This window comes from Aythya marila (assembly GCF_965140915.1).
Source record: "Aythya marila genome assembly, chromosome: 22".
NCBI lineage: Eukaryota > Metazoa > Chordata > Aves > Anseriformes > Anatidae > Aythya > Aythya marila.
Window position 1 is genome coordinate 370001 of NC_139063.1, and position 238835 is coordinate 608835.

The 238835-nt window shown below is 48.8% G+C and overlaps 22 protein-coding genes across 40 annotated transcripts in view; 11 read left to right on the plus strand and 11 right to left on the minus strand.

The window, feature by feature from the left end:
• The window catches only part of SRRM1 (serine and arginine repetitive matrix 1), an 18709-nt gene extending 16688 nt beyond the window's left edge, over window positions 1–2021 (minus strand). For 4 of the 5 annotated variants that reach the window (XM_082777344.1, XM_082777342.1, XM_082777341.1 and 1 more), the window contains exon 1: window positions 1923–2021. In XM_082777344.1, coding sequence (XP_082633470.1) covers window positions 1923–1943 — 21 coding nt within the window. In that variant the 5' untranslated portion in view covers window positions 1944–2021. The remainder of the gene's footprint in view (window positions 1–1922) is intronic. The other variant, XM_082777343.1, reaches the window with a different exon arrangement.
• Window positions 2022–3326: 1305 nt separating this feature from the next.
• Window positions 3327–16054, minus strand: NCMAP (non-compact myelin associated protein). Of its 4 annotated transcripts, XM_082777473.1 has the most exons (6): window positions 15742–16054; window positions 14834–15019; window positions 11013–11082; window positions 6360–6454; window positions 5863–5947; window positions 3327–5363 (listed from the first exon to the last, which is right to left on the minus strand). In XM_082777473.1, the coding sequence occupies exons 3-6, from the start codon at window positions 11078–11080 to the stop codon at window positions 5216–5218; spliced, it is 396 nt and encodes a 131-aa protein (XP_082633599.1). In that variant the 5' UTR covers window positions 11081–11082; window positions 14834–15019; window positions 15742–16054; the 3' UTR covers window positions 3327–5215. The 4 variants fall into 4 exon arrangements, with proteins under 4 accessions (XP_082633599.1, XP_082633600.1, XP_082633601.1 ...); XM_082777474.1 differs by lacking the exon at window positions 14834–15019; XM_082777475.1 differs by lacking the exon at window positions 11013–11082.
• A 1759-nt stretch (window positions 16055–17813) lies between these two features.
• On the minus strand, window positions 17814–28814 carry RCAN3 (RCAN family member 3). Of its 4 annotated transcripts, none has more exons than XM_082777375.1 (5): window positions 28712–28814; window positions 24178–24420; window positions 21436–21609; window positions 21006–21177; window positions 17814–20289 (listed from the first exon to the last, which is right to left on the minus strand). In XM_082777375.1, the coding sequence occupies exons 2-5, from the start codon at window positions 24370–24372 to the stop codon at window positions 20081–20083; spliced, it is 750 nt and encodes a 249-aa protein (XP_082633501.1). In that variant the 5' UTR covers window positions 24373–24420; window positions 28712–28814; the 3' UTR covers window positions 17814–20080. The 4 variants fall into 4 exon arrangements, with proteins under 4 accessions (XP_082633501.1, XP_082633502.1, XP_082633504.1 ...); XM_082777376.1 differs by having other exon boundaries at window positions 28684–28796; XM_082777378.1 differs by lacking the exon at window positions 28712–28814 and adding an exon at window positions 28263–28345.
• A 4451-nt stretch (window positions 28815–33265) lies between these two features.
• NIPAL3 (NIPA like domain containing 3) lies at window positions 33266–42968 on the minus strand. 3 transcript variants are annotated; one of them, XM_082777763.1, is made up of 12 exons: window positions 42843–42968; window positions 41895–42301; window positions 39995–40063; window positions 39725–39896; window positions 39557–39616; window positions 38716–38837; window positions 37854–37950; window positions 37483–37618; window positions 36740–36828; window positions 35459–35522; window positions 34288–34382; window positions 33266–33626 (listed from the first exon to the last, which is right to left on the minus strand). In XM_082777763.1, exons 2-12 carry the CDS (start codon window positions 41991–41993, stop codon window positions 33427–33429), a joined length of 1203 nt encoding a protein of 400 aa, XP_082633889.1. In that variant the 5' UTR covers window positions 41994–42301; window positions 42843–42968; the 3' UTR covers window positions 33266–33426. The 3 variants fall into 3 exon arrangements, with proteins under 3 accessions (XP_082633889.1, XP_082633887.1, XP_082633888.1); XM_082777761.1 differs by having other exon boundaries at window positions 38716–38861; XM_082777762.1 differs by lacking the exon at window positions 42843–42968 and adding an exon at window positions 42419–42830 and having other exon boundaries at window positions 38716–38861.
• Window positions 42969–43201: 233 nt separating this feature from the next.
• STPG1 (sperm tail PG-rich repeat containing 1) lies at window positions 43202–55488 on the plus strand. Of its 2 annotated transcripts, XM_082777740.1 has the most exons (8): window positions 43202–43232; window positions 43750–43853; window positions 46034–46135; window positions 46903–47076; window positions 49772–49883; window positions 50581–50746; window positions 52196–52386; window positions 55223–55488. In XM_082777740.1, the coding sequence occupies exons 1-8, from the start codon at window positions 43205–43207 to the stop codon at window positions 55297–55299; spliced, it is 954 nt and encodes a 317-aa protein (XP_082633866.1). In that variant the 5' UTR covers window positions 43202–43204; the 3' UTR covers window positions 55300–55488. The 2 variants fall into 2 exon arrangements, with proteins under 2 accessions (XP_082633866.1, XP_082633867.1); XM_082777741.1 differs by lacking the exon at window positions 46903–47076.
• A 3016-nt stretch (window positions 55489–58504) lies between these two features.
• On the minus strand, window positions 58505–85997 carry GRHL3 (grainyhead like transcription factor 3). The gene is made up of 16 exons (XM_082777304.1): window positions 85899–85997; window positions 75650–75836; window positions 74884–74945; window positions 72979–73315; window positions 72604–72683; window positions 70611–70764; window positions 69522–69633; window positions 68727–68821; window positions 66811–66969; window positions 66095–66173; window positions 65545–65678; window positions 64647–64681; window positions 63825–63913; window positions 63595–63680; window positions 62493–62557; window positions 58505–58680 (listed from the first exon to the last, which is right to left on the minus strand). The coding sequence occupies exons 1-16, from the start codon at window positions 85913–85915 to the stop codon at window positions 58566–58568; spliced, it is 1806 nt and encodes a 601-aa protein (XP_082633430.1). The 5' UTR covers window positions 85916–85997; the 3' UTR covers window positions 58505–58565.
• Window positions 85998–116255: 30258 nt separating this feature from the next.
• IFNLR1 (interferon lambda receptor 1) lies at window positions 116256–120890 on the plus strand (the record flags this gene model as incomplete). The annotated part of the gene is made up of 7 exons (XM_082777279.1): window positions 116256–116378; window positions 117058–117181; window positions 117432–117613; window positions 118042–118184; window positions 118721–118877; window positions 119636–119763; window positions 119985–120890. Exons 1-7 carry the CDS (start codon window positions 116321–116323, stop codon window positions 120888–120890), a joined length of 1698 nt encoding a protein of 565 aa, XP_082633405.1. The 5' UTR covers window positions 116256–116320.
• A 2619-nt stretch (window positions 120891–123509) lies between these two features.
• Window positions 123510–131037, plus strand: IL22RA1 (interleukin 22 receptor subunit alpha 1). The gene is made up of 7 exons (XM_082777319.1): window positions 123510–123665; window positions 126164–126296; window positions 126987–127168; window positions 128378–128562; window positions 129031–129166; window positions 129401–129522; window positions 129905–131037. Exons 1-7 carry the CDS (start codon window positions 123623–123625, stop codon window positions 130913–130915), a joined length of 1812 nt encoding a protein of 603 aa, XP_082633445.1. The 5' UTR covers window positions 123510–123622; the 3' UTR covers window positions 130916–131037.
• Window positions 131038–138117: 7080 nt separating this feature from the next.
• MYOM3 (myomesin 3) lies at window positions 138118–161298 on the plus strand (the record flags this gene model as incomplete). Its single annotated transcript, XM_082777656.1, has 36 exons — window positions 138118–138224; window positions 138386–138460; window positions 139182–139341; window positions 139578–139735; window positions 140542–140637; window positions 141279–141367; window positions 142555–142599; window positions 142801–142941; window positions 143977–144138; window positions 144434–144575; window positions 144668–144867; window positions 145199–145252; window positions 145581–145708; window positions 146574–146757; window positions 147657–147831; window positions 148471–148592; window positions 149230–149417; window positions 149593–149719; window positions 150214–150392; window positions 150469–150583; window positions 150801–150957; window positions 151308–151417; window positions 151915–151959; window positions 152091–152227; window positions 153857–154001; window positions 155160–155219; window positions 155912–155979; window positions 156268–156378; window positions 156989–157076; window positions 157403–157441; window positions 157637–157742; window positions 158561–158724; window positions 159345–159381; window positions 159507–159529; window positions 159620–159675; window positions 160738–161298. The coding sequence occupies 36 exons, from the start codon at window positions 138118–138120 to the stop codon at window positions 161032–161034; spliced, it is 4290 nt and encodes a 1429-aa protein (XP_082633782.1). The 3' UTR covers window positions 161035–161298.
• Window positions 161299–163023: 1725 nt separating this feature from the next.
• Window positions 163024–165522, plus strand: LOC309886534 (fatty acid-binding protein, liver). Its single transcript, XM_082777499.1, has 4 exons — window positions 163024–163125; window positions 164113–164285; window positions 164577–164666; window positions 165412–165522. Exons 1-4 carry the CDS (start codon window positions 163059–163061, stop codon window positions 165460–165462), a joined length of 381 nt encoding a protein of 126 aa, XP_082633625.1. The 5' UTR covers window positions 163024–163058; the 3' UTR covers window positions 165463–165522.
• A 697-nt stretch (window positions 165523–166219) lies between these two features.
• Window positions 166220–175620, plus strand: SRSF10 (serine and arginine rich splicing factor 10). 2 transcript variants are annotated; one of them, XM_082777765.1, is made up of 6 exons: window positions 166220–166562; window positions 168192–168296; window positions 169982–170085; window positions 171734–171896; window positions 172208–172258; window positions 172430–175620. In XM_082777765.1, exons 1-6 carry the CDS (start codon window positions 166498–166500, stop codon window positions 172725–172727), a joined length of 786 nt encoding a protein of 261 aa, XP_082633891.1. In that variant the 5' UTR covers window positions 166220–166497; the 3' UTR covers window positions 172728–175620. The 2 variants fall into 2 exon arrangements, with proteins under 2 accessions (XP_082633891.1, XP_082633890.1); XM_082777764.1 differs by having other exon boundaries at window positions 166222–166562; window positions 172205–172258.
• A 1753-nt stretch (window positions 175621–177373) lies between these two features.
• PNRC2 (proline rich nuclear receptor coactivator 2) lies at window positions 177374–181338 on the minus strand. The gene is made up of 3 exons (XM_082777766.1): window positions 181227–181338; window positions 180281–180486; window positions 177374–179506 (listed from the first exon to the last, which is right to left on the minus strand). The coding sequence occupies exon 3, from the start codon at window positions 179486–179488 to the stop codon at window positions 179063–179065; it is 426 nt and encodes a 141-aa protein (XP_082633892.1). The 5' UTR covers window positions 179489–179506; window positions 180281–180486; window positions 181227–181338; the 3' UTR covers window positions 177374–179062.
• Window positions 181339–184120: 2782 nt separating this feature from the next.
• CNR2 (cannabinoid receptor 2) lies at window positions 184121–189078 on the plus strand. Of its 2 annotated transcripts, none has more exons than XM_082777744.1 (2): window positions 184121–184145; window positions 186902–189078. In XM_082777744.1, the coding sequence occupies exon 2, from the start codon at window positions 186966–186968 to the stop codon at window positions 188028–188030; it is 1065 nt and encodes a 354-aa protein (XP_082633870.1). In that variant the 5' UTR covers window positions 184121–184145; window positions 186902–186965; the 3' UTR covers window positions 188031–189078. The 2 variants fall into 2 exon arrangements, with proteins under 2 accessions (XP_082633870.1, XP_082633869.1); XM_082777743.1 differs by lacking the exon at window positions 184121–184145 and adding an exon at window positions 184168–184389.
• A 109-nt stretch (window positions 189079–189187) lies between these two features.
• On the plus strand, window positions 189188–194194 carry FUCA1 (alpha-L-fucosidase 1). The gene is made up of 8 exons (XM_082777755.1): window positions 189188–189593; window positions 189993–190127; window positions 190362–190499; window positions 191170–191275; window positions 191741–191941; window positions 192145–192332; window positions 193172–193271; window positions 193948–194194. Exons 1-8 carry the CDS (start codon window positions 189250–189252, stop codon window positions 194086–194088), a joined length of 1353 nt encoding a protein of 450 aa, XP_082633881.1. The 5' UTR covers window positions 189188–189249; the 3' UTR covers window positions 194089–194194.
• Window positions 194195–194521: 327 nt separating this feature from the next.
• HMGCL (3-hydroxy-3-methylglutaryl-CoA lyase) lies at window positions 194522–198207 on the plus strand. 2 transcript variants are annotated; one of them, XM_082777784.1, is made up of 9 exons: window positions 194522–194692; window positions 195085–195168; window positions 195251–195358; window positions 195751–195846; window positions 196240–196388; window positions 196521–196584; window positions 196912–197100; window positions 197238–197363; window positions 197655–198207. In XM_082777784.1, exons 1-9 carry the CDS (start codon window positions 194642–194644, stop codon window positions 197754–197756), a joined length of 969 nt encoding a protein of 322 aa, XP_082633910.1. In that variant the 5' UTR covers window positions 194522–194641; the 3' UTR covers window positions 197757–198207. The 2 variants fall into 2 exon arrangements, with proteins under 2 accessions (XP_082633910.1, XP_082633909.1); XM_082777783.1 differs by lacking the exon at window positions 194522–194692 and adding an exon at window positions 194780–194868.
• A 334-nt stretch (window positions 198208–198541) lies between these two features.
• On the plus strand, window positions 198542–201099 carry GALE (UDP-galactose-4-epimerase). Its single transcript, XM_082777513.1, has 9 exons — window positions 198542–198707; window positions 199187–199302; window positions 199542–199655; window positions 199733–199909; window positions 200023–200203; window positions 200294–200379; window positions 200502–200579; window positions 200697–200811; window positions 200903–201099. The coding sequence occupies exons 1-9, from the start codon at window positions 198587–198589 to the stop codon at window positions 200956–200958; spliced, it is 1044 nt and encodes a 347-aa protein (XP_082633639.1). The 5' UTR covers window positions 198542–198586; the 3' UTR covers window positions 200959–201099.
• Window positions 201100–201269: 170 nt separating this feature from the next.
• LYPLA2 (lysophospholipase 2) lies at window positions 201270–207103 on the minus strand. 2 transcript variants are annotated; one of them, XM_082777515.1, is made up of 11 exons: window positions 207088–207103; window positions 206635–206706; window positions 205836–205941; window positions 205412–205443; window positions 204791–204856; window positions 204573–204620; window positions 204328–204398; window positions 204161–204234; window positions 203970–204071; window positions 203661–203837; window positions 201270–203536 (listed from the first exon to the last, which is right to left on the minus strand). In XM_082777515.1, exons 3-11 carry the CDS (start codon window positions 205911–205913, stop codon window positions 203486–203488), a joined length of 699 nt encoding a protein of 232 aa, XP_082633641.1. In that variant the 5' UTR covers window positions 205914–205941; window positions 206635–206706; window positions 207088–207103; the 3' UTR covers window positions 201270–203485. The 2 variants fall into 2 exon arrangements, with proteins under 2 accessions (XP_082633641.1, XP_082633640.1); XM_082777514.1 differs by lacking the exons at window positions 206635–206706; window positions 207088–207103 and adding an exon at window positions 206278–206330.
• On the minus strand, window positions 206578–209269 carry PITHD1 (PITH domain containing 1; the record flags this gene model as incomplete). The annotated part of the gene is made up of 6 exons (XM_082777516.1): window positions 206578–206706; window positions 207088–207196; window positions 207707–207811; window positions 208752–208829; window positions 208922–208965; window positions 209078–209269. 6 exons carry the CDS (start codon window positions 209267–209269, stop codon window positions 206605–206607), a joined length of 630 nt encoding a protein of 209 aa, XP_082633642.1. The 3' UTR covers window positions 206578–206604.
• A 703-nt stretch (window positions 209270–209972) lies between these two features.
• Window positions 209973–219466, minus strand: ELOA (elongin A). Of its 2 annotated transcripts, none has more exons than XM_082777560.1 (11): window positions 219255–219466; window positions 217626–217682; window positions 216955–217073; window positions 214925–216140; window positions 213888–214002; window positions 213361–213513; window positions 213043–213140; window positions 212590–212770; window positions 212032–212143; window positions 211585–211736; window positions 209973–210988 (listed from the first exon to the last, which is right to left on the minus strand). In XM_082777560.1, the coding sequence occupies exons 1-11, from the start codon at window positions 219462–219464 to the stop codon at window positions 210927–210929; spliced, it is 2475 nt and encodes an 824-aa protein (XP_082633686.1). In that variant the 5' UTR covers window positions 219465–219466; the 3' UTR covers window positions 209973–210926. The 2 variants fall into 2 exon arrangements, with proteins under 2 accessions (XP_082633686.1, XP_082633685.1); XM_082777559.1 differs by having other exon boundaries at window positions 213361–213516.
• A 644-nt stretch (window positions 219467–220110) lies between these two features.
• On the minus strand, window positions 220111–223012 carry RPL11 (ribosomal protein L11). Its single transcript, XM_082777592.1, has 6 exons — window positions 222961–223012; window positions 222563–222713; window positions 222186–222292; window positions 221659–221790; window positions 220853–220963; window positions 220111–220186 (listed from the first exon to the last, which is right to left on the minus strand). Exons 1-6 carry the CDS (start codon window positions 222964–222966, stop codon window positions 220157–220159), a joined length of 537 nt encoding a protein of 178 aa, XP_082633718.1. The 5' UTR covers window positions 222967–223012; the 3' UTR covers window positions 220111–220156.
• Window positions 223013–223499: 487 nt separating this feature from the next.
• On the plus strand, window positions 223500–227561 carry PPT1 (palmitoyl-protein thioesterase 1). The gene is made up of 9 exons (XM_082777591.1): window positions 223500–223618; window positions 223702–223811; window positions 224560–224687; window positions 224954–225024; window positions 225826–225928; window positions 226004–226094; window positions 226563–226661; window positions 226839–226910; window positions 227338–227561. Exons 1-9 carry the CDS (start codon window positions 223519–223521, stop codon window positions 227458–227460), a joined length of 897 nt encoding a protein of 298 aa, XP_082633717.1. The 5' UTR covers window positions 223500–223518; the 3' UTR covers window positions 227461–227561.
• A 564-nt stretch (window positions 227562–228125) lies between these two features.
• CAP1 (cyclase associated actin cytoskeleton regulatory protein 1) lies at window positions 228126–238094 on the minus strand. The gene is made up of 13 exons (XM_082777590.1): window positions 237997–238094; window positions 235659–235770; window positions 235395–235495; window positions 234726–234803; window positions 233085–233228; window positions 232892–232977; window positions 232253–232358; window positions 231969–232146; window positions 231107–231294; window positions 230783–230906; window positions 230600–230682; window positions 229906–230049; window positions 228126–229538 (listed from the first exon to the last, which is right to left on the minus strand). The coding sequence occupies exons 2-13, from the start codon at window positions 235750–235752 to the stop codon at window positions 229455–229457; spliced, it is 1410 nt and encodes a 469-aa protein (XP_082633716.1). The 5' UTR covers window positions 235753–235770; window positions 237997–238094; the 3' UTR covers window positions 228126–229454.
• Window positions 238095–238835: the final 741 nt, after the last annotated feature.

Consider the following 238835-nt stretch of genomic DNA (forward strand, 5'->3'; position numbering starts at 1 on the left):
ATCTCCCCGGCACACTACTTGCAAATTTTAAAAGTACAGTAGTGCTGAACTGCAATGAGAAGGACCTATGCTGGAACTCACAAACTCCTCAGAAGGAGTAAGTTGTTCTTCCCCTTTCCAGTAACAAAAACATTATATTTGGCTACAGTGACATCTGTGAAGCCCCTGGGTAAATCTCTGAAGTGAATTAGCTAACACAGAGTCAGCAAGAGTACAAAGAATACTATTTTATTGATCATGCTCTGTTAAAGTTCACCAACTTGTTCCACTTTTGTGAACAGAAACTATGGATGAAATCATTTGGAACTGGAAGACTTGAAAGCCCGTGTCTGGAAAATTTACTTGCACAGAAGTAAACAACTGCACACGAACAGAAGTATGTGCAGAACTGCATCCAAATACTAATAACCCGTTAACAATTCAAAAGCCCAGAATTCACATGTGAAGTAAAGTTTATTCAGGAAATCAACGTGACTGATGAAGAACACAGGAAATTAATACATTCAATTTCCTGTGCACGGAAAGAATGCGTTGCATGCAAGTAATAATACAAGCTGTTAAGGAACCAAAGGATAAAAAAAAAAAAAAAAAAAAGCTCAAAATTCTAGGGTAACCACTTAATTTGATCAGAAAAACACCCTGAATTAGCAACATAATACACTCCAAATTTGTCAAGTACAGAATGGGAACTGAAAGCATTAACATTCCCATTTGCAACCTTGGGACACAGGAATTGTAAAGACTTGTGGCACAGACACCTGCCAGGATTAAGTATGTTTAAAACTGTTTATAGTATTTGCAGCATTGCAACCTACACCTTAGCAACAGATGCAATACTCACTAGATCATTCAAGAATGTCTTGGCTTTTAACTTTTCCAATTGTTTAAAATATTATTTACAGCCCTGTTTCACTACCATGTTTTGATTTTTATTTTTTGTTTAAAAAAATAAAAAAATTTGTTTAAAAAATTAGGCACCTTTCACAGCCCAGTCTAAAACAATACTCAACTTCTAGTTCAGTGTTTTCAGTCCCAGTCATTGCACTGTAAGTGACAATTATTCGGTCTGTAAACTTTTAAAGAATGGCACCAGATGGGACAAACATAGGTTTAACTTGTAATTATTTTTCTCTTCAACTCATCTCCTAGCATGCTTATGACATTTTTACCAGGCTAGCACATTAGCATAAAAGTGATTAAATGAAGGGAAACGTGTGCTCCCATGCTTTAAAAGCATCCCTGGTGCAGAAATACAAAATAATAGGGCTGAACGGGTCAGCGACTTTCCATCAGTTAGATTCCGTGTAAAATTAAGTACTGTCACAGCAGCCACGGAAGCTCTTTAAAAAATAAATCAATTTTAATTAGTGAAGAAAAGGTTAGAAGAAATACACCAGTTTATTTCTTAAAACACCGAATAATCTTCACAGCACGGAGCTTTAGGTCCCCACGCTTGAAAAAAGGGCTAAAAAAGGGCACTTTTGTTTATTTCCTCTGAACCAGCACGTCTCACTGCAACCCCCCCCAAATCCCCCCCGCGTTTCAAGGCCCCGGGGCTCAGCCTGTGAGGCGGCCGCAGGCCCCGCGGCGCCGGGACCCCCCCATCCCCGCCTCCTCCTCCGGGCCCCGCGCGGGGAGCGGCGGCGGCCTCGGGAGCCCTCGGGAGCCCTGGGCCCCCCCCCCCGGCCCCGGCCGCCCCGCGCCGCCTGGGTCCCGCCGCCATTTTCTGCGCGGCCGCCGCTCGCAGGAGCCTGCGCAGGGCGGGGGCGGGGGGCACGGCGGCGCTGCTCGGGGAGCGCCGCGCCAGCGCCTTCCTTCCCCGGCGGCGGCGAGGCCCGCGGAGGCCCGGCCCGGCCGCCCGCTGCCCTCCGGGCCGGCCCCGGCGCCCTCTCCGCCGCCGGCCGCCCGCCGCCGGCACTTACGCGGAAGAAGCCCGCGTCCATCTTGCCTCCTCCGCCTCCTCCTGGCCGCAGCGCGAGGCCGTCCCGGCGTGCACCGCGCGCCGCGAGCCCCTCGCACGCTGCTGGCGCTGAGGCGGGGGGGGGGGGGGAGGAGAGCGCGGGGCGCCTGCGCGCGGCACGAGCGGGAGGGGGCGAGGGGGCGGAGCCGCGCGCTCCGTGAAGGCTCTGCGACGCCCGCCGATTGGCGGATGCGGGCGGAGAGGGTAGGGGAGCGCGCCGGAATCGGCCAATCGGGAAGCGCGACGTTCCGGGGGCGGCTGTGCGCGGGGGGGGGCTGCGGGGCTGCGAACCCTCTTCTCGCGAGATGTTGGCGAGGGGCGGGGCGGGGGTGGCTCCCAGGGCCCGGCCCCGCCCCGAGGCAGCGACGGGGCCGGGAGGGGGCGCGCGAGGCCCGGAGCCCCCCGGAGCTCCCCAGCGCCCCCCAGCGGCGGGAGGCCTCGGGCGGGACAGGGCCGCGCCCCGGGCCCCTGGGGGCGTCGCGGCTGTGGCGGGGCGGCTGTGGCGGGGCTCCCAGCGCGTTGGGTGCTCGAAGCGGCACCCAAAGGAGCCGTTTAAAGACAGAGCCCCCCGGGGGGGCGGCTGCTCCGCCCGCAGCAGCGGCCACCCGCACAGAGCGGTGTACGGCAGCACTGCGCGTGCTGCCTCAGTGCAGCAGGGTGCAGCTCGCTGTTACGATTAATCAACTAATTAATTCTGTCAATGCAAAGGCAACAATCCGTTAGAAGCGGGTCTGCCCGATAACGTTAAACAGATGACTGCGAGATGAGGCTTATCTTTGCCCTGGTTTCAGTTAGGGCAGGGTTAATTTTCCTCCGAGTAGTTTGTATGGTGCTGTGTGTGGGATTTAGGATGAGAATAACGTTGATACCACATTGATGGTTTAGTTGTTGCAGAGCAGTGCTTACACCAAGCCAAGGACGTCTCAGCTTCTCGCTCCGTCCTGCCAGCGGGCAGGCTGGGGGTGCAGCAGGAGCTGGGAGGGGACAGGCCCAGGACAGCTGACCCCAACTGCCCGAAGGGGTATTCCAACCCATCTGGGGTCATGCTGAACAGCACACAGGGGGGCTGGCCCAGGTCGGGGGGCAGCTGCTCGAGGTTAAGCTGGGCATCGGCCAGCGGGTGGTGAGCAACTGCACTGTGCATCACTTGTTTGTACGCACTATTAGCAGTAGTACTACTATCATTGTTACTATCATTATGTGTTAATAAACTGTCTCTATTTCAACCCACAGGCTTCACGTTCCCGTTTCTCTCCCCCATCCCAGAGAGGGAGGGAGGAGGGCAAGCGAACGGCTGTGTGGTGTTTAGCTGCTGGCCGGGTTAAACCACAACAATCTTTTCTAAAGATCTGGATTTGGATACAGCAGAACATGCTCAAAAAACAGCTTTAAATGTTCAGAAATAGAAGCAGGAGGCCAGCTCCTCTACAAAAATTCAATTGGCTTCTGCAACCTCTTAGGAATTATTATATCAATTATTCCTGCCACCAGAGTAAGTTACAGAATTTGGGCAAGTAAAATATTTACAAGATTTAGAAACTTCACAAACAGCTGTCTTAGTATTTAGTTTGGAATTCAGACTGTGCTCGAGTTTCATTAAAGAAATTGCAGAGTAATTGAATTTAGTTTCTGCAGAAAACCACCAGTTGGTAAAAATAACCTGTTCCAGAGATGTTTGCATATCTTGGAGAAAAGTACATCGGTGTGTCACTCCTGTCCCTTATCACTTTGCTCTCAGAATGGTCAGCTTAGTTTTGGTGCTGCATGATTTAGGAACAGTAACTGTTCAAGGGAGTCATGACTTGCGACAGCACTGAGAAGAACAGCATGGGAACTGCTGCAAGACAAAAGCTGCGGTGGGCTGCAGGTTCTCTGTGACTCGATTTGATGAGTAACCTCCCTCTGCAGCTCCCAAAAAGGAGTTCAAATGCCCTACTAAGTTTTACTGTGGTCTGAAAGCAGGCTGGAGCCCTCTAATGGTCACAGTAGCTTAGAGCTAGCTTCTGGGATTGTCTAAACGTAAGAGAAACTTCATACGGTATATCCAGACCATTACTGCTGTATTTACTTCACACTATCTAGCCGTTTGAGTGAGTGGTTTCTTACAATTCAAGGTGTATCTGTCAAAGAGCGGAGCTGTTTCCCAATAAAATGGGGTTTCACACCTCTTCCTAATACTATCTGTCCTGTCAGCCAGTGCTTCAGGGATGCTTTGATATGCACACTATGAGACAATCAGCCACAGAACGCCTTGACAATGCCACTGTGTGATCAGACTCAGTGGGCTGTGAAATATCCTTGGGAATTTCTTTGGTGCATTACTGTACACCCACAGCCATCACACTTGCAGATCAACATCACTTTCAGATGCTTTCCACAAGAGCGGAAAAAATTAAAACTATTTCAAGCCTGGCCTGCATTAGGGGACAAACATTTCAGAATGTTTTCAAATTGTAGTAAAGTAGTTGCATAAACCCTCACTTGCTTTAAAGTGCCTTTCCCTGTTTACTTTTTTCAATTAAAGAACTTCTCAGGCTCTTAGACTAAATACTCGAATGCAACAGCAGTAATGAACGTAGAGCAGCAACCTTGGCATGAAATTGAAAACCTCTGGACCAGTTCATTTGGAAACAGACAAGGTACCAAGTTTATAGAAATGTTTCAAAAATACTTGAAAATAAAAATTAACTTTTCTGTCTAAAACCATACGTACCTGGTATTAGAAACACAAAAGACGACTAAAGATAAATACAATTTTGCTACTTACAGTTTGCTACTTCCCATACTATCCATCATGTATAAAATAGACTACAAATCTGTTTCACATAAATCTTAACAAAGCCAGGTTCAACCTGAGTTGCAGCTCGCATGTCCAAGTTTTTCTTCCATTTATCATCAGTCATTGCAGAATAGAAAAAGCTCAAATTCTGAGTAAGCAAGAGCTCCACAAAATACGAGTCTTCACCATTTCTTCCAACAAATGGGTTTGGCCCATTTTGTCCTTCTGTACCCAGAGCTCTGTAAGAAGGCTCATTGCATTTCCCATGGTCTGTATGCCTTCACCAGTTGATTTTCATCATACAGAAAGTGTTCAGATCATTTAGTTCTCCTCTCAAAGAGAGAAGGCAGGGCTAATTACAATCTGTAGACAAGATAACAGCTACTGCTGTTCCCAGTGCAGTGTTGCTTTGCTGTAAGTCCCAGGTCCGTGTGAATAAGAACTCCAGCTCTTTTCTCCCACAGGAGGACACATGTTCACAACTGTCTGCTCTGCATGTGGATGTCCACGGGTATGAAGGTCACCACAGGATGCTGAGTAACGCTGTCGCTGTTCTGCCCTAAAGCAGGTGGCATTGCTGTTTTGGTGCTCTTGGGTTCCAGCTCACGCTTCACTCGCATGCGCCTGGAAAGGAAGCAATGAAAGCATCAGCAGTGCTGGCACCTGTTGTGGTGTCTCCCATGATAAGTATTGGGAAGACTCCTGCAGAAGCAGGTTGAGCTGAATAGCTATTGGGAAGCTAATGGAAACTGGGATTTCATTCCAAAGATACTAAATGGCAAGTCACTGCTTTTAGAACACACACAAGCCTAACCCAATGCCTTGAAACTGAGAAACTGAGCTCTGCTCTGGCAGCTGTGATGCTCCCAGCAAACTTCTCCTATGTCAACAGAAGTCCCCTAAAAAGAATATCCATCGGGTGTCCTCTGTCAACAACCTGTTCTGCTTCCTAGCCTTTCAGTCACAGACGATTCACGTAGCATCAACCAAGCACATTAAGGTTTGTATTCTCCTTGAAATTTTCAGCAACACATTACAAAACGGTCTGTGAGATGGGAGCACACCTGACAGGTTTTGGTTCATCCTGCTTTGCCTTACTGAAGTATAGAACTCAACCACATACCTGTTATACGTTTTCAATATGAGCAGAACCACTGTAAATATAATAATTACTCCTACTACGATGGCAGCAACTATTGCTCCAGAACCTGGCAGGGAAGCAGAAAGGAAGAAGGTCTTATTTAAAAAGTTATCGCTGTACTGTTTGAAGTTTGCTAAGTTCAAAGGTCCATTTAAAAAACTACAGAGGAAAAAAAAAAAAAAAAAAAAAAGCATTTCTCTTTGTTACTTTTTATTCAGTGGAACAGTTTGGGATACAAGCATTTGGGAGGCAAGGAAGGAGGAGGAGTGTTTAGCTGAGAAACTGGAGCACCCAAGTATTGCATGAGAACTGGAGTATACAAATAATTGTTCTCTTTTTCTCATGTCTTTTCCTCATGTATACTTAACAAATACGAGAGAAAATGAAAACAAGTTTGGACGTCACTACTGATCTAATCAAGGTATGGTAATTACAGTACAAAAAAAAAAAAAAAGCCACCACCCCACTACTTTTCTTACTTTGATAAAGACTTTGTTCTTGAGATTTTGTGGTCACATTTAATGAGAACTGAGTATTATTGATCAGTGGTGCGGCTGTCGTCATCTTGCTTGGGCTACAGAAGAAAAAAGAAGAGTGATTTCATCAACTATTGTCACTGAATTGTGCTACCAATTCTTCATTAATTAGGCAACTGCCTATTAAAGATTCTGAGCTCTATTTACCTTCTACTAAGGGGTTCTTAATATTTTCTTAGTGGTGAAAATCTGGCCCTGTGGAAGTCAATGGAAGTTTTGCTACAATCTAGTCGTGAGCAATGTGCCTTATAACATACACTGTTCAGTGTTCATAGGATAAAACAAGATACCGACACAATGATGCATTGTTACCCACAGATTACTGATGTTACACATTTTTTGGACAAATTTATGTATCTTAAGTGCTTTAGGATTTTAGATTACACCAGGTTATGAGATTCAGGTCACTGGGAAAATAAGCAGGCAAAGCAGGGCTAAGAGGAGAAAGTACTCGACCTTCCTGCCCCACTCCTCATTGCCAAGTTGATTTATAGAGATGCTTATCTGTGAAGAGTCCTGTATCTGATAGTCAGCAATATAAAGGAAGGCAAAAAAACCCACAGGTTTTCTGTTACGTCATTGCTGCCAAGTGATGTAAGGATACTTATTGGTGGGAATCACAACAAAGTAAGAGATTTTCATACCAAGTATCAATACCTTAAAAAAAGCAGGAGGAGGGGAGAGAACAAAAACAGTTTAATTACCTAAATTGAAGATCCAAACTTATATGGCAAACAACTGCTATGCCACAACAACAAAAAAAAAAAAAAGAAAAAGAAAAGCAACACAAGTGCGACAGTTTGCTTTGAGTTTTGGGAAGTAACCTTACTCACACCAGCGTCATTGCAGGTCTCTTGCTGGAAGAGGACAAGCCTGCAAGCGGATAGCTGAACATACACCTGTTTCTATATTTCGGTAGGGTAAAATTGTAGATCTAGAAAGAACAGCCTGTATGTTTACTGATCTTATAAGCATTTCCCATGTTTTCTAAATGTGACTAGTAACCTTAGCTACCAAAAGAATCCTTCAGAATCCTTCATGGTGTGAATACCACTTCAAACAGACCTCTGAAACCATTTCAGCTCCTAGCTTCAGAGAGCTAATACCCTGAAACTATCAACCAAAAACTGATACTGCATTTGAGTTTCCTGCTTCAGGTGCTGCCCAGTATACACACAAGCAGGACTCTGCCCTACCCTCTGTTACACTCCAGTGGGATATTGTGGACCTGTGGCATGTCCTTAAGTAGCTTCAAGTTTTACAGAGCATGCAACATAGAATAGCCAGAAAATGAAGTGGATAGAAATTAGCAGTAAAAAGAACTGCAAATCAGCCTCCTGGGACACAGCCAGATAACTAGTTAACTACTAAAAATACCAATTCACAGCTAACGCGTCTACTCTGCCTTCTTCCTTTCCCCTTTATTAAGGCTTTCCTAAAGGTTACTTCAAAGTAACATCTATCAAATAAAATTAATTTAGTCGCAAAGTACAATTTTGAGAGGCAAAGAAGATATGACTGTGATTGCTCTTCACAGGCAGGGTTTTGTTTCGAGGCGGGGAGGAGACCAGTAGCTGTGTCAACACACCGTGCATACTTGGGAGGCTCCATTTAATATATGAGGAATGAGAGACCAGTAACCAGCAGGAAGGAAAAAGCTGATGTTTGCTTGGGTATGAAAGATTAGAACTGCAAGGTTGATTTGGTCAGATACTTCGATCTTCCTACGGTCAAAAGGGGTTTGAGTTTTTTTCTTTTAAATTAAAAAGCAAAAATAACTGTCTCGGAATCTGTAACTGGGTCATTCTCCTCTGACTGAATGATTCCTTTGTTTAGCCAGTGCCAAGTTAATACAGCAACACGATCATCTACTGTCGTCGCAGATCTTTCCATGCTAAAAGAAATATTTTGTGTTAAGAGTTTGCTCAGCCTTATTGGATAGCACAGTGAAATGATTTACACGTGCCTTGGTGGAACCTGTGAGAAGTCACCGAGTGCTGGTACCAGCGCTCTCCGCAGCTGTTCCCTGGCCGATCCATGTGAAATCGCACTGGTTGTACCAAGGTTGTACCGCACACAAGCACAGGTTGACAAGACTCACCGTTGCGTTGTAAGCTGGGGAAAACTAAGCAAATATTTTGGCTATGGGCACAGTACAGAAAAAGCCATGTCCAACTGCCACTTTGCTGCTCCTGACTAGGAGAACACAAGCTCCAGATTCAAAGCAGCATTTTTATCTTCTCTGACTACCAAAATAAAAATCACAAATAAAGGTGGCTGAACATTTAGGTACTAAGCCCTCCAGCAGTCACACTTCATAACTTCCATCTGGTTCAAGCCACCTTGGTAATGGTGAGCTATTTGTGTATGAGTCACCTACAGCCATAGAGTTATCGTTGTCAGTGAAACTGCCCGCGTACAAAAAGGAGGAATTTGTCTCACAGGTTGTAAGAGTCTTAAGATGCAAAATGAAAAATGCAAAAAATCTTTTTTTTTTTTTTTTCCCACATTGTGTATTCTATAGCAACTGGAAAGGTCTGAGGTCTGTGTCTCGGTCAGGATGGGAGGTGTCAGTCTTCAGTTCTGCTTTACCTCCAGCGCCATTCCTCACCCATTAATCAGCAGGACTATTTACGCCTGCCCAAGCCTGCCTTACAAGGGTCAAGGATCCAGCAAAGTCCAGCGAGATCCATGGGAAAATACCAGTTTCAGGGTATTACAGACCAAATCCTACTCTGTATAGAAAAACATTTGGAAAATGAAGAGTGCTTCATAGGAGCTAAACAACAGGGGAGAAGAAATGGACTTTGCTACGGCAATCGCAGGACATTCTTTCTTTATGACACAGTCTGTACTTCCCCTGTGCACACACACCTGCCCTAGTTTTGGAGAACCAGCAATTCACACACAGCTCTACAGGCGGGTGGGGGCACACACTGCTGGTTATTTTTGCATCCACGTATGAGGGAATTGGAAATATTTCCACAGAGTTAAGCTTTGGCATTTTTCCACTTAAAACACCTTTACAGATACAGCGTATAGGTTGTTTTGGCAAGTGGTAGCAATGCCCCCATTTATGAGGCCTTCCTGCCTCCCCCTGTCCCATTGAATTTCAGGCTCAATGGCCACGCTCATTCACAGCGAGGGCAGGATCAGAGCTCAGCTGCCGAGCGGTTCCTGCCACCTGGCAGTTAGAGGAGAGGGTGACAGGGAACAGAGGGGCTTGTTTGAATTTTTCCATAAGAACTGGACCTGAAGAGCTAACTTCCTGCCAGGGAAGGCAGGTGCTGGTTAGGAAGACACACAAATTCAGCACTTTGCCACTCAGAAAAAGGTGGTCTTTGCATCAGGTTGTGGCAGGCTTTAAATGAAATACAAAATCATCTATTATTTCTCCAGTAGTAGTTTTGAATCAAGATGTAGTTTCAGCCCAGGATCTTAATTACAGAAGTATTTTACCCTTTCACTGGCACTGCTGCCAAAGAGCAAATCACAGAACCATAATTGTACTTTATCCTGCAAAAGAAGCAGGTAAGGAGTCAGCTACCATCCACGTCCCCCATCCCACTGCTACAGAGCTTGGAGCTTTGTGCTAAGGCACATCTGTCTGAGGCTCAGCTCAGCTCATACTCCTTCCAAAGCCGTCAACCTAATATCTGTGGGAAGCAGTGAGCTCACTCTCATCCAAGAGAGAAGTTAATCCTTCTAATGAAGTTCAGAGTTTTCTGCTCTTCCTAAAAGTAACTAGGTTCAAGAGCAAGGACCTGGATTGTGAGCAGTTGCTGGTGGAAGTAGATGCTTTTTTCAGTTCTGCTCCTGCCTCTGCAGGCAGCCTGGCCTGGCAGCGTCGGTTCTTACAACAAGGTTTGCCTTGTTTAATCACGGTGAGCGCTTAGTGGCTGGAGCTGGAGCGTTTTATTGTCCCCAATTATGCTCTGACAGCGGGGCATGGGGATCAATTGAACATTCATGGCACAGCGCAGAAAGGAAATAGGCTTAAATATAAGAGCCACAAACTCAACTTCAGCTCCCCATAAGCTGACAAACCATCCATCTGCAATCCAAACAGATGTTACTGCCAGGTCAGTCATGTGCTACCAAGCTCATGTTACAGCAGCGTAGGCCATGAGAACTGGGAACATTGCCTGGGTTTTGAGGCAAACTGTAATTTCAAAAAGCAATAAAAACACAATGTGCTTCAGTGAGACCTGAATGTGCCTGAACTTACCTTGCAAGGCTCTGAGAGGGAGGAAAGGGGGAAAAAAAACAAGTTCAAGCTGGCTACCAGGAGCTGAGGCATAAACGTGGCCTCAGGCAAACAACGCGGCTCTGTACTGAGCATCTGTATCAGCACATGTCCCAATGTCAGACCCGCACCTTTATATAAGCATTTGTCTTGGGCTCTGGCATGAGCTCTCCAGATTTAGCTGTTAAAACATGTATTAAAAGCATTTAATTTCTTTGTCAAGACAAAGTTACTCAAACTACAGGCAAGTCTACTGTGCAGTAACAGCTCAAAGGGAAAAAAAAAAAAAAAAAAAAAAAAGTCTACTTGTGTGGCTTTGATCTCAAGAAGCACTAACAGCCTCAGCTCACCTGGCAGACAAGAAGTGAGGAGCTGAAGGCAGGTCCCCAGGAAGGAGCGCACTTGTTTTGAAAGGCATACCTGGAAATTTGAACCAAATAGACTTTGTCATTGACTTGTCCAGCAGCAGTACCTAAACCTGACTGCAAACTGCGTGTTTCCCAATTCTAATCTTCTGCCTTAAAATGCCGGGCCACACACACCTCTCCTTGCCATGTGTGTGAATGCAGGTGTTTCAGCAAGTGCAAAGCCTCACCGGAGCCCAAAGCACACCTGAGCTCCCCAAATGTAACAGCTCAGACCCTTTGCTGACAGTAACATGGCTCTACCCACTGCACACTGATAACATCCCACACACCGTGCATCGGCTGTGGAGTACAGGTTGGGGGGCAGGAAGAAAGGATATGTATTTATCAGTTAAATATTACCCTGAAAAACTGATACAGAAAGAAGAAAAATGCCTTCAGGCACCACTGTGAATACCAAGGTAGGAATGACTCATGGTAGAGGGTGAATGAGTCTCAAGGTGACAGAAATTTTAGAAACCATCAACATGTGCACTCAGATGGAAAGTAAGATTGGGTAAGAAGAAAATTAATCTGAGATGAACCCTCTGTTACCAGGCTGGCAGTCATCGACAGCAACACGTCACACATCCCTCAGATCACACTGCCCGGGAGCTTGTCTCTGCTGCTAGGACAGTGGTGTTCAAGGAAGCCCCAGCAAACTGCATGTTGGTGGGAAAGGTAATGGATCTGGACAAATAAACCACAGAAAAACATCTTGCGCTTCCTTGAGCACGGTCTGCCTCCAGTTTTGCAGCAGAAAGTCAACCCTGCTTTGTAAGTGTTGCTCTAGAAATGGCCCTGTTATTACTGGACTAATTTCAGCTCTTCAGCAATATCATTGGAAAACTCTCTTCAGAAATTCATAGTCCTGGAGACCAGAATTAAGCTGATTTTTGCATGCAACGATTGTGCAGTTCCAAATCCAGCTCCACGGCAAAGCTTCTCTGGCAAGGAACAGGGAGCCACGTTTCTCAAGAGCGTAACAGTGACATCCAGGTGAATCTTCTGACCCTGCTAATTGCAGTCAAATTACACAGAAGGAAAATGCCTGCTCCAACACAAAGCTCAAACTACCTGAGTTTCAGCTGCGGTCCAACAATGCATGTATAGAGCTGGGTTTCCACGCCAGAGTTCAAAAATACATTCCAGATACAGTAATGCTTTTGCAGCAATGATTAACAGGCTTTAGACCTTGCTGGATGTGCCATTTAATGAAAGGCTGGAGTAGTTCAGGAAATTACTCTGTTGTAGAAAGCCTTGCTCATTTTTTCTGTCCAGGCATCTGCCTTACTGCAGTAAAAAATTGCATAAATGCTCCAAAGCCCAACAGAGGAGATCAGGACTGATACTGTTAGCACGGGAATTGCAGCATTAACTCTTTCATTTAAGCATCAGAGACAGACACCTCTCTCAAAGTTCACATCGCTGTCTCTTGCCAGATTAAAGGAAATGTCCCACGTAGTTCCCAATTAGAAAGGAGAAAAACAGAACAGAACAAAGCAAACAAACAACACACACACAAAACGCCTAAGGGACTGTGGTATGATAAAGGAATCAAAGCACAGAAGAAATTGGTTTAATTTAGGGCCAAGGTTTTCACAGTTTTTGGTAAATGTAACTTTAAATGAAGTATGTGACTACAATCACTTAGTAAATGAAACATTTCCACCACTTCCAGTGATCAACCCTCCTGATTCCCACAATCTAACCTGCTTGACTGAATTGGTCTGAATCCTGTGCTTATGTCCTGCAGTGGGAGGTGCACTTTCTGCATGCTCCCTATACAGCTCCAGAGCTCCTCAGAAATGACAACACAAAAGATTGCTTGGGAAAGAAAAAGATGACAGCAACAGAAAAGAAAGGAGCATTTCCCTCCTACTTCTGAGCTGGATAAACCTCTGTCCTGTTGTGGTCCTGGGCCTTTGAAATGCCACAACTCCGCAAATAATTAATAGCAGTACAGACAGGCTTTTCATCAACATGCTGAAATACCTTCCTCTAACAGAGAGTTAAAGCACCACCATGAAATAAGCCTGGACAGAATGTGTTCACACACGTGGTCAGAGTGGCTTTGAAATATATAGCATATCCTCCACCTTCTTTCCCAACCAAACTGAACCATGGCTGGAGTTCAGTACCATTCCTGAATGATTTGCCCAATCCACGACCGGGTTCCCAGGCTAGAAAACCACTTCTCCCAATTCCGATACCACCGCACACCTCCCTGGCCAGTCCCTTCTGTTCTCCAAGTTCTTTGATGCCTGCAGGCAAGTCACTTACCCAATGGCATGTACACCAGGAACAATCCAAGAAGGAATGCAAACCCAGATGTGCTCCTCAGGCACTCTTCGCTATGTCCAACAGAATCAGAGACATGAACACAGCTACTGCTGGATCTACCTTACACTGAGATTCACATGGCACAGAGCAAACACCAGCTGCTCACGCAGTGATTGCAGAGCCGGCTGGATTAAGATTGCACCCTCAGCTGCCTTTCATGTCAGCCCTGCATTTATCAGCACAACCCGTAGCACATGAATCAACACAGCTCCTGTTTGCTGGCAGAAGGGTGTTCTTTTTTCTTTACTTTACAAATACATTTGCTAGGTCAAGAGTTTTGAGGCTTCCATTACAGACTAATATGCACGTAGGAAATTCTGTCTTTCCAAGTAATTATTTGGGTTTCTACTCTGCTCCAAGCAGAAGCACCAAGCAGCTGTGCAGCACACAAGGCCACGGCACTCTGGAGCAGCACAGCAGAGGATGGGCAGGACACATCCTCCCAGTGCTGCTGCAATGGTCTATGTGCTCATTTCACCCACCTCAGCCCGAGCACTGCAAAATCCCACCAAAAAATCAGTGTCTTTGCAAGCACACAGCTGGGTGGTTAAATGCTGGTGTTAGGTACGGCGATTAAGGTGTTTGGTCCAAGGGTCTCCATCTAGGAGGATGTGATAAAGGTGGAGCCCCCTTCCTCTGCCCACTCCCCCAGCCTGGCACGTGAAGCAGCTGCATTAACCCCAAAGCCTGGTAGGGGGATGCCTGACTCGTAGCTAGCCCTTCGCAGTTGACCATGAGGAAGCACTGTGACTGCAGGGGCCCTGGAATTACGTTATGCTATAAGTTTGTTGCTCCACGGAGGTGGTTGTGAAAACATTAAGTTATGTATGTCAGTGGGAAACTGGATGACTCAGACATCCCAGCAGCCTTTTTTTTTTTTTTCTTCCTGCTTTTCTCCTCTGTGATCTCCATTCATGCTTCACATCATCTCTCCCTGCAAGAGGTCTATAGATTTTGGTTGCATTTCCTGATTTCTGTGATTCTCAATAAAGGCAGCACAGTCATTGACACCACACTTTTTTCTTCTCTCCCATGCCTAATGATACACCAGCTCATGGTTAACTTGCCAGCCCCGACCAAGCCCCCTCCCAACCCAGCCGTGTGTCAGCACTTTTGATCCCAGCCTTGCACAAAGGCATGAGAACCCAGCACAGAGTTACCACCCCTGAGGAGCAAGAACTGTTTTGGGCAGGTGCCAGCACCCCGCAGGTTCAGTGTTTCTGGATTTACCCTGTGAGCACAGCAGGCATTGATTTGAGAATCGGTGGCTGTAGGCTCTCAGCATACCACTCACAGGCTTCCCAGCTCCTTTGTGCTATAAGCTTCCTGTTCCCAACTGATTCACTGTTTATTTTTCACTATTATTCACTTATTCACTATTGCCCTAAGTAAAAAGAATTTATTGCAACTAATAAATGTCTCACCTTCAGTCTCAGCAGGCAGATAGGAGCAAGGCTGGACAGGAAACCTTCATGACTTACTGCGAACAGGGGAGCCAAGTCTACTGCCACTTGTGGATTTGAGTTTTAGGACTGCTGCTCTCTGCCTGCAGCTAACGTATGCGGCTTCCCAGCTGCTGGGCTGTGTCTTCTGCAATTCAGACTGCTCATCTACCAAAAAATGCCAATCAATACTCTTGCAAGAACCTCTGCAAGTCTCACATCTTGAGTATTTTTCTATATTAAAATGCATTTAAGACTATTCGTAAACTGGGAAGTCTGTTCACTTTGCAGACAGCAGAATGAAAGTGGTCACAAGATTTCTTCAAGGACTGCATATGCAAGCTCGCTGAAGTGGTGATGCACATTCCCCTCTCCCCAGGGCACCGTGCAGATAAACCCGCAGCTAGTGCCGCACTCCACACCTACACCCTGTCCCGGAGCAGAAACTCCCAAAGCTCTGGGCAAGCACTCAGTGTCTCAGCCTGGCGCCCAGCGCTGTTACCTGTCCGCAGCAACCCTCAGCGAGCCGCCGAGTCGCTGACCTGATCTTCTGCTTTGTCACCACCAAACCAAATCCCTCAGCCCAAACACTCCACCAAGCGCAACTATCACGTTAGCTGGGTTTGCTTACAAAATACTGAGCTTCTTCAGCAAGGACTTCCTAGGGCATTACGTGCGTTAATTACCACGGAAACCCAGCGGTCGCGGTCCTCCCCTGCCAGCGCCTGCGGCGGCTCCCGCGGGACGGGAGCGCTGCGGGGCCGCTGGGGGCTGGGGGCGCTCCGCAGCCCCCCGGCTGCCCGCGTCAGGCCAGGTAGCAGCCTGCCAGCCCTTCCCAACGCGTGGCTCGGCAGATTTCGGAAAAGAAACAACAAAAACCCCAAACCCACCTCGCTGACGGCGCTGCAGGGGGCTGTCAGGGCAGGAGCTCGGGCATCTCGGAGCCGCCGCCGGTCACCGGCCCCCAGCGGCTTCTCGCGGCCGGGCCGGGCCGTGCTAAAGCCGAGCAGGTCGGCGGCGGCTGCGCTGCGTTTCCTTCTGCTTTAGCTCCCAGCCAAGCGCCTCGCCGCAGGGACGGCTGCTTCGCACGGAGCCGCCTCCCGGGGGGGCTCCGCCGGGACAGCGCCCGGCAGCGGGGCAGAGCCGCAGCCGCAGCGAGGCTACTCCCGGGGGCCGCGGCAGCCGCGGGGTCCTCCCGGGGCCATCCCCGCGGCCCGGCTCTCCCCTCCCTTCCCACCTCCCCTCCCTCGCCCACCGCCCGGGCTCAGCCCCCCGGAGGCGCTGCCCGGCTCCGAGCCGGGGTCGGGCGGTGCCGCCGCAGGTGGCTCCCCCGGCCGGGCCCGGCCCCCGGCGCCGCCTCCCCGCTTCCCTGGAAATGAATCCGTAAATTAATATTTTTTGGTGGTGATTTCGATCTGTGAAACGCCTCCACTCGAGCCGGGGTCTGCTTTGCCAACACAGTCCAGGCTGAGGGTCTGGGCTGGCTTCTTTGACCTGCACTTCTGGGTGGGCACGGAACTGATACGAGACAACCGGCACCGTTAGTACAGAGCCAAGTCCTACGATGTTCAGAGCTTCCCTTTGGGGACGGTTCAAGAGGTGGTGCTCCTGTCAAGATAAGTTTCAAATGCATGCTTTGTGCCTGCTAAGAGAAGTAAGGATTGCTGCAGACCCCCCTCCACACCTTGATGCAGGAGTCAGGCAAGGACTGGCAGCCCCCCGCTGAACCCGATGGGGAGCAGCACATTGCTCTCCCCAGCATTTCTCACCCTAGAAACCCATGTGTGTTTTGCTTCCTGCAGCCTGGAGGACAAAACTTGTGCAGACTGTGCACAAGTGTCTGCAGCCACAGAGCCCGGCTCTCACCCAAGCATGGGTACATTTCTAAGCATTTCACTGATAAGGCATTGCTAATGCAAACAAGCTCTTCAATGAATCACTGGCGAACAGAGGCAGGGCTAAGAGAGAGTACTGGCTTGTTACAGCTGGGTCTGCCAGAAGGAAGGAAGGATAAAACAACAAGGACCTAGGGGGCAAAAAGATCTAGTCTCACGCTTCTGTATTTTCACAGCCACAGAACATACTACTGACAGAAGCTGGCAAGTAGATGCCTTCCTTGTCCACTTCTAACACTTCAAAGGGAGGAGCAGAAGTTCTCCAGCTCAGCTTGGGTTAAATTCAGGTGCAACATAAGGGCTGTCCTTTGTAGATAGCTGGTAGAATCAGAATCATTTAGGTTGGAAGAGACCTCTAAAGATCTTCAAGTCTGTGCCTTGCATAGAGCCCACTGGGCAAGGTAAGATTCAGTGCAAACACTTTCTTGCCTATCTTTGCAACAAACCTTTCAAAGCATTTAGGAGCTTATACAAATACATAAGCATGGCACACCCTTACCTTGCTGCCAAGCCTTTAGAAGCTGGATTTACCCAGGAGAATGGGCTCTTACCTAATCCTGCTGCTCAGGAAGCTGTTGGCTGCCTCGATAAAGCTAAGATCCAGTTTGAGGTGAGTTTTGGAAAAGGACTGAACTTTTGAAGTTCACATGCTTTTTGCTCCTCTTGTCTCCCAAGTCAGAAAAGCAAATACCAACCACACCTGCAAGGGTTGGAGCTGAAATGCAGAGATGAAGTGACCTGCCCCAGCAGAAGGCCACATATAAACCTGGTTGTCCTCCCCAAACCCAGCTTGCTGTGCCATGTTATTTGAACAGGAACATGGCCATTGCCTACAGAATCAGAAAAGACTCAGAATTTGTTATTTTTCTATTTTAGGTAACACAGGAAAAACACAGATTCCCATTAGTATCTTCCCCACTACCTCACCCCAGTACTGCTGAGATCTGGGTTTCAACCAATATTGCAATGGGAATACGTTTGCTTCACCAAGGAAATCAAGCATTCCCTTCTACAAGGCTCAACTTGCCAAAGTATTAAAATGTGAGAGATTTTTGAAAATAATTATCTATCTTTATTACAACACAAACTTTATACGTCTTAATACTGCAACCCAGACCAGACATTCTCACCTACATCATACTTGCTGTTTAAGTATGTGTCAAACGCCCATTCAAACATAATGCCAGCTAAACATCCACATGGAACTCTGCTTCCACAGGCACCCAAAAACACCATAAAAAATCTGTGGAAGTCTCCCAACTTCCTCAGAAGTATTTTTGCTTAGTGATAGTTTCTGGGTTTTGTTTAGTAAGAAAAATTTTTTGACTGTTCATTCAGTGGCACAAGAGTACAATGCTGTTAGAAAACAAACTCGGATTGATATGGAATACAGTTAAAGAAAACCATACGAATGGCACTGCATTGTTTTTATTTTAAGCCTCTTTACACAATGAAAGATGTTGGAATGCAGGTTCTTACACATTTTACACAAGATACATTGACAACATCACTTACTTGATTTGCGTTATAAAACTGTTTCTGAAGGTTTTCCACTTATCCCTACTTACACAAACTTTTACAATGGGGTAGAAATTAAACAATTAACAAAATATAAACACCACAGAATCCAAAATGGACTTCTGGAAATTTTAAAATACACAGGCCTCATGGACAATACAAGATTTTTTTTTTTCTCCTTTTTTTTGTACTGTAGAACAGTGAGACAAAAGTCAGACTTTAAGTGATTTTAATACCTGAAGAGATACATAAATATCATGCCTTTGGAGGCAAGATGAACAAAAACATTTTCCTGCCAGTTTAATACATACTATTCCTACCTCTGGAACAAGGACCTGCCTGCAGGATCCCATTTTGCAACTCGAAGCTGGTGGCAGGAAGGGATCACAAGCTGGCACAATATGGGGTTGAAAACTACTGCGCCTATGCAAATTCGTGACCATTGCTTTTTCTCTCCACCGTCAATCAAGTGAAAATACTTTTGAAAGTTCAATAAACACTTCATATAGAATTAAAATACAATAAAATGAATTGAAAAAGGCCAATTTCTGAATGATTTTTTTATATATATATATATATATATGAATATAAGCAGCCTGGCTTGTTCAGAAAATTGTAATCTTTTTATAGAAAAAGAATCTGGGTAGACTAAAAAAGGTTGATTATAAAATAGCGTAAAAGCATAGGAGCATGTGTCATTACACTGAGGCATATTTTCCTCCTACTAAAACACTTAACATGAGTTTACAAAATTAAAGTTCTGTATTTTAAAAGATGCATCCTGGTCTCAAAATTAGTGGATGCTCTATCAGACATACAGGATGCTACACAGAAAAACTCCTAATGAAAAACAGCAAACAAGGGCTCAAACTGCATAAAAGCTGGCTAAGCCAGGCAACTGACTGTCTTCTTAAAAAAAAGTAACAAAAAGAAAGACTAGAGAAGTTTAGGACCACAGGTTAAAAGTTAACCCTAGGTGTTTTATCTCCTAACATCATTTAGTCATAACATAACAGTCATAGAATTTATTTATAAATGGAGGCCATCTCTAGAACTGGAGAGGAACAAACATTACCATACTTTTCGAGAGGATCAGAGACAACACATTCAATAGCTGAATCCCTATTTCACTCTGCATATTGTAATTCACTCTTAATTAGATGTCAGTGCAAACCATTGTACCATCAGATAGCAGCAGTAGTGTTGGGGACAGACTCCCAGTCTGTCTTTTAGTGGTCTGTGGTTCTTCCTCCTTCCTGTACTCTTCAAGTAGTTCTGCAAACTACACAGAACTTAGTTCCATACGTGTATTTGTGCCTCATGTCAAATTAAACATATCTGAGAAAAGTAAGCATTAACTTTCACACTTCAGAAGATTACTGGCTGGGAAGGAATTTTAGCATAAAGAGTATTCTTTGCTTCCATTTAACTTTTACATGAATTAGAAGTCGTTGTACTGGCACAAATCGGGTTTTAATTGCTATACAAAGAACTTTCTTGAATCCAATAGTGACAGTAAGATATTATTTCAGCACTTGGTACATCACACTTCACAGTATAAAGAGAAGGTAACATCTTAAAAAAAATCTAAACTTCCTATTTTTCACTATTGCAAGTCAGGTGGATTTGCTACACTTGGGGCACTAGTCCTTATAATTAAAGTGCTTTTTAGAGCATTGGCATCCAAAATCTTGAACATGAGAGACAACTACAAGTAAAATCCATTGCTGCTATATGTAATATATAGCAGCACTACAGACATCAACACATGTACTCAGTAAGTGTCTGATTTTGATACTATCCTGAGCATCACAGTTTAACAGTGCATAGTACCCCCTACCTCCAGTGTACAATCAAACGCTTTAGATTCATTCAGTATTGTTGCAGGTGGTTCTGGACGCCTTGTCTGCATTATCTTCTGTTTGGGATTTTTAATTTCATCTTCCTCTTCTGTCTCACTTTCACAGACGTGGACAACTACACTAGGAGTTGATTCTGTTCCTGCATGAAGTTCATACTTCTCCCCTGAAAAGCGGCAAACAAAGATCATACTAAGAACATCCCTAGCAATACTAAGCCACTTTATCTCAGAAAATCCTTAAGAGCTGCAGTATACAACCAAATATTAATTTACTCCCATCTCAACTTTAATTTGCTCAAATTTCATAATTCACCAGACCTGTTTCATGTTTTGAAAATAGCTCCTGTATCTGTTACACTATTCTCTGAAATACAGTCTTTTAATTGATCTTCAAAGGGAAGGAGGGAGATGTAAGAGGGCATTGTAAAAAATACTGGACCCAATTCAAGAGATTACACACCAAAGCACTTCTGATGTGAGAACGATAAACCTCCTTTTCAGGGAAAACAGTGTTTTTCTGAGTAAGACCCGTGAAAAAGTTTGACAATACAACAAAAAAGTGCATACTGCTTCATTAACAACTGCGGCTGTTTGTCTGCAAGACACTGAACTTTCCATTGCTCTCTTGTATGTTAGTTAATACTAAGGCTATAGCAAAATTCAGTAAATGGATGTCATGGAACCAGTGCCACACAGTCTAGTTCTGTGTTATACTTTCAATGAGTTAATGAATGAAGTAAATTGTGATGGATCATTTTATTCAAGTAATATCAAGTCAGACAGACTCAGTTTCTTCTCACAGAAAAGACAAGTACATAAATTCTCTGAGTAAGTATTTTTGAAGTTAAATAACACAGCAAAAGCAGGTAAGTATCCTTACCTGGTCCCAGCTTGGAGACAGCACAAAGCAGGTCGTAGTTTATCAGTGGAGTTGCATCTTCACTCTGTTTCCATCCAACTGGTGGAGATGCAGGTGGTGATATCAGAAACTGTTTAACAGGTTGTGGAGGAAGAAGGTAGGACTTGTCTCCTACTTCACTGGACACCTGCACCTGAAGACAAAGGCCAGGAGACACAGAATGAAATCACAAATATTAGTTCTTCTTATTTAGTCTATTAAGTTCAAGCTGAAAAGTAAAACCATCTCCTAAAGCATGAATTTCTCAATGAGTAGAAATAATACATGATAGTATAGAACAAGAGGTCAAAGGTAGCTTCAAAACTTCTCAGAAATGAAACTCAGGGGCAAATGTGACACAAGAAAGAAAGAAACAGGGACACATGCAGAACAAATTAGTGTTCCGTAATACCTGTGCAAAATATAGCTTCAGCTTTTTTCCATTGAAGTCAGTTTCATGAAGTTCTATCCGTGCTCTTGCTGCTGCCTCTGGATTGCTGAAGTTTATCCTTACTCTTCTAAAACTTTTAAACGACTGGAATGTGACTTGATTATCATAGACTGTGAAAAGAGCTTCAAATCTTTCCTAGAGATGAAGTACAAAGATTCTTTAAACATAAAATGAACATTTTCACTCAATGAAAACACATTTTCCTTTCATTTTTGTCTCTCAAATCCCATGCGTTTCCCTTAATCATCTCCTAAACCTGTGCATTGCATACTTTGCTCTTTGACTGCTTGATCTCACTGCTTAAAATCTGAATTCCAAAAGTACATTGATGTGAACGAGCCCATATAACTCAAAAGATGAACTGCCATCTAGTGACACTTTCCCAAAAGTGCAGTCAACAAAAGTAGCTGCACCTTGCACCCAAGCACCTCCAAAACTACTATGCAGGTCAGTTCATTTTTAAACTGAATAAGCTAAAGCAGAGAGTGCTTAAAAACTGTCAACATTCACAGGATGAATGAGTAAGACTACTTTTGAAGAGACAAAGATCTATTATTACTGAACACTTTTTTTGGAAAAAAAAAAAAAAAAAACACACCACAAACATGTTCCACTGAATACGGAATCTTATCTTCATTTTTTTCAATAATTAATAACTGCATTGTTACAAAACTGAATCAATTTTAATTCGATAGTTCTCTGTGAAAGATAATTTGCATATCTTTGCCCTAGTTTTAAATGCAGTTATTTTTAGTATTTGAGAAAGGGACAATATGTACTTTTACTCTTTTAATTCGTAACCTTTAGCTATTAGAAGTACACTTGAAAAGATGTTTTTAGATATGTAAAAGACAAAATTATTAGAAAATACAAGATAACTTAGACATCTTCCAGCTTTTCCTGTAAACTTACTGGGCATTTAACTTAAAACATTTAAGCAAAAGAGAACATTGAATTAAACATGCAGCTAATTCAGCAGTGAACTGTTTAAGTGTTGCTTTAATTAATCAACAGAATACAAAAAAAAACAACTCCAGAGGCTGAAAAATGTCAAAAAAGGGATGAAAGAATGAGAAATAGAACCTGAGCAAAATGCTTCATAAGAATTAAATATCCAGATTTCAAATTAATAGCATCTTTTTAACCATTTCTTCTAATCAGAACATTAATTGTTATTTGCTTATGCAAAAATTCACAAATAAAAATGCTAAGGACAAAATATTGGTGTCTACATACAGAACCAGGCAATCTATTCGTTACAATTGTGACTACTACAGAAATCAGGGAAGAGAAAAATTCATTTTGATGCAGTCTTCCTGCAAGTGCTGCTAGCTATGCTACTGTTACCAAACAAACTAGAAGAATGTTGACAGGAAAACCCTAAGTGCCACCAAAACAAACAAACAGAAACACAGAACAGAACAAAACCAAGGAACACCACAATTTTTCAAATAGCTTTCTGTATGTGTGCAGACAGCACAAATTGCATTTGATTCGGTAACTGCTGTGCATTCAGCCTTTAATAAAAACAGATGTAATGCAGAAGTACATCAAGCCATTGAAATGTGTGTCCAGGGGCTGACTAAGCACAATTTCATAACACAGATAAAAGCCATATTATATAGCAAAGCCCTTCTGTTCTTTTGAGCACTAGGCAGAAGCCTGCGTAGTAAGTTTCTCATTTATAGACGTAACGCACACAATTCTGACTTATCCTGAATCAACATCTTGGCTATGACAATAAATCACCTTAGATGAGCTTGCTGACAGTACAATCAGTACACTTCACAAACTCCATTTGATAAGAAAAATTTAACCAGAAGTGGTTAAATTCACAAGTAGTTCCATGTGACATCTAATTATCCTGGTATTGTTAGAGAAGAAGAGCTAGCACATCTGCCTAGACGCACCTCACGTGCCCTGCCATACATGTACTATGAGAAAACCTCCACAGAAAGAGCAGATGCGCATATGGAAATGACAGATCACTGGTAGACGTGTAAAATAATTTAGCCGGGCAACACTTCTATACCAGATGCACAACAAGTGATGGGACACCACTGTTGCACAAGTGTGAAACACTTCACAAGGATTTCTGTAAACTGCAAAAGCTGCAAACCAAAGATTTCATATTGGCCCCTCCGTTTTTTCCTCAACAGCTCACGTACTCTTGATAATTACTCCTGATGCTCTTGGAAGCAAAGGGCAAGTACAGATTTGACTGAACACAGATGTTAGCAGGCCCGAGATGATTTAGTTTGTTATAAGGTCTTAAGCCATTTCTAAGGTGTTTTTTAACTCAAATCAGACCATGCATCCTGAAAATGTGTAATGCTTTTTTTTTTTTTTAACAGCATCTTTGCCTTAAAATAATTAATAATTTAAGTTTACCTTCAAATTGTATTTAAATTCCTCCCTTAGACTTGGTACCACGGATACATAGAAAAAACAGAAGAGCTTGTTTTCTTGTGGAAGAAGCACATATCTATTAGCAACTTAGCTACCGTAAAACTACAGCGTTACCTGCTACTTGGCAACTGCTCTCATTCTGATCTGAGCTTACTGGTAAATAATTCGTGTGGTTTGTTCTTCCACCCCTCCCACATGATGTGCAACAATACACTGGAGATCCAGACAAAAGCATTCTCTAGCCGTAGCTATACTTACAGTACTGTACCCTAGATATGCCCCTCTCTACCTTACCTTTTCTTCCTGTACCTCAAACACCGCTTCGTGAACACTGCAAGCAAACAGGGAGGTAGGCAAGTCACTTAAATCCATCATTTCTTCCAAATCATCTTCATTTTCTCCAAAAATCATCTGTTCTTCCTCTTCTTGGTCACTGCTGTAGAGGTCTGACTGGCTGTCACTCCAAGACTTCATAGTATCTCTGAGCATCGTCCACCCAAGGCAACTCTTTTACGTTCCACAGTTTCCAGTAAGGGCCTGCCATGTAAACAAAACAAAAACAGCGTCAAGGTGCCACATCTTGCGTTGTCTGATCCCTAATGGAAATAATTTTACAGAAGAGAACAGAAATCAACGTGAAACTTGCTCTCTCATCCGCACAAGAGAAGACTGTATCCCCTTTCTGTAAACCCATGAAAAGGAGCATGAAGTCGCTCAGTCAAGTCATGACATTTCTCCTCCTTTTACTCTGACATAAAACAAGAACTGCTGTACTGTTCTACAAGCTTTTCTCTGTGACATTTTTCAGTCAATAGCAATTTCTTAAAGCTCTTTCCAAATAATCAGAGTAGTCTTCTGACACTTGAAGGAACATCAGTATTTCATCAGAGGGAACAGATGTACAGAAGAGCTGAATCATCTGTCCAAGCTTCTCTGTGCCAGCAGCAGACACAGGAACAAAGCCAGGCATCACCCAGTGTGAGGACGCTGCCTTGTCCCAAGCACTGGGAACACCTTCCCCACATGCAGGAGACTTACGGCTGTGAATACTGCATGTATGTCAGGGGAGAACAGAAAAAACAAGCAAGAGGCTAAACAAAAGATTTTAGGTTAAAAAAAATAAATAAAAAATAGTTTGTACTGTCACAAAACAAAAGCATGTAACACTTCAACAGCAAATACCTTGCCACCTCCCACTGCAAAAGTCACCGGGTTACTGCACTAGCAGATATTCCAGTGTAAATGACAGAGAACACACAAGTCTGTACTGCATTTAGGTTCGGTGGGAGGGGTGTTAGTTTGTGATACAGCCCTGAAACAAACGGTGAACAAACGTGTTATGTTTCACTGGCAACAACCTCATTCAAGTGTTTGCCTAACCAGTTTAATCCTTCGAAGCAGGACCATGACAAACACCATCAACTGAGACCAATATGCACAAAAAAACACCATAAACAATCCATGCTCACACAGGGGAAAAGGTTTAAGATCGGTATTTTAATTAGCAACAGCCAAACACTCTCAACACTCCGTATTTAAGGAAAAATAACACATGAAAATGGGGAAAAAAATGATTTGGTACCCGTTTCAGGTATTTACAAACTGCTTAGTCACAGCACCAGCAGGGTGCATGGCCAAATCTGTAAACACACAGACTCCCCAGGTGTGATGCTAACTTCATTTGGTCAAACCAACGTGACCTTGGGGACACCGAGCTGTCTGAGGCAGTGTGTGCACCTGGCAGCATGGTTCAGCATCTCGCCTCCGCCGAGCTGTGACCGGGGCACAGCAAGCTCCCGGGGCGCACCGCAGGCGCCCTGCAGCACCGCACAACGGATGCAAGTGCAAGGCAACACGGAGCTGCTGAAACACTCGGCTTTGTGCTTGCTGATTCATTCAAAAAGGAAAGAGAAAAGGGAAAGAAAACACGCCAGCCCGGTGAAAACAAGCCACCATCTGGCCTGGAGGCACAGGCCCGGCCCCGCGTGGCACCCAGCGCAGAGCAGGGAGCCTGGCAGCCAGGGAGAGGGAGAAGGGGCACCGGGAAGGGAGAGCTCAGTAACTCCCCATCGAAACTCAAAGACCCAAACTAACGATGGGTAAGACGGGAAATAAGGTAAAATAGGGACCAATGCAAAACACGGCCCAGTTGGCCACACTGAAGAGCTGTGAGCCTGAGCTGGGCCCCGCAGGCTGTGAGGTGACACCAACACAGCACGCGGAGCGAGGCGAAGGCACCACAGAAACAGGATTAACCGAGAGCCCTGCAGCGCTCCCCCCGCGCCCTGCTGACAGCGCTGGAGAGCCAGAAATCGCAGTTGAAATGAGCGAGAATTTAATCCACTGATTATCAGCTGAATCCACTGCCCTCCTCTGAAGTCATTACCAGCTTTCACATCCTTTAAGGAGCTTCCAGCTGCAGGTTGCCAGCACCAAACACAGCAGTCAGGGCCCACGGAGATGCTCCCTTGGTCAGCATGCAAGCACAAGAGAATGGCACCTCAGAAAAGAATGCGCAAAGAGATGGACAAAATGAAGGCAGAGCTGGGATTGTATTTATACACATAAACACCCGACTCTGTACAGAGTATCAGCTAGGAATGCAATGAGACTTTGTACAGACTCCTTGAATAGATGCAATCCTTTTCCCAGCAGCGAGGCAAGTGTGCAAATATCTACTTGAAAACAAAATAGGATGTATATTTTTAAGAAGAACAATATAAGGGACTAAAACACTAAGCTAAAGCCATAAGGAATGCATTGTGGGAAAAAATAATCCCAGAAGTTTTTACTTCTTTTACCAAATTTGGTTAAAATAACTCAGAGAATTCAGACTGAGTTCAAATCTCACGCATGAGGAGGGTCTAAAACTCTGAAAATTATTTGGTATTTTGAAAAAAAGACATCCATGTTTTTTCCATGTGTGCTTGGCATCACAGAATAAGACAATTTTGTAAATGAAACGGTGACAACACATCCGGTAAGGAGCAGTAAAAGGCAAGAATGAAAGCGATGTAAACAGTACACCTAAGGAAAAGTCTTTGCCAAATCAATTTGGAATTTGAGAAGGATCAATTACAAACTGAAATGCTTGCAAACAAATGCCAGGAGATCACAGAGCCACACAGACCATTAGAAAAGAAAGAAAAAAAATAAAGAAAAGCAACAAAAAAGCCCCAAGATCTAACTTCTTTCAGTTTTACATACCATTAAACAATTCAACTAGGTAATGAAGCAGACGGGAGATAAAGCGATGGCCACCAGATTTTTACCAGAGGTGAATCGGCCAGACTTGAGTAAAACAGCCCCGCTGGTGTGATGGAAGTTAACCTGCAGACCCGCAGACACCTTCAATGTTCTGTGTGCTGACACGTCTCACCCACAGCCCCGTTACACAGGCAATCAGCGCCTGCCGCTCCCCACCCGTGTGTTCCCACCTTCCGAACACGCAGATTACCACAAGTGACCGCGGCGTGGTTGCTCAGACACAGCGGAGCGATGGCCCTGCAGGCCTGCTGTCTGCTCAGCAGGGAAGATGACTCCAGCAAACCTTCCACAGCACAAATACCCTTGTAACGAGCAAAAGCAGTGCTTTCCTCACAAGCAATTTGTGGTATTATGACCCAAATACCACGCAGGCGTGCGTTGCAGTCCGTAAGAGGTGCTCTGCAGCTTTGCACAGAAGTTGCAGCCCCTCGAGACGACACACACCTGCTGGGCACGCTGCGTTCAGCTTTTACACACTGCCAACGTCCTCGCTGCCTTCAGGTTTCATCATGAATCAATTCGTCATGCTGCACCATTTAATTACAGCAACAAAACGCATTACTGCGAGATGTTTTCTGCTCTGTGAAATGACAGCAAGCCTCCAACACCAGTCAGCCTCCAATAACCTGCCTGAACAACACTGGGCAGCTGGGGCAGCTTAACCATCCCCACCACCGTGAAGCAGAGCGTTGCTTTTCTATAGCAAAAATCGAATTACCAGAGAAATCACCACGTTCCTTTAGAAAACCAGAGTAGAAACTCGCACACTGTTAAGCCATGAGAACGCAGTTATTCCCTTAACTCCTAGAAGCAGCCTGGAGGGAAAGGGATTCAACAGGAGGGATCTCCATCAAAGGTAACGAACCATTTCAGCAACAAGTTCGACAGTGCTGCTGGATGTACAGCACAGCACTTCTTGCAAGTATAAAAGCAAAACCTGGAAAGTTTCTAGAGACCACAGATCTATAAAAAGAGCTACTTCAATTATATATATATATATATATATATACATATAAATGAGAACACACCACAGCACTAACTGTTTTATCAGAATCCTACACGGCTAACGCTGTTTTTTCCTCAGATTACCGATTTTTCCTGACTTCACTCACATCAGCATCGAAGCACGGCGGTTACCGAGCACGGCAGGAACACCGAGCAGCTTCCCTGAGACAGGGACAGGGCTGGCTGACGGGCACTAAGGAAGCGCCATCGGAAACAGCAGCCCGAGAGGCCGTGCTCCGGCAGGCCGGGGGGAATCATCTCATTGACCACACGAGCGTGCCCGGCAGCCCGACAAACCTCTGCTGCGACCGACGAGCCCGAAGGGCGGCACAGCGAGACACCGGCACAGCGAGACACCGGCCCCCACCGGCCCCGTCCCAGCCCCGCACCGCGGCCCCGGAGCCCCCCGGGCTCTGACCCCGCCGTTGCTCCCCGCGGAGCAGCGCCTGGCTCCGGCCGCCCCGGACACCCCCGGAGGCAGCAGGCGCTGCCCGCTCACCGCCCCGGGCGGGGGCTCCCGACACTCACGGAGGGAAATTGGGGGCCCGCCGCTCACCGTCACGGATCCCCTCAGCGGCACCGGGGCAGGGCGGGGAGGGGCGGCACGGGGCGGAGAGGGGGGGGGCGCCGCGCGCGCTCCCCGGCGGCGCCGAGCGGAGCCTGCGGCCGCGGGAGGGCAGCGGCGCGGGGCGGGAGCGCGCAGGCGTGCGCATCCCCGCGGCTCCTCAGGGGAGCTGTGGGGGGGGGGCCGGTGACCCGGATGGGGGCGGCTCTGCGCATGCGGCAGGGGCCGGGGGGCAGCGGCCGCAGCCTCTGCGCGCTCCCGGGGTCGGGGGGGGCCGCGCTCGCACCCGGGTCCGATCCGGGGTGGCCGGGCGGGAGCGCGCATCGCCCTCAGAAAGCAGCAGAGCCGCCTCCACACACACACACAACCTGTTGAATTCCCCTGACACGCAGGGAGCAGCTCTGTCCGCCCCTGTGGAGCCAGCAGCCAGGCAGCATCCTGACACTGAAGCTGAAATTTCGGTGTTAAACGCTCACTCCTAGTCTTGATATAGAAAAAGGCAGCGAGTAATGCTCGTCGTGAGCCTGACGGATGGGCTGAGCGCCTCCTCTTTACACTGGCACTTCACAGGTGTCTCTTGTTATTACAGCCACTCTTAAAGGAGGCGTGTTAAACCCTGCCGTGTCTGTCAGGATCCCTCAGCTGCTGCTCCCAGCAGCGCCCAGGAGGCCGCAGGCAGCGTTACCCGGTGCCCAGGGAGCACAGTGTGGGGTGGCCGTAACGTGGCGGTGGATGAGGCACTGGTGTTACACCACACGCAGGGTTTGGGACCCCAGGAGATGCATCTAACGAGGAGCATCCTGAGGGTTATCTTCTGCATATCCCTCTGGACTAAAACCCAGATGGTGAGTGTTAATTAGGTTGGCAAGCATTCAATTAAGCTACAATGCCAGTATTCTAAATTTATGGCCGTCTATTTCACTTAAGGCTGTTTCCTAACAATGCCATTAAGCGTCTAGTACAACCACACCATATCCTGTACCGGAGGGAGGGCAGCTCCTGCAGCGTGGTGTTCCCAACTAGCAGCAGAGGCCTCTGCTGTCTCGGAGAAACACGCTCGTGTCTCAGTTTCAGCACAGAGGTGGCAGGCATGCAAAACACCTGAGTCAGGCCAATAACAACGATTTTGTTATTGTGATTTGTCTGGTCTCCTCAATCCCTCACTCCTTTATGTTATACTTAGGTCACATTTTCAAGCTCTTCTGTAAAATATAATGAACAGTAAGATTTCTTGAAAGCCCTCTAAAACCAGTATTTCTAAGTAAACACTTAGAGTCATGTAAATTTGCAAGCCTTAGTAGTGCTGCAGCCCCAAAGATCAGTTGTAGCAACCTGCTTTTTTTTTGTTTAAAAAAAAAAAAAAAAAAGATGGTACTTTGGATGAACATAGTACCTAGGGTTACAAGCTATTACTGTCTTAACTTTCCTTTACTTACACGCTCATGAAAGGTATAGCAAGAACACTTAGCAGGCCAGAATTCTATAGATTTCATCAAGTTCTTTTATTAATTTTTCATTTCCAAAGTTCTCACCAAAAAGACAAAATTAAATAGACATGCAACATTGCTTATGAAAAATTAAGCAGTCATCCTAGCTTTACAGTGTTGGACCATAAGATTTATATGTACTTTTTAATGTGAACAAGAGAACATCATAAGCAGATCATTTTGTACATTCAGCCAACATTGGAGTCGTAATCCACAGCATAAAGTTATATGCAAGATATGCAGTGAGAACAAAGTAAGTGCTCTGGTGCATTGAAAAGCCACACAGTGTAAAGGCAATAGATGTCAGTTCACATTTCATAAGGAAACTAGGAGAGAGAGCAAGGAGATATTCTCCCAGATTAGTAAAGGGGACAGTCAGCTGATTTCTGTGCTCACTTTTTCAGCTTTTGAGTTTTGAAAAAATGCTGCATATTTGGAAATCTAAGCACACTCCACTGTTTACAGTGCCCTGCCTCTCTCAGGATCAGTTCTTGATAAACTGAAGCTTTGACGTACACATGTTCAAGTGTGCTTTACACCAACTGATCACTTTTCATGCTGCAAGAATAATTAGCATGTGATATGGGCTCCTCTCCTTTAAATCTTCACATGTAGTTTAGCTGTGTTTGCTGCAATCCTGGGCATCATTGTCACCTCAACCCTACAAATACTCTGTTAGAAGTATAGAAAAAAAAATAAATCACTGAACTGGGCAGAGAAAGGCCCACACAGGAGAAGTACAAGTGGATGCTCAGCATCACTCAGAGTAACACTCTCTCCCTCCCCCAGCAAAGCACTGGGTCTGTCTCTCATGAAAAGACAACCCTACGATTAGGAGAAAACCCCAACCAGCTAACCAGAAAAGACAACTGGCCAAAGTCTGCGCATCAGTCAGCTGCGGTTTTTAACTACTTCTGAGAAACTAAGAACTGGGAAAGCTGTGTTCAGTTACACATGGAATCATCCTGTGGATAGGAGTCAACAGCAGGCCCTTCTGATCAACAGCTCTACAGTATAAACATTTTATACCTCCATAGTAATTAAACACAGAATATTACTATGCAAAATATAGAGTGCGTAGGTATGCATGATTTAGCACAGCTTGTTTTAAAACAGGATGTTTCTGCGCTTTCAGAATGATCAGGTCAATCAGCTTCTGCCTCTGACTGAAAGGCGAGAGAAAGGGAAAGCCTGTATACTTGTACCCTGCCCAGCCAGACTCCACTGTACTACTGTTTGTAATTAATGAACAGAAGCGGCACGTAAATTCACAAAATCGATTACTGGGGATATAGAGCCAAAAGGTAGAAAATCAGTGTCACTGCAACTTCAACGAGATTAATGTACTGGTAATATTAGCCCATTAACATTGTTATCTTACTTAAGCACACAAAGTATTGTGGGCAAAAGAAAAGCTGATCTTTCTTTAGTTTTCGTAAGCTGTGGTGTATGTGATGCCACTGATAAGATTTAAATTGTCAGATATACCAAGCTGGTGAAGAAACTTCACATACAGACACATGTATGGCCACTAAGCAACTGCTCTTCGCAGAGGAAGGTGGTGGTGTTTGTTTTTTTAAGCTGCACAAAAACACCAAAGCAGTCTCAAATTAAGTTGGTATTCATAGCTGGCAAGGCAAACATGCGAAAGAATAGTTCTGTTGTCATCTACAATAGCAGGAATTGGAAATAGCTATATACAAGTCAGTGGAGCTCTTGGGAATTTTTGGTAGTAGGAACAGAACCTGGCCATAAGTCAATTTAAAAAAAATAAAAGAAATGCAGAAAGCCACTGTTGCAAGCCCAACATCCTTCCAAGCCCTTTGGAACCAGAGAAAGCACTTAAAAATGCACAAAACACATTCACTATTCATTTCAAATTAAGCCTTCTAAGGTCATTTGGAGACGCTCTTATATGTGTACAGTCCAGGATACACCAAGCAGACTTAAAATTCTGTTTCCAAGTAAAACAACTGCTTTTAGAGAAATGAGGATATCAAAACATCAAAGTAACTTGCATATGCCAGTAAACCTATGTACTTTGTCCCCTTCATTTGATATGATTCTATAATTCTAAGTTTCCCCTCCTTGTGTCTATTCTCCCTTTGTATTAGTTTACAGCCTTCTCTTGGCAGCTGGAAAGATAAATATTGTGAGCACACAATGCTTCATTATTCTTTCAGTACTGAGTGCTGGACTCTGTATGCTTCTTTCTTCCTCCCAGGTCACTCACAGTATTAGGCCAGTACCTTTCTTATTTTTTTTAGAAAAAAAGGGACCCAAAAGGGCACCCCAACCTACAACACTTAAACTTAGCTTTTTAACACTGCCAAAGGAATGTTGCCTCTTTTAAGCATTTAAGATCACTAGACAAAATTGGAAATCCTGCCACAACCACAGAGAAAATAAAGAATTAGGACCTCTTCAAGAACTACAAAAATATACCCTTTAGTCAGGTTACTATTCTCATTTCCTCCTTCTTGTACTTCACAGTGTTCCTTCTGTACCATTTGATCCAACTTGAAGTTTTTGCTATGAAACCAGAAAACTGGCAAACAATCTTTGTTCTTAACTGCCATATAATCCAGTGGTGCTATAAAAATAATTCATGTGCTCAGTGCATATGTTCAATGGTAGCTTGAGAACAGTTATACCAGAAGTGCCCAAGAAGACAGTAAGTTCCACTATTCATGCTCGAAAGTGATTACATTTTATTGCCATGTTAAGGTAGTAGCTTGGTGGTTATGTTAGACACATGAGGATTTACAACTTCTAGAGAGAGACTGATGGTTTTCTGGAGAAGAGATTAAATCCTTCCCTCCTCTCACTGAGAGTAACTCCTGAAAATTTCTATTTGAAGATAAACTCTCTGCCAGCAGGGCTAAAAATTGCACGGTCACTCCTCTTCCCACAGCTCTGCATTTCTACAGCGTCTGTCATCCCATCGGTTTCATAAAGCCACGACACCACATTCTGCATTTCACACTCCCAGATAGCAGCCTTGAATGGAGAACTGGGATTTATTTCTTGCTAAGATGAACACTTTCAAATTCACAACTATAGAGAGCTGTTTATTTTAATAATCAGCCTTGAAAGTTAAGTTTGAGACAAGCTTTAAACTATACCAAGGTTGGTTTTACACTTGCTTATGTTTTAACAGGTAAATAAATAAAGGTCATACTTCTGATGATTCAAATCAGTTCCTTGAATATCAGTCACTCACTCCTTTTTGCTGTGCTCCAGCACCCGGTAGGGTGGAGCAGAAACTCCTCTGGAACCATGTTGCTCCTGCACTATTGGCAACGTAGCTGGAGTATAAATTTCCGGCATGTTGTCATTGTTCTCTAGGGCACCGTAGGAAAAGGAAGCTTTGAGGTCAGGCTGAACTGCAATCCCCTTATCATGCACGTTTTGCATGCCTGAAAAGTACAAAGACAGAATAAATGCTTAGGAACAGAAGTAGTGCATTCAATCTACACTCTATTAAATCTGCAAATTCTATGGTCTTGGAGTTAGCAATATATGTGGCTCATCAGCTCCCTGAGTGTTAAATGAGAGACAGTGTTCTTCTGCTTAGCTCTAAAACAATTAATGAAGAAATAATGCTCAAGTGAATGAGAGATGGCAGTCATTTATCAAATGCTGCATGTCTTTTACACAGATCACCAGAAAGACATTTAGCTGTTACTTCCTACAAATAAGTTTCTGATCTTTCTGTCCTCTACCTCTTGCCACGTACCTCAGTCATCCCCAGTAATCGGTTCCTCCTGCTTGATGAGAACCAATCCCAAGCAAATGCTCAAAATCAGTTATCTTCCCAGACAGCAGCCACCTAGACAACTGTTCTGACACTATCCCTGGTGTCAGAGGACCCAGAAAAAGAGTACTGAAGTGGAACATCATTTCTCCTCTGCTTCATGAGAAGCATGGATGTACCCCTCACATCGCACAATCGACCAAAGAGAATGAAAAAACATAAAACAAAACAGCTGCCTGATATATCGAGATGCTTGAGAAACTGAAGCTTGAATTTCCATTGTGAAGCCCAAGACCAAAGAGACAGCAATAAACCACTGTTACCTGGCATAGCATCCATTGATATGTAAGGTTCAAAGGGTACAGATTTCTTCCTATTTCTTGTGATCAGGAAGACACCTAGAAATGCTATGAGGCACCTGAGGAAAAAAAGACAAGTTCTAGTGAGACAACTGTGAAAAGGGAGAGGAGATAATGTTGCACGTTGATTTTTCTGAAGGCCTATCATATAGCACAGTAAAGAATTCAGAACTGGAAGAGAAAGGTCTATGAAGTCAGAATTACAGGGAACCCCCAGCAGAGTAACCTTCTTTGACAGTATTGAAATTCACCTAGCAATCACAGTTTCACTTCTATAAAAATGCTGAAAAAAGTTCATATTAATTAATTGATCTTAACTAAAAGTAGAAAGCAAGCATATCAAAATTTGATTTGCTTTCATGAAATTCCAGGATTTAACAGCCTGAACTTTCCAATATTTCCCAATTGGTAAATACACAAACAACTGCTGATTTATTTTTACAGTATGTTGACAGAGAATGGCACAGTTCATAATACTGAACTCCAAGATATTGTTTTTTTCCTGCACTAAACAGGAAGACATTTCAGACCATCCCCTGCTTATGGAAAGTTAATCACATCAAATGCTGTATCCTAGGACTAAATGCTGAGTTACATAGTGAGTTTTACTGATTATATCTGCATTGTGTGAATGGCCACACCCTAAGAAACAGGGCTCCTGAAGTCCCATAATTCAGTGAAGGCTCAGTGCAAAACCTGAAACAGATCCCTTACAGATGGCTGCTTCTAGTTATTTCACTGTTCTTTTAGATTCATAAGCTGCTTGACAGCATTCCAGCTCACCTTACATGGAATGGCTACATTTGGAGGAACAGCCCATATGCCTCAACATCCAGGCTGATCACCATTCAGTCAGTAAAAAGATTTAATATGGGGCACAAACCTTTTACAGTTATGCATAGCCTAGCATGACAAAATTCTTCTACAGCATGCACCATTACTCAGACAAGGCACTGACTCCATGGGCCACTGTCTGCTCTTACCAGAGAAAGTGTATTCAGTTCACCCTCCTCTCCAGCAGGCCATGCGTCTCATACACACGTACATAAACACATGTAACTTTACATATAGTTTTTAGATTTATACATCTGAAGAAATACTTCTCAGTTTTCCATCAAGGAACCTTAAGACTTACCCAAGTGCAAACATGCATATATGGAGAACATCTTCGCCAGTGAAGTCCAAGTAGAAAGTTGCTCCTTGAAAAAGAAATAATTGATGCTTTTCTTCCCAGCTAACACGAGCATTTAGTGCTGCATCACAAGCATTGGTCCCTCCAGAAATCAAGTCATTAAAGATTACTATTTATGTTGTCAGCACCTTATTTGTTTATAGTCTTAAAATAGATTAATATGCCCTATTAATATTTCCACTTTAACAGAAGCTGTGTATGTACAAATCTTCACACAGCAACTAGTACAAGTTTTTCGGTATGGGGGTAGGGTAGGAAATAGCACTGGAACTACTGCAGGTCACTATGCAAATCAGCCTGAGTTCTCACCATATAGCAGTGGTTACCATATAAACATATTTCTGACATCTGAGCAACAGACTGGATCTCTAACTCCAACAGGATCCCTTGGCCCCAGTCACGTATACACAACTTAAAATTTTAAGATGGCAAGCATCCTTGGCACCCTGGATGTCACGAGGACAAGCAGCCCAGTACACACGTTCTAGCTGTTACTCTTTACAATTCTAATTGATGTAAAGTAAATAAGTTGATGAATCTGAGAGCAGCATATGGCTTGGAACACCCCAGGAAATAAACACTAGCTGAAGAGCAGGCCACGGTCTCTCACGACATTGAAGAAGCGCATTAAAAAGCGATGTGTAACTTAAGGGGGGGAGCTATTGCCCCTATACCCCTAGAAGAGAATTACTAGTTTATGTGGATGGTTCATCTGCTTGACTGCAATGAATGATTTCTCCAGCGTTTTTTTTTTTTCCTTCTAGTTTTGCTCATACATCTAGCTACTGAGGACAAGATATTTAAAAGGATATCTTTAGGTTTGAGTCTAAGGGGGTTTAAAATGCTTATCTTTGTTCATATAGGTGAAATTTTTCCTGTGTGGGCAAGGGCTGAAATTGGAATAATCTGTACAGCAAGAAAAGTGCCTATACAACTGTGTATCCTAGATACAATACAAACAAGAAAAATCAGGAAGAGAACTGTAACACCTTTTTCCAGAGGAAACAAATACGTTTAACAAAAAGACAGAACTTAACACAGTCTAAATGGGTAATTCACATCTTGGGAGAGGAAAAAGAAATAAAGCCAGCTCCAGAAGAGAGATGACATGAAAATACAAGTCATCATCTTGTGAGTATTCACCTTCCCCAGCTGTGAGAATTATTTTCCAAAATCTCTTGCCCATCTTTTAGAAAGGACCAACACACTGTTTTGTGCAATTACCTGCTGTGATAGCTATTGTTGTGGACAGGATATAGCCGATGCTAGCAATCTGAGACGAGTCATACAGCTGTGAGGCTTGAGCTAAAAACCTGCAATACAATGACAGATGACAGGCTGACTTGGGACAGATACTCAAACTGTGTAGCAGTTACCACAGACTCATATAGTTCTCCTTTCTGGAAGCACCTTTTAAATCAACGGTGAGTAATTTTAAGAAACTGTATTCTCAATAAACCGGCATCAGCATGCTTTGGAATTAATACGAATGATTGAGGAATAAACCTTCTAGCCGTACTCACTAAAGGCAGTGAAATTACTGCCACTGACCTTGAGGCCAGAATGCCACCCACATTTTGAATAGCTCCTTATCCTTGTTCCTACTGCTCCTACTTTTTAATGTTATCACAAGAACAGAGGGGAAAAAAACAGAGCACTGATTTTGGCCTGTGCAAAGATACTCTATTTGATTTGCCACCATTTCAATCGTACCACTGTTTTGCAAATACTTTTCTGATGTATAAGTTTGGTATCAAAACTACTTGGCCATGTCACTACATGGAAAAGCAAAGAAAAATGCTATCCCAGGCTCCTGTGACATGGGTTTGAGTACAGGTCATAGAAGAGACCAGGAATTCTTCCCGCTAAAATGTGATCAGCATTCTTTAAATGGATAACAAACATCTCATTAATTACTGACCCACTAAATCCAGCAGTTATAGACAAAGAGAGGGTGAGCATCTTACGTTGCCTGAAAGACTGCTGTAGCAATCATGCACACCAGCATAATATAAAATATTGGGTAGTCAAGCTGGAGGTTTCCTTGTATTGAGACAACAATCATGCCTGCCACAGCTTTCACGGTCACAACAGTCATGGAACCTGTGGATGTTTACAAAAGACAAAGGTGACAATTCAACAATCATTTGCAAAGATCCTAAGCATCACTGTAAAATAGCTTTACTTAATTTGTAGCAAAGTTTCTGGAATAGAGTGATACATTTTATGACATTAATTAGGCCAATAAAATTCCCTACATGCTACAGATACATCACTTTACTGTAGATTAGTGTTTTAAGCCACAGTAGGAAGATATTTTAAGTCCATATCAACTTACCCAGCAAAGCCACAAGCAGGAGAATAACTACGATGTAGTTTGCATTTTTCTCCTTGTAAAAATACAGTAGCAGGCAGAATACGATGATCTCCAAAAGCTACAAAAAAAAACAAAAAAAAACACAGAAGAGAGAACATTAGATATTAAGTAAGTAGCATTGGCAGCAGATGGGATTCTGAGCCAGTCAAATATCAGAATCATACAACAGGACAACTCAAAGGAAAACGAGGATCTGACACAGTTCCATATCAAATTTAACATGATCATAGATTCTAACTAGACAAGACATTCAGTAGGTTTTTGCAGTACAGGAAACATGGGACATCTTTGACATTACATTCTAGGTAAAGAAGCAGATCAAATAATCCCGATTTAATATTCACATCACAGATCCCAGCCTACTTTTTATTTTCCTACTTTCTTTAAATGACCCCTACAGCACTCATTTTATTTAACGGCCAAACTTATCTTTATTAAGGAGCAACAGATTGCACAATATTATCAATGAGACAATGATGACTCCAGAGGAAGTCAGCCTAGGAAAAGAACAGATGCAAGCACAATGTTTGGGCACCTCTAAAAAACTGTTCTCAGCTGCCCCCAACACTGCTGTCACAGGCTGAGGCTGACAAATCAGGGAAAGAGCAGGCTATTTAAAAAATTTTAAGTTAAAGATATTTAAATTCTAAGTTGTGCATGCAGGTGTCCACATGCGCTGTGGAAGTGACACTAGCAAAAGCTGAAAACAGTCCATTAGCAAATAAGAAACATTGCTAGTCCCCATAAATAAAAACACTTGAAACAAAACTCCCAAATCAGGCAAACAGCAGAGAACTGTCCCACATGTTACGGGCCATCTTACCATATACAACAGAAATGGCCAGCTCACTAAATGCCTAGTGATATTTTCTCCCGTCATCTTCTCATGACTATTAGGTCCAAATGTTATCAGTAGATAAGTTCCAATAATTGCCAAACCACAGCCTACAAAGGATAAAACATAGCGCCCTTTGGCGACCAAAGGACAAAAAAAGGACAGTTAGAGGGTTAGTATGGATGCATGGAACTAATATCGCACATGCGCAGCGGCCATGACATCATGCATATTCCTCCAAATGACTCATTCCTCTGCCATTCATGCCCCACTTTCAAAACATTAGAAGTAAAAATAACCCTAAGCAATATGTGTGGTGTGAGTTGAGAAAAGAACTCACACCAGGACACCTGGTAGCATCTGTTAAACCAACAGAAGTTGTCAGATCTACATCTGGGGCTTGTCATGCCTGCCTACAGCCCATTTTTCAGGAAATAGCAGAACGAATGCCCCAGTTCTGCAAACAGCTGCACACATACAAAATTTATCTGATTCAGTTGTGTGTAAGCTATTACGGAGTCAAGGCCCCTGGCTCCGGCTTCAGCTCAGAGAACTGTGATTCTCAAATTTGCAAACAAACATGATTTCTATGTATTCTGAAAAAACTATGAAACAGCAAGATGAGGTTCTGAAAACCTGGCACCAGACATAAACAAAACAAAAAAAAATGAGTTTTTAACAAACAGTGGATGAGATGACATTTTTTTTTTGAAGAGGTACTATAGTTAATGCAGACTTTTCCATCTCTCTGTGACTCTTAGGAGGCCATGCTATGTGCATGATAGCTTGTAAACAGAAGGGAAAAATGAAAAGGAACTGTGGAACTTACTCAAGAAATCCTTGGGCTTCCATTTTTCTTTAATAAATATAATTCCTATGATCGCACTAGCTATAGGAAAAAAAAGAAAGAGAAACAGGATGATGTACATATTGACCCAGTCACCAGCAGTATCACAGTGCAACACACTCAGACATCAGTCATCTCCTTCTTCCTTACCTATAACAGACACTGCACTGAGAGGCACAATCAGTGAAAGAGGAGCAAAAGCGTAAGAGGAAAACACTCCCAGCTCTCCCAGCACCAGCAGAAACAGTCCACACCACCATGTCTTGGTTTTGAAGTAAGCTCGGGGGTCTTTGGAGCCTGCCAGCCGGATGTGGCTGTATTTCTAGAAAAGAGAATAAAGGTACAGAAGCTTCGGCGTGCTTGATGCTTTTTAATGCAGGATGCTTGAGGCAGGATCAATATTTGTTTCATGATACCCACCTGAAGGTTGAGTGCAATACTGATAACAAGATGCCCAAAAATAGCTAGTAATGCACCAATCAAGTTCTCCTGTAAAAAAGTAAATACAGAGATATTAAATTTACCCACTGGACCTTGAAGAGAGTTCAGGCTTTTTGCACAATCTGGAAGAGAGAACACTTTAAAATCTGTTCCTAGATCACCTGTCAATAAATCATTGTTTATCTTCTCTACACGACCTAAGATAATTCGAGTAACTTCCTTGTGGCTCCGTTCCAAATCTATGAAACTTAAGTGAAAGATAACCCTTCCTCAACTAACACTTTGTATGAGAGACAAATTAGCATGCATGTATTCACATTTTTGCGGTTTCTTAGAGGGAAAGGTCAAACTGCTAAACACAACAACCTGTTCACTCCTTCCTCCCTTCAAAAAATCCATTTTTTAATATCTTTAGCAACACTCTTATGAAATCTGTTTTCATAAGGTTGGCCTGGCATTCAGCAGCATATGGATCAGGAACCTCTGCATTCTGTGGGTCACCTTTCAGTAACTATTTTGCTCTTCTCAACCTATACCATCTGCTGGTTTGGTGAGCAGTTTGGCCCATTTAATGGAGCAGTCAATTATCACAGATTTTATGCTGCTTTTTACATGAACCAGACACTCCAAATTAAAAGGTAACTAGTAGCAACTCCTATTAAGTTCTTAGCACATTCCACATAAGCGTTACTAACTCAGCAGTAATTTTCATAGTCCAGAGACAGAGCTTGAAATAAAAAATGTAAAGCAAGCTGAGTCACAAAGGAAATATACATTAGGAGCAAACAGAAGAGCATGAACTCAAGACAGGCCATTTAGCACTTGTGCTCCTTCAACAACTGTCTAGATCTCATTAGATGTCACTAGCACTTTTCATCTCAGTGCAGGTCACCAAGACACAGTGGAGTACTACCTTTGATTGATTTGGGATAATTGAGCTCTCATTTGTATTCCTCCCTTAACTGTAAATTTACAGTTCTTGATTTTAACAATGACTTTAGAGTTTCAAGTTTGTATCAGTGGAACAAAAAGCTTTGTCAGGCTGTGAGAAAGTAAGATTCACCCAAGCAGTTTCATTCAAAAACACAAGATGCTTTCCCCACAAGACAGTAAAGTTGGCACAAAAACATCACTGTGTGATCACAGAGAAAGCCACAGAAAATTCAGCATGGTTTCCGGGTTCAGTCTGGAAGACCACGAGGAGGAAGCCCTTTCAGCTGAGGCACTGTAAGTAGAACAGTGTGACTGGCTTCTGGACCGAGAGCTTGCAAGCCTGCGAAAACCTCATGCCAGTCTAATTTTTACAATGCATCTTGGACTGTGTTCTCAAAGTACTTTTTATAATGGAAAGAAAAAAAAAGGGGGGGAAGGAGGAAAAGCCCTTCTTGAAGGGATTTTCCAAGCACCTTCAGAATGATGGATTTGTAGGAGAGTGATTTGGGAACAGTTCCATTTACAGTTGGAGAATAAGGAGGAATTATTGCAACAGGTCCTACCTTGGCTACAGGCTCTGAGAGATCATGGGCTGAAATGTAAGCACTCAGATACTGCAGATGAGAACATCTGGTCTCAATCACTGATGTACAGAATAGTTTGAAGAGTTACCTAGCAAAACTTATTGCTCCTAACCCATTTTAGACAGCTATGTGATCTTTTAACTGCCAATCATTCTTTCTTCACTTTGTCTAGCTCTTTGAGACGTAGAATTTCTTTCTCCCACTGCTTATATACACAGTATATAATACACTCAGGCCTGCAGGCATGGCTAAATACAAAGACAGTGCACTTTCTGCAAAAAAAAATAACCAAAATAAGTGGCATTATCAGCTTACTTGAATAGTTAAGGCCTTCTAGGGGTAGTCTGGGGTAGAAACCTGACCTTGTAAGAAAAGGAGTCTGTGTGTGGCTGCACAGAAACCGCTGCTGTGGCCAGTGGGAGCTGCTGAAGTTGCAGATTTGGACTGTTGCCTCCTTCCATTTTTATTTACTGAAGTGTTTGGTTTTCAGCCTCTGAGATGCCAGAACTTCTCTTTAAAGAGGAGACTTGGACTCTGCTAGAACCATGTTATCTGGAACTTAGTACCAGTCCTTCTCATCCGTCCTGTTTAGCATGGACAAACGATTACATCCGTGAAGCACAAACAAGCTCTCTGTAATCTATCTGTTGCTCTTCTTCCTCCACTGGGCTACGCTGAGATAGAATAGGCACTGCAGGCAGAGGTGGAGATGAACCAATATTTCCAGTGAGTTAGTGGGGCACTAACGTTATATTCCTCCAAGATGACACTGAATAAATAATAATAAAAAAAAAAAAAAAAAAAAAAAAAAAAGAAGAATCAGGTCAAATGAACTCAACTGTCCAAAAGCTGCAGTGAAATGATGCTGATTCCACAGAAAACTCACCGGAATCAAGCTAAGAGCTGCACATAGCAGCAGAGAAAGAGTTTAAATCCCTTCTCAGAAAGTCCCGTGCACAGGAGCTTGCAGAGGCGTTTGCCCACCGGAGCCCACACGCTGCCTCAGCCCCAGGGGCGCGGTACCCCGCCGGCATCTAAGCGAGCTCCTCTCAGGAAGCCCCGGCCGTGCTCCGAGCCCCGTTCCTGGTGTCCCTGCTCCCCGCAGCCTCCCGCTGCTCGCTCGGCGCCCCGCCAGCAGCGTGCCGGGGCTGGCAGCGGAGCCGGGCTCGGCCCGGGCGGCCGGACACCGGGCCCGAGGCAGGGCCGGCGGGGAGGAGGCCGCCCGGCGCCGGGGCAGGGCCGGGCCCTGCCGGGGAGGTGCCCGCGATCCGCGAAGCCCCGGGCCGGGCCGTGCCCGCCCGCGCACTCACCTGCTGCCTCCGCGGCCCCATGGCCCGGCCGCCTCGCCCCCACCTCCTGCCCGCGGCCGAGCGCGGCGCCCGCCCGCCCGGCCCCCCCCAGGCCCCGAGGCGGCGGCGGGGGCGCTCCCGGTCCCGGCCGCCAGCGCCACCTTAAGGCGCGTGCGCGAGGGGCCAGCCCCGAGCCACCTTAAGCAGCCGCGCGGAGGGCGGCTCTGAGAGCTCGCCTGCCATTGGGTGCCTGCCGGAGGGCTCGAAGGAACAGGCCCGCCGATTGGAGGAGAGCTGGGCGGGCCGTTATAACCGTGAGGGGGGGGGTGGGGGGGGCTTCCCCTGCGCGGTGCCGGTGGCCGCGGGGCGGGGCCGGGTGCGCCATGGGCGGCCGCACCGGCGGAGCTCGAGGTACGGTGAGGGGGGGCACGGGGCGCTCCCGAGGCCGACGCGAGGGGAGCGCCGGGAGCGCGGAGGGCCCGGCCGCCGGCAGGCCTCAGGGCGCCGCTTCCCTCCTGGGGACGCCCGGGCCGGCACCGCGCCCTGCGCCTGGCTCCCGGCACGGCAACCGGCACCAGGCCGCCACCCGCCCCCTGTCCCTCACCAACCGCCCCCTGTCCCCCCGCCACCCGCCTCCAAGCCCAGAGCTCGCCCCGTGGCTTCACCACCCTAAACAGCACTGAGTCACCCGTCAAGTCCGTTTATCAGCACTAGTGCTTCAAAGTGTGTGTTTTTTTTTTCTTTTTTCTTCACTTTGCTTTTTAAATAAATGCAGAAATGACAGCTGGTTTCTTGGCTTGTACGCACCGTTAATGTTAGATGTGCCCCTAAGTTCTACATCCTTTTTAAAAAGAAAACTGGTGTTGTAGTTACATTCTTCCTGTATCTTCATATTCAGAATTTTGTTACCATTGGCTGTTCCTTCTAGGTTTCCAGATTTCCTCCAGTCCTTATAAGCACCATGGTAAGGTAATCTCAAACTCAGAAAAAAAGGGATTTAATTCTCAATCAAAGCGATTTCAGTATAACCAGGTGAGTAACAAAAATGTTTGAAGTTCATGTCCTCATAATAAAAAACTAAAAACTAAACACTAAACTGCAACTAAAAATATGGCGAATAAGGAACTAAGTCTAGAATATGGTTGTTAAATTTGTTTTTTAATCACAACTTTTAACAGTATGAAGTAAATGGTAAAGCAGTGTTACTAATTTAAACCTTAAAATTACTGCACATACATCACCCTTGTCCTTACCATCTCCCTACATCTCTCCCACCCAGCTTTGTCCCTGGTCCCTTTTCCAGTCTTGAACCCTCATGGACACAAACATATATCTTGCATGTATTGTGAAATTCAGGAGCAAATTTAAAGAAATCAGTAGACTTAACACTTGTATAATGGTAGGAGAATATGACCCCTTCTCTCTTCGGACACTCCACCCTGACCCCTGATTTGTAGGAACTACATTGGTATATGTTATCTGGCCAGCAGAGGGAAGCAGAAAGATACGTTAAAACCATGCTGTTTTCCCAGCCTGCGCTGTGCAAGGTTTCTTTTCAAGTCTGGCCAACACTCAGAGGTGCCATGGGCCTCCTGGGCTTTCTGGATGCAGCTTTCAAGCTACATCCTCTGCTGGTGGAAAGAGGATGCCCATGGCCCCCGCTGACTGTTTCCTGTGGTCTGGTGACTATGTTGTAACACCAGAACTCTGAAAACTAAGTATATTCTGAATTTCTGAAGCTTTGGGTGCCAGGTATGTAAAGTAGGTAAATCTCGGAAGTATTTGTCTTCTTCCCTCTTTCTTCTTTTGCCTTTGGCATCTTCTCTTTCTTCTCCCTCCTTTGATCTCTTCCTCCTTGCTTGTCTCTCCCATCTCAGTGATATCAGGAACATATTATCTCGGGACTGAATAACAACAATCAAGGACGTAAAGGACAAAAGATGAGGGAAAATGATCAAGGTAGAGAAGTTGCTTAAATACCTTAAGTAGGCGCCATCAGTCTGTCTGGTCAGCTTCCAGGAGTTCCAGATGACCTGATGCTAAGTTCTGAGTAAAAGAGAAGAGGCAGAGTCTTAAGGTAGCTTCACAAAGCACTCCCTTCCCTTTGAGAATTTCCTGCTTGAAGGGCAGAGCAGGCAGGAAGCCAAACCACAAGCTATACAAGGGCTTGGCTGATTCTTTCTTAAGCTTTACCCTAGAGAAGAGTTACTGTGCTAGGTAGGGGAGGGGAAGCATTAGGTCGCTTAATGCTAGGCCTTTTTGCAGTTACTGACTTATTTTCCTCCACCAGTGCTTGATTGTGTTCTCTTCAGCACAAGCCATTTTGGAGCACATTCCTTTAGCAGGGTAGTCAGGGATAAATGAAGTTTAGCAGTACATGAAGTTTACCCACCTGTAATGTAGGCAATGTAGAGAGCTTATTTGCTTCTTAGTACCTGACCTGGAATAATTACCAAGTGAGTTGACCCACTTTTGTAACTGTGCCAGTTTACCACTGTATTCACACAGCCCCACAGGTGCCTGAACACTGGAGTTTGGAAGGCATTTCTGGTGGATTTACCACACAGCTAAATCCTCCCTTATATTTACCAGAATATAGTTCAAAGTATTCAAAGGACACAGAGGTGTGCAGTCACGGTAGCAGGAGGTAAATTTCCAAGGGTGTGTAGATGTCTAATCTCCAATTACTTTCAACAACACTGACGTGATGATGTGCATGCCAAACCAGAGCTAGATGCAGTGGATGGGAGAAGGGCTCTGTAGTTGGTTCCCTGACACGTGCTGTCCTGGAAGGTGCTAATCACGAACGTGCTGTCAGAGTAGTAACTCCCCTTTATGGGGCAGGGTTGAGCATGGGATTCCATCCAAGCCTCAGCAGGCTGGTCAGCAGGAGCAGCCAAGCCTGGGCAACACCAGGTAATTGAGCTTGCAGATGCAGTTTTTTTTTTTTTATCATCTGCTTTGGAAACCCGCTGCACATTTAATAGATGGTTCTAGCAAATTGAACCAAACTTGCTTCCCTCAGCACAACCATCTTCTCCATGGAGCACAATTTGGAGAGCCTCAAGTATGTGGCAGAAAGATGAGGTACTGGGGAAAGGAGCTGTCCCATTAGCATCAGTATGAGCCTATGCCTGTATTTCATTGCCTTTGCCCCAAGAGAGAGGTGATCAATACAGCTTGGTCAATGTGTGTGGTACTTCTCTTGCTAGAGTGAAAATCCAGGCCCAGGATTCTGTAATGTCACTCATCAGTCTCCAGAGATCAACAGCCCTTCGTTGTCAAAGAAAGGAACTGGATACTTTCCTTCACTGGTAAGAGGAAGCATTTTATTTCAGACTGATTTCCAAAGCTGCTAAAATCACATAGTCCCTTTGTAGTGACTTCAGTGGACTGTGGATCTGGTCTGTAAGCTACTTTGTTGCCTGTCTGCAGTGTCTATTTAGGGTTGTACTGGGGATGTTTCTAAAATCCAGCCAAGAAGGAAAATCATTTTTCACTGTCATCAGACAGAGTTATAATTAAAGTGGAAGTCCAACGGCTATTCTAAGCTGCTTTTTCATCTTTTGTTCTCTTTTAAATTCAGTTTCCAATGGGGCTGAATTTTTTTCTGCTCAGTCTCACCCAGAGGTGGTCCTTTTACACCTTTTCAAACCAAATTGGCAGAGCTGTTGTTAACTTACAAAAGTGTAAAGGAGGATACATACACACATGCTTTGTGGACTCATTGAGAGCGTTGTACTAGGCTACCTGAAATTCATAGTTAAAGTGAATAATTTCACGATCTGTTCTCTCTAACACAAGACTTAAAAAAAAAAGAAGTTTATTTTGCCAGCTGATGAGCATGTGCCCCCCAAAAGAAGAAATCAGCAACGCTTATTACTTGAAAAAGTCATTCTCATTCCCATTTAATCTCACAGAACTTGCAACTGTGAGTACTGTATACCAAAGTTTCTGCTATTTTAAAATGATAGAGGTGATTTGTCCTTAAAAATTACATTTGGTAAATCCAGGCCTCAGTCATTTCACAATTTCTTTTCAGCTCAGCTACTGACAATTTCCTTTCTCCCTCCCTTTCCAGGTTCCACGCACTGCACACAAGAAAATCTCCAGCTTTCCAGCTGCAAATGCCTATAACATCCTATCGTATTTTCAGTCCAGACGAGACTTTAGCATGGGAAACTCCAGCGTGTTTCAACAACCTATTTCTAGGAAGACTGAGAAAATCCCTACTCCAGCCCCCAATCAATACCATGTAAGGAGATTTGGAAGGGAAGACAAGGCAGGCAGCAAGGCACAACTAACTTAATGCTGGTGAAGTCAGTTTGATGTTCCAGGTGATGCTATGAAGTTCCATAAAACACAGCAACTAGCTGTAACTGAGCTAGTTTACGTACAGCTCTCAAGGTAGCTGTAACAGCCCAGAGCTTTGCATTAAATACCATTAAATACTTATCCTGTGCCTGATGGCTCTGAGGTCTGTTCCACTGCACTCAGTATTTAAACGAATGAGCATGAACCTAGCTCAGGTATCTCTGCACGATCTGCCATCTCACCTCTGACCATGCTGCAGGTGTACCCCAAGGTGTTGTGAAATGAGCACACGTCAGGCAGTAACTTTTCAATACCAAGGGAGGAAAAATACATCCCTGACCCTGGGATGGTGGCAGCCTCTGCCCTCCTTGCAACATTACTGGCTTTGATACTGGAAGACCCCACCACGTCCCGTGAGTTTTCATCCTAGAACTCCAGCCTCTGTTGGTTGGCTACAGGGAACTTCTGCCAAGAAGCTCAAGGCAGGTGAATTCTACATCTTTAACAGGTACTGGGTTTTGAGGTTCAACCTCAGAGCTGGGAATCAGGTTTGAGTATGTTGAACTAATGTAATTGGCTGTGCCCTTCCACTTGCTGTGGAGCTGTGCCAGTTTATATCAGCTGAGGACCTAGCCCTCAGGTTCAGTTCCTGAACCTCCTCCTGATTCACCCGTGTGTAAGTCACTTAACTGTTCCATGCCTGATGCTCCCCACCCATGCCACAGTGACCAGGCTTCACTGGCGTGTTGCAAGCCTTAGTCCACAGGAATTCAGAGTGTGTTTTGAGATATGGAAGATGATAACAAAACACAAAGTGTTATTAACAACTGTCAGATAGTTTATAATAATATGCACTCAGCTAATGGACTTTTTTGTCCTTTCAGTGTTGTCCTGCTTTAACCATATTTACTTTTCGATTTTGTTATTCTTTAGAGAGATTTTTTTTTCTGCACAGAATCTCTACATTGCAGCCATTTCCTACTGAACTTTTCCCTTTCAAATCATATTTTGATGCAGGATATATCCACTGTGATTGAGGCAGAACATGTTGACTCTCCATAACATTTGATGACATCGCATAGCTTTTTAAGGCAGAATGAACACGACACGATGTAATGAGCTTAATAAATTGCTACTCATCAGCTGGAGACATCTTAACTGGCTGCATGCATGTTCTTGAAGCAATTCATGCTTTTATAAAGTAATTTGATACAGTTTAAACATCAGCAAAGGTGTCTTAAACAAACATGTCTTGCCTCACAATTTGGGTGTGCAAAGAGCACACGTACAGAGTTACTGAGACTCAGCTGACATGGAGTAATCATGTTCGCTCGTACAACCTATACACTAAGACTGTGAACTTTCTTATGATGACTCACTTCAGCTGAGTATCTGCCCCGGCATGTTCTAGGTTGATTAAACTAGTTTGCAGGCCATAATTATTTTCTATATCATAGTATAATGGATTCACATCATATTATTTTTAACATTGTAAGAATTTGCTTCTGGGAACGGCCTTCTTGAATTAATCACTGACTCATGATTTACTGTAGGAGATACTATCTAACCTACAAGAAGCAGAACAGGAAACTATCTATTTAAAAGATGGCAGTGTCTGATAATTTATGACTATAGACAAAGAGACATCTGAGAAGAAAAAGAAGGCCAGATCCTGCTCTCTTTATGCGGCCACTGCTCTTAGGCAAAAAGGAACTTTTGTCTAGGAACTGGAGGATCCGTTCTTAAGGTGGTTACAGATGAAAATTGACAAATGTTCTGGGGAAAATGAGTGAGCAACAAGAAAACAGTATCCTAAGTTGTCCTCAAAGCTATCTTCAGCTCTGTGACCAATTCTGTCTTTGAGTGTGAGCTCCTTAGGAGCTGTGGATTAAATGTGTTCCTTTGTATATTCTGTACAAGAGCTGCTGTGTGTACCTGGGCAGCGAGTGTGGCAAATAGCTGAGTGCTCCACGAGAGCAGCATGACCTCCTCCCCCAGGGACTTTTGGCACCTCTGTCCAAGTTAATTAGCTTGGGGACTGCTAGCAGTAGAACTGCAGTGCTGCACACCAAGCTTGGTGCAAGCTGCTGGAAGGCACAACCACTCCAGCATTATCTGCAGGCTTGAATGAACTGAAGTGCAGATTCTTCAAGTCGTGCTTAGTTTAAGGCCACCAGCCCACACTGCAGTCCCAGCAGTGACAGCCACAGAGACAGCCCCTATTCACTGCAGCACTTTCCAGGGGCTGTCTTGCAGGTGGCTTTTGGTGTCTTGGCAGTGCCACCTCAAATTCTGGGCTGTCAGCAGCTTGATCCAAACAAGACACTTAAAGCTGACATTGGAGAAGTCTGGAGATAGCAATTAAAGCCAAAAGCCACATTTTCTGCACGAGTTTCATGTCCTCAGTGTGTGTGTGTAAATGCAAACCTTACATGCTGGACTGTCACAAAGAGACCTACCTACAATTGGTAAGCACTCTGATATTTTGGTCCTAATTCCGCCTACAGTTGCATCATTAGAATCATTCACGATGGAGACAACTGGATTTTAAATGTGGGTTTTCCTTCGTTGGTAATTACCCACATGTTAGGTCAATTAAAGACATTAACAAGCCCTTTTTCTTTTTTCTGAAACAGACATCTACAGATTTCTGCAAGCAAAGCAACAATGTTTCTGCCCATGCAGTGTTTGTGTCGCGAACCACAAGAGGATTAAATTTGGAAAAAATTGGAAAATGGCCTTCTCCATGTATGTGAGCCTTGAGCTGGAAGAAAGATGTTGCTGGTGATTTTGGTTCTGTTCCGTCAGTGTGCAGAGCACCACTGCACATCAATTCAGGTCACTCTGAGCTTTTCAAGGCATATGAGATTTGAGCAGGTGTCAGAACACCAGTGTTCCTCCCTTCCAAGTGCTATGGCTTGATCCCATTGAGTCTCTGCTGAGACAACATTCCAGAAACCATCCTGACAGTTTTGAGTAGCCTTAAGGAATCACTAAAAACCCTGCAACTCTTGTGTAGATGCCAGGGGTTCCTGGAGAAGCCACGTTAGCATATAATGTACCAAGCTCCATGGTACTCTAGCTGCAAAAGAAGCCTACTCCTGGCCCATAGCCTGTTGAGGTTTAAGACCCAGAACATGAGGGCACATATCATGCAGAGGTATATCACGTGCAAGTTCTCCTCCTGTTTGATTCTTTAAAATTGCTAATGTCTCCATTTGTGCCTATGCTCAAGACAAAGTTTGGTGTTGCCTTATCAGTGTCCCTCGAAATAAGCTCTGCCCAGGATAGCACTTCCCAAATCCAGAATTGATTTCCCCACACAGTCCTGTTATACCGGTTCTTTTTCCTTCTGTTACATTCACTGACTGTTGCACTCTCATTTCTCAGCACCAGTGTTGCAGCCATGTTTGGTGTTTACATTTCTTTCCTGTTTGTTTTGTAGGTCACTACAACATCAATGATTCCTTCACCAAGGTGTCACCCAAGGGTATAACATCTTCCTTCAAGTCAAAGACCTCCCGCCTGACAAGGACAGACAGAATTACTGCAGAGCCCACAATCTATCAGTCATATAAACCCACCAGGGAAGCAAAGAAAACTCCTTTCAAGTAAGTCCAGCTCTGGAAGACATGCTATTTCCATGCAACATCTGAAACAAGGTCAGACAGCAGAGTGATCCCACAGTATCCTACCATATCACCCGGTCCAATTTGGCCAGTTATTGCCACAGATTTACAGGAACTAGCTCAGAGATGGAAGTGTTACAGAGCATTGCCTTGAAGGGGAGTGTGGGCTGATAACATCCTGGAGCAGTGTACCAGAGGTACCTTTATCATATGATCTCTCAGACATTTACAAACAGTAATTAAATACTGCACCACCCTTATGATGTAGGGGTAATATCTTACCCCCATTTTACAGAGCAAGAAGCCAAAGCACACATGGCCTGGAAAAGGTTCCTTCAGCTCTTGTAGCCCAGACAGGGATTTTAAGCACGAGGCTTTGCTTCTTTTGCATTGCTAGTGCCTAAACTCACCCCCAGAGTAACATTAGGCATAAAGGGTCAAATCTAGGAACCACTGAGCAGGAACACTGAGGGTTGCTCACAGCAGCACAGCATCTCAGACAACCTACGGGGTAAATTGTGGGCATTTTGCTAGCCCCTGCTATGGTGGGAAGTAGAGCTGAAAGGAGGCTTAATAAAACTCTCAAGTACTTCCTTCAAGCCAGAACTGCCGTTCCCACCTATCCCATCCTACCACTTGTTTCAAAGGGATTAAAGGCATGAAAGGAAACTCCTTCCCCTTCATATCCTTATGAGAAGGCAAATAAATCTGCCTATCAGCAAATTGTTCAAGTAAATTTATTGTCACCATGCAGTGACTTTGCCTGGCCTAAGATTAAGATCAACAATAAATTCCTGACCATGGAAAAGAATGAGAACATGAGAAGGCGCACAGCCCTCCTTACTCAACAGGTGTATCTACTACATCTCTCAGCAGCTGTATCTTTTAGCAGGGGTTTTATATAAAGAGTGGGAAGCTGTAGGCTGAGAGGGAAGCAATGCCAAGTGGCATTTGATAAGGACAGAGGGCTAGAGGGAAGGGCAAATTAAATATGAGGAGAGAAGATTGCCAGTCTGTACCATCAGAAGACACAAAAACACTTCACACCCAGCTGCTGGGGTTACAGCCTGCGCCCTCTCCTGTTTCAATCAGTGGGAGAGAATGGGAGGAACTCCCAGTTGGAGTTATTTGGCATTGTTGCTTTGCCTTCAGTGCTGGCTTACTCTGGAGCAGCTAGGTCTCTGCAGAAGCTGGACCAGTGACAAGTCTTTGTATTTCACAGTAAATAAAGCAGGCTGACTATAGCATTGAAATTGGACCTTTTTTTTTTTTTTTTTTTTTTTCCTCCTAGATAATTTTCCCCAGAGGTTTTGGTTTAGGAGGATTAAGCACTGACCTCTCCTGGGCACCTGACAGAAACAACAGCTTTTATTTTGTGACAAAACTCCACCACTATGGGACGAGCTTCTTAAGCCTCTTCTCTCTTGACAGACAGAAATTCTGCTTGACACTCTGTGCTCCAGCAATCCCACCTTGTAAAGATCCACCTTTTCCTGGACCTGGGCAGTACAACCTCGTGGATTACAGAGGCTCTCTAAAGCAGAATTGCTCAAGTGCTGTGTTTGTCTCAAACACGGAGCGATGGATGGGGGGTGGATCACAGGAAGGGTTCCCCGGACCAGGTAAAAATAAGAATTATTCTGAAGTACTTCTCACTGCTAGAGATGTGAGGCCTACAGATGTGTCTAAACAGCACTATTGCCCATTCAACAGGAAGGAAACAAAGCACAGAAATTGGAGAGTCCACCTTCAAAGGCATGTAGACACACACCATTTCTGAAAGGCACCTTACTCAGTAGTACGTGTCACATAGGATCTTTTGGATATTGTGACCGTAGGTTTATGATGACCACCAAGCAGCTAAATCCTTTCTAGATCAGAGCATAGTGTCCCCTGCTACCTTTCACTTGTCTAGTATTGAAAATCTGGGCTAAATTGATCTCTATTGCACAACAGCAACATGGCCAAAGTAGGACTAGAGTCCTGACTACCAGCGCTATAACCAACTTGCTGTTCCATATTTTACAATATTATTTTTTAAAGGCAAGATAGAAAAATTCATGTTTTCAAAGTAAAGGCCATTAAAATATCACCAGCTGTCTGTCAGTGTATTTGACAAACAGGTTCTGTGACTTACAGTGCGTGTATAAAACTACCACATAATCTCATAATTCTGGCTGTTGGTGCAACACACATTTCACCTGCAACACTTTGCTGTTCAATTGGGAGAGAAGAGCACTTGGAACAGGAGAACAGGAAAGAAACAACATCCTCTTGAGAAAGCCTCCATGCCCCAGCTAGAGAGTAACGTTACGCAGCACCTCAGCACAGTGTCTTTAGTTTTATAACCCTCCGGCTGTTCTGTCCTCAGAAGGATTTGCCAGAATTTTCCTGATCTAAACTTGAGTAAAACAAGAAAAGAAACATGCCCAGTAGCTTGTAATCAGGAAACATATGGTGAAGGTGAAGGAGGGACACACCGCCATTGAGGAATGGGTTAAACACGCCAGGCTGACATCCAGCAACATGCATGGGCACAATTGCCACCAGTCTGTCCAGCCAGGACCGGCGGGCCCTGCCTCAACCCTGCCAGCAGTGCTTGCAGTGGGAGCTGTTCCTCAATGGCAAAGGGACAGCTTGCACCAGGAAGCATGCCCGAATTTTGACCCTCTGCCATTAGCGCTGATAAGGGAGGCAGATACAGGGACAAATCCTGCTGCAGTCTCCTTGTGCAGAGCAGTTCTTTCATATACAGGCAGGGAGCTAGTCATGGGGCGGAGGTGGAGCTCAGCTCGGCCCTGGTGGAACGTATCCCGTTGGCTGATTGTCTCTAGGCATGAATAACATTTTTTTTTTTCAGTTAAGACTCATACTTCTTGCCCTGTTTATTTCTTCTAAGATTCTGAAGTTCTTCTAGGTGGTTACCAAAGGACTGGAAAAGCAGTCAATAGTAATACTGCTGTTACTACTAACATATGAACGTTCCTAGATACAGAATTTGTACCATCCACGGAGAGCAAGAGAACATGCTGGTTGCATTAGTCTCTCCAGGGCTCTTGAGGCAGCACAAACTGGGGTAATGGGCTTTACTGGAGCTCCATCCAGATCATATCCCAGACTTGCAAGGTACTGTGTCAACATGCCAGCTCCCTGAGAGCTGTTCTGCTGACTAAGCTAGGACAAGATCCCCAGCCAGAGTAAATTAGTCTGTCTCAGTTAAAGGTACAGAGCTAGGCCAGTTTATTTATGCTGAAAATCTGGCCCAAAATTACTGAGGATGGTTACCAAGTTAATTAAAGAGGGAGGGAATGTACTACAAATACCTTCTGCAGATGGTGAAGAAATGCCATCTGTCATTTTCATCAGTCCTTCATGCCAAATTGATTAGAAACCTATGCAATACCATGTTAGTGCATGAAAAGGACAAGGATACACCAGCATCGCATAACCATGCATGCAGTCTTCTCTTTGTTGTTAGGAAAAAACAAACAAACACCACAAGAACAACAACAAAACACACACAGATCTCCTTTCTAGCCCAGTTTGAAAAGTGGGGAAGAAAATTCCACAGGATCAAAACTCCAAGTCACGAGATTAGAGGTGACTTAAGCCCTTGCCCACAGAAATACATGTACAGAAATATTCAGCACTAGACCACAAGGAATAGAACTAGAGGAAGGTGTAAAATACATCAGAACTAAATCAGCTGGTAGCTGATAAAAAGCAACAACTTTAATAAAGGCTGGTTATTCACTGGTTGTTGATGCCTGGGCTCCTTTGGAGCCAGTGGCTCAGTGTTTCAGGAAATCTGGGTAATCCCTTACATTGGAGTCACAGTTAAATTTACAGTCAAGACAACCTTCAACATACTAAAACTACCCCAAAGTACACCAAATGTTAGCACAAAATTCTATGGCCAGAGACACTTTACAGAAGATACCAGGTCATTCACACAGGCTGAGGATTTTAGTACCTTTCTCATAAATCAGAAATTTTATACAAATCCAAGGAATTTTTCAGGAAGAATGTGAAAAAGCAGAGTGGAGGGGACCCCTCAGTGACTTCATTAAAGCTTTCCACATTGTGAAACAGATGTGAAACAGTTTCAGTTTCCTGTGTCTTTGATCCTTTCCGATATCCAACACGGTGCCAGGGAATCTCCAAACGTGATGTGTGGGTGTTTTAACAAAACACAGGATGCTGTTTTGCCCTTCATAGCAATGAAGAATCACACCACACACCAAGATCCTCAGCTGCTTGGTTGATGATGCAAGGAATGAATAAGCATGAATAAAGACATAGAAACCGGGTGTTATTTGTACAGCTGAACAGCAGAGCCCTCCACCCAGCACTGTGGATACCAGAGCTCTTGCAAAATTCAGCTCACACACTGCTATGTTTCTCTCTCTCTCTCTTTTTTTTTTTTTTTTTTTCATTAATGCATATCTGTCTTTGCAGGTGCTTATTCACCCAGAGCACTTGGGAAGTATTCCTTCATCTACAACTATGATCAGAAGTGGGTCCCAGTGCTGTGAGCAGCGGAACCCAGACACCAGAGCAAAGCTCCTCGAACAGGACTTCTTTCAAACTCTGCAAAGTGCATGCTAACTCACAGTGCTGTCCTCAGCCTGCCGTGGTTGGCTGGCTGATAGTCCAGCAGCTAATTGGTGGTACTTGGTGCTGTATAATGGAAGATATTAGCTAAAGCTGACATAAAAGCTTCCAATTTTCTTTGTGTTGAATAATTACTACAATTATTGAGAGTTGCAGAAAAACTCCTCTTGGTGCTATCATCTGATAAACCAAAAAATAGGTGGTGGAAACTGACCATGCCCATAGGAGACATTGCCCTGGCTGGAGAGTCCTTTTTTATTAGGGTTGAAATATGTGAAAAGGGCAGTGTGGGCAAATCCTACACCTCTGCTGCGTGCTTGCTCAGGGGATGGACACTTGGGTTTGCCAGCACCAGGCCTTGGTGCAGCTGAAGCACACTGCCTGCACAGAACGCAGAGCCCAGCGTGGGTGTGCACGCACGTGTGCACAGACACTCTCTGCTGCACACCTGCCAGGTACATTTTACAAGCCAGTCAAGAGTCAGCACAAACCAGCTGCTGACTGTCCAGAGCAGATACTGCTCCAGAGGAAGCTTCTCTCATTTGTCAGTGTAAGGCCTTTGCAAAACACAAGTGGGTTCATACTTTCACACGACCTTTGCTCACTCAGAGGTGAATCGCCTTCATCACTCGTATCTTAATCTTCAAAAGGAACTGGTGGGCTCCGGGCAAAGAGTCAAGAATGCTTTCACATATTTGGGAGCTCTGCTTTACGCAACCTCTACAGCAACTCGCCTTTGCTGGAAGGGATGAACGATACTAAGCCAGTCAGCAAAACACCCACCCTCAGCAGTGGTGGCAGGGGGCGGTGACTGTACCTGCGCTGACGTTGGCATGAATCAACCAGCATTCCCCGCACACGGTGGAGTTACTGTGATTTAAAACCAAGCAAATTCAGGCTAACTCAGGACCTGCACAGGAAGAATTACCCAGTCCTTTGCCTCCTTCTCATGAGCAGAAAGGGAAGTAATTTGAATGGTGCAGACAAGCTTAGCACCAGCCAGGGCAGTTCTCACACTGCAGAACTTAGGAGAGATTTGTCTCTAGGGGTGCTGTATGCTCCCTCTCCCACAAGCAGCCGTAAACTTGTGTTCTTCCCTCAGCAGCCAGCACTTACCCATCGGTCAGGCAGTGCCCACCCGCCCTCCCCAGGACCAGCCCTGCACAGACAGCAGCGGCAGGGTGCCCAGCACCAGGAGTCCTGCTGCAGAGATCCCCCTGAGGACAGCAGAGCCGAGTCCCTGGGCCTGCCTGATGTGTCAGGATGATGAGAGCACCTGTCAGTTTCACAGCCATCTTTACTAAACACTGGGGAGCTCTTAGTGTGCCTGTTTTTAACTTGAGCTGAAATTCTGCTATAGTAAGACTGTAGGCCCAGACCTGAAGCACTAACACTGAATCAGAGAAATCCTGTTGAAGAAGGAGTTTATGATATGAAGATGAAGGAGTGTAGAGTGCCAGAAGAGATCGTCAAAGGTTGATAAGCCTTCAGACTTATCTGAGTCTCATCTAAGAGGCCCTCCTCATAATGATAACAACAATTAAGTAATCAAAAATTCACCATCCTGACATATTTCAACATTTCAAAATCCCCTTCACAGTGGGACTCTTGTCTGATTATAGGACTCACATTCATTTCACTTTGATATAGACAGGAAAAGCAGAGGATTGAAGCAGATAAAGAAAGAGGAAAGTCCACAGATCTCAACCATCAGAGGATTCATGGGAAAATGGAAGACTCCCCCTTGATATATATATATATAATTTATTTTTAAACCAAAAAGCAGTTGCAGACAATTTTTAGCACAGGAGACACTGTGGTGGAAGCTTGGTGTTTGAGAGGCAGCAGGTGAGAGGAGTTCGGGCAGCCAGTGCAGCACAGGTGGAGGAAGGTACTCAGCTGGCTACCTGGTAACACTGCCTTGCCCAACAGATGGAGGCTGCGCTGCTCCTCCTGTGAGCAGAATTAAAAGGGGCCTTTCTTTTTGACTTGCTTAAAATTTCAGCAGATCTGTGGCAGGTAACCCCTCTGAGCGTTTATCCCTCCATCAAAGGGATGTGCCCAGAACTGCTCAGTCACCTCCACCCACCCGCAGCACCGTGACGGCACGTCTGCAGCAACCAGCACAGACCTGGGAGGAAAGCCCAGCTGTGGGTCTGCGTGCCTGACGGGAGCTGTTGCTGCAGCTGTACACAGACAGGCAGCATTTGCTGCCTCGCACCCCTTTATGAAGGGGCAGTTTAGGCTGACAGTCTTCTTGAGCTGTTCAACAGCATGTGATGCACAACCAACATCAAGCCCTTTCTGTGCCTCCAAGGTCACCTCTCTGCCCTGGCTCCTACCCAGCCCTTCCTGAAGGCCTTCCCAACTCAGACCTCCAGAGCTGGGTGAAAACAGTTCACTTTCTGTCTTTGAACCTTTATTATTATGGAATATCCAAAACAACAAAACCAACAACACAGTTACAAAAGGAGTTCACGGAGAAATGTGAAGCAGCCTGTGTTTGAAATGCTCTGTGTCACTGTACTGAGTCAAATATAAAACAATGCATATTTATACATATATAAAATATAAAAGGAACAATACATCAGAAATGTATAAACAAGGGCTATGGAGGCCTTTGTGGTATTTACAATCAGAGACGCAGCAGGGTGGGGGGTGTGGGAGCAGGCAGTGTCCGTTCAACAGTGAGTTTTAAATGCATCTGTGAAAGTCTCTGTGGACAGAAAAGGTCAGAGCTGGTCTCAGCTCTGCTGGAAATGGTTTGAAGGTTCTGCATGACTGATGGTTTGGGAGAAAGCCAAAGCCTATGGCTGGATCAGTCATGGGCTAAGGCAAACAGTGAGCAGAGGCAGTCCCCTGCCGCTGCCTGGGTTCTGACAGCCATCTTAGTGTAGCTGCATGTTCCCAGCTGTAAAACAGAAGGTCAGGCCCATTGCCAGAAGAGAATAAAATAAAATAAAATATAAAATAATAATAATAATAATAAACTCAGTAGAGAGAAGTTCCACGTTCACATCAGTAACAGATCTTCCAAGCAGTCTCTGGCCAGGCACCGTGAGGCCGAGTCCCTCCCCAGAGGCAGTGTATTCAAGTAAAGGCAACAAATCGAGGCCCTAGGCTGAGCTCTGTTGGGTCAAACTTGCCGTCTTTGAGAGAAGTCCCAGTAAGTGCTGCCTGCGGCTCTTTATAGCTCCTTGAGGATGACCTGGATCTTGTCTTCTGCTTCCACCATGTCCAAGAGAAAAGCCATATGGTTGCTGTAGTGCTGGATGATGTTGTTGTCCATGTTCACCAGGATCCTACAGGACAGTGAGGATGTCTGGGTCAGACACAGCACGTTGAAAAGCCTTGTTGGAATTTGAGTACTGTGTGCTCAGGGTCCCCACAAAGCCTTGTGGCACGGGGTGACCCTCCCTGAAATTTCTCCACACGAAGTTTGTGTTAAAAAATCACCCACACCCCCCGTCACTGCTCCGTCAGCGCCGCGTTGCTGCAGGAGCTGGGCCGCTCCCGGCATCACGGCCCCACAGCATCTGCCTCTCCTGGTCTGGAAAGCTCAGGGCATTGAAGCTCCGAAACAACACAAAGAAACATCCTGCAGTGCTTTTTGCAATTCTACCCTCAACATGCCTAGGCCCAGTGTTTGCTACACAGGCAAATTAATCTGGATTACAGGAGGGCGTGAATTTGGAGCAGAACTGCTCACTCCTCACTTCTTGCCTGGGTGTTTTTAGGGGTGCATTATTCTGAACAAGCTGAGACTGCTTTGGAAGCAGATGTAAGTGGTTTGGAATAGGATGCCCTTCTGTTCCAGAACAACCTCCCATGCAGACATGCCCTCAGCATTGCCTGGGAGCCCTTTCCACGAGGAACACACGCAGAGAGCGTGTGGAGCCAGCTGGGCCAGCCGCTGGCAAGTTCCTCCCTGTGCTCTGGGGCACACCTCCAACCCTGCTGCAGATCGTGCAGCTTCTCCGACCTAGGCTCAATCACACGGAGAGATGGGGAGAAGGAAACATTTCAAGAGCTGACTTAAACCCGGGACTGCAGTTCTGTGCCAGGCAAGAGCCCTTCGTTATTGCAATGGAAGTAACGGGGCAGTTTTGCATCACCCCACTGTTTTCCCATAAATCAGATGTGAAATTTGTAATTGTTTGGAGGAAACAAAGAGAACAAATTATCTTTCTTTGCAGAAAGCAAATCCCCTCCAGGTTCCTGCTGGGGTCATTAATGGAGCAATAGCATTAATTGTGTAATGCTCCAGAAGCCAAGATTAAAAACAATAAAAACGAAAGATCGAGCATCTAACAGTTTAACCAGCTCAAACACGGGGCCCTGGTGACCCTCTGTGGGTCGCAGCAGCTGGCTGCTCCCCTTCCACCACCGCACGCAGGGGGAGGCTCAGAGCCCTGGCACAGCGCGCCTCACGTGTGCAGCAGTGCGGGTGGGAGCTCTGCCCTCACACCACATCCACCCGGGTGACATCTCTCACCCACGAAGGCAGCCAGCCGAGACGAAAGGAGGCAACTGCACGTTGCTGCCACTGTACCTGACACTGTACTGCCAAACCCCAAGCACACAATGTGCCAGTGATGGGGTCCTGCTCCTCCACCCCCACAGGATCCTCTCTTTTCCCCTGGGCCCCAGGAGTCTGGTCTCGGATGGGTGCCTGCAGAGAGGGACAGTGGATCCCCAAGGGCAGCTCATCACTAAACGGCTTGCAACAGAGCAGCTCCAGCCTTTCCTGGCTTAGCGCAGGAAGCCAGAGAAGTCACCTGTGCCTCTTGCTACTGTGCTTCCATCAGATTTCCAAACCACAGAAGATTCAGGGGAGTATTGATTACAAATCTGAGCCCTGTATTGTTTTTTCCAGTCCAGACCTCAACAAGATACTAAATCAGTCATTATTGCTCTTGAGTAACCCTGAGATTAAGTTCATCTGAATGAGGACATCACACTAAGAAAGCCCAGGCTGATAGTAGGTCCTCACCTACTATCAACCCAGGTTGTACCACTGAGATTCACTAATTTAAATCAGATGAAGATCTGTCCCTCAAGCTGTAATTACCAAGAGAAGACTGTTTAGGGTGGAGCAACAGGATAAAATCATTCAAGGGAAAATTTAATCTGGGGGAGCAGGAAGCAGTGTCTGACCCTGCCATCCAGCAGACTGGAGAAAAGTTTGTATTTCCCCCACACTTCAGCAATCCATGGCATCAGGTTGAGCTTTCATTAAACTGTCAAAATATGTTTTGGGTCTAATTCCCAGGTGTTGCCTTTTCTTTTCATGAGATACTTCTTTGCTTCTCCATTCTGTGGAAAAGATGGAAAAGACACCTGCCTGTTTTCCCTCCCAATCATTATTAAACCACATTCACTACTTATCAGATCAAATAATGACCAAAACCAAAGCAAAACAAAGTAAGGGTGGCCTCTCCCCTGAAGCAGTGCCATTTCCTGGTCCACCTGCAAACTCATCAGTGCTTGGATCTCTCTTGCAGTGCTGTGGCTCACAGTCAGCTGGTTCAGAAACCTGATGACAGTCTGATGACCTGTAATGGCCACATCACAAGCCACCACCACAGCTGACACACCTGAGCTTTGGCTCAGTCCTGAAGTTGGAGACTGCAATAACAAACTGACCACCTTGTCACTCGCAGTTGTTCATTGAAACCAGACTCGAGGCACAGTCTGTTGGGAGGTGTATGGGACAACCCCTCTCTTGGGGCTCTCAGTGCTGATCTTTGTCTTTTCCATTTCTAGGGATATCGGATGAGCAGCATCTGACAGTACAAAGGGACCTGAGTTCAGGAGCAGGTGCAAGAGGCTTAAAATTCAGACCACATTTAAGAACTCTCCTGAACTCAGAAAGGTTGCTTGATGGTGGATTTACGGGTGAGGGGACTGTACTGGTTTCCCACTTCAGTGACACCACATCACAGCATGGAGGAGAAACTCAGGGTGGCCATGCTAGTGAGAACATGGGACTGCACGATGCAGGACCTGTCATCAGCCTTGCTTTTCTGCTTGTCTCTCCCCATGCTCAGAATTTGGACCAAGGCCAGCAACAACAATGAGTTCATCTCCCAGGCTGTCAGTGGTGCTTGCAAAGCCTGATTGTATCACACTTGTTCTGCAAGAAGAACTCTGGATTTAGCTTTATGAAAATAAGCTTGGGAATTTATGAGTCTTTCCCTTTCCATCAGCTGAAGGGAGAATTTTCTGCCAGAGATAGGCATGACCCAGAAGGAATTCATCAGTCCAGAAAACATTTCTGAAAGTAGCACTTTGCTCCACAGCAAGACTGCTGCCCTCCACAGAAGACTCAACAACTGGTCCTCAGCTCATGCAAACCAGCACCGTTCCCTCTCAGCCATGGGGGAGATCCACATGGATCAGTCAATAATAAAGACCACATTGGAATCACTTGAGAAGCCATTCCACATTTACTGCAAACCTCATTTGCCCACTCCCTGCAGAGCTGCACCTGTCTCCTAGCAGCACGTGGCAGGTCTCTCAAGCAGGACCTGCATTTCTGTACTTGGCTGCGCAAGAGCCACCTGTGCCTAGGAGGGTCTGATCCACCTCCCAAAGTCAATGTCAAGTTTCCTACTGACCCCCCCGGTCTGGGGATGGGATGGCAAAGCTGGGAACAGACAATCCTTTCAGATTGCCCCTTGTCTCTACTGGGGCTGTCCACACTTTTATTTAGCTCTAAGATCTGTTTCTGAGCCAGGGACACTTAGCCATTTGGTTTGGAGAAGCAAAGATTTATACTTCTCTGATGGCAGTAAGATAAGTTCTCTAAAACCTCAGGCTTTCAGAATGAGACATAAGGGATCACCCATTAAACTACCCAAACAATTCCTCCTTCATCCAGCTTCCTTTCCTTGAGAGACTTTACACTCCACACATATATAATACAAACAAGCACTATCCCAAATCTTTAAAGCCCTGAAAGATCTGAGTTTTATATGCTCCAAATAGCACAGACCCCACATGGCTTGACTTTTTATTATCTTGTTAAAATGCTATTTCAGCCTATGGTAGGATTCCAAAGAGAATGGGGTTTTAGAGGCACAGCATAAAAGCAGATGAGAGATTAGCTTACCCTCTTTTGCATTTTTTGTAGACTTTATAAATGCTTTCTTCAGGCAGCCCATATTTTTCTGAAATCTGTGAGAGAAAACAGGGCAATTTTTTGTACTTGTAAACTGAAATTCCTATGATAAAAATCAAAGATAACACTGAGCTAGGGCTATTCAGCAGCAAAGGATTCCCCCTCAGTTTTACTCAAGAAAAAAGTCTGAAGCGATGATGTGAACATGACAATTTGAACATGTTCGTGTCTTGTAATGAGCAGATAGCAGGCTTTAGCTTGGTCTTGGTTCTCTTTCTGATGGCTACTGACAGGCCACGAACCTTGGGAAATAATCTTTGTTTTCGTTCTTTCATTCCCTGGCCTATTTGGGACTGCTGGGCATAGAGAACACAGCTTTTTGTTATATAATGCATCTGAAGGTGAAAGAAAATGCTACAGAAAGTGTTTGTGTCTGCTGTGGATGCATCTGACTGCAGCTACTGCTTAGGTTTTATCTGACCTGCGATGATTTCCTGCAGAGCTCTCCTAGGCAAGTACAGTTACAGTCTTAGGAAGCTTGGGTGGAAGGGGAGTTTTGTAGCCTTTGCACAAGCATTTTCTGTAGAGTTTTGTGACTCTCTGTGGTGAGGAATGGGGGAAGGAGAAGATGGCAAAGAATCCTCTGAATCTTCTGTGCTGACATTTTTCAAACTCTATTTTTAAAAGTTTGTAAAACCAACAGAGCCTAAAGTGCAGCCATAAAGCCATCCCAAATCTGGGAGATTTATTGTTTGTTTCCTTCCCAGTAATCCCCAAAGAGAGGTAGGTTATCAGGGACGCTGCTGATAATCATCACAGAAATATGCCTGTGTGCTCCTCAAACACAACACAGGGAATTCCAGCACAAAGCCAGAACTGGCTTCAGACAGTGTGTTTTTCCCCTCTGGAGCACTAACGACATGTAGCCCAAGCCAGGAGCTGTGTGTAGAATTCACCTGTACTCACAATTTCCATTTCCATTCTCAGAAGAAAGCAGGCATCAGATATAAGCAGTCTTATATCCAGTTTCTTATATGTCAAGTACCAGCACCCTACTATCTGCAGTGTGCCACGATTTTTAGAAAACACTTACAGCTGTTCTGAGGCCCTGGAGATCTGGTGTCTTCAACATAAGAGCATCAAACACTTCCTCTGACTCCCTCCGCACATACAACAACACTGAAACAGATAAAGCATAGCATCGAATCAGGGCTCTTTTCAGCATGTTTTCAGAGTTATGTGGCTTCATATAATTCAGGATCAAGAGTTACTTTAATCAAGTGACACACGGCATTCAAGAACAGTTCCCATCCCAAGGCTTACCTCTCTGAGGATCTTCTTCCTTGGTTTGCTTTGGAGGTATCGGGTCAAACTCATCTGTGAATGAGGTACCACTCCGTTTCAAGGGCAGCCTAAGCAAAAGGAACACAATACTCTCAGGAAAACAGAACAATAGTAGCAAACAAAACAATTCCAGCAATTCTACTTTTGATTGAACAACTGATTATTCCAACAAACATCCCACAATTAAATATTGGTTCTGTAATTATGGCAGCAGAGTATCTACCACAGCTGCAACTTCCTGTCTAATGCATAGAGGGAGGTCAGTGAATGTAGGCAGTGGTTTTGGTATCACATCATAAAAAAAAAAAATCCTTTTGCACCTTCATGTCCTTCATGTTCTTGTTCTCTATTGATATAATGACAGTGGATCAAGCCTACGGTAAATATCTGGTTCTCCCCACTCTAAACACATTGCAAGTGTGATTTCTACTTCATTCCAAATTCTTTTACAGCAGTAACTGCTTCTGGTTATGTGAACCCTTCAGTGATAGTTCTGTGATTTTTTTTTTTTTGTCTTTCAAACTTTGTCTCTATAAGAACAGCAGGAGAGTCAGAGACCAGACTCATGTTGGAGTGTGACACTGACAGGGGAAGAAGTGTATCTGTGTTTTTGCATCCCTTTAGTCCATTCTAAGCCAAGGTTTCACAAATATTTTGACATTCAAGGGCTTCAGGGAGACACTCTGCTCTGTTATTTTACACCTATAGATATTGTGCTGCCTATAGATATTAAACCACCATAATGTTCCCAAAGCAATAGAGTAGCAGATGGACAGGAAAGGCAAATTGCTGCAAAATTACCTGTTTGAAGAGTTGGGAACAGCAGGAGGGAGCACCTTGAAATGGAAAGGAAACATTGATCTTTTAGCATACACAGTACCACTGGTGAGGGACAACATGGTGACGTTTTAATGCGATTCCCTTCCTCCCAATCCATCCATTTTTCCTTGAGAAGGCAATTAAACATCTATATGTGTTTCTTAGACTAAATAAAAACTGATATAAAGCCCTATCTAGGTTCTCCTCCTCTGTCTAGGACACACTTAAAGATGTATCTAGCTACACCAAAAAGCAGATCAAATCTCATCATCTTCTTGGGATCAAGGACCAGCCATTTCTTGGTCAGTTCTTCTATTGCAAACCAAATTCTTCCAGTCCCTTTTTTTGATGTGATACATCAGTAGAGCAGACACTGCAGCGGGATGCTAAAGTATTGTCACAGATGGCTTTTCCCCCAGTTTTGACAAACTGAGACATTGTTTTCTGAGGAAATATTGATGAGCTCTGAAGAAGGCTGAGTCTAGGATTTCTCAGGCTCAAGGGCAGATAGATGGGCAGAGGAGAAGTGAGAGATGTCCCACACATGCAGGGACTGATATGGCTACATTTTCAATAGTTTATTCTCTGCCAATATTTTTCCCACTACTCCAGTCTTCGGTGGAAGTTCCAGATAATGTGTGTAAATCACAGGAATAAAATCTGGCTGGAAGGTACCTGGGAAGGTTGTCTTGCCTATCACTGTTGCATGACTATCCAGACCAAAGCTATGTCTTCAAGTTCACCAATCTCCAATGAAGAGCTGTGGTTTGATTTTCTCTTTTTTACATAACGCAAGTCATGTCTGGGGGACTGATCAGTTTGGAAATGATGGGGATGACTGGTTGATGAGGGCAACAAGTTGTTTTTTGAAGGGACTTACCGTGCCACACCTCTGCTGGTTTGAAAAATGGACATTGGGGATAAACAGGACTGGCTGGGTTTCGAGGTCAGTCTCTGGCCTCAGGAATGTGATTTCATTCCCTCTGAAGCCGGAGAGCAAACAGCCTTTCAGACCTACAAATGGAAAGTCCAGTTCATCTCTGTTCAGATGGCTATTTAAGAGGCAACTATATGCAGAGTGGGGAAAGTGCCCGCCCAAGGTCTCCCAGCAGAAATATTAGAAATATCTCCCATCTGTAGATGGGACCCAGCAGACCCAGGCCTTTAGGGTTAGCCCACTGCTGTCTCCCCTGGGAAGGCTCCCTGCCAAGACCCCAAGACAATTCAGAAATGTTGGTTAGTATTGATAAGAGGCTTTGAGACGCTTGGTAGGAGGAGACCAGGCGGGGACCTGGCTGACAAGTTGTTTCTGGATAGTGCTGATTTCGTCAGGCCTGGCAATACCCAGGGACAGATTTCATGGAAGTTAACGGACAGGCCTACGGGAATTTCAACATGCTTCAGATCAGGTAACAAACACCAGCACTGACCATTGTTATTGGAGTCCAGGCATTTTCCTTTCCTTCTGAACTGTTTCCGTTCATCATCCCGCATCTTTCTCTCTGCTCCCTGTGGGGAAGATGAGGCAAAAATTAGGGCATTGAAAAATTTTAACATAGCATTGGCAATAGAGGGTTTACTGGCCATCTCTGGGTGGCAAGCACATTGAAGTAAAGGCAGCCTTTATGAAAAATAATCATCTCAGAGACCTGCTACAGACCACCCAGAAAAAGGAGGTAAGTGTGCACTTTCTGATACTTATACATTAAAAAAATATGTAAAAATAAATAAATAAATAAATAAATAATAAAAAATAAATTTTATGAATGAAAACTGTGGACAAAAATAGCTGTGCAAAATGTTTCTGTTAGAAGATATCTGAGGCTGGGGAAGAACCTCTAAGGGAGATTCTAATCTTTTCTGCTTTTTAAGAACTTGTCAGAATTAGACATTAATTATGAGGCACAGTCCTATGTAGGTCTGATATGAAGAAAACTTTCTCAGGACCCTGTTCTGTAAAGGCCTCGGTAGTGCAGACACATCCCAGCTGTCCTGTCTCGCTCATCTGAGGGGGCCAAACAATCTTTGTTCTTCAGCTCTGTCTGCTATGCTGCTCTAACCTCCAACCACCTTTCTTTTTATTCTTGTGGAGTCACTGCAGCTTAAAATTCCTCTCAGACAACCTGGTGGAAAAGCAATGTTCTACCTTATCACAGAATATCTTAATCTGGCAGACAGCACGGTGCACCAGCTGGCTGGTTCCATTGCCATAGTCGTAGGTGTCTATCTGGAGGTTCAGTGGGACACCTTTCACTCCTTTCTGGGAGGAGAAGTCGGTGCTCAGGCAATTTACCCCAATAAATACCTGCAAATAGGAACAGATTTGATATAGCTTGTTGGTGCTTAAAACATTAGCCTCAAACAGAAATAAGAACAGGGGATAGGAACAAAAGCAGCTCCTGAGACATGCTTCCAACCCCCCCAGCCTTGGCCATGCACATGGGCTGCTGGTTTCCCACCTACAGGTCCTTTCTAGCTGCACTATCCCACATCATCTATGCCGGCTGTCCAGGAGAAAGAGCTTTGTTGCGTGGACAGCTCACCCTTTATCATACTGCACTCTGTTACATGCCTGATTGTCTCTATTAACACTTCAGCTATCCACTCCCATCAGTTCAGGGAAGCTTCAGATCAGATGCAAAGTCTGCCTGGGGATATTCTTGCTGATATTTCTGATCTTTTAGTTGAACAAGGGACCCTCAGACAGCAATGCCCTGGAGGAAGGGAGCAAGGCTAGGCTTCAACTCGAGGAATTACAAATCATTGCTGTTAGTTAAATAAATATTCATCCTACGCTGGTCTCCTTTCACTAGAATGGAGTTACCTCCAATGGGAACTTATGAAGAAAAGCTGAGCACAGACATAATTCACACTGTATCTCCACAACGCCAACTCATTTGTGTGACCCCGAAATTTCCCCTGGGCTCTCGGGACAGATCTGCAGCTGGTGAAGCCCACACAGCTCCTTCAGCAGGGCTTTGGCTGAAGATTACAGCCCTGAAACCTAGTGTCAGATCTAGTCAATACCTGCATATAGAAAAGAAACCACTTATCTGTGGTGTGAAGTTTAATTGCACAAAGAGAGGTAACAGGTGCCACAGACGACCCAAATACCTGATCCACCCCCCCAGCCCTTGCAGGTCTCTGAAGTCTCACCTTCACTAGCCCCAGGCCAGTGCATGTACAGAGTTTCTGCTAAGAGTTAAATCCAGTTTTACTGAGGTACCCCTGAGGGCTTGCCACATACCTGACATATTTCCATTTCTGACAACTTTGCCTTGAAGACATTTGTTAACCTCCTGGGTTGTAAAAGACCAAGGTCGCCTTTGGGCTAAAAGAATGACTTAATGAAATCCCAAAGCAAACCAGAGTTTTCCCAAGCTACCAGTTTCAGAGAGACAGGATTTATGCTTTTCTTTTTTTCTTAGTTCTTTCCTTTTTTTTTTTTTTTTTTTTTTAATATGCTCTTTTCAATTCACACTAAATAGCAAAGCGCTAACAAGAGACTCTGAAGAGATGCAGAAGAGAGCTCTTCTTTCACTACACAGGAAAGATGTCAATATAAGCCTTGCAGATTTTAAGGTCAAAAGGGATCTTGTGACCTGCCTGGCTCCCTTCCACATCACACAACTCACAAAAGGGTGGTCAGTCATTTATGCATCAAAATGCTGCCTTGAAAGGAGGGTCTTTGTTCCCTAAGCTGTGGTTTATTCAAATACATTTCACCCACATGTGAGTAGAGCCCTCATCTAGGCTATCTGCTGCAAAGAGTTTTCTTCAGTTATCCATCAGCACTAAAATAACATCTCTGAGTCAGTCTCAGGTGTAGCTAGAATGTTTATTAGCTAATGGCAATGCTTAAACACACACACAAGCACGGTGTCCTTCCCTGCTGTCCTGGCAGACAAACACTACCTGGGGCCAGTGGAATGGCATTGTTTGGATTTGAAACTCTGCCTTTCAGCTGAGAAGCAGGGGGAGCATGGCTGGGCTGGCAGAAAGCAGGCTACAGTTCTGCTGCAGACCACGGCTTCCCACTTCCCTTCCACGGGCAGGTTGTACCTTTGCTTCTTCATGGACGTTCCACACAAAGGAGAGCGCGTTGTAGGCTAACTCCTCAATGTTCTGAACCGTGTTGAAGTTTTCTTTGCAGTCAGCTGAAATGCAATGAAGAAGCAGCTTATACTCTGGCTACAAAACTGTTTGCATTCCCTAGGCTTTCCACTCCCCAAATGCCTGCCTCCCACTGACTGACCAATGGATAAATTTTAGTGTGCATAACTAAGGCCAGAAATGACTCGAAGGTCCTGGCTGTTGACTGCTATTTGAGTAGTGATTTTATGCAAAGTCAGCATACATTGGTTCTGAATTCAAACAAACATGTCTTGTTCCGAGCCACGAGGTGCTTGGCATGGTGCTCAGAAAGATGCTGTGCTGGACAGGCAAAACATCTCTCTGGCCCAGCAAAACTCACTGTAAACCCTGTATGCTGGCAGTGAAGGACAAGCAGTACCAAAGCCTTTTCTAGCTCAGATTTCTAGACTCCAAGAGGACATAGGTCACAACTGTAAGAGCCAAAATAATTTAGCAGCCTCTGTTCCTCTGACTGAGGCTCTTTTTGATGTATCTTGAGCTCCTCACTTATGTCCCTACACTTGGCAAACACCATCTTAAATCCCCAAAAGATCACCAGACAGAAAGGATCTGAAGCCAGCAGACCAGCCTGCTCCTCCCTGATTTCCCCCAGGCCAGATTTTTGAGCTGCAACCATGTTATTGTGTATTGGAAATTCAGTGAACTGCTGCTAGAAGTTATCAACCCCACCCAGCCATCACAGTCTGACAGCCATGCTCATACCAACGTCAATGACTCTCTGCTTGGCTGTGGGCTGGCGGGAGTGCCAGTGCTTCCAGAACTTGAGCTGCTCCGTCGGTATCTTTTCATTGTCAAAAACAATCATCACAACACTCTGAAACACAGTGAGGATATCCCATATCAGTACACACAGCAAGATAATGCTTCGTGCCCTCACTGCCCTCTCCATCCAGTGCATACATGCACTGGCCAAGGACAGCTTAGTGTCACTGCTAATGTTTTATTGCTGGGGGACCTAAGGCAGACAGAGGAAGGGACTTGACCATGATCATACAAACAGGCAGCCACAGAGCCAAGAGCAGAACCAAGGTGCCCTCTATGCCCCCTGCTTGCAGTGCCCGTGTGTTTCCACCAACTCCAAGGCATGCAAGCATCCTGCATTGGGAAATTGTTAGTAATGCTGCAGTATGTATTAAACTGAGACACTCTAGAAGATCTTTTCCTACACATTCTCAGTTTCAAAAATCCTGCAAGTCTTGCGATGTCCAAAGTCTAGCCCCTAGATACCTCTCAGGGTTGGAGGACCATATTTCTTTGGTGGGAGCTCAAGCTCAGCTTAGACTTGGGGGTGACTCTGAAGCCTTGACACACATCCCAGAATCAAGATAGGGCACTTGTTTCCAGTACTGAAGTCTTCATAAACCCTCAAATGGATTGGGTTGGAAAGAACCTTAAAGTTCATCTAGTTCCAATGCCTGTGCCATGGGTAGGGAACCTTCCACTAGATGAGGTTGTTCAAAGTCTCATTCAGCCTGGCCACTTTTAGGGATGGAGCATCCACAACTTCTCTGGGCAATCTTCCCACCAGAGCCCCCAGCCAACCATCAACTAGGGAGGCATGTTGTGCATCTCTGTCCTGACTGAAAGGTTTCAATTGACAGGTAACATGCAAGCTGTTGCTGTGGATCAGAGGATTAGTTTGCTATGAGTGAATCCGTCCCATTCATTACTTTAAGCCAACATGAGCCACAAAGCCATTACTCTTCATGTTCAGGTCTGTTCCCAGGCCAGCACAATTGCTGGATGTCTGATTATAGCATGTGTCAGCAAAATTGTCAGCTTGTCTCTTACCTTCACTTTATTTGAGGACAAGTGTAAACATTTGCTGTCTCCAGCTGTCCGCAGTGTGATGGGGTAGAACTGTCCTTTGTTGAGGTAGGCCATGGGAGAGTCCCCAGATTTTATGTGAATTGCTTTGGGCGACCCCAGAGTGTATTCAAAGTCACTTGTATGGAACAAAGAGAGAATGATGAGTATGATGAATAAGCACGGACTGCTGTTTCACTTCAAAAGCAAAACAAATGCAAGTCTCCATCTTTACAGGCAACAGACACCGCACACGTAGAAGTCTGCCCTACTCCCCATCTCACAGCTGTGGTCAAGCACCTTGCAGCTCAGCACATAGTGATCCTTCCAACACTCTGGGGAACAGCACTTATCCAATATCCTCATTTTACCTTTTGTTTTTGTTTCTGCTTAAAAAAAACACCAATATATTATTGTAACCAGTATACTTCTGTGGATGGCTACAGAACCACTGCACAGTCAAAAGCCTGGACCAAACCAAACCGAAATAGGTACTTGTGATGAGACTTTTAAAATGTCCTGAACTCAGATTACTGTCTCCAAATTCACACCCACAAGTGGCTGACCCAGGAGGACTGTGTCCTAATGGGTCCTATAGAAACAGGAGGACCTGCAGGTCACTGACATCTGCTTGTTTATCCAGGTGGTTAAAAATGATTTAGAAGCCCAGCTTGTAACTCTCAGTTTCATGGACAGTACCTTTAGTCTTTACAGAAAATATCAGTAGTGTTACACAGAGGAAGGCATAACTGTTGACAGGCAAATTTAAAAGAGGAGCCTGATTTTTCCAGAAGGCCCGCTCTTGGACATTCACCAGCACCTATGAGCATTCAAACCACGATGCTACAGCTCAAACGTTTCTTCTGTGGGGAACCTGTGCAAGCCATCACCTGTACACAAGCTTTCACACAGACCCTTGAGCTGCCTGGGAGTTGAAGATCATCATATTCCTGTTTAGTCACCAACTCTTTTTCCTGCTCCCACCTCCCCAGTGATGCCATCTCTGAAGACAGACTTGGCAACTCCTCTTATCTAGAGCCAGGAGAGCCAGAGAACTTCAGTACAGGAATAAACAGCAAACAGAAAGCCTCTCACTCATGAGCGTGAGCTGATGTCTGTGTGAAAATCCCCACGTCTGGCAGCTGAGTCACTGAGCCAGGTGATTCAGGAGGCAAATAAAAAGTGGGAGGTGGAATAATGCTACCTACTTGGAGATTTGAAATGATATCTAGAGCAGAAAAGCTCTGCCTGAGAGAGGGATGGAAGAGGATGGAATCTCTCTCATGTTTTAGGAATGAGATGCAGTGGCATGTAATAAATGTTCACTAACAGTGCTAAACCCTAAGTAAGAACCTATACTTTAGATTAGGAGGAGGCTGTTTTTCACCCTTATCAGCTGACATCCTCATTTTCTTTGTCATTTACCCCCATTCCAAGTAGTTTGTAGAAGGATGGTGCAGCCACCTGGATCTACACAGGAACCGTGCAGTGGTCCCAGAAAGGGGGTTGTAGCACCCAACAAACCCTCACATGGGAGACCTCAGTGCCACATCTTCACTTGGGCTAAGGTGCTAAGGAGATGTGACCACAGCAGTGAAAACAATTGGCACTGGATTTACACCAGGTTGGCCAACAGAGTACAATCTGAACCACACTAAAAGCATGAGCTGGCCCAAATCCATCTAGTAACTTGAATTTAAGACTGGGTTTGATCCCTTTTCAATGAAACATTTCAAATCCTTATCCCTGCTTCAAATTTCACACACTAAAATTCATAAACTTCTGTGTCTAAAATGTCATGGAAGAGCAACTTGCTTCTAAGACACCAGGGACAGGCATGAAAAACTGTGACATCTCTAAATTTGCTATGGTCCCTGCCAACACTGGTACTGGGGCAAGGAAAGGGCTGCGGTCTTTCCCCAGGAAACATACACAGCCAAGTGCCCTGGAAACCCAAAGGTCATGGACTGGCAGTTACCTCTTAACACTGTCCGTAGCGTAACTCTCAGGGCAAGGTGGCTCTGGCTGGGGTTTGAGGATATCACTGAAGAGAAGCGACTGTAGAAAAGTGGAAACAAAACAGTCAAAACTAGAAACTTATATTGCTTTGTTGATTCACCTTCTCCAGTCATTACAACAGAGGCCTCTGTTAAAACACGGAGCCTCATTTCAAAGTCTTATCTTACTTCTAAAATCAGTGTAAACCCCCCAGTAATTCAATGCAAATGGCATCAAGCTTGTAATGCAAAAGCAAAGCTCCCACTGACTCCAGCATGAGCAAACCCCAAATTAGAGACAGTGTCACGCAGTACCCCCTGGGCTGCACTGACAGCATGCAACCAACAGCTCTGACCTCCTGGGGATCCTCTTTGAAAGTGCTGTCTGGCTGCCACCTCTGCTGTGCTGGGGCCACAGGGATGGTCTCGAAGAGGGAGTTCAATGAGCTGTTGTCATATACATCCGCTGGAGGGACCATGTAGGTGTCCGGTGTGGCATCCAGCTTGCTAACACCTGGTGGAAGCATGGCTGGTTTGTGAGGAGTAGGGATGCCTTCAAGATTTAAGCCATTCTTCTTCTGCGGCTCACAATATTCTTGGGTCATGGAAGTGTTTTCAGACAAGAGCTTCATGAGATGGGCTGAGCCATCAAAGGATGCGATCTCTGGGTCGTATTCCATTCCATGGCAGTGCCTGGTGGAAAAAGGATCCCGTCTCAAACCAGGGAAGAGGGTGGACAACCCCAGCAAGATGCAAAAGCCTTAATGCACTGCTGGGAAGCAAACTGCACAGTCTAGCTGCCAGCTGACCTTGAGTCAGCAGCGTACATCTCCCGCTTGATACAGGAGATCTGACAGGCCCAAGAGTCTCCACTCACTCACACACCTCTCAGTGCAATCAGCAAGAGCCAGAGGTGCTCAGCAGATAAAGGATGATCACACAGAATCAGAAAATATGGTTTAGACGTTGTTAGGAGCTGCAGATCCAGGGCCTACATCCATCACTTCTTTATTTAGGCTATTAAACACTCAGAGCAGCAGGGAAGATACAGAATATAACTGCTAGGTGGTCTTTTCAGGGCTCATTGGCAATGAATTTATTTTATTTTTTAAGAAAGCTGACTTGCACTAGTTGACACAACTCCAGGAACTTAGGAGGCAAAACTCCCACAGATCATGAGATGAGTGAAAGGTTGCAATATTAGCAATGAGATGTATGGCTCAAGCTTCAAATCAGAAGAGACCAAGTATAGGAGCTATCAGGTGATAAAGACATGGACAAAATGCATTCCTGCCGCACACACAAACTATCCCTTGGTGCAGCATCCCAAGAACTGATCCCTTCTGCAGCAGTGACTGTGATCCTGCTGGCTCTGCAGCCCTTGCTCAGGTGGGAAGAGGTGGTTTATTGCCCCTGTTACCATGCTCAGAAAACAAACCAATCCCCACATTATCAACCCTCGCACCTCTTGGCAGCATGAGCTTTCCTAAAGGAAATAAAGCTGATTGCGTAGCTCCCACCCACTCTGCCTTGAGACCTTCACCTTCAGGTATATGGTGAAATCTATGTAGTTAATAAAAAAACATTCCACTGCTATAAATACTGTTCAGAATGCAGTGGCCTTTCAGAGAGGAGAAAACAGCTTAACTTGGCCTACTTATGTAGAAGAAATGAAGTATCATTTAAGAGGCTTATTCTGTCAGATAGTTAAAAACAGACAACCAGAAAAGGTTGCCAAAGTATACAGCATCCAGGAAGAGGAACTGAACTCATAGTGGCAAATGAGTTATTAATTTCATAGTTAATTATCTGAAAACCTCAAAGGACAAATGGGAGTCACTGGAAGAGAATCCTGGGAGACTAGAAGCAATTGGAACAGAAATCCCTATCAGCCCAGTGAACAGAAGAGAGCTTCGTCATTCCCTTCTCACTGCCAATGCTTATTCCCTTTTCCCTTTCCAACTGGAACAAAATAGGAAATAAATTCTTTAAATAAATTCTTTAGCTACTGCAAATCAGTGCAACTACTCTGAACACAGCTAGACAGATCCTCAGTTGTGTAAATGGGTGTAGCTCAATTTATACCTGCTTGGGATTTGGCCTAAAGAATTTTAATATATGTCTCAGGGTTAATAACCTCCACTGTTGTTGGTAATAACACCGTGCTTTGATGTTTATTTTATGCAAGCTAAAAGACCCATCATGCATGCAAGCAGCAGCAGGAGAATTAGACTGCTATAGAGAGCAAAAATGAAGCTAACCTCTTTCCTAGTTCATTGCGTCCCATCATACCAGACGGAAGAATCCTCTTCTCCTTTGGGACCTAGAACAAGGCAGAACAAAGAGTTTGTTTATTGTCAGATTTTATTCATGGAAAGCAGAAGCAAAATTAGCCTTGTCTGTGTGGCAAGTGAAGTCTCATAGATAAAACACTGCGTGAATAATAAACACTGGGCGAGGACACAGGAGACCTGGGCTCTCCTGCTGGTTCTACCACGGACTCCCAAGGTAACTTTAGGCAAGCCACACCATCTTGTCCTGGGAATGACTTTTGAAAACACCCAGCTGAATAGGAACATCAGTCTTATTGATTTCAATTAGGTGTAAATCCTGCCCACGTTTCACTAAGCCCCATCCTGCAGCAGCACTGGAAAAAATTAAGCTGCTAGGGTCTGCAAAGCACATTGTTGTTTTAACTTCATGTCTCTCAAAGCATACCTATTTCTTACAAGAAAGCTGTCATGTAAAAAGAACACCAGCCTGAGACTCAAGACACCCAGTTTCAGTCTTCCACCCTGTTCTGGTTTCGTTCTACAGTGTGAGGCTCTTTCATGCCTCAGTTTTCCATCTGTGCACTGGGGATAATAGTGGCACTCTATGCCTGTGGGCATTATACAGGGATCACTGTACGAACAACAAAGAGTTCAAGAGGTGGGTGCTCTCCTCAGGTGGCTCAGCGTGTTTTACCTTCACACTCTTCCTCTGGGACAGACTCCCCCAAGACACCCAGCCCCAATAGGAACATACCATGTAGTAGTCATAGAGGAGGCTCAGGGCAGCCACGCTGTCATCATCTCCATTCACCCTCATCATCGCCTTGGTGGCTGCAGTCAGGGGGTTCTCCAGGTAGGTTTTCCAGGCTTCATCTTCACTGGTGTAGGAGAACTTCTGGAAGTTCATGGTGTCATTCTTCATCAGGCGCACAGATCTAAAACTAAGCCAGACAGAGGAAGCAAGGGATGAAGAATACTAATTTTCCACAGAAATTTCCATGCCACCCAGCTGAACACACGAAGGGCTTCCCAAAGGCACTGTTGGAGTGGAGAAGGGCTGCTTTCCTGGTGCTTAACTCCCAGCCTCCTTGGGACTCCTAATCCTGCCTGTAGCTATTGTCAAAAATAGGCCAGAGTGTCTCTGGCGGGCTGCACAGAGGCAGATGTACTTCTGCATCCCTCCTCCTGCCCCAAGGATGCAAAAAAAAAACACCTCAACATCTGCGGCTGCTCCCCCCATACACACATGTACTGGCCAGCCAGAGCACGTGCTGTCAGGGTAGGATGTTGGTCAGTGACCCGGATGCAATATGATCAGGAAACTTTGTAAAATTGTTCTGTGAACTTTGAGGTAAAGGCCAGTGCAGACCACAAAATATCACCCAGCGTTCAGAGAACTTGACCTACCCAGAAGAAAACAAAACTCATTTTTCTTTGCTGTTTATGGATTTAAAATTTAGCTCCATTCTAAGTTGTTTTGTTGTTGTTGTTGTTGTTGTTTTGTTTTGTTTTTCAATCATTAGTAAATGATTTCACTTTGAGGGAAGTAGACAGGCAAATCACAACATCCTTCCACTAAAACTACATGACAGATGGATGGGACTACATGTGCTGAGAAACAACATACAAAAAAAACGTCCTGCCTCTTCTCTCTACTGGTACTTTCTCTGGGTCTCTCCATCTTATGTTAATAAACTGTCAGGTACATAATTACCCAAATATTGGTCATCTTTCCCTTTCCTCCAGCAAATCCTACTAGCAGGCAGCACAGAAGTGCTTCCACACATCCCCTGGGTGCTCCGTGCTGCAGGTTCACCCCACTCAGGAGAGGCTGAATCAGGGCTGTGCTCCTGTCACGTCCATCAGCCACGTGTACACGGTGTCACCACCACAGCTCATTGCACACACCATAAGAAAACAAACAAGCTTTGCAGTCAGAAATGACTTTTTCATCAAATGGAAACATTTTTTTTTTGTTAGTGGAAGAGGCTTAGAAAAATAAGAAGTAAAATGGCTTTAAATCTTCAAAGTTGCCAAGAGCAGAACATTTTCAATTGCTAAATTTTCTATGGGAAGGCAAAGAAAATGCACAGGAATTCAGGTAATGAGTATTGCACTTCAATGTCATTTTTATAAGGAATAATATGTTTCCATTACCTTACTCTCCATACGTTTGTAATGAGGCCTGGGCTTGAATTTTAAGTGAATCACTTGGAGAACAATAATTTATCTTGAAAGGAATTTGGCATCTCTGAAACTCCCAATTACTGCCAACCAGGATAGGCACTGCCAGCCCGTTTAGTGTGAGCCGACAGAGTGAAGAGCCAGGTGCTCGGCAGATGCTCATGGGCTGGAAACTGGAGGGGTGCAGACGTGACCCTGACGTTCTCCCTGAGAGCCCAGCTAAGGCAGCCTGGCTCCTGCACAGTAAGCCAGTAAGGGCACCCCATTCCCACTGGTTTCAATGCTCACTGGTGGCAGGGACCTGGGCTCAGGCTGGCAGAGAGAGCAGCAGCTTCCTGGTGGCAGGTCTGTCCTCTGCCAGCTCCCATCGCGCCCCGGAATAACGGCGATGCTGAGCTCGCTCCTCTTCTCCCTCGCACGCCGTGATGATGCGCTAGCACCGGTTTCACCTCATGCATGAAACTTCACCAGGTGTTTTGTGAGTTTCGTTGTCTTTAGCATTTCTCACGCAGCCCTCCCTCCCCTTCAGTGCCGCTGCTGTCTCCAAGGCGAGCAATCGGCATGACTCAGATTTCACTGCTGTCGACTTGGCGATGGGCTGTTCAGTCCTGTCTGGACAGGAATCCTCACCCATTCTCAATCCGATCTTCTCAAGGAAGAATAGGCAGCAACAGAGCTTGCTCTCAGGGTGAGACTCCACTCCTATCACTTGTAATCAACATAGATAAACACACCATGGTAGGATGTAGCAACAAAGCATTCAGGAGCTTAAAAAAGCACAGATATTACCAGGAAAAATGATTTGGAGCTTTCTTCTCCCTCACCCAAGCTCTCAACCAAGGCACTCCTTGTTCTGCGACTCCATTCTGCCTCCCCGCTTTGTCTGTCCGGCGTGGCACAACCACCATAAGCATGAGCTGCTGCTGCTTTAGGATTTTATCACCTTGTCTACACTTTGGAGGCAGAGGAACATGGGTGGGGGAGTTCGAGATCACAATCACTTGCAGCTGTGTCCAGCTTACAAAGAATACAAGCTTGAAAGGTCCCATAGGAACCTACATCTTATTTCCACATGTGATTTCTGGCTTTGCTGGGTAGCCCTGGCTATGATGCTTGTAGACATTGATACCTCATCCCTGCCCACCTCATGCCTTTTCTAGGAGAAACTGTCTCTGTAGCAGAGGTGGCACAACAGAAAACCCACCCTACCCAAAATCTGTTAAATTAAAGGTGCTTTCTTAAAGCCCCAATGCATGCACTAAACTGGAGGAGACCTAGAATGTGAGCACATGTTGCCTTATGTTACTCCCATTACAGAAGCAGCAAACTCCAGCAGAAAGAAGGGACTGGAAAAGGCCCTGGAAGCCAGGGGGCCAACAGCCCAGCCAACACAGTGGCTCCTGCCACGCTCTGGCAACTGCATTGGTCCCAGGGAGCTTGCACTGATTCACCCAGCTGGGGACCTGGACCAAGTTGACATTATGGGCATCCTCTTTATTCCACTTTGTTTCTTCCATATGGGTTCATATGATACCTAACAGTCACTGAAATTAATTTTTGTAGAGCCAACTATTGTCTCAGACAGAACCCTGCAGCTGGGGCAGTTCTGCAGATGAGACCCAACACAGACCCCATCCCACCTTACTTTTCCAGAGCAGACTGCTCTGACCTTATTCCAAAGAACCAACAGGGTTAGTGTGGTGGTTTTACCAATGCCTAAAGAAAGAGGGTGATGTGAGGAGATCAGCAGATATGATGACACGTTTAGAGGCACCTTTTTGACATCAGATGCACATCAGTTCATGCAGCCACAGCATGCCATCACGTTGGTTCGTTTCTACACCCTACCTCCAACTCAGCATTAGCAATCTATGCGAAGTAGAGACACAGGAAAGATCTGGATCCAAATCCAGATCCAAACACATGTGAACTTCACTTTCATCACTCCCTGTGATGCTTCTTCCATGCAGTTATACCATGTTTGTCCACTGCAAACTGTCTGCTCTGTTTGGCAAAACAAACGTTCCTTTGACAGGCAGTTGCCTTGGTGCAGCAGTGCAGACAAAGCGCGGATCGGCTGGTGAAACACAAACACATGGGCCCAGCGGCCTCCCTTCTTGTGTGCACAGACTCACCCCACTGGGGCCTCAGGGTCATGTGCAAAGCGGGGCATGATTTTAGGAAGGGAGCAGTCTATTTGTTTCCAAACAGTTTAGAATTTGCCATAAGGTGATACCAGCCTCCTTTCCATGCTCCATCCCACCCAATCCGTGTTTCCCCAATTTATCTGTCAAGTCTTCCATAACAGTGGCCTCCTGATTATGAATAAACACTCAAGGTTATGCTGAAACAGGAGAATATGCCCAAAGGGTCCAGGTGGGGAGATCAGCCAAGCAGGAAAGAAACACTTGTATTCCTTTTGCCTTTTATTGGGTTTCAGTGGGTGGTTTTGCTGGCCTTTAAGCTTTGTGTTGCTTGTCTTTGTTCTCTTCCCATAACTGATTAGGTTGCAACCTAAATATTGGCCATGTCAGATGCTGATGGCTACAGGGAAACATCAAGTTGTCAAAGGAATGGGGAACCCATGGCAACCAGCAGCAGGAATTCCAAGCCTCATAACAGAGACCCTAGCTCATAGGACTTCAGAGATATCCCAGGCCATGCACACGGGGGCGGCTATTATTAGCCCTGGTTTTGTGCATTGAACTCACCTCCCTAATGAGATAACCCTGATGCTTCCCAAGAGTCTCTCATCAGTAGATCCCTGCTACACCTGGGAGAGCAGGACAAAAGCAGCAGCATTTACTATGTCTGCTTTCTCAGGGTGGAGATGTTAGCCTGTAAATCAGGCCCCCTTGCAGAGGAAGAACAGCATCCCATAGAACAGCCTAGTTTATAAATCCAAACTTCTGAGCTATATTCTGATTTTTACTCTATCTTCACAAGTTTAATAAAAGCGTATCTAAAGACAATGCAGCCGTACAACTATCTGCATGTGTACTGTCACAGTCGGGCAAAAATCCAGAGAGAGACAGAGCCAGGAAAGAAAAACAAAGAAACACACAGACTAACGATGAGAAATGTCGCCTAGATGCCAAGTACAATACAGTGTTGATTCTCAGGTGTGAAAGACCTAAGAGACCTTGAATCTCAGGGCCCTGACCTCCCCTGCCTACAGGCCTGAAGTATTTTCACTGGCAACTGGGTGAAAACGCACCCTGGGCCACTGGATTTCTTCAGGGGCATTTCACTTGCATGATCAGCCTCTGGCAGTGCAGCACTGAGCCTGGCACCACAGCCAGATGTCTCCTAGCCATCCCTCAGCTCTGTTTCACTCACAGACAGTGGGACAGGGGGAAGGCGCCGTGCCTCGTGGGCAGACACTGGGGACCGAGAGCCCTGCCCGGCTCCAGGATGCAGCCCCCTCCCCAGCTCGCCCGTGGAGCTGAAGCCACTTGGAGCGGTTTGCAGCCTGAGCCCACAGACAAACCTTCCAGGAGACGGTATGCCCGAGTGACTTGCCAGGAACAAACCATAAACCCTAGATCCAAACTCAAAGTTCTTCCATTTTTCACCAGCCTAACTCCATGCTTTTGGAGCTATTTACTATCACAGGAGGAGAAACAGAGGAACGGGAACTGACATTACAACGACTTGTCCAAGGATGCTCAGTGAAGGTGAAGGAACAGAACTAGATCCGAATCTCTGCTATAAACCTCACAAGCACTGGACTGGTTCCTGCCTTGCTAGCCTGAAGGGTTCCACCGACAATTCGGTGTTGAATGATGCTGGGGGGACACCAGCTGGTATTGTTTTACCTGATAACATCATCCTTGAACTATCCACCCACACAATCATATTTCACAAATGATTCGTGTTTTAGTGCCTTTCCTGCCTAACATAACAAATTACAGCACAGAATCAGTTTGCAGTTCAGGAATTGCAACTACTTTTTTTTTCAGGAGCTGCTTTGTGATGTCTGATGCTTCAGTTTTGAGGCGCCCGAGTTTCAGGGCGATCTGCCTTCAAAGGGAGAACACAACAAACAGGCCCTGAACAAGGGCCTCTGAGTGAACGTCTGCTGTCACCTGGCATGTCTGAAACACTGCTCTAAACTTCTACTCTCTTATTTTCCCTGTAGACAGATAAGGAGACACCTTGTGTGTACATGTATTCATGAACACAAACCTTCCCCTCCACCAGCACCTAACACACACGCACGCACTGTATTGAAGCTCCCAGTCCTTCCAACACCGTGAGAAGGCTTACAAATGACAAGGAGGGCTTCATAACTTGGAGAATTGGGTGCTTCCAGTTACTGCTTTTGTTTTCAGTGCTTACAGATTTCCTTCCAGAGCTTCCACATCCAACAACCTAGCTACTGGCTATTTTACTTCTTAATTCTCATCTGTTCACCTCACTCCAAGAGATGTGACTTTTAAGAAATAATAAATAAATACAAATCACAGCTTTACAAGACTTGGATGAAAAAAAACAATGGTAGCAATAAAGTAATATGCAATCTTTTGAGACAAAGTTTGTTTGTTTTCTCCTGCTCTTCAGGTAATCAGGTTTTAATGTAGCAATTACATGTTGTTTGCACTGTAGCAGGGCCTAGGATCCCAGACAGAGAACAGAGCCCAGTTTTACTCAAGCTTCTGTACTTCCCTCGTCACATCCTGACAGAGGATCCTGCAGTTACACACTTAATAATGGGGCTGTCTCCTGGAGTTACATTTTCCTGTCTGATGCTCAGCACTCACTTCAGAATGCAGTAAGAGCAGAGACTAATATTAAGCTTACCAAAAATTTGCTTTTTCAGAGTTACATGTTGAGTCTCAGGCCTCCTTCATGTTCTGAGAGCCAACAGGACAGTTCAGTCCACCCATTTTAGTCTGGGCTGTGCTGGGCTCTTCCTGCTGACTGCAAACTCAGTCAGCTAACAAACTTGGCACCTGGACTGCAGCTGGCTGAAGGTGGGTGAGATGAGTTCTCCAGTGAGTTGCCCAAGAGGATACAGGAAGCGTGTGTCAGGGCAGGAGAGCTGCCACAAGCCTCACCTGATGCACCTCGCTCCCCTGCCCACCTCCTTGCCTGATGTCTGGCAGCAGACGAACCTTCTTCAGCTGCACTCTGATCTCTCTGCAAACCTGGGGAGAGGCAGCCCAGGTCGGCTCTCCCCATTTGCTTTTCCCTTTCTTCCTATCCTGGAGGGACTTTTCAGGCTGGCCAGTTCTCACTCAGCTGGCAAGATCTCCTGTAATGTGCTTGGCCGCAAGAGTACCCTCTGAACATATGTCCCCAAGGCCAGGCAAGCCTCTCACTTTGCTATTTAATCAAAAAAGTTCATGATGTGTTTTGAACAATGCTTTTGCCAAACAAGGATGATTCATTTCATTCTAGGTATAACCCCATTAAATAATGCATTTCTTGAGAGTAAGCATCACAGCTCGGATGCTTGGCAGAGACAGAATAAAGAGAAGAAACAAAAATTTAATACAGTAGGTGGCTGGCACCTGGGAGCCAAGTATCTTGGTAAATGACCCCTGCCCCTTTCCTCTGAATACTTCTGGTTATGAACAAGGACCACTTTGGATCATATGTTTCACAGTGTCTAACACCTTGCTACTCTCACCCATAACCACAGCCACCAGCCAGAAAAACGTAACACCTAGAGGAATAACAACAAACAAGCCATCACATTGTCTTATCTTCTGAGCCTTTGAAACTTGGGTATTAGCAACAGAGTTTCAGCCAGAACATAATCAGATGTTAACTCAGTTCCTGGTTAATGGACTTTTCGGCTGTTGCCTTCGCCTTCCTTGAACACACTACGGGAGGACCCGAGGCACAGATCGGGAGCGGTCTCTGCCAGTCAGCTGAAGCGAAGCGCTCGCAGGTGCAGGTCCGTGTAAGTGCATTTCCGGATAAACACTTTGTGCTGATCAACAGCTCGAACGGCAGACTGGACAAGTGGGAGCAGATCCCCATCACTGTAACTGTCTTTGTTCAACAAATTTCATTGGAAGTATGCTGGTGTACCAATCAATTGAAAATGTGACCCAAAGCATCAAAGCAGAGATACTATGTAAATGTTGATTTATCTCTGCTTTGAGTCTAGAGTTTATTCAGAGAGCTTTTACTTCTTTGTTTTGAATTGCATAGCAGCTATTTGGTTGTTGTTTCTTTAATTTACAAATCTCTCTTTCTCTTTATATAATTAAAAAATAAAGAAAGGAAAAAACACATCTCCCTTGAAAGTGTACATTGCTTCAGCACGGTTATCCCTTGTGTGCTTTACTGCCAGGATTTTATAAAAGGGCTTTAACTTTTCATTCACCAGGAGCATAACTCAAGTTTTAATAACACACCTTATGCATGACAAAAATTTGCTTCTGGCGATCATGGTTTCGACCACAAAACCACAACTGGGAGTAACTCCTGGTTAACTCCTTCAAGCCCACGCATTGCAGCATTAGACATAAGTTCAATATAGAAGACTATGGAAATTATCAGTTAGAATATTTTATAATAGGCAAAACATCTCATTCTCTCATGCCATGCTAGTCTCTTCCCAGTCCTTTCTGAGAAATTAAAGTTGCAAAGGGAAAGATGAGAGATGGTTCTCCCTGTCATTTTGGGTGACAGCACCAGTCCTCAGGGATACCACAGGTTCCTGACAGTCGGCTACATCTGGGCACATGCACAGCTCAGCTTGTTGTGGGGGCTGCGTAAAAGAGCCTCATCTCTGCCAGACGGACAGACAGGCACTGCTGCCCTTACCAGATCCTCTGAAACTGTCCCCAGAGCCAATCTCTTCCACTGGTGTCCACAAAGCTGCCCCTGTATGACTTTAGCCCAGTGTTGTCCAGAGGTGAACAACGACTGCGCCAGTCCCATGGCCCAGCAGCTCTTCACAGCGCTCGTCTTCCCCCCAGTGCTTCCTGCCCACCGAGGCACAGCACCCAAAACTGCCCAAACCTGGTGGCTGGGCCTTTGGCATCCTGCTCCCTGGTCAGCGGAGCTTTGCAGTGAGGCCCTTCAGGACCTTTGTGCTCACGATTTCTTTCTGGGAGAGCTCGCAGGTACCTGCCCCACAGTGCAGCACCAGCACACACTGCCTGCAGGGCCCACCTGTCTGCAAGGCCCACTTGTTTGCACTTCCCAGACAGATTTTCCCCAGCTGTGGACTAGTGAACTAAAGCGGGGTTTTCAGAGATCTGTGAATGTGTCTGCGGGCTCAATCTCGACTAACATTGCAGAGCCTTTTACCTACCGAGGTAACCAAAGCTCCATGCAGATCTGTGCTAAGGACTGCAAGCAGATAGCAACCTCTGCATCTTTATCAGTCTCTGGTGCTGAGATCTGAATCACAAAAGGGATGCTACTCCCATCAGTTCCCCCTTTCTCATGTGTAAGGCACAGGGGTTAACAGTCCGTTAGAAAGAGAAGAGTCAAGCAACCATGTAATTCATCAGGTAACATAATGCCCCAGTCCGTAATTAGTAATACATCAATCTAATTCTGCAATGCTCTGTGTACACACAGAAATGCTCTTTAGCATTTTGAGAGTAAACCACATGGCCTGACTCTAAGTTTAAAAAACACCAACTATAAATTACTCAAAGAGTTCAAAGGTGAAAATTTAAGTCACTGATTCTTAATCGATCCAAGCATACGGATCCCAGTATTTACATAAAATAATAATCAGTGCTGCACCTTTTCAGGGCTCTCAGTTATTAAGAGATTAGCTGTCACAATACCTCCGTCAGGCTTGTAAACATATACAGGTACGTGCTTTTTCTTTCAAAATAAACCTTCTGAAGCACTATATCTGTACCCAGATATACACATATCTGTGTGTATATTTTTAATAAATTTTATTATTAATACATTTCTTGATTTATTTCATATGGGGCTACATAACTAGATAGCTTTCTAAGACTAGATTGACAGCAGCATTCACTAATTTTCTATATCACAGTTCAATATACCACCAGCCTTTAGCACATCATGTCATGCTATTATGACATTCCTTTGCTCGTATTCCAGAGGTGCAAGGCATGCTAGGCAAATGCATAACCATCAGTATCCAAAGTCCAAAATATTTTGGATGTCCCAAGATAAGAGGGAAGAGTTATACAGAATCAGCAAAATGTTAAATGCTTTTCCTTGATTTCAAAAAATATATATATAAAAATAATAAAAAATCAAAATAAATGAATATGATCAGTTACAGTTTGTAACAATTCTATTACTTGATAGAATAATGTGAATCCATTCACTTTAATGTGCTCCCCTCTCTTATGCCCTTTCTTCCCCCCCCAAAAAAAAACAACAAAACAAAACAAAAAATGCTAGAAACTCATCCAAAACTAGTAAATACTTTGGAAGGTATTCTCTACAAAAAAAAAAACCAAAAAAAAAACACAACATAGGATCACTGTAGCATACGTTAGATTTTGTTGGGCTGAGGCAGAAGAGAGTTGCCTCTAGACAAAAACCTAAAGTGTTAAGTTTTAGTCTGGAGGAAAAAATAAATAAATAAATAAATAAATCATGATTTAAAAAATTCTCTTAAATAACAACAATTTCTCTTAAGAAATGAAGCAATTTCTCTTAAGAGCAGCAACAGGTTAGCGAGGGACAGAAAGCCTGAAAAAAGTTCCCGTCCATTTTTTCACTTCCATTTGCTAACAGCTGGACAGATTAACCCGAGGAGTCCAGTTCATTCAGACCTAAAGTCCTTAACCAAGCCTGAGAAAAAGCCCTCAGCCTACACACAGGGGGACCAGGTAAATAAAGCAACCTCTACTTACTCGAGTTCGTTAGACATATTTCCCCACGTTTCCAAATCTTTGCGGACGGTAAATTCTGACGACTTCTCCCTGCTAGTACCTGCTAAGCACAGACATTGCCTGCGAAGCGCAGTGTTTGATTTATGTCGAGGTTTCGCGTGCAGGTATTTTGCTGACAGGTAGGCTGGCGGCGCGGCGCGGATTGGCTGCGGGCACAGGTGCCGTGGGACAGGTACACCTAGACAGGTGCAGCCCGTAACCCTCTGCGTGCCGGCCTGCGAGGCTGGAGGAGGGCGGGGACGAGGGAGAAGCCCCCAGGGGAAAGAAGATGCGATAAAGAAAGGAGTGGATTCGGTTATTCATCTCTGTGATAATTAGTTTCAGTTTGGTGGACGTGTTCCATGTGCTGCAATGCCAAAGAGCTGTCATTTTTCGGAATCTGGGGGCTGATTTGTCCTTTGCTGTTTCTTTATATATAAATATACAGACAAAAATGCATACATATATATACAGGAATAAATTAAGGAAGAAGAAAAGCCTCTTTGTTTCCTCTCATTCCTAAATGGTAATTGTACCTACAGACTAAGCTTCTTTTTGCTTTTCTCACCTTCTCTTAGCAGCTCACTCCAGGAAGTTTGTGGAGGTTTGTGTTTTTTTTTTTCCTTAAAAATTAATTTTAAAAATACAGACTGTTAGATGCCAAGACATGCAGCGAAGCCACTGACTCAGGGGATCTTTTCCATTACAGTGGATACGTACAGAGCAGGTCTGTGGGAGAACCCTTTTCCGTACCACCCTCACACGCTGTCCTGCCTTCACAGCTCGGACGGTAATGTTGCAGCGAGGAGCCCGGACACACGCCATTTGGGAACTGTCTGCAGGAATACCACTCAGGCAATAACTCTGGAGCAACTCACCTGCAAGGGGTGAAAAGATTTATGCAATAGAACAAAACTCATCATGGATTCAAGCGCTCCTGTTGGACGGTTTCTGTCATCCGTGTTGCAATGAGGAGGCAAAGGATGGGCCCAGCGGGTGACTCACGTTGACTCGATTTGGAAGGCAGGAGAGGATTTAACGAGACAAGTTGATACAAGCCTTAAAACAAAAGGAAAAAGAAAGGCTTCCACCACTCATTCTCATCCCCCATCACTCTGTCTCACTGAATCTGTCCCACTTGGTGCCCAGCACCAGCAGATGAATACAGGAGAGGAGAACACTTGTAAGTCTTCAGCTCCCCCGGTTTGGTGGCAAATGGCCTTCCCAGCCCACTCAGGCAGGCGTAAGGCATGTCTGCACAGGCAGACATGGAGAGAGCATAATAATTTGGGTACAACACCCTTCGAGCACACCTATACGGCTCCTGGCCTTACACCAGCTCCAAGTGCAGCCAGACGGACCCTGGTGCTGCTGGGGTCGGCTGTGGGCCCCGGCCCCGCTGCGCCACCCGAGCAGCCAGGGCCCATGTTCAGGGAACAAAAGCCAAAGGTGTGGAGAGCACTGGTTGCCAAAGCCTTCAACAGGGGGTAGTGCAATACCCAAAGGCCAGGTGAATGAGGGCTGAATCAAAGCCAATCTAAGCCAGAATCAAAAACCTTGGCAAGTTCATGAAAATTGGGGCTGTAGACCTGGGTATTTGTCCTTTACTTGGATCTAGCCAGGGAGTATTCCACTGGCTCTGGGTAGTGCAAAGAGGTGCAACATCCCCTTAGGGGACCTCCAAGTTTCTTCAAGCCTTTTAGAGAGATTTACCAGATTCCAGCAACAAAAGTGAAGGAGGGGAAAACTGAGCTGAGCCAGACCAGGCAGGGGGATGGCAGGGCACGGGATTCTGACCTCCCTGAGAAAAAACCTGTGTCAAAGAAGAAAGGGAGAAATGTATCTGACAAAGCTGACACGCTTTGCCTTAGTGAAAGGTGCCCTGTGGGCCTCAGCACGACCATGACTAGGTCAAATCCATGTCCGGAAGGAAATGTTCAGGCGTTCAGACTCTGCTTTTTGCATAACAGCACAGATGATACTGTCTGCTGCTCTGCGACAGGGGACAGGAGGACAATGAAATCACCAGACGCCTGCAGGATCCCGAAGCTAAGCCCTGTAACCAGCTGATGAAAGAGCCAGGGAGCCCTGCTCCTGCCTCAGAGGCTGTAAGCCCACCCTGCTGCACTTGCAGCTCTCTTGCCATGGCTCAGATGGAAGCAGGGGCAAGCAGGAGCAGTCTGGGCTTAGTGGGCTCTGGGAACTGCCTGCCAGTCAGCAGTGAGGCTGTGTGCCCTGTCTGGCATCACTGTCGCTGGAGTCTGCTGGAGAAGCCACAGGGTTCCTTGGGAAGCTGGGATGGACTGGCAGAAGGGACAGAAGCACAGATTTTCCTTTGAAAAAATTCAGTGGGGCTCCAAAAGGGCAGCTGCAACTGTCTCTCTCAGTTTTCCTGCCTCTGTTTTTAAGCGTTAAGTTTCTCCTTTCCTTTGCTGCCACTGATCCAGAACGTCATCTTTTTCCTGCAACGAGCTTACTGCAATGGCAGACAGGGAAACTTTGCTAGCTAGGCACATGCGTGCTCATTCTCGCATGCAGTCTTATTTCTTATGCAATTAGCTATGCACCTACCCAAAGCACCAAGGCACTCTCCCAGCCTCCAGGAGTTACGGCACCTCGTTAAAATGTCTCACACCAAAAACGTCCCCTTTGTGTCAGCACCACACATCTATCTGTGCGGCAATGATGGCTGGGCTTTGCTCTCGGGTACTTTTCTGAGGCCAGGTGAAACGTTACCACCACCATTCCCACAGAGGGACCCCCCCAGCCACCCCCCAGCCAGGGTTACCCCACTGCCGGCTGTGGAGGACGGCACCGGGCAAGGGGTCAGTGCCCAGGGAGAGTTAGGGACAGGCGCCTGCCAGCTCCTGCCTGGCCCCTGCCATCCTCTTGGGCACCATGGTGTTCTTCTGATAATGTGTGCTTCATGGCACCTGACAGGCCTCCAGGCCTGGACGCCTAGACAATCCCTTTGACTATGATTTCAGTATTTTTAATTTTTTTTTTTTTTTTTTTTTTTTTTTTTTTTTTTTATACCCCACCCTCCAAGAGTATCTGGTGAGGGGGTGGGTTAGAAGAAGGAGACCAAGAGATACATTCTCTATGCACAAAACCCTCCCACTTCCCTTCCACTCCCCTGTTAAATATACCTTGGAACAAAAGCTCTTTATGATGCTCTAAAAATAAAGCATGAAGCAGTCAAGACAAACTGCAAAGTTTAAAAGAGAGGGCCAAATTCTGCTCACAGCTACACCCTCTCTAAGGCAACAGGGTTGCATTGTGTTTGGATTGTTAAATCCTCTTTAAACATCCATGGGCAAGCTGTGATTAGCTGCATTTCATCAGCAATAGATCAGCAGCTCGATGACCGAGGACAGCATCACTCACCAGGTCTCCAGTGCTTGCCCTCAGATGCCGCTGCTGCGCCAGGAGCCGGCTGGGTCTGCGTCTGCAGGAGCGGCTCGAGGCGTAGTGCAGCCCCGTGACATGCCACCCTGATGGTCCTATTCCACCCTCCGCCACCAATTTGCAGTGTGACCTTGGATAAGTCATTTCGCACTCCCTGTTCCCAGTCTGGCTTCTTTTCCACGTAACATGCATGTAACCTCAAAGCAAGGGCTCTTATTCCTTGGGATACATGGCTTTTCCCACCGACAGCTGTCAAATATCCTTCCCAGTTGTCCCGCAATGTGCCAGGAATTTCAGCTGTGCTTGACCAAGTGTTATTAAAATACTTCAACAATTAATATGCAGTAAGTGGAAGCAGCCTGAAGCAGGTTAAAGTGAGCCGTTCTCCAAAGGGAGATGTGGCTTCTTCAGGTGCTTTTCCAAGGAAAACATAGCTTGCGCCATAAATGTTTTTATAAACCTTTGATATCCAGACCAGACAGTGCTACCCAGTGAGGCTCCTGCCTCCTAGATCCTTTTTCTAAAGAAGCCAGAACAAAAAACTGAACCAGAACTTCCTTGGGCTGCAAGCCTGGGTCTGGCAGGACAGCCCTTTTGCTGTTTGTACAACACATAGCACAACAGTGGCCATGAAAAGGCACTTTGTAGTGCTATTGTCATAGCAATAATGAGGAAAAGTACAGAAAGAATTCAATTTTCTGAAGTGAGCAAGAGAGATGAACCCCTCGCTGACCCTTCCCAGCAGCTCTTTTCCAGTTAGGTGAACACCAGTATCTGCAGGGTGTCCGGGAAGCTGGCTGGCCCTGCTGGGTTCCCATACCACTGAACAATATGACCCAATGCTCACATGTCTTTAACAGAGCCAGGCCGGGTTGTTATTACCTGTTGTAGCCCACGGGGCTATAGGACAATTCCTGTTGCCTTTATCTAGTTCTACCAGTTTTTACGCAGTGACAAGTTTGGGTTGCAAACAACTGACCCAACAAAGAGTCTTCAGGGCAGCCACCTTCAGATTAAATAAACAAACATGACCCACAGCCTCAGCCAGCTTCTCTTAGCTTCACTTTTTCTCACTTACGGAAGGCTCTGAGTGCTTGGCAAATGCATTGCTGAGTGGCTGTGAGGGCAAAAGAGTCAGGATTTTAGTCCAGGCAGGACCACAGTTCATGACAGATTAGTGCTCAGGCTGGTCATATTAGAATCATCCAAGCACATTGCAAATTTTAATTGTTTTTCTCTTCTGTTCTGTACCCATCCTTACTCAACCAGTCATGGCACCCTGGTACAGGGGATGTTTAGGGATGGCCACAACTGGCACACAGCAGTGGTCATCCTGCCTTTCTCCATCTCAGCATTTTGGCAGGAGCTGACTTTCCCACAATACACTGAGAAAGCAGCTGTTGAACCTGATTATTTACAGAGAAAAGGAAGAAGAAGTTGGCTCTGCAATCTTGATTTGACTCTAAAATTGTCCCTGGAGTTGAGATTCCCGTGCTTAGATCCCAGGCCTGGTTCGGAGCCACCTTCCGCTCCCGAAGCATTCAAATAAAAAGGCAAACGTGGAGGGAGGGGAAAAGTAGTGAGGCTGGGCAGGGGCTTGGTACATCAACTGTGGGAACTGAATCTCATTTCCACTGAGAAAACTGGAAACCCCTGCCAAAGGGCCTGCGTGAGTCACTGAGCTATCGTCTCGCTGGCTGGTGCTGTGCACAGCACAGTTCTGAGCAGCTTCATGTGGGAGAAGCACCTGGTACCTGGAGCTCTGTTCTCAGATATTTACAGGCAGGGAGGGATTCCCCTTTGAAAATCTCTAGCAAACAAGCCCAGTGTTGGCCCTGCTCCCTCCCCAAGGGCTCCAGTTTTGTCATGCTAACACACTGCCATCAAAGGGAAAAGAGCCCCCCTTGCAAAACACCGGAGCCCACGACTGCCTGTCGGTGCTACAGCAAAGCCCAAGCAAAGCTGGTAGTGCTGAAGCCTCCCGTAAAAATTATAGTTCTGGGCTGGCAAAAGGAAAAATGTGAGTTTTCAGACTATCTTATAGTGCAAGCACAGTTCAGAGGAGCTGCTGCAGGATGCCATCTTCGTTTGACAGCACGAGTCAGTCAGGGGCTCTCTGGCTCCTCTTTGGTGCCGCACACCACTTTGGTACCCACAGAGAGAAACGCTGTGGGGAAAGCTTCATGAGGGCCCTCGGGCCCAGCCTCCTCAGTGCCCAGCCCCTCTCCATCCACACGGCAGCCGCATCCAGCTCTGGATGAATCTGTGACCTGGCAGGGACGAAGGGAATCCCAGCCAGGTGTCCTCACCTGCCAGCACCAATGTGCTGCAGTCCTTGTCCTGCTGACGTCTCTGTCAAAGGAGCAAAGGCTGCAGGGCTCCTGGGCTCCTTCTTGTCTTTCCCCATCGGAGCTACAGTATGTGAGAAGGCGCATGGCATCTTGGAGAAACCCTGAAACTCAGCCAGCATGGTGGAGATAGACTCCTTATGGCTCTGAAGACTAGGAGAGAGAAAAACAGACACCCACCTACTCCACCCTCTGGTACTGGGCAAGCTCTCTGCTTCTAGCTGGTACATGTCTATTATATTTGATATCAAGTAAAGGCCCACTTAATTCTGACATGCTGCACCTGCTCAAATTGTTCTTTTCCTGGCTAGGCCATAATCCAACATCTAAGGTGAAAAACCTTTCCATCTTAAATGAAACCTAAACTTATATCATACCAGTGCATCTCCCTCTCAGACAACAAATCTAACCAAACCTCATATGAATTTATTAGATCCTTTCTAAATTGTCCAGTATTTGGTAATCCACAAGCCTTCCTACACAGCAAACCCAGCAGATGAGTTTGCTTTCAGTCTGCCTCTGTAGGGGTGGGACTCCCTTCCCAGGGCAGGAGGCTGGGGGGGATTAACAGAAAGTTCATTGCAAGGTACCAGTTGTCCCATGGAGTGGAAAAATATCAGGTAGTTTTGCAACATTTAAAGAGATGCACCAAGATTATCTTGGGTGGCAGTTAGCACACAGGGGCTGCTGGCCCTCAGGGGCTTGGGGATTTTCCTTCCCCATAGAAGATGCCTGCTGCAAGAAGCACATACCTATTACAAAACAAACTGCTGCTTTAGCTTTTCTAAATCACTCAATCTTGTTTTACTTCAGGATCTGAGGATCAGCCTCTCTTCTAAGCTGATGCTGCCGTATTTTCCCATAAATACTACAGAGCACCCAGATACCAGGCACTGATGGCCAGGTAGGCTTCCTGGGAACGGCGAATACGATTTACCTGCAAACCTCTGATGCTGGTTTGAGCAGCATCAGCCCTCATCACTGATATTCAGGGAGGACCTGTTGCCATAGCTCATACCTGAGGCAGCTGCATAGAAGTGGAGACCAAAGCACTGCTGGCTGCACATCGGTGTGCCTGAGCTTTGCCTCGCACAACCTCTGTGCCTGTTCCAGCGGGAGGCCTGTCTGGGCAGTCCTGTGCTTGGACAGATGCCACCCTGGGCTCTCATGGGATTTGGAGCCATGACCGTACAGCAAGTAATTTGATGCAAGTCTTAGAAAAATTTGCCTACCCTGAGTGTCTAGTCACCCACGCAAACCACTAGTGGAGATGTGACTTATAGCAATGCATTTTTACCCCAGTTTGAAACAAGATCAAACAAACTACTGCGCCAGCATAAGCCATGTCTCTGCTGGAGCCGGAACTGGAACTTGTGGCCCAAACCCAAGCACAGCCGAGTCCTAGAAAGGCACAGAAAGGAAGTTACTATTTTATCTGGACCTGAAGGATTTATAGCATGACAGCAAGATGTTTCCCTGTGAGGTCCTACTGTAGCTTTAGGATTAATTGCCGCTGATGAGGTCAGCACTTGCCGCTCTGATTTTCAGCATAGAACAAAATCACTTTAGGACAAACTAGAAAGACTCAATGTGGGCCAGTCCTGGGAGAAGCCATATTCTGAGCTCAGTTGAGAGATAAAGCTGAAGGCTGGGTGCAGGTGAGGGCCAAACGGGGTAGCACAGGGCCGCCGTGAGCCTTCCCAAGGGAGGTTTTCTATGGCTTTGGACTCTGGATTGCTCTTTTCCTCCACACAAGGCAAATCTGCCCGTTGCAGAGCCTCGCAAGGGGGACTGGCATTGGGTGGCAGTGTGCAGGCAAGGGCCTCTGGAGACTGCTCCCCCTTGGCCCGAGCATGACATTTGGCTGATGTTGGTACAGAGCCCATCCCTGCAGCATCAGATCCTCTCTCCCTGTGAACTTCCGTGTCCTACAGACCCCGGGCAGCTCCCCTGGGTAGCATGAACCCAAATCAAATTCTGGCCATTTGCTGCCTGAGGTCAAGCCTTAAAACGAACAATCCAAAATTGCCCCGAAAGGCAGATGTACTAATTAGAGAAACCTTGGGTGGCAGTTCTGAGTACGATGCTTTTAATAACTGCAGGGATGTTGAGAAGCAAATAAATTATATGTTGAAAGTCTACCAGGCTGCAGAACCCAGATATGTAATAAGCAAGACTGGCACCAGGACCGAAATTTTGCCCCCTGGGCTTGGCATTTCGTCTGATTGCCTTTCCAGATGAGAAGGGATCTGGAGCTTCCGGTCCTGCCGACTCCTTGGCAAAAGGTGTTTCTCAACAAGCACCTGGGGAATCATCCTGGGGAGGCTGGGATTAGAGAGCCAGAACTCACTGGCATTCCGGGAAACACAGCCAGGTTTTCACCAGAAAAAGGTGATCGAGGTTTCTCTCATGAGTTTTGCACTTAAGGTGGGCATACGCCATATGGAAACTTCAGATGCGCTTAATACTGCCAAAATCGAGCTGGTTGGTTAAAACCTTCAGCTCTACTCATTGCCAACACACAGCTTCAGGGGTCTGGACTGCCCCCGGTCTGACTGCGGCCTCCGATCTCCCCGCACACACCGCAGCGCCAGCCTCACCCACCCAGTGCTATCGTGAATCTGGAGAAGTCTCCCACCGCTGTGCACTGACACGCCTTTCCCTCACAACATGGAACAGTGCAAAAGTCCCCGTGAAGGCAGAGACAGAGACTTTGCCTGAAAGCAAAGCAAAGTGCCCCCCACCTCTGGACTCCGCTTCACCAGCCGGGACCAGCGGCAAATACCGCTCCTGCTGACGGAGCGAGGCCGGCTGCAAGCGTTCACCCGGCCCTCGCCCAACGCTGCCCGAGAAAGGAGGACACCAGCACACCTCTAAGAGCTTCCATTCACTCGCAGGCTGCTACATGTCCCAGACAAGCCACACACAGTTATTTTCAGTGGCAATTAAAGGCTAGCTCTCATTTCAAGGGCTGGACAAAGAAATTGCAGGAAGAGCTGCCCTGACCCAGCAGCCATTATGTCAATGAATACGCTGGATTGAGAGGTGCTGACACTCACCCTGGCTCCAATTCACTTCTAATTCTCCTGGCTTGAAACCCTGCAGGAGTAACATGGGGAGCTTGTAGCCATTGCATGGGGATTTGGGAGCAGCACCTGTTCCAGAAATAATCATCCCAGCAGGAGGAAAGCTTCTCTCTGCTGGTCTCGGACTATTTACATTTTTGACCCTGTCTCAGCATAATAATAGTGCACTTTGTCAATCTTGCACAAAACCTCGCTGGGCTCTGTGGCTGGTTTGTCCTAACTCCTCCGTGGCTCTATTATGATTTTTCAAAGACCTCCCATAAGGGTTAAATGACCTTACATTAGTGCTAATTTGGGACTAAATTTCCTATTCAGCACATAACAAAGCGATTGTTGTTTACCCAAGCCCCATAAAGTGACAGGGACCACACACAACCTACCTGCCCCTGACAAAAGTCCACCTCGGCCCCTCTGCATGTTGCTGTCTCGCAGGAGGGCACACAGGAGGATGGAATGGGAGCAGCTGTTCGAAAATTGCCCCCCGGCCTGTGCCCAGAGCACAACAGGCAGAATTAAGCACCGACAGAGGAACCTGAAGCAGCTCAGCTGTCATCCCCAGCAAGACTGCAGTGGCAAGAGACAGCGGCCACCCCTCCCGCTCCCCTGCGTGGCCTAATTGCAACCCGCTGAGTCACAGAGCCATGGAACTTGGCTGCTTCATTCCTTGGCTGCTTTCCTTCTCCACAGGCTCCTTGTGAAGTGAAGTTAACTCATATTAATTTGATGCCAATAAGTGACCCTGCACAGCTAATAAATTAGATGTCTTGTTGACGCTGCTTCTGGGAAAGGAAAGGTTCAGTGGAATGAGAGCGGGGCGCGGGCTGGCTGCACGGCCCGTCGCCACAAAGGGCTCATCCCGTCCCATCACCTCTCCATAGTTAATGGCAGAGCAAAGTAGGGCAGGCTGAACATAAGCACAAACCATGACTGATGTTCTCAAGCACAGAGCTAGACAGCAAGTTGGTGTCATGAAGGGAGTGGGATGGCTGATTTTGCCCTGCTGTGGGGCAGTGAGACCAGACACCCTGCCAGGGCTCTCTCGGTGCATTGTCCCGCCTCAACAGCACAGGATGGCTGCTGTTTAGCCATATACTCACCCTCTTACCGTTGCAATTAAATAAGGTCAAAAAAAAAAAAAAAGAACACAAACATGTTATTGGCCGAGTGAGTAAACATTTCAGACTCTTTTGCAATCATTAATGATAGTACAAGGGGTGTGTGAACTTCCTGCACACTGTACTACAGTTCATTCTGAATTCACCGATGCAATTAGGGTGTCTTTTAAGCAAGAGCTGAAATTCGCCTAGATTGATTTAACGAGTATAATTTCCTCCTCGGAACTGCTGGAAATTAATCATCACTTCTCCAAGCTCCATCTGGAATTCACTCCGTCAGCATAACACACAGCTATAGTGGTGGCATCTAAAGCGAAACGCATGCTGACTACCTGCTTGTTGACTTTGCTCAAGTATTTCCTATACATAGAATGGGAAATATCTCAAACATGCAGCAAAGACAACTATCCCAGCATGGCGCATGCTGATTTTTTTCTCTAGTGAAAACCATCACATAGACAGCAAACCCAATTCTCTTCTTGCTCTTGCTAGTTTGTATTGAGGCAACTATTCCAACTTAATTGGATTGACTCTAATTTGCAGTAAGTGAAAGTGACAGAAGAAATTGATGGAATATTTTAAAAATAAATACCCTTAACCAGTTATATTTCTAAGAAGCTGCATTCACACCGAAAAATGTCCATTTGTGCATACAAATCAGGTAACTAGCCACCTGATTCCCCCTTTTCATGGTTACCTGCGCAATATGGGTGTCCAGGTGTAGGATTTGGGCAGCTCAGGGAGAAGTGAATGCTGCTGAGGATGCACAGGACAGAATTATCTGGACTCCTATAATTCTTTTCTTTCCTGCCCATCTCAAGCTCAATGAAAATCTACAGATGGAGTCAGACAGAGGAAAGCAAGGGATAGGGAATTTCACAGTATATAGAGACACCGCTTAAATGAGTAGCAGCTAAAAGATCAGAATGCTCTAGAAAGAAAACTGTTTTGTTTATTAAAACAATTAATGTAGCTTAAAAGGAAGAACAGTGAAGTAGGTGTGAATGAACTGCCCTTCTCAAAACTGAGGTGTGGCTGCTCCGGAGGTTTTCCCAGCATTTTGGTGTCTTTTGATGTAAACCACAGAAACTAAAGTATATGAATTAAAATCAGACCTCCTTAAAATTCACTAGTTCCAGGATTATTCTCGGGAGCTGACCCATCCCTAGACTACCCCACAGGTGTACAGTCACAAAGGAACTCACATGAAAGTTTGAACAAGTCTTTGTTGACTTCTTCTAGCCAGTGTTGACCTATTTCTAGCTATCAGAAGTTTCCAACATTTTTTGACAAGAATCTCTACAAATTTTCCATTATTCTGTATATTAAATACAGAGTTTAAACCAACCAACCACTTCCTTTTCTCAGTCACCATCTGCAGGCTCACCAGAAGTTATACAAGTCTCCTAGGAGTCTGTGGCTAAAACAAAATGATTCCTGTCCCTTTAATTGCTTCTCCAGCACATATCGTACCCTTCACTCAGCTTCTTAGGAAAAGCCAGGATTTACACCAACATGTTTTTGCTCCAGCAAGTTAGTTTTGCCATAGAAAGCTGCATATTGGAAGTACTCTACAGGGACCATCTAATTAAAGCTAACAGCATCCCTGGGAGATATATAAACCCAGATGATTATGTCTATCGATAGCTGGGGAAAATAGGATGAAAGGTGAAGCATCTTGCCCAAGAGTACAGCGTGAGAGTGCAGCAGAGCCAAGATAACAAGCACTATTGGTTCCTGCCACACTGTTTTCAGATTCTGGTTGGGACTAGGAAAAAAAAAGCTCCTAAAATCTTCCTCATGCTAAGTTTCTGCCTCTCTTTGGAGCGAGGGCGGATGGAAATTAAATGAAAATATCTGTTCTTAGAAGACCTCCATCCAGTTTTGCAAATAAACAGATGAGCAGCCACACAGTGAGGGAAAAAAGATAACTAGTTGGGCACTGGGATGCAGGAAGGTGTAAAAAAAAAAAAAAAAAAAAAAAAAAAAAAACAACACTTCAAGGATGGCAAAATGGATGTGTAGAGATGGAATTATGGACAATCCTAATAGGAGAAAGGAGGGTTTGAACTTCCTGTGAAAAAGAAAAACCACAAACAAGCCTGGGAGATTCTCAGAGCCATGGGGAAAGGAGAGGCGGGGTAAAACTGCACAAAGCAGGAAACTGCCACAGAAAACTTTGAGCTTTAAAAGTCTTCTCTTTTATCTAGAGAGCTTTGGGGTAAGAATGGAGCAAGAGGGAGTAATAAGCATAGGTGCTAATTGCACAGAGCATCTCCATGGAGCTTTAGATTAAAGACTCCAGCACCTCAGGGGGTAAAGGAATCTGTTGATCTTGGAGACAGTATGTGGGGCAGGCAGCTGCACCCTTTGTTACTAACCTGCCTCCCTTCCCCATCTGATCATGTAAATGCGAGCTACAAATGCTGGAGTTTACAGCATGCAACATCTGAGTTGGGATCTCTGAAGAGACAGGGATGGATTTATTTACATGTTCCGAGTTATCTCTGCAAACGATCTAACAGGGGCCCCTTCACATTTGTAGCATCCTGATGAAAGTAAAAACATTGTACCCAAGTACTTCTGTTTGTGCTTCTGGCACTAAAGACAGAAAGGACGGACTGTCTGCCTGCTTTACACCCCCTTAGCACTAGTATTCGTTATAGTCTGCTCCTATGAAGCCTGGTGGGTCTCTGGCAATGAATACGCGTGCTTTTCAGAGGAAAACCAGGCTCAGATTCACTCTGACTCGCCCGGTGTGTGTCAGTGCAGCCTCAGATCTTCCCCAGGTGCCAGCCCAGCACGGCTGCGACGTGGCCTCTGCAGCGAGGCCGCGCTGCACCAGGCAGGGGATGCGCGGCCCCGGCAGGAGGCTGGGTGCCAGGCGAGGGCTCCCCACGTCTCCGCCATTGGGGCCTCAGGGAGAAGGACTTCTTCCCCGGCCGTGTAGGTGGGAATGAAACTGGTACCTTGCAGCGAGGATCAGCACAGGCTGATCCCGTGATCCTTGCCAGAGCCCGGAGGAAAGCAGATGGAGGACAGCCACCCCTCTGCTCTCCTCTGCCAGCAGCAAAGAGGGAAACGACAAGAAACAAAGCCTCGTGTGCTGCAGGGGCAGAAGTGCTTCACCTTCACAAGATTGTCTTAAAGATTGTCAAAATTGTCACCTTCACAAGATTCATCTTCACATGATTGTCTTAATGTTTCATAGCTATTTGCTGTTTGCTTTCATATAGACCCATAGTCTGCAAACCTTTTATTTTGGAAAAATCCATTTCATCTGAAAAAAAAAAAAAAAAAATCATTCTTGCTAACTGAAAAAATAAAATCTGGAACCACAGAACAAATAAAACTAATTGAGCCCCAGCATTTCTGCAGTGTACTTCCTGACTTTTGAATGTGTAAGGCTCATTTAAAGACCAACAACAGGTGGACAAGACAGGTGGAGATACAGTCAAATTTCCTTGGCAAGTGCTGTGGAGAGATCGTTCAGGAAGCTCTCAGCAGGGCTGCATGGCTTGTGGCGGGCACTGCAAAAGCTGCACCCTTGTCCAGCAGAGCCATGGGGATGGGCAAAGCAAGCAGCTCCTGCACTGCCCCAAAGCCGTGACTCCTCCTGTTCCCGTGCGTCTCTTCTTGGACCTGGTAGTGCTAAGGCCAGCCCCAGGCAGCGAGCTCCATCCTGCGAGGCACTGAGCACCCTCAACCAGAGCCTGTGGGAAACAGCGGGCTCTGCGTAAAATTACAGGGCAGCACATGGCGGGCTCCTAAAGGAAATAGCTGCGTCCAGCGCATTGCAGAGCAGAGGAATTTGCAGCCGTAGGAAGACAACTGAGACAAACAACGCTGACTGGGTTTCATACTGGGGCTGGAAAATTTTATGACTGCAAATAACACTGGCAGTCATATAAGCCAAAAGAGAAAAAAAAAAAAAAAATAGTGGTAATGAAACCTCCTGCTTTAGGGCATGTGCTGGTGGCCTCTAGGGACAACAGAGGAATTTTTCTTCCCATGCACAGCATTGCTCAAGTAGCTGGGTGCATTCTGTAGGGGTTTCACCATCCGTGGAAATACCACGCATTGGCTGCTGATGGTAAAAAAAGATACTGCACTGGACAGGTCACTGGCTTGATTTGGTAAGGATACAGAACGCATAAGCAGGCAACAGCATTATAATGAAATAAAAAGGACATCGGAGGTGAGTCCAGCTCTGGGACCCTAAGGAATCAACAGAGATGCTTTCCAAGGACCGGAGAGAGACAGATCAGACATAGAAAAAAGAAAAGGGATATGCCAAACCACTGTTTTGGCTCTGAGCTGCAGCAGACTATCCAGTGCCATTATACAGGCAAGTGTAATAATACATCAGTGGAACTGATTTTAAAATTTCCACATTTGCTGGCTAAAGACTGGGGAGCAAAATCTGTGGTTCTTTCTGGGTTCCCCTTCCCCCTGAACACTGCCAATCTGTTCATGCAGAATGAAGTTTGCTGGGCATAAAGTTTGCTGGAATGTTCCAAAACGTAGTCATCTCTAGTGGGCAAAACTGTCTCCTAATTGTCAGTCTACTTTGACTCAGGGCCACTTTAAATTCACCGATTAAAATTTCAGTATTGTGCTCTCTCTGAAATAGTCCTCGTTGTCCTAGTGTTTGGACACGCAAGCACACACACAAGTGCACACATACACACACGTGCTTTCAGAGGATGCCTCCCATTTCACAGTGGGAGAATGATGGGCTGCACAGTCCTGAAGTGGTACAAAGCTGAGCTTCCCGGGAATCTTATTCCCAGACCTAAATTTGTTTGATGCCACTTTGCAATCTCACTCCCAGCACCCCCGTAACGAGTAGCCTGCAAACCCAGACTACAGGACCCCGGGTCTAGCAAATGGGCACAACAGCATCCCGTGCCCCGTAACACTGCCAGCAGCACTGAGGGCACTCAGATACAGAGGCATTAGGTGGTTTTATGGCCAAAGCCTGGCAGATTTCCCCCCGGGGCCCCCAGCTGTTTGCTCTGCTGGTCATCATTCCTGTCAGGCTAGTTCAGTGTCTATTCCTTTACTCTTAGTGGATTAAGGGGCGGTTGAGCAGTTATTTTCTCCTGCTTTGTTGCTTGGAGGTGGGCCTGCAGAGGGGAATGAGTTACCTCAGATAAATACATTAAAATGTCACTCTGGAAATTACCTGGAAACCCCAGTCTCTCCAGGAAAACAGTATGAATGGCAAAAGAAAGTGCCGCTGAAGGCATCTACCATCATTCATGTGTATAGATCAGCATGGATATTATTTTTCTTCCCAGTAATTAATTTCAGTGTATTATTAATGGTAATAACTAGCAATTTCTAATGAATACACTGGGCCTCATCGAAATCCGGGCACTTAGCTGTCACAATTAAAGTAACTGTAGTATTCCCTGATCAGCGGGCTCAAGCCTTGAGTAAATCTGCACCCAGAGCGTTTACAGCCCAGAGGGAGTAAGGCGCCTGCAGTGTTAACCCAGCACGTTAACAGGGGCTCTGCCGCAGTTTCCTACAGGATTTTGAGGAAAACTCCTTGCCTCCATCTCGTCCATGACACCAGTCCTGAACTGCAACAGTTTACTTGGAGGTTAGCCTGTTAAAAATACAGGGATGGTTCAGATATTTAGATAATTGGATCCACAACATGGTATCTGCTGAGAAAAAAAAAAAAAAAAAAAAAAAAAAAAAAAAAAGCCAACATCTTAGCATTGCTAAACATTGCTAAAATGTCTCCCAAAAAGACCCAAGTCAGCTTCTTCGTGAGTTAAAGTCAGCGCATGCCCTTGTCATATCGGGCAACAATTACACCAGCTGAGAGCTTAATCCAGACGCACACAGTGACAGCAACATGAATGTTTGTCATTTCCTCTGCACAACTACACCAATTAGAAACAAAGCACTGGATTGCTACATGTGCCATTAACCTTATACTTCTCACATTACAAGCACATTATAATCAAATATAAAAACACACGTATTGATTACAGCATGAATATCTTAGTCACTGTCCTGAATAAAATAAAATCTGAAAAAAAAATATAATCAAAGAAAAACGTTTTTCAAATGAGAAGCAAAAATCCCACACGGACATAATCATGACACATCCCGCTGCATCTGTACTCTCTTGGATGTGGACTGCCCTCTGTTCTCAGCTGGTCCAGCACTTAGCCCAGGAGGTCCTGGGATCACACACACTACTACAATAGCAATTAAGTTTCCCATTAAGATACACATACCTTATTATCAAGAGATAATAGTCACCATTACTAGCAAAACACTCAAGGGCAAGTCAGTAAATTATAAATTGTTTTCTTTGATTTTACCATTTCCTTAAAAGAACATATTTTGAGAAGGTTATCAAGGCTGTAAGAGCCAAAACAGTTAAAAAGATGAGTAATTTTCAAGTCAGAGTTCAGGACATGATGTGACACTGAAGTACCCTTCTCTACATAGCAGAAATCCTGACGTGAAGCAAAGAGCAGAACTGTCAATTTCAAGATTTCCCAGCATGTTTAACCAAGGCAGGATTTGCAGCAAGAGGCATTATTCAATACAGCTCCTGCTGAGGGCAGTGGAACCAGGATTTCACAGCGTGCTTAAGCAAGGCAAGATTTGTAGTGAAAGGTGTTATCTTTAGTAAACCAGCTGCTGCAGCTGAAAAAAACAAAGATGCTTTTGGGAGCAATATCCTCAAGCACACCTCTAGACGTGATTCAGAAACAACAAATTTCAAGCTACATCCTGGCCAAAAACTCTGTCTTTAAGTTTAATTAGATCATTCTCATCAATTAGAAAAACTGAGAGAAAAAAGCGGTTAATATTTGTAGCAAGTTTTTGCTTGTTAGCACAAGTTCCCATGATGCTAATAAGGCTGATGGACTTCCAGGCTCAAACGACTTCAGATTCGGTTGGCTCAGGGTATGGACAGAGGTTCAAGATGGCTCGCGCCCATCCCCATAAATACAGCCCAAGCCATGGGCACTTATTTACTTAGTCATTTCCTTGCTGTGACATGATCACAATTTACAAATCATGTAAGGAGGTGTAATGTTATCACTTAGCAATGTTTTTTCAATGAAAATTTTTGGTTCTGGACTATGACCCAACTAAATGGTTTAGAACAACAGGTGAATCTCAGGATCTTGCTGTCGTAACCTTCCTCCTCCCCACAGAGTCTCCTCCCCTTTGTTTACTGCAATTCCTTCTTGTAGTGGTTGCACTTGGGCTGAGAGATCCCGCGAGCCAGCCTTTGTTCAGACTGCGACGCACAAACAGCCATTTGCATGCAGTGGGAGCCTGGCCTGACCCAGGCCTCACTCAGAGCGGTGGGACCAAGACTACATACATTTACATACATGTAAATTTTGCCATTTGCTGTGCAAAAATATCCTGTCTCTGAGATACGGGAAAATATAGTTCTGACTCAGAACTGATGCTATCTTTCCAGTCAAGATTAGAGTCTAAATTGTGCAATCCAGTTTAGCTCACAGTATCAGTTGCTATGCAAAAGACGGTGTTTCATACAGAGGTGTGGTCTTCCAAGCATTGCAACAAATACAGACCGCAGCTGGCTTGCCATTTAGATCCAATACAGTTGGAAAGCACGGCCATTCAGGTCTGATCCTAAAAGACGCTGATTATTCCTCATAAATCATGGACTGACCTTATGTCATGGTGAAATTAGCGGGATTAAAAGGTTTTGAATGCCTGCGAAGAATCTAAAGAAAGGAGGTTAAAAAATTATATAAAGAAAAGGTGAAAGCGTGTTTAAAAAAAAAAAAAGAAAGAAAGAAAAAAAAGAAAAGAAAAGCCTTCTTTCCCACAGGAAACTTCCATCACTGCTGTATTTTCCCTAAGGACGTTTCTGTAGCTGTCACTAAAAATTACTGCTGTCAGCCGTAATGCATCAGCACAAACCGGAGGGCTGGGCTTTGGTGGTCTGAAAGGCTATGCACAGCGCAGTTGTTTTTAACCACCACCTCACCTTAGCTCCAGTGAACATATTTATTATGCAATAAATCCAATTTTGTCTGGAGCAAAAATGACGTCGGGCAGAAAAATTGTGTGTTGTTTTCACAAGTGCATGCCTGATGCCTAGTCAGGGCTGAGAGAGACATTTCACTCACGTAATGCAAGCAGCTGCTGAAGCAGAGGTAAGGGAACTGCATCAAAGGTGCATGATAGGGAAGCAAGTGTAGATGAATGCCAAAACCCTTTGAAGCCCTGAAATAGCAAAACTGTCTCCCATCAGAACCCCAAAACAAAGGCCTTACAATTTCAGTGGCAAAAGAAACAAGCCTAAAACAGATTCCCTCTATAGAATGAAATAACCCCCTAGAAAACTACACTACCAATAAAAAGCTATCAAAAATGTCTACTGGGAACAGTTTCTCCCTGCAGATAACTTGTCCCTCCTGCTCTTAATGAATTCACTGGCAATTTTGACATGCTTTTATTACAGTGGCACTCAACACCCTATAATCCCGGCATGCTAGGTGCTGTTCAGAGATGGTCTTTGTCCCAGGGAACATGACGTAGCTCTTAAAAAGGCTGTGATAGAGGCTGCTAATTATTCATTGTTTGCACAGGGAATAAAAAAGGTTTATATGGAACTAACGTATGGGTAAGTGTAAGTATCATTAGCTGTAATTATAGTAACTGCCTCTATGATCCTCCTCTGTTATATTTGAGGCAGACTTCATTTCATAACTACAGGTTTGTCTGCTAAAAATCCTCTTTCACAACAGGCAGCTCATTGCAAGCTGCTTTCGTGAATCCTGCTGCTCCGGTGGAGCTGTCATGCAGCACTGAGTGGTTGTCTTCAGGCAGAGACCAGAGGAAAGCCATAGCACAGCTGGGTGCTATGCTCCTTCCCAAAGGTGCCCACCAAGGTCTTTGCACAGAGAGGTTTGAGAGCAGAAACCTGTGGGTTGTCAAAGCATCGCAGGGACAGCACAGTGGAAGGCCCTGACTCCTACTTTTAATGCAGGCAAAATTCCGTCTCACTTCGAACTAGCATTCAGTGGGGGCCAGACGTGGGCAAAAGGTCTCCTGCCCCAGCGGTTCCTGGGGTAAGGGTGGAATTAAATGGGATGTAGAGGGCATGGGCTGCTGGCAGGCACTGGGCTCTCCTGCAGCTCAAGAAGCACTGGGCTCTCCTGCAGCTCAAGAAACACTGGGCTCTCCTGCAGCTCAAGAAGCACTTGCGCTCATGGGGAGCCTCACTACTACCCATGGTAGTGGTTTCCTCTCCGTGCCTAAAGAAAGCCAGGAGAACCACGGCTGAAGCAAATTTTGATCCCCATTGAGAAAACGCAGTGGTGAGAGCACTCTGCTCAGCTGCACTCGCTGCTGAACCCACGCAGCGCTCGGGGCGGGTCTGTTTGTTTGGGCCACAGGAACAGCAAACAGGAGAGGAGCGACCGCGGCCGCATCCTCATCACGCCCACGCGCCCATGAGTGGCCTTCTTTCTGGCTAATGAAGTGAGGATTAATTAGAGGAGGTAATGGGCTTCCACGGACAGCATTGTCAAGCACTGCTTACTGCTGTTTGTTGATGCAGGCAGGCATTTTGTAATCCCTCACATTGTTTAGCAGTGACTACAGGAAACAGGCAGGAAAGACACTTAGCTTTCCTGAGTTCAAGGCCCTTATACAGATCCTTTAGAAGTTACAGTTGATGCTGCATAGTACTGAGCAATACAAACATACCATTGGTCCTTGGATAATTTGACAATAACTTGACAAAAAACAAAGTTACTCTCCTGGAGCTGAAAAAACTCTTACCTCCCTGGCTAACCCACCTGGACTGAGCACGCACTCCCCAGTCTTGTAACTCAGTCTGGAGAGTATGAACAAACATGAGGAGGATTAAACTGCCCCACTTCTGTGTTTGGGCTAAGCAGAACTCAGGGCAGGGATCTAATGTTGTCTTTGTGTGTAGAAACACAACACAAAAATAACTGAAACACTGAGTCCTGTTTTTTCCCCTTAGGTCCTTTCAAGAAAGGTTAGCAATTCACCCACCTACTGCAGATGTGGGGCCCCTTTAAAAGCTCCCCCAGGACTGCATTTGCTGCCCAGCAGGAAAGATGACGCATTAGATTTCATTTCATTTTCCCAAGACGTGACATTTTTGTTGGCTCATGTAAGGGGAAAGTATCTCATGCCTTGCTAAAGATCTTCACATGCATGAGCACACCTCAGGGCAGACAAAGCCCGAGCCGTTCCCAACAGATGCTGTGAGAGGGTGGGAGACAAGGCAGACAAAGAGTCACTTCTCCCCGGTGTAAAGAACCTGCTTGGAGGAGGCGTGCTGGGAAGGAGGGTCTCTGTTCCGTGAGCCAGACCCGTGGTGGCTACTGGCAGCCAGGCAAGAGGCGTTTGGACCTCCTGGAGGAGGTGGGCACAGCGCAGCTCGGGCTCCCCAGGCTGCGGTGCTGCACCACAGGCCGGTTTCCACTATCACTTTCACTCCTTTATCAGCAATGTCAGCAGAGGCGAGAGCTCCACCCCACCTCTTCTGGTGCACATCCCACCCAAGCTGGCTGTAATTGTAGGAAACAAGAGGGAAGAGGGAAGGCAAACTGTGCTCAGGAAGGGACACCTCTTGCTCAGAGCCATGAGAGCTCCATGAGGAGAATGCAGCTCAGACAAACCTGAGGCTGATGCCTTTCCGCTAGACCGTGCTGCCTCCTGCTCAGTCATCAGGATTCACAGCATAAACAGCTTTGTTTCTTCTCTCTCAGCACACTTCCTTGGCTCTGTCACAACCATACTGAGACATCTGTGGACTGAAGTTAGTGCCTGTACAGGTTTCCCTCAAACCTGGTCATAAAGGTTACGTGTCACCACACCTGCCTCACCTGATAGTTGAACACTAGACACAGCCTGCACCATCCTGCAAAGAGAACTCTGTGTAAGAAACATATATTTTTAATGCAAACACATTCTTAGGGGCACAAAGACTCCTGGTGAAGACACTTCCTCATTGCTGGCTACACGCACCCAGCTGCCATTAGTACTGAAGAGAAATAGCAAGCCTGGGAAGAGCCATCCTCTAGGGTGGAGGCTCATCCTTGCAGCAGGCCACCAGAGGAGATTTTAGGCTAATTCTCAAGGATTAAGAGCTCCTGTTTCAAATCACTAGCACTGGATGTTTCCAGTTCAGCTGCAAACTCATAAAATCACTTCAGAAAGTGAAATCAGGGAACACGAGTACCACAAGAACCAGAAACACGTGCAAGTCCCACCTCAGCCTTGGCAATGCTGAGGCTCTCAGTTAACTGAACTCTTGAGCAATTTTTTTTTTTTTTTTTTTTTTTTTTTTTTTTTTGTCTCTGACCATTCTCAGATTGGTTTCTTACAACACAAAAGCCAACTGACTGACTTTCTTTCAACTTATCTGATAGAGTTAAAAGAAAACTCTCCGGTGATGCCACTGCATCACAAGACAGGCTTTGATCATCCGAAGCTGCCAACGCACCTCGAAGTGTGCTAAACATACGCGACTCGGCTGACTGCATCTGTCTGTTTCCATCAAGTGTAAATGCAAGCAAGCCACCTGCTTCTCAGGCCACTGCAAGGGAGAAATGGCCTGGGTTTGGGGTTCCTGGTTACTCCATGAGGTTTGTCACAGAGGAACGCAGGAGCACTTTGTGTTGAGCACATCACACAGCTGAGGTAAGCAAAGGCCAGGTGGAAGTGCATTTCTGAGCAAGTTTTCAGCAGGAACTGACCTTTCCAGTGTGGTTCTGAATGGAGAAACCTGCCAGCAACAAGAAAGAAAGAACCTTCAACAGCTCCATCAAGGTTTGGGTGCTTGTCTCTGCTCGGAGGAGGTTCAGCTCCTCAGACCACAGGTGCTACCAGTCCATGCTGGTGATCTGGAGTGCCACTTCTACACAAGTACTTGAGTACTTCTACGCAAGCTATGTGGAGAGATTACAGAAACTTACTTTTCAGTAAAAAAGTGACCCATTGCCATTAGTCTTTTGTTTCCTTCTGGTGGTTCAGGACTCTTCCCAGATCTTGTTTGGCGCACAAGACACCACAGCCACCTCATCCCCTGCCCGCTGGGCATGTGATTCTGGCTTTGTAGGTTATCTGGGGTGGGGTGGGGAGGAAGCAGGGGAAAGGAATGACGGGGCACAGCGCAGATGATTCTCATTAATTTTGGAAGGAGTTATAAAAAGTAAGCATTAAAGTGTATCCTAAATACAAGGATTCAGCTGATTGAGAACTCATCTGCTTCTATCTCTTGGGTAATCGTGAATGCACTTCTGCTTTGTCACTTCAAAGGCTCAGCACAGCTGGGAGGGTTTTCATCAAAGCTTCTGCATGTCTGGGGGAGGTTTTCCCCCCCATGAATATACATCACTGGAGGCTCATTTTCCCAGCTTTTCCCATGCCTCTCTCTGATTGATCCTCATTTCATTCAGATGAGCTCTTCCTCTCTGGATGGCTAAAGGGCAAGAGACAGCTCTCTCCAAAGCTTTCCCACTCGCCTGGATGCCTCTCCGAAGCTTTTCCTCCCATCAGAGTGGGGGAGGGAGGGAGCTGTTCAGACAAGAGATTGAGCCTTTAAATTAAATTCTTGTCATCTGAGGGCTGGGCCTGATAGCAGCGGGGGTGGGAAGCATATTCTCCCAGTATCGGGACTCTGGCCAGATCCTCATCTGGTGTAAATGTGTTCTGGGGGACTGATCTCAGCAGTCATGTCATCAGAACTACGAGTCTTAAAACACTCCCTGCTCCCTGCCCCTCTCTGCAAGGCAGCAGCTTGCTGGGTGAAACCAGCATCATCCTCTGTGAGCCCGCTCTGCAGAGTACGTGAGCTCCGCAGACAAGGAACGCTGGCTGAAATTGCTCAATTCCCCTCTTTTTCAGAGGGGAGGGAGGGCTGGGCAGCTTGGTGGAATTTCAAACACTCAGCCACCCTCAGCCAGGCTGGGATTTCACAAGAGCCCAGACCCTGTGTGCACCCAGCACGTGTGAAGCGCTGGTGGAAATGTGGGCCCCTGTCCGGATCTCAGACAGGAGCTCAGCCCTCCTGGAAATTCTGGGCCCAGTGCCACTGAGTTACAGCACGTCTCCTGGCTGGTGGCCAGTGCAGAGAGCCTGAACCTCACCGTGGGTCTTCCACCCTCCACCTGCTCGCTGTGTGTCCCCCTGGGCCAAAGTGACCCCAGGGACTGGCCGCGCAGGACACTGCTGGGCGATGGGAAGCACACCCTTACACCGCTGTAAAGCTGCCTGGTTTGATTGACGTCGTGTTGCTGTTGATGTTCGGTTTGGTTTAACAAAAAGATGTCACAAATCTCCTCTGCAGTGACCCGTGGAAAGGTGACAGGCCCAGACATTGCACACCTGCTGAGATCCTCGCCCGCTCCAGGGGCAGCCCTCGGCAGGCAGGTCCCTCTTGGACAGCAGTGCAGCCAGCACCAGAGCCTATCTCATGTCCTCACAGCCTCCCGCACACCCTCCCTCAGCTCACAGCCCTGCCAGCACACATCCCAGACCTTTGCTGTGGAGATCTGATTTGGTCCCTGAGGATGTCACCCTTCCAGGGACCCTTCCACCGCCACAGTGCCTGTTGGCACCTGGAAATCCTGTCCTGCACACAGTTGCAGCCTGTAAGCCTCCCTGCACAGCAGCAGCCTCCCCAGAGAGGTATTCAAAGCCAGGTCAGTTGTGCTGGCCCTGCATGTGACTGGGACACTTCTTCCCCCCAGACAGGGATGGGGTTTTCCCGCACCAGTCCCCCGAATGGTTAATTGGATCTTCAATGCTTTATCGCTTCTTTCACTGGGGTGTGTGGTTGCATCTACTTTGACACAAGCCCCTTTCTGAATTGCAAGTTGGCAACAATAAAAGGGAGAAGTCTTTAATTAGTTATCTGGCTAATTAACTTTTACGGCACTGTATAGCTTTGGCATCCAAATACTGCAATGCAAAACATTGCAAACATTCAAACAGCGGCTCCCTCCCCACCAGGAAGCGCAGCTGCTGCCACTCATGGCTGCAGGGGAGCATCTCGCAGAAGAGGGCACCTCTCACGGCACCGTGCTCCTCGGACTCCTGCACATCCCCTTCTGCCCCAGCTCACCTTCTGATGGTGTTCAAGTCAGAGACACAGAACATACACAACTTCCCCATGTCATATTCCCCCACCCAGCATGTGCACTCACTCTTCTCCTAGGTGAAATACACAAGACTTTTGTATTTCCTGCTTGAAAGGGCTACGTAGAGATAGATCCCTGCATCCCCCTGCCAGGCAGGGGAAGAGTTTCACAACCAGGGCCAATGTACTGGCATCCTGCCGTCCTGAGCCCACAGAGAAACCTCTCAAATTAGGCAGGGTGCCATCACGGCACACAGTAAGGAAATGCTCCCAAAGAGGGACAAGCTCTGAAGCCTGTGGGATGACCCCCAAGAGCACAGTTTGGCTCAGAGAGTACAACAGACAGGTTGCCAGAATTAAGTCTCTCTCTCTGTTGGAACATGCAGGGTCCCCACCACTTTTCCCACGCTGATCGGTGAGAGCTAGGGGTTTCGGGAGGCACGGTGCCCCCAGGAGGTTCCCGTGTTGTTATATCTGCACCTTGTGGGCTAGCACATGTTTTACTCTGTGTGCACTGGAGTTTCGCCGTTACTGCATGTCCAGGCAAGCTCCCTAACTGCTTTCAGCATGAATAAAAAGGCACTGTAAAGGGGAAAGGACAGGTTTCAAGAAACACAAGAGAAGAAGCATAAAAGTCTATTGACTCGAGTCCACTGGCTAACAGCATCATCCCACACCGCTGCCCCACTGCTCAGGGAGGCAGAAAGGATGGGAGAGGTCTGTCTGACTTCAGGCTGGGGCCCAAAATAAGTTTATTGTAGTTTGGACTTTAACTGAGATCCACGTAACTGCTCTGTTGAAGGCACCTGTGGCAGAAGAGTAGCACCAGGTCCAACCAAGGGGACAGGGATGAGCCGTTGCCCCTGCCAGTCGCTGCAGGACGTGGGCGATCAGCGGACTGGCACCTGACAGAACTGCTGCACTTGCTCAAGAGGCAAGTGGTTGCCTTTAATGTTACACAGCTGCCCAGGGAGGGTTGTGACAGGAGTGTTTCAGTAAAGCAGCACTGTGTTTGCACACCACAGGGCTGCAAACAAAAAGCAGGTCACAGGGAAGGTAACGACAAAGTCAGCTCAGAGCTGCAGCATGAGTAACCGCTGCTACAGGAGAGGGCAAACCCCTCTTGACATTCCTTAAACATGCACCCGAGACTCTTCTGCGTGTTCATTTGCTGTGAACAAACAAACAAACCTGTTGGAGAGAATGATTTCACTCCGTGAGCACAGGGGTTTTGCCTTACTCAGCAGAGGCTCCTCTTTGCTGAGGAAGAAAATAATCTCTGCAGATTTGCACCTGCTAGATGACAAAGCAGGTAGGATGGACAAGATCCCTGCTACAGGAAAAGAGATGAGGGGAAGGTTGTTCCCTCCGGGTACAGGCACACACCTTACCATCTCTCTCTGAAACAGGGGAAGACCCGTCTGAAACCAAGCATGGTTTGGGCAGCTTCCCTCCCAAGCGGTGCGGGTGAAGCCCCCACTTTCCCCCAGATCAGCACTGGCCCATCCAGCCTGAGCTCCTGCATTTTGCTGGGACCACTCTGAAGTTGTCTCCTCCCTCGGTGCCACCGCAGCATCCGTTCTGCCCGACTGCAGCGCTAACGGCATCGAGGCTTACACGGGAGGGCGGCCTGCTGGCCCAGCACTACTGCTGCCTCCGCAGGTCTGCGGCAGCGCTCTCCTTAGGCAGCTCCCGAGGCCTTGCCTGACCTCCCCTAGTACCCACTGCAGTACGGCAGTGTAATGGGCTGGGACACGAGTCCAGGATTTACACAAGGGTTGGCCTACAGGGTCCAGCTCATCACAGGATCACTGTACTCCCCTTACCCTGCAGGAACAGACTGTCAGGTGCTTGTAAGCCTTGTATCTGGAGCTCTGTCAGCTCTGGCTACTGTGTACAGGAAAGGCCCTTAGTTCCTTTAAAAACCCTGCCCTAGGAAAAAAAAAAATCATGAAATGATTCATAGCACTTGTATGGGGAACATTTTAAGGTTTTGTTTTTGCTTTTGCTTTTCAATCTAAGTCTTTTCAGACTTGGGTTAAAAAACAAATCAAGCCCATTCTCTTATTTTCTCCTGATGACAGGTTCCCCAGATGCCTGTCTGGGTCAGGGGGACACTGCTGCATTCTATTATTTGGCATTGCTCAGCCTTGTGGACTTTTTAACCTCTTAATTACCAATAGCAAATCGTTCTTTCTAAGCACAGAAAGGAAAACACTTCCTGAGCTGCAGAAGTTCAAGTATCCCCAGTTCCAGGTCAGAGCTGAGCATTCAACAAAAAGGTTTTCCAGGGATGAGCGAGAAGGTTCAAGTTCACCCAGCTAGCTCAATAAAGACAGGACCAGGCTTGCTGCTAGAGCTCCTTGCCATTGACAGTCTCTGGCTGCCACTTCACATCTCTCCTTCTCTCAGACTGTGCCGTGCACCCCACGCCAAAGCCACAGCTGCAGCCGCTCGGGGGGGGCTGGGGCTGTTCCCATGCCTCGTGCTCCTGATGCTTTGAACGCCTTTGCTGCAGAGCCTCCTGCAGAACTGCCAAAGAGCTGGATGCTGTCAGAGGGAGCGAGGTGCCAGCACCTCAGCTGCAAACGAAGAAATGCCATGTGGGGCAAGGGCTGCTCCATAAGCCACGAGCAGGGAGCTCAGCCGCAGGAGCAGCGCAGACAGGAGGCGCTGCCAGCAGTGTTTGCAGCATCACGCCCTGAGCGAAGCAGAGACGTTAATTAAACAGCAGGAAAGGAAAAGACCATTTAAAGAGCTTTGAGTCTGAATGACTAAAGGTCTTAGTCACCCATTTACCAGGTTCTCAGCCAAAATCTCCTTTTAAAATAATTTTTATCTGGATCATGTTCTCTTGAAAAATTTGTCAAATCACCCACCAAGAACTACAGGGAAATGTCACTCAGATTGCCTGAGATTTCCAGTGTCCAGCGTGTCTGTGACAACCGCACCTCCCTGCTGGCAACATTCTCCTAGCCTGAGTGCTCTCACCTAGCACAAGGCAATGACAGCTGGAAGAGAAGAATATTTCAGAAAGAAACAAAATCAACCGGAGAAGACACCATGCAGAAGCTGCTCAGAAGGTTGGTTCGTGTTTGAAGAAATACTGAAAACATTCCCCCAGTCCTTCAGCGTGGTGGTGCTGGAAATGTGCGAGCACCTCAGAAATGTCAGGTGTGCTGCGAGTGGTGGCAGGTCACCGTCTGCTCCCTCCTCTAAGCTGTGGTTGAGAAATGTTCGTTCATTTTCGCGTACGGATCAGCGGCTGGGGTTCCCGTGGTGCCACTGCGGCGCGGAGCTGAGAGGCAGCGACACCTCGCGGCACGGCCCCCCCGCGACACGAGACCTGTCGCGACAGACAGCCCCGGTCTCAGGGCAGGCACCCCCCGGAGCGGGGCCGGCCCCGGGTCGCCCCCCGTTTGTTCGGCTGCTGCAGGGAGCGGGGGGGGCGCGCTGGGTCGTGGTGCTGGAGGCGAGCAGAGCTTGGACCCTCCAGACACTTTGCCTTTGTTTTTCCTCCTAAACTAGCCAAGCCCTGTAGTAAACTGAGATGTAGGTAACCTCGTGCAATCTATTTCCCAGCCGGGTGTCTGTGATGGTAGGAAAAGCATCCCCTCCTTCTGAGGACTCCGGAGGGGCACAGACCCCCAGGTGCCACCCTGCGGGTCCTGCACACAGCACACGCTGCTGGACTGTGGGCCCTGCATGTGGCAAGGATCCCCGTGAGAGTCCTCAACAACCAGGGTCTGCTCCCCAGCTTCATTACCAAACTCGACCTGAATCACCATAAAAAACTGCCAGTGACAAGGACTCCACTACCTCTGTCCGAAATGTGGTGTGGATGGAGGTGGAGTGGCAAGGATAAGGCAAAAACTGCAAAGGCACTCCCACTGCAGCTCTCCTGCAATGAATGCGCAGGGGATCTGGCCTCAGAAATCAGGAGAGCAATGTTTCATCTGCACTATGCAGTATTTTGCTATCTTAAATTTGCATTCACTCCAGTTCAGAGCAAAACCCAAACATTTCAGAATTCCCCAGGAAAGGAAAAGGAGCCAGAACCCCCTTCTCTGGGCAGGAGATACTGAAAGCCGCAGAAGCCTGGATACCCACCTGCCAAAAATATAACCAGGCAAGTCGCCAGCAGGGGAAATCCTTCAGGGTGCCAGCAGAAGTCTGCCTTGATGAAACACATTTGCAAATCTTCCTCTCCTATTGATCAGCAAATTCCTATGCAAAATGTTTCACTGGAATTTGGGAACTACCATTCTTCCATAAAGGTAAGTGGGAAACGTTTCTTTATGGACTAGGTAGTTGAACAGCAAGAACACACCTCAAAATACAGGCCATAGGCAAAGACTAAATTAATGTATGCATCATGTGCACAAAACATCAACAGGTAGAAAAAGAAAAAGAAAAAGAAAAAGAAAAGAAAAGAAAAGAAAAGAAAAGAAAAGAGAAGAGAAGAGAAGAGAAGAGAAGAGAAGAGAAGAGAAGAGAAGAGAAGAGAAGAGAAGAGAAGAGAAGAGAAGAGAAGAGAAGAAAAGAAAAGAAAAGAAAAGAAAAGAAAAGAAAAGAAAAGAAAAGAAAAGAAAAGAAAAGAAAAGAAAAGAAAAGAAAAGAAAAGAAAAGAAAAGAAAAGAAAAGAAAAGAGAAAAGAGGGAGGCTGCCAGTGTTGTAGGGTTTTGTGTGTATGTGCGAGAAAGAGAAATTTCATATAAATTAAACAGAGGTAGCAAAAGAGCCAATGAACAAGAAAACTACAGTTGCAGAGGCCTGTGCTATGAAGAAACAGATTTTTGGAGAAAGTTGTGATCAAAGAAACTTGTAGCAGGGTCTCCTCCTATGGCTTGAATCATAGTGTGCTCGGGGAAATGAGGCATTTGATTCCTCCCTGGTAAATATACAAGCTTCCACCAGTACAAACCCCAGCTCCATCAGCCGCTCTCCCACATAGTACCCAGAACCAGACAGCCACAGGGGATGGCATGAGGCCACCTGCTGGGCTTGGTGAGCCTCCCATCTGGGGAAGACCCAGAAAAGCCCATCTTCTCTGTGCTGGTGTTATTTTCTGTGCAGTAATATCATTTTTCCTTTCCTTTCCCCACAGCACAGGCCTGGAGGTGGCTGTGATGCGAACAGCAGGGGAGCAGTCTGGCTAACCAAACAGCACACGTGGTCGGGCTGTTTCCCTGCTCTCACTGCTCACAGGATGCAGCAGCACAGCATGTCCAAGTACATGGCCCTGCACACACTGCACTCAGTGGCGTAGCTCACAGCTGTACCAGGACCTCTCCTGCTGTGTTTCTGACATGCACCGAACAAAACTGCTGTCTCCATGACTTTGCTAGGGGAAGATGTATGAGGCTGCACCGGCAGCAACTTAGGAACTCAGCTTTGCTCCAGGAGAGCTCTGGAGTTTAAAGGAGTTGTTGAAAATACAAATACCTCAAGAGTTTCATAGCTGCAAATGCCAAGGTCAGCAGCGGACAGGCTCATCGATTTGGAAGTGCAGGGGCCAAGAACCATCTGTGTGTTGGCACAGTCCTGACAACTGGTCCTGATCTTGACTGATAATTTGGGGGTGATGACAAATAATTGATAAGTGATAACTGAAGTAAAACGACAGCAGCACTGGCATCCAACAAAACACAGCCTTTATCAAAGGGATCCTCATCCTTTCGTTCCCCCATACTGTGTATGGGGCAGATCCCTGCCCCAGTTCTGCACTTTGCTTTCCCCACTGTAAAGCGGAGTAAATCTATAACTTGTAAAAAATAATCTTAAACTCATAACATAAATTGAGAGAAAATCCTTGGCTTCTTATAAACACAAGACTAACATAGTATCACACACTACTGCTTACTGTTTTTATTATTGCTAGGTTATTATCAGATATTTTGTGCAATAAAACCTTATTTGATTTCTATTAATATTTGATGGCCAAACAAGCAAATTCCAAAGGTCAATTTTCTTATGAAGTGCCTCACAAGAGAAGGCTAGCACCGTGTTCCTTTTGCACACAGCCTGTGACAAAGAGATCAGGTAAGTTACACGGGAGGGCGTTGTACCACAATCTTTACGACATTTTTGCTTTCATCAAAAGCAGCTTCACCCCTGCTCCCTTCTTGGCTCACTGTGCAGTCCTGTACGTGGGTTGTACCAGGAAGTAAGGCTGCGTGCTTCGGTGCAGTTAATTAACTACATGCTCTTCCACAAGTCATACAACTTAATACAGGAAAAAAGATGATGAAAAGGTAGCAAGAAAAGAAATATATTACAAGTGGAAAAGTTCTGCTTCAGCATGTCTGCTTGGAGGATCAGAGTCCTGGCAGCACTGTGCTTCCTGTGGCAGCCGAGAGGTACAGTACTGCTGGCTTTGTTACTTGCATTTCGCCATGCTATGGGGCTTTGCTTGTCAGAGGAAAGACATACACAGAGAAGTTTTAAGCAGTGAGAGTGGGAATGACCCACATCAAGTAAAATATTCTGCTGTAAAGAAATGGCGTTTCAAAATCTGTCTACAGAACACGTCTAGTTGAAGAGTAGCGATGTATTTACCTGCCGCAAACAATTAGTGCCAGAAAGCACACTGGCAAGCCTGCGTGCTGCATCTTGCTGTACTTGTGGTACAGTCTGCCTTGAGAGAACTGGGCCTGAGTGCTGTGACCCAGTTGTGTCTGCCTCGTCTAGGGGCTCGGAGGTGGGAGCACAAGGGAGTCAGGCTGGAACTTGTGGGGTTGTAAACTGGATCGCAGGGAGACCATGGTGAGACCATGGGAGAAGCTGCTAAAATTATAGAATTGGATGGGTTTCCCACACTTAGGTCCTAATTCTGAAAGCTGTTGCGATGAAGACATTTTATGAGAGATGAGGAAAACACAACTACGACACAGACATACCTGTTTCCAAAACCAGTTTACAGTTAAAAATTAATTGAGCTGCTTAGAACAATTTTGAAAGCACCTTGATCAAAAACAGGTGATATTTCCTATCCCCAGAGCCCTGCTTAATCATTACATAATTGTCCCTTTCAATTAGGTCATATTCAGCTTCCCCCTCCTCAGAATGTTACATTACTGTCAAAAGATTTTGACATGATTTTGACATGGACTCCAGGAGAAGGATCTCCACCAGATGTGGCATACACTGTGAGGTATGAAAGGTAAGTGCTTATCGAGGATGTCTCATCGAAAGTATGGCACGATGCAAACATCTGTGGATGTACGTTTAGCAATGGCATTACTATCAGTGATCTGACTGCATTCTTTCACCAAAACCAATCCTTATCTGTCTGGAAACTCTGAACTCTGAGCAAGATTTGGTGTCTTTCCTGCAAAACACTTCCTTCTCTTGCTCTATGAAGTACAACAAAACAGCATGCTTAATATTGTGATGTTTGTTTCTTCTTTTAGCCAGGAACGCATGGACAAATGGATAAAGGTTCGTCATTGTAAAAATATCCACAGTACCTCTTGCAACCTGACTTGTGTACTTCCAAACTTCTTCATTAAATTCCGGGCTCGAGTGAAAGCTATTTCTGGAAAACTCCAGTCGCCATGGGTAGAATCCCAATTCAAGGAATACTATTTGGATGGTGAGTGCCTGTTGGGTTACAGCCTGGCTGAAAGGACACCCCAACAACAGTGCTTGCTTGAGCAAATCAGTTAAACCACATACAGAAGAAAGACAAAGAGTAAGAGGCAGCTTTATGAATACCAGATTTGAGAGTGCACAAACAACAAGCCACAATGATTTGAAAATAGTTTGTAGCAGGTATCAGAATTTGTTTCATCAGTGCTGTAGGTAAACAAGCTGGTTTCAAGCTCTCCACAGTGGAAAGACAGCACCAGCAGGGGTATATTAAATCAATTTTTTTAAAAAAGGTATTCCTTTGCCTTCTTTCTTCCTTCATGTCCATCACAGGATATTAGCTAGAAGTTTAGATCAATCACATAAAATATTACTTCTGTGAAATTATGATGTAAGCAAGCACTATTCTTATGTCTGATTGATCATTTACAGTGGAACTGGCTCCCCCAGTGCTAAATGTGAACGTACAGGAGAATGTACTCCATGTGAATGCCACCTTCCCTTTGGCCACCTGTGTGGAGAGTTTCTCCTGGATGTATGACTTGAACCTTTGGGAAGCTGGATCTGAAGACAAGGTCAGTAGAAGTGGCATTTCTTAGATGAAGTGGAGGAATGATGCCCAGCTGAATTGAAATGGCTGCAAAATACTAGGCAGAGAGTGACTGGATCCAGGGCCTAGAGAAACTGAAATGGTCAAACCAGAGTCAAACTAAAGCCAGAGAAGAAATGAGTGCATTACAGTCGGCATCCTTATTTTATCAGTAACTCCCTCTCTTATTCTATTCCTATTTTTATCAGAGAAAATGTGATGGTGAGGCTACACCACAGTCAGCATAATAGAGAAATATCTGAGGTTTAAAACAGCTAGTTCAGGTACTGCTAACAGTGTAGCTGTGGCAGCAAAGAACATAACCCACCTGAAATCCCACCCAAGAAACCATAAGGCCTAGGAGAGATGCTTGCTTTTTGTAGCAAGTGCCACTCCACACACCTAACCACTGGAGCCATGCAGTATGATGAAGAGAATCATAGGCTCAAAAAGTAGAGAAGCAGCATCTGAATAATGAAAGAATCATCTTTCTAACCATCTGTTCTTTTTGTTTCTAAACAGAAGCAATACGAAAGTATCTTTAGGAAGAATACAGTGACTATCGACACCACTGCGCTTAGAGGCAACTACTGCTTGAGTGCCAGATCCTCCTTCCAAAGCATTGGCTTCAAGTACAGCAAATTCTCCCAACCAGTGTGCATGGTTTTAAACCGTAAAGGTATGTCCCAAGGAAGGATGTGTTAAGATGTCAAATGGGAGTAGGGCTAAGTCAAAGATTTCCATCAAATCTAGCTTTTCAACAACAACAACAAAGCCTTCCAGTTAAACAGATTGGTTGGATTTTCTGGTGAAAGGTGACTGCTTTCTATAGAAATGTTTTCATTAAAAAATTCCACCTTTAATGTATTTCCAGAAAATCTTGAAATATTATACTCGAGTTATGGTCACGCTGAAATTTTGGGAATTATCAAATTTCTCCTAAAAAAAAAAAAAAAAAAAGTTAATAAAGTCTCATTTTTGACCTGCTCTAAGTAAGGCACTGGCTGGTATCAACATTCATTTCTATCTGTGACTCTGGCTTAGAGGCTGGTCTTAGGCAAATCTGTTATCTTAATTTGTAAAATAAGGCTCTCAAGCCATAACATTTTCTGAGACTTCTAAAAGAAAAGCTAAGAATAAGAGCCCATTATTTAAATTTACCATCACTTTAATTTGCTTAAAATGTTATCAACTGAAAAAAAAACTTAGTAACATTGTTATGAAGATGATGCCAGAAGTGATCTACAGGGTCCAGCATCCAAAGCTCTGACCTTAGTGAAATAACCAGTTTCTCCTCAGAGATTATGGAGAAAATGAAGCTACTTTTGATAGCATGCTCTGGTAAAAAATTAGACTCAGCCTGTTTATGTTGAAAGAAAAAAAAAAAAAAAGAAAAAAATAACAAAGAATAAAGGAGATTATTTTGCTCTTTTTCAGCAGTGGAATGGAAGCTCCCATACTCTGCCATGATCCCCGTGTTTGTTTTCCCTGTCCTTCTGGCAAGTGTCTTCATCGCCTGGCTGCTGAAACAAGACGCTAAGCACAAGAAGCTGCCTCGTGCTTTGGTACGGCCCAGAGGCTGGGCTGCCGCCCGACTTGATGTCTGGCTGATTTTCGGAGGGTGGCTGGGGAGGAGTGGAGGAGCTGCATGTGTGCCACATTTCTCAGTTCTGCATTCAGAAATATCGTTATAAGGCAGCTTTGGTTCTGGCATATCCTATGTCCAAACTTCTCTTTTAAAAGCACCACCAACTCTCTGATCTGTCTTGTTTCTTTTCCCTGGTAGGATTTATCTAATTATAAAGTTGCTGGACCACCCTTTCACTGTGAGCTCCGTGAGCAGTTCCTCGTGGACTCTCTGACCTGCACAGAGCAGCCAGTGTCACAAGGGAAGAAAAACAGAACGTCACCAAGAAACAACCTACCATGTATGACTTCTTTCTTGTCGTCATCATCATCAGAAGAGGAGGAGGAAGATGAAGAAGACAGCAGGACTTTCATCCCATACACTGAAATGCGTCACTTTCCAAAGCGATGTCTGAAGTACCAGCCGTCCAGAACTGCTGGGCCAGAAACAGGCATGGACTCCACATCTGGCGGTCTCTCTGTGGACAGCGGATCTGTGCTGGACTTCACGGCCTCGGGTTTCTCTTTCTTTCCAGTGAGACAGAATGAAGTGGACACCTCAGGATCCCATGGAAGTGAAAAGGCACTTCCTCACAGCTCCTCTTTGGGAAGAATATCCCTCACTGACGTGAGATTCCCAGGTCCCGAGGAACACGGACAGCATGACACAGACCCGGAGGACTGCCTGGAAATGACCCCCCTCCAAACACCGCTGAACAGGATTTGTGCCAGCCTTCCTGCTGACGAGCAGTGCCTGCACAGGAAGCATCAGCACGTCACCATGTGTCACCAGAAACCGCTAGCTGATCTGCCCGTCCAGGTCAGGGAGAAGTCACAGCTCAGTGTGGATCCCAGCATGGAGCAACTCATCTGCTTTCAGACCTTACAGGTGGCAGAAGATGAAGGTATTGCAAGTGACTGTGACAGCGATCATTTTATAGAAGGGACACCTCCTGCATCCACAGTACTAAGTGATGCATTTGGAACTTCAAATATGGAGGGAAAATATAATCAAGAGTTTAAATTAAAAGGCTATCAGCACACACATTACATGGGAAGAAGCTAGAGTACCCCTGAAGTTCTGTGGTGTGCCTGGAAAGTGGTAGAGAACTCTAGATACCTGGGCAAGGGTACCTAGACAAGAGCAAGGACAAATAACTGTCAGTGCTGTGTTTATTTATTTATTTATTTGTCTACATGGAATTTTTTCTATTGATGTCTGGCCTATCAAGGATACGGCTTTAGGGACAGAGGAGGTGTATTTTTACTGCAACGTAACTAATGGACATTCCCCGTGCCTCTGTACAAGACAGATGTGAGACAGCATTGAAACCATGGCACAAGGCACGCTATCTGAACCCAGCCAGAGTGAGGCATGTGTGGTACCTCATGGAGCTATCACGCAGCTAACACACAGTGCCTTGTGCTCACTTGAGAGCAAGATAACTTTTACATGTGAGTTGTGAAAGGCAAAAATATTTCTGAGATGGCAAAAACATAACCCTGTGTGAAACCATCAGATGGGTTCTGAAAATGCAGCGTGTTGTGCCCGCATGTTGGTTTGAACCAGGATGAAAACACCGAACATCACATTTGCTTCTGTATAATGGCAAAACTGCACTCCTGCTTGGCTGGAAGCACCTTACAGAGACATTTAGCAACCTTTGCTTTTTATGGGATGAAAAGATCTCCCTCTCAATCTACAGAGATCACCTTCTATGTTTCAGTGGAGTGAACTGAAGTCAAAGTGAGAAATGTGCAGCATGTTTGTTTATTTATTTTGCTTTTTTATACAAATGTATATATACGTACTGATTGCCCCTGCTGTGCAGAATGAGAGCTGCTGCATGCAGAGGAAATAATATTTTCATAGATAACTGTGTGTATGTGTGTTTATGTTTCCCAGAACTGCAAAGGGTGACTGCAGCTCATCTTGAAAAGCATATTTGAAAGCAGGACCCCATCATGGGCATCCCATTTCTACTGCTTTTGTCCGAGTGAAGTTCTGTGAAACTTCTTGGCTAGGTCTCTATCTTGGTCACTGAACGACCAGGAGCGTGGCTGTCTCTGTAAGCAAAGAATCAAATAGGAAGTCCACCTACAAAAGTCACAGGAGGGACAGGACCACTCTTGACATTGATACTGACTTTTGCAGAGTATTTTTCATGTGCACCCTTCACATCCCACAGAAACATATTTTCCCATTTTTTTCCCCAGTAAAAGGAGGAAAACAAAGCATTTACAGAAAGAGGGAGTCACACAATAGCCATTCTCTGCATTCAGAGAGAGTTGTCTCAGATGAGGGAAAGGTGTTGATTGGGGCTATTAATATTGACATCTTGAGAGAATTGGGAGAACAACATCAGAAAGAGGTAGGGGGTTATATGAGGTGTTGGGTACTGCTTTGAAGAGGAAAGCAAGACACACTAAGATCCCAAATTAAAAAAAAAAATGGAGGTGGTAGAAAAGATTAATCAACTAGAATTCTACTTCTTTTTCTTACCCATTTCTCCCAGAGTATCCTTAGGTACATCCTGTACTGTAATGCCTCCTGTCAATTTAGAAAGAGATAGATCATCCAAATATAATTACCACCCATTTTCTTGTGCAATCAAGAAAACCCCCTAGGCTTTGGTTTCCAGGAAGCTCAGAAGTTGTGTAACCTCTACAAAATGATTTGGACATGTCACAGCTCTGCAAACAGGGCCCGTGACCAATTCTTGGTCTTGTCCAGGTCTTCTCAGGATGGAAGCTGGGGAGAAGGCTGCAGGCAGGAGAGCTGTACTGGTGGGGGCAGCATCCCACTCCTAGATCTTTTGCCAGGGCTTGAGACCTGCTTTCCACTGGAAAGGGACGAGGGGCAGCCAGAGCCACCTCTGCTCAAGCAGTCATTCTGTATCCTCCATCCTGCTTAGTGCCTGTAGCTGTGTGACAAGGAAAGCTCTCCATTCTCATCAAGAGATATGATCCAGTCCTCCAAAAATCTGACCATTGCTCATCTAAGCAGCCACTAAAATTAACTGTAGGTCTACAACTGCCTCTGAGAAAAGCTATGAAGCAACTGGGGTCAGATATGCTCCTGCTGCAGAAAGGTCACCTCCCCTTTCCTTCACCACGTGAAGAACCTCTGCAGCCACCTGGCAGTGCGCAGGCCCTGGCACACCTGAGGAGCCTGTGCTCTGCCCAGGGCTGAGCGTTAGTCAGTTGGCTCCCACCCATGCCCAGCACGAACAATAGAAGAGCTTAAAAACTAATGATCTGCCTGACTCTCATTTTAACAAAATACCCAAAGGTATTTCTTGAGGAAATAGGTGTGTTGTTTGCAGCAGTTATAAAATCAGCTATGAGCACGGCACTAAATATTAACTTCTAGAGTTCCAAACAGTCAAAGCTATCCAACCAGAAAAGCAAACCCCAAAACTGAGAAACCTCAGTGAGGGCTTTTAGGCAGGAAGCTCTTTATCAGGAAAATGGCATTTGGCTCTCTTTCAAGAAAAACCCGGGGATTTTCTAAGCCTCTGGCTCGTGCACCTTTGTACAGTTAGGTGTGTATACTCAGAGGGGGTGAGGTGTTCCTGTTGTCACTCTGCTGTTCTCTCTCCTGTGCTTACACATGCGCACAGGTCTTCAGCTGGTGATCTCAGATGAGAATGCAGGCGGGATAGCAGCTCCGCAGCCTGTTACTGGGCAACAAATCCAACTCAGCCTCACAAGCAAGAATTTAGCTGTTGTAAAAGGTGATTCATCTGCACACAGGATCCACTGCCTGTTCTCCCAGCCCGGCTTGCTTAGCTATTCATGAAGAAATTTCTGATCGTCTTGGCTGTGTGTTCAGTGGTCGGTAAGTTCTGACTTCTTTCCTATCACTGACCGCGGGTGTTTCAGTTTGGGCATGTAGTATGGGAAGCAGCTCAGTCATTTGCCCTGAAACAAGACCTAGAGAATGAGCTGTTGTTTGAGGTTGTTCAAAAGCTCTTTCCTTTTAATATTTTCAAAGTATTGTTGGTGTGCTCAGTGCTTTAAGGATTAGTAGGGAGAAGAAATGATTCCCTCAATCCAAAGTGTTTGCCACTGGCTTAATGCAACCCAAATCCTACAGAAGTAAAGGATATTCTCTGACTTCAGGGGATTTTGGATCACCCCCTGTGTCTTACACAGATACACACAATCAGCCCTAATTTTAAAAGGGGTACAAACAAATAATATATCCCTAAAAGCCATTCAATCCTAAACCAAATGTGGCAAACCCACTCCTGGGTGAATCAAGCATAAACTTGCTATGTTTTCGAATGACAGCTTCTCAGCAGGGAACCTTAGCATTCATCTGCTTCTGCTCTGCTTTTCTGAGTATGTGTCTATGACCTTACACAGTAGGGAAGGTGCCTACAGAAACTTCTGAAGCAGGGGGACTTTCACACCAAAATATCATGGTTCTTCCTGCCCATGCTGATTGTGCTTGTGTTACACTGGTTTGCATAACCATGTTTTAGTATGGATAAAGGTGGGAAGATGGAGATTTCCTACATCTGATACGATCGGGGTACTGGTGACTCGGTCTCAAGGTGACCAGACAGGGAAACCCACCCGCTTTGTGCCGCCAAAGGAGGAGGCTGTGCTCAGCTAGCATTTGGAGTAGACCTGAGCCTATTTCTGTGTTGCTTCCCTGCCAAAATGCCTTACCCAACAAGACTGATAACTGGATCTGTGTCTTTCTGACTAATTCTCCTCCTGTACAGCACAATAGGTCAAACTGCTGCCACACAGTTCTCCATTGAAGCAGCTGGAGGGAAAGCTTGGGGAAGATCCAGGGACTGGCATATTTTAGTCCCTGCTCTACCACAACTGTTCAGTGCAATCTTGTCCAAGTCCCCCCCAGTCTGGTCCTAAATTTTCCCATCTGTAAAATGCTGCTACTTCTACCTGTTTATCACAGTTTTTTTCAGTGGGGTTGCATTGATTGTGTGTGTCTGTTTACAAGAACAGTAACTGGACTGTTCATTTCCAACAAGAGCAGGCTGAAGCTCCATTAGTTCAAGGAGTTTATCAGTACTGCAAAGCAAGGGTTAAAAGTAATGTATAAACTGCATAACTTTGAGGACGTGTCTATAATTCAGATTTACAGAGCTCATAGATTCTGAAGGTTACTGCCCAAGGTCCTGTGAATCAGCCTTGAGGAAATGTGGCACCATGTGTTCTGGTTACAGGAGGGACCCCGAAATCTCCAGGACACTGCAGCAGCTGCTCATAGCCAGGTTGCTGCAGGTGGATCATGGTGGTGTTCTGCTCAAACATCCCCAAACAAGGGCATGTTTGCCAGGGCAAGGGACATTTCAGCTTCGTAAATCTAGAGCCCATCCTCCGTGGGAAGAGGCACGCAACTTGGTCTGCAGGGAGCCAGGAGCTGTTTGCCCTCACCCTGGCACACCCAGATCAGAGTCCAGGTCTCAGGTCTGTCGAGTGTCACTCTGCACAGGCAGTCTCCATCCCATAAAACATGGACCATGAGCGGCTAATGGCCATCACATCTGCAGTGATATGAGACTGATCTAAACACACTACTTCCCTGAGTCTGGGCAGAAGTGGTGGCATTCACAGATTTGAATCTAGCTTGGAAACAGGTTATTGTTCCTAGTTTTCTAGCCATTTAACTGCTTTAAAAGAAACCTGATAAGAAAATCCTGGATTCTCTTTCTGAGTCTTAGTTTTTGAGGCCCTTCTGTAAAAATTCCTGACATAGATTCCTTTGGGATGAGTCAACAATCTGCAAAGCCTACATGGTGATGTGTGCGTGATCTGAGTTCCTGTTCTGTTCAAGCTTCTGCTCTGCAGCCCCTCTCTAGCGACCTGGAAGTGGCATGCCTGCTGTTCAGCCTGCAGAAGGGAAGGCTCCAGGGTCCTCACTGCGACCTTTCAACACTTAAAGGGGCCTTATAAAAAAGATGGAGAGCGACTCTTTACTCAATCAGATAATGGCTGGACAAAGGAGAATGGTTTTAAACTAAAAGATGGGAGATTTAGACCAGAGATTAGGAGGAGATTCTTCACTCAGAGGGCAATGAGGCACTGGAACAGGTTTCCCAGAGAGGTTGTGGCTGCCCCATCCCTGGAGGCGTTCAAGACCAGGTTGGATGAGGCCCTGGGCAACCTGATCTAGTGGGTGGCATCCCTGCCCTATGGCAGGGGGTTTGGAACTGGATGACCTTTGAGGTCCCTTCCAACCCAAGCCATTCTGTGATATGATTCTGTTCACCAAATGGCTGAGCAGTGCTGGATCCATGCTCACCTGAGGGCTGAGATGCCAGAATATGCATTTTAATACCAGTTTCTTTGCTACCCTAGGCATTGCGACTACAGAGAGGTCATCATGTCTGAAACGTGCAGCATTTTCTTCTACAAACTTTGAGAACATCCTGACATGGGAAACTGAAGCAGACATTCCCCCTGGCACAGTATATGATGTCCAGTATAAGCAGTATGTGAAATTTGCTTCTTTTTGGAATTCTGTTGTTCTTGCAGCCACTGTTCTGAGTAGATTTTGCTGTTTCTGCTGCTTGTCTTGCTTTCGTGGAAATGGTTCTGCTTAGGCAAGAACTCAGTAAAGGACAGGATTATTTAAACTGGTGGATGATGCTTAGTTAAGCAAATACTTTTACACCATGGCTTGCCCGTTTTACTCCACTACAGAGCTTTGTCTCAGCAACTTCTCTCTATTCTGCAGTTTCCTCACCTGTAAATACAGGTAATAGCAATTGCCTTCCTCCGGGTCAGTCACTAGAGCTAAAAGAAATCAGACCAGTGCTACACAATAGCTTTGTTGCATTTGGGTAGTTTGCGAAGTCAGCAATGAATTTGCATGCAGTCATTCAGTGCCAGACCGAGCAAAAAACCCCGGAGTCACCGACTGAAGGACACTCTTGTGTGCGCCTTGAAAGGAGCTGCACTTCCTCAAAGCCTTATCCACACAGAAACACCAGTGGGAATGGATTAAGGGCTATAGGCCAGGGGAGGTTTCTCTGCCATTTCATTCCCAGCCACTTGTTAATCACAATAATTACTTTAAAATCTACTAGTAGTTGGCAAAGCAGCCTGTCTATATCATTCCAGAGGATTGTATTGCATCTGCTATACCAATCAGACTAAAAGCTATTTTGTCCTGTCTAAGGTATGGAGAGAAAGTCTGGCTTAACAAGCGTGAGTGCCAGAACATCACACAGCCTTTCTGCAATCTCACTCGTGAAACAGAAAACTTCACCGAGCACTACTACGCCAGGGTGAGGGCCGCTGGCCAGAACTACTGCTCCTCCAGCTGGGTGCGCTCAGAAAGATTTGAACCCAGAAAAGAGAGTATGTACCTCTGCTGAAATCTACTACATCCTGCTTGTTGGGGATTCATCTCTAGTCTCACTGATGTTTAGGACAGTGTTTCCTCTAATTTTAGTATTGCGAGACTCTGTGCTTGCTAGGATGGGAGTGAAAGCTTTCCAGTCCTGAAGAAGGCTTGCTGTTGGGCAAAGAGACAAGTGAGCAAATGGGCAGGGCCAGCCCTGAGGTCTGACGCAGAGTACAATTAGAGAAGGGGAAAAGCCAGATGTGCTAGAAGGAAGAACTGCTCTTAAGGTTGAAGACAGGCAGGAACTTAGTAAGAGACGTGATGGGCAACCTGAGGACAGCCAGTAATGCAGCCATAGGAGCTAGGAAATGTGAACTCCAGCACACCAGGATAAGCAGCCAGACCAACTGATGCTCGGTGCTCCCAGCCCCAAGTGAGCTGCACCACAAACACCACACCCTCTGGACGTCCGCTTGCTTGCTCTGTGTACTGAATACTTGTCAAGAATAATTCAGGGTGGCATTAGCAGTCAGTGGCTATGAAGAGCCTTCAGATCTTTGCATGAAATAAGCCATGAAAGAGCCACGTAGTTGCTTTGATCACAAAACATTCACTTCGCATTGCAGCATAAGCTTTAATGCTCCTCGTGAGGTGACCCTATTCCCCAAAGCCATTCTTTTGACTATTTTAAGCTACTTGAAGGAGTACTGAGTGCTGCTTTTAAATATGGATTGTGTTAAACCTCTGTGTTCTGCGTTGTGCATACCCTTCACTGAAGATAAGTTTCAACACCCAAGACCTGAACTGCTCTAAAGGCAAAATCTGAAGCAGGATGGGAATAGGAACGTAGGTAGCACTTAGCTGAGTGCCCTGTGGTGGGATCCCACACTCAGCTCAACACAAACACACGAGGGAGGATGCTTCTGTGCAGGAAAAGGAACCAACACAGAAACAGTGCGAGCAGGGTCCTAAGGAAAAGCCTGAGGAAGGAATTTCTAGAGACAAACACTGGCTAAACGGGGCAGAACCCTGAGGAAAGGCATTATCCCCCTTTTCCTGATTTTTCTGTGGTCAACAAAATGCAGCCCAAATACTTTTTTGATTATACACAGGCATAATCATTTACAGTCAGTCTGCTGTGTGCATAAGATGTGTATAAAACACTCTGATAACATATTAGCTTTAATCTTAACAATTGACACTTCCTGTTCTGTCTTTTCTAGCTGTTATTGGAGCACCAGAATTAGAGTATATTCCTTATGTACGGTCCATAAAGTTTCTTATACGGCCCCCCTATACTCCGCTGAGAGGTGAGGATGGCCACCAGCTAACCATAGAGGACATTTATAGCAAATCTGGTCCTGTTGATTATCACTTAACACTGTTCAACCAACGGACACACCAAAAGGTAAAGTACAACCTCAGGCCACTAGCCACTGACTTTTGTAAATCACATTTTGCATAACGTGGAGAAGGACATCAGAACTGGTACATGATAGAGGAGATTTCTGATGCACAAGGGAAAGAAACTGTGTCTTTGACTTTCAGCAGACAAGAGGAACTTTAAGCATTCCTCTAAAATTTTGGAAATGAAACTAAAGTCCACCACATTATAGTATCAGTAACAAAAAGTAAAGCTGACAGTGACGGAAAAATAAAGTGACATAGTTCAAGTATGAATGAAGTGAAATGCAAAAACTAAATGCAGTAATAGTAGAAAGGAAATTGTGTATTTAGAATTCCATATATACAGAATTATTACGGTCCTGTAGCACGCTATTAGTAACTTAAATATGCTGAATTCTGCAATCTGAGTTGAGGAAATTGTATGTATTTTATCTTTCTAAAATGTAGCATTTTCCTTTATTTTAAATAGTGGATAAAGAATGAGCACAACAAAGAATTTGAAGTTATCAACTTGGACCCAGACACGGAATATAATGGAACAGTGTACATATACCTCCGTGAGAGAAGCAGCAAATCCCAAGGATTTCGGGTGAAAACTCTACCAGGTGAGGCTGTTAACTCTGCTCAGCTAAAAGTCTACCTAGGCTACTGGGTGCACAAAAGAGGCCAGTTTTTAGCTGGTGCTAAATATCATGTCCTTACTAAACATTCTGAACCAATGCAAAGTTTCCTAATTTAAAAATCGAATCCTATGAGATCATTTAGATGATGCCATGCATTTTTTCCAACCCAATGCTCTGAAGCTACATTTTCACTTTGTTCTTTCCCTCACTAACCAGACACCACGTGGCTTCTCTACTGCTTTGTTGCACTCGGATTCTGTGCCGGGCTGGTGTTTGCTGCAATTAGCTACGTGATCTATAAATATGTCAAGCAGCACAGTGCACAGCCTATGTCTTTGGTAAGTGTTCTTAAACCATTGCAGCAGAACTTTAAACCACTCAGGACCATGCAAATGCACCTGAAAACAGCACTAACTGAGGAGGATGAATGTGCATGCAAGGGCATTGTCTGGGCATTCACTGCATTCACTGCAGACTGCTGGCAGTTTTAATTTGGTCATCCTTACACACATAGAGAAAATTTCTTGCAGGGAGTTGTAATGTAAGACGCCAAAGATGCCTGCAGATTTGAAGGATCTTTGTTATTCTAATAAATGAAATAAATTGTTTATATCGTTCCTAAAGGAGAGCAAGGCTTTTAATTTTTTAAGAATCTAAAGTAAACCTTCAAAGTCGCAGACTTCTTGTTAATAGCTCATGTTTGTCTGTCTATTTCAACAGGACTTCAGAGGGATTTCATCATTCCAGCCTCTCACACTGACGGTGGAGCATATCATAAAGCCCATCAATTTATCCAAACCTTCGCTTCTCATCCCTGAAGTGCAGTTAGCGCAGATCAGCCAGCATCTGGACAGAGCCCTGGAGCCACCACGACCCCTCTGCCCACCAGAAGCTACCTACCAGCACCAGGCTGACGTGCAGGCGTCCCAGCTGCCCGCTCAGCCACCCTGCCCGGCAAGCACAAGTCCTGCTTACGCTCCCCAGAGAGCCGAGCAAAGCGTCTCCAGCCTCCCCCTGACCTACGGGGTGTGTGTCGATGGCATGGACCATATTGACAAGAACAATTTGCACCCAAACCAAGTGCTAAAGGAAGTTTCTCCAGATAGCTTTGCTGCTGTGAAGCTTGTAAACCAGGTGCTGGGCAAAAGCTGCAGCCACTGGAGTTATAAAGAACAGAGGCCAAACGTGGCACTGTGGGGCAGCAGTGACGCGGGGGAGCCAGCTCTCGTGCAGCAGAGCCCTGGGCAAACGCAGCAGCTGCTGTTGCAGACTGACGGGACTGAAAATAAAGTGCACGTACCCCAGCTGGCGCTGTCTTTGGTGGGACAAGGAGGATGCTATAGACAGCAGACAGCAGCACTGCCGCTGTTGTTGTCTTCGGTTACGGTTGATGGGGACCAGGTTTCAGAGGACGAATCTCTGCCATCTCCATCAGCAGCTCTCCTCCTCTCGGTCAGTACTGGCAACAGTTTCCCTAGGGAGAGCAACACGGAGTGGTGGATGCCATCAGGTTCAGTGTCACATCCTGAAAATAAATTTTACTTCCAAGAAACTCAAGAAACACAGAAGTTTACAGCAGCAAAGGATCTTAGCTGCACTAAACTGGATAATGTTCTGTCCCAGGACACTATCTCAGACCGGGGTAATGGCTTTTCTCTCACTACACTGTTCAAAGACCTGAACCTGAAAGTACTGTGGGATCAAGAAGATGAAAACGCAGAATTTTATTAAGAAAAGATAATAATATCAAAATCCAGATTCTGTTTGCTTACATAACATAGTAACATATCCTGAAAACAGTACAAGGCAAATAAACATAGCTAATCTCGGATGTATTGTAACAGGGCACTGAGCTGTTCCCACTATTGTTCTCTCATGGGCTCTGGTACCTTACTAATATTATTACTCCCTGGTATGCTATGATACTGTATCTTAGCACTTAATTAGTACATCTTCACTCTGTGGATATTCTTCAGACTGGTTATGAATTGGACTACTTTCAAGCTGAGTTAGGATTCAAGTTCAAATTCCAGATTCAGTTTCCTGAAATCTTGGCTAAGTTCACAATAGAAACTGTATTTGTTCCTTACCAACACCAAACAGCCAGGTCCAAAATATACCCATGCTTCGAAGAAATTAAAGTGCAGGTGTATGCAAAGCTAAAAGAATTAAAACAATGTGGTACAGTAAAAAAATGAAATATATATTTGTGTTCTACCCTTGGATATACATGTATGATTCTTGCAAAGCTACTTCCATAGAATGGACTTTGCCTTTAAAGCAGTCATTGAAACTGTGGTAATAGCTCCTGATGCAGCAGTTCTGAGAAACTAAATGCCCTCTATTCTGCTGTGCTCTTTAATGATTGTAGAAAGATGAAAACTTTCGTCTGTACAGCAGAATGATGCACTCTTGGCCCAGCCCTGACGTATTTTTCAACTGCTGCTGCTTTCTTTCTCATGAAATAGTCCCCCATTCTCTTCTTCCTTAGAAATCCCCAGGGACAAAGCGGCGAGGCTCACACTCCACATAGGCAGGAACACAAGGATTTACACCAGTCTCAGTTCAGCCCCATGAACCCTGAATGAATACTGAGTGCATTACTCTCTGTAATCTACCACGGAGACCAGGGAGGTGTTGAGCTGCTTCCTCCCATCCTTCCCTGGCACTACCAGCGAGGAACATGCTCCATGTGAATGATGGAGAGGAATCTACAACTGCAGAGGTCTCCTCTACCTCTGTTACCAGCACAGCCCCCTCTAGGGCTGAAATGAAGCGAAACCAACATAAGCTGACAGCCAAATTCCTTTAGGGCTGCAGCTTTGCCAAAAGCAAGCTAAATGGTATTTACCTGGGGAACAGAGATGGCAATTGTTTTTCATTAAGAAGAGAGTGTAGTTCAGCCTGTCGATTTCCACTGGTGCGGTGAATAAGTGCACGTGTCTGATGACCTCAGGTTTTCAGAAGAACTGAAACCACATGTAAGAATAAGCCAGGTTTTGAATAGTATGGGGAAGTACTCACTGGAAGCACTCCCTGAGCACTGCACGGGGAAGGCTGACCAGAAGCAAAAACTCAGCTGTTCTCACCACGAGTGCACTTAGGTGTTTTCTCAGTCTGGAGAAGCTGAGGCCAAAGGTTAAATTCCACTTTCTTGGTATGATTTTGCTAATAAACTGTAGCTTTATGAAGTAAAGGGGTTTTGATGATTCAACCCAGGATTAAAGAACTAACCGTAAGAATGCCAAACTTCACAGGTAAAGATTCAGGCCCTAACTCCAGCATCAGTAACAAACAAAGCACTGTGGCCATGTCATATGAGGCCAAGAGATGAAATGAGGGATGTGGTAAGAGAAACGTAGCAGTTGCAGGAGTTGCAGCAGCCCAGCTCTGTGGCTTCCAGGCCATGTGAGGCCCCGGTACCGTCCTGCCCCGCTAACTGCCCCCTGGAGAGGCGGCATTTCAAGGCCGTGATGCCAGGGCCTTTATTCAGGGTTGCTGTAGGCCATGTATCCTGTGTCAACAACATTCCCAGTGATGCTACTCAGGGAATAACCAAATGCCACAACGCCAATATTTTGGCTCGTGTTGTGAAACCCAATCCTCGGTGCAGCGTCAGTATGGGCAGCACAGTGTGGAAACGAAGGGGGCCTTAGAGCATTTGAAGATACTGCTAAAAAATACAGTATTTGTTACTTAACAACCTTCTCCAATCTCTCTGCAGCCCCCACCACAGGGCCTGATCATGTCACAGCCCTTAACAAACGTGTCATTTTGGTGCCTCAAGAGGACACATGCAGCTAAGGCAGTGAAACCTAGGACTGGAGTTTTAGACTTAATGTAGGTGCCTAAATATGCAAAGTATGCCACATCAGGATGTCAGTCTCTTCTTCAGGCACTTAAATACCTTAAAAGCTCCATTGCCTTTGACTATACAAGTTGATAAAGGCTGTGTATGGCAGAATGGTCTAAAGCCTCACAGCCTAGCTCTCTCCTGTCCTCATCTGTTCTACCCCTACAGTATGAGCAAGGAATGTGGTCAAGAGAGGCACTCTCTGCACCATGTCGTAAGGAGGTGATCTCCTACAGCAATATTCTCAACTTCCTGCCATGACCATGGCTACGTCAATATTTATCTTTTAGGCCTTGCTGTACTAAGCAGGAGGAGATTGCTTCTTGTCTCATGAGTCACCTCTTGGATTTAAGAGGAAGATCATATTTTCTAAAACCATTTCTTTTTGGAAAAGCTTGGAAAAAGATGTTGATGCTATTTAGCTTTACTGCAGCTGCACAAGCAAAATGCTCATCCATCCCCCACCAACACATGCTGACCTTATTGCCTTCCACTTCACTGCTTTTCATAATCAAATTGATGGCCTTGTTTGTTTCAAAGTGCATCACAGCAAACACCTATAGCAGGATCTAATTATCTCCCTCTCGTTCGGTGTAAGAACATTTCCAGATAAGCAGCATGATTTCAACATTGTCTCAAAGGTCATCCCATGCAAGCCATCTGTACCAACCAAGAGACTGCTCCTCATTCATCTTGACGTTTCCAGACAGCGGTGCTGATAGCCCGAGATAACAAAACAGAGAACTGCCTTAGGACAAAGACCGTGCCTGCTCCTAGGCAGATGTCACGATGATGACAGGTGAGCGCTGCAGCTCCAGTTGTCACAAGGACATCAGCGCAGCAGGTGGCTGCTGTAACCCTAGAGCCTCGCGTTGCTCTTTGTCTTCTCAGCTAAATCTGGGAGCTGTCACTTTGCTGTTCCCCAAGCCCTGCTCGTAGCTCGCCGGGGAGCTTGCATGGGGGCAAACACGTCGCTGCGGGGTGAGGCTCGCTTTTTCCCCTGTTACCTGTTTTGCCTTTTGGAGCTGTACTGGTGGAAGACCATCTGAAATCATGGGTGATTTTTTAACATGTTCTTTGAGGAAAACCTTGCTGAAGGAACAAATAGGGAGCTCCAAATTCTGGAGACGGGATGAAGCAGAGTTGAGGGGCAGCTTTTAAAGCACCAGGACCCTGACTGAGCAGACCTTACAGCTTGTCTCCAGCATCACGGTGGCCAAGCAGTCCTGCTGCTGGAGATGGGAGGTACGGTGCAGCAGAACTGCGTGAAGGAGCCTGCACCACAGATGGATCTCGGTGCTAAGCAGTGGCCTTACACTTGCAGGTTCAGAGGATGAAAGACATCCATGCATGTCTTTTCAGACTGAGACAATGAGAGAAGTGAGACATGAAGACAAGAGATTTTTCTAAGAAAAAGGTAACAAAGCGGTCAAAGGTTTGAAACAGCTTCCATATGAGGAGAGCATGACTGGTCTTTTCTCCTTAAAACACATAACAGAGGGTTGATATGACAAGGATGAAAGAAATTATTAATGTTAAGCAGAACAGGCCATAATTACCCATTTCTTCTCATAATACCAAATTCAGGAAAGCACCCAAATGGTCGTGCAATGGTTAAAAACCAATGAGAAAAGTGTTCCTTCGTTTTGACAGCTTCGTTTATACCAAAATGTGCTCAGCTGTTCCTGCCCAGGAATATCTGTTTACTGCTTTATTTGGATGTCTGAGGCAGCCACCAAATAAACTTTTCCCACAGAAGCCCTTGTTCCAGTGCCAATCCTGCTGGAGTTCAGCTTTGCTTCCCTTGGATGGTGAAGCAAACACAGGTGGATCCTACTGATACAATCAGGGTGACTCAAAACCTTGCCAGATGTGATGTTGGGACTCGTTTCCACAAAGTCTTGTGAAGACCAGAATCATTACACTAATTAACAGGGATGGGTCTATTAGCAGCAATAAAGCATGGTGGGTGCTCAGCTCAGAAAAAGCTACAGGCCTCTGTCAAGAGACAGGGCATTGGGCTGAAAAGACCTGCAGCTACACCCTATACAGCAATGTTATTTTTTACAGATCCTCTTTACTGCCTTCTGGCCACTCGGCGAAGCCCACTGCTGGTGCACTGCCCTCTCATCTAATCAGATGCAGAATACCTGGCTAACAAACTGGCATTGCAGCTGCAGAGCTTTACTTGCAAGCCTTCCTTTCTCCTGATATCACAGAAAATACCACCCGCTGCTCACGTTGCTGAGAAGGGTTTATTCCAAATGCTGAAACTGCAAGCCGATCATAAACACATGGAAAAGCAGCAGTTTCTGTTCTTTTACCCTACTCCAGCCTCCCAGATACTGCCGTGGGCAGCTGGATGTGTAAGCTCACTGTTGTGGTAGCATTGAGCCCTCCTTTGCCTGTAAAAAGGAACATAAAATAATCACAGCCAACCTAAATACATGAACTGTTGTTAGCTCTGATCTAATTATACACTGACATAATTTGCCTGCGGTTGGCATTCACTAAAGTGATGTCAAAATAAACGATTTCAGTCCATTATGCAGCAATGGCAATGTTGACCCAAGGGAAAATCCTGGAGGAGGTTAAAACATTCATTATTCATTTTAGTTGCTTCGCGAACATCTATCCTAAGGAAGCAGAGGATAATACAATGCTCTGATGCCTGAATTTTGGAGGCACCTGTCTTTCCTTATATCATTTGGCAATGGCAATTATTTGACCAAACAAAAAAGAGTTTGTGATTAGTTGTCACTGCAGTGCACGGCTCAAGCAGTGTAACCCCCGCATGGGTCTCCCCATTGTCACTGCGATGGCATGGTAGGATGCTATATTTAAGGCTCGAGGATGGGCACTCAAACATGGGGAACATTCTTTTGGGGAGAGTCATTCTTAGTGTCGTCAACAGGGAAAAGGAAACGCTCCTTTGTCCTTTCTCTTGCATGAGGACAGGCACTCTCACTGTAGTCTTCACAGGGTGAGTTTGTTTATCTGTAAATAAGCTACTGTTTATAGCAAGATTTTAAAAGATCTTTATAGCAGCATCAGCTATTTTGTATGATCACTTTGTTTGTATTGCACCTCAGAGACAGACTGTGCTTTGTGATTGTATCTGCTTTAGAGTGTCTTTACTGTTTTTTCAGTGTTGTTCTTATGAAAATATTTTTTTTTTCTCACAAGTGTCTATTCTGTTTATTGATCTGTTCAGAAAAAAATGCATACATTTGGATTGAAAAGTGTAAGCTTTTGTAGATCAGAACTCTGTATCTTCGTAACAAACACCAGATTATAGAGCACTGAAAATTTTCCAGGGAATAATTGGATGTAGTATATATTAATCATGATTTTGGAACAGTAACTATTCATGAACGTAGAAACAGAGACCTGATGCACAGTAGTCATTGTACAGCTGCAATAGTCAGAAGAGAGTAGTATTCTAGGAAATTAAAAAGATATTTTTTCCACACAGATGTTTTATTTTCACTTTTTATATTTGCAAATGCTTCTTTGTTTCATCCAAAGTTAGCATCTACTGAGGAAATCTGTATTTTCATATGCATTTGGGAATATTTTGCATTTACCATAACTGTGCTTTTCCATACAACTCTGCTTTTCCATGGACAGTTTCTACGCGATTTGTTTACATTAACAGAAAATCATATTCCTGGAAAAAGTTGTCAGGGGTGTATTTTTAATTGTTTAAGGGTTAGAAAGCAATAAAACTTAAATATATTGAAAAATTTGTCAAGAGAAAATTTCAACAATAGAGCGTGAGCAAAGGAAAGATTTACAAGTATGTTTGAATGAATATTATTCAGCAATGATTACACTTCCAAAGAGCCAATGTGCTTTCATAAAGTAACATAAGCTCCTAGAGCTTGAAAATCTGTGCAGTTTACAGCATGTGCTGTCGGTCTCCGAACCTCTTGCAAGACATAAGGAGGTACGGGGGAATACCCTGTTAAAAATCACTTCTGATTAATGCCCACTCATTATCCAGTGCCTAAAAGCAGTACACTTTATTCCCAGAAGAGGGGCTGCAGCAACAGCACGGTCCTTTAGCAGCTAATGCTGGAGGTGGAAGGCAGCCAAGAGCTGCTGCTTGCTCCCCACATTTCACCTGCAAGAGGGGGATCTCTCTGGGCAGGCTTCTCCGCTCCCTCTGGGGAGGGTCCTGCTGTTTACTGAGCAACTCCATTACGGCTAGTGTTTGAAGGATGCTAGCTTTCTTCACAGTTTACCAACTTTTTACAAGACCTAAGAAGAAGCAGGAGGCACTCAGAGGATTGGATAAAGCATTATCCCATTGAAGTATTGACTGGAACTGCCAGCAGCTTAAGATACACAGATGGGATATTTGGAGTGAAGAATTGATCCGTGTCTGCAAAAGATCAGTTTCAGAAAACCCACTTGAATTTTCCAGTTGTCACAGACACCAAGCAATTCCCACACAGCAGCCTGTGATGCAGCAGTGCTGCCTTATCCAACGCCTGGCACATCCAGGCAAGGTCAGAACAAGGTGCAACTGCAATCTGGATGTCAGGTCACAGGCTATCTGGCATCAGATACCCCTGTAGTAGTTTCTAGACTGAAAATCTGCTTATTTTCTAAACTTTTCCTCTGTATCTCACTATCTAATGTCCCATATCTTATTTTATCCCTGATCTTCTATGTCCCTCTGATCTCCCTTCTCATGATGCTCCTCATTTGCCTGCATGCTATATTGGGGGTCTGATCTAATGGAACACCCTGGAAGATCCAGCAGCTTTAGAGCATCAGCCTTTGGAAAACAAATCTGCCCATAAAATGTTGCCTGCCTTCTGTTCTGTTACAACCTCAGCTGCCTATAAAGACTTATTAATTTGATCATCTGATTCCATTTTTCACTGAACCATCACAAAACAAACTTCTTTCATAGTTCAAATGCCAGAAGGTAGTATTACATGAACTTTCTTTCATGGTCCTTGAACATCAAAGCAAAGCAAGGATTTAACGGTAACTGAAAGCAATACTGTTAAGCTTTGAAAGCCACTTTCTGTTTTACTCTATTCCAGCAAGAAAGTTCATTTCCAGCATGGGAAGTCGAACCTTTTTCCACCACAGAGAGGAGGAGCAAAAGGAGGAAAGGAAACAGAGCTTGCAAATGACCTCCACAACTAGAAAGAAAAGGTTCAAAACCAGGTAAGCCACACAGACAGGGATAGTTTGAGCAAATCCTGTCCAGACAGGATTTTCTACAGCATTACACTCAGTACCAAACACTCACAGATTTGTTGAATTTTGAATTTATGAAATTATGGACATTTGTCTGGATTCTTTTTATGTGTGTCTGCCTCTGGAAGTGAGGAAGAAGAGACATTCAGCCTTTCAGAGTTATCCATAGCAGCTGCCCTTGCACTGACCTCTGAGATACCACAGTAAGTCAGAAATCATTATAACTCAAATACAAGCATTGTATCGCCTTTGTATAGGGGTCACAGGTTCCAGCTCATTTCATTGGAATCAAAAAGACCAGGTTCAATCAAGTGTTCTTCCTTTAATAATAATAATAATAATAATAATAAATAAATAAATAAATAAATAAATAAACAGACCTCTACAAAAATGCAGGAAACTAAATTACATTGCCTTGGTACCTGTGCTGATGAGCCCTCATAAGCCAGGGCTTAAGAGAAACTATATTTCATAGGAATAAATTGAAGATACAGAGTCAGATTAATATCTGTATCTGTATTAATATCTGTATATGTATTAATATTAATGGTAACAGAGGAACTCACCCCTCTTTCCAGAAAATCTTGGCAGCGATCCTGCTGTCCATCTTCTGTGAGGGCTGAACAACCTACGTAATGAGCACCCCTCTTCTCTTTAATCCTTCTGCCAATTACCCATATGGGATTAAAAGTGGTCAAATAGTGGATTCCCTTCTTGATTCATTATACTATTATATCTCGTGGTAGCATTGTTCGCTTTTATGACACACAATTGCCTGTCATCATACCCCATTGTAAATAAAAACCGATGTTTCTGTCCTTAATACTTGTTTAGATTTAAACAAAACTATGTACTATAAAACAATGCAAAAATAAATATAAAGCATTATCCTAAAATTTGTTGGCTTTTAATATACTCTTGCAGAGATCACAAGCTAAGAAGAGAAGCTGCCATCCTAGAGCTTGAGCAGAGGGGGCAAAAGAGGGTTCGGTTTGGAAATGAGATGGAAAAGCTGGAAAAGGAGGTTATTAGGAACTGCAGGCTGCTGCGTGTGAGAGCTGACCGGAAGGCCCTTCGGAGGAAGGTCAGAAAAGATGTCTCTATTGATAGCAGAAATGCCAACAGGGTTGTAATTGCCAACACAAAGTAGCATTCTGGAGAAGATCCTAAACAGGTGTTGGGACAACCTCTATACCATCAGCAATAAGGACAAGACTCCTGCCCCTGAAGCATTATTGTACATGTCCCTTGTGTAAAAGTGTTTGTGTAATTGGAAATAATCCCTTTCCATTGCCTTTATTTAGTCTATCTTTGTCACAGGCTGTAGAGAAGGCACAGATGGAGAAGGACTACATCGAGCTGCGTTCTGGGCGCCCTCCTATGTTCTGGATCCCCCTCCGGGTACACGCTGTGTGGGAGAGGATGGAAGTGACGCTGGCGTGCACAGTCCTGGCTTCGCCACCCCCACAGGTTACCTGGTATGTCCGCTGATACCAACAACTCATCCTGCCCGCGTGGTTGACGAAGTGTGTGCATTTCAGGGGCAACTGGAGGAGCAACATCTGGGTCCTCACAGAAAGGAGGAAGGGAGAGCTTAAGGATCACAGAAAATACTTTCAGTTTAGGTCCCTTCTTCAGTTTGACTGTTAGGACTGGTACAGACGTGAGGTATTTAGTGGGCCCTGAAGACAGTCAGCAGTCCTATGGGGCTCCTTTGGGATGGGACTGATGTCCACATTGATCTCCCTGCTTCCCTTGGTGCTCGGAAACCAGAATCTCCTGCCAGCACTAATTCACCCTGCATACGCACACCAGCAAGTCTTGGCTACCTTGGGTACCACACAAGTTCTGGCTTTGATGCCATCAGTCCTACAATTTGTGAAAACCGAACCAACTCTTTTACTTACTCAGCCCTGCTTATTTATCAGCATGCAGGAAAGGAAGAGTTATGTACCAGGCCTGACTGCAGTGTTAATAACCATTAATAACAGAAGGACAGAAATAAATGAAAGATTGCCTCAGAAAACAATTGGCAGAGTGTTCTTTGATCAGTTTGTTAAAGTGATTGACCATTCCTCCCATGGAAGCTTTGAAGCATGCAAACCTTTGGATTACTGCTGACTTCGCAGGCAGACAACTGCAAGAGGCTGCCTAAGCACTTGTCTACTCCTCTGTACCTCTGTCGTGTTTGACTGTCACTAATTTTAAAATAAGGTGTTAATTTTACCAGCCAGTCTCTTCATCCCTTCCTCAGCACCTTTGTGTCACCTTTGTGTTCAACTAGGTATAAAAACGGAGTCCCTATCGACCTTCGCCTAGCCCCAGCAGGAAAATACAAGATAAAAAACAAGTTTGGGATGTTGACCCTGCAGATCAGCAGGTAATGGATATACTCTTGTTTGTGAGGTGTTTTTTTCAGTTGAGTAAGACCTGTTCTCCTGAAACATCCAGTCTGTGTATGCTAAACAAAAAGGATAATTCTTCTGGCATCTGACCCTGCTTGACTTTAGTGTGTTGTATTTGAGCTAAGCCTTTGCTATCAGTGAGTGATATCAATGGTTCAGAAGGTTTAAATTTTTTTACAGAAATCTCACAGCCTTATTAATTTTTACTCCTTTTTTTTAGGCATGGCCAAAACATTGTCATTAAGGGTAGTGCCCTGCACATTAGGAGCACTTCACAAGCAAACATACCAATATGAATTGCTACATTGACCAATTACTTGATCAATGTAATCAAAATGACATCAGCTCAACAACCCTGTGACCTATATAGGTGATAAATATTCCTGCATATCTTCACTGGAGCTTAGCGTTCTACAGGTCTTTTGCTTGCTCATAACGTGAAATCTTCTGCTTGTGTGTATTAAAAAAAAAATAATATATATATATATATAAGTAATATCCACAGTCAAAAGGAAAGACACTTTCTTGATGAAAAGCAACCATCTGCTTCTAACTTTTGTCCTGTAAAGTATGAATAATGATTGAAACCTTAAATGAAGGGGAAATATTTTTTCAGATGCTCCATGGAAGATTCTGCTGAATATAGTGTTGAAATTAAGAATCAGTACGGCGAGGCTTATTCATTTGCTACAGTGCTCGTCAGGAGTAAGTAGAAAATGTTTTTTAGTTTTAAATTTTCAAATCCTTGAGATTCTTCAAAATAGTTTCAATTCTGTATGTTAAATCAATTTTAAAAAAAAAAGAAAAAGAGCACTCTGGAAAAACAGAGAAAGAAGTGAGAACTCTGTCAATAAGATAGGAAAATTCCTCTCATGTATTAGTGGGGGAAAAGCATAACTAAATAAACTAATTTTTAGCAACCACCAATCAATATGTAATGGCTCTTAAAACAACTTCCCTTTCTCCATCACTTTTGATCTCAGGCAAAATCTTTCAGATTCCATATGGACACAGCTGTCTTTCTACTGTGCTGAATTTGTACTAAATTTAGAAACTTGTTTTTTTTTTCTGGACTGATCTAAAACAGCCAAACATACTCAATGACTACAATACATAACAGGATTGGAAGGAGTGTCTTGCATTTCAAAAATTAAGAAAGAAATTGGTTAACACTTGCTGTGACTTTCATGTGGATCTCTTGGTGCAATACTACATGGAATACCGTACCCCTCTCTCAAATCAGTAACCACCAGGAGCAAATACAGTAACTGGCATAGACTGTCTGGAGACTGGCACAAGCCAAATTCAGATGTGGTGAAAAAAGTAAACCACCGCTACTTAAAAATTTAAATTATATAAAGCTTTAAGAAATATGCAATGAAGTCTCAAAGGATCATAGTTTAGCTGCTCATACTTCCTCTCTCTATATAACCACATATAGATAAAAATTTTGTCATTTAAAAAAAAAATAGACCTACAGAATTGCAGACAACTAAATGCCTCCAGTGGGACTGAGAGTCAAGGGAGCAATTTAAATGGTAACATGAATAGGAGGTGAAGAGGTTTGCTTTGGAGACCTCAAAGGTTGTGCCATGAGAGGTGTCTGGCTGAATGAACTGCAAACCCAGGGGTCTTTTTTGCTTTAGATAGTGTATTTGTTGGTGGTGCTGTAATATATTCTTGGCTCTGACATGGGTTATTTTATTATCATCTTTACTCTTTGCATGCTGTATTTTGATCACATCTGAATACCATTTGGAGATGCATATGCACACAGAAGAATGTGACTCAAGAATTTTATTTTAAAATGTGCTGATATCGTTGTACACATCTGAGGGGAAGATAAACACTGGCATGAAATTTCCTAAAGGTATTTCCTTCTTGTCTTATAGAATATTATGGTAAAGAGTCGGGATTTGATTCAGAAATATACAGAAGTAAGTAAATGGCTATTACTATTATTTCTTTGACTTATATCCTGAAGCAAGCTGGCTTTTCTGAGCTACAGTTTTTCCTATTAGCTTGATTGCAAATGAAAAGTGCAAGGCTCAGATACCACTCTTAATATAATAAAAAAACTACAAGAAAGAAGACTCTGTGAAGTCTTGCTCATGCTGAAATTTGTTTTAATTTCATAGGATCCCTTATCGCCAGAGAGGCAGATTTTGCCTTTTCAATGAAACCCTTATTTTCAAGAGAAAAGGAGCCATTCACCCTCTCCTGTTACTTCTCCTCTGATTTACTTGAACATCAGCGAGACATTGCCTGGTTCAGAGATGGTTTGTATTCAATAGCTAAGCTCATATAAGCTTGTATACATATACACATCTCAATATACCATTTAATTTCACAGCTGTGATCTAATGTTTACAGAAGAGAATTAGAATTCTGAATTCATGAGCTGCTCTCAGCTCTTCTCAAGCTATAGGTGCTATTATTTAATTGGCATGCTTTCCTCACTTGTAAAAGGATGACAGCACTACAATGGTTTGGAGGTAATGACTTATTTCTGCTTGTAAGAATAGTTTAAGAGCCCTAGTTCTATACAGTGGTAGCTCAAAGTGTTTGCTGTTAAGTCACTGAAAAGATGGAGAAAAAAAACACCTTCCGACTATCCTGTGTTGCTCTGCTGCCAGACAAGGACGTCTGTCTTAGCCAGACTGGTAATTCTTTGTGTTATTAAGTTTTGGAAAGCAGAGGCAGCAAATTAAGATGCCTCTTACCATGTCGGCACTTACACCATAATCAGCCACAAAAATAACAGGACCTATTGAGTTTTAGTGATCTGAGGAGAATTTGGCTATAGTTTGTATTTCTGAGCAATTCCGGATTTGATAAATATATGCAAAATGTATAGCATGTTCCATCCTGCTTTCTGGGGTTTGAGGGCTACTCAGGCAGAAGATCCTGCAGGCTACATGGCAATGTGTTCTCAGGCAGAGCTGGTAAAATATTTGGCAAACCTCAGAACATCCATTTACCTGGTGTGAAGAGCACCTTTTACTCAATTTGTTTAAAGCTGCATTTTATTTTCTCTTTATTGCTTTCATTACAAGCTCTTCAGGATAAGGTCCACTCTTTCTGCGCTGTGTTTTGTGTACAAAGAGAACACAGAGGGACAGCCACCAAGTAGGATCAGAGTCCAGGACTGTATCTCAGACACACAACAATCATAGCAGCAGAATTGTCTCGCAGACTCCTTTTCTTGCTCTGTTTTGTTGTTATTTTTGGTTTTGTTTTCACATTTGGAAATACAGTGATCCTGACTCCACCAGTTCAAGTGGAGATCCTTTACCTCTTTTCATGCTTCACAGGTGAGTTGCTGCAGAACTCAGAATGTCATAAATTAAAGTACCAAGACCGGGAAGCTTCTCTGACAGTGTCATGTGCTCACAAAGAAGACGAGGGATTTTACACTATCCGCGTCCCCTCACTGGATGGATATAAGGAGCAGACCACTTACGTGTTTGTTAGAGGTATTATCAGGATACTGTCCTACCTGGAACAAAAAGCTCCTTTCCTAATACCTTGGCATAAAGGATTTCACAGCCTCATTCTCAAGAAAACGTGTCCCAATTATGTGCATGGGTACAATTAATAGAATGTCCAAATCCTGTTTTGAGTTGTGATTAAGGTTCTAGAAAATATGACTTGCATTACTGAGATGTAGGCCCTTTCACTCAGTAAATCAAGTTAAAATCAAGTTACTGAGGTCAAGTTTTAGTACAGAGAAGAAAAAACCTTGACCAGCGTAACTTGCTGTTTCCACAGATGCCGCAGCAGAAACGCCTGGTGCACCCGGATCCCCGCTCAATGTGAAATGCCATGACGTAAATAAAGATTGCTTGATTCTTTCTTGGGTAGCACCCAGTGATAATGGAGGAAGCCCAATCCTCGGATATTTTATTGAAAGGTCTGTATGTTGGCCATCCCAGAGCAGGAAAGCTCATCGTTATGTTGTGGACAAAGACCCGCAGGAACTCCACAGGCTGTGTTCCTTTCCAGGTGTGTTGCCGGGTCAGAGGAGTGGGTCCCGTGCAATGACAGGCCTGTGAAAACCTGCAGATACCCGGTCCTGGGCCTCACTGAAGGACAAACATACCAGTTCCGAGTAAAGGCTGTCAATAAAGCCGGCATCAGTCATCCTTCAAAAACCAGCGCTCCAGTTACAACGTATGACCCCAGCAAGGACAAGAGAGTGACAGGTACGTTCTGAAACCAGGAACATGTGCTCTGCAGGTACAATGTGAGGCTGCAGGTATAAATGAATGCAGTTTGTCCAGATTCGCCTCATTCTCACAAACCTCATTGCAACATACTGCCGTGCTGTGCGTTTGCTAAACCCACCTCAGTACTATTCTGAAACAGAAAAGATCAACCACTCTTGGGACGTTTCATTAAATGTGTGATGAAATGTATACAACTATGCATATAATTAAATTACACGGTCTGATCTGTCTTTTCTGACAAGCTCCAAGCATTTTGACACAGTTCTGTATCTCTTACTGGATAACGCTGTCCTGTTTAACATTCCAGTTATTCCATATGACGAAGGCAGGAAGATAGAAATTTTCAAGGATGACCTGGAAGGTATGTTCACATTTATACTGAGCCATTGTCTCAGAGAGAAAAGATTGTTATAGAGCAACGAGATCAGTACTAACATGACTCAGGACATGGTAAAACATAACTGCAAGCCGCACAAGGAATGGAAAGCACCCTCTTTAACGTCTAATCTAAATCTCCTCTCTTTTAGTTTAAAACCATTCCCCCTCATCCAGTCATTATCTGACTGAGCAAAGTCTCTTCTTCTATACTAAAAAAATCTTACTTTAAAGTGGGAAAACATAATCTGTTTTAAAAGAACACTTTTCTGCTACATTATAACTAAAGCATATTCTATTCTGACTTCCCATAGGACACATTAAAGTTCCTTTGCCACCCACCAATGTTCACGCAAGTGAGGTCAGAGAAGATTATGTGGCTTTGGCCTGGGATGAACCAGACCCAAGAGGCAGAGAGCCACTGAATTACTACGTGGAAAAGGTAAGAAAATATTATCACATGGAAGGGAAACTGCTGCTACTCCTGAACAGAACTGTTTATTTCTCATATGGCCTATAGCACAGGCCAATATTTATTGACATTTATTGACTGTTAATAACTGCTGGTGGATGCGTACAGTAGTCAGTGAAAATAATTTGTCACCGCTTCTAAGGGAGAGGTTTCCTCCCATCTTAAAAAAAATAAAATAATCATGTTTCTCCTGAAAACCTTGGCACAAAGTAGAAGGGAGGCAAAGGAGCTGAATTGCCCTGCTATCCTGGAAATGTGGTCAGTCCCTTACTAGGGTGAGACGCCCTGAAAGGCTGCTCTAAGGGGAAGCTGCCTCTGCTTCACCAGCACTGCTCACTGCACAGGGGACTGCAGAACTTTCTCGGCCTCTCTCCAGCTCCACAGCTTACTAGAGCCATGATCCTGACTCTGACACCAACTTACATAGCAATAATTAGCAAAGAATAAATTAGTGAGTTTTACACCATACAGTGGTAGCGGAGTTGTAACAGGACTGTTCCTGCCCTATGGGCCCCTAGGAGGGGAAGAGCCGTGAAGAACTGCACAGTAGTTCACTTTACTGTTCCCCTCTAACCCCTTTGCTAATTAATTAGTATGTCCTACTGATTTCCTTCTATATGTATTCATTTCCCACCTGCTGTACCATTTCTGTTGCAAAGGGGCCCTCTGTTGCCATGGAAGAAAAGTTTGAGTTTATCAACAAGAAGTATATCATCTCTATTTTGGTGTTGGTTGGTTGGTTGTTTTAATACTTTCCTATAAAGATTGACTTTGTTATTCCTCAGAAAGGTTTTAAACTTTCACAAGTTGAAAATCATCACCTTTTTCTTTACAGTCAATTGTAGGCAGCAACTCCTGGCAAATGGTTAATCTGGATACGCCAGTTAATTCCCCAAGATTTGCACTCTTTGATCTTGTTAAGGGAAAATCATATTGCTTCCGCGTGCGATCCGTTAACAAGTACGGAATCAGTGAGCCATCCCTGCCCAGTGAACCCATAACTGCTGGAGCCAAACTGGGTAATTATTTCACTAATGTGCACTACACTAATGATGTGGAAAAGGAGATGTACTATGAAATTCATGTGTGGGTTCCCCCTGCCCCCACCCTGCTTCCTTTAAATTTCATGTTATATTATTACACAGCAGTTGCTTTGATAGCAGGAAATCTCTTAATGCCTTAAATGCTTGTTTAATTACTTTGCAGTTGGTCAGTGCAGTGTAAATCTAACCAAGCAATGATGGGAGAATTACATTTAATTAAGTAAGGGACAGTTGAAGCCTGTGTTTAGTCCAAGTATGCTTCCAGCACTCAAAAAAAAAAAAAAAAAAAAAAAAAAAAAAAAAAAAAAAAACGAGGCTGCACAGGCCCGTGTCAGAAGGAACGATACAGCTGTGCTTGCTGAAGGAGCCTGTCTTGGGGGCTTCAGAGAAAGGAGCAGTCCCTGAAGGGCTGACTTGTTCTGTTTCCTTCCCAGGAATAACATGACAGTAAGAGATGCAAAGACTCATGCACATGTTTCCATTACACAGAGAGGACTATCTCTTTCTCTTATATTTTATTTATCCTCATATTAAAGCTCCCCCAGTATTCATTAATGCTGTCCTTTTTGTCAAGAGTGAAGCAGGTCCCGTTTCACAGTGGAGTCATGTGAGAGTTAATATACGAGTCTCGTTTGCACACTGATTCAGAGGTTACGTAGGTGTACATGAGTATGAGGAATCACAAACCCAAACATAAACACTTAGGCTGTGGACCAGGACAATGTCTATGGTATTTTGCTCTGATTTGAAAGTGAAGCTCTGGAAAAGATGAATACATAATACAGCTCAACTCACTTATGAGAACCTTTGAATTTATAAGTTTTTTACTTATAAACTATAAACTATTTTTCTGTTTTCATTTTTTTCTTTTGTAGCTACTCTGCCACCACCTTCTCAGGTTTTAGCTTTCAGAGACACCAAGACATCTGTTGTTTTGCAGTGGGATAAGTTAAAGGATGGTCTGGAGCCTCTTGGCTACTACATATATTGTCGGGAAACTGGGACAGAAGGATGGCAAACCGTCAATAATAAGCCTGTGACATGTAACGAGTGAGTTCAGTTGTTATACTGCACTGAGAGAAGACAGGGTGCCAGCTCGGATTCCTCTGCGTATGGCTGGAGTCGTATTTCAGATAAAAAAAGAACTTCCTTCTCTGCACACACAGGCATGCACACACGCAAACACCACGTCCTCTTTTAGCATGAAGTATTGCTCACATGCTGAAATGCCCAGTCTTACTTTTACATCCAAAGCCAGACTGACAGCAAGGTCTGTGTGCATCTTCAGGCTCTGGGTCTGCAGAAGACAGACCTTGTGGCATGACCAGCAGAACCACATTCCATTTTTCTGCCTGCTTTCCAGAGAGTAAGTTGGTGTCACTCACACAGGGGATTCAGAAAACCTCTCTAACTGTGGGGGCCACATGTCAACCAAAAAGTCCATTAGAATTCCTATTTATTCTACTGGCAGTGCCAGACAGCAGCATTGCACCTCTCGGTATCTGATCTGTACTTACTGTCCGATTTATCGGTAGCCGTTTTATGTGGCACAGTGCTCTTTAATCTGTAACGGCAAATCATGGCTTTGCAAGGAACATCGCCTTATTAAAATATATTGCTGTCTGTTCAGAGGACTGTTTACCTGTACTCTGAAGAGTCAGATACAAACACAGTAATTTTCTCTCCTAGATTTACTGTTCCTGGGCTGCAGCCTGGAAAGGAGTATGTCTTCTGTGTGAAATCTGTCAGCGAGGCTGGACTAAGCGAAAGCTCACCGGAGACGGATCCTATTGTTGTCAGGCCAGCTATTGGTAAATAGTATATACATACACATACACACAAAAAATAACCCCCTCCAAGATGTATCTATCATACATAGCTATTGTGACACACAGTGGTAATAACAGCGAGCAGATAAGCACTGGTTCTGTTACTAATTATACATGTTGGGGTGAGCAAAGTTAATTAGCATTTTGACAAAGGAGTGTGTTAACGCTTACAGTATTCATTTGGTACTGGTACAAGTGAACGTTTTAAGTGCAGTTTTGCCGATGTCTTGAAATCAGCAATGTGAATTTCTCCAGAGCAATCACAAAGACCTACCCACCACGTTAAGACAGGAGCTGACCCTCAGCCTTCACCTTTATACCAACTCACTGTGTTTATCTTTCCTAACAGACAAAATATAAAGTGACATGCAAGAAATGCCCTGAAACATTTCCATGACTTTTCTTGTGGCATCTGAATAGGAATCTGCTCACTTCTCAATCCTTTTACGCTGTAAAAGTGATATTAAGGAGCCTTAATATAAATAGCGTCACATCTGCTCTGCACACACAGGGCTCTCCTCTCCCTGCTTTACCCAATGTGTACACCTCCTTCCCCAGTCCCCAGACCCCAAGCCCGCACTGAACACCGCCGTCCTTCCTCCTTCCCTTCACTGTGCAGCCCGGCCGTCCGCGCCCCGTGGGTTCGTGCTGCTGAGCTGTGGGAAGAGCGAGATGACCATCGGCTGGAAGCCCCCGAAGCGCCGAGGAGGAACAAAGCTTCTGGGCTACTTCCTAGACCAGCACGATACATCTGAACTCGACTGGCATGAAGTCAACATTCAGCCAATTCCCCAACGAGTTTACACGGTATGAATTTCAGATATAATACTGAGCTTCCTCATGCGTAGTGGGAACCCTAGCTCCAACACGAGATGAGCTGCTCTTCCTCTACTTCCTCTAGTCCAGAACTTTCCCCATGCCTCATAAGAGTGCTACCATGCAAGGCCATGCCAATAATCTCTTTGTGCTTCTGAACCCAAAGGTTGGCAACCTCAAGGAAGGGCACCTCTATGAATTCCGGGCTTGTGCAGTGAACATGGCTGGTGTTGGGGAAGTGTCTGAACCCAGCGACACGTTCAAGTGTGAGGAATGGACAATGCCAGAACCAGGTACCTCTCACAAAAAGAACAGGCAGAAGAGTATCACCAGCTACACCAGGTATCTTCTCACTCTTCTGTGACTCCGAGGGACTTCTGAAGACTAAATCTGTACACAGCTGGGTCCCGGTGTACAGATGCACACAAACACTTCTGGGGACCTTTTGATTCAGATGTAGCATATTATTTCTGCATTACACACGTCTAGCATCAAGGTATTTTTAATAATATTGTTTCCAGAGAATGAAGAATCTGGATCAAATACCCTAACATCTTTGTATATTACACCAGAGCACATAACATCAAACCAGCTGATGTATGCTTTTTTTTCCCCTAGAACCTATGTTTCTAGAACTTGTATGGTTGAATAGCATAGAAAGCACCACCTGTGGGCCCACTATTCACTTTTTAACAAAAAGCTTTGCTTTCTGATCTCAAACTCAAACGATGTGCGCCTGCTTGCATTTCTAATGTTATTGCTTGACAGCCCACTCTTCTCCGGACAGGCCCTCCTTATGACGTGAAGTTCACAGAAGTAAGAGACTCGTCCCTGATGCTACACTGGCAAGCCCCGCTGTACACAGGTGCAGGTCCAGTTACAGGATACTACGTGGATGTGTGTGAGGAAGGGTCAGAGGAATGGAAGCAAATAAACAAGCAGCCCGTAGCCACCACCCACATGAAGGTCTGTATGTGCACTTACTATCCAAATGTCGCTTCTCATTCAGCCTTATGTTAATTCCAGTCCCTGGTTCCTACAGGTTTCAGATCTAGAGACAGGGAAATGCTTTATCTTCAGAGTAAGAGCACTGAACAAGGCTGGAATTGGGCCCCCTTCGCTCCCCTCGGATCCTGTGGTGGCTAAAACCAAGCCTGGTATGAAACTGAAGTGGTGAGATTTTAAATATTAGCTACATGTTCCATAGCAAGAAAAAGCCTGAGTCAAAATAAAGATTAGCAAATTAATCTGCCCAAATTAAATTACTCTAGCTGTACACTCTCTGGTCTTTAAGCCGGATGTCCAGATGTTACCTGTTTTGATAAGGGATGTTTTGCAGTGTTATTTTTTCCTTTGTTTGCTTTTGTCATACAGGCACAAATGAAATCGAACTTGGGGTTGATGAAGAGGGTCTCATTTATATGGCTTTTGAAGCTCCTGAGAAGAATGACTCTTCTGAATTTATCTGGTCAAAGGACTATGAAGGACCACCAGATGCTGACAGAGTTCGGACTGAAGAGAAGGGCAATAAGTGAGTACATTATGCACACTGAGAAAATGAATTGTGGACTGTGGAATAAAGAATGCCTTAAACACAGAGAAAAATGTGAGGGCAAAGGTTTCCCTCTCCTCCCAATATACAAGTAAACTGGTGAACTTCTGCAAATCTCCCCGATTCCCAGCTCTGCTGTCTGTGGAATGGGGCAGGCAGGGAAATGGTCAGGTCACAGAAGGGAAATAACATCCCTCGTATTGTTCATGCTTTTGCCTTGCTTCTCAGTGTCACGTACATGTGATGTTCCAGATGTATCAAATGTATTGTATTCTTTTACAAAAAGCATAAATTTTAAACAAAATATTTTTTCTATTATTACTTTCAAGATCTAAGCTTATACTGACAAACCCATCAGAAAAGGACTTGGGGGTATATTCAGTGGAGGTCACAGATGTAGATGAAGATATCTCTGCCAGCTGCACTTTAACAAAAGAAGGTAAAAACTGATAATTAACAAGCACCAAAATCTAATGTGCCATAATTTTCTAGTATGGAGATGTTTGGAGGAAAGCTTCTCCTAGAGGAATAGTAAGTGACTGATGTCACTTGATGATAGGGGTATCATTAGAAAGATGTTTCTCATTCCCTGAAGGCCGAAGGGCAGTTTCTTTTCCAGTCCCCTACAGAAAGATACCATAGTCCTGGAAGGTCGTTTTTCCATTAGAGTTCAGATTTCACACACAGCTACACTATCACAGTTATTTAAAACTTTAAAATATTTCTCAAGTTGATAGAACCAACGTTCTGTTTGGACATAACTAAGAACTGTCTTCACCACCACTTCAGGCCCTCCCTGCTATGGAATGTTTTGTACTTATTATCTTCTTCTTGACATAAACAAAGTTCATTGACAAATTAAGCCCAATTTATATAATGATTTTGATTTGGCCTAGTTGTACTAGTCTAAATGATTTCTTATTCTTTGCATTTCAGACCTGGACAAGTTACTGAAACGTAGCCATGAAATCAGGAACCCGTGTAAGTTGAACCAGGCTGAGGCCACTACCATATAGATAGATTCTGAAAGGGGAACTCTGGCATAATCCTGGCTGAGCCAAGTTCTGTGGTTTATATATGAATTCCCCTTGGTGGTTCTCTTTGTTTTCCAGTGATAAAGCTGATATCTGGGTGGAATGTTGATGTTCTGGAGAAAGGAGAAGTGCGACTGTGGCTGGAGGTTGAAAAGCTGTCACCAAACGCAGAACTGCATTTAATCTTCAATGAGAAGGAGCTTAAAAGTACTCCAGTACGTTTGGGTATTTTTAATTCTGACTTACTTTCCCCTTGCTGAACAGGGAAGTAGACCAACTGGGCACATCCCACACTTTCTAAATTACCATCAGACATTTTGATGTGTGCTTTTGGGAGGCTCTGTGCCTTGATTTCCCACATAAGCAGAAAGCCAACTGTCTGCTTCTCAAGCTGTCTGGCCTTAGTAGCATGCACAGCCACAGGACTGACGCTCAGTTAAAGGCAGGGCAGTCCTCCTCAGTGCTACGGCCAGCAGAAACCTCAGTGGTAAGATGCAGAGAACACCTTCTCCTTAGCCAGCATTCCTCCCACCATGAGAAGCTGCCTCTGTCAACTGTGCTGCAGCAGATTTCCCTTTTACACATGCATTTTCCAACAAAGCCCAGCCATGTCCCATTCATCTGATACTAGATGCACCTGTGCAGGACTGAGAGCTTCCTCTTAGTGAACGATCTGAACTCATTTAAGAGGATGGTAAAGAAATATACCATCTCTGACAATGAGGCAGGATATTTTTTCTTCTATTTTAACAAGCAAAGCTGCAAGGTATCCACCCTCACTCTTTGAACTGCATACAGATAATGAATTCTAAGAGCAGATGAAAGTGATTTATTGCTCTGGAAATAACTGGAAATAACACTGCATCACATGTTACAATACACTCCTACCTTCTGATATATTTTTTCAAAAGAGTTCTAGCCTCTTCCTTGTCTTCCCATATCAAGTTAATATTTTAACATTTAAAAAGCATTTGGAATGACAGGAGCAGAATGGAGAACAGTTGAGAATGAAGAACACCATAAATCACGTGCCTGTCAGTTAAAATGCAGTGTAGCAATGCCAAGATAACAAAAAAGCAAAACAAAACAAAAAACCACCACAGATACAACAAAGGGATAGGAGTACACCAAAGATTTTCAGAGCTTTTATTACAATCGTTCCTGGTTTTGGGGGGAGGGCTGGTTTTTTAAAGCAATGTGTAGTGAATTTATTGAAGACTTTTGCCTATTATAAGAACTGTCTTTTCTACACTGGAGAACTGACATAGTAATGCGTGATTACAAAGTGTTTGCCAGGCTTTTTGTAACAATAATATTTGCCTAGAGCAAACAAGAAGGTGAGGCCTAAGGATGGTATTTACATTTAAGGTATTTACATGTAAGTGTCTGGCAGGTTTCGGGGTGTGTGTGTAAAAGATTCAGTAGTGGTTGCACGGTGTCAGAGGGTGGCAATATTACTTATAATTGCCCAAATATGTGATTACTTGCATTATACTAAAAATCATAGAGATCCTGGCAGGGTGAAAACTCTGTAATACGCAACAAGAAAGAATGCATTGTGTTGTGTGGTTTTAACAGAAACTTCCTCCTGGAGAAAAGCTCTGCTGCATGCAATTCTGCTGTGCCTAAGTGCACAAGCAAAGAATAGATGAATCACAGAACACAGAATACCAGAGTGCAGTGGCCTCATTACACCTGTAGGATGAGGGAAATATATGAGGATACATACATAATGGGACTCTGGTGTCTGAGTGTCTTGTGAAAGATGTGCCAGGATCTAGCCTTGGAACTGCTCCTCTGTGGAAAAGCTATTTAATTTATCTTATTTGCTTTGTTTTACACAGACACATAAAATAAACTTTGTCAAAGGAAAAGGTCTGGTAGAACTGATAATCCAGAATTTCTGTGATGATGATAAAGGGATGTACACAGCCCAGCTGCAAGATGGAAAAGCTAAAAATCAATTCACCCTAGTTCTTTTGGATGAACGTAAGTGGAAATTCAGTATCAAATATAGACTGCCATGCTGAGTGGAAATTTTTCGAGGCACTAAAGTATTTCTGACAGCTATACTGGCACACTGGGAATGCGGAGAACAAATTTTAGCATACATTTAAAGTCAATTGTGTAAGAAATAATCTGTATTTCTCTTCTCTTTAACATAAATTGAAGCTTTTGGTCTTACAAATAGGGTCCCTGATGATAAAAATGATCTGCTAAAGTAAAACATCTAGTGAATCTAGTTTAGTTATTGTTTCCAAATGTCTTACATTATTATCTTGCTATGTCAAACTGCCTGTATCTTGGCAGCAAACTGTATGGCAAGTATTATGATACGTACCTATTTATTTCAGGACAGGATCAGGTTGAAAATTCAGCGTATTTAACAGCTGGTCAGTTGCATCAAACCAAATGCAATAAAGAAACTAGTGTCAATTGTAATGAAGGCAAGTCCAAGCAACAAAGAAAGATAAACATGAAACATGCAGGGTCCTTGTATGTGCTAGTACAGAGAGACTCTTCAATAAATTAAAAACAGGAAGCAACAAGATTAGCATTCAAATTCTTCCCCATACACTCTCTATCTCCATCTTCAGTTCTTGCAAACAATTTGATGATTTCAAGCAACCTTACAACCAGGCTCTCATGGGGTGATCCAGCACACGTTAAGTTCAGAATAGAAAATGAGCTTGACTTGTGCTCTGTAAGTGCACGTTTTTCTTTAGTGATGATGAAAGAAGTAGAGAAACCTCAAGTTGCATACAGTTGTCTAAAAGTGAGGTAAATTTTATGCTCTCTGCCTTCCTTTGTGTTTCCTACTTTTAAAACATTTTAATTTCAGGGTTTCTAGCCTATATTTTTGTATGGTCAAAAGTCCTATTTCATTTCCTAAATGCATAATGCTCAGGTCTCCAAAGATCCTTCTGTTCATGACGATAAATATCACAGACTCGGCAACCAGTACAATCAAGAAAAGGATGGTACTGATCTGCTCAAGGTTCTGTGAGGCCAGAGGTAACCGGTACTAGGACACCTTACAAACATCTATCAGAGCTCTTATGATAGCACCCTTTGCAACCAGAAATCTCTAGCGTTATACTAAGAAACAGGTGCTTTTGTTGACTTTGACAATTACTGTTCTTACAGGTTTTGCTAAAGTCGCAGAGGAGGCTGATGCAAAACGGAGAGAATGGAAGAAAAAGCAGGGTAAGATAAGCTGAAGGTTAATGACTTACCAGAGAAGTAAACAAGGTTCTCTAGACATGTTTAAAAAGATCATGTGTCCCACTTTCACTTTATCCCCCATCTTACATTCATGGATAAGAAAGTTTATAAAACAGTTTCAGAGAAAAAAAAAAAAAAAAAATCTTACAGTTGGAAAGACGATCATCCCCTTCCAACTGGGATACAATTATCCACTTGCAGCTGCCGTACCAGAGAGGGCCAGGGGCACAGCCGCCTGTCTTCAGAGATGCACAGTATAAGTTTAAGCTGTGTATAAAGCAACTTTCCCCTCAGTTTACCCCTACAGGAATATTCAGGAAGAAAAATTAGAAAGTATACAACTTGTCTATTCTGTTGCACTTCACTCAGAAAATCTCTCTCATATCCCACACTGCATGCAAAGCTGTCATTCAGTAAAGGCATCCTAGGCATCAACACTAACATCATTTTAAGGTATGATTCCTCAACAAACATAAGATCTGTTGCCTTAGGACATCACAAGAGCAGCAAAAATTGTGTGCTGTAAACTGGTGCCTGGTGTATGCAAAACTAAAAAGCATGAAACTCTCCCAACGAGCACCACTGCTGGGATTCGCCACTAGATGGGGGCATTTCTGTAGCTAATCAGGAGCTGTGGAACTGTACAGCAAAAAAACACTTATTTTCTTTTATAGGCCCGTATTTTATAGAGAATTTGAGATGGAAGGTTACCGAGAGCTGTGAAGTACTCCTTACCTGCAAGGTACGTACATCTCTGTGATGCAACTGCACAGCCTGAATTCCTTTAGCATTAAATTTTAAGTGCGAAATTTAAGGGATGGGAACAAACAATGCTCCTTTAAATGGTTATTTGCAGACCAATGAAGGGTAAGAGATAGTATATCTTGGACAGAATTTTCAATAAAGAAGGAAGTTTCCAGAATTCTTACACCAATCCTGTAATGCAAGTGATGTTTTGCATCAGGGCATGTTGGCATTCAGAAATAAAATACACTTGAGAACCTGACTTCTAAACCTTGACTTTAAACAGGCAACGAACCTGAGAAAGGACACCAGCTTCCAGTGGTTCTTCAATAAGAAGGCACGAACAGGCGGCGTGTTTGATCCACAGACTGGGATAGGAACTCTTTGTGTTAAAAAGGTGAAAAACATAAAAGCAACTCAGCAGCACTGGCAGTCACGTCAACGTGCAAACATAGGGTTATCTTACACGTAACGTTCAATTTGTGTTTTGGGTAGTGCCCACTAAATGAAAGAAGAATTAATGCTATAGCCAGCTGAATTAGATGTTTTTAGCAGTGAGTGGCTGTGAAAAGTTTAAGTGTGGGCTCTGCAGGTTTTCTGAGCAAGATTTGTTGCCCATTCTGGAGACAAACTTTAGTCAAAGAAAAAAAAAAAAAGTTACTGTGCTCATTACTGAAATGACTGAATGAAATTTAAGGCTTAACCTGCAGAGAAGGCCAGACATGCTGAGTTAATGCCCGCTGTAGTCTCAACTCTGCCTCAGGGGACTACAGCTGAGGAAAGGCAGCGTGGTGGTGCAGATCTCTGCATGGCTAACTTGAATCCCACTTTCTTCTTTTGCCATCCTTTCTGATCAGTCCAGCCTCAATCCAGGGAAGACGAAAATCTCAGCTCTCTGCATTTTCGAAGTCCTGCCTTATTTCAATAATATGTGAAGATTCCATTGTCCTTTTTTGTTGTTGTTTTGTCCTGTTTTATTATTATCTATGTACATACGTATTTGACAGATAACCAAAGCAGATGAGGGCCAGTACAAAGCACTTGTTTCAGATGACCGAGGAGAAGACTACACCCAACTTGATCTCACAAAAGGATGTAAGAGAACCTTGTATATGGCAATATTACACATACACACCTGCCTGGATTCATTTTGGATCTAAAAACAAATTTCATAACTTGCTACCACGTCTTCAACTGCAGATGTTGAGTGCTAAGGAAGATAGGAGCATCTAAATACAGTAAAAAATACAGCATCTAATAATAAACAAACTGGTGACAAAACCCCCATACCCAGTAAGCTTTGCAACAGAAGAAGACAAAGAATAACTGATATATTCTAAACATAATGAAATTAAGTTAGTAGATCAGATGTGATCCGCTAAGTAGTGCATGGTTAGTTAAATATCGTTATGTCTTTGCAGCCTTTGAAGACCTCCTGAAGGAGCTGTGCAGGATCAGCGGTACGTCCCTTTCTCCTCAGCTGGTCCAGTAATTACAGCAGGGGGAAAATTTGGGCAAGTTGAACGTTCAGCTAGCCACATTCTCCAGAGAGAAATGTTAATATGTTGCTTGGGATTTTGTTTGCATAGCATGTAAAATTACATGGATATTCTTGGATGTCCTCCTCAATTTCAGTTTTTCAATTATACTATCAGCTCTTTCTGCTTCACCTCTGAAAATTCAGCCTACTGAAGAAGGCATCAAAATCTACACGGATGTGAAGTACTACACAGACTACATGAAAACAACCTGGTATCACAAGTAAGTCCCCAAAAGACATTTGCAAGGCTTGTGGGGGTACTGTTGCTTGTACATCATAAAAATGTTGCTTTTTTATCATAAAAATTAAGCATCTTAGGCCTGAATCCTTATTTTCTAAGGCAATGGGAGATTTATCAGGGTAAAGACTGAAAACCACAACTCTCTCTGAAATCTGAATCATGTCTGGGAATTCCAAAATAAACAAGTCGTGCTATTTTTATCTTAGCATTGCATAAATATTTACAAGTGGTCATCTTTACTAGAATAATAATTTAAGGTACCGCTCAGTTACAGCCACCTTGGTTACAAACAGGAAAGGAATCTGTCATTTTTTCCCAAGTCCTTTATGTCTACTATCTTACACTTCCATAAACCATATTACCCCACTGTGAGAAACAAATATTCCCAAACGTTACAACATTCTTTCCAAACATGAGCTAATTTAGCCTCATAACATCTTGGTCAAATAGAGAAATGCCTTTTTATTACACATCTCCTACAGACATATTAAAAATTGGCCTTCTTGTATGATGTTTAAGGGCTAAATGTATATGATGCCTACATCCTATTTATTCTCGTCCATAAGAATCAGGAGGTCTATTGTAGGGTTTGTAGAGCTTTGGCAAACTGCCCAAACACAGAGATAGATGCCCAGTGAGATTTTCAAGTGAGTGAGTCCGTAACTCTCCATGAAATGCGCAGTGAGGTCCTGACTCCCACCTTCTTGTTCTAAGTGGTTTAGGACTAACAGAAAGTTATCACTCTAATTTATGCAGCTCTGCTAAATAGTATTGAAATTATATAATCTGTTTGCTTAGGGAGAAGCAAGTGGAAAGTCGTGACAGACTGAAAGCTGGGAGCACGATGAATCAGATCTGGCTTCACATCCTGAACCCCACAGATGCAGATAAGGGAAAATACGTCCTGGAGTTATTTGATGGGAATGACACTCACAAGCTGTCAACGGACTTGTCTGGGCAAGGTAAACTGAGTCAACAGCACGGCCACGGGAATCAGATCTACCTGAGCTGCTCTCCAGGATTCCTTCAAACCATTGGCAGCAATTCCTCTCTCTCGTGTTTGAGCTGGAGGTTTGGTTCCATGACAACATGCTACGAAACTGGGTTCAGAAAGACAATGAACTGCCCATAAAAGTCAAAGGAAACCTGAGGAGAGGAGAATGGAGCAGCAGAAGGGACCCAAGTCTTTAGGGCACCTTGCTGCCAGAGCATAAGGAGCTGCTGGGGGAAGGATGAGTGGGAGGACAGCTGCTCCCGGGACATGTGGCATTCCCCCGAGGCTGCCAGAGCTTACAAGCAGCACCCTGGAAAAGAGAACATTGCTTCAGGTTTACAAAGGCTTTTCCAAACAGTCCAAAGGATTCTTTTCCTTCTGAGGAAAGGGAATATCAGGCTCCACTTATTTCAGTACTTTATAAGTACATTCTTACTTCCTTAAGGCATGTATAATGTATAAGTCATAGTTAATTAGATGTAGCTGTGCACACAAATACCTGCATTTCCAAACCCAATGCATTACATTAAACCTACTGTCAAAAGAAATAAACAGCAACTTTCCCTAAAAACATTTCTTTCCTTGCAGCCTTTGAAGATGCCCTGGCTGAGCACAGAAGGCTAAAGTAAGTTTCTGCCTAACTATTTTCACAGCCAAACTAATCTATTTCAGGTGTCATATTCTATACTGAGAATACAAGGCCGAATAAATAAAACCGCTATAATTTTATCTCTCTCTCTTCATTTTCAGAGAAGCAGCAGTAGCAGAAAAGTGTAAGTGAATGAATTTCCTTCCTTCTGCCAAACACAGCCAAGTGGTACACTGATAAGTAAAACTAAAAGGTCGTATTTGCTTATTCCCAGGTCGTGCCAGAGTTGTTCAAGGTCTGCCAGATGTTGCCACCATCATGGAGGACAAGGTAATATTGAGTAACTGTCCGTGTAACTGGGCCTTGCACAGACACGAGAAGGACTGCTGGGAGAAGGCTCCTGCCGTCTCCTTCCTGTGCGGTTCCAGGAGCTTTCCAGAACTACTGCTGAAGGAGCAAAGTGGTACCCTCTGTGCCACCTGTGTCAGTCCCATTTGTTGTTGATGTGCTTCCGAATGTGCACGTGCTTCTGCACTTACAGGTGCTTTCCCTGGCACAGAATCTTCTGTCAGGTCACAGGTGTAACAGATGCTTTCTAGGTCTGATTCCCAGTTAGATCCTTTCTGTTGTCTTCCCATAAAATACAACTAGTCCAGGGGTTAAGTGCTGAACCTGGTTTTTCCCATTATATAAACTTGATACCTACATTTCTGGGTCACATTCCCCTTTACTACTACACAGGCAAAATAAGTAACAAGTCTGTAAAGTAATTGCAAATTCACCATGTGTCTATTTAAGTGCCACTTCATGGTGTAAGAAAGTTGTAAAAAGACAGCAGCACAAATATTAGTCAGGCCCCGTGAACTTAGGTTGATCCTGATTATACTGGAAGATATCAGGAAAAGGAAATGGACAGTCCTGGAATCTCACCTACTAAAAACCTAGAAGAATTTGCCAAGTGCTTAAAACGCCTCAGGTCATTTCTGACACTTTATTACCAAGGTTGTGAAAGTCAATATCATAAGAATTTTCTAGTTCCATAGAAGCTGCACAGAACAGCAATAAAATTTAATTAAGGACCACCATTTCTTATAGCCACAAACTAGACAGCCAATTAAATGCAATTGCAAAGTAACAACTTTAAAAATAAACATTTTTAAATAATAGTTATCTTTCAGGAGTCATCACTCTCAGTTTATAAAACAAAGACCTGAGATAAAAGTACATGTGCTATTTGACGAACACATCATATAATATAACCCATAATGCACAATACAGTCAATAAGCAGCCCTGGTGGACTTCTCCTGATCTTGATTTTTATTTTTCTTAATCTCACAACAATGAATTTCTTTGCTCAATTACATGTTTGTAATCTCTCTGTTTTACAACAGACCCTGTGTTTAACTTGCTGTGTATCTGGAGATCCTTACCCAGAAATCACTTGGTTCAAAAATGAGAAGGTTATCGTCTTTAAAGATCGTTACAAAATGGATGTGAAGGGGACAGTTGTCACAATTACCATAGAGAAAGTCTGCAATGAAGACACAGGAAAATACAGCATCTATGTCAAGAACAAATATGGCTCTGAAACAGGGCAGGTTACTATCAGTGTCTATAAGCATGGAGAGATACCAGTAGGAACAGATGAAAAGACCCAGGTGGAAACTGTAATGAGAAAGCCTAAATGAATTAAGGCAACTATATCTCATTGAAATTAAAAGAAATTTGACTCCTTTGGATTCACTCGAATGTCTCCACCCTAAAATTCAGTCTCATATCTCCATTTTTATTTCAGTATTGTTTTAGTATTTTTATTTTGATGGTTGCTAGAAAACAATTCTCACTTGTGTGTGGGTGCATACACACACTTGCATGCTCACTTTACAGAGAAAATGCTTTCCTGCCAAGTTATGTTGTGTGGGAAATTCCAGAGGATTCATGCGCATGAAAACTAGGCCTTTAGTAGAGGGTTTTTGTTCTTTTTTTTTTGTGTGTGTGTGTGTTGTTGTTTGTTTTTGTATTAAATCCTCATGTGTTACTGATTATCTTGTAGCTGAGCAATGTTTATGTCTATATTATTAAACTTATAACCTGAGTGACACCTTAGCACTGTCATCAGTACATCCATTTTGAAATGAGTTAGAAGTGAAGAATTTTCATAAGTACTGTGTGAAAGTCTTGAAGTATTCACCTTCACAGACTTAAGCCATACGGGAAGAAAACGAGGCCTGGTGCTTCACAGAGGAACACGTTCAGCTTCTCTCTGCACTGACACGCAGCAATACGCTTACACAAGAGGACTGAGTGAAAGTCCACAAAGTTGGACCCAGATCCTTCCATCCTCCAGCACACCTATATTCTTTAGAATTAAACAACTTTTATGTTTATTAGTTACGTTGGACTGTTACGAATGCAGAAGAAAGTGTGGGCTCTCAAATGCTCTAAAGCGATACCTATACTCCCAGCTCCTACCAGTAAAACCATGTCTGGGAGAGAGAAAGACTGACTGTATTCCTGACAGAGCCATACAGCTACAGTCATTTATTCAGCATATAAATCAGAATTGGAGCACAAGTTTTCTTAGAGCCTCAGATGCTGTCTGCTAATCAGAATTAGAAGTAAAATAGGCTTGAATATAACCATTTCCTACACTATGGGCAACTGGCTCTTTGTGTCTGAATTCTTATTTGCTAATAATAATAATAATGTTAATTTGTAAGAAAAAGATCAGAATTGTTTTCCTGTTCAAATAGAAGAATTACTGACCTGTATAGAGTAACAAAAGTTAACTTAGAAAGGTCAGCTACCCCTGGGATATAGGCTCTATTTGAATTAAGCAATATAATTGCAAGACACACAATCTAGTGAATGCCTTCCAAAATCAACAACCATTCTTGCACAGACAGCAAGGAATATCACTCACTGTCTATAATGACTGAAGAATTCTTGGTGCAGTTGGTGAGAAGAAAAGTAACACATTACATTTACTCCTTTCATTTCAGTCTCCAAGCAATATTCCATATTTTATTTTACCTTTAATTTTCTATGTATGCAATGACTATTTAAAAAAAACAACAACAACAAAAAAACTACATTTAATACAGATTTAGATGCACGTTACTGACATCTACTGGACAAAATCATAACTGACTGTCCCACCCCAACGAGACTCCCTGCCATCCAGTGATTGGAGGACCATAATTTTGGAAGAAATAGTTGTGGGTTTTATTCCCACCTTGTAAGTTCCAAGTGCCCGTAGTACTGAATATTGTGATGATTAGGAGGTTCCTACCCTACGACAGTAGTTACCTCACATCTATTTTACATTATGCCATTTTATCTGAAGAATTCTATCTAAACCACAGAAAATGCATTTAATTTAGAAGCTGTGAACAAAAAGAAAACAAATTAATCGATGTAACACTTTACAACAATTATGAATAATTACCTGAGTTCAATGACCCACAATAAACAGTACATCCCAAAAGGGTCGGTCAAGGTAGGACTTTGTAGAAAGCAGAATGAACGAGAGGTTATGATCATTAAGAACAAATAAACGATTAATAATTGTTACTTCTCTGTTAATAATTATCTGATCATCTCACAGTTTGGGCTGGCCTTACCCTTTCCATAAATAGCATCTGAGTGACCAGGGAGAGCCCTCATTTTCCTGTTAGCATCACTGCGCCCACACTGCGTTGTATCTTCCATAATGGCATTCAGTGGAACCTGGCAGGTCTATGCTCAGGAGAACTATGAAGAGTTTCTGAAAGCTCTTGGTAAGTGTCAAGTTACTTCTGAAACAATTTCCTTGATTTGCAACACATGTTTTGCATAGCATCTTTTATTACAGTATTTCTATGTGCTTGTTTTTTTTTCTTTTGTTTGTATGGCAAACTGCTCCCTATCAGGTAAGTCTATTACATCTGATTTGAAAATGAAAAGAAGCAATCTTAACACCAGTCCCTCATTAAAAAAGAGGTATATGAGAAAATGACTTATTTTGGTTAACACATAATTTTACTAATACATTTAACTAGAATCAATTTGTCAATGACATACAGATTTCCAATGTGCTTTAGTCAAGGGGGCACTTTCCCTAGCATTACTGATTAATGTATGTGATAGCTGTTTCATAATCTATAAAGAATTGACTTTGTAGTTATGATTTAATAGGTGCCAGCATTAATAAAAATGCACTTATCCTCTTGACAGTCTTGGCAAAAAGATTCACATGTTTTTAAAAGTAAGAGATGTTCAGTAGAAAAAACTCAGATACAGTTGACAAGCCTAGCTCTGCAGTGTGATGCCTACAGCAACCCATTTCCTGCTAAAGATGACACCTTCAAGTCATGCTAGAGACACCCTGTTAAGGTAGTTTGAGGTACCTGCACTGTTGCAGCTCCAGCCAGACAGATAACTGTCATCTCCAGCCTCCCTGGAAAGAGATGAGGGAAACTGAATAACACACATAGTGTTAGTCACAGAGAAATGTCATGCTGTGAGGAGCCATTCCTGAAAGAAACAAAACATTCTCACACAGTATTAATCACTACAGTATCTAAATCTGCACAGACTAGATGGAATGGAACAGAACGTCCATCAAGAAGTGAGGAATCCAAAACAGGATTTGCCTTTTACCTTGGACATCATTTTCTGTCATTGGTTTGTACCTTCTGCACCTTGATCAGAGAAAAGAATTGGCTATTTCATATTGATGCACTACGTCATAACAGAAAAAGTAACTTTTTTGCCTTTTTTCACAGCACTGTCAGAAGATATTATCAAAGTCGCTAGAGATATTAAGCCTGTTGTTGAAATACAGCAAAAAGGAGACGACTTTGTGGTGACGTCAAAAACACCCAAGCAATCTGTAACTAACTCATTTACACTTGGAAAAGAAGCTGACATTACTACTATGGATGGCAAAAAGCTAAAGGTAACAAATTTCAGGAACAAGCGCATTTCTATTCATCTTTATACTTCACTTTCTGTGCATGAGTGAAGCCTGTTTGTATCACTTCCATTACCAAAAAAAACATGCATACATCTATCATTTCAACAAACAGAAATGTTTCTTCTAAAACTCTTATTAAAATACTGTGACCTCCTGCTTAAATTAGCAGACGTAATTATGAAGCATCGGTATCATCTGCATTGATTTCCTATCTATGTCTAATTGAATTTCATTAAATCTTCAATTTTTTATGTTTTCTATCTGCTTCAACAGTGCACGGTGAACCTAGTAAATGGGAAGCTTGTGTGCAAATCAGATAAATTCTCTCATGAGCAAGAAGTTAAAGGAAATGAAATGGTGGAGGTAAGTGTTAGAAAATAACGGTGCATTAAAGGAATGCTGAAGGGAAAACATTCTGTGTTGATTAGCTCTTAAGCGTGGGCTCAACACATTAAAAAAAAAAAAATGCTGGCCCCCAAACTGCTTTATTACTTGCAGAATTCCTTGCAGATGCTTTTGAGAAGTATTATCCTGGGAACAATTCTAAGCACTGGAGAGTGAAAGGCTTTAGCTGGGGAGCATTAGGTAGAAAGACTCCTTATAAATTCCTGTAGATGACAATACAGTTGGCCCACTGACACTTCTTCAGTCCTTTAGTAAGTTCTAGATGATTTATCACTGACAAAGAGCTTTTCTCTATAGAGTTAAGCTCATCAAATTACCCAAGCAGACCTTTTTAGAAAAGACTACCAGAATGCGAGCTGACTACATTAAGGTTATGTCTTTTGGACATGCAACTTCCTAAGATCAATTTGAGTGTTTCAAACTACTTTTCTAAAACTAAGCAAAACACGTGGCAAAATAACACATCACTGTTTGGGATGGTGGATTTCTGTTATGGGAAGCCTGTCTTTCCTGCACTATATACTATATACTTTGTTACACCTGTACTTATAGGCAGGCACTGAAACTTCTGCTAGGCTCTGTGGAATATTCTTGTGGAATAAGATGGATTTATAAATGAAATACAGAAACTTCTAGTCACTTAGCTATAAATAGGCATCCTAAAGCCCAAATGAAAAGCAAGTTGTGTGTTTGTCCCCTACAGACTATAACTGTTGGTGGAGTAACGCTTGTCAGAAGAAGCAAGAGAGTTTAAACGCCGATCGTCTTCCTCGTGACACCTCTACCTACCTAAAATAAAGTGCCCTTTCCCTAAGGCCTGCTCTTTGCTATCTGCAGGCGCAGTGCGCGTTGCGCTGTGGCCGGTCCGTCCTCACCAACCCCTTCCCGTCCTGCCACGAGCCCCCCAGCCCCTTTGTCAGTGCCCTGCCGAGCCTGGGCCCTGCTGGGGTAAGGGCGGCAGGGAGATAAACGCTTCCTCCCTCCTCATGCACTGGGTGAACGCGTTGGGTTCCCGTTGCCGTGCTTACAACGTGTGGGGACAGGGACAGGGGCGCTGTGAGGGCTGAGTGTGTCACAGCTGTACCAGGAGGGGCAGCGCCCAGAGCGGCAAAACAAAGCCGAGGCGCTCCGTGCGCAGGGGCAGGGGCACATCTTTGACAACACAGCCCCAAAATCCCCGATCCTCAGCCCAAACACAGGCGGGCCGCGGGGGGTGGGGCCGCCCCTCAGGGCGGGGCGGGGCCGGCTCCTCAGAGTGGGGCGGGGCCATCCCATAGGGGCGGGGGCATCTCATAGGGGCGGGGCCGTGCATAGGGGCAGGGCCAAGCCATGGGGGCGTGGTCGTCTCGTAGGGGCGGGGCCGCAGCCCCCGCCCCGCCGCCGCCAGCAGGGCCGCGCGCGCGCTTCCCCCACTTTGGGCGGGAAAAGCCAGCCGCCGCCGGGGCGCAGCGAGGCGCATGCGCGGGGCGGGCGAGGCCGCTCCCGCTCTGGCCGCGGCCGAGGGCGGGCGGCGCCGCTCCGCGCGTGCGCGCGGGCGCCCGGCGGGCCCAGGCGGCATGCGCAGTGCGGGCGGGGCCGCTTTTGGCGCCGGCGGCCCCTTCCCTCGCGCGCCGCGCCTCGCGCCGAGCTCTCGCCGGAAGCCCCGCGGGAAGTCTCGCGAGAGGCGGGCGGGCGGGCGGCGGCGGCGCTGCGTGCAGCTCGCAGGGGTCGCCTCAGCCGCTCGGCTCCCCGCAGCGCCCGGGCCCTGCCGCTCGCCGCCCCCCCCCGCCACGCCGCCGCCGCCGCCGCCATGTCGCGCTACCTGCGGCCCCCCAACACCTCGCTCTTCGTGCGGAACGTGGCCGACGACACCCGGTGAGGGGGGGCGGGCGCGGGGCCGCGCGGGCCGCGGCGGGCGGGCTAGGCCGCGGGGCGGGATGCGAGGGGACGGGGGGGGGAGGGGACCCGCAGCCCCCGCCCGCCGCGCTCCGTGCTCGGCCCCCGCGAACAAAGCTGGGAGCGAGCCCCCGGCGGGGGGGGAGGCCGGGCGGGTGGCCCCGGTGGCCGCGTGGCCGCCGCCGTCCCCGCGGCCGTGGGCGCCGCTCGCCGCCCGCCCCCTGCCCCGGCACGCGGCCGGACGAACGGAGCGGCTCGGGGCGGTGACTTGTAATGAATCGGGACGGTCAAACAGCCCGCACTGCCGGGTTCGGTGCTCGGATGTTCCCGGTAAGCCGCTAGGCCTCTCTGTTCGCCCCTGCAGTTTATCGGCTCCCCTTCGCGTTTGTTACCGCCCGTGAGGCATCCCCAGAGCGCGCCGGTCCGGAGCGGGCGCACGAGTTGGAGCTGCTGCGGAGGGTCCTGCGGGGCCTCGGTGCTTACAATGAAAGCCCCAGTTCTTAAACCTGCTGCTTGCACCAAAGGTGTTCGGCAAATAACAACAGCGAAGGCACAGTGGAAAGAGCTAGGAGCCATATAATGATTATAAATAGCCTCAAGTTAAAAGTGGTATTTCTTGGGTCAGTTCTCGTTCAGTGCCAGGAGAACTTTTTTCCTTACAGGCAGAGTCAGGAAAGAAGACTTTCAAACTTTTTTTGTAAACAGCGTGCCTCCCATTCAGGCTTTAAGCTTCAGTTAAATGGTGCATTCTTTTTAGAGATGGTCTCATTAGGGGATCCTGAAGCTGGTTGTTTCAGTTGCCTTCTGCAGTCATTGACTATGAACAGCATGGATTTTTTCCTAACGGATGAGAAACATCAGTAACTCTTCCCTGTCACATAAATAACATCATACATCAGTCTTCCTCATACAGATTATTGTCATAAAATGGCACAGGAATAGATATGTAAAGAAGCTGAAGTAACTAAGGAACCTTCCCAGTGAAGAGACGGGAGTTATTCCAAGTGCAGTTACCGATCTGGGGAAGGGTTTTGCACTCCACTCTCTAAAGCCACATCTTCGGAACAGCTGACCTGAGGGCATGAGTGGTTGCTCACTCAGTTCTGTTCTGTTTGAAGTGGTTGTGAGTATTGATAATCCTATGGAAATCACTTCGTGCCACTGAACTATTATTAAGCTTTTTCTTTGGATGGTACAAGTAATGTTTACGTGCTGTAAAATCCACGTTAATAGGTTATGCCATGCTTAACTCTTAGATCCTTCTTTGGACTTTCTGCCCATCTTTGCACTGAACTTGCTGATGTCTGTCACTTCTCATCTCAGTTTGCACTTCTATTACTGAGTTATGCTGAACACAGGGCTGAAAATCCCAGGGTCACCTCAAGCATCCTGAGGCTTGACAGTGTCTTAGGAAAGCCCGGTGTGTTGCTTAACAACGAATGACTAAAACACTTCCCCCCCCCGAATATATTTTTACATGCATTCTGTACCAGGAGCTTCCAAAAAGATGGGTGGTCATACTGAGGGTAGATTTTTTATTATTTATTTAGCGGATGTTTCTTAACACCTTTAATAGTGAGAAGACATGAGATATTTGTGATGTTCTAGGTCTGAAGACTTGCGCCGTGAGTTTGGTCGTTACGGGCCTATAGTTGATGTATACGTTCCACTTGACTTCTACACTCGTCGTCCCAGAGGATTTGCTTATGTTCAATATCCTTTCTTCAGATGGCTGATTAGTGAGGGGTGTTGAAGTTTGAAATTCAAGTTTGTGTAAGAGGTAACAAATCTAAATGAAAAAGCAGTTTACTTCTGTGTTGTATCTGATAAGTGTCTTCTGTTGTGGTGTCTCATTATTTTTGAAGATTAACTTATCTACCATTTGCTTTGCCTTTTTGCAAAACTTAAATCAAGTCCAGTAATATAAAAGCTTGCTTATGTCTCTGAAATTGATATGCTGTGATTTAAATGAAAATTTATCGCTGATTCAAAATTGTCTACCAAGTTTTTATTATAACTGCTATGTAAGTAAACTTGTGCGTAGCAAACTGTGGCTAGTATTCGTTGTTAATTTAACAAATGGGAACTGCAATCAATCAAAAGCAGATTGTATAAAAAATGAGGTGAACTTCTTTCTTTAATATTGTCCCCTAATTTGCTGTCCTCTGTTGTTGCCTCAGAGTGTAAAGCTGTACAGTAATGGCGACCCCAAAGAGAAAGCATGAAAGAACCTTTAGAGTAGAGTTCAACAATTGAGGCAAGTAGACAAGCCAAAGACCTCTTAAGGATCAGGCTTGAAGAGAAGGGACAGTTTGGGAAAAGAAAAAATACAGAAAAGCTGGAAGAAGGACAAGCCATAATGGGAGACAAAGCTTCGCTTTATCTGCAAAAGGGGGAAAAGGTTGTTTTTCAAAGTTAAAGATAAAGCCATCTGTCATTTTTGGCCAAGCATCTCATGACAAGTCCTTCTGACAAGCCCTTAAAGAGTTAAAGGTCAAGATGAAGTTGAATGGTGGCCAAGATTAAAGGAGTCATACCTGATGTATCCTACAGAATAACAGTTTTTCTTCTGTTTGTCACGTAAGCAGTAATTTGAATGATTCTGGTTTAGTCCGTTGACAAAACCTGTAATATTTCTCTGGTGGGTACTGTTGTAACTGTGGTCTTGACTGAAAATGCGTTCGTTTTGGTTTATCCAGATGCGTGTTCCTACAGTTTGTGTTCTGCACAGATGATGCTGATCATGAGCGGAGTGCCTATCAGGAGGAAGGCAATTCATTCTTCCAGACCACGTTGCTAGAAGTTGTGTGAATTGAAGTAGTGATCAATCGCACAGATCAAAATTAGTAATGATCGTGTTACTGAGCGTTGGGCCTGATTGGTAGAGCAGTTGGTAGTTCTGTTACATGCTTTTATCTCAGGCTGCTGGAAGTCTGTATATATGTCCTTGGTATTACGTAACTTGAACCTAAAAATCAACTGGTGGCTAAAAAGAAAAGCTTCCTCGCAATTCTAAAATGAATAGACCTGTATCGATTTGCTTCCTGTTAGCATGCCTACCAATTTAAGAACTATTTTTTTCCATAAAGTGGATGTAGTGCAGAGAACTGAATAACCATTAACAAATAATGTATCTTGGGAAGGATTCTCTTTCTTCCTTACAAGTGGATATTGCGTAGCAATTGCTTGCTGATGGATAACTTCATGGCCATATTGTGAGGGTTTTTTTATCGTAGTTCTCAATCATTGGTGGCTAACTTAAAAATTGCTACAGTGTGGGCTACTATGAACAAAATAGCCAGAAATAATGGGCTACAAAACTAGAAAATATCTGACTTTTTTTTTGAATACCAAATCTGTAAACTACTCAAATTCCCAAGTACCTTAACACTCACCACATTTGAAGATGTCCGCGATGCAGAAGATGCTCTTCATAATTTGGACCGAAAGTGGATTTGTGGTCGACAGATAGAAATCCAGTTTGCGCAGGGTGATCGGAAGAGTAAGTGCCTCCTCGTGCGTATTTCATCAGGATGTGTTTAGTGCCAGATGACATTACACATGTTAGTAATTGTTGGGAACAGTTTCTACTTGCATATAAATAGTATGTAGATGGTTTTGCTTTTTATCCAATAACTGTTATAGAATCATAAGATGGTTTGGATTTAAAAGGACCTTATTAACGTCTTTCGTTTTAATTAAAAACAGATAACTAAGTACAGCAGTCAATGCAGTATGATTATTGCTAGCTGAAGATACTTAACTCTCTGTGCAGCTTTGTCAAGCTACTTTGCAGGAACACACTGTCAAAAACTCCCTATCAAAATGAGTAGCTCAATTGTGTTGTGATGTTTATATTGTGTTGAAGTGTGTTCGTGATTCTTTGACGTTTCCCAGTGCAGTCCAGTTTCCAGGATTGAGGTAATGTCTTCATTTTCATTTGGCTTCAGGATATTAAAAAAAAAAGACAAGGTATCTCATTTCAACTTGGAAGAGAAGTCTTATTTTCTGAAGTTAATTGTAAAGGCAGTTTACATCTTTTATCTGTTATTCATGTATGTATTCTTAATATAGAGATAGATACATATATTTACCAAAAGCATGTTTCTTTTTATATAACAGATACCTGTTGGTCTAAAACAGGACTATAATATTCATGTTCAGCTCAGGAATAAGAGTGCCATAAAGATCTTTCAGTTAAAACTATCAAGGTAGTCCTTGAATGTACCATTTCAACTTCTGTTGAACTCAGTGGAAATCATGCTCTGAAGAAGAAACTTCTGTCCTATATGTAAACACTGGGATTTCTTTTAAGTTTCTAAACAAAAAAAATAATTAATTCTACTTTCCTGTTGTCAACTGGAGCAGTTAAAACATAAAAATTTTAGCTGGTAGGGCAGGTAATGTTTATTATAGCATGATGTATTTAAAATACATTGACCGTGGCTTTTGCAATTGAATGAAAATCAGATTTAATACAGACAGAAGAATAGCTGTGCTGCTTTGAGAAAACAGAAGACTTCTAATTTAATTCTAATTATTTTAATATTCAAGCTACAGAGTGAATGTGCATTGTTGTATAGGGAAGAGAGCTACTTTTAGAATCCAGCTCCTTTGTGTGGCATCGATTGCTGCCTCGGTATAAGTTGGCTTTCAATAATTAAAGAAGGCTGGGTCAAGTGTAATGCATGGCACTGTGTAGTCAAACGGGTGGTTAACTCACTGTTAGCTGCCACTTAAGAAAATTCAGGAATGTTAGAATGTTTCAGTCGTGGGTTTGGTTTGTCAGGTGGCCTCAAATCACTTCAGTCAAGTCTGTGTTCTGGCGGTGTGGAGCACTGCTCTTTTCTTACTGTTTTTGATGGGTTTTGTTCTGGTTTGAGTTCGGTGGTTGTTTTGTGGTTTTTTGTTTGTTTTTCCCCTCTTAGGTTGATAATACTCACAAAGCTGCGGCATTTAAAGCAGCAAAATCCAAGTGCTGTACAGCATTCTCATCTGTTTTTTCCTGTTCCTTTTACAATCATCTTTTCTAGAGACGTGAATGAGGATTTTTACTAAACATAAAGTGTATATGAATAGCATTAGTACTGTCATTCAAGAGAAAATAGGGTACTTTAACTTGAAATCTTAAATATTGCTATTTTTTACAGCACCAAATCAAATGAAAGCCAAGGAAGGGAGAAACCTATACAGTTCTTCTCGTTACGATGACTATGACAGATACAGGCGATCCAGAAGTCGGAGTTACGAAAGGAGACGATCTAGGAGTCGTTCTTTTGATTACAGCTACAGAAGATCATATAGTCCCAGAAAGTAAGTGCAGTGTGTGTTTAGCTTCAACTACGCGGCAGTCTGTTGGAGGAGAAACAACACACTGAATATTATATTAAATAATCATTAAATTTTTTATATTCTTTTTCTATATTCCCTTTGTAAATTGCTTGTGGGAGTTACATACTTGCATGCTACATCAAATCAGAATTATTGAATGAAATGATTTTCTGCTTCATTGAAGAATAACTAAAAGCAAATGCACATTTCAAAAAATATATATTGATCACTTGCATGCGTACATACATAGGTATTTGTCACCGTTTACTTTTTCTGATATACCTTTCTAGCAGTAGACCTACTGGAAGACCTCGTCGTAGCAGGAGCCATTCGGACAATGATAGGTAAAATAATTTTTACACCATTTAAATTGAAAACTAGAGCACTGTATTCCTTTAACTGTAGGTTTAAAAAAAGTTTCTCCTGCAAAAAATGGTAAACAATTTTTAATGTACTAGATGTCTAAGAATAGTGTTTTTACATTCAAATCTCCTCTCTCCCCTTTATTCTGATAGGTTCAAACACCGCAATCGATCTTTTTCAAGATCTAAGTCCAATTCAAGATCACGATCCAAGTCACAGCCCAAGAAAGAAATGAAGGCTAAATCACGGTCTAGGTCTGCATCTCACACCAAATCTAGAGGCACCTCTAAAACAGATTCTAAAACACACTATAAGTCCAGCTCAAGATATGAAAAGGAGTCGAGAAAAAAAGAACCAGCTAGATCCAAATCACAGTCAAGATCACATTCTAGATCTAGGTCAAAATCCAGATCAAGGTCTTGGACTAGTCCCAAGTCCAGTGGCCACTAACTGTATCCGTGTTGGTTTTAGGCATGTAAGATTCATTTACACACAGTTCAGTTTACTTAAATTATCAGGAATACAATGTTGCAACAGTGCTAAAACAACAACAACAAAAAACTTTTTGTCAGTTTTCCCTGTAGCAGACAATGGTTAAAATTGAAACAGTGTTGAGAAGCCACTGAGACAGAGGGGGAGAGAGAGAGGGAGAGAGAGAGAGAGAAAGAATGTCCTGGTTACATGTTATGGGCAGCTACTGAATTGATTGTGGTGTCTCTATGTATATTTTTGTAAAGATTTGCATTTTTAATGCTTAGATATTGGTGATGACTTGATTGATCGTAATTTGCAACATTGTCCTATTGAAAATGTCCTACCCGTAGAAATTGGTACCAGTTTGTGCTGAACAGTTAAACCAACTGTTTAACTTGTTCTTTAATGCTGAACTTTGTGGTGAAATGGAAAACTGGACAGCTGTAGTGCAACACTGACTGCTGTGACATGCAGACTGGTGATTTTATGTTTCCATTGTTCAAAGGCAGGTTTCTGTGTTCTCCATGCCCAGTGACACAAGTAGGTTGGTAAATGGAGCTCTGTGGAGAGAGATTTTTGAAATTTCTCTTCAACCCTGCCATCTGGAGAGATGGTACTAACGTTGCATAGACTACACAAGGAGAGAGTTAGTCTCGGAAGCTCGTTCAGAGAGCGTGCAGTGTTGTGACTTGTCAGCATAGAGGCTTCACTGCTTTGGGCCTGGCTGCTAAGCGTGTAAGGGGGGAAAAACACCTCGAAATGGAAAATTAAATTCAGATTTCAGCAAATGACAGAGCAACTAAATATTAGGTTGTGTGTACATTTTAAGCAGTTTTTGTATCTATTCTAAATTTTAGTGAGCAGTTAACCATGAAATTGCTTAGTTTTCCTGCTGTTAGATACAAGTAGATTGTTTCAAGTTGTGTGTGTACAGTATATAAGAACTAAACTTCTATGCCAATGACTCCTGTGGTTAGTTGGTGTATTCATAGGTATAAAACTGTAGCCATCTCTCTTCTTGAGTAACAAAGGCTTGCTTTTACACATCAAAAAGTATTTAGTCGAGCAAGTCTAAATCACTTCTTCCTCAGAACAACTAGTGGACTGGTTACAAGGTTTCGTTTTACTCAAGAACAAGTGTTTAAAGTTGGATATGAACAAGAGCTGCATCTCTAGATATTTAGTTTCACTAATACAGTATATTTAGTAAATTGAATGTGAAAAATAACAAAACCGGTGTGTAATCTTACCAGTATTTCTCTAGAAGGCAAGATATTTTGTTATGAAAATGGCTTTTGGCATTTTTTTCTATTTACCTTCAAAAGCCAGCATCAAACACCTAGTGTTCTGTGCTGTCTGTGTAGTAGCATATAATGACATGGATTTTAAAAAGTTCCTTTTTAGAGAAATGTTTTAGGGTTTGGTTCTAGTGTGTTCAGCAGGGCCTTTGAAGAAATGCAGATGGCTTTTAAATATTAGCAGTGGAACGTGCTTAGGGAATTGATTCTAGGAACCTTTGTACGTTTGATAGTATTTCTAACTTTTTTCTTTACTGTTTGCAGTTAATGTTCATGTTCTGCTATGCAATCATTTATATGCACGTTCCTTTAATTTTGTAGACTTTCCTGGATGTATAGTTTAAAAACGGCATAAAGTCTATTTAAAACTGTAGCAGTAGTGTGCAGCTCTAGCAGAGGAAAGTTGTGGGATTAAACTTTGTATTTCCTTTCTTATAGAGGCTTCTAAAAAGGTATTTTTATATGTTCTTTTTAACAAATATTGTGTACTACCTTTAAAACATCAATGTTTTGATCAAAATAACTAAAGACCCAGCTTATTTTCTGCTTGCTGTAAATTTAGCAAACATGCTGTAATAAAAAAATGAAGGAAATGCTGATCCACTGGAATTATTGTAGCTTTAGAATTTGACTCCAGAGCATGGTTAGGCATAGAGCTATGCATCCCTTACGGAGTAAAATCCTTACTATGGTATTTCAGTAAAGTCAGGAATTTGTTTGATGTCTGAATAAATATTTCATATTTTTAAAGGGGTATTAGACAAAATAAGAACAACAAGCAAATGTTTCAGTCTAATATATTGACGTTTCTTTTTCCATTAACTTCCATTATTGCTGGATGAACTTCCCTATGGTTATAATTCAGATGTTAACAGACAGGTTATGAATTACTAAAAGTCAATGATTGAAGATTCATTTAGAATCAAATTTCTAGTAACAGCTTATCATTTTACACGCTGCCTAAAAAAGTGTCAGCAATGGTTCTCTACAAAGTTGTAGAACTTTGACATTTAGAACTCGAGTTGCCTCTTGGCACATGTGGTACATACAGCTAGTCCTTCTTGAGCCACTGAATAAAACAATTCTGAGGAACACTTAAATGCTTTGGTAAGCCCACTCTTACATTTCTGAAGCTGAGCTGTGATTTTCTTGTAGCCGTGCATAGAAGTGTCTTGTAACAGCAGAAAACCCACACTCTTTAGGCTTCTGTGAATTAATACAGTCTTCAGAACTAAGATTCCACTTAGAAGTGGTCCACCGATCTCTTGGGAGTGTGTGGTAATGCTTTAGTCAGAAACCTGCAGGGGGTTGCTGTAATCAGGGTTCCCATGTTAGTCCAGCCAGAACTACCGCTGGATCGGTGGGGAGGAAGAACATCTTTGTGGTCCAGGCTGAGGTTTTGATTTGTGACTGAAGAGTAACAGTGACATACCTTAACTGTTGTGTCAGCATGTCCTTATATTGTGTGCCTCAACATTTGTGTATAGCACAGTTTATTTTTTTGTTTTAAAAATCCAATTCATTGCAAGTATAATGTAGTATCTGACAGTTCTGATGGTTCTTTCTTTCTCTCCCAGAGGTAGGACTAAACTTTGACTTGACTTGTGTATATGAACAAGCCAGAAAAGCCGAACACAAACCCACGATGTTTCAAGAGTGCATGAATAAAGATGTTGTCCTAGTTCTTGCTCCCATGGAAAAATTGTGAAGAAGCTGTTCTGTGGGCCTTTCAGTTGGGGACGAGTTAGCAGGATGTGGCCAAAAGGGCAGGGAATGTTTACGCATTCACGCAAGTCAAGCCACAGCCCATCTAGATAACATCTCCCTTCCTTGATGCAGGTACCTGTGCCTGCTCTAAAACAGCAGTAGCCTGTCTTGTGCAAGCTACCCGCAGGTTATGCACAGCTGGAATGCAAGAACATAAGCAGGCTACAAAAGATCATGTATAGGCATCTTTCTTTTGGAGTCTCAAGAATGGTGGGAATTATGTTTTTCTGTGGTAAACTAGATTTTGTCATTCCTGCAAAATTTGTAGAATTGAAGTAGTATGTACAAATTCTGCTGAAAGTAATGCTGTGCTCCAAAGTGTCTGCAGCGTATTGATTTATCTCAGCAGTAATAGAAGGCTCTATTGGAACTTCTTTTTCACTAAAAGTCCACGCACCCAACTGATAATTAAAAATCTTAAATTTAGTGGTTAAGTAGCTGGGTGTTTAAATTAGGGACTATGATAGACTGGTCTCTGAAAGCTAAATGTTATCCTTTCTGTCTTCTAAAGATGTTTAAATGTACAGTATAATGGCTTTATTCAAAGTGGAAATCTTCAATTTAAATGTTATTTTGAGCTCTGCTCTTGGAAAGAGCTTTTTCTTTTTCCTTGTTTAGTCTGGGGTAACAGCTTGAAGTCTGTTCAGAGAAGGGTAATTGGATTGATATACATTGCAGCACTGCTACATAATTTTTGGCAGGAATGTTGCAGATAGCATTTTTGAAATACAAAGGAATAAATTTACACATTTTTAGGACATAATCACCCATTAATAATTGCTGGTTTTCTCCATTTATCTTGTAACTTGCTTAAAAAGTTTGTAGTCCATTGCTATAATAATTGTCTACAGATGCTCTTACTGATGAGACTATTATAGGAAGGGAAGACTATGTACCCTGTAGTGTGTTTGATCAAAAGATGCTGTTTTATTCATACACATCCTTTCTTCTTGAGTTTTGTGTTCCATCTGTGCAAATAACCCTGTGAATTGGGAATAAAATGTACAAGTTTTGACTATATCTTGAGAGCACCTTCTGACTTGATTAATACAGCTGTAGTCTGTTGCAGACTGTCAACCAAGCACTGAAATAACCAAGGGTGTTTCCTCTAGCTCAGAGGGCTTGAGCCAGTGACCGGAGGCGGCAGAGCAGGACTGCAGCTGTACTCAGCTGTGCCTCAGTTGCACTCCCAGAGTAGCGCCTCTAGCTCCTGAGTGCAGCTTTCCTGGGCAGTAATTCTCAAGCCTGTTGCTTGCCAATTGCTGGCAGGAATGGATGAGAGGCCTGGCACTGAAGAAACCTCCTTCATTGTTAAGTAATTTCCAGGTTCTTCAGACAGTCATAGCCTAAAGAGACGCATGGATCGCTCACCTGGGTTTCTAAGGTTGCTGATGCTTTTTGCAATCCTCTGGTTTGGGGCCACTCACCAGTAAGAGTGGTGGCATTGGGTACATTAATTGGTATTCTTAAATGTCAGTGCTTTATAGAGCTCTTTGAATGCCAGAACAACGCAATCCCATTTCTCTACTACCATCTGAAAATAAAGGCTTGGGAGGGTGGGGGAAGAAGAATTTTTATTTAATTTTTTGTTACCAATTTGTACATACACAGTAATTGACAATTTGAAATAGAGCATACACAATCTAACTGGGATACAGCTCTTACACTGGTGAAGGTCCAGGTCACAAAGTTTAAAGACTGCCAATGAAAGAATAGATTTGTAAACATTCAACCAGCTGCCAATATGTTTTGAATGCATAGGAAAACATCTTCAGTAACATTCCACGATCTGCAGAGCTCCCTTTCAAACTAAACCACTTTCTGGATTGTTGCAGAACCTCAGACTATCACAGTTCAGTTTATTTCTATTACAGGATCAACTGAATTGTGACAGCACTGAAATCTGCATGTTGACATCCAAACTTCACAAGTTTTAGTAAATACTATTACAAAATGTTGTAGCATTAACTTTAGAAATGAACGTTTTAACAGTACCTTAACATTTTAAACATTTTTTTAACATTTTAACAGTACTTCTCCTATGCATTCAAAAATCAGTATCTGAAAAGTGAGCTTTTTTAATTTTACTACAAAACTAAAAATAAGCCTCTTTAGCACTGAATTACTTTAAAAATGAGCTCACAACAAAATAAAATGTATGCATTCACTGTGTATCAAGTGAAGAAATGTCCTTTTACAGTTTGTATTTTTTTTTTTAACAAAATATTATTTTTTTTTTAAATCAGGCCATGTACTCAGCATGGTCATCTTACATTCAGTGGTTTTATACTAAAAATACTTCTGTGCAGGAAAGCCCAGCATAAATTTACATATGCTACAACGTTTTACATTTATTTACATGGCTCTTTTTTCCCTATGAGAACATTTTATACCTGCCACAAGATACGGCAACTGAAAGCAATTGTTAAGGACAACCCATTGAAGACTCACTTAAGAATTGCTCCAGCTTTTTCACAATTAGCAGTGCAATCAGTATGAACAATTTTTTTGGACTTTTTTGGCAGTCATCTGGCAAAGCAAAGTATGTTCCTAATTGGCACAGTCTGACTTGAGATTCCAATGCAGTACAGCTACAGCTGGAGAGAGACTGAAATACACATCTGCTACTTGTGTTCTTCCATCTTTTTGAGAACATGCATGAGATTCCTAGATCTAAATTTCAGTCACAGGCTTGAGTGCCAAATAAAGCTCACAGGTATTACTGAAAGGACAATAATCACCAGTACTAGTAATTATTTTCACTAGTACCTAGGTTAAAAACTCCCCTCTGCTAGGAAATTCTGCTCTGCAGTTTTAAGTAGCAAATTTGACACAAGTCTGAATGGCAAAATACCTGACTAAAGCTTTCAGTGCATTTTTTTTCAGTTAATGCTGCATTAAGTTAGGTAAAAGCTGGTTTTCTAATGCCCTAAACAAAAAGGAGTCATAATTCCAATTTTGAGAGACAATCCCATTTACAGTAAATGTAATAAATGTGACAGCTCAGGATTTGGTTAAAGTGATTCTAGGGAAAATGCCTATTGCAGAGCACTTAACTTTTGAGGTAAAACACTAGAATAATGTAAACTTCCCTACCCAGTCCCTTCTGTTGCAACTAACTATATGTAACAAGAACATCTAATTCTGCTTACCTGTGCCTCTACATTTACAAATAACTATTCTCAAATGTGAAACCCTGTAAATTTAAATAACTTTAAATAACTTTAAAATATGAAGATTTCCATCTCAAGCCTGGACTTTAAGTAATGTTTTAAGCTGAAATGTCATCATTTCTTTATCAGAAGGTTTAAAAGAAACAGGTACCCAGTGACTTGGTGGCTTGGGAAGAACACTTGGTGAGGGTGGCTCACTAAACTTTGCTCCAGCGTAGTTCTGATTGGTCTGAGGAGTGAAAAACAGGTTACGATTTGATAAATTAGGACTCCGATTTTGATTTTTGGGGAAATGAGCATTGTTCTTTCCCCCTTTCTGCATGGCCTGCCATGCACCAGATGATGAATTGCATCCATGTCCTCTTTCTTTCTTCATGTGGTTCATCTTCATTTGTGAATTCTGGTCTTTACTCTTCTGCCTGTTTTTAAGTTGTTGATGGTTCTTGGTAATATTTCTGGACTGGGGAGCTGGAATGTTGAATCTCTCTCCACCACCCATCTTCAACTTAAATGTCACCTGCAAAAAAGCAAGGAAAAGTTTGGATTTTTGTTTTTCAAAACTGATAAATTTTAAGGAAAAAAAAGAACTACAGTGTAGCACATCTTCCCAGCGGAAGACACCGAGTGGCTACAAGGGCTTGTCTTGACAATTCTGCTGCTAACAGCTGACCAGCACATTGTGAATCAAACCTTCAGGAACTCTGTACACCAGTTCCCTTCGGCAGCACTCGCAGACCACCGGGCTATGGAAAAGCTGCTTCCAGACAGCGCAGCTGCTGAACATAACGCTGCTTTTCTCCACAGCAAGAGATGCTGCTGGGAGAATGTGAAAGAAACATTGCTCACAAAACACAGCAGCAGATGTAAGGCACCGGTATTAAATCCTGACGACATTCAAACCAAGCTTTTGTTGTACCTGAAGATCTGAATGAAGTCTGCACTGATAAAGCCACTCCCCGGTCTTTCTGGTAAATCCAAGAGAGACCGTGATGACTCCTGATACTCACTTAGGCATTACACAGCAAACCACAGCAAGGTGATGAAATCGCAGCAAGGAAGGGGGGAAATCCACTTCCCAAACTTCTTCTGGAGGGAGATGGGGGCAGGAGGGTAGAGGGTAGTGTACAGAGACAGACTTGAGCGTGTTTGGGGAAGACAGATTGAAAACAAGCTCAAATGGAAAGCAGCCGTTCAGAACTGGACTTGTGAAGCAGACAGACAGATGCTATCACACAAGGCACCTTCATGCTGACTCTCCTACAACATACTATTTCCTCCAAGCCCCATTTACCTTTCAGTGGCTTTCTCAGATTCCACACCGTCCAACTCTTGTCCCCTTTCTTGCTTCCAAGCCTGAAAAAGTAGGTGGTGCCTTTCACTGGACTCCTTCCTTTGGCTAGGAATAGAAGTTTTCATGGGATGATCTGCTGTATTCAGCCAGGTAGCCGAGCCCAACATCGGATTCTCGGCACTGAAGCTCCAAGGGAAGAAGTCCAACTGCATAAATGAGAAAGGAGTTGGTGTCAGATTAGAAAAAAACTTTTCCCTTGTGAAAGTTATCAAAAGCAGCTGAAATTCACAGAATTAACAGTCAGTTGCACCTTCATTGTTAAAACTGACAATATGTTTAAAACGTTTGTGTTTGTTTTTTTTTAAACCACAGTAATCTTCATCTATGTAAGTTAACCTCACCATTGTGCTTCACATCCCCCAGAAATTTCAATCATGCTCTAGGTATCTGCTAATAAATATTAAGGGGAGGCAAGCAGTAACTTTACCCTCTTCCTGGTACGTGCGGAAAAAAAAAAAAAAAAAAAAAAAGGTCAAATACAGCTAAAAACACTCGGGGATTAAATCCTTGTGGGCCGGCCCTTCAGGATGGCTCGAGGGGAAAGGAACCCCCGGAACGCCCGGCCCCGGCCCGCCCGCAGCCCCCCCGGCGGAGCTCCCCGGCCTCTCCCCGCGCTGTTCTCCCGGTTTCGGTCCCCACCCGGCTCCCCGCCGGCCCTGCCGTTACCTCCCCTCCCGCTCAGCCCGTAGGGCCCCCCCAGGCCCCCGCCGCCCCCCGCTGCCGTGTGGCCACCCGTGGCCTCGGGCAGCCCAGCGGGAAGGGGGCCCCTCCCCGCTCCCCCAGACCCCGGGGCCGTCGGTCCCGGCGCTCCCCGGCCCCGGCCCCGGCGCGCACACAACATGGCGGCTGCAGCGCCCGGCCCAGCCGCGCCGCTGCCGTCCCTTACCGACTTCTGTCCGCCTCCTCCGCGCACACCGCGGGCCTCTCGGAACCGCCTCCTCCGCTCGCCCGCCGCCACGTCCCGTCCCGTCCCGTCCCGTCCCGTCCCGCCGCCCCCCCCAGCAGCGCCGCTCCGCCGGCCCCGCCGCTGCTCGCTCGGCCACACAAAATGGCGGCCGCGGCCCTGCGCCGCGCCCTGCTCCCCCCGCCCCTCCCGCGCCAGCCAATGGCAGCGCGCGGCGTGCGCCCTCAGCCAATGCGGGCCCCGCCCCGCCCGTTGCCGGGGCGACGGGGGCAGATGGGCGCCGGGCGGGGCGGGGCCTCCGTTTGAATCCCCCCGCCGCGGGGCAGGGCGGTAGCGCGGCCCCGGCCCGCTGAGGGCGCCTCACAGGGCGGCCCCGGGGTTCACCGCAGAGCCCCGGGCGGGGGCTGCAGCTGCGCTCCCCTGCGCGCCTTCCCCGGCCCCTCAGTAAGGGGTTTTGGGGGATTTTCAGTGATCAAAAACAGCAAAAACCGTCAAAAAAGCTCCCCCCGGGGCGGAACAGGCGGATGAATTATTCGTTATGTGCCCGGCGAGCCATTGCCCCAGTTTTACCCCACGGGTGACAAGCTGCCGCTGGCGCTTGGCTTTAAAAATGCCACAAAAAGTAAAGATCTGGGGGTTGTGAAGCGTCCGGTGACACACCTGGAACCAGTCCATGTCCCCGTTGGTATCACCTGAGGCAAACGTTAACCAGGGTGACAACCTAAGGGGTTGGTTTGTTTGTTTGTTTTTTCATGTGGGAATTGCTCGGTTTATCTTTTCTTAAAATTCCACATGAAAATATTAAACACGGGGTAACGTTTACAATACCCTTTATTCTATTTGGGCAGAGGACCTTTGGTTCTCAAAGCAATCCGCGGGAACTAGATGGGTATTTGAATTTCTCCAGAGAACTGTTGGGAGGTACAAGGCAAGCAGCCCAACAATCTAATGAAACCTTTTACTCTAATAGCTTAAGGCTCCTTGTAAGTTTTTAAGGAAAGCAGAGGCAGGATACCTAAAGGTACTTTCTATATAAGCTGCAGTGGATGCGATTCAGGTCCATGTCCAGCACTACCCAAGCTCGTTGCCTCCAGAGCCGGAGGTTTCTCCTTGGCACCGCTGACACCAGCACCGAGCAGCAGCACCGCACACACCCCACTCGCTGGAGCCCTGAGATTTGGTGCCCAGGGAGATTAAAAAGTCTGCTCTGAAGCGGCTTCATTGCAGCTCGGTGTCGGAGCTTTGTACAGGCACAGCCAGCAGTGCCTCCCGAGTCCCACCCATCCCACCCGCTGTCTGACAGCTCCCTGCCGAAACCCACACCAGCAGCGAGTCACCAAGGCCCGGAGAGGCCCCGGCCCAGTTAAATCAATACAGCTCTCACGTCCTATCAGCAGGAAAAGCATTCTCACCCTCAGCCCACCTCACAACACACACCCAGGTGGTTCTCAGCACAGGCTCTGCTTGCATGGCCAGAGCAGAGAAGCCACACTTCACTCATGTGAGCCACAACACGCAGAAGGCAGTCATTTGGTTTTTCCTCTAAGTGTTTCCTCTCGGGGTGCAGCACGAAGCCACGCCATCTCTCTGGCCCCTTATCAGTGCTAGCGCTGCCTCTCCCCCCAGCCATGAGCCGCTCTTCATTTCCCACATTTGGCACACACCAAATTCCGAGAAATAAAAGCTTGCGGTGCTCCCAGGAGCACAGCCACAATTCTGCAGGTCCCAACTGCCCCCTCACAGCCGCCCCAGCCGCTGCTGAGCCGGACCCCGCTCACAGCCCCACGGCAGCACCAGGGCACGCGGGGGAGCCCGTGCGGTGCCCCTCAGCCCCCCAGCTCCCTGGGCAGAGGGTGCAGGCAAACAAATCGCCCTGGGGCTGCGAGGAGTGGGAAGCTCGCTGTGGAACAGCAATTATCTCCTTGCAGTCACCGTGAGGAGCGCTGTGCGACCCTAAGCGGCCTCTTGGGCTGGGGCAGCGACCTCCCCCCCCCCCCCCAGGCTGCTGTAGCTGCGCTGCCCCCACGGCTCTGCCTCGGGGAGTCCCTGCGGCCCCCGAGCGGGGGTCAGGAGCCCGGGGCCGCTCCAAGGAGCCCTGGGTGCTGCTGGGGGCAGAAAGGGAAGGGCCGGGGGGGGCAGAGGGGCCCGTGGGGGCCGGGGCTCCCCGCTCCGCCGGGCGGGGGCAGCCGAGCGCCGCGGAGCGCGCCCGGGGCTGCGGGGGGCGCGGGGGCGGCCGGGGCCGGGGCTCGCCCTCCGCAGCCGTTGGGGTCCGGAGGGGTCCGCCGGGGGTCCGCGGGCCGTGGCGGTGCGGCGGAGCCCGGTTCCTCGCCCTGGCGTTTGCAGGGAGAAAACCCTCCCGGAGCGCATCCCGGCGGCGGGCACGGAGCAGCGGCTGTGACCCGGGGGGGTTCCGGCTGCCGGTGGGGCCGGGCCCGCGGCTTCCCCAGCCTGCCCGCAGCCCTGCACACCCACAACACCGCCTGTTCCATGCCTGCTTCCAGGCTCTCGTCCTTCCCCTCCTCTCCCACCTTCCCTTAGAAATCAGGGAAAGATCCTGGAAGTCGCTCTCCTCGGCCACTGCGTGTGCACGGGGACTCGGGGGCTGCGGGGTGCTGTCAGGCAGAGGCAGAACACCAGACCCAGAGGGGAAGTGGGAAGGAAAGAAACACGCTTACACCAAAACGATGTGAGAGAGAGAGCAAGAAACCAGACCGAGGGTTTGCACTGATGGATTCGCAGCCCGGGGGGATCAGAGGGAATGGTGCCCAGGAGCCCAGATGAAACCAGAAGCGATGTGACGGGAGGGGGAAGCAGGCACCGTCCGCAGCTGCACGAGCTGCCCTGGGAGCCCAAGGGTGGGAAGCCCCCGGCCGTCTGCAGCCGAGGCGTAGGCGTGAGAAGGTGAGTGGCTGCACTCGCTGCCCCAAGGGACATCCTGCAGCCCAGGATCCTCTTTCTCACGGTGAGAGGCACCCTACCTGGGAGCCCGCAGCGCTGACACACGCACGCAGCCTGGGGAGGCTCTGCCACCGAGGGCTTGTTGGGGAGATTCCCGCTGATACCGGGGATGAACTGCGGTGCCATGCGCAACACAGAGTGCGAAAATGGTTTTTGGATGAATGCTTTCTTAACAAGAACAAAAAAGGTAAGTGTTTAAACAGCGGGTTGCAGACTGACTCTTTAGAGCTGGTTTTAGGACACGTTCACGTTGGCTATGCCAGAGGCTTGCCTCCCAAACCTGAGTCTGGTTCTGAGCTCCCGGGCTGAGTGCTCAGCGCTGGCTGGTGGTGGTGGCTCCACGCGGGGTGGTTTCAGCAGAGCAGCAGCAGCTTTGCCATGCTTGGTACCGGCGCTGGCACTCGTGTCATTGCTCTGTGGCCGTGCACCTGTGTGCTCTGAACGCTGTCACTGTGCAGTCACACGTGAACAAATCGTGACTCTGAAAACAAAGCAAATAGTCCTCGGTGCGGCACCTGTGCCAGAGAGTTCCTGGCTTCAGGCAGGGAGCTGCGGGCATTGCTCGGTGCGGGCAGAGGGACAAGCCAGGGTGAGCAGCTACCGTGCCAAAACTTCTCCTGCCACTAAACCAAGAAATTGTATACAAGTGAGAATATTTGTAAAGCAAACAATATTTTGCTTTTTCAGCAAGTGAAATGTGAAAGAAATTAATTTCAAAGGTTTTCAGATAAATCACTTCACCTGTTCATACGATGTGAGTGCTGCATTTTGTTGTAAAGACCAACTCTCTCAGAAATACTGGTGATGGAAAAAGGGCCAGACCGCACAAGGAGATGGGCTCTTGGCTCGGCCCATGTTCTGAGGTCGTGGAGCCTCTGCCAGCGAGCAGACCTTGTGCTGGAGCAAAGCCCTGTGCTTTCCCTCGCAGACACAGGAGCTGAAGGAAGACTGGGGGAGCTCAGACAGAACTGCAGAGACTCGTCCTTGTCATTCAGCCGGAGACACAACAGATGTGGGGAGAGGAGGGCTGGGCTGCCGGGCTGGTTGCTACGAGCCCAGCACAGTACCTGCATTTTGAACCTAGGGGCTTATCTGCATTATGGCAGCTTAGTGGCAGAGCTGTGCAGGACAGGCAGTGCAGGAGTTGGTTTGCTGTTACAACCAAATTCCCTCCCTAAGCGCCGTGACACGAGGGGCAGCATTTTGCTCTCCTTCCATCCCTTGCCTGCTGTTCGCTTGTTTCCAAGCTCCTCGGTGTGTTCTTTGGACACTGAATAAGTGCAGAGGCTGGGAGCTTAAGGTAGTCCTGGGAGTGCTGGCTGCAGTGAACACATGGCACGGTGATGCTGGAGTTTGCTTAATTAAGAGCTGTCCTGGTTTGGATGCTTGGGTTTGGCCGGGGGAGTTTGGGGTACTCGGGGAGGCAGCTGCTGCCCCAGTGAGCCCCGAGATACGTCGCAGTGCCTCTGGCTGCGCAGCATCTCTCTGGTGCTCAGTTTTAACACCAGCAGCTACTAATTACTGCTGCACTCGTAATGTTTCTGAGAAGAGCTGCAGGAAGCAGGAGTGCTGGGTTGGAGTGCAACATCTCTGCTCCCGTGCGATTGCCCCATGGCAGGGCCTGACGTAAGCACGGGGAGGCTTGCCGCAACGCTGGGCGACACAGCAGCCCAAAGTCCAGGCCCCCCCTGCTCCGACGTGCCAAGAAATGCACATCAGGACTGAAACGTTCTGGCTGCAACGTGCGACCGAAGGCCCTGCAGCCGCTGATGTCCGAGCCCCGACGTGCGGGGCTGGGCTCTTCTGAGCGAGCCCCGGGCAGCCTCGCAGGGGTTTGCAGCACAGGAACAGTGGTGGCGGTCAGGGACCGGCTAACCAAGGGGAAGGAAGTAACAAAAGCACCACACCTGGCACTCCGCTGCGCTGCAGGCAGGGTTTTCCAGCACGGTGGTCATTTGCTGGTGGTTGTAGCCTCCAGGGGTGGCTGCCGTCACTGCTGAACCCCGGACACCACGCGGAGCAGCCGCAGGCGGTCGGTTACCGGTGCCTGGAGCCCGGCAGCCGCTGTCCCACGGCCGGCCTGCGCTGCCTCGCGCTGTTTGGACATTTTCCCTTCTGAAAGAGCCGAGGGCAGGCAGTGACGGTGCCTTTTCTGCCTTGGGAGAAGGGGAACGCTGCCAGCGCGGTGCTGTCCTCCAGCAGTGGCAACTCCTGGCCCCTTGGCCTGGATTTGGGATCCTGGCTGCAGGAAGCCAGCCGGGTGCTGTTGGGGTTTCTGTCCCGAGGGTTTTTACACCGCTGGGGTACGAGCTGGCAGCGCATCAGCACACAGCACCCCGCGCTGCTAACCAGGCAGTGGCAGCATGTCCCAGAGCCACCTCCTCGCCTGCTCTAACCCACTCGGGGTGACCTCGTTCCCCTGTTGTGTGTGGCAGTGGGCAGCGCCCCTCGTCCTCCCCCAGCCTGGCCCTGTCCCAGCCACAGCCCAGCACCACCGGGAGCCCCTTCCCGTGCTGCCAGCCCCGAGCCCCAGAGCCTCGCTCAGAGCTGGCCCGGGGCACATTTGGTCTGGGGACCTGAAAGTATCTTGCACCAGGCTCTTCTCCTGCATAAACAGAGGGATGTCCCTGGGGGCTGAGCTTATTGCTCGTTGTGCTCCTGTAGGTGTTGTCCCTCACCTTGCCCTTGGTCTTTTTCAGAGCACCTGAAGTGCAGAAGGAAGCTGAAACGCTCCCTGCAAGCCCCTGGCTCCAGTTGACTACAATGGATATCTGTAATAAAACATTTGAAAATGCCTCCTCCAAATGTAGTGTGAACGCCATGCTCATGGAGTGCTTCATGGTCCTCAGCACCCAGGCACAGAAGATAAGCATCGCCACGCTTTGCGGCCTCTTTGGGACGCTGTGCATCTTTGAGAACTCTGTGGTGCTGTACCTGATCTTCTCCTCCCCTGGGACCAGGAGGAAGCCTTCCTACATCTTTATCAGCAGCCTGGCCTTGGCTGACCTCCTGGCCAGCATCATCTTTGTCATCAGTTTTGTTAACTTCCACGTCCTTAATGAAACCGATTCCTCTAAAGAGCTGTTCCTGCTGAAGCTGGGAGGGGTCAACACGTCCTTCACGGCCTCCCTGAGCAGCCTGCTGCTGACAGCCCTGGACCGCTACGTCTCCATCAGCCGGCCCTCCGAATACAAGCTCCTTGTGACGAGGAAGAGAGCGTGGGCAGCCCTGGGGGTGCTGTGGGCGATGTGCGTGACCACCGCCTCCCTGCCCATCCTGGGCTGGAACTGCTGCACGCTCAACTCGACCTGCTCCGAGCTGTTCCCCTTTGTGGATGACAACTACCTGTCCAGCTGGGTCTGCCTCGTCATGGCCCTGCTGGGGTGCATCGTCTACGCCTACGCACACGTGCTGTGGAGGGCTCACCAGCACGTGGCGTACATGGGGAAGCACCAGGCGCAGGTGGGAAAGCAGAACAGCAGGATGAGGATGGACGTCATGCTGGCCAAGACCCTCGTCATGGTGCTGACCGTCCTTGTGCTGTGCTGGTCGCCGGTCCTCATTCTCATGATCTACAGCATCTTCGCCAAGCTTACCAATCACCTGCGCAAGGTGTTTGCCTTCTGCAGCACCCTCTGCCTGCTCAATTCCATGGTGAACCCCATCATTTACGCCCTGCGGAGCAAGGAGCTGTTCTCCTCCCTCAGGGCGGTCTTTTTCCGCTTCAAGAGGCGGCTGAGGGGCACGGACGACAGCCCAGAAGGGGACAGTGCCCACAAGTCCTCCGTGGCAGAGACCGTCTGCGAGGATGAGGTGCACGTAACGTAGGGAGGCAGCAGTGGGAAGTCAGCGCTCAGGCTGGGGGGAGCCTCTGCATCATTTTTCTTTTGGATTGCTTTTCTTTTCTCTTCTTATGGAGGTCCTGGGGGTGCCTGGCATGGCCCCAGCTCCCGCTGATGTTATTCTGGGACACTGGGACATGAAGTGCCCGGACTGCCAGTCCCTGGGCTGCTGGTGCCGTGTTACGGTGAGAGCAGCGAGGCAGTGGGTAACGTCAGACCCCAAAACAGCAAATCCAGGTGTTTGGTGGCAGCTCGTCCTGCCCGGCCCCCAATCTGTCCACCAGTAGCCTCCTAACCCACTTTTCTTACATTCAGTTCTTACATTCTCCCTTAAAATGTATCTGTATTTGGGTGCAACACTCCGCAGACCTCCAGGTTCTCCAGCGGTCCCCAGCCGCCACAAACACCTCTGAGCACCCACGGACAGCAGCAGCAGCGTGATTTGTACAAGTGCCACCAGCAAAGCACTCACAGCACCTCGCTGGGAGCACAGCAGCTGTGGAAACAGCCTTGTGCCGGGGCGCTCGGTGGTAGCAACACGGTGACAAGAGGTGGCAAAAAGTGACAAAAGGTGGCAAAAGGTGACAAGAGGCCTTGGTGCCCCGGCAGAGGCAGGAGGGAACAGCGGGAGTGGTGCCAGGGCTGCCTTGCCACAAGCCCCGGGGCTCGGGGACTGTGTCCATGCAGTCGTGACACCCGCGGGATGCTGCAGGCACGTTTCCTGCAGGCAGCTGACGGGAAGCCGACCCGTGCCCCGCAGTGCTGGAAGCTGTGTGATTAAACGTGAAACCCTGCTCGAGCCCTGCAGCCTCGTCCCAACCTCCCCAACCTGCGGCGCGGAGCCCCGGGGGCTTCCACCCGGCAGGAGGAACTGGGGGAGGCCCCGGCCGGCTCCTCAAGGCGCAGCCGGGGCCGCGGAACCGCCGGGGCCGCCACCGGGCCGGGCCCAGCCCCGGGGCCGTTGGGCTCTGCCCGGGGGGCGAGGGGCTCGCGGCCGGCCCGAGGAGGGGGCGCGCTGAAGGGGCCGGGCCGGGAAGCGAGGAGAAGGGCAAGGAGGGGAGGGGAAGGGGAAGGGAAGGGAAGGGAAGGGAAGGGAAGGGAAGGGAAGGGAAGGGAAGGGAAGGGGAAGGGAAGGGGAAGGGAAGGGGAAGGCGGCCGCCACCCCGCGGCCGGCCGCCGCCTCGGAGCCGCGTCCCGGGGCGGGGATGGCGGCGGGGCCGCTGCTGTGGCTGGCGGCGGCGCTGGGCCCGGCGGCGGCCGCGGGGCGCTACAGCCCCGACTGGGGCAGCCTGGACGCGAGGCCGCTGCCCGCCTGGTTCGACCGGGCCAAGGTGGGGGTGTTCGTGCACTGGGGGGTGTTCTCCGTGCCCGCCTGGGGCTCCGAGTGGTTCTGGTGGCACTGGCGGGGCGAGCGCCGCGCCGACTACGAGCGCTTCGTGAGGCAGCGCTACCCGCCCGGCACCGACTACGCCGACTTCGCCCCTCGCTTCACGGCCCACGACTTCCAGCCCCGCCGCTGGGCGCGGCTCTTCCAGCAGGCAGGGGCCAGGTCAGCGCCGAGACCGGCTGCGGGCCCCGAGGGGATGGGGCCGGGGATGGGGGGCCCTGAGGGGATGGGGCCAGGTCTGGGGGTCCCCGAGGGGACGGGGGCCCAGAGCAGCACCTGGAGGTCCCGGGCAGGTCGTGCCCAGGGTGCGGAGGCGTTGGCCGCTCTGACTTGCAAAGTCTCGTTGTTCAGCCTTTTCCAGCATCACAATCCATTTAAAACATCTCCTGTTCTTGTCATTTCTCCTACATCTTAAGGGCAATGAAAGGGACTTCTAAAGAGCACTCCTCGCAGCACGGTTATTCCGTCCCTTGCCTGTATAGGTATCAGATTTGTCAGTGAGGCCTGGACATGTCTGAGATAGCTCCTTTGTCATCGTGATCAGCTGCCATTTCCCCTCAGGTACGTGGTGCTGACCACGAAGCATCATGAAGGCTTCACCAACTGGGGGTCACCCGTGTCCTGGAACTGGAATTCTGTGGATACGGGGCCCCACCGTGACCTTGTAGGAGAGCTGGGACAAGCCCTCAGGGAGAGGTAGAGCCAAGCTTTGCTGTTCTTGTCGTCTGTCTGCACTGAAATCTCATAGCTGTTCTCAGCAAACAGCTGAAAATGATATGTTTAATATGAAAACAGTAGTGCTTGCAAAGTCATGAAACTGAAATAATATTGACGGTAATTATTCTTACTGCCACTATATCATATATCTGCCACTGATTCTCAGTCCTTACTGCCAGACTAACTCTTTCCTCTCTGTTTTCTATTCTTCAGCAACATACGCTATGGACTGTATCATTCTCTGTTAGAGTGGTTTAATCCGCTCTACCTAGCTGACAAAGAAAGTGGCTTCAAGACCCAGAACTTCGTTTTGAAGAAGACAATGCCAGAACTTTACGATCTTGTCCTAAAGTAAGAGCTGTAACCAGTCAGGATTCAAGAGCATTTCCTGGTTTCCGTTCTGTAGAGAAAGTTGCGAAGTGGATGCAGAGAAGATTGTTGACAAATGTTAATTTTTGCCAAGGCAAATCTATTTACTTAGCAGCGATGATTTGAGGTAATTAGAAAAAGGGTTCACATTTGCTCTTTGGCAGTCTGACTTAAAGTAAGGTAGGGGCAAATTTTTGTGCAAGAGAAATGCCCTTTCATACTACCTTTTTGCAGAGTAGCTTTGAAAGTGGAGCAAGCTATTTGTTAGAGTAGGAGAGCAGTTTCACTGTGAGTTTACGTCCTTGCTTTTGTTCCCCATGCTGATTAGAATACCCGGCTTGGACACCTGTTGCTCACAGTACCCCTTGTACCAAGTAGAGAACGTGCCTCACAGTTGCCTTTGAGATGCACTCTTCTCATTTTGGAAGAACTGCATCCCGTACTTTGAGCTGTGATTATCTTTCTTTGCTGCTGCAAGAGCTTTGCTTAAAGCTTTTTCTGAAGCAGGAAGTGATAGCATGAACCTCCTGGTAATGTCAGACAATAGGAAGTGAAAGCAGACTCCAGAGGCAAGAAACACCGTGCTGTGACACGCTTCCTTTGGGGTAGGAGCAAATAAGCCGTTCTGAAGTGATGTTCATCTCTCTGTCAGGTATAAACCGGATTTGATTTGGTCAGATGGAGACTGGGAAGCTCCGGACTCGTACTGGAATTCTACCTCTTTCCTTGCCTGGCTTTACAATGACAGTCCTGTCAAGGTACTTCTTTCAGCTGCCCGTGGTATTCTATAGGTATGGAAGGTCTGGCAGCAGTGAGATACGAATGCGATCAGAAACCTTCTTGACAGGTGCCAAACTTCTTTTATTCTTTCACCAAAAGTAGAAAGTCCACACTGTGCTTCCAAGAGAAGCCTCTAGGATCCAAATCATAACCTGAAGCAGAACACACAAGCCTTTTCCTTTACAGCACGTGTGGAAGGCTCAGAGACCAGGAACCTTATTCCCTTGATTTCTGCTTGAGTGAATAGAGAGACATTCTTCCAGAGAGGTATTCAGCCTTCTGGAGGATCCTCTCTCTCTCTCTCTTGATTACTTATGCACGTGTGTATGTTAAGTACTTAGGCTCCTAGCTTAGATGCCTAAAGTAACTTGGGAGGGATAAAGGCAAACTGGAACATCCAAGACAAAGCATTCTTCCTGCTGAGTTATGTTTCCTTCTTCTAGGACACTGTTGTTGTGAACGACCGTTGGTGTAATAACTGCTCTTGCCACCATGGAGGCTACTACAATTGTGCTGACAAATACAAACCAGGGACCTTGCCGGCTCACAAATGGGAGATGTGCTCCTCCATTGACAAGCTTTCCTGGGGCTATCGGAGCAACATGCACATCGATGAGTTAATGGATGAAGCAAGTATCATCGAGGTAAGAAACCTGAAATTAAAATGTAGGGAAGTCACTGAGAATTGCAGATTTCCTTCACCCTGTTACTCACAGAAGGCGTTGTCGTGTTTCGTACAAGCAGGCGGAGATAAAGGAGCGCTCGAGGAGGACAAAGCACTCCTCAGGTTTCTTTGCTGTCAGAAGTGAAGATAATTCAGTTTGTTACCTTTGTTTATCTGCCACAGGAGCTAGTGAAAACTGTGAGTTTTGGAGGCAACTACCTTCTCAATGTGGGCCCGACAAAGGAAGGAGTGATAGCTCCCATCTTCCAAGAAAGGCTTCTGGCCCTCGGGAGGTGGCTGGACACTAACGGGGAGGCAATTTATGAATCGAAGCCATGGAGAGTACAGGTGGAGGACACAGGCACTGTCTGGTAAGGACTCCATTGCTCAGGACCATCCTGCAGCTGCTCCAGCTCGGGTTACAGAAGCTGGGCTTTCTTTATTGGTCATTAAACTTGGCATTGCCGAAGCGTTGCCATCAGGAGCAGATGGCTTTTAGGTAATGTCCTGCAGCTGGGGTGCGCACTTACTGCCCCAGGGTTACTGCCCCAGGGTGTTACCTAAGAAATATCTTGCTGGAAAGAAAAGGATGAAAATCAGGGCTTCAGCTGTCTTATGTGATTTTACAAAACAATTGTTCCCTTGAAAAAAACTCCTACGCTGTTGCTGTCAGGACTGTTTAAGTAGTGCTCGTGGCTAGCTGGAATTGCACAAATGTGGTTTGTTTAAATGCATGTAGTCCGTAAATGCAGTGATATTTGCTTTCAGGTTGTTATATAATAGTACTGCGTACTGTTACCCAACTGTTGTGCTTGCTGAGAAGAGCACAGTGAGCGAACCAAGAGCCAGAGGTGCTACAGAACGGAGCTGTGAGTTCTGAGTGTGCTCAAGTGTGTTCAGCCTAGAAATGCAGAGCAATGAAAAGATCAGCACACGACAGCAAGTCTGCTCTGCTGACCTCAGGCTGATGAAAGGACAGATGACACTCACTTTTAGGAAGCGTGCGTGGACTTTGTTTAGGTTTCATCAGCCAGTGCTTGCTGGCTAAGTGGTGGGTTCAAAGCGACAGATTTTGGAATGAGAGGAAAGTAGGTGACCTCTGCACGGTGCCAGTAGGTGAGCTGCTGTTCTCGTGCTGTGGGGAAAGGTCAGGCTTGTGGGGCTCTCTCCCCTGCGGGCTTTTCACCTAGCTGAACTCTTGCTCTCCTAGGTACACTTCTAAGGGACCAGTTGTCTATGCCATTTTTCTGGTCTGGCCTCAGGACAACGTGCTGCAGCTGTCCTCACCCACTCCATCCCCAGCCACACAAGTAAGGAACCTGAGGAAACGAGAGAGTGCACTGTGAGAGCCCATCTTGGGAAGCTGTGGGGTGGGAAGGCCCAGCCTGACTTCACTGGGAAACTGGGGAGAACACGGCGTGTGGCATCCCTTACTCCTTGCTCTGCGATGGCTTCACCCAGATTCTTGCAGCATCCCGGGTCATGCAGGGTTTGTCACTGTTCAGCGCGGAGCACTGGGTAGGACCGGGCAGGAGAGGCTTGTGCCCTGCCATGGAACAGGTAGGAACACCTCTCCCCTTCGGGAGATGAGGTCAGTGAGAGGCCCCACACATAGCAGGGATCACGGGCATTACATCCCCAATTGGGATCGGGTACACTGACCCCTGAGTTGTGAGTGTGGGAGTGACGCAAATGCCGGGGTGCCCTTTGCCCTAGACAAACAGGGGTGAAGCCTCGCAGGTGAAAGAAAAAAAAAAAAACACAACACAACAGCCAAAACCAAACAAACTACAGCCAAAGGCTTGGCCCAAAACACCCTCCGTGTTGCCTTTGTACACAGTGAGCGACGGGGGGCAACATACAGGCTGCTTCTAACACGTGGGGAGTGTGACACGGCCTGAAACGCGCGCTGGGTGTACCGGGGTGACCAGATGGGGAGCGCCTGTGGGAGCCCCAGCTGAGCGTGTGCCCTGCCCTTCTCTGCAGGTGTCGATGTTGGGTTTTGCAGGGGCTCTGCAGTGGCAGAAGGCCCCGGGTAAAGGACTGCTCGTGACGCTGCCGCCCCTGCCCCCATCTCCCCTGTCCACACAGCCGGGCTGGGCCCTCAGGCTCCAGGGGGTGCAGTGACGGCCGCGTCCTGCCCGCAGCTCCCCCCCGCCTGCCTTTTGGGTTAAGTCTAAGCTGGTTTTTCATTCACTGTTGAATAAATTGCTTTTCTCCGGAGAAAATTGTGCTTCTACCCGTGCTGTCTGTCAGTCTGTCTGTCTGTCTGTCAGTCTGTCTGTCTGTCAGTCCATCTGTCAGTCTCTCTGGGCTGCCTTCTGCAGCGTGCTGCTGGCGGGGGGCAGCGGGTGGGGATCAGGGGGGGCAGTCGGGTTGCAGCCGAGCCCCCCGGCAGCTGCCAGGGCCCCCCCGCCGTGCCCGCTCCGGGGGGGCCGAGCCGTGGCGGGGGAGGGCGGGCGGGGGGGCGGGGGCCGTGGCCGTGCAAACACGGGGCTGTTTGCTCAGCGCCGCCGGCACCGGGGCCGCCTATAAAGGGACGGCTGCGGGCGGCGGGGGCAGACCGGGAGCGGCACGGCCGGACCCCGAGCACACAGCGGCGGCAGCCACAGCCACAGCGGGTCCCGGCTCCCAGCTCCCAGCCCTCCCGTTCTCCGGTCCCGGTGCCGCCGCCCCCCCCATGCCGCGCTGCCCGGTGCCGCCACCGCCCCGCGAGGCCGCCCGGGGCCAGGTACGGGAGGGGCGGGGCGGGGAGGGGAGGGGCGGGGGGAGCGGTGCGCGCCGCCGCCACGTGACCGCCCCGCCCCCCGCGCTGGGACACGTGACGGCGCGGTCACGTGGGGGGCGGCAGCCATGGCGGCGGCGCGGAGACTGCTGCTGAGCCGCTGGGCAGGGGCCAGGCGGCCGGTGCGGGGCGGGACCGGGACCGGGACCGGGAACGGGACTGGGAACACGGGGACGGGACTGGGACAGGCACAGGGGAATGGGACGGGAACCGGGGATCTGGAACCGGGAGGAGGACCGGGACCGGGAGTGGGGTAGGGACCGGGGCGGGCACCGGGACTGGGACGGGGTCGGGCCCCGGCCCCGCTCCGCTCACGCCGCTCCCGTCCCTGCCCCCAGATCAGCGCCGCGGCCGCCGGCGCCCTCCCGGCCCGCGTGAAGGTGGTGGAGGTCGGGCCCCGCGACGGGCTGCAGAACGAGCAGGTAACGGCGGGCACCGGGCACGGGGCTGACCCCCCCCGGGGCTGACCCCCCCCCCCCGCTGACCCCCCCCGTTTGCCCGCAGAGCATCGTGCCGACGGCGGTGAAGATCGGTCTGATCGACATGCTGTCCCAGACCGGGCTGCCGGTCATCGAGGCCACCAGCTTCGTGTCCCCGCGCTGGGTGCCCCAGGTCAGTGCCCCGGGGGGGCGGCAGCGCGGGGAGCAGACACCCCCCACTCCCTGGGCCTTCAGCACCACGTCCGTGACGAGCAAGGAGCAGAAAAGCCGGATAAAGGCTTAAAAAAGCCTAAAAAATGTGGTGTTGTGCACCTTCCCTTTGCTCCCGGGGGAACAGCGCAGGCTCACATACGGCCGCGTGTTGACCCTGGCCGGGCCGGTGGCTGCCCTTTGGCCCGTCCAAGTGTGCCGTGCTGTGGGCTCTCTAGAGGCCAAATTCCCCCCGTTCTGCGTATTGCTGTTCCCGTTCTTAAAAAATGAATTTCAGAAAGTGTTTTCTAACCTGTGGAAGTGGCTGACGAGCGTGTCGACACCGTTAGAAATCTGTCGGCGTTCCCTTTGCAGATGGCCGACCACACTGAAGTCATGCAGGGGATCAAGAAGTTGCCTGGTGTCAGTTACCCCGTGCTGACCCCGAACCTGAAAGGATTTCAGGCAGCGGTAAGAGCTCACAGCGTTAACGCTGGCAGCGTCCTGTGCAGGGCTGCCTGTGCAGGAACGTTTCAGCTGGGGTGGAGGCTGGGCAGCCCCTTGTGCTCCCGTAGGCAGCAGTTTCATCTTACAGTTCCTTGAGCAAGGAATTGCTCAGCTGGGGGACTAACAGAAACCTGTTGGCTCTGGTAGAGAATACCCCAGGATGTTTTCCTTGAAGTCATTGTAAAAACCAGGCTGTCTCGTGGTTTTGCTGTGGAATGAACTGAGGAAAGAATTAGGTTGTCCAGGGAGGAGCTGGGAGGAAAAACTGATTTTATAAAATGGGAGAACTGCAGCGCTGGTCGTGCTGGTCACTTCTCTTGAAGATAAATTGTCTCACTTTAATGCTTTCTGCTGCAGGTGGCAGCAGGGGCCAAGGAGGTTTCCATCTTTGGAGCAGCGTCCGAGCTCTTCACCAAGAAGAACATCAACTGCTCCATAGAGGAGAGCCTGGAGAGGTTCAGCGAAGTGATGAGCGCTGCACGAGCCGCCAGCATTCCTGTCCGGGGGTGAGGAGTCCCGCTGTGCATAGAGAGCCCAAAATGCTTCACAGTTTGAGCAGCACGTGGCTATGAGGCTTGTGTAATCTCACTTCAGTTCTCTGGTTAAAAGTTACTTTTTTTTTTTTTTTTTAACTACAGGTATGTTTCCTGTGTCCTTGGGTGTCCCTACGAAGGGAAGATTTCTGCAGCTAAAGTTGCAGAGGTGAGCTGATAAATTGAACCAGAATTTCCGTGAGATTTTTGACTCCGTTATAAACACGTGGGTGGGACCCTGGGGGCTGGGGAACGCACTGAGCCATTTAACCGAAGACAGGAGGAAGCTGTGGATGCCCCCAGTCTGTGCTGCCACACAGAAGGGTCTGGCTGTTGCGGACGGGGGATTCTGGGAGGTGGACCCGGAGTGTTCTGTGCCCAGAGGAACCTCAGCTGTTGTGCTCCAGGGGGGGCATGCTCTGCACGGTGGGCATCCAGCTTGGGGGAAAGTCACGATAAAGCTGCCCTCTCAGTACGAGTCTTGGCTTTGGGACAGGTCTCCAAGAAGATGTACTCGATGGGGTGCTACGAGATCTCCCTCGGTGACACCATTGGCATCGGGACCCCGGGGAGCATGAGGGAGATGCTGACGGCGGTCATGAAGGAGGTGCCAGTGGGGGCTCTCGCTGTCCACTGCCACGATACCTACGGGCAGGCTCTTGCCAACATCTTGGTAGCACTTCAGGTAAGCTCCTTACCCTGCAGCACTGCATCCTCCCTCAGATTTCTACTGTGCTTGCTTCTGAGCCAGAGGAATCAGTAGCAGGACTGTGATTTGCCCTTTCATTGAGGGCAGTTTCCTGAGAACGGTTTTGCCTGCAGATGGGTGTCAGCGTGGTCGATGCTTCTGTTGCTGGTCTTGGAGGCTGCCCCTATGCCAAGGGAGCATCGGGAAACGTTGCTACGGAGGACTTGGTGTACATGCTGAACGGCCTGGGCATCCACACGGTAAGCGAGAGCCTCTCGCGGGGCAGCTGTTGGGGTTGGAGCGGGGCTGCAGAGCCTGGCCTGGAGAGCCCCAGTGCAGGAGGTGCAGGCTCTGGGCCCGCAGTGCCACAGCAGCCCCCCCATGCTGGGAGTGCATCCTGGCCCCTTTCCCGTGCTGTGCCATCTGATCTGTCAGGATCACAGGGAGGGCCTCTGCCCCTGCTGCTCTGTCCCAGCGGTGCCAGTCCGTACTGGGCAGCTTCAGGGGGCAGCGCTGGCACCAACAGCCCTGCTGTCTCTTGTTCCCTGAAGGGCGTGGACCTGCAGAAGCTGATGGACACGGGAACGTTCATTTGCAACGCGCTGAACAGGAGAACCAACTCCAAGGTGTCCCAGGCCTCCTGCAGGCTGTGACGCGGGACCAGGCGTGGCCGTGGGGCGTGCAGAAAGCGCAGCCCTGGGGCCGGCCGAGCCTCCCTTGTGTGCCGCTACCTCCTCTGTGTGCCTTGGACTCAGCCCCGAGAGCAGCCGCTGGGCGCTGCGAAGGAACGGACACGGGCATGGACACGGACACGGGCACTGCCTCACTGAGCCCTCAGACATGCCCAGCAGGGCAGAGACGGCCGCGCCCTGCCTCGGTTGGGGAGCAGGGCCCAGGGCCCGGCCCCGGGTGGCCTCCGGTGCCCCCGCAGCGCGGGGCCGAGCAGCTGCTGAGGCGCCTCCAGGCCCGGGCACCCCGCCGCCTCCCTCAGGCTGCACGGGAAGGACCGGGGGGGGTTGGGGCAGGGCCCCGCTGTCCGCGGTCGGCGCTGTGCGCGGTGTTGGTGGCAATAAAGCTCCGGTGCCCGCGCGGTGCCGCTCCCGGCCCGGCTCCCGCTGCTGCTGTCCGGGGGGGACGGGACGGGGACGGGGACGGGGACTCCGCGGCCGTTTCCGGTTCCGGCCGCCAGGGGGCGCTGCGGGGCCTCGCTGCCACCGCCGGGCCGGGCCCTCCGCGCATGCGCCCCCCGCGGCGGTGCCACGTTGCCATGGAGAGCGGGGGGGGGAAGGGGGGGGGCGGCCGGGCCTTAAAGGGGCCGCGCCCGGCACCGGGAGGGGGGGGAAAGGGACGGGGCCGGCCCCGGGGGGGCGCGGGGGCGGCGAGGGGGGCGGGGCGGGGGGGGGTCCGTGCAGCGCCGTGGGTGGCCTCGCTCCGCCCCCGGCCCCGCCCCGCTTGGTGCCGGCGGGGTCGGGACGTGGCGGCCATGGCGGAGCCCGTGCTGGTCACCGGCGGTGCCGGGTTCATCGGCAGCCACTGCGTGCTGCAGCTCGCACAGGCGGGCTACGAGCCCGTGGTGGTGGACAACCTGCACAACGCCATCGCAGGTGCGGCGCGGGCCGGGACCCCCGGGACCCCCGGGACCTTCCCCGTTACCCCCGGGACCCTCCGGGACCCCCCCCGCGTTACCTCCTCTCCCCGTTACCCCCCCGTTACCTTCCCGGTACCCCTCCTACACCTCCGTTACCCCCGGTACCCCCCCGGTACCCCCATTACCCCCCCGTCCCCCCCCGTCCCCCCGTGTTACCTCCCCCCACTGTTCCCCCCGTTACCCCCGTTCCTCCCCAGTGCCCCCCCGTTGCCCTCTGTTACCCCATTAACTTCCCATTACACCCCCATTTCCCTCCCGTTACCCCCCCAGTGTCCCCCCATTACACTCCCATTGCCCCATTTCCCCCCTTTCCCCCCCCCATTACCCCCCCGGTACCCCTCTGCTACCCCGTCACCTTCCCATTACTCCCCCATTTCCCCCCATTACCCCCCGTTACCCCCCCATTGCCCCCCCGTTACCTCCCGCCGCCCCCAGGCCCGGACGGGCTCCCCGAGAGCCTTCGCCGCGTTCAGCTCCTGGCCCGCCGCCCCATCGCCTTCCACGAGCTCGATGTCACCGACGGGGCCGCGCTGCAGGAGCTCTTCAGCAAGGTGGGGTGGGGGCGCGGGGTGCTCAGGGGGGCTGCGGGGGGCTGCGGGCACCAAACGGCCCCTGGGGCTGCCGGGGAAGGCTCCAGGGGGGGGCACCGGGTGGCTGCTGCCTCTTGGGGGGGCTTTGTCCCGGTGGGGCAGACCCCTCCCCGCATCCCACAGCCGTGGGGCCGCAGTGAGACCCCCCCTGGGGGTTGCCCCACGGCCCTCAGGCGGTGCCTCCCCCCCCCCCCCCCCAGCACCGCTTCTCGGCCGTGGTGCACTTCGCGGGGCTGAAGGCCGTGGGCGAGTCCGTGCAGCAGCCGCTGGAGTATTACCGGGTGAACCTCACCGGCACCATCCGCCTGCTGGAGGTGAGCCGAGGCAGCGCCACGTGGCCGGGCCGGGCGCGGAGCCGGCAGCCTCAGCAGCGGCCGGTGCCCTCCCGCAGGCCATGAAAGCTCACGGCGTGAAGAACATCGTGTTCAGCAGCTCCGCCACCGTCTACGGGGACCCCCAGTACCTGCCGCTGGATGAGAAGCACCCGGTCGGAGGCTGCACCAACCCCTACGGCAAATCCAAGCACTTCATCGAGGAGATGATTCGAGACGTCTGCAAGGCAGACAAGGTGAGGAGCTGCTGCGGGGACCCTGGGGCTGAGACCTGGGGGGTTTCTACCCCAAAAGGGGCTGGGGCTGGGGCTGCTCGGAGACCTGCAGCCCCGTCCGTGCGCTCCCCTAGGACTGGAACGCCGTGCTCCTGCGCTACTTCAACCCTATCGGTGCCCACGAGTCCGGCATGATCGGGGAAGATCCTCAGGGCATCCCCAACAACCTCATGCCCTACGTGGCGCAGGTGGCAGTGGGGCGCCGCGAGTTCCTGAGCGTGTTTGGGAACGACTACGAGACCATCGACGGAACCGGTGCGTCCCCGAAGGGCAGGGCAGGGCCGGGGGGGGGCAGAGCCAACCCCTCCCGGGGCAGAGCCTCGCGCTCACCGCCTGTCCCGGCAGGTGTCAGGGATTACATCCACGTCGTGGATTTGGCCCAGGGCCATATCGCTGCGCTGAAGAAGCTGAAGGAGAACTGCGGCTGCAAGGTACCGGCAGCGGGGCTGGGCCTGGGCCGGGCTCTCGGCCCCGGGTGGGAGGAGAGGGACCCAGACCCCCTCCCAGCCCCCCCAGCAGGAGCTGATGAGCCCCCCCCTCGTCCTCCTGCCAGGTCTACAACCTCGGCACCGGCACTGGCTACTCGGTGCTGCAGATGGTCCGCGCCATGGAGAAAGCCTCGGGGAGGGAGGTAAGGGCTGAGCGCAGCCTGGGGGGCTCCATCACCACCCCCAGCCCCCCCCCCGCCTGCAGCAGTGCCCCCCCCGCAGAGCCCCCAGCCCCACGGCGCTGCTGTCCCTCCCTGCAGATCAAGTACAAGATCACGGGCCGGCGGGAGGGCGACGTGGCCTCGTGCTACGCCAACCCCGAGCTTGCCGAGCGCGAGCTGGGCTGGAAGGCGGCCTTTGGCCTGGACAAGATGTGTAAGAGCCCCCCCCCCTCACTGCGCCCCCCTCCCCACTGCGCTGTGCCTCTCCTGGCGCATCTCTCACTGCCTCTCTCCCCCCGGTGCAGGCGAGGACCTGTGGCGGTGGCAGCTGCAGAACCCCACGGGCTTCAGCAAGAACTGAGCCCTGCCGCGGGGCTCCCCCAGCCCGGGTGCGGGTCCTGCCCCCCCCCACCTGCCCCACACCCGGGGCAGGGGGGCAGGAGCGGCCGCGGGCTCCCCCCTTCCTCCTCCTCTTCCTCCTCCTCCTCCTTCCCCCCCAGGTCCTCAGCAGCTCAGGGAGCGGCCCCACAGGCGCGAGGCCCCCAGGGCACCAAATCCCCTCCTGGAAGTGCCCCGGGGGGGCTCCTGGGGGCCCAGCAAGGAGGCGGCGCTGGGCTGGGACCAGAAAGCGCCCAGGAAGCCGCCCAAACAGTGCCAAGGGTGAGGCTCAGGAAAGGGCACGAGGCGGGGGCCGGGCGGTGCTGCCCACCCTCAGCTGCCCCCGTCCCCCTCAGCCAGCCCCAGGGGGCCACCACGGGGCCCCCCCTCCAGCCCCGGGGCCCTGCTGGCTGCTGGGGGCCTCCCCGTCCTCCTCCTGCCCTCCCCTGTGGTGTTGGGGACCAACTCTCACCTCCCGGGTGTGCTGGTGGGGCCCGAGGAGCCCCTGCCCACGGCTGGGGGGGCTCCGGGGGCTCCTTCTGCTGCTGCGGGGCCTGAGAAGCTGCTGCGGGAATCACGGTGCCAAAGGGACCAGGCTGAGCTCTGCGGGCAAATCCGGATCCTATTTATTAGGGCAGCGGCCAGCCCAGCGCGCTGCCCCTTTGATTCATAACTTATGGTAAATTATGAGTCCAGCTTTTGATTTGTTGCTGAATAAACTTTCTTACTTTCTGAGGCAGCTCGGGGCCGGGGGGCACGGGGGGAGCTGCGGGAGGGGCACCGAGGGGGCGCGGGGGACAAAAGGCACGGAGCTGGGAGAGGTTTCTGGTTTATTGAACCGTGTCTGACGCTGTGGAACACACACAAAAACCCCAAACATGTACAAGGAAGACGAGGAGGGGAGGGGGGAAAAAAAAAAGGGGGGGGGGGGGGCAGGAGGGGAGAAGAAAGCGGTGGTGAGGAATGGAGGAGCCGCCCCCCTCCCGTGGTCCCAGCACGGCTCCTGGTCCCAGGTGGGTTTATTTGGGGGGGGGGAGCTGTGGTCCCGTCCCTGCCAGCCCCTCGCTGCCCCCCCCCGGGGCCGCAGCAGCTCCACACAAAGCCGAGGAGGCGGCAGCCCCCAGCCCCCAGCCCAAGCACGGGGAGGGGCCGCGCTCCCCCCGCTGCCAGCAGCAGCTTTGCTGGTTTGAGACTTCCCCGGGGAAACGAAGCCCGAAACAACCCAGGAAATGGGGGGGGGGTCGGGCAGAGCCGGCTCCCCGGACAGGGGGGGGGATTGATTCGCTGGAGCCCCCCCGAAGCCCTCACCCCCCAGGAGGTGCCTGCCTGGTCCTGACAGGGCCCGGGCATCGCCCCCCAGAGCCGGGGGGCACAGCAGAGCCGCGGCCCCCAGCCCCGGGGGGCTTTTTTCTCTTTTTATTTTTGTTAAAAGACATTTCCAGCTCCAGCCCCGCGGGGCCCAGCGGTGCCATGGGCTCAGCCCAGGGAGGAGAGGTGAGAGGAGAGGAGAGGTGAGGGGCAGCAGCGCCGCTCAGCAGCGAGGGAGGGCAGGGGGCAGTCGGGAGCCCCCCCGGAGCCCCCCGAGGGCTGCCACGGACCCCCAGCCCGGGCGGCCGCTCCCAGCCAGCTGGGTGAGGGGCTCGGCCCCGGGCAGCCGCTGATTGTTCGCGGGGAGCCAACGGGGCCACGGCCTCGGCCCGGGCACGGGGCAGCCCCCCGGGAGGGCTGGGAGCCACGGCCAGGAGCCCCCCCTCGCCTCTCCCCTGCCCCCAGCCAGCCCCGGCTCCGAGGGGAAGAAGGAGAAGTAGCAGCAAGAGAGGGCAGGGAGCTGGCCGGGGGCACCGAGCTGGGCACAGGGAGGGGGAGAAGCCCCCAGCCCCCCCCCAGGGCTGAGGAGAAGATTGTAAAAGCAACAAGAGGAGGAGGAGGAGGAGGAGGAAGGTGATTATCTGCAGGGCTGCAGGGCGAGCCCGGGGCAGTGTGCGTGTGCGACAGGGCCGGGGCCGGAGCCCCGCAGACACCTCCCTGCCAGCCCGGGGCAGAGCCTCTCCCTGGGCCTTGGGGCAGTGGCAGGAGAGTCCCGGGTTCCTGAGCTCTGACCCAAAACCCGCGAGGCACCTGAGCGAGGCCGAGGGCAGAGGAGGAGCCCCCGAGGGTGCCCGGCCCTGCCCTGCGCCCCCGCTGCCCCTAACACTGGTACAAAAGAAAACAAATAACAAAAAAAATCTCACCCGGCCCCTGCCCGGCAGTGCCTGAACGGGAACCCCCCCCCCGACACCACCGGCAGTGAGAGGAGCAGAGGGGAGGCCACCGGAGCCGCACCTCAAAGAGCTCCGGGCTCGGCGGGGAGGGACGGGCACCCCCGGGCACCAGGAGCGGGGTCGGGGGGTGCCGGGGGGGTGCCGGGGGGGTGCCGGGGGTGCCATGGCTTCCGTGTGCAGCGGTCGGGTCCCGGGGGGCAGAGCGGTGGCCTCGGCGTCCTCCCCTGTGACCGCCTGGGGCGGCTCCGCTCAGATCCGGGGCAGCAGCTTCTCGATGAACTCCTTCACCGCCAGCATCTCCTGCGAGCGCACGGCCCGGGCTGGGGGCTTCGGGGGCTGGGCTCGGCCGGGCCCCACCCGGCTGGGAGCCCTCCCCCACCCCCGGCAGCCCCCTCCCATCCCCTCCCCTCCCCTGGGCACTGACCTGCGGGCAGGAGCTGTGCATCACCCCGGGGTAGGTTTTGAACTGCACCTTGGCGGGGGTGACGACGGATTTCAGCTTCTCGGCCGTGAGGGCCCCGAAGCGCACGGGGATCATGGGGTCCAGCTCCCCGTGGCACTGCAGGATGGCGATGTCCTTGTTCACCCCGCTGCTCGCTGCCTGCCGCCGGGGAGAGAGAGGGAAAGGGGGGTGGGACGAAGCCCCCGCCGCGGGCAGCGCCCGCCTCCAGCTCCGGAGAGCCGAGGGGAGCCCCCACACCCCAAAACAGAGCCGGGGGGGCAGTGCAGGTACCTGCGGGAAGGCTTTGTGCAGAGGGAGCCAGCAGCTGAGCGCCACGATGCCGGCCAGCTGGTGCTGGCAGGTGAGCGCCGTGTAGAGGGACAGCGCGCCGCCCTGCAGCAGGATGGGGCTGTCAGCGACCCCCCAGGGCTCCGGGAAGGGAGGAGGAGGGGGCCGAGCTCCCCCCCCGCAGCCCCTCTCACCTGCGAGAAGCCCCCCAGGATGATGCGGTTGGCTGGGATCCCGTTCTTCATCTCGTGCTCGATGATTGCTTTAACTGGGCAAGGCAGAGAGATAAAGGAGAGGTACATGGGGGAGGTGCTGAGGGGCACCCCGCTGCTCCCCGCTCCCCCCCCCCCAAACCCCTTACTGTTTTCTGCAGCTTTCTTGATCCCAGCTTCATCCTCGGGCGCGTCCGGAGTCAGACCCATCAGGTCAAACCTGGGGGGAGCAGCGGGGTCAGCCCCGAACCAGCACAGGGGCAGGAGGGAGCTGGGGCTCTGCCCTTCCCAGCCCCTGCAGGAGGTTGGGTTTTGGCTCATCAGTCCCATCCCTCACTCCCCAAAACACCCCCAAAGGCTCCCTCCCGCTCCAGGAGACCCCCCCAGCACTGACCAGGAGGGCATCACCATCTTCATGTTGAGGGTTACGGGGATCCGGGGCCTGCAGGGACAGAAGTTGGGGGGGGTCAGCTCCAAGGTCAGAGAAACAAACGGGGGCAGGGGCCGCAGGACGTCTGCCCCAGGGGCCTGCAGCAGGGGGGGGCTGCGGGGAGCACCCGCAGGTCCCAGGGGAATCCCCCAAGCCCCCCGAGCCCCTGGCCAAGCACTTACGCGTGCGGGCAGATGTATTTCACGTAGGGGAGGCGGATGGAGGAGAGGGCATCGGCCCAGCTGTGCCTGGGGGGAGAGGAGAAGGGAGATCAGGGCTGGGCTGAGCACTCCGGAGGATGCTGGCAAATTTGAGGGGTTTCCCCCAGGACAGCTTTTCTCCAAGGCTGCCAACGCCCGGCCCTGACGCTGCTGTAGTGGCCCCAACCCCCCCCCAACAGCCCGGAGCCCCCAGGAGCCCCCAGCCCAGCCCTCAGCAGCAGGGCAGAGGCAGAGCCCAGCAGCCGGAGGCAGAGGGGCTGCCACCAGCGAGGGGGGAGCGGGGACAACCCCCCCGTGCAGGGAGCAGCCTTTTGTTCCTGCCAGCTCCCAGCCCTCCTAGGGAATGGAACGCCGTGGTGTTATCTGCTCATCCTAACGAGCACAGAAAGTCCCCACGGGGGGCTGCCGGCGTCATAAATGTTCCAGCTGAGTGCAGGCAGCCGCCGGGCAGAGGGTCCCCGTTAGGGATCGGGTCAGAGCCCCGTTAGGGATCGGTTGGGCTGCGGAGGCTGAGATCAGAGCCCCGGCCCCGAGCTGCCCCCGGGCCCACCCCCAGCACGCCGCAGCTCCAGCAGCACTCACCCCGTGTCTCCCAGGCCGTGTAGGAAAATGACCTAAAAATTAAGCAGAAAAACAAAAGAATGAGCTGGCGTGCCGGGAGAGAGGCAGGGGTGCTGCAGGATGTGGCAAAAGGCCACGCAGTCACTAATTAGCAGAGCCTCAGGCAGCAATTAGCCGGAGCTGCTGACACGTCCGGGCAGCTCTGAGCGTTACGGGCGGAACCGGCACAGCAGCACCAGCACCGCGCCCCCCCCCTGCCCACCACAACCCCACAGAGCCCATCCCCCAGTGCTCCCAGTGCCCGCTGCCTCTGCACTGGGCCGGGCCCCAGCTCCCACCCAGGGGTCGGTCGCCCCCTCCCCCTCCCCCCCCCTGCCCCGGGCCCCTCTCGGCAGCTCCCGGAGGCCCCGGGCCCCCCCCCCGCCCCCCGCAGCGCCCCGCTCACCGCGGCCGTCTCCCGCTCTGCCCCTGAGACAGTGACGGCGTCGGCGAGCAGGGGGACAGACATGTTGTTGCCGCACATACACCGAGACGGGCGGCCACACCGGCACCTGCGGGACGGGGGCGCGGCTGAGGCCGGGGAACGGCCCCGGGACGGCCCCGCTCCAGCGGCACTCCCCGAGCGCCCCCCGCAGCGCGGCCCCGACCCCCGGAGCCCCCCCGCTCCCGGCCGCCCCCCCCGTCCCCTCCCCCCTTTCCTTCCTCCCCCCGCCCGGGGCTGCCCCGGTCCCGGCAGGGCCCAGCCCTGGGGGGGGCCCGGCCCGGCCCGGCCGCAGCTCCCGGCCCCGCTCGGGGCGCCCCGGGCCCGTTGTGAGGGGTGTGGGGGGAGGGGGGGGTGGGGGCAGCGCCGCTCCCGTGCCCGCCGCCCCCCGGTGCCCCCCCCGCACCTCGGCCCGGGCCCCGCCGCGCTCCCGGCTCGCCGCCGCGCTCCCACCGGAACTTCCGCCCGCAGCGCGGCGGAAGTGACGCACCAACCTCCCCTGGGCGCGGCCATCTTGGCCCTCAGACCCCGCCCCCAGCCGGCACCGCCGGCACCGGGACCCCCCCGGGATCCCCCCGGTCCCCTCCGCCCCCCTCCCGGCCCCCCCCCGGCCCCGCCGCGCGCGGGAGACGAGGCCACAGCGGCGGCTCCGAGCCCGGTTCCTTTATTGGCAGCGAGGGGGGGGCGGCACCGGGGCCGGTACCGGCCCCCCCCCCCCCCCCCTCCCCGGCCGCTAGGAGATGAGGTGCGCCTGGGGGGTGACCTGCTGCAGCCGGTGGTCGGCCGGGTTGGGCGCCGCCTCGTAGCTGCAGATCGTCACCTCCTGCCGGGCCGCCTGCGGGGACACGGCCGGGAGGCACGGCACCGAGTGGCACCCCGAGACCCACCGGACCCACCGGCACCCCCGGACACACCGGCACCCAGCGCTGCCCCCCACCCGCTGCCCACCCCCGGCCCGCACCCCTCGCCGTGCCACCCGCCCCCTCCTCAGCCAGAGCCCGCTTTAAGCTGTGCCTCCAAGCTCCCCTTACCCCAGGAGCCCCCCTTAAAGCTCCCCCCTTACCCCCGTAGCCCCATTAAAGCTCCCCCCTTACAGCAGTTGCCCCACTCAGGCTCCCCCCTTACACCAGGAGCCCCCTCACGGCTCCCCCCTTACCCCAGTTGCCCCATTCAGGCTCCCCCCTTACACCCCGAGCCCAGCCCTGCCCTCACCTACCTCTGTCCAGTCTCCCTTGAGGCCTATATAAAATATTTTTGTTGTCTCTGCCCCGAAGTTCTTCGGGAAGTGGATGGAGAGGTGGCTCACGCTGGAGAAACGGGCAACTCTGCAAGGAAAGGCGGCCTGAAAAGCTCTGCCTACAGGTAGAGGCACAGGCACAGGCACAGGCTGTGTGTGCTGTGCTGCCGCCTCCTCCCCGCGTGAGGCCCTGGCCCCAGCTGGGCTCTGAGCATCGCTCCCACCACATCCAAGTCAGACCTGGGGGCAAATGAGGGAGGGGGCAGGAGGAGGGAGCAGCTTCCCTCATCCTTGGGGTGCGCAGGTATCACCCCAGGCAGCGATGAGCTGTCACTGGGGGCAGGACACTGGGACAGTTCTGCTCCCCACAGAGCCTGGGCCACAAACAGGGGGCAGCCCCGTGCTGTGGGAGGATCTGCCACGTCTGGGGACCGCAGCTCTCACCCGACAAGGGCAGGACAGAGCCAGGGGAGAAAAAGTCTGTGGTGGGCAGCAGGGAGCTGCAAGGGAGGGAACTGCCCCCGCTGACACTTTGCTGAAGCCCAGCGACTCGTCAGTGGGCTGCAAGGGGGCAACACCCGCCCGCCCGCCGCCGTACTTGGTGGGGTACTCCAGCTCGCCCGTGGGGTCCCGGTTCAGGCTGAACATCTGGTCCGGTTCCCTGGCTGCATCATCGAAGGACATGTGAGGAATGTTCTTGAACCTGGGAAGAGAGGAAGGAAGGCCAGGAAGTTATTAAGTGCACATCAACTAATTGGTTTCCTCCCCGTTCATTAGCACTACCCGGACTCTTCTCCACAGTAACCCGCCGGACTTGCTCTGCCTACTACAGGAGGAATTACCAACGCCACCACAATGCATCATCATGTTCCAGAACACTCACTGCCCTGCAGAAATACCCAGCAAGAGAGCGAGGAGCAAAGCTGAGGAGACGCAGATGTCAGCACGCGTGGGAACGTGAAGGAGCCCAGGCTCTGGTACGGGGGAGCGGCCGCCCCAGTCCGGGGCTGGGCACCAGTTCCTGCTCCTCAGCTGGTAGCGAGTTACAGCCGAGCGCAGCACTGGCATTTTTGGTTGTTACAAAGGAGTAAAAGAGACCAAGAGCAGGACCAGGAGCCTCTTGTCCTGCTCCCATGTGCAAAACAAGCCCTGACGGCGCTTCACATCCATGTTCATGGCACGGTGAAGGGCAACGACTTGACAGTGGTGGCTCCCCCCCCCCCCCAGCAAGAACGGCATGCTCAGTGCTCGTTCATAAGGAAAAAAAAAGCAGCAGTGAGGAGCCCCCCCCTGCAGGAACCAAGGCAGGGCTGGGCAGAGCCCCGCAGGCCTCACCTGGGGCAGGACACTGCCACGGCCCTCCCCTCCTGCAGCATGACCCTTCCCCTCCCCGGCCCATTCACCCTCCTGCAGCCCAGCAGCTGGTCCCCTGTGGGCACGCAGGTAGCGTTATGCCGATCAATTTCTAACGTTTTGCCTATTGGTTTCTAACGTTTTGCCTATTGATTTCTAAGCCCAATTAGCGCTCCGTTTCTCAGGCAATGCTCAGTGAGCAGCTGCGGTGGCCCCGTGCAGGTCCTGGCTCCGTTCTCAGCCCCCCCATGCCGGGGGTCTCCCTGGCAGCGCCCACCCTCGGGACTTACAGCCGCATCTCCGCCGGGTGCGAGCCGTCGTCCTCGCCCATGACGATGACGCCCTTCAGCTTGACGTTGCCGGTGAACCTGGGGGGAGACGCGGGGGGTCTCGGCGCTGCCCCCCCCCGTGTCCCCCACCCCGCCCCTCCCCGGCCCGGTCCTGCCGGGCCCGCACTCACGGCACGTTGAAGAGCAGCTCCGCGTCCTCATCGCTCTCCACGAACTGCGGGGACAGGAGCGGGGCGGGGAGGGGGGGGGGGGCTCACACCGGGACCCGGGCACGGCGCAGCCCCGGGACCCCCCTCCCGGGACCCCCCCTCCCGGCCCGGCCGCACCTTGGTGCGGTCCCCGCGCTCCTCCCAGGCGCGGAAGACGAGGGCCCCGCTGCCGTCGCGCCGCTCGTTGAGGCAGTGCAGGCGCTGCCGGTCGATCCGCAGGTGCAGCCCCCAGCCCGCGCCCCCCGCCCCGCCGCCCCCCTCCCCGCAGCAGCAGCAGCGCCCGGGGCCGTGCGCGGGACCCTGCGCCATGGCCACGCCCCGCCCACACCGAGCCCCGCCCACACCAAAACCACGCCCACCCCTTCCACGCCCCGCCCATCCCCGCACTCACCCCGCCCACCGCCTCCACGCCCCCATCCTAAACCCCGCCCACCTCACGCCCCGCCCACCACTAAAGCCACGCCCATTCTCGTTTCCACGCCCACCCCGTGAGGCCCCGCCCCCTCCCTGCCCCCCCCGCAGCCCCTCTGCCCCCGGGGCAGGGCCCCGAGCAGAGCCCGGCCCCGGCCGCCCCCAGCCCCAGGCCCCCCCAGGCTGCCCCCCGGGCAGGCCCCGGCCCCCAGCAGGCCCCCACCCGTTACCAGTTACAGGACACAATTTGGGGCTTCCCCTCTGCCCGGGGGGTTCCGGCTCCCCCCGTCACAGCCCCGCACGTCCTGAATCCATCCTGAACCCCCCCCCGGTGCTCCCCGGCACCCCCAGGGCCAGGGCGCTCACCCCGCCCGTCCTCGCAGAGCTCCTGTGGCACCGAGCACAGCCACCCGCCTGCAGCTCCCACCATGGGGCCCGTCCCGGTGAGGGCAGCCCCCCCCCCCCGTTACCCACCTCCAGCCCAGGGGGGCTCGGTTCAGAGGCTGAGCCCCTCGCTGCTTCCCAAGCAAACGCACAGGGGCAGCACGGGATGTAAGCGCCAGCTCCCACACTGAAAATGAATCCTGCCCAGTCCCACACAGAAAACAAGATAAATTTATTCCTTCTTTCCATTAAAAGAGGCAAACAGTGCCTGCAGTAATATTTTAAAAACATTTTCAGTTCCAGAGGCAGACAAAGTCCACTCCCTCCAAATTAAAAAAGTTAAAACGTTCATCGGTGCACAGAGATTTCTCCCCAACCCCTCAAGGTTTTATTCCCGGCAGCCAGCAGAAGACGACAGCAGCAGAGGAAGAGCCCCGGGGGCTCCCCGCACCCCTGCACCACCGTGAGCTCTGTACGAGATCTACAGGACCAGCAGAGAGAAGGTGGAGAGCTACGAGTTTATTAAGATATACGATCAGAGAGCAAAGCCTCGGGACGTGATGCGCTTGCCAAAGGAGCGATGAGCAAAGGGCCACCACTGCCACCTGTCCCGGACAGCCCGGGGGCAGCCGGGGCCCTGCAGGTTCGAGGCCGCGGGGAAAGGCCCCAGGGAGCGGCTCCCCGCGGCCCCCAGCGCCCACCCGGCCGATTCCTGCCCGCTGGCCAGGAAGGGCGGCCCTCGGGCTGGGCCGGGAGGGGGGAGAGTACTGGGAGCAACATAAATAGTACCGGTGGGCTAGGGGGGCAAGGGATTAATTAAAACCTTTTCATAATTTATTAGGAGGTTAAATAGTAAATAGTCTCTGGATTTCCCACTCTCAGCAGGTGCCAAGACTTCACATTTCCTCACGTCTGGAGATTCTGTACACCCTTCTTTTGACAGAAGACAAGGCCAGAAACGGGATGTCAGGGAGAAGGGAAGTGGGCTTGACACAGAGGAAGGGACAAGAATAAAAGATAAAATACTGTGCTGTCATCTTGTGCAGATCGAAGCCTCTCCCAGCAGCTGCAGCCTCCGCAGAGTTCAAGGGACCTGGGCTGTTCGGGTACCTGCTTCCCCTCCAGTGCCACTTCCCCACGAGAGGGAATTTCCCAGCTCTGCGCTGCAAACTTATCTCCGAGAGAATCTATTTTTAAAAGCTTTGATAGTCTTTGCCATCATGGGTGCAATTTCTGCAAAAGAGAAGAAAAGGAAACCAATGTTAAAGCGGAGGTGAGGTGAGGAAAGCAGACGGGAGGCGTGCAGCGCTGTGCCCTGACGGCTCCCGTCCTATTTTCGGGTCTCAGACCCAGGAGGGCCCACGCTGCTTTCAGCACCGCGGCAACAGAGCCTTGGTTAAACTCGCTGCTGCCTTCCCAGGAGCCTCACCACGCTGTCCTTATTACAAAGAGCTGCATGGACACAAAGCACAGGGGAACGTGCAGGCTCCTGGCCTCGCTGGGACCCGTAGGGACAGGCTGATGCAGCCATCGGGGGCAAGCAGGTGAGTAAGGCAGACACACGGGAGCATCGGCTTCCTTAGGCGCTGCCAGGACTTCTGGAGAGCCCAAAAGCAAACCCAAACCTCCACACCCTGACTCCAGCTGCTTCCCTACGCTTCTTGTGAATGAAGTTTGAAAAGGCTTCACCCTGCTCCCCCTCGTGGAGAGGGGAGGCTCCCGGCACCAACCCCCGGGCACAGCCTGCATTGCTCTGCAGCAGCAGCAGATTCCTGCACGGCTAAGGGAGGAGCTGCAGACACCAGGGACATCCCGTGGCTGGTACTCACTCTTCACTGGTGGCTTCCTGGGGTCGTAGGAGGGGAAGGTGCTACCTGACGACGGGACAGAATGGGCACTGCTGGTGCTGGGCCCGTCGTAGGACTGCTCCTCGCTCACACGAGCGTGGCTTTTGCCAGATGTGCAGAAGACTGGTTTTACTCTGAAACGCAGAGACAGGACATTTCAGTGGAGGTGTTCCTGGGCTTTGCTGCAGCCCTTCACACACCAGCCCCACTGCTGACAGCAGCACGGCTGCTGCTGCGTGGAGCCAGCACCAACCGGGACCTCAGCCCTTCCCAGCAAGAAAGAGGCTGTTACAGTCACAAGCTTACTGCAGAAGGATCCCCCAAACACACAATTTCCTTTCTTGCCAAGAGGCAGGGGTCAGGGGGAAGCTGGCAGAAGCCCAGAGGAGAAAAGGCCCCAAACAGTCAGTGCTGCTGGGAAACACTCACTTGGTCTTCTCCGGCAGAAGAGCCCCTCCGGTCCCAAACTTCTCCTGTCGTCTCCGCACGTCCCGAGGTGGCTTCACCGCGGAGTTCACAAAGGCCATTTTGGCCACTCTGCCTACAGGAGTCCAGAAGGAAACAGTGCTGAGATCCAGCGTGACACAAAGGAGGCTCTTTGGTATCTGTCTCACTGCAGCAAGCTCCCAGCACCTTTCCCCAGCTCGTCCATCCCCAAAGCTCAGCTCAGAGCCTCCTCCTCAGGTCTGCACCCTTGCAGTCACACTGCCTGTGACGGGTCAGACCGAGGCCAGCTGTTCTCATTCTGTTCACCAAAACAAATTTGTCCTTGCCGTAAAACACTGCCCTGCCTGCCCACACCATGGGAGAGCTCTGGAACCTGCTAAGCCATTAAGCAAGGGCCGCCACATGGAGAACAGGAGTTAAACAACTCCTGACTTGGACTAGATTCAAAGCAGCCACCCTGACAGACCTTCCCCACAAAGGACCCCCCAGCAGCATTCCCAGGCACCCGGCTGTTCCCCAGGCCCTTCAGCCCCACGCCACCTTTGGGCTTGTTGGCGTGAGCGGAGCCGATGTTCCGTGCCAGCATGAGCAGCCGCTGCTCTCGTGCGTCGTGCAGGCGGAGGTACATCTCCCGCCAGGACTCAAACTCCTCTGGCTTCTCGTTCTTGAAGTCTCGGAGACAGTGATTGTGCCACAGCTGATCCGTATCCTCGATGAGAACCTGAAACACACTCACAGGTAACCCGGCATCCTTCCTGACACCTCCGCTTCCCTGTCCCTGCCACCCCTCCCCTCCCTCAGCACCACTGCAGCACCACAGCAGGCGGGGGGCTTGGGGCCAGCCCGCAGCAGATGGCAAATCTGGGAAGTTGTGACTCGAGCAGGAGAATTCACACGTTTGGAGCACGTTGTTCTTTGCCATTCTGCTACCACAGACAGGACAGAACAGCTCGTCCGCGTGTCAGCATCCCTGCCCCAGGCCAAGGCACTCACATGATTGCATTCCTCGATGCGGTACAGTTGCTCCGGGGTGCATCTCTCCAACACTGGCTCCAGCACTGAGAAAGGGACACCACCCACTTCATAGATTGCTAGAGAGAAGCAAGATGCACACAGTATTTATCCCGCTCCTTCCTTGCCAAGGAAAGGGCTCGATACCCCGAAACGCAGTAGAAAAGCCAGCAGTGCTGCACGCTGCCACCCAGCACGGGGGGAGGGAAAAGGAACCGCAGGTGTGACACACACGAGGCACCGGGACTTCAGTGGGGAGCGAGGGCAGGGTGAGGAGCACAGAGCAGGAACCGTACTCACAGTCGATGTTGTTGCTGAGGACCCTGATGCACTGCTCGTGCAGAGTCATCATCTTCGGGAGGTAGGCGGTTTTGGAGCCCGAGTACACCTGCATCTTCGAATTCAGCCGTCGGCCCGTGAAGCCTGCCTCGCTCTCCTCCACTGGCGAGGACACTGCTGGAAGGAGCAAGGCTCGGAGTGAGGAAGGCACAGAGGAACGAAGCTCCCACCCCGACGAACGGCACAGGGGACGAGCCAGAGCCAGCCAGAAGCAGACTGATGGACCCAACAAGGACCGAGCCCTCCCGGAGCCCTGCCACCACTTCAGGGAGAGCGAGGCCAAAGCCCCAGGGAGGGTCAGCAAATATCTCCCTGAGGTGGTCGGGCAGGGGGAGCAGAGGAGCTCCGAAGGCCCCTCTGAGGCTTTCGACTGCTCCAGCCCAGGCTCCGGGCATCAGACAGGGCACCGGCCCCCAGCACGAGCCGAGCCCAGCTGCCACCCTCCCCCTGCCTGCAGCCCGTCCCAAACCCCTTTCCTCCCACCCTACCTTTCCTTTTCGTCTGGGAGCAGGTGATGGACTCGATTGAGGGGAGAGGGCGGTAGTTGGCCTGGATGGGGGGCAGCGGGATGTCTGGCAACGTTGGCACCACATCTAAGAGGATCTGGGGGGAGAGGACGGACACGCAGTAAGCCGTGAGCGTTAGGCCCTGCCAGCGCAGCCCAGCAGGACCTGCACTCAGTTTGGTGCCCCAGGTAAGCACGGCGCTGCTCAGCCGGCTCCAGGGAGCAGCCCGGGCGGGCTGTGCTCCTGCCACATCGCTGTGACTGCCTGCGCTGCCACACGGAGCCAAAATGCAGGGTGGGAACCACCCGGAACCCTCTGGTAACAGCCTCACCTGCTGAATTCAGCACTGAAGGACTCTGACAAGAGCCCCGGTCAGATGAACAATGCAAAGGTTAAAAAAAAAACACAACAAAAACACAGAAGAGGAGGCTGCCGAAAGCTCCTGACCCAAGCACTCGCTCACCTGTCCCGTCTCTTTCCTTCCTCCTCCCCTCCTGCAGAAGGTTCAGCAGTGGTGGAGGGGAGGGGAACCTCACGCACCGGGGGAAAAGCTGGAGCCTGTGCACTGAATGCTTGTTAGAACGAACGGCAAGGGAGGATTGTGAAATGCTGCTAAGATTGAAACTTTTTGGAGTAAACTCCTCCAAAAGTGTTAAAGTTGAGTAAAAAGGCTAAGTAGGAATGGTTTTACACTCTAACCCGTGCTTCTACACACAGCCTTGGCATCCAGGAGGCAAGGAACAGACAGAAGCACGCCTTGGTTGCCAGGTTCTCACACAGGGTCAGGCTTCTAGAACCAGCTGCATTGTAACACCAATTCTCCCATTTCTTCAGACCAACAGATTTAGTCAACAAAACTGCAGCACTGACGAAGATAACACAAACTGACAGTTTTAGCCCAATGCACAGCACTGCCCAGCACCTCGGGGGGAGATAACGAGCCCCAGACAGCAGAGGGCCGAGGACAGCCGACCCCGACCCCACCTGTGTCACTCCCCTGGGATCCTTCCAAGCCTTACCCTGTTTGGTTTAGGAGCCTCTGGTTGTTTCTTCTCTGCCTTTTTCTCACTCGTCCGTTTGTGGCTTGGGCTCTTCCGACTCGAGCTCGAGCTCTTGGTACTGGCTTTGGATCCGTTCTGTTTGCTGTGCCCTTGGTCTTTGTCCCCGGCTGGCACGGAGGGCTTGGCCACTTTCTTTTTCTTTTTCTGGGGCTGGTCATAACTGAGGTACGACTCAAAGGACATCGTGGGTTGTTCAAACTCATCCTCCACTTCCCCTTCCCCAAAACTTGAGGAAAAGCCCACAGATTTTTTGTCCGCCTCAGAGGCTTTGTGCTTCCCCTCGGAAGTTTTTAAGCTCCCAGAACCCCCCTTCTCTTTCACCCTGTTTGAGGAGTCACTCTCAGCTTTCCGTTTCTCCCGCTCCCTGCTCGATGTCTCCAGGCCCGGCTTGGATTTTTCCACCTTGCTTTTCTCGGGGTCCTGGTGCTTCCTCTTCTTCACGTGGTTGTCCGGGGACTCTTCCAGGTGCGGCTGCACGTGCAGCTTCTCCTTTTTGGAGGAGCTGCTTTCTCGGCCCTTCTCCTTCCTGGTGCCGTCCGACGTCCTCTGCTTCTCCTTGCTGCACCCCGCCACGGGGCTCTCTCGGAGCTGCTCTTTAAAGGCCGCCTTGTGCGACCTTTCCGGGCTGAAGGCAGAGGTCCTGTCCTCCAGCCGGCCGTCGAGTCGCTGCCTCTCCTTGTGAGAAGCCTTGTGCTCTTTGTTCCGACTCACGCTCCCTTTGTCGTGGGACTCCCCGGGGTTCCTCTCTCGGCCTCCCCCAAGCTTCTCCTGAAAGCCGTGGCCTTTCCCAGCCTTCTGATGAAATCCCGCAGGTTCTTCCTGCTCCTCGGAGGCGTACGGGTCTGTGTCCATGTCCTGAGGGCTCTCGCTGGGCGCAGGAGACGCAGCGTGTCCATAGTCTGAGTACTCTTGATCTGAAGAGAGCACTGGGGAAGATCTGCTCCATCCCTTATCCTCCTGGCTGCTATAGTCATAAGTCTCGTGGGCCCTCTCAGGCCCCGAATACCTTTTGGACTTCTTTTCCCTGTGGTCTGGGCTATAGGACTGGCTGCAGGAGGGCTGGAAAGGCTCTGAATAGTCCTGGTCGTGTTCCTCATCCTCCCTGGGGGAAGGTTCTCGTTTTTTCCTTGAGCTGTTCCTCTCGTAGTCACGGTCTTCAGAGTCCAGGTTATTTCTGAAGGGGTGGGAGAACAAACGAGTTAGGGAAAGGTCTCAGTGTGAATGAAAAGAGCTACACCACGGACAGCAGGGCTGGGAATCTGCTCGAGGGGACTAAAATTGGGTTTGGCACTTCTGTGGCAGGAGCATTCCTGTCCCCGTCACGGCACTGCTCAGGGCTTTAGGAACTACACGTCTGGAGCAGGAGCTGGGGAAGCACTTCTATTGGGGCCAGAGACGAGCAGAGACAAACGTGCACGAGACCTCTCAGCGCCCACACAGCCCAGTGCACGGCCTCCAGGTCACCACTGACAGCCTGCAGGGATACCGGAGCCGCCCAAGCCACCATCAGTAACTGGCTCTTTATCAGCCACACTGAAACGATCCCACTGCAGCTTTCAGCACGGCTTTGTCACCGCGGTGTGGCTGCTGGCCTCAGCTTTCCTTTTCCACGGGATTCGGGCACACAGCAGCCTTCTCCCAGAGCCAGCCGCTGCCCTGGGCCTGGAACTCCCTCCCCTCTCCTGGGCACGGCGAAGCGGGCAGGGAGCTGACTGCACCTCCTGCCTCAGCGAGGGCCTCTCTCGGCCTCTGCTGTTAATCTCCCCATCAAACTGCTCTCATGTAAAACTGGGGCCCTGCCTTCCCTCCGAGCTGCAGCTGCCAGAACCCAGCACCCTGTGGCTGCCGCGGGCAGGAGCTGTACCCCAAGCCCAGGCAGAAGGGCCCGCAGAGCTGGCACACTACAAGCTCTGCCAGAGCAGTTCCTAACCTCCACTGCAAAGCCTCCGCAGAGCTCACCGTGCAGCCAACCGAGCGGGCTCACCCACCTGTCTGCCTCCTGCGGGACCGGCACCAGCTTCTTCCACCTGGCCACCAGGTTCTTGGCGAAGTCTCCCACCAGCTCGTGTTTCCGCAGGCCGTTCACTGTCTTCCCCACGCCCGTCTCCTTCAGAGAGAGCCAAGACATGAATTCACCCCGGCACAACCCACCCTCACCTCCGCTGAGCGTCCTACCAAGCGCTACCTATCCCCGCCAGGCAGAACCGAGCTTCCCTGCAGGAGCAGCACAGGCACCACGCAACGCGGTACGGTTTCAGCAGACATTGTACACTTTACTACAGTTCTGTAAAGGAAACAAGTCTGCCTTAATCAAACGCTCATGACTTAGTTTTAATAAGCTACCTTCCTATTTCCCATAACTGTTTGAAGGCACTGATGCTTCCAGGGGTTGGCAGCTCCTACCGGTGACCGGAGTGGCACGGAGTTAGGGACTGCTCTGCCCCCCACGCCCCGATCCAGCTTTTGGGAGACCAGAACCACGCCCTGCCCCCTGCAGCCCCACACTCGCTTTGTGCCTGGCGTTGTGAGAACCCGAGCAGCAGCAGCTCTGGGACCCCGCGTTGCAGCAGGAGGCTCGTGCAGCGCGCCCTGCTCCAGGAGCGCAGCTACCGGCACCCGGCAGACACGGTGAGAGCGCGAGGGGTTTCACAGCTCTTACCACGAGGATATCAACCGTGATGGGCAGCTCCGACAGCCTCTTCAGACTTTTCAGCAGCTGCAGAGACAAGAAGGGAAGGGTTCAGGCTTGTCACAGAGCCACAAACTGTGATGGGTAAGGAATAAAGCCCTGCGCTGCACGGGAGCTCGTCGCACGGACCCGAGCAGCAGGCGACTGGTCACTGCCTCCAAACCAAGCCCTCAGGGAGCTGAACACAGGGACAAACCGTAAAGAAATCGTCTCTTCACCTGGGAGAGCCTCTGAGAACCTTGGAACACCCAGGTCGGAGCCCTTCCTACACAGAGGACGGCATCCTGGCTGGCTTACGGCACGGGGAGCAGAGGCACCACACCTCACCCCCAGAATGGTGCTGAGAGTCAGGTCCCTTGGCAAGGGGAGGGGGAAAGTGACACAGGAGAGACCTTCCTGGAGCTCTGCAAACTGGGGAGGATTTCCAGATGCTCTTGAAGACCTCAGGAACCCCCCAGCTCCTTTGCAGACGCTCCCTGGGCCGGCACCGCTGGCAGCCCCTCAGCTCTCAGCTGCTGCCTGCAGGCAGCCGAGCCCTTGCAGCCCCCTCCTTTCCCTTCCCCAAACCCCAGAGCAGGACGCCAGCTCCCGTCCCGAGGCCCTGCCTGCCCCCACGCTGCCCCACACGCTGGGCACGCTGCTGCTGCCTCTGCATGGGCGGCTCCATGTCAGCGCCGAGCACTCACACCTGCACCAGGAGTGCTCACACAGCTCGGAGCTGGCAGAACTCTCGGCCAGGCTGCAAACCTGGGGGTGCCGCAGGAAACCCGGCATTTGGTGCCCGCACTGCCCGTACGGCACCGAGCTGACGGCCGTGATACCAGACCTGCCCTGGCACCGTGCAGGAGCCCGGCCCGGCAGCACCAGGCAGGGACGGGGCTGGGAAACCCAGCGCGGGGCAAAGCTCGGCTCAGTCAGCCAAAAACTGAAGCTGTGCAAACCGCGTGCAGGTACTCCCAGCTGACAGAGCTTTACCGTGGGCAGATCGGTTCCTCCCTCCAGCAGCCGCTCAGCCCCCGTTACACCGCTCACAGGGGCCGGTCCCCAACCAGCACAGCCTGGTGCCCCCCCCCAACCCTCCTGCCCGCGCTGCCTCTGCCCCCCCCCAACCCCGGCACCCCCCTGCTGGGGGCAGAGACCACCCCGGGGCAGCCCAGGTGCCCAGCCCCCCGGGCACCCCGTCCGAGCCACGTTGGCAGCGCCCGGTGCCGTTTTCCCAGCTCGGTGCAGTTGTTTTCCCCCACAGACCCCCCCCAGCCCCGCACGGCACCGAGCACAGCTCCGGCAGCGCCGCGAGAGGCCGGGACCGGGCCGGGCCGGGCCCCCCCCGGGCAGAGACGGGCCCGGGGGCGCCGGGGGGGGCCGGGGGGCGGCCGGTTCGGCCCCACGGCTCGCAGGGCCCCAGGGGCGGCCGCGGGGCTCCGGGAGGGGCCCGGCAGCACCCCCGGGGCCTCCCAGGACCCCCCCCCCGCCGAGGCCCGGCCCCGCTCCGCCCGGGGCCGCCGCCTCCCGCGGCCCCCGGCCCCGCCGCGCCCCGGGCTCGGCCCCGCCACCCCCCCCGGGTCATCGCCCGCCGCCCCCGGCCCCCTCCCCCGGCACCTTCTTGGGCTCGGAGCTCCCCGCGAGCCGCGACTGCAGCCGGCCCACGACTTCCAGCACCGACTCCGCCATGTTGACTGCTGGCCGGGCCGCGGCGCCGGAAGCGGCTTCACCGCCCGCTCGCCACACGGCGCCTCCCGGCCGCCGCCGCCATCTTGGGTGCGGGCGGGAAGCGGAAGTGGCGTCGCGCTGCCCGGCGGCGGCGGCCATGGCGGCTGAGGGCAGAGCCGCCACGGCGCCATCTTGGGGCCTGGCGCCACGGCGGGGGCTGGCAGCGGGCGGGGAGAGCCCGGCCCCGCCCCCAACAGCGCCAGGGGGCGGGGCACAGGGAGGGGGCGGGGCCTGGGCCCGGAGCTTCCCCCCCCGGGTCCTGCGCGGGGCCCGCGGGCAGCTCCGTGCCCCTGCTCCCTGCACACCTCCTGCAAGGGGCTTTTACCAAATCTTCTCCTTTCTCCGTGGTTTCGTGGAGGTGTCTGAAGGCCTGCAGGAGCACACGGTGCCCCCCGCTCTGTGCCCAGCCTTAACCACCCTCGGGGTGCTCGGTGACCCCGTGCGTCGGGGCTGAGGCCACTGCCAAGCTTCAGACCGGGATCTGGGAACACTCAAGAGCTGGGTGGGTTTTTTTGTAGTCAATTTTCTCCCCTTTTACCTTTCTCGGGGCATTTCTCTGCAGTGCCCGTGCCGTAGGGCAGTACAGAGGCAGAGAGCACAACCAGTGCAGGCCCAACACCCGCTCCTCGGGGCCGAGAGCCTCCCTCAAGCACTCGGTGTCGCCGCCCCCCTCGTCCTGCTGCCCCAGTGCACGTCCCAGCAGCTTCCCAGCTCAGAAGAGCCCCCACAAAGCGCACACCAGGAGTTTGGGAGTTATAAAACTTTATTTGCTTTTTGGTAACAGGAGCTCTTCATTTGCCGGGAAGGATGATGCCATCGTACTGCGAGTAAAGGAGAAACCACCACGTGAGGCTGGGAGAGGCACGGCCCCCCGGGGAAAAACGGGCACCAGCCGCACCCCAAGCAGGCAGCCTGGAGGTTCAGCACCCCCTGAGCTAACCGCCCCGCTGTGAGTTTCTCAGGGGGGCTTTGTTCAGAAGAGCACCGACCCCTGCTCACCAGGCCAGCCAAGCAAGTTGGATCTGACCAGAATTAACTCAGCCCCGTTCCAGCCCCTCATCTGGGGGTTCACAGAACCGAGCTGAGGTGTGGAGCAGAGCTCAGCAGGAGCGGGCTGGGATCCCCCTCTGCAGGGCAGGACCAGTGCAGGTCACAGCAGCGTGGCTCATGAAGAGCTACCAGACCGGCTGCTCACCCCACCCTTTCCACCTCTTCAAAAAAAATGAAGACAAAAGCCACCAGCGGCCCATTTCCACAAATTTCAACCTTTTGGCATCTCCCACTCACGATCCAGGCAGGGAGAGCTGCGGGCAGCCAAACCCCAGTGCGGGTTTTATTGGACTGCTCCATCCGAATCATTCAGCAGCGATTAACGTCCTGCCCAGAGCCTCGCTGCACCCCCTCCGCAGGGAAGGGCACAGCAGCCACGCGTTTTGCTGACGCTTGCTGGGATCTCTCGGGCTGGAAGCCACGAGGCCGGGCCCTACCTTCTGCTGAAACCAGCGCATGGCTTCCTCCTTCCCGATCCTGTGCTTGGCCCCGATGTTGCCGGTTCTGCGCTTCTTGTCAGCGATGCTGAAACCAGGCCTGCCCAGCACCTGCCAGGAGAGCAGCGGCACCGTGTCATTCTGGCATTGATTTGCTTCATTAACACAAACAGTGCTAGGAAGGAAGCCCAGAGCTCCCAAACCCGTGACATCTCACTCTCTGGGTCATGTTCAGGACTTAAAGCATCATCTTCCCCACCCCCAACGTAAACTGAAGTGTGAGTAACTCCGAGCAGGCAGCTGAGCCCACGGGGGCAGCTCCTCGGCCGGACAGCCCCGCACACAGACACGGCTAACCCAACAGGAGCGGGGCAGACGCGCTGCTCCACACCCTCAGGGCTCAGCTCTCCAGCAGAGGCACACGGAGCAGTGCAGAGCAGGGCACAGCTCCGTGGGGCAGAGCAGGAGGAGAGCTCAACGTGCCAGCCACTGCTGTCTGCCCCCCACCACCTCGTGAACTGGGGAGCAGCGCAGGCACAGCCCCGTCCTTCAGCCTCGAAGTCCCCTCCTGCCGTCCCCACACTGCTGCTTTTCCCTTCCTAACCTCCTGGCACTTTTCCCTGTATTTGTCTCTGCAGACACCACGGATCGGGGGTCTCACAGCAGCCCCGTGAGCCCCAGCTGAGGCACGGCTTTTGTTGACACCTTTCCACCTTCCAGCAGCGTTAACAAGAGCCAACTGCCAGCCTAGGTTCCGTCGGCAGCTTTCACACAAACCCGCAGAACACAAAGTGGGGGATACGCACCACGTAGAAGTCCAAGCCATAGATACCGATACTGGGATCGTATTTGATGCCCAGGTCGATGTGCTCCTGTATGCCAAAGCCAAAATTCCCAGTGTCTGAGAAGTTGTTTTTTCTCAACTCATATTCTCGCACCTGAAACACGGGTTACCGGTCAGCGTTTTGTTATTGACTGCAGACACAAGTCCTGCGTGTTCTAACTGCTACCAGACCCACAACTCGCTTACATGCTATTAAGCCTTCACCCCCAAAATTTTTATCCCACAGCCTGCTCAGGAAGCACAGCAGCAGACAGAATCTCCATAGATAACAGCAACTGTACCAACCCGCTCTTAAATAAGGAAGGAACAGCAGCCAAGCAGAGAACCAAGGCAAACACAGCAGCCTGGGGATCAGAGATGCCACCCCAACCCTTAAATCCACAACTGACCCGTAACCAGACCAGCTGAAGCATTTCAAGGCCTCTTTTCAGCCGATAACAGTTTAAATTTTGTTCTTTCACAAGCCAAAGACCCGGCCCCACCGCTCACCTTTAACCCCTTCTCCAGAATCTCCTCTGCTTTGGCCCCACGAACCGTGCAATGAACGGCAATCTTCTCGTTCCTCCTGATGCCGAAGGACCTGACGGTGTACCGCGCTGCGGGCAGCAACAACGACACTCAGAGGCTGCTCCGAGAATCCCCTCCTGGGGACTCGGAGCTGGCTCACAGGCACCTGGGAAATCACTGAGAAGCAAAAAGCCCCGCGACAACGGGAAATCCTGTGCGACGGGGGCAGAGCTGCAGCCACCCCCAGCCTGATGGGCACAGCCCCGAACTGCCCGGCCCCCAGCCCGCCCCGGCAGGCCGAGAAGCACCGAGAAGCAGCCCCGGGGGCCCGCAGCAGCCCCCCCCCGGTGCTCGCTCACCCTTGGAGAAGACGGGGGTCTGCCCGGTCAGCTGCTCCAGCACCTTGGCGGCGCGGGTGAGGCGGTCGCCGCTCTCCCCGACGCAGATGTTGAGGCACAGCTTGCGGATGCGCAGCTCGCGCATGGGGTTCTCCTTCTCACCCTGGTCTTGCTACGGAGAAACGGCGGCGGGGTCAGGCCGGTACCGGGCACAGGGCCCGGCCGCTCCCCGCCCCCGCGGCCTACCCATGGCGGCCGGCCCCGCGGGGCTCCCCGCCGGCCCCTTCCCTCCCCGCTCCCTCCCCGCGGCTCCCCCCGCTCCCTCCCGTCGGGCGGCGGCGCGGAGAGGCCCCGCCGAGGGCGGATGGCGGCGGATGGCGGCTGCAGGCCCGGCCCGGCCCGCGGCGGCCGCTACTCACCGCCATGGCGGAGGCGGGGAAGAGGCGGGCCCCGCCCCGCCGCGGGGCCTTATGGGGCGGCAGCGCCCCCTGGCGGCCGGAGGCCGGCCCCGCCCCGCCCCCCCTCCCCCTCCCGGGCTCGTTGCCCGGCAACCGCGCGCCCCCGCCGCCATTTCGTGAGGCGGCGGCGCGGGGACGCGCCCCGGGGGGGGACCCTGAGGGTCCCGGGGGAGCTGGGGGGGTCCCGCAGGGTCCTGGGGGCGCTTTGTGCCCCCCCCCAGCATCCCCCTGCCCTGTGGGGCCGCCGGGATCCTCAGGACCTGGCACTGGGACCCCCCCCCCGGCCCCCCGCCGCCCCCCACCGGGGGCTGTGGGCGGGAACCGCCACGCGCAGCCGCTGCCGGCCCCGCCCACCGACGCAGGCCCCGCCCTCGATCCGCTCAGACCCCGCCCACACACTCAAACCACGCCCCATCGTCAAGCCCCGCCCGTCTCCTCAGGCCACGCCCCCCCGTTCTGCTCAGACCACGCCCACCGCCGCATGACCAGCGCGCCGCGCGTGTCACGTGACCATTCAAGATGGCGGCGCTCGGTGTGGTGGTGCCGCTGCTGCTGGGGCTGGGCCTGGGCCTGGGCCTGGGCCTCGCGGCCCCGCCCGTGGTGCTGTGGCACGGCATGGGTGGGTGGGCACCGCACGGCTCCGGGACGGCTCCGGGACCGCACCGGGCCGAGCCGGGCCGTGACAGCGCCGTTCCCTTGCAGGTGACAGCTGCTGCAACCCCCGCAGCATGGGCTACATCCGCGGGCTGCTGCAGCGCCGCCTGCCCGGCACCTACGTGCTGTCCCTGCGCCTCGGAGCCTCGGCCCTGCAGGTAGCGGGGGGGGCTGGGGGTGGGCGCAGGCCGAGACCTGGCCCCGGGGGGGGCCGCAGGGGGGCCCCGGTAATTGGTGGTAATTGGGTGCCCCCGGTAATTGGGTGCCTCGCGAGGGAACCGGCCCGACGGGTAGAAACCAACGGCACCGGGACAATCCCTGCAGGAAGGAGCTGGGGAAAAACAACCCCCTCCCCGAATCGGGTCAGTGTGCGCAGCCCCTGCTGGGCGTCCTCATTAGCGCTGATTGGAACCGCCCCAGGCAGTGCCGGGCGTGGGGAACGCCCAGGTTAAAGCCTCGTCCCGGCACCCTGTGTGATTCCATGGGACACACTGCACAGCTCCAGTGTGACAGACACAGGCTGCTGCTGCGCCTCTGTGTCTGTTCTGCGGAGCCTCACTAAGTTTACGTGGTCTGTCAGAGTAAGGAGCAGTGTGTGTTATTCACTGGGACCTGGAAAGGGCAGGTGGGGGTTGGTCTGTACATAATGTGTAAAACACAATCTGAAGGAGATGAAATTGGGAAGAAGTTTGGGGAAGTGTCCCTGCTCTGGAGGAGGCAGTTTTGCAGGCAGAGCAGGAAGAAAGCTGTGCTGATGGGAAGTCTCAGGGCCTGAATTCTGTTTCCATCATCTTGTGAAGGTGAAAGCTCTTTCACAAGTGGAGCTTTTAGTGCTCAGTTTGCAGAAATGAAAATAACCTAAGCCATGGTAAAGGTACCAGCTGTGCTTCCTCATCTGGCTGCCAGGACGTGGAGAACAGCTTCTTCATGAACGCGAACGACCAAGTGAGGGAGGTGTGCGGGCAGCTCGCCGCGGACCCTCACCTGAAAGGAGGCTACAACGCCATCGGCTTCTCCCAGGGAGGGCAGTTCCTGTAAGCTGATGTTTCTGTTCTGCCCCCAGTGCTTTTTGGGGGGGAGTTCGGTTTTGATTTTAAATTCTCCTGAACTACTGAGCGGATGTAGATGGACAGATCCCTTCCTAAAGGCAGGAGCCCTCTAAAGGAGGGGAGACTCCAGGAGGAGGCTGCAGCAAGGCGTGATTCTCCAGGCAAACATGGCCCCGGTGCCTGAGCCCACGCTGAGCAGTGATCATGGCCGGGTGCTCGAGGCGCTGACTCGGCTCCTCCTTTCTCCGCAGGAGGGCGGTGGCCCAGAGGTGTCCTTCCCCTCCCATGCTCAATCTGATCTCCGTTGGGGGGCAGCACCAAGGTAGCGTCCTCTTACCCTGTCTTGGGATGGGCGGGGGGCTCTTGTTGGCAGCAGGATCGAGGTGTGTGACCTCCTCCTGAGAAACAGCCGGAATCAGGCTGTTCCTTTGCTCTCCAAACACGGTGGCCGCCTTTGGCTCAGTTGTCATCTTCTGACTTGACTGGCACTGAGCAGGGAGGTTTGTAAGGAGATGGCTGCTCAGTAGGATTCCCACATGCTTTGGAAGCGCGTGGGGTTAGTTGTGCCTGGAGAAATGTCTGGGTACACAGCGAAGCCTCGTGGTGCCCCTAAACCTGCTGGGTCTCGGGGTGTTCTAAAACTGGCACGTGCAAGGCTGAAGCCCCAGGGAAGGGGAGGTGCTCTTAGCAGTGGACAGAAGAGGCAGCGTGAGGCGTATTTAGGGAGTGTGCAGGTGAGGGTAGCTGGGGGTAGATCTCACGTGGTCTCCCCTGGGACGTCCCGTGGCTTGGGTCTCTTTCTCTGTAGCGTGGGGCGGGGGAGTTGTAGGGAACCATCCCCACACCCCCAGGGAAGGCGCGAGGCGAGCTGGAGAACGTTCTGCCCCCCTGCATGCCCCCAGCCTCCAGAGCAGTAACCTCAGCCCAAGAACATCAGCCACTGCCTCTGCTCGTTAGTGCCCGGGGCAGGAGGAATGTCTAACGAGATCGGGGGATTAACGGCCTCCTGATCCCCTGCTAATTCCTGCCACCCCTCCGTAAGAGGCCGGTTCTTTACCAGCCGGGGGGATTAAGGGATTGCAGCCCGGCTCAGCGGCTGTTACGTGATGTCCCCGTCCCCCAGGCGTGTTCGGCTTCCCGCGCTGCCCCGGGGAGAGCTCCCACATCTGCGACTGGATCCGGAAGACGCTGGATCTGGGCGCCTACACGCCGGCTGTGCAGGAGCAGTGAGTTCGCTCGCCGGGCTGCAGAGGCGTGAGAAGCTCCGGGTTCCTGGTCCGATCTCTGGTTTCTCTTCCCAGTTTGGTGCAGGCGGAGTACTGGCACGACCCTTTGAGGGAGGAGGACTACAGGAAGAGCAGCATCTTCTTGGCTGACATTAACCAGGAGAGGGTACGCAGCTGCCCCGTGCGTTAATCCCAGCAGGGCAGCAGCAGCAGCGAGCTCCTTGGTGTTCTCCACGGAGTTCAAAGGGAGCATTTTCTGCCCTGCACCCCAGGAGCGTACACGGTGCGTGCCCTGGCAGGTTTGTGACAGAAACCAGAGCCACAGCAGCTCCTGGCACTGCTCGCTGGGAGGACGCACCAAGTGCCCGGCCCACCCGGCACCTTTCCCGGGGCGACCCCTCGCCCTCCCCTGGCAGGCAGCAGAGCTCCAGCCCCTTCTTACAGCCTGGGGACGGGGCTGAACGCCGTGAGCAGAGCAAAGGCAGAGCACAGCACAGCGCCTTCCTGCCTCCCAGGCTGGTGTGGGCTGGGGCTCCCTTCGCTGCTGCAACGTGGTTGGAGCAGGCGGGTTCCCTGGGGGAACTTTGTGGGGGCCGCTCAGTGACTCAGGCCCTTCTGTGCTGCTCTCACCCAGGGCGTCAATGAGACGTACAAGAAGAACCTGATGGCTCTGAAGAGGTTTGTGATGGTGAAATTTCTCAACGACACGATGGTCGACCCGCCGATCTCTGAGGTGAGGCAGCAGGGCAGGGGCTGCCGTCAGGCGGGTTTTGGTTCTTGCTTGCTCAGCTCTGCTCTGCCCTTCGGTGGCAGAGCTCTGAGGGGCAGGCTGAGCACAGAGGAAGCCAGGAAGTCCATTTTGCCTTCTGGGAGCCCGTTAGTGACTGTTCCCCTCTGTTTCTCCTGGCAGTGGTTTGGGTTTTACAAAAGCGGCCAAGCCAAGGAGACGATTCCGCTGAGGGAGACGCTGCTGTACACAGAGGTACGTTCTGCTGCGGCAGAGCTTTCTGCAGGTGCCACTCGATTCCCCAGGGCCTCCAGGAGCTCTGAACCCCCCAGTCCTGCTCCTCTCACATCTCCGCTGATCCTGGGGCACGGCCTCCCCTTGCCAGGAGCCTTTTCCCTCCAGGCCGGTCCCTGGTGGTGGTTTCACACCTGGCTCAAGCTCCCTTTCCACAGGTGTTTAATGGGCTTTGCTTCTTTTTCAAGCCTTGTTGTAAACCAGAAGTGACCTTTTCCCCGCTCTGAGGAGAAACTTTAAGCTCAGAGGTGGAAGCTGCTCCAGCCTGCCAGCCCCTCGTGCTGCTGCAGCCTGTGGCTGGCAGCGCTGCTCCCTGAGGGGCTCCCTGAGGGGCTCCCCTGCTGCTGCTGCAGCCCTCGGGACGCTCTCAGCCCCCTTCTCTTTTCAGGACCGCCTCGGGCTGCAGGAGATGGACAAAGCCGGGAAGCTGCTGTTCCTGGGGGTGGAGGGGGAGCACCTGCAGTTCTCAGAGCAGTGGTTCTGTGCCACCATCCTCCCCTTCCTCCAGTGAGCCTGGGGGGAGGCACCGTGGGGGAGCACCTTGGGGGGCTCCCCGTAGTTAACGTGCACGAGCACTGCTGGACAAGGCTGCAGGGAGATGGGGGAAGGGGTGGGGGGGTGGGGAAATGAATCTCAGGGCTGAGCCCTGCACTGCTGCTGAAGCACTCCGTGCCCCAACCAGAGCAGTGGTCGGGCTGGGCAGGTGGTGAGGGTGAGAGAACCGAGCTGCTTGAGAGGTTGAAGTCCCAGCTCCCTGCTCCTCTCCAGAAGCACTGTCAGTATTAACCAGGCACTAGTGCAGGAACGCAGCCCCTCCTGAGGGGAGAACCCCATAGACTTACGTGGCCATACACAGGGGAGAGATCAGTCAGGCTGGGGAAAGAGACCACGTTTAGGGGGTTCTGGGGAAAGGGGAGTTTTAAGTGGGTATTAACAGCTTGAACCATTTTCAACTAATGGCTTCTTTTATGCACTTTTGTACAACTGAAATCAATAAAGACCTTTACATCTAACCACCTGACACAAGAGGTGCAGTGTGACAACTGCTGCCGTGAGTCAAGGAGAGCTGAGGAAAGGCCGGGACCCCCCGGGGCAACCCAGGCAGGGCCGGGCAACAAGGGGCATCGCGTCCCTGAGTCCTCTTCTGCCTCCAAGAAGAGCAAGCAGGAGACACTGTAATGAGCAAGTTGGCATTAACTTTATTCTATCATCTGTATAATCTTAAGTACATAAGAAAGGTTTTTATTTTTCACAAGCCTCAGGAGAAGACGAGTACAAGTCACAGGACAGTCTTAAAATAAAAAATTGCATATTTTTTTTGTAAGTTTTGTCCTAGAGAAAAAGAACATTGACACTTTACCAAGGAAATGCATTTACGATATGCTTATGCCACCCGAGGCATTGGAAAAATGAAGGTCAAAGCACGTGCAGCTCCCTTTGTGGGTCAGTACAGTACTGTGGGGTGGATCCATCACTCTGCTCCAGGGCCCTGGAACAGAGGCTGTGAGCTTCCACCAACGGAAAGAGCCAAGCAAGGGGGAAGGGGAGGCCGGGGGGAGTCACGCAGGGGTGACTGATTGCAGAGGAGGAGGAGAGCGATGAACCAACGCGATCCAACCTGGGTAGGGGTAACACTGCACTACTGACCTGGAATGGAGGAGACCCTGCCCCTGCAGGAGGGGCCGGGTTCGGAACCGTCCTGGAACGCTGAACCTGAGTTCAGCTGCTCCCAGCAGGAAGCCCTGGGGTAAAGATTCCCTTGAGGGTGGAGGGCTCACGGGAAGAGGTGAGAGCTCAGCTCCAAGCTACCAGCCAGACTGCCGGGGGGGAAAACTGCAGCGGCTCCACCGCAGCCTTCCTGTGGCACTGGTGAATAAAAAGCCTCCTGTCATGGCACAGTCAGAAACGCACTGAGCTAGTAGGAATGATGAAAGGGAAGTCAAGGTAGAATGCTATGGCCCAAGTCCTCAGCCTTTGGTCCAACAAAGCCATTGCCATGTCCTGTAATGCCACTGATTAGTAGGTAGGGCTGGAAGCAGCAGCCTCCAGGAGCTTCAGACATTTGCAATGGCAACCGCGTACTTCTGGACCCCAACAGACAAGAGTATTTGTTAAAAAGGGGACAACACTCCTCTCTCACGTGAACAGTTTGCTTAAAGGCAATACAAAAATTAAAACAAAACCCGAACAACACTCTGAAAGCCAACCGCCAGTACTGGCTGTGAAGTTCACCCAAAATCTGACACGATCAATTGGTGCAGTTAGATCAGACGAGGGGAGGGGGGAAATACACCTTCCTGCTAATAGATGTGGACAATAACTGACCCGCCACCTGTACCACATCCCAGCCAGAGGTATCTCAGTGACGGCAGGTAGCTGTGTCTCTCGGGTAGAAGAGAAGCAGTTTGAGAGCAGAAAGGTACAAGAAATCTAAGAGAATCATCTGAAAGCAGATTTGTCCCACAGCAGGGCCAGGGGAGGGCGTGAGCCTTGGAGCTGTTCTGCTTAGCCAGCAATTTCCGTCACAGTGGTAACCAGCTTCTGACCGTTCCACACCGTCTTGAACTGTTCTGGGACAGGGAATTCAGTCTGGAGGGTGAAAACAGAAATCTGTGGTCACACATTTCCTCTGGGACCGAAACTAGCAGCTGGTTCCACTGCTTTAGGCACTTGTCTATGTCTATGCCACGTCCCCTCCTGCACCAAACGCTTCCTGTTCTGCCCCCCAGGGATCTTGAGGCAGAGGAAACCCTCACCAAACAGCAGGAGTCCCAGCGTACAGACAAACAGCTTGGTTTGCTATTTTAGCCTCCAATCACCATCCACAACCCCCCAAGGCTAGAACTGTACCTCCAGACCTCACTGCAGCTGCTATTCCCCGCGGGTCTCAAAGCATCACGCCTTCCCCCTCCTCTAGCAGACCCCCATCCCCAGCGAGTGCACAAATAACACTTACAAAGTCACCGCCCTCTGTGGGAATAAGGACGTTCATCTCCGATGACTTGGCACTGACGATTTCGCAGTCTAGGGAGTTCTTGCTCAGGTACACGTGGCAGCCGTCGGTTTTGTTGATGGAGATTGTTGGCACTTTACCCATTACCTAGCGGCGAACAAAGCAGCAGTGAGAGGAGCATCAGCAGGAAGTGGGCAGCCACATTTTTCTTTTTGCAGCGGTTTTCAAGGCAAGAGGTCTGACTCCAGTTCCCCACCAGCGTCACATTGAGCTCAAGTACCCACACTTCTGGCAGTAACCCAGGGTTATTTCTCGTTCTGGTCTTTTAAGAACAAAACCAAAGGAAAGGCTGGGCAAGCTGCCCATCCCAAATCAGATACCAAAACTGGAATCAGAACACATTCATTCTCCTGCTCGCCTCCTACTTTGGCAGCCAGATCCTGCAGCCTGCCTCACAGAGACGGATCTTTTATTTAGATCCCTGAAGCAGCTCATTGAGACAAATCTCAGCCCTTTTCCCGAGGGCTGGGCAGGCTCAGCTGCAGAGCAGTAGAACAGAAGGCGTTTCATGAGCCTTCTCCACAGGTGCATGTTCCTGTTCTGGAAATTCAGCTACCGAGAGCAGCAGATGCTACCGGAGCCCTGCTGTGCAGTGCAGCATCACTCCCCGGGCAGAGAGCAGGACGCAGACGCTCACCTGAACTTTAACGTCCCTGCTGTTTATGATCTCTACGATGCCCACCACGTCATCGAACACCAGACCCAGCTTCTTGCAGTTATCTGCAAAGACAAGACAGCAGCTCACAAAAAGGTTGGGGAGATTCAGCCTTCTGCAAACAGACCAGCACGGAGCAGCAGTTTTCAGGGTAGCTCTGCTTACCAAGGGTGATGGAGTTGATCTTGCCTTTGATTTGGAGTGTACTATTTGTGCACTTGAAGACGTAAGCTACTTGCTTCAGTTCTGTATCGCTGATTACCAGGTTAGCGGCATTCTCATGGTTTTCCTGAAAAGGAGAGGAAAACGGGCTTTATTTTTAGAAGAGATCAATTCATCCATAAGCACAGCAGGGTAGTGGAGCCCTTTTAAAAGGGAATTCATTGCATGCAACAGCGATGAATCTTACACAAAAGGTCTTCAGGAGCTCCCTTCCCTGCTGTAAGCTCCCATCCCTCCCACCCACACATACCGATGCCAGGCACTCACCACTCTCCACTTTTTGCCCTCTAATTCTAGCAATGCAGGTTGCTTCGGAGAGGTTTTTTGGGAAGGATTAGCACTACAGGCTGGTTTGGGAGCAGTGAAAGGTTTGGGTCCACTTCTTATGGGACCTCCTTGGTTCTTCAGTGCTGGATTCTTGTGGGTCTTCATGTCATCTGAAACATGTCTTAAGCCTGCAAAAGAAATCAAGCCTGAGCTCCAGCTCTCCACTGGTAGCGCAGTTTCCCAAACACCAGAGATCAGTAAGCAGCATGATGACATTTTTCAGAACACACATAAATTCTTGAGTTTGGGCCTAAGCTGAGCCCAGCCACGAGTGACAAGTGAAAGAGGAAGCCAGAAACCCTGAAGCACGTTGATGAGGACGTTGTGTGGGACCAGAAGGCCCCCTGCTGTTCCACTCCGCAGCTGGAAGAAGCCTTGAGCCAAGCAGCTCACCTGTGCCACATCTGTCCTGATGCCAGCCAGGCAGCACACCAAGGGGAGGTTTGTGCAGATGTGAGGTGTGAAACCGCACCTTTGGTACTGGACAGGACAGGTATGCAACTGGAGAGCCCCCCCCCCGCCCCCTCCATCCCAAATAGCAATTCATCTCTTGCTCCCCTTGACAGACGAGGCTGAGAACAACTCAGCCGGGCTCCCTTTGTCCTTGTGAGTTGCCTCAGGGCCGCTCCTGGCTCCCAGCCTCCCGCTCAGAGCAGATGGCCTTTTGTTTTGAGCCTCCCTCCCAGAAGCAGGTGTGTTCAGGGCCAGCAGCAAAACAGGGATCCGGAAGGCCAGCCTGGTGGGACCCGCAGCACAGCAGCGTCCTGCTGGTGGCCGCCCTGCCCTGCCCTGCGCCACTCACCTGCCGTGATGCCTTCCCCCCGGTTGATCTGGGCGAAGAGCGCCGAGCGGGAGGCAGAGTCGTCGGTGCTGGAGCCCGTGGGGGCAGGAGCAGGAGGGGGAGGAGGGCCCGGGGGGGGCGGCGCAGCCCCTGCGGGGGGAGCGGATGGCGCTTTAGCCCCTTCTGTTGCTACAGGACCCTGAAAGAGGCCAGCAAGAGGAGAGGCCGTTGCACAAGCTCCACGTCTGCTGCAATAACCACGCAACACCCGCCCGGGGAGCCCTGCAGACGCAGGCAGCACTTACTGTTTTGCTCCAGGTCAGCCCCGTGGTGTGATACTCTTTGATGTAGGCCTGCAGCTCTGTCCAGATACTCAGGTAAGCTTTCACCCAGTCCACTTGCTTTTTATCTCTAGGATGCAAGGAGATCGTGAGGAGGCAGCAGGCGCGTTTACCATCAGAACCCACGGGCTATACAGAGATCTTTACATCCCTCCCTCTCGGGCTGCAGGCAGGACCCAGCTGGACTGGCACAGAAATCTCACACCTGAGCACCGAGTTCCAGCTTCAGGATTAATCTTGCACCTGCAGGCAGGAGGCCAGAGGCCTGGCTCTGCACGGTGGCGTATTTTAATTGAGGGCTCTGGTAATCCTAACGAGACTGCCCCGAGCTCACTGCCCTGGGGAGCAGCTCAGCCACCAGCCGATGCTGAGGCAAGAAGAGCAGTACAGCTGCTGCTGAGATTCCAGCTGCAACGTGAACGCAAGGAATCTCGGCCCTAAGGATCAGGAGAGAACAGCTGAAGGAGGCTTTATAAACACACCCTGCCCGTAAAGCAAGAGGAATGGATTGAAGCCCGAGGCAGCTGTGGTTAGGTACTGCGGTGAACCCCGTACAGCCCGTAGCTGTTTCAGTGATGTCTGGAAGAGAAAAGGAGAACTTACACATCCTTGTACTCCTTAAGGATCCGGTTGGTGTAAAACATGGCAGCATCAGTCATTTCTTTTACGTAAGGACCAGGCTTCGGAGCCTAAAGAAGAACGAAGACGTTGGCACGAAGCAGCTGAGGGGGCTGGCTCAGCAGGGAGCCACTCTTCCCACCCGCCCCAGGAGAGCAGCTCCCAGTGCAGCCCTTACCATGGCCACCCAGCCCAGCGCTGGGATGCTCTCGCTGACTGCCGACAAGTGGTTGAACAGTTTGCTACCACGGTTCTTCTCCCTGAAATTCTGCACCGCCTGGATTTGCTCTGAAATCGGCTTCAGAAGTGCCGAGAACACATTCTGCACAAGAGGGACAACAATTAAGAACATCAGTGCTGCTCTGGAGCAGTGCCACGTGTTCACAGATGGCCCGGCCGGGCTGCTGGTCATTCAGAGGAAGACTCCAACTGGGCCACGGTGCTGCCACGGCTCCTGCCCAGGCCTGGCCCTCCCCTGAGCCCAGCGTGGTCCCAGGACCCAGCCCCTCCAGGGCTGAAGTCACAGCTCCCAGCTGGGTTGGCACCATGGGAGAACGCCAAGAACTGTGACTCATGTGCGATCCAAGAAACACTGACAAAGCTCGTTAGTAACAAGGACAGAAATAGCATTTGCCTTCCCTGTATTCTTTTCTTCTAAGACAGTTTGTCAAATTTTCCCTCTCCTTCCTAAGCCCTTAGAGCAGGGGGTGCTCTGCAGGCAGTTTGAGACCTGCAGCCTGCATTAGTCAGTCACAGGAGATTCTCCACAAACCTCTCAGGCCAGACTTCAGGATCCAAATTACCTCAAGTCGATCCAAGCCTTTAATATTTGAACGGTAAGAATTGTTTACATGCTGTTCACTCAGAATGATGAATGCGAGTGCTCAGAAGTCTTTTGAGGGCAAACAGCTACACGTTTCCAGAGCTGCCTTTTAGGCGACTTCTCTTTCCTTTAAGATCAGGAAGTGTCCTTGCGGTGGCAGCAGTGAGGGCCAAATTTGGGCAAAACTTGCTTTGCGAGCTTTGACTTCCTCTTTGCTATCTGTCGTGCTGCTCAGATGAAAACAGAGAGGTCCCAAGGACCGCTGGCCAGGCTACACTTTGAGCAGCTTGAACTAGCTCCAGCCCAGCACCACTACCAAGTGATCAAGCAGCCGTGACTGAGCCAGGCAATGACTGCAAAGAAAAGCGAGGTGGGATCCTGCTGCTCATGGAGAAACAATTCCCAGCAGGGAAAAGCCAACGCACGCAGAATCAGAGGCTCGGTCACACATCCTGCTGAGGTGGCAGCCTAGGGCAGTGTTAAATTATTTGCTGAGGACAAACCAACCCTAGAAGCCTGGCTGTCATCCAGACACCGTTCGAGAGAGACAGGAGCCTGTTCTGCATCAGGAGCTTCACACCTGAAGGTCTGTGAGTGCCACAGAACGAGCAGCACCTCTCAGACCCCACTGGCTCCTGGCTGCTCTGCATCCTGGGGAGCAGAGATTGCCCGGTGCCAGGTGGAATCTGAGAGGGATGGAAGCTGCGAGGTGACGTTCCCAAACTGCTCTGACAGACACAGAGCCTCGTGCTTTAATGGCTGGGAAACGCCAGTTCTGCAGTTCTCAGCAGCAGCCTCTGGAATCCTGCCCAGCACTGGGCGAGCACCCACAGCAGTTCACACCTTCAGCAAGTGCCGCATGGATCCAGGCATCTCCAAGCCTCTGGTTCCTCTTTTGGAGCAACCAAAATGCCCCAGATCACCCTCAAACCGCAGCCACCCCCTGCTCCCAGGTAGGGGCACCCAAGTTTCCTGAGGAGGTGATTTCCCACTTACCTCTGCTGGCTGCTGGTGCTGCGATGCCGTCACCAGCACAGACCTCTCGCTCATCAAGCCTGCGTGAACCATCTCAGCCTGAGAACAAAGAAACGTGACACAGCTTCCCTCGTACCCAGCCTAACACCAGCAGTCACTCGAGCTCCTGCTGCCCCTCGCTCCTCGCCTACAGGGAAGCGGCTGTGCCGATCCCAGACACCGGGCACGCCGGGCAGGTGAGGTTAGCAGCCAGCAGTGCAGAGCTGCCACCATTAACCCCACACACATCACGGTGCTGGGCCAGATCGTTCTCCTGGCCTCTGGATTTCTGGTAGTGAAGGCACGTGTGATGTGTCTGTCTGACAGCAGCACGTCCTGGAGGCATCCCTCAGGGAGCGCTAAGGGGAATCCAGCAGCGGTGGCTGGGCAGCGTGCAGGCTGCCTGCAAGCACACACCACGGCCTGCAAGGAGAGGGCCGGGTGCCCAACTCCCCAGGGTCTGAGGGGGGTGATTCACAGCACGCACAGGTGGCAAACTGCTGAGGTTATCTGGGCACCTTCCCGAATCCTTACAGGTTATTGGCATCCCTCAACACAGTGCTAAAGGAACGCAGGCACTGACAGCAAACCCTGCCCCGAGGGGCAAGCAGCAGCTGCTCAGAGTGGAGGGAGAAGAGAGCGATTCCTTACGTGCTTCTGCACATCCCCGCCAACTTCTTTGCTGATCTTCATGTACTCAGCCACCGGGCCGGCCAGAAGGGCATCGAACGCCTGCACGTACTGAGCCACGCCTGCGGGGAAGGACACAGAGCACGGGTATCACCGTGTGGGTATCACCACAGCCTGGGGAGGGGGCAGCAGGCCCCACAGCACGCAGTGAGCGCAGCAGGGGAAGCGCTGCACCCGCAGGAAGTTCTCCTCTCAGGCAGCAGCCGCAGCCCCGCGGTGCCTTACCCTGGGAGGAGCCGTCTCCACACATGCCGGGGCCTTGGCACACCGTCTCCAGGCGCTGCACGGCCTTCTCCAGCCGCTCCACCAGCCTCTCCATGCCTGCTCTGTCCACGACCTGCAGGCACACAACGTGTTCGCATCTTCCAGCAGCAGGAGAGCCGCGTGCCCGGTGTTTGTCGGCTGCCAGCTACCAGCCCTGCCAGCCCCAGAAGGGATCCCACCCGGCCCCGAGCCCCGGTGACGCAGCCGGGCGTTGGCAGGGCTGTTTGGCTGTGAGCAGCCACGCACGAGGCCGTTTGGTATCGCCGCAGGCGCTCCTTAAAGGCCACATCCTCCCCGTCCCGCTGCTCCTTACCCTTATAAGGCTGCGGGAGCTCCGAGCTGACAGCGCAGGGAAACAAAGGTCTGCGCCCAGCCTCCCGCGGCTGCTTACTGGGCAAAGCCCCGGTTGTGAGCGCCCAGCAAATCACACAGCAGCGCTCCGCTGGGAGGAGCCCGGGGCTCTGCAGGGCCGAGGTGCTTTCATTCTGCAAAGGAGCCCGCGGGGACCTCCCGGAGCCTTGAACGCCTCCCCGGGGTGTTTGTAGCCCCGGCACCGCTCGGCACGCACCGAGCCGGGCTGCCCCTGCTCGGCCTCCCCGCCACCAGCCGGGGGATCCGAACCACGCAGGAAAGCTGCTTCGGCACAAGGAGCTGAGAGCAGCAACCCCTCACGAGCTGTGCCCGTGGCTCTCGCTGCTGCTTGGCTTTTCCTCCCAAGCCCCCTCAGCCCAGCCCGGCGTTAGGCACGAGCGGCACCAAAGGAGCCGTTCTCAGCCCTGCCCGCCCACGGCAGCGGCGAGGCCCCGGGGGGGAGGCTCTGTGGGGAAGGCTCCGCTTCCCTGCCCTGCTCTGTGCAGGACCAGGCAGCGGCAGCTTCCAGGAGCTGCGAGCTCGGAGGGGCCGGACCTCGTGGGCGGCCGCCCGTGCGATCAGCAGCAATGAAAGCCTTTTTTTGGCTCCGCACAGTGTAGAAACCCCGACCGCAGGATCGTCAGCGCTCTGCTGCAGCCGGGGACGCATCCGGAGCGGGGCCCACGTCCACAACGGGAGCGCAGCCAAGAGCAGGGCTCTGCCCCCCCCCCCCGCTCACTAAAGGCAGCATTTTGTCCCCAAAGAGCCACCCACTGGGGAAGGTCCCGCGTGCCCCCAGAGCACGGCAGGGCACAGGGAGCTCCCCGGGGCCATGGGGAAGGCCAGGGGGGCGCAGGGAGCTGCTTTCTGCTCCGCTGATCCCTGCCGGGCTCTAATCTAATCAGCCCCGGTGCTGGTCACGAGCTGCACACCGCGGGGGGGTTACAGCGAGCACAACGCCCAGCGCAGGGCAGCCCCCAGGGCTGGGACACGGGCTGCCGAGACACAGGGCTCGCCGTGAGAGCAGCCCCGGGCCCGGCCGTGCCGTGGGATCGGTGCCTTCAGAAGAGGAAGCGCTCCTGCAGCCCCCGGCTCCTTCCCCTCCCCCCCCACGCGTCCTTCCTGGGCCCCCGGGGGTTCCCCTGGCGGAAGCCGCGAGCCCAGGGCTGGGTGCGAGCCTGCTGCCGCCCGGGGGATTCGTCTCTGGTTAACGGGCAGCACCGGGACGAGATGCCAGGAGAGTCACCGGGGAAACGGGCACCGGGGGCAGGGCAGTACCGGGCCCCGCAGCTGACACCAGCCCCGCTCCCCCCCGCCTCGCCCTCCCCGCGCTCTTTGCCCCGCTCCCAGCTGCGGACCCCGCCCGGGCGGAGCAGGAAGGGGCCGGGGCCGGGCCGGAGCCCCGCTGACGCCGCCAACCGGGGCCTGCGAGCCGGGACCGGCACCGAGCGGGGAAAAAAATCCCAGCACGGGCACCGGGCGGCCCCAAGGCCGGGCGGTCTGCAGGGGGGACCCGCACCGAGCGGGGAGGAGGCGCCGCCGGGAACCGCACGGGCGGCCCCAGGGCGCTGCCGCCCCGCAGGAGGGGGGGGGGGATCCCGGGAGGGGCTCCCAGGGGCCGGCCGCGGAGCGGGGCAGCGGCGACCCCCGGCAACGGGGCCCGTTAAATGCCCCCGGTGCAGCTCCGAGGCCGAGCTGCCCCCGGGGCTGCTGCCGCCGCCCGCACCGACCCCGTCGGGCCCCGGTGCCGCCCCCCCGCTCCCCGCGGAGGCGCTGCCAGGGGCGAGGCGGGGCCCGGCCGCCGCCCCCAGGCCCAGGAGGGGCTCGGCGCGCCCCCGGACACGGCCCTAGTCCCGGTACGGTCCCGGGGATCCGCCCACGCTCCGTGCCCATCACCGGGGCCTGCTCGGGGCCTGCCCGGAGCCCTCCCCCCGCCCCCCCCGCTCACCTCCCGCCGCTGCCGCTCCGCCGCCGCCGCCGCCCAGCACCCCCCTCGCCCGCCGCTTCCGGCCCCCGCCCCGCGCGCCGGAAGTGCGCACGGCCCGGCGCGGCGCGAGCGGAGGGGCGGGGCCTCGACGGTCCGCGCCTCGCCATTGGCGGGTGGGGGCGAGGGGCGGGGCAGGGGCGGGGATTCGGTTTGGGGGCGGGGGGCTCGGTTTGGGGGCGTGGCCTCGGTTTGGGGGCGGGGCCTCGCGGCGGCGGCAGGGCCGGGCCCGGCCCGCGGGGGGAGCTCGCGGCCGCCTCCCCCCAGCCCGGCCCCGGCCCCGGGGGCGCTGCCCGGGGGCGACCGCGGCCGGGGGGGACAGGGGCACGGCGACCCCGGGAGGCCGCACCGGCAGCGCCCGCACCCCGTCCCCGCGTCCCCCCTGCCGCCTGCGGGCTCCGCAGCCCCGCCGAGCCCCCGCCGCGTGCCCGGTTCCGTGCCCGCAGCCCGGACCGAGCCCCCCTGGGGTCCCTGCGCCGCCCACCCGGGGGTCGGAGGGGCTTACAGCCAGCCCGCAGGCCCCGGGGGAGGCACGGGGCACACGGCCCAACCCTGGCAGACCCCCCCGGGCCCCCCGGTGCTGCGGGGAGCGGCTCCGTCCCGTGCCCAGCCCCGGTTTCTCTGCACCCACTGCCCGTGCCCGGGGGTTTCTTCGTGCCTGGAGCGGCAGCCCCCGGTAATCACAGCCCCCGGTAATCACACAGCCCCCGGTGATCACGGCTGCAAGACGTGGGCTTCGCCTCGGGGCTGGACACCTGCCAGGGCTCGGTGCTGTCACCTCCCATGGCCGTTTTTTTTCCTCC

Coding starts and splice junctions, on each gene's coding strand:
- NCMAP (XM_082777474.1), bottom strand. CDS start 11,080: ATGCCTTTCAAAACAAGTGCGCTCCTTCCTGGGGACCTGCCTTCAGCT. Junction 6,455..11,012: donor CCTCACTTCTTGTCTGCCAG/GTGAGCTGAGGC, acceptor TTTCTTCTGTAG/CCCAAGCAAGATGACGACAG. Junction 5,948..6,359: donor AGAACAAAGTCTTTATCAAA/GTAAGAAAAGTA, acceptor CTTCCCTGCCAG/GTTCTGGAGCAATAGTTGCT.
- RCAN3 (XM_082777375.1), bottom strand. CDS start 24,372: ATGCTCAGAGATACTATGAAGTCTTGGAGTGACAGCCAGTCAGACCTC. Junction 21,610..24,177: donor TTGAGGTACAGGAAGAAAAG/GTAAGGTAGAGA, acceptor CTTCATCTCTAG/GAAAGATTTGAAGCTCTTTT. Junction 21,178..21,435: donor TGAAGCTATATTTTGCACAG/GTATTACGGAAC, acceptor CTTTGTCTTCAG/GTGCAGGTGTCCAGTGAAGT.
- NIPAL3 (XM_082777761.1), bottom strand. CDS start 41,993: ATGGAAGGAGGCAACAGTCCAAATCTGCAACTTCAGCAGCTCCCACTG. Junction 34,383..35,458: donor ATATGCATGTTTGCACTTGG/GTAAGTCTTAAG, acceptor TTTTTTCCTCAG/GTGCCTCATAGCATTTCTAG. Junction 33,627..34,287: donor ATCAATGGATGCTATGCCAG/GTAACAGTGGTT, acceptor TGTACTTTTCAG/GCATGCAAAACGTGCATGAT.
- STPG1 (XM_082777740.1), top strand. CDS start 43,205: ATGGGCGGCCGCACCGGCGGAGCTCGAG. Junction 47,077..49,771: donor CAGCCCCCAATCAATACCAT/GTAAGGAGATTT, acceptor TTTCTGAAACAG/ACATCTACAGATTTCTGCAA. Junction 52,387..55,222: donor GGAAGGGTTCCCCGGACCAG/GTAAAAATAAGA, acceptor CTGTCTTTGCAG/GTGCTTATTCACCCAGAGCA.
- GRHL3 (XM_082777304.1), bottom strand. Junction 72,684..72,978: donor TCAAAGAGGATCCCCAGGAG/GTCAGAGCTGTT, acceptor ACTTTTCTACAG/TCGCTTCTCTTCAGTGATAT. Junction 68,822..69,521: donor GCAGAGAGTCATTGACGTTG/GTATGAGCATGG, acceptor ATTGCATTTCAG/CTGACTGCAAAGAAAACTTC.
- IL22RA1 (XM_082777319.1), top strand. CDS start 123,623: ATGAAGAAATTTCTGATCGTCTTGGCTGTGTGTTCAGTGGTCG. Junction 127,169..128,377: donor ATTTGAACCCAGAAAAGAGA/GTATGTACCTCT, acceptor TGTCTTTTCTAG/CTGTTATTGGAGCACCAGAA. Junction 128,563..129,030: donor ACCAACGGACACACCAAAAG/GTAAAGTACAAC, acceptor TATTTTAAATAG/TGGATAAAGAATGAGCACAA.
- LOC309886534 (XM_082777499.1), top strand. CDS start 163,059: ATGGCATTCAGTGGAACCTGGCAGGTCTATGCTCAGGAGAACTATGAA. Junction 163,126..164,112: donor AGAGTTTCTGAAAGCTCTTG/GTAAGTGTCAAG, acceptor CTTTTTTCACAG/CACTGTCAGAAGATATTATC. Junction 164,667..165,411: donor AAGGAAATGAAATGGTGGAG/GTAAGTGTTAGA, acceptor TGTCCCCTACAG/ACTATAACTGTTGGTGGAGT.
- SRSF10 (XM_082777764.1), top strand. CDS start 166,498: ATGTCGCGCTACCTGCGGCCCCCCAACACCTCGCTCTTCGTGCGGAAC. Junction 168,297..169,981: donor AGAGGATTTGCTTATGTTCA/ATATCCTTTCTT, acceptor AACACTCACCAC/ATTTGAAGATGTCCGCGATG. Junction 172,259..172,429: donor AGCCATTCGGACAATGATAG/GTAAAATAATTT, acceptor TTATTCTGATAG/GTTCAAACACCGCAATCGAT.
- PNRC2 (XM_082777766.1), bottom strand. CDS start 179,488: ATGGGTGGTGGAGAGAGATTCAACATTCCAGCTCCCCAGTCCAGAAAT.
- CNR2 (XM_082777744.1), top strand. CDS start 186,966: ATGGATATCTGTAATAAAACATTTGAAAATGCCTCCTCCAAATGTAGT.
- FUCA1 (XM_082777755.1), top strand. CDS start 189,250: ATGGCGGCGGGGCCGCTGCTGTGGCTGGCGGCGGCGCTGGGCCCGGCG. Junction 190,500..191,169: donor CTTTACGATCTTGTCCTAAA/GTAAGAGCTGTA, acceptor TCTCTCTGTCAG/GTATAAACCGGATTTGATTT. Junction 191,942..192,144: donor ATGAAGCAAGTATCATCGAG/GTAAGAAACCTG, acceptor TATCTGCCACAG/GAGCTAGTGAAAACTGTGAG.
- HMGCL (XM_082777783.1), top strand. CDS start 194,815: ATGGCGGCGGCGCGGAGACTGCTGCTGAGCCGCTGGGCAGGGGCCAGG. Junction 194,869..195,084: donor GGGCAGGGGCCAGGCGGCCG/GTGCGGGGCGGG, acceptor CCCTGCCCCCAG/ATCAGCGCCGCGGCCGCCGG. Junction 197,364..197,654: donor ACGGCCTGGGCATCCACACG/GTAAGCGAGAGC, acceptor TGTTCCCTGAAG/GGCGTGGACCTGCAGAAGCT.
- GALE (XM_082777513.1), top strand. CDS start 198,587: ATGGCGGAGCCCGTGCTGGTCACCGGCGGTGCCGGGTTCATCGGCAGC. Junction 199,656..199,732: donor GCACCATCCGCCTGCTGGAG/GTGAGCCGAGGC, acceptor GCCCTCCCGCAG/GCCATGAAAGCTCACGGCGT. Junction 200,204..200,293: donor CGAGACCATCGACGGAACCG/GTGCGTCCCCGA, acceptor CTGTCCCGGCAG/GTGTCAGGGATTACATCCAC.
- LYPLA2 (XM_082777515.1), bottom strand. CDS start 205,913: ATGTGCGGCAACAACATGTCTGTCCCCCTGCTCGCCGACGCCGTCACT. Junction 204,857..205,411: donor CACGGCCTGGGAGACACGGG/GTGAGTGCTGCT, acceptor CTCTCCCCCCAG/GCACAGCTGGGCCGATGCCC. Junction 204,235..204,327: donor CAAGAAAGCTGCAGAAAACA/GTAAGGGGTTTG, acceptor TGCCTTGCCCAG/TTAAAGCAATCATCGAGCAC.
- ELOA (XM_082777559.1), bottom strand. CDS start 219,464: ATGGCCGCCGCCGCCGGGCAGCGCGACGCCACTTCCGCTTCCCGCCCG. Junction 217,683..219,254: donor GGAGCTCCGAGCCCAAGAAG/GTGCCGGGGGAG, acceptor TTGTCTCTGCAG/CTGCTGAAAAGTCTGAAGAG. Junction 212,771..213,042: donor GCATCGAGGAATGCAATCAT/GTGAGTGCCTTG, acceptor AGTGTGTTTCAG/GTTCTCATCGAGGATACGGA.
- RPL11 (XM_082777592.1), bottom strand. Junction 222,293..222,562: donor GACCCCCGTCTTCTCCAAGG/GTGAGCGAGCAC, acceptor TGCTGCCCGCAG/CGCGGTACACCGTCAGGTCC. Junction 221,791..222,185: donor TTCTGGAGAAGGGGTTAAAG/GTGAGCGGTGGG, acceptor CCCGTGTTTCAG/GTGCGAGAATATGAGTTGAG.
- PPT1 (XM_082777591.1), top strand. CDS start 223,519: ATGGCGGCGCTCGGTGTGGTGGTGCCGCTGCTGCTGGGGCTGGGCCTG. Junction 226,662..226,838: donor TCGACCCGCCGATCTCTGAG/GTGAGGCAGCAG, acceptor TTCTCCTGGCAG/TGGTTTGGGTTTTACAAAAG. Junction 226,911..227,337: donor AGACGCTGCTGTACACAGAG/GTACGTTCTGCT, acceptor TTCTCTTTTCAG/GACCGCCTCGGGCTGCAGGA.
- CAP1 (XM_082777590.1), bottom strand. CDS start 235,752: ATGGAGAGGCTGGTGGAGCGGCTGGAGAAGGCCGTGCAGCGCCTGGAG. Junction 232,359..232,891: donor CTTAAGGAGTACAAGGATGT/GTAAGTTCTCCT, acceptor CTTGCATCCTAG/AGATAAAAAGCAAGTGGACT. Junction 230,683..230,782: donor GATCAACTCCATCACCCTTG/GTAAGCAGAGCT, acceptor TTGTCTTTGCAG/ATAACTGCAAGAAGCTGGGT.